Source organism: Phacochoerus africanus, chromosome 3 (genome assembly GCF_016906955.1).
Source record: "Phacochoerus africanus isolate WHEZ1 chromosome 3, ROS_Pafr_v1, whole genome shotgun sequence".
Classification (NCBI taxonomy): domain Eukaryota; kingdom Metazoa; phylum Chordata; class Mammalia; order Artiodactyla; family Suidae; genus Phacochoerus; species Phacochoerus africanus.
The window spans coordinates 30,785,288-30,996,488 of NC_062546.1; the positions used below are offsets into that span (position 1 = coordinate 30,785,288).

At 44.7% G+C, this 211,201-nt stretch overlaps 3 protein-coding genes across 19 annotated transcripts; 1 reads left to right on the forward strand and 2 right to left on the reverse strand.

The window, feature by feature from the left end:
• Positions 1-2,438: 2,438 nt before the first annotated feature.
• Positions 2,439-15,709, forward strand: ITPA (inosine triphosphatase). Of its 2 annotated transcripts, XM_047771488.1 has the most exons (8): positions 2,439-2,602; positions 5,345-5,402; positions 5,493-5,557; positions 6,185-6,258; positions 8,043-8,074; positions 8,642-8,757; positions 13,536-13,612; positions 15,272-15,709. In XM_047771488.1, exons 1-8 carry the CDS (start codon positions 2,537-2,539, stop codon positions 15,411-15,413), a joined length of 630 nt encoding a protein of 209 aa, XP_047627444.1. In that variant the 5' UTR covers positions 2,439-2,536; the 3' UTR covers positions 15,414-15,709. The 2 variants fall into 2 exon arrangements, with proteins under 2 accessions (XP_047627444.1, XP_047627445.1); XM_047771489.1 differs by lacking the exons at positions 13,536-13,612; positions 15,272-15,709 and adding an exon at positions 9,531-9,587 and having other exon boundaries at positions 2,477-2,602.
• A 2,540-nt stretch (positions 15,710-18,249) lies between these two features.
• Positions 18,250-30,182, reverse strand: SLC4A11 (solute carrier family 4 member 11). Of its 14 annotated transcripts, XM_047771504.1 has the most exons (21): positions 29,614-29,704; positions 28,426-28,595; positions 28,091-28,135; positions 25,773-25,925; positions 25,587-25,636; positions 25,079-25,310; positions 24,917-25,001; positions 24,557-24,680; positions 22,133-22,348; positions 21,955-22,048; positions 21,718-21,843; positions 21,525-21,638; positions 21,302-21,434; positions 20,970-21,043; positions 20,117-20,381; positions 19,935-20,041; positions 19,671-19,839; positions 19,406-19,579; positions 19,016-19,211; positions 18,760-18,929; positions 18,250-18,668 (listed from the first exon to the last, which is right to left on the reverse strand). In XM_047771504.1, the coding sequence occupies exons 3-21, from the start codon at positions 28,119-28,121 to the stop codon at positions 18,605-18,607; spliced, it is 2,577 nt and encodes an 858-aa protein (XP_047627460.1). In that variant the 5' UTR covers positions 28,122-28,135; positions 28,426-28,595; positions 29,614-29,704; the 3' UTR covers positions 18,250-18,604. The 14 variants fall into 14 exon arrangements, with proteins under 14 accessions (XP_047627460.1, XP_047627453.1, XP_047627449.1 ...); XM_047771497.1 differs by lacking the exons at positions 28,426-28,595; positions 29,614-29,704 and adding an exon at positions 29,883-30,182; XM_047771493.1 differs by lacking the exon at positions 28,426-28,595 and having other exon boundaries at positions 25,587-25,633; positions 29,614-29,746.
• Positions 30,183-38,709: 8,527 nt separating this feature from the next.
• Positions 38,710-192,909, reverse strand: DNAAF9 (dynein axonemal assembly factor 9). 3 transcript variants are annotated; one of them, XM_047771506.1, is made up of 37 exons: positions 192,496-192,909; positions 168,027-168,106; positions 162,290-162,409; positions 157,679-157,803; positions 156,080-156,176; positions 155,105-155,211; positions 139,189-139,266; positions 125,723-125,821; positions 119,679-119,734; positions 116,337-116,472; positions 114,824-114,905; positions 113,503-113,539; positions 109,304-109,388; positions 108,079-108,155; positions 105,635-105,679; positions 105,254-105,299; positions 101,504-101,615; positions 99,605-99,675; positions 98,886-98,936; positions 98,248-98,335; positions 88,402-88,505; positions 85,669-85,815; positions 84,504-84,592; positions 83,720-83,821; positions 83,111-83,228; positions 81,122-81,210; positions 79,422-79,580; positions 74,269-74,394; positions 67,403-67,440; positions 61,775-61,910; positions 59,535-59,621; positions 55,344-55,450; positions 54,957-55,031; positions 45,752-45,957; positions 44,533-44,637; positions 43,075-43,168; positions 38,710-42,231 (listed from the first exon to the last, which is right to left on the reverse strand). In XM_047771506.1, the coding sequence occupies exons 1-37, from the start codon at positions 192,576-192,578 to the stop codon at positions 42,119-42,121; spliced, it is 3,570 nt and encodes a 1,189-aa protein (XP_047627462.1). In that variant the 5' UTR covers positions 192,579-192,909; the 3' UTR covers positions 38,710-42,118. The 3 variants fall into 3 exon arrangements, with proteins under 3 accessions (XP_047627462.1, XP_047627461.1, XP_047627463.1); XM_047771505.1 differs by having other exon boundaries at positions 109,304-109,391; XM_047771507.1 differs by having other exon boundaries at positions 44,533-44,598; positions 109,304-109,391; positions 192,496-192,908.
• Positions 192,910-211,201: the final 18,292 nt, after the last annotated feature.

Here is a 211,201-nt window from a genome sequence, read left to right on the forward strand (position 1 = left end):
GCTTAGCTGGATTTTCTCCCACAATGAAGGAAGTGCAATTCCAAAGGGATTTTGTCATATTTCTTGCTAAAGGAGGTAAAAATTCACGTATTTTAATTTTAATATAATTTAATGAATGAATAATGCAACCCCCTTCCTATCTGTTCAGAGCAACGAAGAACCCACCTCTTTGTATGCTGGCTCATCAATTCAGCGAAGCAATCAATATGTTGTTTTGTTGTTGCCTAAGATTATCTGTCACTTGCAACAAGAATCCTGACTAGAAGTTCCCGTCGTGGCGCAGTGGATAACGAATCCGACTAGGAACCATGAGGTTTCGGGTTCGATCCCTGGCTTCGCTCAGTAGGTTAAAGATCCGGCGTTGCCGTGACCTGTGGTGTAGGTTGCAGACATGGCTTGGATCCCACGTTGCTGTGGCTGTGGCATAGGCCAGCAGCTACGGCTCCGATTCAACCCCTAGCCTGGGAACCTCCATATGCCGCGGGAGTGGCTCAAGAAATAGCAAAAAGACAAAAAAAAAAAAGAATCCTGACTAAAGATCAGACAAATACAAACTTCCACATAGAATTCTGAGTTTTGGAGTTCCCGTTGTGGCGCAGTGGTTAACGAATCCGACTAGGAACCATGAGGTTGCGGGTTTGGTCCCTGGCCTCGCTCAGTAGGTTAAAGATCCGGCGTTGCCATGAGCTGTGGTGTAGGTTGCAGACGCGGCTCAGATCCCGCGTTGCTGTGGCTCTGGCGTAGGCCAGCAGCTACAGCTCTGATTTGACCCCTAGCCTGGGAACCTCCATATGCCACAGGAACGGCCCAAGAAATGGCAAAAAGACAAAAAAAAAAAAAAGAATTCTGAGTTTTCATCTATGTCCTCCCTCCCCCCACAAGCTCTTGGGCTCCAAGACCTTCAGATTTACAGTGAAGTCTATCTAAAGTGAATACCCATTCCCAATACTCTCTGCTTAATTACTCTTGGTGGGCTCCCACAGCTTGCTGAGCGATGGATCTGCCTTCCCAAGCCAGGTTGTTCTCCTAGCCTCCAGTGTTCCAGGGTCATTGTGTTGACCATAATATATGGTACTTGTCTGTGGTACTCCGTATACATGGAGGTGCTATACTCTGTTCCTGGCAAGCTCCTCCTAGCCCAAGGCTGTAGCCGAAGATTTCAACAGTCTGGAGGTCAGCTTTGCTGAGGGGAACCTCCTCTGCCCCTCCACCTTCCTGAGGATTAACTATGACTTCATGAAGAAGGAAGACACATGATATAGAGGGAGGGCAACCACTCCTTGATCTAATCACTACTCCAAGGAACCTCCCAAATCACATGTTCGAAAGGGACCACATGGTAGAATGGGAAACTTCAGGACCTGCCTTAGGACACAGTAATGCCTTTTGACCTTTGCAATACTTACACACTATTGTAAAGTCATCAAACAAAAGAATTTTTTTTTCTTTTTTTGGATATTAGCAGAGGACAAATTCTGGGGTCTAAAAAAAAAATTCATCGAGATTATCAGAGGTTTGTAACATTCACCAAAATAATTTATCCCTGACTTCCCATGATACTCCTGACAGGAGTTGCCTCAGCAGTAGAGCTGGCCCTGAATCTGCCCTTAATGTTAATCCTTGACTGCTGAAGTCCATGAAGGACAGAGACGGCTGAATTGCCCAATGAGGGTGTTAGCAGTGGGTCAAGGCCTATGACACAGGAGGGTCTAGTGGGGCACTCTCTACTCTTTGCTTTGTTAGGGATGAGACGATCTGGCTGAGAAGGTGGCTACAGAGAAGGAACGATGACTTGAGGGCTGGAGGGATGAGGTAATAAGGGAGATGAAATACTCAAAGTCCCAAGTCTGGAAGATGGGTGAAGAGACCGGGCTAGCTTTAGGCTATGTCAAGTTTAAAATCACAATCAAGTAGATCGGAGATGGCAAGCAAGAAGGAGCTAAGGGAGCGCGGCTGAAGGTGAAGTCAGGATAAAGATCCGGGTTTGGGAGCCTTTGTCCAGAAGGAAACAGTTCTCAGAGACAGCTTTGGAAGTGTCCACGGTGAAGGGGAATCATCCAGAGCCCAGGCTTGCAGTTCATCACCGGCCTCGGGGTACGCACGAGGAGGTAATTTGTTTCTCCCAGAGAGGGGCGAAAGCAGGAATGGGGCAGGTGGCTGGAACGGTCTCTTCTCGCCTTGAGGAGAGCGTCCCTTGGCGGGCGGGAGGGACTGGTCTCGGCATATTCAACCTTCAGCGTCGGGAAGGCCCCAGCAATTCCGATGCAAGGGGACCACGCCCCAGGTTGCTTATCCGGAAAACGGCGCTATGCTACCCGGGGTCTGAGCAAGAGCTCTGCGCTCCCAACACTACTTTCCCGATCCGGACGTTCACAGACTGCCGCCGCAGCCACCCCTGAGACAAAGTAATCCCCACGGTGCTTTCCTGGGACCCCAGGCCGGAAACCAGGCCACCCCCTTCCGCCACCAGCCGGAAGTGCCTGCTACTCAGGGCAGAAGAGCTTCCGGTGAGTCCGCGAGGGAGCTGCGGCTCACCATGGCGAACTCTTTGGTCGGGAAGAAGATCGTGTTTGTCACGGGGAACGCAAAGAAACTGGAGGAGGTGCTGGGAGGGTGTGGGAAGCCTACAAGGAGGAGGCTGGGGGGGTTGCGTGTGGCACGGCTGGCTGGGGAGAGGGCGGAGAAGGAGCTTCCAGGCGGAGCGAAGGGTGCGAGTGGAGGAGCGGAGGGGGAACAGAGAGAGTCGGGGCCGCAGGGATGGGTTGGACCCAGAGGGATGGGTTGGACCTGGAAGGGGATGGGCCGCGCGTAGTGGGACCGTCACGTGTGCGGGGTAGGGATTGGCCTTGCTAGAATCCGGGCTTGGCCTTGCTAGAATCATCTCAGGGGCTTCAGGAGATCACCTGGCTTCAGGAGCCAGGTGGGGTCCTATTCCAAAAGCCACCTCTTAAGTTAGATTCCCAAACCGGAACCCCAATACCCCTCTGCAGCTGATCCAGACCCCACTGCTGGCCTGGACTTGGCAGGGGCCGGACAGGCCGTGGGGTCAGACATCCAAACGGAGCCATCCACCCTTCTCCACGGTCCAAAAATGTGGTCCTTAGCCTCTCCCAGCCTGTTTATTCACCTGTGAAATGGGAACGATGCGGGAGTTCCGCTTCACAGCGCAATGGAGAGGAGGAGTGAAGGACGCCATAGATCCAAAGTTCCTGTCTACAAGGCTAGACTTTGTGGCTAGCAGTGAGGATTCTGGGGATTGATGGAACAGTTTTGGCTGCAAATAGTAGACACAGGGAGCTCATGTAAACCATCAGGTGACAACGTGGGAATTCAGTGGTATGCCGTCCACAGGACTTGAGGAATCTTAGGAGCCCCTCTGGAGGGGCTTATTTGTCCCAGTTCTCTCTGGATGCTCATCCTTTTTCCACTTGAGATCTTTCTGCATTTTTCCCTCCTCGTGAAGGAGGCAGTGAGGCTTCTGCCAGACACCAGCTCTTTTTTTTTAGGGCCACAACGCACGGCATATGGAGTTTCCCAGGCTAGGGGTCTAATCGGAGCTGCAGCTGCTGGCCTACACCAGAGCCATAGCAATGTGGGATCCGAGCCACGTCTGCAACCTACACCACAGCTCACCACAATGCTGAATCCTTAACCCACTGAGCAAGGCCAGGGATTGAACCCGCAACCTCATGGTTCCTAGTTGGATTCGTTAACCACTGAGCCACGACGGGAACTCCCAGACATCAGCTCTGATTGGCCTTAATTGGGTCAAGTGTTTGCCCCTGTTCAGACAGCCATGGCCAAGGAGGTGGGTCATGTGTGCAGAATCAAGATGACACCCACTGGGTATGTCTGAGGCAGACCAGTGGAGCACAATCATTAGGACACCCTTAATTTTTCCACAGCATAGAGACTGATGGCACTTCTTTGTCATTATAAGGTGGCCTTCTCAGAAGCCAGAACCATGTGCTGATAAAAGGTTTGCCATCCTGAGGCCAGACCAGTCAAGCAGACAGGCAGTGCCACCCTGAACAGAGCCCCATGCAAGGTGGTGGGTGCCAACTCCCAAGCCCACTTCTAACTCTGGTTGAGTATATGGCCCTCCTGCATTTAAAGAAGAGGCTGGAGAGGTTCCCACGTGGCTCAGTGGATTAAGGATCTGGTGTCACTGCTGTGGTTCAGGTCACTGTTGTGGTGCAGGCTTGATCCCTGGCTCTGGAATTTCCTCATCTGGTGGGTGTGGCAAAAAGAAAGAAGAAGAACATTCAGGAGTGGCCAGAGAAGGCTCATTGGAGAAGAAGGTGGACTTGGCCTAAAATAGGGGATTTTAACTCTTCATCTCACAGAACCCCACTGGCAGTATGATGAAGCCTATGGACTCTCAGGAAAATATTTTTATTTTTATTTTTTTTGTCTTTTCTAGGGCCTGCACTTGTGGCATATGGAGGTTCCCAGGCTAGGGGTCTAATTGGAGCTGTTGCTGTCGGCCGACGCCATAGCCACAGCAACTCGGGATCCGAGCCATGTCTGTGACCTACACCACAGCTCATGGCAACGCCAGATCCTTAACCCACTGAGCAGGGCCAGGGATTAAACCCGCAACCTCATGGTTCCTAGTTGGATTTGTTACCCACTGAGCCATGACAGGAACTCTGGAAAATATTTTTAAATGTACAAAATAGAGTACGTAGGATTACAAAGGAAATCAATTCTATTGAATTACAGTTTTCAAAATATAAATATTTGTGATCTGGTTACATATGCTTTATTAATATATCAAAGGATTCAACTTATCAGTGTGTATAATTACCATCATTTAAAAATAGTGAAGGTTGTACATGATATTTCAAGATTCCTGCTACAACATAATGGGATATGACAATCTCTGTGATTTTAGTAGGTTGAAATGTCACTGGAACTGCTAATGTATTCACAATTCAAAGAGATGCTAGATGCTAGATTTATTTTAGTGAAAATAAAGAGGTATACATATTTTTCCATCCAAGTTCACAGACATCCTGAATTCTGAGTAACCCCTCAGAAAATTCCTGGACTAGGAGGAGAGGTGGGATTCTGGGAGCACTGGGGAGGGAAGAGGGTGTTCTGGATGGGTGGTTAGTGTGAACAGAGACCTTAAGTTAGGAAGGAGGGATCAGAGAGTGAGATGAAGGAGTGGACCTGCTGGGGGAGACCCTGAAGGCTGGGGTGAGGCTCCTGGGCTTGACTTGGTGAGTTTGAGGGGACTGATAGGAGAGTTAGCTCTTGAGAAAGGTGGGTGGCAGCTTGTGTAGTAATGGGGAATCACTAAACAAATGGTGATGAGTGTTCTTTCATTTTGGAACAGGTCATTCAGATTCTAGGAGATAAGTTTCCATGCACTCTGGTGGCACAGAAAATTGACCGTATGTCTCTGTTCAGTTTTATTTTTTAAAGATGATTCAATGTCTTTGTCTCCCAGTGACCTGACTGTGTCTGTCTCTTTCCCTGAAAAGTGCCAGAGTACCAAGGAGAGCCTGATGAGATTTCCATTCAGAAGTGTAAGGAGGCAGCTCGCCAGGTGCTTGCTCCACACGTGTCCTGTACTCGCGCCTCTTGTCCTGGTGGCTCCTGGGCTCTGTGCCTGCTGGGGACGGGCAGACAATATGGTGGGCACAGTTTGTCGTCATGACTTGAATGATGAAGGACCTGCCGAGGCCTCGTTAGGCTGGAATCCATTAACGTTGGCCCTGGGATACCGCCTTCCTTTGTCAACCTTGACTGTAGAGTTTCTCCCCAGATGACCACATACACACACGCATAATCCTCTCTTAGCAAAGTTCAGGTTCATACATTCCGGCCCCAACATTCTCCCACACACATCCGCTCTGCACTCGCGCTTCTCTGTAGAATTGAGGAGAGAACTTTGTAAAGAGTCAGGCTGAGTATGAATCCCAGCCCTCCTGTCGCTGTACCTAGAGCAAGCTTTACAACCTGCCAAAGCTTTGGTGTCCCTATCTTTTAAAATGAAGCTAGGACATTAGCCACGGGCTGTTCTTCAGAGCAGATGGACCTCTATCTGCTGTTGCTGTCTTGCATCCCAGTTAGCTGTGGGCCTGGCCCCGGCCTGGGTGGCCTGGGAATTCAGGGCGGAGGTGGGGCCTGCTGCTGGGTGCAGGTCTCAGGGTTGTGTGTCCTTGTGCTGCAGGTGCAGGGCCCTGTACTGGTGGAGGACACTTGTCTGTGCTTCAACGCCTTTGGAGGCCTCCCTGGTCCCTACATGTGAGTCTTCCCTCACCTCTTTGCAGGGCTCTGGCCACAGAACCACCTGAACTTTGAAATCATTTGTTGCTGGATATTGTGGGTCATTCACTGTTTTGGCATCAACACTAATATTTCAGATTGTCTTGAAGGATTAGGGATGGGGAGAGCCATGCCTTTCTTTTGTAAAGTGTGAGAATGTGATTGTGTAAGTGGAGATGAGTAAGGGGAACTCGCCCATTGGAGAGGTACTTTCATAGGCAGGTCGGTTTCAGGAAAGAGGAAATAAAGAAATTAAGACCTGCAAATGGATTTCCTTAAAGTTCTCCAGTACCCTGGACTCCCTTAGAAGGTCTTTGTGTATCTCTAGGTACAAATACTCTGATTTGCTGGGTCTTTTTTCTTTTTTTGTCTTTTTGCCTTTTCTAGGGCTGCTCCTGCGGCACATGGAGGTTCCCAGGCAAAGGGTTGAATTGGAGCTGTAGCCACTGGCCTACACCAGAGCCACAGCAACACGAGATCTGAGCCGCGTCTGCGACCTAAACCACAGCTCACGGCAACACCAGATCCTTAACCCACTGAGCAAGGCCAGGGATCGAACCTGCAACATCACGGTTCCTAGTCAGATTCATTAACCACTGTGCCATGATGGGAACGCCATTGCTGTGTCTTGTGTATGTACTGAACAACACTCTTGAACGATACCTGGGTTAACCCAGGTATAAGTTATAGTTGGCCTACAATGGCCGAGGTTTCGACCATGTATTACTATAGTACTTACTTGGGGTTGGGTTTTTTTTTTTTGGTTGCACCTGTGGCTTATGGAAGTTCCCAGGCCAGGGATCAAATCCAAGCTGCAACTATAAGCTACACTGCAACTGCAACCTACACCCCAGCTGTGGCAATGTCAGATCCTTAACCCACTGAGCCAGGCCCGAGTTTGAACCCATGTCACTATCCAGAGGCAACACTGGATCCTTAACTTGCTGAACCACCGTGGGAACCCCTGTTGTACTTACTGTTGAAAAGTACCCAATATAAGTGAACCTATGCATTTCAAACTTATGTTGTTCAAGGGTTAACTATATCTTTAACTTTTGGGTTGCCAATTAGTTTGCCAAGGCAATAGCACCCCTATACACTTTAATATGCATTGCTCCATATTCTTACCAGCATTGTTATGACTTTATTTTTATTTTTTTAATTTAAAAATTTTTTTTGTCTTTTTCTAAGGCCGCATCTGGGGTATATGGTGATTCTCAGGCTAGGGATCTAATCAGAGCTGTAGCTGCCAGCCTACACCAGAACCACAGCGACCCACACCACAGCTCACAGCAACACCAGATCGTTAACCCGCTGAGCAAGGCCAGGGATCGAACCTGCAACCTCATGGTTCCTAGTCAGATTCGTTAACCACTGCACCACGACGGGACCTCTGAGACATTCTTTTTTTTTAGGGTCACATCTGTGGCATATGGAAGCTCCTGGGCTAGGGGTCAAATCAGAGCTACAGCTGCTGGCCTATACCCCAGACAACATAGCAACGCAGGATCCAAGTCACAGCTTACAGCAATGCCAGAGCCTTAACCCACTGAACAGAGCCAGGGGTTAAACCCGTATCCTCATGGATACTGGTTGGGTTCATTTACACTGAGCTACACGGGGAACTCCTGAGTTGAGACATTCTTGATCTTTTCTCCCTGGCTCTCCCAGGGCTCTAATCCCTGGGGAACACAGCCCAGAAAGAAGGTGGTAGGAAGATCCATCTGCTTGTGGTGTCTGACTCACCCTTATTTCTCTTGCAGAAAGTGGTTTCTGGAGAAGTTAAAGCCTGAAGGTATTATCCCCATTTTTTTTTTTCTTTAGATCTCTTTGGAATTAAGGATCTGGGGGTTCTAAGGGAGGAACTCCAGCTAGTAATCAGGAATCTCACGTTCCATCCCCTATACGGAACCCCCATTCACCTTAGCTTCCCCGTCTATAATCTGCAGCTCATACTCTCCCTGTACACCTGGCTCCGAGGAGCACTGAGACCTGGGAGGAATGGATGGGGGTTGGGTGGTGAGAGCTCTGAGTTTGAAGGACAAGGGGGGTCCTTGATGGTTTTGGCTCTGGGAGGGACTGGCCCTACTAACTACTTATCCTTGCCTCAGCTAGGGGTGGGGGGGCAGGGTGAGGAGGATACGTTGCTGCTCCTCCTGGTCCCAGTAGCACATACCTGAAACCCACAATAATAGAATAAGGAGCCCCATGTTCCCATCACTCAACTTTCTGGGTTATCCCCTCTCTGCCTATCTGGTTATATGTATAATTCTGCTCCATTAACCAGGCCCCAAGGATGGGGAGGAGGGGCTAGGGCTGGGCGGTGTAGAATGGGCTGAACCCTCATCGCACCTGCCCGCAGGTCTTCACCAGCTCCTGGCAGGGTTCCAGGACAAGTCGGCCTATGCACTCTGCACATTTGCGCTCAGCACCGGGGACCCCAACGAGCCTGTGCGCCTCTTCAAGGGCCGGACCTCGGTGCGTAGTCACGCTCATTCCCTTGCCTGCCACCAGGGGGCGCCGGGATTCGCGATTAGGCTGCTGGACCTGGGAGGGGAGCGCGCCTCTGGCCGGAATGCGTTACCCACAGCTCTGCTTAGGCACGGCCCTGGGTACCACAGCTAAAAGTGCTGTTAATCTGGAAACTTACTTTACCCGAGTCTGGTGTTTTGGGAACCCACAGTGGCTCACAGCTGTTGAGGCCTGGGACACCCAGAGCTCTGCACTGTATGTCCTCTGAGACTGAAAGTGACAACTCCCAGAGCTGCATCTACAGCCAGACTTCTCTACCCTTGAATCTCCTTATCCCACCGCAGTGGCTTCCCTTGACTATCTCACAGCCTTTCCAACTCTGCCTGTTCATATAGACTCTTCCCCCAACTCATTCCTTTCACAGCTGCCCTTCAACGCCTCCATGCTTACCTCTCGGACCTTTAGATTCAGCTGCTTCTCACAAGGTCCAGACCACCCTCTGGGCTGGCCTGCTGCCCCTACAAGCCCGTCCATCTCCTCCCTCTGGCCGGAGGGTTCCTTCAGGCACATCACTTCTCTGCCTTGTCCTTAAATCCAGAGTCCCACCGAGGCCCACACAGCCTATGCCAGGGGCTCCGCTGGGGGCTCACCACAGATGCTTTCCTTTACTCTGCATGATGAGACTTTTAACTTTTATGGTAAAAAAACAGGTAACAGAAATGACTGTCCTCACCATTTTTAAATTTAATTTTACTTTTTTGTCTTTTTTTTTTTTTTAGGGCCGCAGCAGTGGCACATGGAAATTCCCAGGCTAGGGGTCAAATCAGAGCTGTAGCCGCTGGCCTACGCCCCAGCCACAGCAACTCGGGATCCGAGCTGCATCTGCGATCTACACCACAGCTCTCAGCAATGCCGGATCCTTAACCCACTGAGCAAGGCCAGGGATTGAATCCTCGTCCTCATGGATACTAGTCAGGTTTGTTATTACTTTTTTTTTTCCTTTTTTTTTTTGTCTTTCTGCCATTTCTTGGGCCGCTCCCGCAGCATACGGAAATTCCCAGGCTAGGGGTCTAATTGGAGCTGCAGTCGCTGGCCTACGCCAGAGCCACAGCAACATGGGATCCAAGCCGTGTCTGTGACCTACACCATGGCTCACAGCAAGGTCAGGGATTGAACCCGCAACCTCATGGTTCCTAGTCGGATTCGTTAACCACTGAGCCACGACAGGAACTCCAGGTTTGTTATTATTGATCCACAACGGGAACTCCCATCTTCACCATTTTTAAGTGTACAGCACAGTAGTGTGCACTCTTGTGCAACAGATCTCTAGAACTTTCTCATCTTGCAAAATTGAAGCTATGCCCACTGAATAACAATTCCATCCCCTACCCCCTTCACCACCCCAAGCACCTGGCAACCACCATTCTACTTTTTAAGAGTTCAGCTACCTCAGACTCATCACAAGAGTGGAATCCTGCAGGAGTTCCCTTCGTGGTGCAGTGGTTAACGAATCCCACAAGGAACCATGAGGTTATGGGTTCAGTCCCTGGCCTCCCTCAGTGGGTTAAGGGTCCAGTGTTGCCGTGAGCCATGGTGTAGGTCGCAGATGCGGCTCGGATCCCATGTTACTGTGGCTCTGGTGTAGGCCGGTGGCTACAGCTCCAATTAGATCCCTAGCCTGGGAACCTCCATATGCCATAGGAGCGGCCCTAGAAAAGGCAAAAAGACAAAAAAAAAATAGTGGAATCCTGCAATGTTTGTCTTTTTGTGACTGGCTTATCTCGTATAATGTCCTCAAGTTTCAGACATGTTTTAGCATGTGATGGGATCTCCTTCTTTAATGCTGAATGATATTCCCCTGTATGTATGTGTACCACTTTTTCTTTATCCATTTAAAGGCCTACCTCATTTTGTTGAGCTTTGCTGATACTTCATTTTTTACAAATTGAAAGTTTGTGGCAACCCTGTGTGGTCATATGATGGTTAGCATTTTTTAGCAATAAAGTATTTTTTAATTAAGGTATGTACTTTTTTTTTTTTTGGCTATGTGTGTGGCATTTGAAAGTTCCAGGGCCAGGGATTGAACCTGTGCTGTGGCAGCGACCCAAGCCACTGATGTGACAATGCTGGATCTGTAGCCTGCTGTGCCACCAGGGGACTCCAGCATAACTTTTTTTTTTTTGTCTTTTTGCTATTTCTTTGGGCTGCTCCCGCGGCATATGGAGGTTCCCAGGCTAGGGGTCGAATCGGAGCTGTAGCCACTGGCCTACGCCAAGAGCCACAGCAACGCAGGATCCGAGCCGCGTCTGCAACCTACACCACAGCTCACGGCAACGCCAGATCGTCAACCCACTGAGCAAGGGCAGGGACCGAACCCGCAACCTCATGGTTCCTAGTCGGATTCGTTAACCACTGCGCCACGACGGGAACTCCCAGCATAACTTTTATATGCAGTAGGAAACCAAAAAATTCATGTGACCTGCATTCATGCAGTAATGACTTTATTGCAGTGGTCTGGAACTGAACCCACAGTATCTCTCCGAGGTCTGCCTATGTTCATTGATGAACACTTGAGTGACTTTTACATTTTGGCTCTTGTGACTAGTGCTGCTGTAAACATAGGTATGCAAATATCTCTTCAAGATCCTGTTTTCAGTTCTTTGGGATCTATATCCAGAAGTGGGATTGGTGGATCAAATTGCCTGGTTAAATTTTTTTTTTTTTGTCTTTTTAGGTCCACACCTGTGGCATATGGAGGTTCCCAGGCTAGGGGTCCAATCGGAGCTGTAGCTGCCGGCCTACACCACAGCCACAGCAATGCCAGATCTGAACCATGTCTGCAAACTATATCACAGCTCAAGGCAATGCTGGATCCTTAACCCACTGAGCCAGGCCAGGGATTGAACCTGTGTCCCCATGGATACCAGTCAGATTCATTTCCACTGAGCCACGACAGGAACTCCTTAAGTTATTTTCTTTTATTTATTTATTTTAAAAAATTGTCTTTAAATGAGTTCCAGAGTTCCCATCACGGCTCAGTGGTAACAAACCTGACTAGTATCCATGAGGACACAATTCGACCCCTGGCCTGGCTTATTGGGTTAAGGATCCAGCATTGCCTTGAGCTGTGGTGTAGGTCACAGACACAGCTCAGATCCCGTATTGCTGTGGCTGTGGTGTACACTGGCATCTGTAGCTCTGATTCAACCCTTAGCCTGGGAACTTCCATATACTGTGGATGTGGCCCTAAAAAAAAAAAAAAAAAAAGACATGAGGAGTTCCCATTGTGGCTCACTGGGTTAAGGACCCAATGTTGTCTCTGTGAGGTTGCTGGTTCAATACTTGGACTCACTCAGTGGGTTAAGGATCCAGCATTTCCCCAAGCTGCAGCATAGGTTGCAGATGTGGCTTGGATCCTGTGTGGCTGTGGCTGTGGCTGTGGCATAGGCTAGCAGCTGCAGCTCCGATTTGACCCCTAGCCTCAAAACTTCATTTGCTGCAGGTGCAGTGCAGCTGCAAAAAGAAAAAGAAAAATGAGTTACAGTGATCTGCCTCTGCCACAGAAGTGTCCCCTCAAAAGTCAGCCACAGGCCCAGCTTCCTGCACTGTGACTGAGCAGCAGCCACGCTGCCGACAGGGCCTGGTGGCTGCCTTCCCCTCCAGTCCCTATTGTGTCCCCAGCTTTGGCTGCTTTCTGCACTTTGTTGCTTGCTAGGCCCCCCTTTACCTGAGGTAACCTTGTTTCTTCTTGTTCTGTTCTCACCTGTGCTCTCTACACCCCAGCCACATTGTCCTCTCAGCACGGCACATGCCAAGTCCTTCTCCAGCTCGGGACCTTGGCACCAGCTGTGTCCTTCACCCAGAATGTTCTTGCCTCAGCCCTTTATGTGGAAAGTGTCCCCTCCTCACTGCGGCCTTCCCTGAGCTCCTGGTCTAAGTCATTCCATCCTGTTATTCTTGAGCCCAACTCCCAGCTTGTTTCCTCTAAGGCACTTTGCATTTGGTAATCATTAATTGCTTGACTGGAATAATACTTATTCTCCTTAAGCGATCCACTCTGTGAAGGCAAGCCTAGGCCTTCTGTGATCCCAGCTGAGGGCACTGCCTGCTGCGTTGTGGCGTTCCAAAACAGTTGTGGCAATTCCTGTGTTCAGTTCCTGTGTGGTGTGGCCGTTAAGGCCAGCATGGCCATGGCTGTGGTACAGGTCACAACTACAGGTGTGGGTTCGATCCCTGGCCCAGGATCTTCTACATGCTGTGAGTGTGGCCAAAAGAGGCCAGAAAATGTGTTGCATGCATGAGGTTCCGAGTGGTTCGGTAACTAGCTTTGGCTACACAGCTCCCCGTGAGCTGAGGCACTATTTGCTTTTGGTCTGAATAACTTGGAAGATTCCAGGCCAGGGATTGAACCTACGCCACAGCAGCAACCTGAGCCACAGCCGTGACAATGCTGAATCCTTTTTTTCACCTTCCTTCCTTTTTTGGCCACACCTGCAGCGAATGGAAGTTCCCTGGGCCAGGGATCAAATTCAAGCCAGCAGCTGTGACCTACACCCCAGGGACATGCCTGCTTCTTAACCCTCTGTATCACCAGGGAACTCCTCCCCTTGTATTTTTTAAGTGGTTTTGTTTTGTTTTGTTTTTTAACTCTCAAGGTAACCTGACATCTCAGACTGGTTTTCTTTGTAACATTTTCCTTTTGGAATTGGCCTCTTATGGCCAGTATTTATTGAGCTCATTTACATGTTAAACATTGACACACCTGCCCCCTTTTCCTCTGGCAGGGCCAGATTGTGGTGCCTCGAGGCAGCCGGGACTTTGGCTGGGACCCCTGCTTTCAGCCTGATGGATACGAGCAAACGTAAGGAGCCCCAGTTTCTCCCCGGGACTGAGGGGTCAGAATGGCCATGGCCTGGCCTGGGTTGGCACCCCGCCTGGATGCAGGCATGCGGATGTGGGCAGGGGTGGGCTCCCAGGTGCCGTTCCGACTGGCAGCAGCTCTGCTGGGGTGAACACAAGGAATCTGGGTGGCCTTGTTCCCAGCCAGGAGGCAGCTGGGTGCAGCCGAAAGTCTTGGGCTCCAGCCTCAGCTCAGCGCAGAGCAGCTGTGGCCTCAGTGCCTTCCCCTCCTTGACCTGGGCTTGTCAGCTTCATAGGATGATTTTCTGACCCCCGTCTAGTTTGGGAAAATGTTACCACTTGGGCACATTAAACCCCGCAGTGCTGGGTGTCCTCACTTCATGCTGACCCCTGCTTATCTCCACGGGAAATGCTGGCCATCATTGGAATCGAATTCACCAAGCTGGAGGGGCCCTTAGGGAGTGTGGCCTGAGTCCTCACAGTAGCCAGACAGGCTGAGGACAATATGAAGCAACCTGAAGCAGCACTGGAACACATGTTCCAGTCCAGTGGCCACTAGCCACATGTGGCTGTGGAGCATTTGAAATGTGGTGAGGGCCCCTGAGGAAATGAGTTTATTTATTTATTTGTTTTTTGTCTTTTTAGGGTCACACCCACAGCATATGGAGCTTCCCAGGCTAGGGGTTGAATCGGAGCCATGGCCGCCAGCCTACACTAGAGCGTCTGCAACCTACACCACAGCTCACAGCAACACCAGATCCTTAACGCACTGAGCGAGACCAGGGATGGAACCTGCATCCTCATGGGTACTAGTGAGATTCGTTTCTGCTAAGCCACAAATAAATTTATTTTTATTCCATTGTAGTTGGTTTAAATTTAAATGGCCGCAGTGGCTGGTGGCCACCACATCGGACAGCATAGATCTGAAAGTGACAACTGGAGTATGAGGTTCTCACTTGACCGGCGTCCTGACATGGATGGCAGGCGACTGGCCAGCTGCTGGAGGCCTCGCCCACCAGCCCCCCACCAGCTCCCCCACCCCGGCCCGCCACAGCGCATCGGAGGAGATTGCTATGTTTGCTCTGTCAGGCCTCACTGCTTCCTGTCAACAGATGACAAAGCTGATCAAACATGCAGCTCATCCTCCTGTCCCCAGCTTCCCTTAAGTGACTTTGGGACACACTAGAACCAGTTTGAAATCCTTCCATGCTCATTAATAGGGGTTTCTATCTACAGGAGCATTTAAGACTATCCAATCTAAAAAAATTAACACTGGGAGTTCCCGTCGTGGCTCAGAGGAAACAATCTGACTACTAACTACGACGACACAGGTTCAATCCTTGGCGTTGTTCAGTGGGTTAAGGATCTGGCATTGTCATGAGCAGTGGTGTAGGTCTCAGACACAGCTCGGATCCCATGTTGCTGTGGCCGTAGCTGCAGCGACCACGGCTCCATTTCCACCCCTAGCCTGGGAATCTCCATATGCCGCGGGTGTAGCCCTGAAAAGAAAAAAAAAAATTAACTCTGGCTGTTAGGAGCTGGTGGCCCTGCTATCCTTTCCTGGGGACTCTTTGAGCTTTGGGCTCCAGGATGGAGTGGGCGGTACACACTTTCCCTAAACTGGGGCTCCTCTTCTCTGAGTGCTGCTGTCACCCCTCAGGTATGCAGAGATGCCCAAGGCTGAGAAGAACACCATCTCCCATCGCTTCCGGGCCCTGCTTGAGTTGCAAGAGTACTTTGGCAGCCTGACTCCTCCTGGGGCTGGTGAGGACCCCTCTGGCCAGGGATCAAGGGACGGCTAGCCTGAACCTCCTCCGTCTGGCGGGCACCCGTCCAAATACTTCTTTCAGAGTTGCCACTTCCTGGGGGTGTTACCAGCTGTCTGGAGCAGTTGGCTCTGCTTGGAGAACATTGGCCAAAGGACACCATCCTCTTGCCCTTGGGGGTTCAGTGGTCCTCGGTAGCCCCCAGGCCTGGGGTCCCGATAGGACCTTCGGTGGCAAAACTGGCCTGGGCAGGATTGAGGGTTTCGGGAAGAACCAATGTTTTTTAAATACAGCAAATAAAAATTCTGGAAGGTTCTTGCTTCCAAAATAAACTGGGTGTATCTGCTTTGAAATGCGCCCCAGGCAGGTGTCTGTCCCCTGAGTCGCCTTTGGCAGGAGCAGCCGTCCTCTCAGGTCGGGGACAGGGGTGAGGGGGAGGTGGCCAGACGAGGACAGTGCCGTGCGAGGCTGTTCATGCACCCTCGCTCGCCGGGTGTTACATGACCTTTGCCATGCCAAAGCCAGGCGGCCCACCCACCACCGATCGATGCCACCACCTCCCCCACCCACCCCCTGGCCCAGCTGGCCTCTGGTGTTTGCTGGCTTGAGGGGACAGGCAGTGTGGGATGAGTGCTTTCACTATATCCCAGTGTAACTTAGAGCAGCTAAACTGTTGGTTTATGGGAGTTTCTGTTGTGGCTCAGTGCTTAATGAACCCAACTAGCATCCATGAGGATACGGGTTCGATCCCTGGCCTCACTCAGTGGCTTAAGGATCCGGCGTTGCTGTGAGCTGTGGTGTAGATCAAAGACACGGCTCAGATCCCACATTGCTGTGGCTGTGGTGTAGGCCGGCAGCTACAGCTCCGATTGGTCCCCTAGCCTGGGAACCCCCATGTGCTGCAGGTGTGGCCCTAAAAAGAAAAAAAAAAATGTTGGTTTATGGTTATAATGACAAATTGGTTTTTCTGGCAGGGAGTGGGGATGGAGTCCTTGACCCCATCAGGGTCCGCCTGGGGCCTCCAGGCCTTTCTGGAGGCCCGGCTCACCTGCCCCAGACCCTAAGGGTCTGCCCAGGAGCAGCCATTCCCTGAGAGGGACTTCAGGGGCCTGGGGTGGCACCCTTGCCTTTCCTGCAGGAGTTCCTCTGCTGAAGAGGAGGCGCCCAACCCCAAGGGCCTGCAGAAAAGCCCGCTGTATGGCAGCAAGTGCTGGGAGGGTCCTCAGTGCCAGAGTGTCACTCTCAGGCTTCAGTTCCAGCCCCTCCTGTCACTATGCCTCAGGCCCGGCAGCATGGCCCAGGGCCTGGTTTTAACAGTTGTTTCCTCCCCTAAGCTGCGTCAGTGAGTGGGGTGAGGACAGGAACTCATGCCTCTGCTTCCCTCTCGCCTGCAAGCTGAGCTGGGTGGTTTCCTGAGGAAGTGCCGGTGGCCATGTCTCCTGGGTGGTAGGCGGTGTCTGGCTGGAGCTCAGATGTGGTGTGCTGGGCGGGGGGGCTGCCTATTCCTCCCCTGTGATCCTGGACCAGGCTCCACCTGCAGGGAGGGGCCCCAAAGAAGGACCACGTGCCCCGGGGGTGGGTGTGTGTCTGCTCCTCAGAGCTGTCCTGGGTGCACAGGGCACTTCCAGTCCCCCTTTCAGACATTGAATTACTCGTGCCATAAACAGCCCGGTGAACATGCTGTCCTACCCCTACCAGCCAGCAACAGGACTGTGTGGGTGGTGGTTGAGGTTTCTTGACTGAGCCCCAGGCTCCACGCTGCATCGTTGACCCCCACCAGCCGGTCAGCCCTCTGCTTCGTCCCTCTACCTAATGGAAGGTGCCATCTCACTGCTGGGTCGTGTTTCTCAGGTTACCAAGGCGGTTGAACACCTCGCCTGTGAATGTTTTGGGCTCCCTCTGCCCCCTGTCCACAGCCTTTGCCTCTTTTCTGTTGGAGTCACTGACTTTGTGTTGGCTTGTGGGATTCTTCGTATATTCTAGAAACCTCCCTTTTCCGTTTCAGAGGCAGCACATGTTATCTCTCCTCTGCGCCCTTGGTCTGTAGTGCATTCGTTAAGCCCAAACCCTGTCCAGTGATGTGATGGCGTCTGTGAGCCAGGTATTCTGTTTACTGCTGCTGCTTCCAGGTACACATGGGTCCACAGTCCCTTCTGCCTGCTGCTGCGGTTGCCAACCGCCTAAGGGCCAAGCCGGGAACCTGACACCTTCTCCCCACATGCCACCATCCCTGCCATCCCCGAGTGCTGCCCCAGGTGCAGGATGGAAATCTGGAACCTGTGTAGCGGTCAGGATAGTTCAGAACTGCTGCTCTGACCCACACACCTGTTTCAGTCTGTTATGGGAACTCCTATTGTGGTGCAGCAGAAACAAATCCAACTAGTATCCATGAGGACAAAGGTTCGATCCCTGGCCTCGCTCAGTGGGTTAAGGATCCGGCTCCCACGTCGCAGGGAGCTATGGTGTAGGTCGCAGATGCAGCTCGGATAGCATGTTGCTGTGGCTGTGGCCAGTGGCTACAGCTGTTTCATCCCTTAGCCTGGGAACCTCCATATGCCACGAGTGCAGCCCTAAAAACCAAAAAAAAAGAGAGAAAAATCTCCTGTCAGGCTGCTGTGCAGCTGCCTCTGGGAGCCCGGGCCTTGCTGATCTCCCCACCACCAGCCACTGGCTTCTTCCTCAGGGCCCTTCCCAGAACACTTGCCGGGCGGGTGCCTGGCAACATGGCAGCATAGAGGCCTCCTGCAGTCGGAAGTAACAGCCCTTAGACGGCGCTCAACAGTCCCCTCCCCATGGGAGCGTTTCCCCCTCCCCAGGGCCCTCAGGTGGCCTTCAGAGGCTGGGCCGGGGCAGCACAGACGGAGGCGGCACATAGAAGCATAGAAACAAGCTTTATTCTCTAACATGCGTACAGTGAATTCCTTACACAATCAAGGAAATGGTTTCTCTTTCAGGCATCTGACTCTTTTATCAAAAGAAAATCCATCCTGCTTATTAGTCCCACCCTGGGCAGATGCTGCCCTGAGCAGTGGTCTGGACCCAAAGTGAGCAGACACACCTGGGTGCCCCTTCGATGCCCAGGTACCCTAGGCCAGTTGGGACAGCTGTGGGGGGAAGGTGCAGCACAAAGCAGCAAGCACCCCAGGATGCCAGACTTCCCCGCACGCAGCCACAGCGCCAGCCTGGGACGACCCGGAGGGGCGGGCAAGCGGGGTGTGGCCACGGCCTCAGTGCTCAGCATCCATGGCGTCCAGGTACTTGGCTTCAATGATTCGGGGCAGCAGGTTGTAGCTGGGGGGAGGGGGACAGGCGGACAGATGAGCCTGGGTCGGGGAGGAGCCAGCGGAGGGCAGCCCCCCAGCCCCCAGCCCCTGCCCCGTACCGGATGGGGACCATGACAATCATGATGAGGGGAAAGATCATCTTCATGTAGGGCAGGGTGCTCATGCCGAAGGCACAGAGCAGCAGCAGCTGCAGGACCTGCAGGCCCGTGAAGTAGTGGATCTTCCTCTGGGGTACCCTCCGGATGTAGTGGGTGGGTGGGTACGAGGTCTGTGGGGGGCAGGGACTGGGTGTGGGCAGGTCTGGCGCCGTGTCCCCCACCCCCACCCCTCACTCCCCGGGCCAGACACGCTTGCCTGGTCTTTGAGCAGCAGGGCCATGCGAGCGCACAGCTGGTTGCCGTCGATGGAGGTGAGCGCGATGTAGAGGAAGAGGCCATAGAGCACGGGCTTGGGGATCCACTGTAGCGGGAAGGGCAGCAGCAGGAGGGAGAAGCCCACCAGGATGCTGGCGCCCAGGGTGGTCAGCCGCGTCTCCCTCACGTTCACGATCCTGTGTGGTTCCAGGGCCCTGGGTCACCGCTGGCCTGGGCCACAGGGCTGCGTGTGCTTCCCGGGTTGTGTCACGGCTGGGCGTGTGTCCCCCGAGCCATATCCCTCCCTTGGTCACGTGTGGCCCAGGGCTCCCCCCACCTCAGGGTCCATGTGCCTCTTTCTCAGGCCTCTAGGGCCCACTCTCACACTCACGTCTCGTAAATGTGCCCATTCTCCACACGCTCCTCCACCAAAGCCAGTGCCCGAACGTGCAGCGGGGAGTGGGGGTAGGCAGCGTGGATCCAGGGCAGCCCGAACAGAGACAGCCCAGTGTTGATGATGGCGATGAGCAGGAGGTCCCAGTGGTAGGCAGTGCCCTTTACCAGCCTGCAGCAGACAGGGTCCCGTGTGGACAGAGCCCCCTTGGTCCCCTGGCGGTTGGGGACACGCTTGCCCCTCCCTCCCCAACCCCATGCACCTGTTCTCCGGGGCGTTAGCCAGGGCAGCCACCAGGTTCTGCTCGATGAAGAAGAGCAAGGAGAGGAGGAAGCCGAGGCCCATGGCACTGCTGATGGCTGCCAGGGACAGTGAGTGCATCTCGGGCATCTCAAACAGGCTCTCGCTCGGGTTGTAGCGGAACTTGCCCACTGCAGCAGGACACAGGCCCCTGCTCAGGCCCGCGTCTCCCCACCCCACACCCAGCAACCCCCGTTGCCCACCCCCACGGCTGGTCCCAACTCACTCTTAATCTCCCGGAAGCCATAGGAGCAGATGAGGGAGAAGGTGAGCACGGAGATGGGCAGGGCGCAGTCGGACAGGATCTCACGCATGTAGGGGTGCAGGTAGGGGCTGGGGGGCAGGCGGGTGTGTCATTGTGGCCCGGGGCCTGGGCCCCTTCCCTTCACCCCAGCAAGGCCCCCTCACCTCTTCTTGAACTGGTAGAGGGTGTAGCTCAGCCAGAGTGTGCCCAGCATGATGAGGAGGCTGAGCACGGCAGTGTCCCGGGCTGGGGGCTCAGGGGCCGGGCTGCCCCCTGAAGTCAGCTCGGGCGGGCCAGCCAGGAGGCTGCTGTTGAGGGCGCTGTGGAGGCTGCTGTTGAGGCTGGTGCTGAGGCCCAGCAGGTTCACCGAGGAAGAGCTATATGCATAGATGTTCTCAAGGTTTTGGCCATAGTAGTACTTCTGGAAGACTATGGATACAGGCCAACGGGGCTCAGCCATCGGCTCTGGGAGCCTGGGGCCCTGTGGGGCTTCTTCCCGGATGTGGGGTGAAGGAGCCTGGGGGGCACAAGGGGACTCTCGGGGGAGGGAGGAGTAGCCGGGAGAGCTGGCCTTCTGTCTGCCTGGACCCCCGACCTGCCTGATCACCCCACACCCTGCCCTTGTCTATCTCTGACAGTGAATCCTGCCCGGCCCGGTGTCTCTGATCCTGCCTGGGCAGCTCTGTCAACCTCTAGCATGCAAGGCTGCTGCTCTCTGCCAGTCACGGCGCCCAGAGCACCCTGGACCATGGGATCAACCTTAGCTTGAGTGCTTCCTGGCTGCCCTCAAGCCTGTAGCCCCTGGCCACACACTTTTTTTTAGTGACCACACCCGCAGCACATGGATGTTCCCAAACCAGGGATCAAATCTGAACTGCAGCTGTGGCAAATGCCAGACCTTTTAACCCACTGCACCACACTGGGCCAGGGATCGAACCTGCACCTCTGCCGCGACCCAAGCCATTGCAGTCAGATTCTTAACGCACTGTGCCACAGCGGGAACTCCTACACACTCACTTTTGACCATGCCCTTGACAGCATCCAGCATGAATGTGATGGAAATAAACAAGGCAATGATCTCCTCCGTTGACCTGCCAGTGGAGGATATGCCTCATGAGATGGGGGTGAGCTGTTAGGAGGGAGGCTTCCCTGAGCCTCAGCAAGGCCCCCGCTGCCAGTTCCTGCCAGGAAGCGGGCCAGGGCGCCAGGCTTTCCCCGTGGGACAGTGACATGGTGGGGGTGCCCCCTCTGCTCTCGGGTTACAGGGCCTCAGAGGCGAGCATGGAGGCTGACCCAAGTCCCTGGCCTTGGTCTCCCTCCTACTGGAGGCTCAGGGGAGGGCCTGTCACCTCTTGAAGAGACTCATGACCAGGCTGAGGTTGAAGAGGGCATAAAGCGCGAGGAAGAAACTGTTCCACAGGCCCGTCCATGCGTAGAAGGTATTGAAGTCCAGATCGTAGTCGTCACAGATGCCCCGGATCACTATGGGCAGCGGGACAGGAGCGAGCAGTCAGGGCCAGGCTGGGGCCAGGGACCTTGGGAACCGTCTCCCCGCCGCCACCCCCACGGCACCGTGGATGTAGAGCGCCAGGGGCGCGGTTGTCAGCAGCACCACCAGCGGCTGCCCGGAGAAGAGCGCGTACAGGAGGCCTCCGATGCTCTGCCCGGCCATGGTCTTCTGCACGTCTGAGGAAGCGGGCTGGTCAGGGGGGCCCTGTGGCCCTGGGCCCCGCCCAGCAGGTCCCCCTGGCCTCCAGCCCCTCACCAATGGCCCCATGCGTGTTCTCATCGTTGAGGGACCCAAAAGCGATGGTGGGCAGGAGGCAGGCGAAGTAGAGGAACAGAGTGGTGGTGATGAATTTGCCCACAGCCTTGTTTTTCCCGATGATGCCTGGGAACGGGAGATAGGATGGAGGGTGTGTTGGGGACACAGGACAGGCACACGTGTTGTCCTGGGGCCTAAGTTACAGGCTGAGCTCCAGGAGGGCCCCAGGCCACCTACCGTCAGTGAAGTCCAGTGGATACACAGAGAACCTGCGGGCGATGTCCTCCCGGATACCCTTCCCCACGGGGAAGAAGTCTGTGTGCTGTGGGGGCTGGGAAGAGGACACACCCCATCAGCCCCGTGGCCCTCAGCCCCGTGCCCCATGCCGCCCACCCGGGCCGCCTCTGCCCTGTACCTTCGGGGGCTTGTGGAGGCAGATGGAGTTCATGCTGTGATCCGTCATGCGGGTGCCCGCAGACTGGCTCATCATTGTGAGCAACTGCCTCTGATGTACCAGGGCCTCCTTGAATTCCTCCTCTGTGCGGGTCTTTAGGAGCTTCTGGCGGAAGGCGATGTCTAAGAACATGGTGGCAAAGGTGCGTCCCACCTCTGTCGCAGTCTTGGTGCTTTTCTGGGGACAGGGCAGGAGAATCACACCTGCAGTCACTGTAGAGCGGATGGCACCCCGCCCCACATGGGCCACGCGCGGGTGGATGGCTCCACGCACGTGGCAGGTGCCCGCCCCAGGACCTGGCAGCAGGTGGTCCCGCAGTCCCCCAGGGACGTTCAAGCATTAGCGGACCCTGCCACAGTTTCCACCAGGTCAGCAGATCACCAGAACTACCATCCATCTAGGATTGTACAAACTCAGGGGTCACGCTTGTCCTGAGGAATGCAGATCTGTGTCGTTGTGGACAGTGGAATCGCAGCGACTGTGCTACCCTCGCCAGCGGCCTTTGCCTTGCCTGCTGGTTTATCTGGTTTTCAGAGGGGTTCTGGGCCCATCCAGCCTTCACCCTCTTGCCTGGCCAAGGTCAACCCTGTCCATGAACTCAGTGTCCAGCCTCCACCACAGCAGCCGTCCTCACCTCCCCAGCCTTGGTTCCCTGGGAGCGGCATCTGCCCCTTCGTGCTTCCCAGAGCTATAGTCCCGGGGCCACTCCGCACACACTGTGCTCTCCGGTAGCTGTAGAACAGGCTGGCCTCCCGAGGAGGAGCTGGGTGGCAGGATGGCTGACCTGTCTCAAGGCACCAGTCTAACCACTCAGTCCTAGGGATTCTGCTCCTTCCAAGGGTTCTGGCCACCTTGTCAGCGGTCACTCTCTGACCCATGAGCTGCCACCGCCCTGGATGCTGTTCCTCCCAGCGCAGTGACGTCTGGGGCAGTGCACAGCATGGCTGTGAAGTCCCTGGGAGGGACAAGTCCCCTAGTGCCCCCACCCCCTTGCTTAGAGAAAGCCTGGGGAGGGGCTGTCCCAAGCTCTGAATCCACACCAGAGGCAGGGGCAGAACCATCAAGAAGCTAATGGAAGTTTAAGTGTTAAGGCCCTTTCCAGGCCTCGGGAGGGACTCGAGCCATTTTCTTCTTTTGGCCACACCTGTGGAATGTGGACGTTCCCGGGCCAGGGACTGAACCTGTGCCACAGCAGCCACCCAAGCCGCAGCAGTGACAAAGGTGGATCCTTAACCTGCTGTGCCACTAGGGAACCCCTGCCATTTGCTATTCATGATTTTTAAATCCTTTTCCATAGGAGAAGATTCCCCAACTGTATAAGCCTTGGCTCTCACAAAAGCGAGATGCCCCAGGAGTTCCCGTTGTGGCTCAGAAGTAACAAACCTGACCAGTATCCATGAGGACAGGGGCTTTATCCCTGGCCTCGCTCAGTGGGTTATGGATCTGGTGTTGCCATGAGCCGTGGTGTAGGTCACAGATGTGGCTCCGATCCTGCGTTGCTGTGGCTGTGGTGTAGGCTGGCAGCTGCAGCTCCGATTGGACCCCTAGCCTGGGAACTTCCATATGCCATGGGTGTGGTCCTAAAAAGAAAAAAAACAGTGAGATGCCTCTGACCAGGGGCTAAATGGCCCAGGAAGGAGTGGGGATCCCTGGCTGACAAATCATGGTCAGCCAACTAAAGGAGTTAGGGTTGGGGCAGGCCAAAGAAAGTGAATAGTGATAATCTTTTTTTTTTTTTTTTTTTTTTTTGCCATACCCACAGTGTGTGGAGATTCTCAGGCCAGGGATTGAACAGCAGCAACCCTGAGCTGCAGCAATGGCAAAGACAGATCCTTAACCCACTCAGCCACCAGGGAACTCCCTGAAATAGTGATAATCTTAAAAAGTATATATATATTTTTTTGTCTTTTTCTTTAGAGCCACACCCTCGGCATATGGAGGTTCCCAGGCTAGGGGTCCAATCAGAGCTCTAGCCGCCAGCCTACACAACAGCCACAGCAACATCAGCTCCAAGCCGAGCCTGTGACCTACGCCACAGCTCATGGCAACACCGGATCCTTAACCCACTGAGCAAGGCCAGGGATTGAACCTGAGTCCTCATGGATACTAGTCAGATTTGTCTCCACTGAACCATAACGGAACTCCAAAAGTATCTTTTTTGAATCAGGAAGGGAATATAGCCTTTTGGGCAACTGCTGGGGAAATGAGAGCTTGATGAAGACCTGGAGAGTATGCTTTGGATAAACCTAGTAGAGACGAACAGGAAGGTGAGAATAAGGCCCTCAGAGGCCAGGACGATGGGGCCTCTGGCACATGGGCGAGATGCCCCCCGAGAAGAGGGCAGGGTAACCCTCCTTCCCGGGAACACCCGAGACCCCCTCTTACCATCTTGGGTGGGGCCAGCACCAGGATAACGAACCGCACCTCACAGGAGTTCTCCCCCCAGTTCTGCGGGCGAACCAGGCGGCTGATGCACACGTGCCGCTTCACCAGGGCCTTGGAGGTACAGCTGGCAGGGACGGGGAGGACACACAGCACACAGGGGCCATCCTTAGGAGCTGGCAACACAGCCCACAGCCCCTAACTTTGACCCCAGTAACCTCTGTTAAGGAGGAACTGAAAAGACCAAGTGGGGTGAATTCCTCACTCTGCCCTCAGCGCAGGAGGCCAGCCCGTACAGGGACAAGGGATGCCTGTCTCTGAGGTGACATGTGGGAGGCCAGTGGTGGTGGCCTGGCAACTCACATGATGCAGAGCCATGACTGCTGATAATGCACCCCTGTGACTGTGGCAGTGACCCCTTGGATGGTGTCCGACAGCAGGTGGACTCCTGATGGGGTGGAGGGGACAGGAGGTCAGACGGCCCGTCTCCTTGCCCTCCCACCCAGGCTGAGGCACAGCCCTTACCTTTATCCTCCATGGGGGCCCCGGCATCAGTGAAGAGCATGGCCATGAGCAGGTCCAAGTGGCAGTCAGGCTCGGTGTTGTGGGGGTCTTGGGCTAAGCGGTACAGCATGGCCCGCAGCACGTCGTCCAGGGAGGTGGCCGTCTCGTTCAGGATGATGCTGGCCCGGGCCAGGAAACCATCGAGGTCCCGGTGTGCCCGGACCTCTTCCTCAAAGTTCTTTAACTTCAGGTACTGTGGAGACCCCACACGTAGAACCACACAGGCCATGAATGGGATGCACTGTCCCCGCCTGGGCCCCTCCTCTGCAGTGGTCCCTGGCTGCCCCTGCCCACCAGGACCCAACACCCCCTTCCAGGAGAGAAGGCCAGCGTGGCTGTTCCCCGCTGCCACCCCGGGGCCAGTGTGAGATCCTCGCTTAGTGTGTGGGGAGCTGTGTGAGCAGCCCCCTCCACCCCCAGCGGGCGGCCCGGCTCCAAGGGTCCCCCCTCTGGCCGATGGGCCACTCACCTTGCGCGAGGTATGCAGGAGCCCGTAGCCACCAGGCAGTTCGCTCTCTGCTGGAGGAAAGCCGGAGGGTTCAGGCTGCTGCCCCGCCTCATCGGGTCTCTCTTGGTGGAGAGGGGCCGCACTTGCCAGCCAGTCCCCGGTCCCCTGCACGCGCCCCCCCCACCGGTCCTGCTACAACCCCCATACCAGACTGGGTGGGCTGCACCTCGAGGTTGACGTTGACAAAAAAACGGATGCTCTCGCCAGACACAATGGAGGAGTTGACCGTGTCGAAGGCCTCATCCCCCAGGCTCTCCTCACGGGTTTCAGAGGCATCATCCGTGTCACACTTGAGGTAGCCTGGAGACCCAACCACCACCGAGAGAGACCCCCGCAGAGGGCCTGGCTGTCAGGGCTACACCCCAGAGAGAGGGATGCCAAGCCAAAGGAGCTGCCCCCTCGCCGCATGCTCGGTGGTGAGGGAGGCCTCCAGCAGGAAGGCAACTTCGGTCCAGGTCGGGCCTGGTCCTGCCCAGCCCCCTCAGAGTGCGGCAGCCCGCTGACAGCCCCCGCCCAGTGGCTCTCTCCAACATCCTTCTGCTGCAGGAATCTTGCCCTGCGCTGTGCCACACATACCCTTTAGCTAGAGAAAGACTTGTTCATTCCACAGACTTTGGGCCAGGCACATGGCACAGTGACATAAAGACCGACTGGCACCTGCCTTCCCAGAACATCTAGGTTATGGGACCTGGACCTGTCTGGCTCCCCGGAGGTGACCCAAAGAAAGCCAGAGCCTCTGCAGCATCCAGACTCACTGGCACGGGGTCTCAGAGCTCCTCCTTCCAGGGAGGGCATGTGGGGCGAAGCATCAAGACTGAGAAACATCCAGACATCAGACAAGAACCCGGAAGCGGGAGAGCCAGAGAAACAGCCAGGGGCAGAGAGGGGAATGACACTGCAGGGCAGGCCTCTTCTCAGGAAGCCCTCCTGGGGACATGCAGAAGTTCCAATCTGCCCTGAGCCCTGCTGTGGCTCCCGGCAGCCTCGGGGCTGACAGTCTGAGCCAGCCCTGCTACCCCTGTCCTGACCCCCAGCCCCCCGAGCCCAGTCCCACCCGCCACCTTGATGTCTCACTCCTCAGGCCAGGCGGCCAGCACCCCCGGCATACTGGCTTCTGCCCTCCGAGCTGAGGGCATCCCTCCCTGGAGGGCCTTCTTCCAGGCTCCATAGAACCTTCCTCCCTGCCTTACTCTTGGCCCAACTGGCACCTCTTCGTCAGTGTCCTGTGGGTGCCCTGGGTTGCACCACTTGTGATACTACCAGGAAAGGGGCCCTTGCAGCCAAAGCCCACCAGTGCCTGGCAAGCTCAGGTGCAGGGACAGAGAAGGGTCAGCAGCATGCCTCCACCTGCCAGGCAGTGACTCACCCTGACTCACTTCCACTCCTGCCCGCTGGTTTCCTCTAAACATCCCAGGCCCTGTGCCCCCCATGTCCTGTGCTCAGTCTGGGCCCTTTCTGTGGAGGAGGAGCTAGGCCTCCCCCAGCAAGGCCCTCATGGACTGGTGACCACTAGCTCCGGGTCTGCACTGCACTGCACTCCAGAGAAGAATGCTTAATTCAAAAGATGTCCTTCCCCCGTTTGTCCTGGAGCTCATGTCCATGAAAGACTCCTTCTTCCCATGCTCCAGCCCTGCTTTGCTTAGACTAGTTGATTCCGCAGTCCTGACCTGTCCCAGCTGCCCCGCAGTCACCTCCCACCAGCACCTGCTATTGCTTGCCGTGCTCCTCACACTGCCCCACTTCTCCCCTACCCTGGGCTCCACACAGGACCTACCCAGCCAGGCTGGGACCTACCAGCCAGGTGGTGGACCTACCATCAGGTCCCTGCAAGGCTCCTGGGACGCCACCTCCACCCTATAGCCCAATCACATACCTAACCTGCCCACCAGCAGCCTGGCACATGCGGTCACCATGCCCTGGGGACCTGGGGTAAGAGCACATCGCCACTCTATCCAAGCACTGTCCCATTAAACACTCCTCTGATGGCCAGGCCAGCTCCTGGGTCTGGGCACAGGAGAGGCAGCACAGAATCAGCCCGGGGATATGGAGAGGGAGAGAGTAAGGCTGGTGCAAGCAGGGAAAGCGGACGTGCAGAGAGGTTACAATTCTTTAGAGAGACAAAGGCAGCCCCTCCGCCACAGTGCTGGGCGGCGTCTGAGGAATGTGGGTACATACAATACCTGCCCTAAAAAAGCCGGTCAGGTAACCAGGCATTGTAACAGCAAACCATGGGAAAGCCCCGATGGTTCACAGAGCGCAGGATCCTGCCCTCCCAGGACCACCAGAGACCTGCCAGTGTCCAGGGCAGTGTCAGCTGCCCCTCCGATGACACCACAACCTCCAGGGAGGGTAGGCTCCAAAGGTGTCCCAGCACCAGCAGAGAACCATGAGTGCCCAGGTGGATACACTAGATTCCCTCAAGACCTCTGACTCCATACACACACCCACACCTGAAAGATACTCACCTGGGTCCTCAGGGTATCCACTCTGTGACATGACAGAAGACGCTTCTGCAAGGCAAGCCAAAGAAGGGTCACCAGCTCCATGGACTGGCCTTGGGCAGTCTCCCACGCAATCTGCTGCTGCCCGCCCCCACCCCCATGCTGCTGAGTCCTTCTTACCCTTCCCAGAGACCTCGGGAGTAAAAGGAGCAGGGGCCGGTACTAGCCAGGCTCCTTGAGGAGCCAGAGGGAGCCATGCCTGTTACTCTTCAGTCCATCTGCTAGGGGCCGCCCAGGTGGGAAAGGAGGGAGGCGGGGAGATGTTGTCAGCATGTTTCTCCAAAAGTAATTAACAGTACCCAGGGAAGGAAGGAAGCTTTCGCTGGTTGCATTGGTCTGGAAGGAGATCCCACCGGTCGACCTCCCTGTGGAAGCCGACTTCCCTCTCTCAGTCCTTCGCTGCCAAATCCAGTAACTAGTTTGGGGCTCTTCTTCCGGCACATTTCGGGTCTCACTCACACGTCGGTCCCTGGTTGCCATCAACACCCATCACACGTGTGGTCGCTCCCAACATCACGTGCCCGGGTTACATGGGGACCTGGCAACGGCCTTCCTCCCGCCCTCGGCTCCACCCACTTTCTGGGCCTCCTGGGAGGCGGAGCCGTTGGTCCCTTAGCGAGATGGGGGGGTGGGAGGCGCGGGGCGGCGGAGGGGGTGGGGGGAGCTGTGCGCGCTCCCCGCGCCTCCCCGGATGGTCCCGGGCTCTTCGGGGAAGGAAGCGACAGGAGGGGCCACGTGCACGAGAGGAAAACGCCTCCAGACTCAGAGATCGCGGGGGTCTGGGGTGGCGGTGGGGGTGCAGGATGCGGACCGGGAGCCCGGGTGGCATCCAGAAGGGAGGGGCGGGGGCAGTAATGGTAGCACCGGCGAGCTCAGGAATGGACAGAGGACGAGGGTACGGAAGGGTAAGGATGATACACACTCTACTCCCGGGCCGGGCGCTTCAACTGCACGTAAACAGATGATCTTCACAAACCCCGGTCTGGCTCTCGGGTGTCTGAGCGTCGGGGGAGAGACTACCGCAGCAGCGTAGGGGCGGGAAGGTGTCGGGTAGAACTTAAAACGAGGCTTTCAGAGGTGGGGCCTGCCTGGCTACTAAGAGCCCCGCGCTCGAGGTGCTAGGGACCCCATAACTCCGCCCCGCCATTTGCAAGACCCCTCCACCCCTCCACCAGCTACCTCGTTTCTTCAAAAATAGTTAAGCGTTTCCAGACGCATTAAGTCAAGGGCGCGGTACGCACGAAGCCATCCTGGACCTCTCCACCAACACCAGCATATCCTCCCCGGCCTCCCACTCCCTCTCGGCCGAACTCACCCCCCCGCCCCCGCCCAGGCTGGGAAGGCCCCGCGACCCTCTAGCCCGCTCAGCCCGGGCCCGTGCAAGCCGACGGCGTCTGCGTTCCCCCCTGCGCCTCGACGGCTCTGCGTCCCCACCCAGCACGCCTCTGCGACGGAGACCTGACGGCCTTCCCGCTGCAGGCACCCACCGCAGGGCTGGAGATGGAACGCGCGTCTGGTGGCCGTGGCCATGGCCCCAGCGATCAGCCGCCAGACGGCCGCACACCTGCGTGCACGCCCGGGCTCCTCACCGGGTGCCGCGGGACCCCAACCTTGGCGTCCTGGGCGGGCCCGCGGCGGGAGCCGGCGACACACCCCTGCGCCGCGCCTGGGTCCTAATGCCGCGCCGACGGCCCTCCCCGGCGCCAGAGGCCGTGCGGTCTGGGCGGGGTCCCGTCCGCCCGCCCTGCGCCCTCACCTGCGCTTCTGTTCACCCCGGGCAGGCTGCTCCCGGGAGCTTGCGGCGACTTCGCCAGAGCTCGTAGACTTGGCTTCTTGGAGTACGCGCGCCCAGCTAGGCGCGGCTGGGTTAGGGACTGAGCGGGGCTGCGAAGGTTCTGCGAAGAAACTCGGTGGGCTCAGAGACCCTCGAAGCTGAGGCAGTGCTTGCGCGGGCCGGGCTGGGGGTAGGGCCTCCCTGGTGTCAGCTTTAAGTGTGTGGCCGGTCCCCGCCCCCTCCTCTCGGCAGGGGGCCTCGGCAGGGCCCAGCCTGCTCCGGCCCCGCCTTCTCCATTCAAGCCGGCTGCTCGGGCGGCAAATCCTCCTACTCCTCCTCCGGGAAGCGCGCCCCGACTAACTACACCGGCTGGCGTGCGTTCACTGGGCTACACCCTGGCCCGAGGAGCCCGCCGTCCTGCCGGTTCGGCGGCGTCGGGTTTGCTTGCTGCATGCCTCACGGTTTCTCTCCCGGCTTCGTTGCGCCCTCGGCCTTCTCTACGGTCAAGGTCTTGGCTTGCGGCCTTTTTCCTTCCCAAAGTGGCGTGGCCGACAGGTTTTCCCTTCCGGAAAAGAGGGAGCCCGGCCGGGAGACGCGCCTTCTCCCGCACCTCGTCCTCTAGTAGATTCCCGGGGCGGGAGTCGGGGGGAGGATGGGGAGAAGTGCGCACGTGCTTATGTGGATAGGCAGTGGTGCACGCGGCCGGCCCAGCCCAGTGCATGCGATAAATCCCTGGTTTGACCCTCGGGTGGCTTCAGAGAACGATTCCCTAGCCCTTGGGACCGGATTGACCCAGGAACTCTCCTTACAACCAAGTGTTAACCCCCCACTCCCTCCACATGTTGGCCACCAGCCCGAGGAATAGCAGGGATTCCCGCATCTCATCTCCTGCTGGGACAGAGTTCTCACTCAAGGTCCCCAGCCCTGGTAGAGGGCAGGGCAAAGCAAGCAGAGAGTGAGCCCACCTCTAGGGAGAGGCTGCCCTGTGGCCCAAAAGGGTTCTTAGTGCGTTGATGGGGAGCCCCATGCATAGATGGGGTAAGTGAGGCTGACCGGTTTCCCCTCCCAGGAAGATAAGAGCATTAGGAGCAAAGCCTTGGGGAGAGGGGGGCGCCCCCTTGGCAGATGAAGGGCCTGGGGGTCAGGATGGCCCTGAGCACCCTGCTCCCTACTACTGCAGGAGATTCTGGGGCACTCCGACCTTGGCTGCCCCAAGGCTAGCCCCATGCTTCCCTGTGGTGAGCAGAGTCTGGGAGGAGACACAAGGTCATCCTGGGTACTCCATTCACTTAAGACCTTGGGACCTTCTCTAGAAGCCCTTTATTTTCATTTATTTATTTGCTTTTTAGGGCTGCGCTCTCGGCACATGGAAGTTCCCAGGCTAGGGGTGAATTGGAGCTATAGCTGCCAGCCTACACCACAGCTACAGCAACACTAGATACGAGCGTTGTCTGCAGTCTACACCACAGCTCACAGGAATACTGGATCCTTAACCCACTGAGCCAGGCCAGGAATCGAACCTGCATTCTCGTGGATCTTAGTCGGGTTCGTTAACTGCTGAGCCACGAAGGGAACTCTTAGAAGCCCTTTATTTTAATTATTTATTTTGCTTTTTATTTTTCTATTTTTTGACCTGACTCTACACCACAGCCACGGCAATGCCAGATCCAAGCCGCATCTTCAACTTACACCACAGCCTACAGCAACATCGGATCCTTAATGCACTGAGCGAGGCCACGTCCTTATGGATCCTAGTCAGGTTCATTACCACTGAGCCAGAACAGGAACTCCTAGAGGCCCTTTAGCTAGACCTCCAGCCCATGGCACAAACATCCACAGTCACCCGGTGGGAGATGGAGATTTGAGGGAGAGCTGAAGTCAGGTGAGCTGACTGCCCAGGGAGCAAAGCTCCATGTGTGAGGTGCAGGGGATGGACCCCTAAAAAGCTACCCATTTTGCCCCCAGCCCTTCATACCTCAGAATGCCTAGGCTTCTGCATCTCCTTCTCCACATCACCAGCAGCTCCCAAGGCAACCTGGACCTTTCCTGTTCCAGGAAACCACCCTGCAATGGAGGGGCAGCCTCTTGTCCCCTTACTGCAGCCTCCTCCCCCCTCATCTGAGGCCCTCACCTCTGAACTCCCTGAAGAAACAGGAGCCCACAGCCCAGGCCTCTCCCGGTGCTCTATGGACCTGATTCTCCTAAGAACTGACACTGACCCCTTCGGACCCCTTCTCCACTGGCTCTGCAGTTTCCGTTCCCCTCGTAGTCCTGGAGGGAGCCCCTGACCCGCACAGCACTGCTGCAATGTGAGAAGCTGTTTCCTTTCGTCTTCCTGCCCGCCAGTGGCTCAGAGGCTGAGGACAAATACAGGTGGCACAGGTCTCCCTCCCCGCCGCCCCCAGCCCCACGGGGTCCTCACACAGGTGTTGATTTAGGGACCCTGACGTAAACACACACATTCTCTCTCATTCTTTCCCGTGAGGGCAGATTTTACTGGACTGTGGACACAACTTTGAGTTCTGTGTTCCACAAAGTGCTTCATGGCTTTCCAAGATCCTCTCAACTGAGGTTCCTCCTTCTGCCACTATGCCTGTAGATTTTAGGATCTGCAGAAGTAACTCTATAGTATCTCATTAAAAACAAAAACCGAAACTCTCCCTTAAAGAGTTCCCTTTTGGTGCATTGAGTTAAGGATCCTGGGTTGTCACTGCAATGGCTCAGGTCACTGCTGTGACGTTGGGTCAGTCCCTGGCCCAGGAACTTCTACATGCTGATGATGCAGCCAAACAACCCAAAACCAAAAAAAAAACTCCCTTGGGAGTTCCTGCTGTGGTGCAGTGGGATCAGGGGCATCTTGGGAGCACTGGAAGACAAGTTTGATCCCCAGCCCGGCACAGTGGGTAAAGGATCTGGTGTTGCTGCACTTAGATGGTAATTGCGGCTCAGGATCTGATCCCTGAGTCGGGAACTCCCTATGCCTTGGGGCAGCCAAAAACAAACAAACAAACAAACAAAAAACCCTCCCTTGAACTGCCCCCTCCAGGTACCACCCAGTTCCTCAGCTGTGCTTCAGAACAAATTTCTCCAGAGTTGTCCCTTATCCTGTCTCCACGGCTTTTTTTTTGTTTGTTTGTTTGTTTTTGCCATTGGTTCCCAGGCTATGGGTTGAATCGGAGCTGTAGCCGCCAGCCAACACCACAGGCACAGCAATGCCGAATCCATAACCCACTGAGCAAGGCCAGGGATCGAACCTCATGGTTCCTAGTCAGATTCGTTAACCACTGAGCCATGACGGGAACTCCTCCACGGGCTCTTCCTACCTCTCTCTGACCCACTCGTACCCATCTTTTGTCCCCACCACTCCACTGAAGGTGCTCTCCTGGTCCCGAGGTCATCCTGCCTCAGCTCTCTTGCCAGCTGCCCACCCCCGCTGCCCAGCAGCACCCAGCCCTATCAATCTCTCCTTTTTCTTTTTTTGTCTTTTGTCTTGTTAAGACTGCACCCACGGCATATGGAGGTTCCCAGGCTAGGGGTCCATTCGGAGCTGCAGCTGCTTGGCTACGCCACAGCCACAGCCATAGCAACACCAGATCCGAGCCGCGTCTGCAACCCACACCACAGCTCTTAGCGCGTCCTTAACCCACTGATTGAGGCCAGGGATCAAACCTGCGTCTTCATGGATGCTAGTCGGGTTCGTTAACCACTGAGCCACTACAGGAACTCCCAATCCCTCCTTTTTCGTGCAACGTTTCCTTCTCTCCCTCCCCTCTCCTCACACCTAGCTCTCAGTGTTGGTCTTCCCTGTATCTTTGCCTGGGTCCATAGCTCTCTACCAGCCACAGCTGACCGCCAGATTTCAGGGTGCCTGTCACTGAGCTCCTGACTTCAACATGCTACCACCTACTTATCTCCTCTCCCCAACCTGGGTGGTTAATAGGGAATTCAAATGAAATTCAGGCCAAATAGTTCTCCTAAGTTCCGTATCCACCACCATCCACCTGACTGCTCTGGACCTGGGGGTCACCCCACTCATCTGCATCTGATCCATAAGCAAGTTTTGTTGGATTGACCTTCAAAGTAGAACTCAGGGAGTTCCTGTTGTGGCGCAGTGGAAACAAACCCAACTAGTATCCATGAGGATGCAGGCTCGATCCCTGCCCTCGTTCAGTGGGTCAAGGATCTGGCGTTGCTGTGATCTACGGTGTAGGTCGAAGACGTGGCTCAGATCCCACGTTGCTGTGGCTGTGGTGTAGGCTGGCAGCTGCAGCTCTGATGTGACCCTAGCCTAGGAACCTCCATATGCCACAGGTATGGCCTTAAAAAGCAAAAACAAACAAATGACAAAAAAATCCAAAGTAGAACTCAGTTCTGCCCACTTGCACCACCTGCCGGGTCCATCATCTGGCTTTTTTCTTTCTTTTTTTTCTTTAGGGCTGCATTCACAGCATATGGAAGTTCTCAGGCTAGGGGTCAAATCAGAGCTACAGCTGTCAGCCTACACCACAGCCACAGTAACACCCAATCCCTGATCCACCAATAGAGGCCAGGGATCGAACCTACATCTCATGGTTACTAGTCGGATTCATTCCCACTGTGCTACAACGGGAGCTCCTCATCTGGCCTTCTGACTTGCCTCCATCCACTATCCATTCTCCACCTCCAATGGCTTTTCATGGCATTTAGGAAAAATATAAACACGCAAACAAATAAAAGCAAGCTCCTTGCTGTGGCCCAGGGAAGTAGAGGTGTGGGGCAGGGCATGCTGTTCACCCGGCACCTGCCTGTTTCCCACCTCATCCCAGAGGAGGTCCACTCCAGTGGCTCCCAGTTGTTCCTCCGACACAGCTGGCCCTCACCTCCCTCCAGGCCTGGAGAATCTGGGTGCCTGGAAAGCGTGTCCACAGCTCTTTCCGCAGCTCAGTTCAACCTTCAGCTCTGAGAGGACTTTCCTGGTCACACCATCTTAAAGTAAGTTTCCGCGTCCTTCCAGCACAGATCCTCATGGTCCCCAACTCTGCAGTACAGGCTTCTTCATTCTTAACTTTACTGCCTGGGCCCTGTCTCCCAGGCTAGACTGGGGTCTCCCCGAGAGCAGGGCTGCGTATCTTCACCAGTGCAGCACTGGTGCAGTAGGTGCTCAGTAAAACCATGATAATTTGAGCACATGTCCAGCACGTCCATGTGCAGTTCCTGGACACTTTTGAGCCCTGAAACTCCCCGGATTGTCATTTTCATCCTCCATCCTCCATTGCTACGCAGGTTGGCTGAGCAGATACTCGTGATTTCCTCTGCCTCCTTCCTGTTGCCTGGACTCCTCAGACGTTAATCAAGTCCTTGTATTTCTGCTTCTAAATCTGCTCTGTCCTGCTGCCCTCACCTTCCTTGGATCCTCGGCAGGCATGGCTTCCCCTATCTTGCAGCTTTCAGCTTTGCCTGGAGTCTCCCAGGTTTTATGAGTTTCTTGGGGCTTCTGGTGGCCCCACACAGGCAGCCTCAACCAGCATTCCCAGCCCCTCACGGTCCTTCTCCAGTGGTGTCTGTGCCACCCCCTTGCTGTTCCTGGGAAGAGCTGCTGTTCCCACTGCTTTCCCTCCAGCGATGCTGGAGGGGGCTGATGGAGGGAACAAGGCCTCCACTGGCCTCCCCTCTCCCCTGAGGGACGCCTCTAGGCCCCCTGGGTAGATGGGAGGAAGACCCTTCCTGCTCAACTAACAGAGCATGAAGGCTTCTCCCAGTTGCCATCCACCCCTCTAAGAGAAAGATCCCACAGGGGCAGCCGGGAAGGCAAGGAGCCCTGCGGAGGGCCAGTGAGGACCTGCTTCCCTCAGAACGACATCTCTCTGTGCCTCCCCCCATATTCACAGTCCGAATCTAGCACTGGCTAGGGGGCTAATGGCTCTCTGCTCAGGGATTCTAGCTGACCAGCAGGATGTTGAGCAGGAAGGTTCCAGAGCTGCCTGCCTGCCTTCATGTCAGGCCCCTCTGCCTTCTGACCTGGGTTCCAGTTCCACAGCTCAGCTTCTCAGCCAGGCAACCCCTGGCAGAGAAACGCCAGTAGACACTAACCTACTTCTGCTCATCCTGCTCCAGGGCATCCCTAGAAGGGGCCAGGAATCTGCATTCCCACCAAAGCTGGCTCTAAACTTCCCTGCCCTCATCTACCCCCAGGCCCCACCTCATTCGAACCCTATCACCAGCCATGGGAAGCCTTCCAGCTAAGAGTCCAGGTGGTGGCATGCTCCTGGCCCTCACTGCCCTCCTCAGCCTTTATCTGTATCCTCGGCCTCATCCAGGGCTCTCATTCTCACTGGTCCCGGTGGCAAGGAGCAGCCCAAGTTTCTGCCTTGAGTTCACCATTCAGGGCTGACACTGCCAGTGGCCCCATTTCAGGCTGCCTTTCAGAAGACAGAGGAAGCTGGAAGCAGAGAGGAAAAGTTAATGGGGAGGCACAGGGCAATAACCTCGGGCGAGACCTCTAGTCTTTTTGGGTCTTTTTTTAATCTATAAAACAGAGCTTGAAATCCACTCTTTAGCTAGAAAAATTCCATGAATTTTTGATTATCAAAACATCTTTCCTTTTCCTGTTACCCTTATTTTGCTATTATTTGTACATTCACCCAGCCATGAAATTTCAGAGCAAGATGTGAAGCTTCTGAAAAATTTGAAGCTATGAAGGAAAAAAAGGAAACTTCTTTATCAGCATGGGAAAAATGATAGGATAAAATGGAAATATATTCCTGCTTTATTTGGCTAGTGCTTTTTTTTTTTTTTTTAACAGATTTATAATCATTTATTCGTTTGGCATACTATTTGTTAACTCTGATCCAACTTTTTAAAGCAAATTCTTTTGGCTGGTTGGTTTAGCAATGCAGAGGCCTGGGGAAAACAGGAATACTTTGTGGATAAACAAATTTATTTTTCTTCAGATTTTTGGAGAATGAAACAACAACAAAATTTTGGCATTGTTTCAAAATGTTAGGTTTTTTTCCACTTTGGCTTTTTCCACTTCTACCTTAAGGTCATCCCTTCACCCTTGTCTAATTAGTCATTTCATCTCGTCAACTGTTTCTTCAAAATAACTCTCTAGTTGGTCTACCTCTTATCCCCACCAATGTGAAGTAACATTACAATCTACACAGTCTTTCTTTTATTTAGGAAAAAAAGTATCAACTATCACCCAGGCTCCTCTGGAACAGTAGTATTCCTGGGTGTATAGAGGCAGGAGAGAGCCTTTTCTCCATCTTCGGAGGCGGGGGGCAGTTATCTTGTGGATAGAACATTTTCAAGTTAAACGTTTTCCTCCCTTGGTTCAAAGTCATCACCACAGTGTCACCCTTGCCCTAAGAGAACACTGTGTTTGCTATCAGTTGTGCTAGAAAAGACTGGCTAAAAGCAAAAAATTTTAATTCAAATAGATTATCTGATTTTAACAGAAAAATCTCAGAAGTGGCCTCCAGGGGGATGTACAATGCTGATCTCGGGGTGCAAACTCTTCCTTGGGGAACTGGGCTCCCCAGTGCTGTTGGAGGGGCCCTCATAAGGCTGCAGTGATGCCCGGCCATGCCAATCAGAATACTTCTGACCATGGCGACTGATTTAGGGATGAGAATATGACTTCAAACTCTGGGGCTGCCTCTGGAGAGGGAAGTTGGGTCTTGCCTTAGGGGTGTTGGGGCTGCTGGTGGCGTAGAGGAAGCTTACTGCCATGGGACAGTGAAGCCAGTAAGGATGGAGAGAGGGCTCTGATGAGACCACCTGAACTTGAATCTGGTATCACCCTGGGTCCTGCTGAACTTGAAGGTGGAACCACCCTGGACTCCTCTTAGAGCAACCAAGCAGCTCTTTCCCCTTCTGTCATGAGCTGGAAGTGGGGCTATGGTCAGGTTTGCTTTGGGCATGACTGTTCTAGATTGTACCATAGAAATGAATACATCAGCATTTCTCTCCTCAGAGAAACTTCTCATTTTCAGCAGTTCCACTTTCTGGAGCATCCAAAGCCAAGATGACCTTCCCAGCCCTCTCGGGGAAGCTGCACCCTCCTTTTCAGGCAAGCTCCCCAATCTTCCCAGTAGAGCCCTTCCCTCAACCAGAGGCCTCAGTGCTGAGAGTTGGGCAGGAAGCAGGTCTCTGCAGATGCTGCCTCTTGGTGGTGCCCCTTCCTAGTCAACTCATCCCAGCCCAGGTAGGGGATGTGAGTGGCAGGCCTGCACAGGGCCCCCAGAGCTCTGGGGGTCCTATTGATCTCTTCCTCAGACCATGCGGTTCCAAGGCTGGCGACCTGGGGACAGACAGGCGGGGTGCTCAGCTCTAACTGGGCGAGAGCAGTGGCTTTGCCACCTGGGCAAACTATTGACCTTTCATGCTTACTCACCCCCATGTGTTAAGCAGGACTGGGTAGCCACCTGGAGGGGCTTCAACTGGGATTAAACTGAGGGACCAGCCTGTGCAGCAATGGTTTGAGCAGCAGCTGACCCCAGTGGGATGCCCTGAGGGACAAGAGAGGGTGGGGGCGGTGGATGTGGCTCACAGGCAGGGCATGAGGGTGGGAGAGCTTATCTTTGGGGCCCCGGGAGACCCCGATGCCCAAAGCCGGCTTCCCTGAGCCCCTCCTTGGGATCTGGGGCTCCCTGAGAGTGCCCACCCCAAGTTGTGGTGCGGGCTGCTCGCTCAGGGGTCCAGGGTCTGGGGAAGGGAGTGGAAGTCCCAGTTCGCCTCAAAGAGGCATCCTAGGGGAAAGCCGTGGCCACCTCCTCACCCACCAGGGACACTTCAGGACCACAGCAATAGGGACTACTGGAGGCCTTGCTTATTCAGTGATAGTTTATTGGTCCTTAGCATTACGTCTCAGTTAACAAGGTAAATTCACATAACACGACTGCAGGTAAAAACATGAAAATAATATAAAAATAAATTGAAGGCTACTTTTATATATTTACTGAAGTAAGTAGTATAATAAATACTATAATAAGCAAAAAGCTTCAATCACACATTGTTTCACTGAAGTTACAGTAGTGTTTGTAAATAGTTTTAAAATTTAAGTTACAAATATTAAAGCATTGAAAAACTAGTATAAAAGTGAATTTTGGCACGTAAGTGAGCTCTTCTGTCATTAATATTTGACAACCTGGGACAATGAGGAAGCCATTTCTCACCTACTTGAGGTACAACTATTCATCTAGGTCAGCAACATGGCTGGAATACTTCATAGTTTACAATCTTTGAGTTAACTTTTCCCTTTTGAGAAGCCCAAAGAGCAAACCCAGAGCTTATTACTGTGCAAAAATTTTTCAAAATCCTAACAGAATTTAGGAGGGAACTTTTTCTTGTGACCCACAGGGCCTAGTGTCCAGGCCTCAGGTCAGAGCCCCCAGGACTCGGTGGGGCCAACTCCACTCCTGCTAGTGGCCCCTTCCTTGGGGTGATCCCTTTTCTCCAATTTCTGCCTCCTCCTTCCAATCAAAAAAAAGAAAAATCCCACATCAAAATGTAAAATAACCCATAACTTCAGCGACTTCAACATTATCACACTCACTCGGGGTGATATAAAACTGAAGCTGCTAAAAAAAGAAAGTTGGCAAAAAGCATGTAAGCCCCTGGAGGATTTCTGCTTGTCCCTAAGAACCTGATGTCTCTGCTGGATCTCTGGTATCCACTTCGAAGGTCAAAATCTCAGCATCTTGGCCCCTCTCCTCTAGAGACAGCCTAGGACCCCATGCCTCCATCTGGAGCGCCCCGAGGAGTCAAGTGGATATGAAACTTCACAGTCAGAAACCAGAGGCCCTGAAGGTTCCACGAGGGCCAGAGCGAGGAGGAGGCCTCCTAGCCTCAGTCCTCAAAGAGCTCACACCATGCACCACTAGCGTGCCTCTTCACCAGGGCACAGCCAGTGGGCCCCAAGGAATGCCCTTTCACCAGTGTGCCCTTCACACACCCGAGCAGGCTGAGGAGCATCTACGGAGGCCTCAGCCAGTTTTGCCTTTTTGGCTTTGAAACTTAACATTTTGACTTTTTTCAATCACAGTTTCATCTTCAAGTTGAGGTAATCACAGTTTCCCCTCAATGGGAGAGGAATTGGGACAGTGGGGCAAGTTGGTGAGAGAGCATTTCTATGGACAATGGTCAGAAACCAAGATCACCACGAGGTACAGCCCCACGTAGTGTTTAAGACCCGCTGTGACAGGCGGGCTCCGACCCCTCTTTAAAAACTCTTGTGCAGCAGCCAGGAAATGGCTCGAGCTCCTAGAAGGAGAGCTTTCATTTCAATGTTCACAGCAATCCACCTAGGAGATTTTTAGATGGCCTGTGGTCCCCCCACCCCCACCCCCACCCCACCTCTCCCTTTTCTAAGACTGCTCAAGTCTGAGTTTTTAAAAAGAGCTCAGTACAGCTAAAGGAAGCTACAGTAACTCATTGCTTATTTCATCAATTGCACTTAAGATCTATGTTATTGATTCTGAAGCAGAGGCAGGCCTGCTGTGGACCCCAGCCTCTGGCCAGCCAGAAGTGAAGCCTAAGAAGTCTGGGCCCTTGTCACCAGCAGCTTTGGGAGCTGGGACTGGAGCACATGGGCCTTATCAGGAGCTTTTCTTTATGCAAGAGTTCTTATTCAATGGTGTTTTTTTTGGCCGCACCTTGCAGCATGTGGAAGTTCCTGGGTGGGGCTTCGAACCCATGCTGCAGCTGTGACCTACGCCACAGCTGCCACAATGCTGGATCCGTAACCTGCTGTGCCACACGGGAACTTCCTATTTAATGGTATTTGGAGTTTTGTTCATCTGGCTTCAAATCCAACTTTTGTTCCTAATGTAAGTATATTTCACTAACAAGCCCTTAACAAGTGCTTTACCACTTGCATGCAGGCCTCTGTGTGACAGACCACATGTGCTCCATCATTTTTCTGTCTCTCTTCTTTGCCAGAGCCCTTTCTCGAAAGCCCCTCAACATTACTAGAAACTTTGCTGGTTTTGCCTATGTGCTTCTTCCTAAGGCATGCAAAAAATATGTGAAATTCAGGAAGCATTTACAATCTATGCAGCTGAGGCGCTGAAGTCCTAACAGACATCACCCATGCATCTGTGCTGTGATCTCCCTCTGCCCCACACTAATTCTGGAGGTCAGGCATGGGATGCACTTGTAATTCCCCTCCGCTTTTGAGTCCAGCTGAATACAAAGCTACTAGAAGGAATTCTAACTTGGATATTGGAATTCTTTGAAATTCCTGGTCCTCAGGAGCCAAACAAGTCCAGGGCCAGCAATGACGCTTGGGAACATGAGCTTCCTGAATGTTGTGCCTGAACACCAGGCCTTCCCTGGCAAGACTGAGGGGAGGTAAGGGTGGTGGAGACTGAACCCCTTTCAAGGATGCCTCTAAGTGATAAGAACCCTGGGCTTAAGACTATGAAGCCGTAGGACACTGCTCTTAACAGTGAGGCAAAGCATCGCCAGTGAGGCCCGAGCAGCAGTTTTTCTCATCCCTGACTTAGGCAAACCAGAGCGATGTCATGAGGGGAGCTCAAAACCAATCTCGACGGGGGCTGCTTGTGTCAGTTCAAAAGTCACACACTTCTGGGAAGCAAGTCTTTCCCTTCAGTTTACTCCTCGAGGGAAAATTTCTCCTTTTAGAACAAGCTAGTGACCTCAGCCCAAGCTGCTAGCTCTATGCGTTGAGATTGGCCAGAGCTTCTGCTGCTCCCTTCAGGACGGGGCCCAGGGCCAGCAGGGCCTGAGCCTTCCATAGAGAGGGCCTAAGCAGGGAGGAAGGCACTCCACTGGGGTGGAGGGCTCTCCTGGGACGGTGTCTGAGGCTTGAGGCCTGTGGTGGCCCGGCCCCCCAGGCATAGTCACAGTTTGGGCAGCCAGCATTCTTTCTGACCCCTACAGCAGCTACTCTGCGTGATCCAAATGCTTCTCCCCACCCTTACACAGTGCTGCCACGGCCCCCAAGAGACACTGTTATCAGGACTGCCGACTGCACACAAAGGACAATTCCTGTCTGGTCATCCTCTATGAGGACCCCCCTCCCCTGCCAAATCACTGGTGCAGGTGATGCTCTTCAGCGCTGTACAGACAATAAAGACAACATGCACTCAAGCCGGCACACAAAGGCCATGGAGAACAAAGACAGCCCCTCCTGGGAGGGGGTTCTGGAAGAGCTGAGGTTAAGACATCCTGCTTCTAAACGTCCACCTCCAGGGTGGACACCCTGCAGTCTTCCTCTAGGGCTTCTGCTCAAAGAGGTCATGATATTCCTGCTGCTCCAGCTCCCGGTTATACTTCTCGATTTCCCGGTTGGCTTCTTCCACGTAGTCATTCATGAACTGGTCCATGACTGGCAACTCATTAAGGAACAAAGCTCTGAGCCTGGGGGCCAAGGGAGCAGCCCTGATCAGAGGAATCTGTGGACACGTGAGGCAGGGAACACTGAAGTAGTAAGAGTCCAGCCTGCACAGAGGGTACCTGACAGGCCTTTTTTGGTTTGTTTTTTGGTCTTTTTAGGGCCGTACCACGGCATATGGAGATTCCCAGGCTAGGGGACGAATCGGAGCTACAGCTGCCAGCCTACACCACAGCCACTGCAGCTTGGGATCTGAACCATGTCTGTGACCTACACCACAATTCAGGGCAAAGTCGGATCTATAACCCACTGAGCAAGGCCAGGGATTGAACCTGCGTCCTCACGGGTACCAGTTGGGTTTGTTATCACTGAGCTATGACGGGAACTCCCCGACAGGCTTTTTTAACACACTGGCAGCACCACAGCTACAAAGACTGTGATGGGGGTTGGCAGAAGGCCGTTCATGGGCTCTTAGAACTGAGCCCTCCAGCGTTCACTGGCACACAGCAGCACCCCATCCATCTTTTCACAGATTAGTATTATAATCAGACCGAGGCTCCAACTTGTTAATCATAACTCCCTGGTGACCAGAGGATGTCACCACAGCTGCATTTAAACTACAACTCTCAGAGTAACCTCAGCCATCACTGAATGAAGGAGAAATATAATTTTAATGACTCAAAGAGGACAAGATGAAAAGTCAGCCTCTGTGGCTTGCTGTGTACTCCTGGAACCCAACCTGTGTCAGGCGCTGGGTTGTAATGGCTCTAGCAGACACCCTCTTAAGGCCAGACTTTCACACCCCCCCAGTCTCTCTGCCCCAGATTTCAAGGATACGTGGGTGAAAATCAGTCTTGTCACCAAAGAAGTTGACAAACTGGGTGCCATTATAAAAGTAGCCTGCAGGTAGGGGATCCAGGTGGCGTTTCACCTGTAGGAAGAGCTGTGTTAGAATTATCTGACCATTTCCTATCATTCACTCATTCATTAAAAACAAAACCAAACAAGCCTATTACCTGCGCAAAACAGCCCACTTTGCCCTCCAGGGCATTGACCCCGTCTCCTCAGCAGCTGTCAAACAATGACTGATGGGGTTGCTCCATCTCTCAGTAAGAACTCTAAGAGTTCCTAATGGGATTAGGCCCCAGCTGCCCACAGTGGTACTGGTCTGCCAATACACCTTTTCCTTCCCTTTCACTTTCCCACTTTCCTATTAGTGTCTTCCAGAATCACTTCCAAAATAAACTACCTGCAGTCAAATTCCTGATTAAGGTCTGTTTCTGGAGAAACACACACTGCAAGGACTACCTCCTGAGGTGGCCACGGTGTCCTCACCAGAACACCCAGAGCTGCCCAGCCCTGGAGTCCGATATGAAGGGCCCCCCTCATGACCAAAGCAGGGGCTCCTGGCCTCCCAGAGTCCTGCCTCCCTATCCCTACTGGAACTAGTAACACAGCTCATGCTGAGACCTGGACTCTCTGCCCCTTTTAGTCTTTGCCCCCATACCCATCAGGCAAAGGTCTCAGTGGGATGGGGATTGGGGCGGAGCCTGGGAGTCAGCCCGGAGTCTCAGAGGGCTTGTCCAGGGGCCTCTCATGCTCAGGATTCCACAACCTGTCCATGAGCAGCTTCTGGATCCTGGTAGTTTTTTTTTTTTTTTTTTTTGTCTTTTTGCTATTTCTTTGGGGCCGCTCCCATGGCATATGGAGGTTCCCAGGCTAGGGGTCCAATCGGAGCTGTAGCCACTAGCCTACACCAGAGCCACAGCAACGCAGGATCCGAGCCGCGTCTGCAACCTACACCACAGCCCACGGCAACGCCAGATCATTAACCCGCTGAGCAAGGGCAGGGACCGAACCCGCAACCTCATGGTTCCTAGTCGGATTCGTTAACCACTGCGCCACGACGGGAACTCCCTGGATCCTGGTAGTTTTCACCTGGGCCCTTGCTGGTTTACCTGTGGTTTATCTATCCCAGAAGAATGGGAGGACTTCTGCAGCTGCTCACAGGGTAACAAAACAGAGTCCACGTCACCTGTTCCTTCCACAGGTGGTTCCCCTTAAACATGTGTCCATGTCATCCCAGGGGTCATCCCGCCTTCATCCTCACCGAGGCTGCCAAGGCCAGAATGGCTGAGGCTTCTCTTTACCCAGCTCCCCTCTGTGGCCTGAGAGAAGCAGGACTCCAGCATGCCTTACAAACAGCTGCCTCGCTTGGGAATCCCAAAGGATGGAGTTGCGGAAGAACAGACTTGGGACACTCAGGGGACTTCGGCCTCCGGGGCAGGTACTCACATGGATGTTCCTGATCTCCTGCTGGGTCAGCATCCCCCTGGTCTTCAGGGCTTTCCTCTGCGGCTTCTGTGCAGAGATGTAAGGAGGGGTCAGGTCCCAACAGAGCTGATGGAGAACATGGGAGGGTGAGGGCTCAGGGCTCTGGGGGCCAGTTATGTGACTAAGATGCCAGCAGGGGGGAAAGCACAAGGACTGTCAGGGCTCGTTTCCTAAATCTGGCCACCTCTCTGCCCCTTTAGAAGACCGATTTCCCACCACAGGGTCCTGTGTGCCAAGGGAGCAAGTGGCAGAAGAGAGACTCATGCTTTTGCAAATAGACATGTTTCTTCCTCTTTGCAGATTCTCAGCTCTAAGCCCCATCAGTGACAGATGTGCAGACAAAGGAACAACTGGAGGGGCCACAGTCAAATACCATTTAAGAGTTTATCCAGGGAGTCTGAGAAAGACACACGCTGCAGGCAGCCCTTCCTTAGTATAAAAACAGGTTCCAACTGAACATCTACAGAAGACCCAGGCCCCAGTCAACTCTATTTCCAGAGTTCTAGGATAAGCTTAACCTCTGAGACTGTGCTGAGAAGCTTAAGCACCCAAAGCTTGTAGCACATTAGAGGATTTTAACTCCAGTCGGGATTTTTTTCTTTGTCATACTGGCTAAGGATGTTCCTGTGACTGTGTCGGCAAGCCTCCTCCTCCCCCATACGTGATGTGTCTCCCGGGCCTCTGAGCTCACTGCTGTCGATGCCTCGAGTCTTGTTGTGCAAAGGTCTCTAAGCTTATCTTTGTTGTTTCTCCTTTCTAGAAAGAGATTCAAAGTACAGGAGATTCTGGGCTCAGAACACAGGAGAGCCTTTGGATTAGGTTCAGCTAAGATGACACTGTGAGTTTAGAATACCAGCCTGATCCAGGGTCCAAGAGGAATGATGAGGTTTTACCTAGGTGCTAGTTAAGCCACCTAGTTAAGTCAACTCCAGTCTACCTGGAAATGGCTGTGAGACCTGGGCTCACAGGGCAGGCAATAAAACAAGGTTGCCTAGTCTGTCCCAGCGGCTTTCCTCCCACTCTGAGTCCCTGAAACTGCTGGCTGAGCCTGTGGGGGGGAGAGAGGGGGAAAGCAGTGGGGAGGTCTCAGGGAGAAGGTGCAGGGGCTCTTGCCTCAGGGCCGGTAGCAACCCTGAGGTGTCTGGTCACAATGGTGCCAGGTCTGGGCTTCGGAACCCACCTGCTTAGCTGACTGCCGCAGCCAGTCCTTGACACTTTCTTCCTTCAGGGAGCAGCCGATGAACACAAGGTAGCATTCCTGCTGCCCGCTACCGCCTTGAGGTGTGCTTCTGGAGTCAGGTGGTGGCGTGGGTCCCTCCAAAATTGGCATGATGCTCAAGGAATTGGCCAGAGTGTTGTGGCAGACCTCCATGGTCCTCTCGGAGTCTGCAAGGAGAAAGGTAGCCCCTGAGCCCCTGTCCCAAAAGGATAAGGCTAAGCCTGCAATAGTGCAGCTGACTGGGGACAGATTCACGAGACATGTAAGAGGGAGAACTGACATGACTGGAAGCAAGTCAGAAAGGATGAAGAGAGGGAGAAAGAGTGACTGGGTGGACACCATTAACCCAGGAGGAGACTACAAGAGGAACAAAAGATCTGCAGGTAGAAGAAGAAAAGGAGTCTGACTCTGTGGCATTTGTCTCTAAGACTATAGGGCCCTGAGTGGGAGACGTCCATGCAGTCATTAGGAGGGGATGGCTGGGGTCACCTCTGTAGAAGAGGTAGTTGAGGAGAAACAAGGAAAACCCCTTTGGTAGAGCCGGTCTCAGCTGAAGCCTGAGAGGCCAAGGGAGGTGAGTAAGGCCAAGAGTAGAAGTGCTGCAGGAGGCTCACAGGGGTGGGAACAGGAGAGATGTGATCAGGATTATAGGCGAAGGAGCTAGGCGCTAGGACTTACTGGAGACACAAGAAAAGGGCCAGGTTCCCTCAAAAGCCATGATGAGAAAGGGATCTAGAACAAAGAGAGGTTAACCTTGAACAAGAAAGGGATAAAGAGTCAGTCTAGGAGTTCCCTTCGTGGCGCAGTGGTTAAAGAATCCGACTAGGAACCATGAGGTTGCAAGTTCGATCCCTGGCCTTGCTTAGTGGGTTGAGGATCTGGCATTGCCATCAGCTGTGGTGTGGTTCGCAGACGTGGCTCGGATCCCATGTTGCTGTGGCTCCGGCCTAGGCTGGTGGCTACAGCTCCGATTCGATCCCTGGCCTGGGAACCTCCATATGCCGTGGGAACAGCTCAAGAAAATGCAAAAAGACGGAAAAAAAAAAGGAGTCAGTCTAAATAAAGAAGAAAAGGAGGTAAGGATGGGGGAGGGGGAAGATGAAGGCATTAAGACCTCTGAAGCAGATGGGGGTGCTGTCTGTTGGAGCCTGAGGGAAGTGGGCTTGAGCAAGGGGCTTGTGGAGGGGGCCAAGGTTTCAGATTCAAGAACAGAAATGAAGCCAAAGGTTAAAGACCATGAGAGACTCTTTTAGGTAGGCTCTGTCATCTAATTCTCCTGTTTGAACCCAGATGATGCCATGCTTACAACTCTCAGCCCCTACAGCAGACACTCCTGGCTGCCCACCCAGCATCCCCCCTTCCTCCAATACCAATTCCCCATGGGTGATGGGTCCTGGAAGTCACGGCAACTCAATCCTTATCCAATTATCCAGTGAGGTAAGTCTGCTGAGGAACTGACAGACATCCACAGGAATCCAGCCTCTCATCAGCTGGATGATGGTGTGTTTGGATGTGACACCTACACATGAAGCACCGCCTGGCAACCATGAGGGGTGGGAACCTGAGGAAAACACCAAGAATGAAAGAACACAAACCTACACTGAAGATGGGATAAAGCTGGAGGAGTAGAAGGCCTGGGGCTTGCCTTCTCTCATGAAACAATAAAATTACAATCAAATGCTGAACAAGCATCAATAAAATAGACTGGAAACCACTAAAAAAGATATCCTAGGAGTGGTTAACAAATCCGACAGGGAAACATGAGGTCGCGGATTCGATGCCTGGCCTTGCTCAGTGGGTTAAGAACACAGTCCCACCAATCAGCATACAGGCTGCCTAAAGACCCCCCAGGCATGTAGCTGCCTTTAATCACACCAGAGACAAAACCCCACCCACCAAAGGGATAAGAATCAGTTCCACCTACCAATGGTCAGGAACCAGTCCCTCGCCATCACGAAGCCTGCAGCAAGCCCCCATACCAACTTCAGCTACAAGGGGGGCAGACCTCAGAAGCAAGAGAGGCTACAACACTACTGTTTGCAAAAAGGAGACCACACTAAAAATCTATATAAAATGAAAGGCAGAGAATTATGACTCAGAAAAAAAAAGCCTAGAACAAGAAAAAAACCCCAGAAAAACAGCTAAGTCATCTGGAGATTACCAACCTCCATGAAAAAGACCTTATACTAATGATAGTAAAGATGACTCAAGATCTTAGAAGTAAACTGGAGGCAGCTTGATACTTTTTTTTTTTGCTTTTTAGGGCCACACCTATGGTATGTGGATGTGCTCTGGCTAGGGGTCCAGTTGGAGCTGCAGCTGCTGGCTTACATCACAGCTATAGCAACTCGGGATCTGAGCCGCATCTGCGACTTAAGCTATAACTCACAGCAATACCAGATCCTTAACCACTGAGCAAGGGAGGCCAGGGATTGAACCTGCATCCTCATGGATACTAGTTGGGCTCATTTCTGCTGAGTCACAATGGGAACTCCCAAAGGTTGATAAATTACAAGACACGTTGAAAAAAGAAATAGAAAATATAAAGGTTAATCAAGCAGAGATGCAAGATACAACAAATGAAATAAAAATTCACTAGAAGGAAACAAAAGCAGAATACAGGAGGCAGAAGAACAAGTAAGTGAGGTGGAAGAAAGAACTGGTGAAAAACACTGATGTGGAACAGAAAAGAGAAAAGAGATTAAAAAGAAATGAAGACAATCTACAGAAATCTGGGACAACTTTAAATGCACCAACACCCGTAATATAGAGGTGCCAGAAGGAGGAGAGAGAGAGAAAGGGCCATAGAAAATATCTGAAGAGATAATAGCCAATACCTTTCCTAACATGGGAAAGGAATCACTCACTCAAAATCGGGATGCTCAAGTACCATGTAAGACAAATTCAAGGAGGAATGCCTCGAGACACATATTAATCAAACTGACCAAAATTAAAGACAAAGAGAGAATACTGAAAGCAGCTAGGGAAAAGAAGCAAATCATACAAAGGAACCCTGATAAGGTTTATCAGCTGATTTTTCAGCAGAAACTCTGCAGGTCGGAAAGGAGTGGCACAATATACTTGGAGTGATGAAAGGATAAACCTCCAACCAAGATTACTCTACCCAGCAAGGCTCTCATTCAGATTTGAAGGAGAAATGAAAACTTTACAGGCAAGCAAAAGCTAAGCAAATTCAGCACCACTAAACCAGCTTTACAACAAATACTAAAGGAACTTCTCTAGGTGGAAAAGAAAAGGCCATAACCAGAAACAAAAATAGCACAAATGACAAGGCTCACCAATAAAGGCATACATACAGTAAAGGTAGGAAATCATCCACATGCAAATACGCTATCAAAACCAGAAATCGTGAGAAGAGGTACAAATGCAGGATACTGGAGATGCATTTCCAATTAAGAGACCAACAACTTAAAACTATCTTGTATATATACAGACTCCTATATCAAAACTTTATGGTAACCATAAACCAAAAGTCTACAACAGATATACACACAAGTAAGAAAAAGCAATTCAAAGAGATTCAGAACAAGAGAAAGGAAGAAAAAAGGTCAACAAAATAAAATCCAAAACAATTACTAAAATGGTAATAAGAACATACATATCAATAATTACCTTAAATGCGTGAGTTCTCATTGTGGCTCAGTGGTTAATGAAACTGACTAGTATCCATGAGAATATGGGTTTGATTCCTAGACTTTCTCAGTGGGATAAAATTCTGGCGTTGCCATGAGCTGTGGTGCAGGTTGCAAACGAAGCTTGGATCCTGTGTTGCTGTGGCTGTGGTGTAGGCTGGCAACTATAGCTCCAATTTGACCTCTAGCCTAGGAACTTCCATACGCTGTGGGTGTGGTCCTAAAAAGCCAAAAAAAAAAAATTACCTTAAATGTTAAATGGACCAAATGTCTCAACCCAAAAACAAGACTCATATATATGCTGTCTTCAAGAGACCCACCACTTTAGTTCTAGGGACACATACAAATTAAAAGTGAGAGGATGAAAGAAAATATCCCCATGCAAAAGGAAATCAAAAGAAAGCTGGAGTAAGCAATACTCATATCAAAATAGACCTTTAAGAATATTGTAAGAGACAAAGAAGGACACTACATAATGATTAAGGATGAATCCAAGAAGATATAACAATTGTAAATATATACGCATCCGATACAGGATCATCTCAATACATAAGGCAACTGCTAACAACCTTAAAAGGAGAAATTGACAATAACACAATAATAGGGGGGGACTTTAACACCCCACTTACAGCAATGGACAGATCATCCGACAGAAAATCAACAAAGAAACACAGGCCTTAAAGGATGCACTAGACCAGATGGACTTAATAGATATTTATAGAATATTCCATCCCAAACAGAAGAATACACATTTTTTTCAAGTGCACATGGAACATTCTCTAGGATAGATCACATTCTGGGCCACAAATCAACCTTTGGTAAATTTAAGAAAAGTGAAATCAGGAGTTCCTGTCATGGCTCAGGAGTTCCCAACTAGCATCCATGAAGACGTGGGTTTGACCCCTGGCTTCGCTCAGTGGGTTAAGGATCCGGTGTTGCCATGTGCTGTGGTGTAGGTCACAGACATGGCTTGGATCCTGTGTTATTGTGGCTGTGTCATAGGCCAGCAGCTACAGCTTAGATTCAACCCATAGCCTGGGAACCTCCACATGCCTTGGGTGTGGCCCTAAAAAGACAAAACAAACAAACAAAAACAAACCTCCAACAAACAAAAGCCCATGACCAGATGGCTTCATTGGTGAATTCTACCAACAATTTAGAGAAGAGTTAACGCCTATCCTTCTGAAACTATTCCAAAAAATTGCAGAGGAAGGAACACTCTCATTCTATGAAGCCACCATCACCCTCATATCAAAAGCAGACAAAGATCGCCCCAAAAAGAAAATTACAGGCAAGTATCACTGATGAACATAGACGCAAAAATCCTCCACAAAATACTAGAAAACCAAATCCAGCAATGGTTTTTTTTTTTTGGCATTTTTTAGAGCTGCACCTGTGGCACATGGAGGTTCCCAGGCTAGCCACCAGCCTATGTCACAGCTAAAATGCCACATCTGAGCTGCCTCTACGACCTACACCACAGCTCATGGCAACACAGAATCCTTAACCCACTGAGCAAGGCTAGGGATTGAACCCGAGTCCTCATGGATGCTAGTTAGATTCATTTCCACTGAGGTACGACAGGAACTCCCAGCAATACATTAAAAGGATCGTATACCAAGATGAAGTGTGATTTATTCCAGGGATGCAAGGATTCTTCAATATCCATAAAACAATCAGTGTGATACACATTAACAAGATGAAGAATACAAACTACATGATCCTCTCGATAGATGCAGAAAAAACATTTGACAAAACCCAATACATATTTCTGATAAAACCCCCCGGAAGGAGTTCCTGTTGTGGTTCAGTGGTAACAAACCCAACTAATACCCATGAGGATGCGGGTTCGATTCCTGGCCTCACTCAGTGAGTTAAGGATCTGAGGCTGCCATGAACTGTAGTGTAGACTGCAGACATGGCTCAGATCTGGCGTTGCTGTGGCTGTGGTGTAGGCTGGCAGCTACAGCTCTGATTCAACCTTTAGCCTGATAACTTCCAAAATTAATACACAGAAATTGATTGCAGCCCTAAAAAGACAAAAAAAGCAAGCAAGCAACCAACCAACCAAACAAAACCCCTCCAGAAAGGGGGCACAGAGAGAACTTACTTCAACATAATAAAGGCCATATATGACAAACCCACAGCTAACACCATTCTCAATGTTGAAGAGCTGAAAGAATTCCCGCTAAGATCAGGAACAAGCCAAGGGTGTCTGCTCTTGCCACTACTATTCAACATAGTTTTGTAAGTCCTAGCCACAGAAATCAAAGAAGGAAAAAATAAATAAATAAAAGGAATCCAAATTGGAAAAGAAGAAGTAAAACTATCACTGTTTGCATAGGACATGATACTGTACCTAGAAAATCCTAAAGATGCTACCAGAAAACTGTTAGAGCTCATCAATGAATTTGGTAAAGTTGGGGGATACAAAATTAATACACAGAAATTGATTGCGTTTCTATATACTAATGATGAAAGATCAGAAAATTAGGGAAACAATCCCACTTACTATCATATCAGAAAGAATAAAATACCTAAGAATAAACCTACCTAAAGAGACAAACGACCTGTACTCTGAAAATTATAAGACACTGATGAAAGAAATCAAAGATGACACAGATGGAAAGATATACCATGCTCTTGGACAGCAAGAATCAATATTTTTTTTCTTTTGTCTTTTTGCCTTTTCTGGGGCTGCTCCCATGGCATATGGAGGTTCCCAGGCTAGGAGTCTAATCAGAACTGTTGCTGCCAGCCTATGCCACAGCCACAGCAAAGAGGGATCCAAGCCACCTCTGCGACCTATACCACAGCTCACGGCAACGCCGGATTGTTAACCCACTGAGCAAGGGCAGGGACCAAACCCGCAACCTCATGGTTCCTAGTTGGATTCGTTAACCACTGTGCCACGACGGGAACTCCTAGAATAAAATATTTTAACGTTTGTTTGGAAACACAAAAGACCCAGAATAGCCAAAGCCATGCTGAGAAAGAAAAATGGAGCTGGAGGAATCAGGTTCCCTGACTTCAGACTATACTACAAAGACACAGCCATAAAAACAGTATGGTACTGGCACAAAACCAGAAATATAAATCAGAAGAACAGGATAGAAAGCCCAGAAGTAAACCCAGTCAACCAATCACTGACAAAAGGAGGCAAGAATATACAATGGGGTAAAGACAGTACATTCAATAAATGGTGCTGGGAAAACTGGATGGCTATAAGTAAAAGAATGAAATTAGAACACTCCCTAATACCATACACAAAAATAAACTCAAAATGGATTAAAGACCTAAATATAAGAGCTGGATACTATGAAACTCTTATTAGAGAAAAACACAGGCCAAACACTCTCTGACATAAATCACTGGAATATCTTCTCAGAATGCACCTCCTCTAATGACAATAAAAACAAAAATAAACAAATGGGACCTAATTAAAAGGTTGTGCACAGCCAGGGAAACCCTAATCAAAATGAAAAGACAACCCAGGGAGTTCCCGTCGTGGCGCAGTGGTTAACGAATCCGACTAGGAACCATGAGGTTGCGGGTTCGGTCCCTGTCCTTGCTCAGTGGGTTGACGATCCGGCGTTGCCGTGAGCTGTGGTGTAGGTTGCAGACGTGGCTCGGATCCCGCGTTGCTGTGGCTCTGGTGTAGGCCGGTGGCTGCAGCTCCGATTCGACCCCTAGCCTGGGAACCTCCATGTGCCGAGGAAGCGGCCCAAGAAATAGCAACAATAGCAACAACAACAACAACAACAACAACAAAAGACAAGACAACCCATACACTGGGAGAAAATGTGCAAATGAAGTGACTGACAAGGGATTAATCTCCAAAATATATAAACATCTGCAGCTCAATACCAAAAAACAAACAAACAAAAAAACAAGCCCATCGAAGAGTGGGTAGAAGATCTAAACAGACAGTTCTCCAAAGAAGACATACAGATGGCCAGAAAACATATGAAAAGATGTTCAACATCACTAATTATTAGAGAAGTGCAAAATCAAAACAACTATGACGTACCACCTTACACCAGCCAGAATGACCATCATCAAAAATTCTACAAAAAATAAAAGCTGGAGAGGGTGTGGAGAAAAGGGAACTCTTTTATACTGTTGGTGGGAATGTAAATTGGTGCAACCACCATGGAAAACAGTATGGAGATTCCTCCAGCAATCCCACTCCTGGGCCTCTATCCTGAGAAAACCATGACTTGAAAAGACACATGTACCCCAAAGTTCACTGCAGCACTATATATAATAGCCAAGACATGGACACAATGTTAATGTCCATCATCAAAGGAGTGGATAAAGATGTGGTACACATACACAATGGACTATTACTCAGCCATAAAAAGGAATGAAATAATGTCTTTTGCAGCAACATGGATAGATCTAGAAATTATCATGCTACATTAGTTAGACAGTGAGACACAAACATCATATGCCATCATTTATATGTGGAATCTAAAAAAAGGATACAATGAACTTCTTTGCAGAACAGAAACTGACTTATAGACTGAAAAGCTTATGGTTACCAAAGGAGACAGTCTTGGGGAGAAGGGATGGGCTGTGGGTTTGGGATGGAAATGTTCTAAAATTAGGTTGTGATGACAGCGGTTTGACATAAATATAATAAAATTTATTGAGTAAAAAAATCGAGATTTAAAAAAAAAAAAGAAAAGAAAAAGCCACACTGAAGCTCCCTAGGTTTTCTGTAGCTTTGCTATGCTGCCAGACCTCTTGACATCTTTCTATGTAGCTGATGAGCATAACTGCTAGCCGAGCTGGAGTTTTTTGTTATAATAGCCAAAGATGCCCTAACAGATATACTCCCTCACTTCCTCCCTGAGGCCCCAGCCACAGTAAACCCTTTCTGGCTGCTGCAATGTGCTCCCCCCAACCCCCTCAGGTCCACAGAACATGCTGTGCCTTTTCCCTGGAATAGTCTCCCCTTTCTCAATGTTGAGCTGACTAACTCCCTGTTTTGGTGCCTTCCCTGAACCCCAGCCCAGAGCAGACAGACTTCAGGTTGTGAGGGTTCCAGAGGTCTAAGACTGACAAACAGGTCTAGTGAACAGAAGGGAAGAGAAGGCAAGTGGAAGGCTTAAAGACTGGCAGAAATGGTCCAGAGATGAGAGCTCAGCATCAGGGTAGCTCCTGGTAACAGGTCTAGGAGGAGGCTACAGATGGTTCAAGAGGGATGGGGTGTGAGATTCTGGAACAAGGAACTCAAGAAGCTGTGAGGAGAGGCCCCAGGCAGGTTCATGCAAGGGGAGGAGGATAGATTCTCCACTGCAGAGCAGAAAGGCCTGGAGAAAGACCGGGGACTTGACCGGCAGGGAGGCTTGGAGAAGCCTGATGGTATAAGACCCAGAGGGGAGGGTTTTTTTTGAGACTCTGAGAGGCAGGAGCGGTTTGCAAAGCACCAGCACAGGCTATGAACTCCCATCATGAGATGTGAGGATTCCAGAGTGCAGAGCTCCCAAATCTAAGCCCCCAGTTACCTGAAAACTTCACTTTGCCCAGGATGTGGTAGATATTTCCAGAGAAGGGACTTGGCTTGATGGAGGACAGCATTGCTGATGAAAGAAGAGGACAGAACTGTTACTCACCTGGGGGCAGAGGCCAAGTCCAGGGCGGCACAGTTGAGAGGGTTAGGGACTGGAAAAGGTCCAGGGTTCACAGGTACCCACAACAGGTCCTCCCCAACAGCTCTGCCGCTGTTCCCCTGGCACAAGAGACTCTTGGGTCCTCAAATTCCTCTGTCTGCTTTCAGACCCAGATGGTAAGGAGAGGAGACAGCACACAGAATACTAAAATGGTGCCAGGAAGAAGGGACAACTCTGGGGCCCTCTCACCAGCGTCTGGGACATGTCCCAGTTAAGGCTTACCTTTACACTTGGCCATAAAGCGAGTCTTCTCCAAGGGACGACCAAACCATACACAGATCTGAACCATTAATGGAAAGACTGATCCAGCATCAAATTTACCTTCATACCTTGAAAGGTTTAAAAAATTATAAATGTGAATAACTGGGGCTTTGAATGTTATTATTTAACACATTGGAAGGAACTACATATATCATAGTTGAATTTTCCTTTACTTGTATGCAGTTTTGTGTACAAAACACTTACTTGGAAGCATTTATGTCTCTTTCACCTTGAGACTGGGAAGCATGTATGACCTCTGAGAGCAGAGTGGTCTTACCTCCTTTGGACTAGCAACTCCTTAAAGTCAAAGACCCCTTCTTCCTTTCAAGCCTGCCAGTGTCCCACCAGGGATCAGAAGTCCCTCCTGGTACCACTGCAGCTCTTGCTCAGGATCGCCTCCCACTCTCTTCAGGCCGCCAACTCTGCCCCAGCCTCCCTGAAGGCAGCTTTACAGACCCAACATTATGAGTATACTCGTTCTGGAAGGAGCCAAAGGGCTGGGGCATCTCTGATCTATACTCTTGGTTTTGAGTTCAGCAGACATACTAACTGCCACAGATTCATTAAAAATTTTAACTTATTATGGAAAATTCAAAACTATGCAAAGATAGAAGGTTATTAGTATAATGAATTTCCATCACTCAGCTTCCAAAGTTATGCAATGCTGGATCTGAGTCACATCTGCAACCTACACTGCAGCTTTTGGCAGCACCAGATCCTTAACCCACTGAGCTAGGCCAGGGATTGAACCACATCCTCATGGATACTAGTCACATTTGTAACCTGCTAAGCCACAATGGGAATTTCTCTTTTGTTTTAAAATTGCACTGAATTTTATATTGTTGAAATTAGCAAGGTGGTGGCTAACATTTTTGCAACTTGATGTTCTTTTTGTCCTTCCCTTGTCCAAACATGAGATTTAGAGACCACTGGCTTCTCAGGCTTCTGTGTTCAGAGCCTGAATCCCTAGAGGAATTTGGAGGGATCAGCAGAAGAATACACAAGGACTCCTTCCAGATAAGGAAGGAGCCTTTCTATCAGGGGAGGGGGGATGGGGTTGATGACCACAGACAGGGCCGTGGGAGGGGAATGCCTGAGAATCTGTACAGCACAGAGCTGAGCACGTCCTGAGCCAAAGCCTGTTCACTCTGAGGTGGTGGCCCTCTCCCAAGGAGAGAGGGGGTAACATACAGGAATAAGCATGAGTCTGATGACTGCCATCTTGCTAAAAGAGTAAGTTATCTAATTCCTAGGAACAGACTCAGAAGGTCCTCAGAAGGGAGGGCCCAAAGGGTGCTTATGAGGCACCTCCATCTCTGATTCTCTACAAGGACTGATTTTGATAAAGGAAGAGTTCAGTCTCTATAGATTCACAGCCTTTTAATGAACTCCCTCACACCTGGCTCTCTCCTAAATTAATTTGCCTCCAGAAAAGCCTGAGCCCTGAGCTAGGTTAATGCAGGCCATGCCCAGAATGAGTCGGTATGGACTGGAGAATGGGTGCTTCCCTAGGCATGCACCAGGTGCAGATGGCAGGAGCCTCAGGCCCAGGCCCAGAGGTATGGGCAGCAAAAGGTCGGTAGCTTTCTGCTACTGGAGAAACCCACTGGAGAGGAGGGTTTCATCCTAGAAACTCCATCTTTTTCTTTTTAGCTAAGATATAATTATCTTGTCAGGGATACGGAATGATCCCCCCTATTTAAATTAAGTTTGATGTGACTCAAATCAGAGGTCCCTTCTAACAACATGCCTGAAAACCTTCAATGTCACATATTGACCTTCTGGGGTGTTTTCATTTTTATGGCTGCACCCACTGTGCCATAACGGGAACTCCTGTTTGTGTTTTAAACAGAATAGTACAGTTTTTTGCTGGTACAAAATATGAGTGATGTAAGGGGCGGCTGGAGGATGTAGAGGGGTGGCTGAGGGGAGTAATGAGGATAATAAAGATGATTCAAATCAACATGAGGTGGAGTTCCCGTCGCGGCGCAGTGGTTAACGAATCCGACTAGGAACCATGAGGTTGCGGGTTCGGTCCCTGCCCTTGCTCAGTGGGTTGACGATCCGGCGTTGCCGTGAGCTGTGGTGTAGGTTGCAGACGCGGCTCGGATCCTGCATTGCTGTGGCTCTGGTGTGGGCCGGTGGCTGCAGCTCTGATTAGACCCCTAGCCTGGGAACCTCCATATGCTGCGGGAGCGGCCCAAGAAATGGCAAAAAGACAAAACAAAAACAAAAACACAAATCAACATGAGGTAACAGTTTTTTAAAATTTGTCTTTTTGCCATTTCCAGGGCCGCTCCCGCGGTATATGGACATTCCCAGGGTAGGGGTCGAATCGGAGCTGTAGCCACCAGCCCATGCCAGAGCTACAGCAATGCGGGATCTGAGCCGCGTCTGCAACCTACACCACAGCTCACAGCAATGCCGGATCATTAATCCCCTGAGCAAGGCCAGGGATCAAACCCACAACCTCATGGTTCCTAGTCAGACTCGCTAACCACTGAGCCACAACGGAAACTCCCGAGCTATCAGTTTTGGCTAAGCGTTAACATCTGTCTTCCCCTGAAACTTCAGCAGAACAAAACTAGTTATCCATTCTGTACAGGGACAAGTGCTGCATGTTGGTTACACGTATAGGGTCTGAAGCCACATAACCTGAGTCTGAAACCCAACTCTCATTTATTAGCTGTGTGACTTTGTACAAGACACTTAACTTCCTGTTGCCTCATTCACCTTATCTCTAAAATGAGAACAAGGAGTTCTCGTTGTGGTGCATCGGAAACGAATCTGACTAGTAACCATGAAGTTGTGGGTTCGACCCCTGGCCTCGCTCAGTGGGTTAAGGATCTGGTGTTGCTGTGAGCTGTGGTGTAAGTTGCAGATGTGGCTCAGATCCTGTGCTGCTGTGGCTGTGGCAGAGGCCAGCACCTACAGCTCCAATTCGACCCCTTGCCTGGGAACCTCCTTTATGTATAGAGATGTGTGACTGGGTCACTTTGCTCCAATACAATAGAAATTGACAGAACACTGTAAACCAAATGTAATGGACAAATTAAAATCATTAAAAAAAAAATGAGGACAATAATGGAATCTACCTATTAGGCTTGGCTTAAGGATTAATGAGAGAACACAGGTTGAACTCTGAGTGACACTCCCAACAGAACTTTCTGTGATGACAGAAATGTTCCTTTCATTTTGCTCTTTAGGGCTGCACCCGTGACATATGGAGGTTCCCAGGCTAGGGGCTGAATTGGAGCTGTAGCCACTGGCCTATACTACAGCCACAGCAACTCAGAATCTGAGCTGCAACTGCAACCTATGCCACGGCTCATGGCAAGGCCGGATCCCCCATCCACTGAGCGAGGTCAGGGATCAAACCCACAGCCTCAGGGATATTAGTTAAATTCATTTCCACCGTGCCACAACGGGAACTCCAGAAATGTTCTGGATCTGAACTGTCCAACACAGGAGCTGCTAGTCACAGGGAGCCATTTAGCACTTGAAATGTGGCTTGTGTGACTGAAAAGGCTGAATTTTAAATTTTAATTGTTATTACTTTTACATTTACATTTTTAAAAGTAGCCAAATGTGGCCAGTGGCTGCTGTACTGGAGAGCAAAGTCTTAGAACAACGTGTAGCACACAGTAGGTGCTCAAGTGATGCTCAAGCATGATTACAGTGCACTTCCCCCTCTCTTTTCTCCTGCTCTCCCATCTGAGGGACAGATTCAGGCTGGGAGGCCACCTGTGGAGAAGAGACCATCTCCTGGGCCACAAGAGCAGGGAACCTACCTGTCGGCTGGGAACCCTAGAGGACTGACTAGGGTTTCTCAGGGGGACTCTCTCACCTGGAAGGGTTATATCTCCTTGGTTCCAGGCCAGCCTCCTTGCCCTCCCTGGAGGCTAGAGGAAACATATGATACTGTTGTGCTTGGTGCCTACACGATGACTCATTAAGTCTCAACATTCAGCAAGGCCTCAATTTGCTGGACTTCTGGCAAGGTCAGTGGCTACTGGGACATGGCAGGCCCTTGAAGCTGCCACTGTCACCCTTGTAGAGCACAACTGGCATTTTCACTTTTTCATTTCTATAAACAAATAAATCACTGGGTTTACAAAAAAATCATAGCTACTTTTCAATGATGATACTTGCCAGCCAGGGTACAGTAGATATCGAGATCGTAGCATCTGAGGACTCCAAAAACTATTTTCTGAGAGAATCAGTTCAATGTCTTCATTCCTTTGAAAACACACAGAAAACCCCAGTTAATCAGGACCATCAACCTCAACCTGACCCTGTGCTTCCTCTCCGTACCTCACACACACACACGCAAGCACACACATATTCATTTTTCTGTTATCTCACCCCTAAATATCTCAGTACCTATCTCTAGGAACAAGGCACAATGAGACCTGTGCTACAGCTATGGCAAAACCAGGATTCTGAACCTGCTATGCCACATGGGAACTTCCAAAAACCCTCATTTCAGTTAAGAGCCCTGAAAGGTTCATATACACAGGAAAGCTGGAGATGTACTGATCTAATACACACCCATTTGCTTTTTTTTTTTGTCTTTTGTTTTTTCAGAGCCGCACCCGCAGCATATGGAGGTTCCCAGGCTGGGGGTCGAATAGGAGCTACAGCTGCTAGCCTACTCCAGAGTCACAGCAACGCCAGATCCGAGCCTCATCTGCGACCTACACCACAGCTCACGACAATGCTGGATCCTTAACCCACTGAGCAAGGCCAGGGATTGAAACCGCAACCTCATGGTTCCTAGTCGGATGGATTCGTTTCTACTGTACCACGACGACGACGGGAACTCCATAACATACACCCATTTTCAAATTTCTCCCCTTTTGTGTGGTAATCCAATCAAGGACTGCTCATTGAATTTACAATCGCTATTTTCTTCTAATCTAGAACAACTCCTCCAACTTTTTTTGTTTGTTTCTCATGGAGTTGACATTTCTGAAGGGTACATGCCAGCTGTTTTGTGTCCCACAACTTGGATTTGTTTGGTTGCTCTGAATGATTAGATTCAGTTAAACATTTTGGCAAGATTGATGGCCAGGGGATGTTATGTCCTTCCCATGGTGTCACATGAAGGAGGCCCATGATGTCAGTCTGTCCCATGGGTGGTCCTGCTAAATTTAATCATTTGGTTAAAGTCATGTGTTCTAGACGAGACCTCTCCACTGTGAAGTAAGTAGTAAGTAGTCTGTGGAGTGATAGAAAAGGTTACAAAAGGACTTTCTAGTTCTAGAGATTCTCGCTTACTTATTAGCCAGCATCCTTCTACAAAGCAGAGCTTTGCGGTTCTGTCCTTCTGCATGTTTTGATTATCACGTGGACTCACTTTGTGTGCTATAGAGCCCATTAATTATCGTGGTTCTCTCATATACTCAAGTTGTTCCAAATTTGGTAGTGGGAGCTTCTTAAGCTAGTTTTTGTATCCTTTTGACATATCTCCACTAATCTTTGAATACTTCCTTGCTTTTCTGGTATAAATGTACTAGGGTCACCTCGTACTTTTACTGCCTAGACCTGCAATCAGCCAATTCTCCAAGGAGTCCTGATATCCTGCAGTGGGGACTGGTACTTAGAAACCAAGATCTAGAGGCAGAGGTACTAACTGCTGCTGTGGTACTACTTCTGGTCCCCTTTAATGGAAAGAACTAGGAATTAATCTTTTTTTTTTTTTTTTGAAATAATGAATTTGTATTGAGTCTCCCAATTCAACTTCCACATATGCAGGGTTTTTCCTTACCTTTCCCATTTCATATTTATAATTTCCCTTCTCTAAGCAGTGATGTTTGAAATCAGGGTTCCAACAGAGGATTACATTCAAAAGCTACTTGAATTATTGTGTATGTACTTATTACTTTGATAGACAGATAGATTCACTCTTTTGTTTGCATGTTTGCCCTTCTTACTGACTTAATTTGTGAGGATGTATATGCCTTTTAGCCTTCTTATTGAGCAAACAATACTGCTGTATGACCAGATGTTTTCTCTTCATACATATATTCACATACAAAGTAATTCATTCTCTACTTTTAGTTTGTACTTTGGACCCAAGTCTATGAAGTAAGATATAATTTCCCTATGTTTCTATGTCATGTCTCTCACATCTTAACACAAAGAACATTTAGTCTTGACTTTCAATCTTTAATGAATGAGAACATGAATGCATCACAACAAAACGTATCAAAACAGTACAAGATACTGACACACGGGCCCTTTTGGGGATTTTTTTATGCAGAACCAAAAGCACTTCAAAACCTGACTTCTATAAATGCTCAGGTCTTAGATTCGGTGATAAGACTGAGGAGGTCATAGCCAGAGTTCTGTATCTGAGGAAGAGGCTGGTCTTGCAGAGTGAAGTTTACCTGGTGATGATCCCATCTTCTGCAAGAATGAAGGCTGCAGTAGGATTGGCAGCCCTGATGAGGCTCTGCAGCTGAACTAGGAGAGGGTGCCTCTGCTCGGTGGTGTGACTGGTGAATACCACGTTACTCACTAGGCCTGGGAAATAAAACCAGGAGGGGTTCAGCCTTCAGAGTCCTGACTGGGGCTGAGAGTTCACACAAATGTGAGCCCTTGCTCCCTCCCTGACCATTTCTTTTAGCAGTCCCCTTGTGTAGACACCCCCCCCCCAAAAAAAAAAAACTAATACACAGAACTATCATTCTGTTCCCCGCTCTGCACTGCAAGCTCTTGCAGTGAATGGCCTCAATGCTACAGCTGCCTCATTTCCTAACCTCTGTCTTAATTCTTTCCGGCTGATACCTGGAGCTTCTTCATCAAAGGGTCCTTTTCACATCCCATGTACTTAACCTCTTCAGGAACTGGTGCCAATGACTTTCATTAGTTCAGAACACTGTCATTTACCAAGCACAAACCATTTGTCAGGCGCTAACCACTCTCAGAGAGTGCACAGTTAAGGAGTCTCACCCATGGACCCACAGTTTCGAGGTAAGTGCTAAGAAAGAGTCACATAGTGACACAGTAAGGAAGGGGGGCCCATGTAAAGAGAGGTTGTGGACTGGGGCCACAATCACTCCCAACCTTTCTGTGAAAATAAATAAGTAAAATCCACAACACTATAGAAAATACAGAAACCAGAGAATTTATCACATCCCACTATGCCAACACAATTATAATACCTCTTTCATACTTATCCTTTTTGGTCTTTTGTCTTTTTAGGGCTGCACCTGTGGCATATGGAGGTTCCCAGGCTAGGGGTTGAACTGGAGCTGTAGCTGCTGATCTACACCACAGCCACGGCAACTCGGGATCCAAGCTGTGTCTGTGACCTACACCACAGCTTTTGGCAATGCTGGATCCTTTACCCGCTGAGTGGGGCCAGGGATCGAACCTGTGCCCTCATGGATACTAGTCAGGTTCTGTTAACCACTGAGCCATGACAGGAACTCCCCTTCCAAACTTATTCTTATTTTTACATGGCTATGAATACAGCACACACACCATTTCTGCTACAAGATCATTTGCATTTGTGTTAGTCAATCACTTTATTCACTTCTTAATATTGTGAAAATTTCAAACATACACAAAAGTAGAAAAAAAATAGTAAAATGAATGCCCATGTGCCCATCGCTGACTTCGAGAATTATCAACACTGGCTAATTACAGAGTTCCCGTCGTGGTTCAGTGGTTAATGAATCTGACTAGGAACCATGAGGTTGTGGGTTCGATCCTTGGCCTCGCTCAGTGGGTTAAAGATCCAGCGTTGCCGTGAGCTGTGGTGTAGGTCAAAGACACAGCTCAGATCTGGTGTTGTGGTGGCTCTGGCGTGGGCTGGCAGCCACAGCTCCGATTAGACCCCTAGCCTGGGAACCTCCATATGCTGCGGGTGTGGCCCTCAAAAAGACAAAAGACAAACAAAAAAAACAACTTATTGTGATGATTATTTTGCAAAGCAAATATGAAATCATTATGTTGTACACCTGAAATATAATGTTATACCTCAATTATACTTTAATAAAAGGAAAGAAAGTTATTTGCTATTTACTAACAAAATAAAGGTGTATTCTTTCTTTTGAATTATTTGGTACAAAAATATTCATGAGAGGTTATACATGGTGTCCTTTTTTTTTTTTTGTACTTTTGCCATTTCTTGGGCTGCTCCCGCGGCACATGGAGGTTCTCAGGCTAGGGGTCGAATCGGAGCTGTAGCTGCTGGCCTACACCACAGCCACAGCAACGGGGATCCGAGCCGCATCTGTGACCTACACCACAGCTCAGGGCAACGCCGGATCGTTAACCCACTGAGCAAGGGCAGGGATCGAATCTGCAACCTCATGGTTCCTAGTCGGATTCATTAACTACTGAGCCACGACGGGAACTCCATGGCGTCCTTTATCATTAACCATTTTCAATATTTTGCTTGAGAAAGTTCCTGTCATGGCGCAGTAGAAAAAAAATCTGACTAGAAACCATGAGGTTGGGGGTTCGATCCCTGGCCTTGCTCAGTGGATTAAGGATCCAGGGTTTCCGTGAGCTGTGGTGGAGGCTGCACATATGGCTCAGATCTGGCATTGCTGTGATTATGGTGTAGGCCAGCAGCTACAGCTCTGATTTGACCCCTAGCTTGGGAACTTCCATATGCCGTGGGTGCAGCCCTAAAAAGACAAAAAATAAAATGCTTCTCCTGTATAGAACATATTATAATTATATTTGATTTTTTGGTTTAATACAAGATACTTTTCCTTTTACTAGATGTTTATGCCATTTATATTTACTGACACTTTGATTCTGTCACCTTATGTGGAATTTTGTTAAAATTTTTAAAAACCTTCAGCAGTATGATTTCTGCATTCTGTTTTCTGCTTTCCTTTTGACAACTGGTGGCCTTACAGTCTGTTTTAAGTTCTTTTTTTCTTTTTAGGGCCATACCTGCAGCACACAGACATTCCTGGGCTAGGGGTCCAATTGGAGCTGCAGCTGCTGGCCTAAGCCACAGCCACGGCAACCTGAGACCTGAGCCGCATCTGAACCCTACACCACAGCTCATGGCAATGCTGGGTCTTCAACTCAGTGAGCAAGGCCAGGGATCAAACCCTTATCCCCATGGATACTAGTCAGGTTCATTACCACTGAGCCACAACAGGAGCTCTCAGAATCTCATTTTCTTTACAGCTTCTCCCATACTTGAAACTTCCATCCTCAAGGTCTTCATGTATGACTTAGATGTGGCAACAGCACAAGACTCAGGAATTCAAATGAAGAATATATCTGCATCTTGTTTATTCTATGTTAAAAAGGTTCCTCACATGCCTTCCTGTTCAGAAGCTTTAACATTAAGAGTGTCAGAGAAGTCTCCTAGCAAAGGTAACATTGGCAGTGTTTGTACTCCCATTTCCATGTAGAAAGGAAGGCTGTGGGGAGGCAGTGAGGACAGCCTGGTGAGCCTCCTGCCAGAACTCCATGTCCTGGAGCAGCCACAGAAAGTGGCTGGGGCCTTTGGAAACTGTGAGGCAAGGCCAGGTGGCCAGGCCCAGAATGTGGCACAGTGGGGAAGCAGGCAGGGTTCTAGAAGGCTCAGCACATTCCAGAGATAGCAAATATGGGAGCCGGCTCCTGCAAAAGGACCTTGAGATTCCCAGGGGTGGAAGACAAGAATAGCTGTGGTGGATCTTGCAGGGAGGAGCCACGAAAGGCTGAGAGAAGATCTATACAGGCCCCAGGACTCAGTTTAGTATATAAGTCTTGGGCAAAATAAACTGGACTCAGATTAGTGCAAATGTGCCGACCTGTGCAGCATGCACCAGGGTCACAAGCGCAGGCCTCGCTTGGCCTGCCCAAGGAAAGGCTAGGGTCTGGGTCTCTGACACACACACCTTGCTCAAAGTCCTGTCTGCCCCAGGAGTACCATGTAGACAAACCCTGTGGGCTTTGGATTCTAGGTCAGGAATTGGACATAGAAAAGGGGCTTTGCTTTATGGAGAAACAAGCAAAAGGATTATCCCCAGCATTCCTCAGGCCAGCTATGCAAACTGCTACCTGCCAAGAGGAAATACCATCTTTGAGGTAAGGTACAGCAGTTATCTGGAGCACAGGGTGAAGAGGCCACTGTAGGCGGTTTCATCCGGCTTGAAGCAGGAGCTTCTGCTCTGTATCAAGGACTAGACACTCAGATCTGGCCAAGGTCTCATCAGTCTGGGCTGTGAGTGAGCAGGCAGCCTGACCTGGTCCATTCCCAAGAGTGGAGAAACATCTCTGAGGTCTGTGTGATCATCCCAGTCTGGCTACAGGCTTCCAGCAGCCCATGAGAATACAAATCTCACTTCTTTTGTCTACAGATACTTCTAAAAGCAGGCCAGGTAGTAAAATATCTGCCCTTTGCTTTAAAGCCAGCATTATAATGAGCCTGGCTTGTTGTTTAAGCACTGAGATTATTTCCCAATCCTTGGAATTTTGAATACACATCATTTTGGGGCTACAATATAGCGCTTTTCTCATTGTAAAATAATCGCCTGCTGTAAAAGCAGTGAATCAGGGAGCTTGACTCATGAAATCATGAACAGGAACAAAGGAGGTAACTGCTCCCTTGGGACATGAAATGTTTGTTTATCGGTGGCAGATCCTACCTCTAAGAGAGCCATCAAATCCCTGAGGAGAAAGAAATACTTGCCTTTTATCTCCTGTCTCCTTAGACAGTCCATGCCCATGGTGAGCCAGGTCAGATCAGTCTATAGGGTCTTTTGGGCCCTGATGTAAGGGGAAGATGTCTACTAAGACACTGTCACTTCAAGCCCCTTGTTCAGAAAACAGCATGTATGACCTCAAGGTCATCTGCCCACATCCCTAGCTTTCTTTACGTAAGCAAGAATTTGACACACATTGCTTCTGAACAATGAGTTGGAAGGCAATGTTAATGAAATATGTCTACCAAATGCCAGAGAGAACTCATTCTGTCTTGTTCTAAAAGGGCTTTCCTGTTATAATTCTAGGAATACCCAGATTCATGGACAGTAAGTACCCAGATTCATGGACAATAAGGATAGAGGACTTCCCTAAGGCTCTCTGCCAGGGTAGCCTGATCATCTTTTCCCAATGCAAAAAAAGCAGACGGTCACTGAAGGAGAAAGTGCCAAGAAGCCAAGGGGCACTAGGGTGGCAATAATCATGTAGTCATGTAATGGACAAGGGGCTGATGATAGCCACACCCTTGGCTTTGATCATGACTACCAAAAATGTATCAAAGGATCAAACAGCTCTCCTTGGTTATCTCCTGGACCTATGTTTTCTCCTGTGTATTCCATTTCAAATATGAATCACCAACTTTCCCTATCTTCCAAGCTAGATAGAAACCTAGGAGTCATTCCAGATACCTCCTTTTTCAATGTCCCCACCCTCCCAATCCAGGCTGTTACCAGATCCTATTGACCCAACCCCCATAAAATCTCTTTAATCAACCTGAGGTGGACACTGTGGATAGACGCAGCCAACCACTATTCCTAAAAAAAAAAAAGACAAACTAAGCCCAGTTCTTACAGAAGCCACACTAACCCCCACCTCACAGTAAGGAAGGACAATGCAAGGCTGAGTGTAAACTACAGGATGGGTGGAAAGTAGATGTGGAAAGTTTCAGAGTATGTAGCAGGGCACTAAGGGAGAAAGTTCTACTAAGCCATACCCTGCATTCATGGGACAGGAGAAATGCATCAAAATCTTGCTGATCTAGAGGCTAGGAATACCTATTCAGTCCACTGACACTAACTGGAAGGCCAGGGCAGACTTATATCCAATTCAGAAGAGGTGTTGCCATCGCAATTCACATTATCGTTAGAAACTCTTGAAGGAAATCTACCTATCAAATATGATAAAAGCAAAAAAATGCCAAACTTTTCCCTAGATCAATTTTGTTGGTTTTAGATTTCAGAATGGTAGGTGGAAAACAAACCAACCAGAATGGTTGGAGCATGAAGAAAAGTCTGTTGCATCTAAATAGAATTTGAAAGGCATTCAAGCAGGAAGTAAAGCATATTACTTACCTTGTGAACACTGGTCAAGACATTTAGGAAAAAGAAATCTAGGGAGAAAAAAAATATTTTAAAATCATTAATTTCAGAATTTTCATTATTTCTCATAAAATATGAGTATCACTAATATACAAGATGTTACTCAGTTGGCCGATTGGCAGGCAACACTGAGCATTAAGGATGGCCAGGGTTATGCAAAAGGTTTTCATTCCTTTGAACTAAAGCTCTACAAACCTCAGAGAAGTCCCCACATGATCAATTCTCGGTGGAATGTTGAAGAGGGGAGAGCTCACTCTCAAGACTACAGGAAATGGAGACAGAGAGCTTGGTCTTTTTTCCCCCACAAAGAGATACTGTCCTGATAGTAAAGGGGACACTTCAAAGGAAAAGAAAAGTTACGTTTGCCTAACTATGCCAAGGGCCTTCAGTACCAAATTTGCCATGTTTCCCTTTCTGTGTAAAACAGAATCCTGGTTCCCCTTTAATCCCATTCTGAGCTCAAATAATGAAGGAAATGCAGGAAACTGACTGGATCAAGCACATTCTCAGTGCTTTAAAACTTCTAAAACATCACAGTGCTCTCTCGGCGAAGAAAACTAACATTAATGAGAAGAGCTGCCTTTTATTGAGGTCGTACTATGGGATGGGCGCTGTACAAGCAGTTTACATACACAATTTTATTTTCGCATCACCCTGTGTTAGGGTACTTAAAAGCTGCAAAGAGTGGGAACTTCCACATGCCTCGGGTGCAGCTCTAAAAAAAAAAAAAGACAAACTAAGCCCAGTTCTTACAGAAGCCACACTAACCCCCACCTCACAGTAAGGGAAAACAAAAGTCTACTATACTCTACTTCCACCCATTTTTTCAAAAAATAAAACATGATCTAGGAGCAACAAGGCAAATTATTTTTGCTTCAGTAGCCACTTTACAAAAAAACACCAAACCACTGGATTTGAGAGTTTAAAAAATTTGATTCTCAAAAAAACTTATTATAAATGTAATACACAATCCATAGCTAAAACCATATTAAAGGTTAAACATTACATGCTTTCCCCTTCAGCTCAGGAGCAAGATCAGAAGGAAGATGGTGTCATTATACCCTGGAGGTTTTAGTTAAGGTAATTAAACAAGGAAAGGAAATAAAAGACATCTAGTTTGGAAAGGAAAAAGTAAAACTATCTCTCTTCATTCATGAGATGCTTTTGTATGCAGAAAATCCTAAGGCGTCCACACACACATAACAAGCCAAAACAGAACTAATAAATGAGTTCATCAAAGATGCAGGATGTAAGATCAATTTACAAAAATCAACTGCATGTCTATCTATACACTACCATTGAGCAATCCAAAAATAAAATTAACAAAAAATTCAATATCAAAAAGAATAAATTACACAAAGGAAGTATAAGACTTGTACAATGAAAACAAAAGAACATTGCTAAAAGAAATTAAAGACCTAAATAAATGTTAAGACCTAATCTACATTTACGCACTGGAAGACTTAATATACTTAATATGGCAAAATTCCCCAACTAGATCTACAAATTCATTGCATTTCCTATCAAAAATCCTAAGTGTTTTTTTATTTTATTTTTTTAGCCAGGTCTGTGGCATGTGGAAGTACTTGAGCCAGAAACTGAACCTGAGCCACAGCAGCAACCTAAGCTGCTGCAGTGATAACACCAGATCCTTAACCTACTGTACCACAAGAGAACTCCCAAAATTCTCTCATTTTAAGTGTACAATTCAATGATTTTTTAATTTTTTAATTTTAAAAAATTTTCGTCTTTTTGCTATTTTGTGGGCCGCTCTCGCGGCATATGGAGGTTCCCAGGCTAGGGGTCGAATCGGAGCTGTAGCCACCAGCCTATGCCAGAGCCACAGCAACGCGGGATCCGAGCCGTGTCTGCAACCTACACCACAGCTCACGGCAATGCCGGATCGTTAACCCACTGAGCAAGGGCAGGGACCGAACCCGCAACCTCATGGTTCCTAGTCGGATTTGTTAACCACTGCGCCACGACGGGAACTCCTCAATGATTTTTTTAAAGTAAATGTACAGAGTTGTGCAATCATCGCCACAATTCAGTTTTAGAACATTTTCATCACTGAAGGAAGATCTTTCCTTTCTGTCTTCCCAGACCTTTTATTCCTCTTCTTTGAGCTCTTCCCACATCACCTTGTTAGTTTCTCTTCCTAATTTTTTCTTCACAGTACAGAGGAGTACTTGTCTAGAATGTAACCTGTCTTTATTTGCTTATTACTATCTTTTCCTACCTTTCTATGATAATCTCTCTGGTAGTGCCTCATTCCACGTTAGACCTCTTTCTACTTTAATTCATCTTTAAGTAAACTTGAGAAAACGAAGAGACACAAATGGTAGAAAGATCGGCATATAAGAGTCAATATGGCATTCCAAAGTACAATGGTGATGCTCAACATTCACTATATAACCTAACCTAAGGCAGAAGGAAAAACAGATCACCTTAGCTTTCTTCTTTTCTTTTCAGGGCTGCACCTGCACCATATGGAAGTGCCTGGGCTAGGGGTCAAATTGGAGCTGCAGCTGCAGGCCTATACCACAGCCACAGCAACACTGGATCCAAGCCGTGTATCTGCGACCTACCTCCAGCTCGTGGTAATGCTGGATCCTTAACTAAGCAAGGCCAGGGATCGAACCCACAACCTCATGGACACTATGCCAGGTTCTAAACCCACTAAGCCACAATGGGAACTCCCACCTTAGCTTTTTTTTCTTTTTTCTTTTGTAACAGCAAAACCCAGGTCAGAGCTAAAGAGAAGGGAGAATGGTGAAGACATTTCCTGGGATCAGTTAAGGTGATTAGGAAAGTAACTTCTAACATAATTTCTATGAGAAGTTTACAGACATTAACTTGGGATTCAAATAAAAGGGGAGCTTTTTCAGATGAAGATCTAAGGACAGCTAAGTCAGTTAACCAGGAAATGATAATAATATGGACTAGCTAGAAAGACCACATGAATAAGACCTGGGATATATTTCACTAAGCTAAAGGGAGAGGAAACCAAATAGCTCTATTAAGGGACAATGTCATGTTTGAAATTTCCCAGTGAGGAATTCTCCGATGATGAAATATGTACTTCTGGACACCACTGGGGAAGGAAAAACTGTAAAAGCCATTCAGAAAGCAATTTAGAAAGGTGAATAAAGAGTAATAAAACTGATCATACAAAAAAAAAAAACTGATCATACAATTAATTGATCATATCACTTTGAGGACTTTATTCTAATGAAATTATCTGAAATTTGAGAAGTTTATATGGATAAAGATATTCCCACAGCATTATTTATAAGAGTAAAAAGTTGGAGACGTCCTATGTGACTGGAGATGGGATTAAGATGGTGGAATAGAAGGACTGGAGCTCAACTCCTCTCCTAAAAACAACAACGTTTACAACTAAATGCTGAGCAATCTTCAACCAAATGGACCGGAAATCTTCAAAAAGATATCCCGAAGACAAAGATCTCCAGAAGACAAAGAGGAGGCCACATCAAGAGGTAGGAGGGGTGATTACGCAATATAAGCAACCCCACACCTCCCTAGTAGGAAGCCCCACAGACTGGAAAGTAACTGTATCACAGAGACTCACCTACAGGAGTGAGAGTTCTGAGCCCCAAATCAAACTCCCGTGTGTGGGGATCTAGCCCTGGGAGAAAGAGCCCCTGGAGCATCTGGCATTGAAGGCCAGTGGGGCTTATGCACAGGAGCGCCATGGGACTGGGGGAGATCCCATTCTTAAAAGGCGCACAGGCTTTCATGTGCACTGAGTCCCAGGGAAAAGCAAAGGCTCCATAGGAATCTGGATCAAACCTGACTGCAGTTCTTGGAGGACCTCCTGGGAAAACAGGGGTGAATGTGGCTTGTTGTTGGGGAAGGACATTGGAAGCAGAGCTCGCGGGAATATTCAGCAGTGTGCCTTTCTCTGAAGGTGGCCATTTTGAGAAAGCTGGGCCTCACCCATCAGCACTGAGAAGCCCCAAGCCAAACAACTATCCAGGTGGGATCACAGCCTCACCCACCCGTAAAGAGACCTAAAGCCCCCCCTCTACCCCAGGCACATGGCTGCCCCTAATCTCTCCCAGAGACAAAGCCCCACCCTCCAGAGGGATAGGAATCAGCTCCAACTACCAGTGGGCAGGCATCAGTCCCTCCCATCAGGAAGCCTATAGCAAGCCCCCATACCAAATGCAGCCACAAGCGGAGCAGATACCAGAAATAAGAGAGGCCACAACTCTATTGTCTGCAAAAAGGTCACCACACTAAAAACCTATAAAAATGAAAAGACAGAGAACTGTAACTCAGATGAGGGAGAAAGAAAAAAAAAAAAACAAACAAACAGAAAAACAGCTAAGTGATTAGGAGAGTCTCAGCCTCCAGGAAAAAGACTTTAGTCTGTTGATGATGAAGATGATGCAAGACATTGGAAATAAACTGGAGGCAAAGATGGTTAATTTACAGGAAACACTGAGCAAAGAGATACAAGATATAAACTTAAGCAAGAAGAAATGCAAAATATAACTGAAATAAAAAATTCACTAGAAGCAGCCCATAGCAGAATACAGGAGGCAGAATGAATAAGTGAGCTGGAGGAGAGATGAGTGGAAATCACTGATGCAGAACAGAAAAGAGAAACAAGATTGAAAACAAACGAAGAGAGTCTCAGAGAACTCTGGGACAACGTTAAATACACCAACATCCATATTATAGGGGTGCCAGAAGGAGAAGAGGGAGAGAGAAGGGGACAGAAAAAATATTCCAAGAGATAATAGCCGAAAACTTCCCTAACATGGGAAAGGAACCACTCACTCAAATCCAGGAAGTGCAACGAGTACCATGTAAAATAAACCCAAGGAGGAACATCCCGAGACACATATTAATCAAACTGACCCAAATGAAAGACAACGAGAAAATCTTGAAAGCAGCTAGCGAAAAGAAACAAATAACATACAAGGGAACGCCAATAAGGTTATCAGCAGATTTTTCAGCAGAAATGCTGCAGGTCAGAAGGGAATGGAAGGATATACTTAAAGTGATGAAAGGAAAAAACCTCCAACCAAGCTTACTTTACCCAGCAAGGCTCTCATTCAGATTTGAAGGAGAAATCAAAAGCTTTACAGATAAGATACGAAATCATCCACGCACAATTATGCTACCAAAATCAGAAACTGTGAGAAGAAGAGGGTACAAATGCAGGATACTGGAGATGCACTTGCAATTAAGAGATCAACTTAAAACAATCTCGGATATATATACAGCCTATTATATCAAAACTTCAGAATAACTGCAAACCAAAAATCTACAATTGACACACACACAAATAAGAAAAATCAACTCAAATACAACACTGAAGATAGTCATCAAACCGCAAGAAGAGAGAACAAGAGAAGAAGGGAAGAAAAAAGAGCAACAAAAACAAATCGAAAACAATTAATAAAACAGCAATAAGAACATACATATCAATACTTACCTTAAATGTTAATGGACTAAACGCCCCAACCATAAGACACAGACTGGCTGAATGGATACAAAAACAAGACCCATATGTATGCTGTCTTCAAGAGACCCACTTCACTTCTAGGGACACATACAACTTGAAAGTGAGAGGATGGAAGAAAATATTCCATGCAAATGGGAATCAAAAGAAAGCTGGAGTAGCAGTACTCCTATCAGACAAAATAGACTTTAAAATGAAGAATATTTTAAGGGACAAGGAAGGTCACTACCTAATGATCATAGGATCAATCCAAGAAGAAGATGCAACAATTTTAAATATCTACGCACCCAACATAGGTTCACCACAATACATAAGGCCACTGCTAACAGCCTTAAAAGGACAAACCGACAATAACACAATAATAGTGGGGGACTTTAACACCCCACTTACAGCAATGGACAGATCATCCAGACAGAAAATCAATAAGGAAACACAGGCCCTGAATGAAGCAATAGACCAGATGGACTTAATAGATATTTATAGGACATTCCATCCAAAAGCAACAGAATACATATTCTTCTCAAGTGCACATGGAACATTCTCTAAGATTGATCACATCCTATGTGACTAACAGTGGGAATCTGGTTAAGACAATTATGTCCATACATACACAAAATGGTTACATAATCAATCAAAATGTAATCACCACTGTAATATGGAACATATATATGTTCACTTACATGATAACATGTTTATATGTTAATCTAAGAGGCAAGACATAAAGTTATATGTATACCACAAATGCAAAAAATCATGCAGAAAAGACCATGTAAAAAAGACCAGAAAGGAATTCACAAGGATTATAATAGTTACACTGAGTCAGTGAGATTATGGCTGAATTATTACTCAATTTTTTTTGTTGTTATATTACTTCCAAAGTAAAAAACAACAACAACAACAAAAAAACTCCACCTGTTAGTAGTGAGAATTGATTGTCATTAACTGAGATAAGATAACTTTAAAATGGCTTAACCACATGAAAATGTATCTGTGAATACTCCAAGTGCCTTGGGACACAAGGCCCTCTCCTGTGCTAACAAGGAAAAGAAAAGCCTGCCATGGGCTTTCTTTTCTTCTGGGAGAAGCTATTTGAAGTCCCACTGCTCTAGAAGGGCAACTTTCCAGTACACAAAGAAAAGCAGTAAGAAGCTGCCAGTCCAAAGGGGTCCTCCAAGGACCCACCACTAATCAACTAACAACTAAGCATACATAAGGTAGACTGATGCCTTCCAAAGACAAACGCACATCAAAATGTGTCTCCTTCTGACAGATGGAAGAAAACTGCTTTCTGTACCCCTAAACACACCACACCTGTGCACTGGAGGTGGTCCTGAGTGTGTACCTGTGCTCCATGTAGCAGCTGAGGGGCTCCACACACACTGTGATGGCACCAATGGTGAAGGATGACTTGACGTTTGGGTCTGGATGGGTCTGTAGGGCCTGGACAACATCAATAACATCTGTGTAGCTGGAGAGAAAAAGGGAATAATTAGTTGACTGACTGGGGCTATAGAGTGGGAGAAGAGGAGAATGCTTGCTGAGTGGCTGAAAGAAAAACCAAAAGGGGCATAACACTATAAATCCATTATACTTTAATTTTAAAAAAATGTAAAAAAAGAGAAACCAAAGGGGGATACTGCAACTGGGTTCCTTCAGGTCACCTGAATTAGTCTTTTAGAGCCTCTGGAGTCTACAGTGTTTCTGAATTTCCAAGTTCTATTAGTCGTAATTGTGCAAGACTTGAGTGGAAGAAAAATTCTGCCACCCATCCCCCTCGGAGAAGGCTGCAGGTGACCCTGGGGCTCTGAGGGTGGGCCTTGATGTCCCTTAGGTCAGTTTTCTAATCAAGTTAGGGGCTCCTGCATTGGTCTATTTTCTTTAACAGCTTTTTACTCTCCTTCCATCTCATACTAATAAGCAGGCAAGAGAAAGTGGGATCATGAGATACCTCTCCAGGTCAGTAGACACACATCAAACACCTTCTGCATTCGTATCTCCTGCCTGGAACTCCTGCCAAACTCCAGACTTGCAGGGCCAATACCTTTAGTTAGAACTTACTTTGTTCACAAGCCAACTCCCCTATGTCTGTTCTTCCTGAGGTCTTGTCCTTCTCAGCAGAGGAGACTCCACTCTTTCAGCTGCCAGGCCAAAAAATTTGTTTGTTGTCTTCTTTGACTCCATTTTTTTTTCTTAATCCTCGAAATATAACCATGCTCCTACTCCCACTCTACCACTGGGTCCAAACTGCTACCATCTCTTGCCTAGATCTCCCCCGGCAGCCTCCTTGCTGGCCTCTCTGCTTCTGTCCCTAACTGTTTTCAACACAAAAATTAGAGGGGTTATGCTAATGCCATTGGCCAAGCCACTGAGTGAGTAGCTTCTCTTCCATTCAGCCAGAAAGCCAAATGGCCCCCAGAGCCCTCTAAGATCTGACCCCCACACTGCAGGGAAGAGTTTCACTTATTACTACTTCTTCCCTCACCTGAATCTAGCCACTCTCGCCTCCTGGTTCTTCCCTGGACATGCCAGGTACACTTCCACTTTTGCCCCCTCTGCCCCCTCTCCTGTGATGCTCTTTTCCTCAGATGTCTGCAAGCTTCATGCCCTCAGCTCCCTTCAGGTCTCTACTGGCATCTTATGAGAGAGGATCCTCTGACTCTATACAGTCTATGTGATACAGCAATCCCCGCTCTGGTACTTACTTCCCCCATCCCGATTCTTCTCCAAGAATCATATGAACATCAGTTACATATGATGTTCATATATTTTCTTATTTGTTTTATTGTCTGTCTCTGCAATAAGAATGTAAGGTGCCTGTTGGGTGCTATAATCTATGGTGCCTAAAGCAGGGCAGGTGAATGAACTGGACACTGAACTCTAGGTAGACTAGTGGCCACTCCAAGAGGAAATCTGCCCTCTTCATCTTCTGGAGAACATTTTCCTGATGGACTCAGCCTATCACAAAAAGTCAGTTTTTATGGAGGGAAGGCAAATCTGATGGGCAGCCTTGCTGATCACATGGACCTGGGTCCCAGCTTGGGGCTGGGGTATAGGTACAGCCTGCCTGAGCCATATCCTGAGGTTCTACAAACAATTCACCTATTAAATAGTACTTGGCTTTATTCCAGAAACGAGATTAGCACCCCCGACCCCAGAGTGCTTCAGTCCTGACCAACCAGCAGTGAGTGCTTCAGCAGAGAAGGTGGTGTGCCCCATTCTAGACAGAGCGAGCCCTCTGCTCAATGGCTTCTCTTGCAGGCTTCTCCCACTGCCTGGGCATGTATGAGCACGTGGGGTGCTTTCCATTGGTTCTGCAGTGTCTGAGTGGGTCTGGGTGCTAGAAGAGCCCCCTACACTGCCAGGCCTTTACAGCAACACATCTGGTACACAGTCCTGGAGCTTACACCCTGGCCCAGATCTCTCTGTGGTTGTGTTTAATGGCCTGAACACTCATGGTTAAGTGCCCCAGTCTTGCTCCTCAGCATCAGATTTTCCTCTTTCGCTAAAAAAAATTTTTTGAGGGCTTTTTATTTTCCACGTTTGGTACAAGTTTTAGAGACTCTCATTTCTTAGGGTAAATAAAAAGAACTGAAAGAAAGCCAGTCCTGAGGATTCTTGTCATTTTAATTAATTGATTTATTTTTTTCATGTATCGGTTAACTTTTAATTTTAGAAGAGTTTGCGATTTACAGAAAAGTTGTTGATTTAGTACAGATGGCTCCTGCCTAGTCCACATCCAGTTTCCTTTATTTATTTATTTATGTATTTATGATTTTTAATTTTTTCCATCATAGCTGGGATTTTGGTCATTTTAATATAATAGATTTCCCTTAAAGAGGGTAACTGGGGAATTCCCAAGTTTTCAGAACTTTCCATTAATCTTCACTGATACTAATGGAAAAAGGTTAGAGTGAAAACTGGTCCCATGCACCTTGGTGAGACCAACACTGGCACTGCAGCCTGGAGCCACTGCAGCGGACAATCACTCTGCTTGTTCAGGGGATGCCTGTTCAGGTCCTCCCCCTCTGCCCAGCCCCTGCCCTCTAACCAACCTGGGCATGGCTTCCAGACAGCAGGAGGCAGCCTCAGCCCAAAAGGGAGCACACTGATCCAGCTGCTGGAGACTGTTACCTGGTCCCAACGGCCCAGGTGGCTAAACTGCCCAATTGCAGGATGAAGGCAAAAAACTAACGCTTCATGTTGCCTCTCTCTGGTCAGTATTTTTTTTATTAAAAACAGAAACAAAACGCAAAACAAAAACCCAGCAGGGCTTTAACTTTCTTTCCTCTGAAACAACAGATATCTCATACAAGCATTCTGAGAAATACTTTGTTTTAAATGTAGATAAAGAATGATTTTTACAATATTCCAGAGTATAAACAAATAAAGCCCCTCAAATTCCTTAAAATTAATTTTTTAAAACTCACATTTCTACATCTTTACTTATTTGTGTAAGTGTACGTATTAAGTTCCACACAATTCTGTCACCTACGTAGGCTCCTATATCCACCACCAAAATAAAGATACTGAGCAGGAGTTCTCCTGTGGCACAGTAGGTTGAGGATCCAGCATTACCACTGCAGCTGCTTGGGTAGCTGCTGTGGCGTGGGTTCAATCCCTGGCCCGGGAACTTCCATGTACTTCTGGGGTGGTAAAAAAACAAAGAAAGGTACTGAATAGTTCCAACACCACAAGGCTCCCTCGTGTTGCCCCATTTTAAAACCACACTCACATCCTTCCTGGCCCCCACTTCCATCTCTAACTCCTGACAACCACTAATCTGTCCTCCACTTCTAAAATTTTATCATGTGTTCAAAATATATTAATTCAATTTTTAAAAAAGCAACTAAGAGCTCCACTTGATGTCAAAGCTCAACTCCACAGCCACCTGCTCTAGTAAGTTGAGCAGGACCGGGCCACTCGAGAGGCAAAAGAAAACTCCACCCTATAGCACAGAATGCTATAAATCAAAATAAACACCACCTTCAAGGAATAAAATCCTCAACTTGAGAAGCCTCTAGGGTGTCCCTTCACCAACAACCTCAATACGGGGTTCAAAGGCCCAGCTCCAAGAAGGACATGCTACAAAGAGGCTGCTGTGTATTCCCTGCTGAGCCTCAAGAGAACGGCCCAGCCTGCCAGAACAGTGTCATAGTGAGCACCACAGCAGGAAACCCATCTGAGCTTCCTGGTTCTTGTGCTGTGAAGGGGAAAGAGCTGGGCTGAGAGTACAAGCAGGCTAACCATACATTGTCACTGTAGTCCAGAGCAGCCAGGGCAGCTGACACTTCTGCAGACTTGTACGGCCAGAGACAAGGCATCAACGATGTTCTCTAAAGTGACGGAAGATGGAAATAACCTCAGCTGCACAAATGTCAAGCTACCAAATTTGGCTCCAGGTCCACATTCCCAATGACTCTCAACTCTGGAGGGGTGGCAGGAGGTGATGAAGCTAGGCCAGCCTAGTCTGTTGACCACTGGAAATGATGGAAAACAAGTGTTTCAAGTCTTCTTGCTCTGTGGATTCCACAACTTCAGGCCAAAAGTAGGACAGAAGTGCCAACTGAAGGGAAGCCTAGAGCAGGACTGAGAAGAAGATTTGAAGAAGAGGAATGATGGCCTGGCAGGGCACACACTCCTGCTTGCCTCCTGTAGGACCATCAATCAGCCTGGCTTTCCTCCAAGTCTTACCATCACACCCAGGAGACCAAATGGGGCTTTTGATCTGGGCACAGTCTTTACTGGAAACAACTTGCTAATTGCAAATATCAGTTATTATGGGCATAAAAAACATAGCACAGCACAAAAGCACTTTATGAGAACCACCAAAAGCTTTTTTATTACCAACTCTAATGACACCAGTGACGAGCATAACCCATGAGTTCCTAATCTGGCACATTCTCCTCTGGGCCCAGGGGGTGATGTGCTTGCTTCCCCTCCAGAAGGTCTCAGAACAGGTCCAAGGATCACTGTAAGCAGGGTCCCCTGAGCAGTGGTACACTCTGTCAAACCTATCCTCCTTGTCCAACTGAACTATTCATGCTCCTTACTTAGGGTCCAAGGAAACCCTTCTGGACTAGCCAGCTCGTGGATGGTGAGGCTCAAGATTAGAACGTGGGGGCTGTCTCTGCAACTCCACAGGAGGGAGGACTGAAAAGGATGAGATCCCTTGCCTTGGTGGCAAAGGGAAGAGGGTTAGGGACCACCACTGTTAGAAGAATTATCAAAGAATCTTGCCCAGAAAAGATCCTCCCTAATTCCCCACCTTTTGGGGTTACTATGATGTTGAAGCCAAACTTAAAATTTGTGTGCAATCTACACCAGCCACTCTGGGCTACAGGATGGCAACAGGAGTCCTTGCTGTCTGTGTAACGTAGACACTTCTCATGTGTGCGTGGAGTCTGTTCTGTGCCCCAGGTTAGCCACACGTGAAATTATGATAATGGCAAGGTCACCACCCTACCCCACTATCCCCAGAAGACTCCCAGTGCTCACCCTTGTAATACCACCAACAGTCTGGTCTTCTTGCGAATGTAGGCTGACTGGCGGGCAGAGCGGTTCTGCTGGGCCTCCAGGGCACTGGAAAGGTATCTCTGGAAGTGGGCAGCATGAAAACATTCGGAGCTGTCCATGACTTGACGGTATACCATCCACCTAGAAATGGCAAGTGTAATCTCAGCGTGAGGGCCACCTACCTGGAGACCTGGCCCACAGGCTTAGCCAGTGGATTCAAATATGACCAGCCCTCTCACACTCTGCCCAGTGGAGCCGCACAGGAGAAAGCGATCTTGGCACCACAGAAATGGGGTGAGGGTACGGGCTAGTCTTGAAACCACTCCCATTGGAGCTTCTGACAGGAAATGCCTTGCCAGGGAAAAAGGTCTGGTAAACACATGACCAACAGATTTCAGAGCTGAGAAAGACTCCTCAATGGGTAGTCACTTCCTGAAGGACCATTCAATAAAGTGGCTTCAGTCTGTTCTCAGTAAAATCCTTGCTAAGAATAAATAATGGGTAGGGTGAAGAATTCAGACGGTTCATAGAACAAAGGCAAAGGAAATGAGGAAGGCTGGCTACTGAGTAATTTCAGAGCAGGTTGAACATTCCCTCGTCTCTCTCTCACTGCCCACATCTCCCACTCTGAACTCCCAAACTTTTATGCACTCTTCTCGATTCTGCTATATGGCCTCCTGCAGGACTGCCTCACTTTGAGGGAGGCTGACGAGATGGTAAATGGCTGGTCTAGTCAGCAAGGGTTGTTTAGCAATCCGCCAGCCAAATAGAAGTGATAGATGAATGATTTCCCCAATGTCACCTAAGCCGGCATGTCCCAGTTGCACCTGTACTCACACACACCCTTTGTGGTCATGGAAGGATCACATCCACCAGGTCTCAAGTTCTAACCACCCTGGTCCTGAATCACCCTGCTGACCAGGCTCATGCCTAGGCCTTTGCCCATGCTGGTCTTACTGCTATGGGCTCTTGATCAGCTATCCAAGGGTTTATTCCCTCATTTCCCCAGGCCTTTGCCACCTTGTCAGTGAAGGCTTCCCTGAGTACCCAATTTAAAACTGGAATCCCTCTCCCAGTCCAGAACTCCCTATAGCCTTCTAGGCTTTATTTTCTCCACAGCACTTTTTTTTTTTTTTTTTTTTTTTAGGGCCACACCAGTGGCATATGGAGGTTCCCAGGCTAGGGGTCAAACTGGAGCTGCAGCTGCTGGCCTACACCACAGTCACAGAAGATCCGAGCTGCATCTGTAACCTGTATCACAGCTCACAGCAACGCCAGATCCTTAACTCACTGAGTGAGGCAAGGGATTGAACCTGCATCCACATAAATACTAGTCAGGTTCTTTTCCACTGAGCCACGACGGGAACTCCATAGCACTTCGCACTAGCTAACATACTATCTTCCTTATCTGGTTAACTGTTTATCTTCCCAAACTAGAATATAAGCTCTATAAGGGCAGAGATTTTCTAGTCTGTTTTGCTTGTTTGTCCCCTACACTTAGGAAAGTGCCTGGCATATGGGACGTAGTTGGTATAAATGTGTTAAATGAATAGATGGATGGATGACCACTGTGCCAATACCAGTTATACCGAAGGTCAGTGCATGCTGAAGGTTTCCCAGTATCTAGGCAGACCCAGGCATAGAATCCCTTTCCCCAAAGCAAAGGCAGCAGCCATACTAACCTGCCATATTCCTTATGCAGAGTGACCAGAAAAGCACAGAGCTCGCTAGCATGACAGCCTGGGAGGCCAGTTACAATGCTGATAATTACCTACATGAAAGAAAAGTCATGTGGGTTTGTGATTCAACTGGGAGCTGTGTAAAAGGTTAAGCGCTGTGTAAAAGGTTAAGAGAACTGACTTTTTGAGCCAGGTTCTGTGGGTTTAAACCTCAGTACAGGCACTCACTATCTATGTGACCTTGGGCTCACAACAGAACCTACCTTGCACGGTGGGTGTGATAATTAACTGAGTTAATATGTAAACAAAATGCTTAGAACAATGTCTGGCACATAGCAAATACCATATAAAATGTAGTGTTACTATGGTAATTTCCATGGAGCAGGTCGTGACTAGAACTGTTAAGATATAATGAAAAATACTGGGACAAAAATGCCACAGGCTAAACTAGTGTGGTAAACTCAGTGAAGGAGGGGAGTGGCACTGGATGTTTCTGTCTGGCTGCCTGTGCCTTCCAAGCCACGTGGCCTGAGTTAGGGAAACTTCTGAATCTTGATGGGAGAAGAGGCACCAGGCTGAACCTGCCCAACCTTGGCACATGACCCCATGAAAACAGGGATCTTTGCATGTAGACATTCCAAAGCAACTCAAGAAATTCACTGACAAAGAAGGGGTCAAGCAGAGGAGGAAAGGAACCATGCACCTGCTGAAGGAAAATGACATCAGTGATAGAGCATGGCAAGGGCTTATACTTTATTTGGCAATATGCAAGACTCACTGGACAGGCCAGGCCACAGATACCTTGGACTAAAGCTCAGCATGGTGGCATTCATCACTTGAGCTGTTCACATAAGCACTGAGATGGCTGTGGATCCCTCTTCTTTTGTGGGAAACAGTTCTTCCTCCTCCCCTCTGACCAGACCCTTAGTCTGGGCCTTTCTGCCCCCACGGGCAGCACTCCATGTAACTGACTTTCTGTTTATCCTCACCCCATCCAGATTTCCCCATCTCGGTTCCCTTTCCTCAGCACCAAGGCCTCACCCTCTCAAATCCCAGCACACATGCTCACAGCCAGATACCTTCCTACTTTAAGGCCAGTCCTAGAGCACCTTGGTATATAAAATACATAAATTAAAAATACTTAAAATATATGAAATATAACATTTTGCTTTTTTCTAGGGTCGCTCCCTTGGCACATGGAAGTTCCCAGGCTAGGGGTCTAATCGCAGCTGTAGCCACCAGCCTACACCACAACCACAGCAACGCCGGATCTGTAACCCACTGGGCGAGGCCAGGGATTGAACCCACAACCTCATGGTTCCTAGTCGGATTCGTTAACCAATGAGCCACGATGGGAACTCCCAATGTTTTCATTTTAAAACTCTTGCCTAAGGGAAAAATGAGGCTTCTAACTGCTTAATGCTTCTATTTCTTTTTGCAGCTGAGGGTCGTCCAGATTTGCACAGAAACAAAAGCCCTCTCTGAGCATATTATGACATACGGTTTCAAAGAAATGGTGGAAGGAGTCAAGAGGAGGGGAGTGTAAAGCAGGAGCAGGTTAAAATCCACCCTTAGGAAGATGGTGTTTTTAAAATATCACCTTATCCTGGTGATGCTAGCAAGGTGTGACTAATAAGGCCCTTCCCCTTACTAAGCTCAACATGTGACCCAATGCCAGATAAGTCCTTGTTGCAACCAGAAAGCTGATGGCATGAGAACACCAAGCAAGAGATTGAAAGACCTGGAGAAGCAAGGGGAGGGCACAGCAACAAGCCAGGGTTTCATCACTGGCATAGGGCTTGGCTGGGGTTCACATGGATGTCTGTACAGTCACTGTACAGATGGGGTTTCATGTGGTACCATTACATCAGTTTCCAGGGAGGAGGAGAGTCTCCGCCCGAGCCCCTTTTGTTATCTGACACGGAAGATTAAGGGCAGGCTATCAGGATTAGGTTCCTCTGAGTTCCCAGCTTATTTGGTGAGCTGCTGTACCTTGTCTTTTTCTATTCTGTGAGTAGGGTTGATTTCAGCTTGCTGTAGCACGACAGGAAGATGGGCCCTCATCACGGGTTCCTGACTAATGCTGCTGACAGCAAAATGTTGAAGAAACCTAGAAAAACAAAGACAATGATATTATGTTACCAGCACCAGCCTTGCCTGAATGTGCCCATTCACATGAGAAACTTTTTTTTAAATTTTTTTTCTTTTCTGGCCTCCTGGAGGCATATGGAACTCCTGGGTCAGTGATCAGATAGATTCGAGGTGCAGCTGCAACTGCAACCTAAGCTGCAGCTTTGGCAATGCCAGATCTTTAACCAACTGTGCTGGGCCAAGGATCAAACCTGCGTCCCAGTATTCCCAAAATGCCACCAATCCCATTGCGCCACAGCAGGAACTCCCTTATTTAATTGCTGAAAAACAAAACTTAGTGGATCTCTCCAAAGAATAAAATTGTACACAGTGTGTCACAACTATCTTTTACAATGACCCTTAAGACGCTATAAAGAAAGAAAATGGAGGTTAGAAAGCACCAACTCTGAGTTTTCTGACATTTCAAAAGCCAGAATATTAAATGTTCATAAACAGAAAAACAGAGCTCACCCGTCCAGATCTGGAAGTCTAGCTGAATGCAGCCTTAGAGGACTCTGTTTCTCCCCAGCAGAATGGCTCAGGACACTGAATAGCTTCTGTGCATTAGAGTGTCTGGAATATCAAAGGCTCATAGATTAGAACTCCATCACATACTTCACAGAACTAGTTCTGATATTTTCAAGCCAAGGTTCTAAAACAGAGTCAATACCTCAAAACAAGCATCTCACTGACTTAGAACAAAATTCAGGGAGTTCCCGTCGTAGCTCAGTGGTTAATAAACCCGACTAGGAACTATGAGGTTGCAGGTTCGACCCCTGGCCTCACTAAGAGGGTTAAGGATCTAGCATTGCTGTGAGCCTTGGCATAGGTCACAGATGTGGCTCGGATCCCACGTTGCTGTGGCTGTGGCATAGGCCGGCAGCTACAGCTCTGATTCGACCCCTAGCCTGGGAACTTCCATATGCCTAAAAAGACAAAAGCCAAAACAAAATGAAAAAAAAAAAATGAAATTCAGTGTTAATGCAGGATGATGGGTTTGCCCACATAGGAACATTGGCCTGAAACCTTTGGTAACAATACAGGTTTCTGATTTTTGGTGGATTTCATCTCTCTTGACTTCTGTTCCCTGGGTCACTGGAACACTGGGAACCTGCAAGCTGGCAGCACTGAAATGACTGTGTCGGCCCTTTCAGAAGCCAAGACCTCCGTATTACATAACACAAGTCATCCTGCAAGGAGAGCAGACACACACAGCCTAGGGAAGCAAGCATAAACACTGAAGGCACCCACTTACAATCTCTTTTGTTCCACAGATAATCCATCTTCCTGGATTACTTTTAAAGAGAGCCCTGAGTTAGCCTGCTGTTGCCAGGGGGAGAAGACCTAAACAAAACAGAATTTGAGCAAAGAACACTTTAAACCCAACAACAGGATATGGAACCCACATGGGGATTTGATGGCTGTTGAAAATCTAGACGGTTAGTACAGAGAAAAGCCATCATAACAAACAAGTTTGTTTCACAAATAGAGGCCAGAAGCAATTCTGTATTTTTTAACACTAGAATTTCTTTCTGGGTTCCTGTCCCAGGGATTTTGCTCCTTCAGAGGCCAGGAAGCACAGAGGAAGGTATCGGGTGAGATTGTTCTGGCAGCAGGGGCATGTTCTTCTCTTCCCTAGTGCCAGGGCCAGACAGAAGGAGCAATTCAAGGAACTCCTGCTTAAGAGGCAGAGCAACGGCTGAAGAGAACCTCTGGGTTCCTAAACTGAAAGGACAAACACGAGGAGGAAAGAAGGAGCAGCTGGCAGTAAGACGGAGACACAGACTGGCCCAGAAGCCACCTCTGCAGCCAAGGCCAGCTCTTTCCTCTCCCGTATTCTGCAAGTCAGTCCTGAGGGAGGGACTGTCCTCTCACAAGCTGCTGCAATCACACCTTTCCAAGCATTTCCATCCGTCATGAGACTGGCTATTTCTAGGACTTTGTCTACTGCTTGTCACTAAGTGGGTTGTGTAATTCTCAGTAAGCTCCCTCACTCACGAAGTCTGCGCTCAAAGCTTGTAGTGTGCAGCCTGCCAGATGGAACCACTCGAAAGGGCAGGGCCTGTGAGCCACGGGGAGGGAGCACTTGGGGGGAGGTAGAGAGCTCTAACCCACCAGGGAGGGCCAAACAATTCAATAAACTAGCAAAAGGGAAACAAGTCTAATTAGGACTTAGAAGGGGTCAAAGAAGACTTTTCTTAGCAACAAAAAAAGCCTTTTGTTCAGTTCCTTCAGGTCCTTACCTTTTAAAGGCAAGAGCACTATTCCTGGATGCAAAGGGATTAGAAGCAGCCATCCTACACCCGCCCTCCCAACTCTCCCTCTCGTCACCGCACTGTTAGCCCTGAGACACTGTCTTGCTAACTAAATTGCTAGGAAAAGGAGTAGTAATTGTTTTGCTGAATAATGATTGATATTACCTCTGAGTAAAATGTTCGGTATATCTTTGATTTGGGGAAAAGGGCAATCATCAGAAAATTGTCTGATCCATGGAAATGAACTGGGAGATGAGGAAGCAATGAACTTTTGAAGTCTATCAGAAGGGCAGCAACAATACTGGTGGAATCCTGGAGAGAAAGAGGGAGCATCACTGAGAAAAGCAATTTGCATGACACCAACCCTCCCTCACAATTACTGTCAGAACACATATGGTGAATGTCAGTGCAATTATTTTCGCATTATGTGGTTTACTGGGATTCAATTAAGGTGTGCCTGCCAATACCCAGTTTTAGGAGATACAGGAAGTACAGAGTCTTTTCTCTGAAACTGAAAATGTCATCTCTTTCTAGGGTATTAATCTCTTACTAGATATGTGATTTGCAAATATTTTCTCCCATTCTGTGGGATGTTTTTCCACATTTTTTTTTTTTTTTGGCTGCATGTGGAAGTTCCTGGGCCCGGGACTGAACCTGTGCTACAGTTGTGGCCTGCGCTACAAAGGAACCTCCTGTTTTTCACATGCTCCCTTTTTTTTCTTTTTACAGCTGCACCTACGGCATATGGAAGTTCCTGGGCTAGGGGCTGAATCAGAGCTACAGCTGCCAGCCTACACCACAGCCACAGCAACACTAGATCCGAGCCACACCACGGCAATGCCAGATCCTTAACCTACTAAGCAAGGCCAGGGATTGAACCCTCATCCTCATGGATCCTAGTTGGGTTCATTACTGATGAGCCACAATGGGAACTCCCGGAAATACAATTGATTTTTATGTATTTATTTCCTCCTCTGCAATTCTGGGAAACATTAATTCTAACTGTGTATGTGTGTATAATCTTTAGGAATTCCTACATATGAAATCATGTCATCTGTGAACAGAGATAATTTTCCTTTTTCTTTCCAATTTAAATATCTTTTATATCTTTTTCTTGCCTAATTTCTCTGGCTAGGACTTCTAATACTATGTTGAATAGCCATGGCAAAAGTATCTTTGTCTCAGTCCTGATCTTAGGGGAAAAGAATTTTCATTTTTTAACATTTCAATTTTCATTATAAAAGTCATATGCTCATTAGATAAAAATTTGAAAAAAATATAAAAATAGAATAGAGAAAAAAGGTTAAAAAATTAATCACCTATCTCCAACTACAGCTAACATTTTATTGCTTATCCTTCTAGTCTTTTCTTCTTGTTCTTTCACTGACTTTCTTCCTTCCTTTTTTTTTTTGGCTTCACCCAAAAGTTCCAGGGCCAAGGATGGAGCGTGCACAATAGATGTTATCTTGACTGTGTTGGTAGTTTCATAAGTGTACACATCTTTCAAAACTTTAAACAGATACAGTTAATTGTATGCATGTATGTATTTATATTTTATTTAATCCAATATATCCAAAATATTATTTTAAAATGTAGTCAATATAAAGAGTATTATGGGATTTCACATGCTGTTTTAGGTACAGTTGATGTAAATTGTTTCAGGTGTACCACTTGGTGAGACACACTCTTTAAAGGTCTCATTTTTAGAAAAAAATTTATTACTATATTCATCTTTCTACTTAAGAAATTTAAAAACATTTAATTTTATCAGAAGTTTATTTTGTTTTTTTTATATGAGGTAAAAATCCATTTCCCCCCATATTAGGCAACTTTGCATCCCAGTGCCTTTCTCTCCTGATTTGGAAGACTCTTTAACCTGATATCAAATGTCAGAGTTTTCATCTAAAAGGGTCAGCTAATCGATCTGGTTGGTCTGCCTATATTTTTGAACAGACTTTAAGGAAGCAGGTTCTATGTAGAAGAAAGACACAAAACTCTGCTGACTTGCTCACAGAATTCATTTTCAGTCATCTGACCAAACCAAACCTGGTCTGTCTTGGCTCCCAAATAAACTGGTCTTGAGGCTGAGACTGGGAAAGGTAGAGGGTCTGCCCCCTGCTCTGGCATCACACTGTAAAGAGCTACACCCTGGCCAGAGGGTACAGGCTAGGGGAAATTCATAGCTACCCTCTTCCCCACAAGGGGAACGGGCAGTGTTGACACAGACTGGTGAAGTTGACGGATGGTGCTGGAGTGGAATTTTCACAGATCTGAAGGGTAAGTCTAGTGAGAGAATGGGGCTAAGCCCTCATTGGGAAAACTAGCCATTTCTCTTCCTCTCAAGCTTTCTTTTTGGCCACACTCACAACATTGCAGAAGTTCCCAGGCCAGAGAGCAAACCCATGTCACAGTGACAATGCCAGATCCTTAACCCACTGTGCCATAAGGGAGCTCTCTACTAGGGACGTCTATCAGGCTTTCTTATACTTCTTTCCCCCATTTATGAGTGACTGGAACCTCATCAATGTCACAGGAAGCTGCTTCTTTCCAGTGCTTATGTGGGTGCACTTTTGTGTGCCTGGGTGGGAGGTCATTTGTGACGGGCTATTGGAAGCCACCTTCAGCCTGCGTTCTTGTTCTCTTTGGGATAAGTTATTTGGGTGTGCGTAGCTGCTGGGCCTCCTGATGAAAAAGTCCTTTCAAGTTAAGCTTTTCAGAGCAGCAAGGCTGATGACCTTGCTCCCCATGACCTCCCTAACTGCTTGCCTCAAGGGCAGCACTAGTTCCTAACATCCCATCCTGTGGTGGTGGAGGGGGGAACAGGGAGTTACTCAATTTTCCCCTCAGAAGTGTCAGTATCTTGCTAAACATCAAAGCCATGAATTGTAAAACACCTACCCCATCATAGAACAAAATGGAATTCATGTGATCCTTGGAAATGATGATACTTCCATGATGACGGTCAGAAAACAGAAGGCCACCGGAGAAGAAATGTACTTTCCCTGGAAGGAATAAAGGGCTGGTCAGAACTGGAGGGCTGATTCTGCAGGCCAGTTATCACCATTTTCTTCTTTCAGGTACCAGGGCAAGCCAGAGTGGTAACTAGAGAGCATCTGAAGCGCTTAAGTTACACAATTATAATAACTGTGAGCTGAGCCCTGTGTTCTGAGAAAGTCAATGTACACTCCTAGAGTCTTAGACAGATACAGTCTTTGCATAAGAATAAAAAAAAGCAAAAGTGAAGAAGTTATCAGCTGATGGAGACGCAAAATTCACATTCACTTATGGATGACTTCCAGGCAAATACACTAAAAAAGACTCTGGGTTATGTCTGCTCCATTACTGAGTTTATAGGTGCGCCTCTCTATTATTTTGGCCAAGGCTGGCTCAGCCCTGAAGAGACCGCATCTCTCGCTTAAGGCCCAAGAAAGAACATTAGAGTCTCAGCTGAAGGACTCCTTTGCCAGCAACGGAGTATGTGAGTTAGGCAATAAGTGGATTCTACAGATATGGGAGGCTGCTGTTCTGTAGTTCCGCAAAGCAAGATGGTTTGGGATGTGGACAGAGAGTGTGGGTTCCTTAGGAGGAGGACAGGATTAAGGAGAGCTGCTTGTTTCCCAGGTGGCCAAGGTCACCCAAGCAGCTCAATGTGGGCCCTAGGGAGTAGATCACAGAAATGATGGACAACTAAGTTGACAATGGTTAAGGCTGAGCCTGGGCTTGTTTTGGAGACCCAAATGAAGCACCCAAGGCACCCAGAAGGACGGCTAGGTCAAGTTGTGCTCTGGAATTGGTCCAAGCTGGGTCTTTCTGGTTCCTATAACAGCCTTTCTTTCCACGCTTTCACATATAGAGATGGGATGAAATAGTTCTTAGAGCTCAAGGCACAGGCTTGGGGAACACTGCCCATACCTAATTGTTAAGGCAGATGACATGAGACCAAGAAGAGGGATTGATTCTTTGAACTACACCTCAAAAAGGTAGCCCCAAAGCATTGGAGGTTATAATGACAAGAGCAAAGGCGCTGAAGTTTTGAAGCCTTCCTGAGGAGGTGGGGTTTCAGGAGGGAGAGAAGGGCCTGGTGAGTATGTGAGCCTCTATGTATGTGTTAATGGTGGGTGGGGAGAAGAAGGGGAGGTAGAGGCAGTTTTCAGGTACAAGAGGAAGGTTTAAAACCTGAATAACAATGGAAGAACAAGACAACCAGTCAGAGGAAACAAATGCCAACCTTACCAGCCAGCCCAGTTCAAGGCTGCTTCTCAATCCCAACTCCACAGCAGTAAAACAGCACCAGAACATCTTAACTTCTGAAAATTTCAACTCCAGAACATACTCTCTGACTACAGCATCCCATCATCCTTTTAACTATCTGTAGTCCCAAAACCTCACCCTCTGGTGACACTGAGCCTATTTTTTTTTCTTTTTCTTTTTTTGCTTTTTAGGGCCACACCCACAAGCATAGGGAAGTTCCCAGGCTAGGGGCTGAATTGGAGTTACAGCTGTCGGCTTGCACCACAGCCACAGAAATGTGGGATCTGAGTCACATCTCTGACTACACTACAGCTCACAGCAATGCTGGATCCCCAACCCACTGAGGCCAGGGATTGAACCTGCATTCTCATGGATACTAGTTGCACTCATTTCCGCTGCACCACAATGGGAACTCCTGGTGACACGGAGCCTTTGAAGCCTTCAGTCCCCCCCCCCCCACCGCCCCCCCCTTTTTTTTTTGTATTTCTCAGAAATTTCTGACTTGCCTCTCATCCACATCCAGGGCAGATCCCTGGGGACAAGACATGCTTTTGCTCTGTTTTTTCAGGGGAAGGGATAGAATAGATTTTACTCAGTATTTACTGAGCACCAAGCATGTCATACACATTAAGGTTCCCATGGAGCTCCCATCGTGGCACAGCAGAAACGAATCTGACTAGGAACCATGAGGTTGTGGGTTCAATCCCTGGCCTCGCTCAGTGGGTCAAGGATCTGTCGTTGCCATGAGCTATGGTGTAGGTCGCAGACGTGGCTCAGCTTCCAAGTTGCTGTGGCTGTGGCCAGTGGCTATAGCTCCAACTGGACCCCTAGCCTGGGTACCTCCATATGCTGCAGGTTCAGCCCTACAAGGCAAAAAAAGAAAAAAAAAATCCCTATCTTTGCAACAACTGCTAAGAGGCAGTATTCTTAGAGGACTGATGGGGAAATGGAATCTTAATATGTGTGTTCTTCTGTGACTTGTTTACTTCTCTCAACATCCTTTTCCTGGGAGTCAACCAAGCTGTAGCTAACACACAGCTACAGGTAATATGTATGCTATAGGTACATGCAGTGTAATCTATTCATGTTCAGTGCTGCAAAGAACTTTCTCTTTTAGTGTCCCTCTGTCCCTCAATAGTTTCATATGGACACAAGGGAACCCAAGAAAGTATAGATAGCAGATGGCCATTGCTGGGGCCTTCCCACCAGAGGAAGGTGAAACTCAGCTCTGTCACCAGAGTTCTCAGGATGCATTCACTATGTTATATGTCAATGGAACCAGCATCCCGTCTCCTCATTGCTAAATAATCTCTGCCTGATGAAAAAAGTACTCTGGAATCTAAATCACCACAAGGAGACTAAAGGAGCTGCCTGAGTGCCAACCATTCACTAAGGCCTGTAGGAAAGAGTATATAGATGAACAAAATCAATACTCAGCCAAGGTGCAAAGACAATTTAAAAGAGAAAGGAGAAGTTCCTGCCGTGGCTCAGCAGAAACAAACCTGACTAGCATCCACAAGGACACAGTTCCCTGGCCTTGCTCAGTGGGTTAAGGATCTGGCATTGCCGTGAGCTGTGGTATAGGTCACAGATGTGGCTCGGATCTGGTATTGCTGTGGTTGTGGCACAGGCTGGCTGCTACAGCTCCAAATGGACCCCTAGGCCGGAAACCTCCATATGCCTTGGGTGAGGACCTAAAAAGACCAAAAAAAAAAAAAAAAAAAGGAGAAAGGAGTCTTTTCAGCAAATGGTACTAGATAAACTGGATATTCCCATGTAAACAATGAACATCAATCCATGCCTTCCTTGTACTAGACATTCTGCCCATTCCCCCACAGCCACAGTAGAAAACCTCCTGCTTCACAGGGAAGGCAGGTAGAGTTCTCAGGAGGATTTTGCCTCAGTACTGGGGGAAAATTAGTCCTAAATTAAATGTTGCTCTTTCTCCTGCCTAACAAAGCTTAAAAGAAAGGCCCAGACGATAAGACTAGAAGGGAAATATAGCAATTATAATAGCTGTTTCTCGTATGTTCAAGGCTAAAGGAAAAACCAAACCATGTTAACCTAAAGGTGTGAAAGATGTAAAATCTATCTTAATTGAACTGCTGGAGATGAAAAATGCAATTTCTGAGAAGAAAAGCACACACTGGCTGAAAGTAATGACATTATACAATCGTTGAGAGCTTAGCTACCCCATGGTACTGCTGCCTCAGCAGTTTGGCCAAGTGACCTGCAGGGGCCTTAAACTAACACTAGCACATGTGCTAGACAACAACCTGCAGAGTCACAAGCAAAGGTAAGTTCCTGATATGACTTTCCCAGCAGCCCTTGTCATCAATGGTGTTCCCTGTATACAGGAACACCACTCTACTAGTGTGCTTTCCCCTTGTGTGCCCTTATGTAAGGCCCCATGGAACTTACCAAAACCCCACTCTTTTTTGGTTTGAATTGGCCAGTTTGGCCTTAGCCTGGGAATCCCAAAGCACTCCATCCATAAACCCTAATAAAGGCATGTGCCCTAGATCTAGCCTGCACCTTGTCTTGACCCCTACATGTAGCCCCTCGAGGCATGCTGGTTACTTTCTCCAAGACCTGTGAGTGATAAAGTTTCTTTCATGGTCTTTTTTCTTGTTGTCGTTTTTGTTGCACTATGTAGAAACTATGCAAAATAAAACACAAAGAAAAAAAAGACTCAAAAATAACTATACACAGCATTAGGAAGTTGTGGGACAACTTCTGGCAGCCACATACATGGAACTGGAGTCCTTGAAGGGGATGGGGGAAAAAACTAGAGAAATAATGGCTAAAAATAATGGCTATAAACTAATGGATTCAAGAAGCTAAATGAGGAGTTCCTGTTGTGGCTCAGTGGTTAACAAATCCAACCAGGAACCATGAGACTGCAGGTTTGATCTCAGGTCTCGCTCAGTGGGTTGAGAGTCCGGCGTTGCTGTGAGCTGTGGTCTAAGTCGCAGACGCAGCTCAGATCCTGCGTTGCTGTGGCTCTGGCATAGGCTCTGGCCAGTGGCTACAGCTCCGGTTTGACCCCTAGCCTGGGAACCTCCATATGCCACGGGTGTGGCCCTAAAAAGACAAAAGGCCAAAAAAAGAAGCTAAATGAATCCCTAGCATAAGCAACATGAAGAAAACCACACCAGTCGCATAAAGACTAGATTGCTTAATATCTGTGATAAAAACAAAGAAAATCTTAAGAGCAACTGGAGTGAAAAGATACCTTATATAGAAAAGAACAAAAATTAGAATGACAGTAGATTTCTGCTCAGAAGTAATGTGAGGAAGAAAACAATGGAGAGGAGCAATACCTTTAATGCACAGAAATAAATGGTCAACCTACAATCCTTTACCAAGTGAAAATACCTTTCAAAATTTCTGAAAGGTGGGACTTCCAAAACGGCTGAGAGGAGTCTGGATAACTCTCTCTCCAGGAAGCAGCCATAAAACTGGATTGTCAAAGACAACTAGTTAAGGACTCTGGAAATGGATCAAAGTTGCAAAGCAAAATTTAGAAGCACTGACAAAACTTTCCTTGAAAAAGAAAGGAAAGGCATGTGCCCCAGATCCAGCCTGCACCTTGCCTTGTTCCCTACATGTAGCCCCTGGAGGCACGCTCGTTACTTTCATGTTCATTGTAGCACTATTCACAATAGCCAAGACATGGAAACAACCCAAATGTCCACCAATAGGTGATTGGATTAAGACGATGTGGTATGTATACACAATGGAATACTACTCAGCCATTAAAAAGAACGAAATAATGCCATCTGCAGCAACATGGATGGAACTAGAGACTCTCATACTGAGTGAAGTAAGTCAGAAAGAGAAAGATAAATATCATACAGTATATCTGGAACGTAATATATGGCACAAATGAACCTTTCCACAGAAAGAAAATCATGGACTTGGAGAAAAGGCTTGTGGTTGCCGAGGGGGAGGGAGTGGGATAGATTGAGAGCTTGGGTTAATAGATCAGACTATTGCCTTTGGAATGGATTAGCAATGAGATCCTGCTGTGTAGCACTGGGAACTATGTCTAGTCACTCATGATGGAGCATGATAATGTGAGAAAAAAATGTATACATGTATGTGTAACTGGGTCACCATGCTATACAGTAGGAAAAAAAATGTATTGGGGAAATAACAATTGATTATAATTAAAAAAATAAAAATTAAAGAAAAAAACAAAATTGAGAAGCATTTAAAGAATTTTGCTGGGACATCCCCCTGTGGTGCAATGGGATCATTGGTGTCTCTGGGGCATTGGGACACAGGTTTGATTCCTGGCCTGGCACAGTGGGTTAAGGATCTGGCATTGCCAAAACTGTGGAGTAGGTCCCAACTGCAGCTCAGACCTGATCCCTGGCCCAGGAACTCCATATGCCGTGGGGTGGCCAAAAAAGAAAAAAAAAAAAGAATTATACTGAAGCTTGGTAAGAACAGTGGAAATCTGTGATGTTTAGCTTGAGTCTATTCACATTACCTCCTCTCCAGCTCTGGGCAGAAGTCGTATGAGGGAGAGAGGTAGGCTTGCTGGAGGGGCTGACTTTATTCAGGGCAAAGCATAGAAAGTTCTACAACTAGGGATGTTAAAAAGCAAAGCAATCACGGTGGTAAAACATTCAGGGAAGACCAACATACTAGAGATGTCACTGCCGGCTGGTACAACCAGCCAGAAATGTAACGGGAAAATCAGAGGACTGAGACAATAGATGGCAATTATGTGTTTACATATAGCAAGGAAAATGTGTGGTGGAAGGCATCATTCTGGTGCCAGGTGCACCAGGAGACATTTATAAGAATGTTCATGACAGTACTGCCTGCAACAGCAAAAAACCATAAACAATCCAAATGTCCATCAAGAGTCAAAAGGAGAGAATAGCACGTTTTCATACAAAGCAATCCTATGGCACCACAAAAAGGAATGAACTATAATGGCTACACACAAGAATCTGGATGAAGCTTAGGACCAGAATATTGAGCAAAAAAAGCAAGTCCCAGAAGAACACAAATGATTCTATTTATATTAAATTCAAAACCAAGACATTGTTTAGGGATATAGGAATATGTGGTAAAGCTCTAAAGCAGGCTCCTGATGACTAGGTACTGGGCAGCCTGCCTGACCAAGGTCAGCAGGGTGATAAAGAGGAGGGCACATAAAGGAAATGAATGAAGGGGAAGCTGCATAACATAAAGGCTTGTGATAGCAGAGGTCACTAATTGGGGAAGAGAAAAGCTTCCAGAGTTGGAAACATTGCAAGGTAAGAAAGCACTATCCTTTTTATGTGTAGTAGTTTTCTAGGGCATCTTTGGACTAAAAATCAGAAGACTTGGACTACCTCCCAGATGTTACTGCTAACTTGCGCTTTAACCTCAGACAAGTTTTCCACCTTCTATGGGGCTCAAGACATGAAGATCAATCAAAATAACACACACTGATGAGCTTTTTAAATGCCTTCAGAGGATGGGAACAGATAAATTTCAGTCTCAGAGGCAGAATACCTAGACGTTTAAGCTTCAGGACCCCTCACCTGCCTAAGCCCTCTTCCAAGGTCCAGAGGAGAGACCTAACGATTTTGTATGAATTATTTTTCCTCAGTAGAGTGGAGAAATGCTTAACACACAGCCAGAGGATAGTCCTGTTTAAATTCTCCGCTCCTACTGAATTTTCCCGCCTTAAAAGACCATCTTCTGGAGTTCTCATTGTGCCTCAGCAGGAACAAACCCAACTAGTATCCATGAGGATGTGGGTTTGATCCCTAGCCTTGTTCAGTGTGTTAAGGATCCAGTGTTGCTGTGAGCTACGGTGTAGGTCGTAGACGTGGCTTGGATCCTGCATTGCTGTGGCTGTGGTGTAGGCTCTAGCTGCAGCTCCAACTGAATCCCTAACCTGGGAACTTCCATATGCAGCAGGTATGGCTCTAAAAAAGAAACAAAACCAAACAAAAACAAAAAACCATCTCTCAATGCACACGACATTTTCCTCAGAAACTAAGAAAGTGTGAAATCTAAGCTCTAAAGTGTGTGACCAATAAGACTTCAGAAATCCCTGACTACATCCTTGATTCTTGCATAGAGACCTGAGGATACATTGAATCTTGCTGGATTAACTCAATACGGTATAAGATTATTTTTCTAACAAGGTACAAACTAATTTTGGCAAATATCCTTGCTAAATATTTTAATTGGCTCGACTGTGCCAGAGCACAACCACTTCTGTGTTGTGTCTACAAGGTGATTTTAAAACATTATGCAATTTTATCTCTTGGTGGGGAGTGTTGTCACACACTCCCATCATCAGCAAATGCCCTTAACTTCCTGGTCTTTTGCACCAGGTTCTGGAGAGGCAGAAATGCAGGGGCCATAGCACAGGCATGATAACAAATGCTTTGACAAAAGCTACCCAGCATTTTGTGAATCAAAAAACAGAATTCCTTATGCTTTGTCTTCTATGTCAACAGAGGAGCAGAAACAGAACCAGTGATCTGAACACATGGAGATGAATTTGCCACCAGATAGAATATTTTCAAGAAGAACAAATTCTCCAGAGAGGGAATTTGCTTAGTAGAGGTTAAGGAATTTGTGGAGTGAGTCACAACTCCTCCTCCACAAAAAAACATGATGTATAACAGGGAAAGAACAGGACTCATAAGAAAATGTTATTTTGAGGAAGCCAAAAAGGAGCACAGAATGAATCCCCAGGAAATCCATGTAAGACCAACAAGGTTCTTGAGAATTTTATATCAGCAGAAACACTGCCAGCTTGGACTGAAAGGGACACAAAAAATAGAAAAGGAAAGGAGACTACTGGACTCCCAAAATTCTAGAGGCAAGAAGTAGGCTGATAAAACTAATCAGCTACAAACAAAGAACCACCTTCATGAAAAGGAAGGATGACCCAGAGAGCATTCATGAGCCCAGAGGGTAACGCTAAGAGTTTAGAGGGTAGAACCAAGAGCCCAGGGACTTAAAACCTAATCTGGGAACTGGAGTTTGTCTTAGCTGAATTTCAAAGCTGCCCTGGCCTTGGGACTCTTTTATCTTTCACCCCGCAGACTTTTTGAATCTGAATGTCTGTAACTTTTATCCTATGCCAGTTCTACCTTGTATTTTGGGAGGGCTGGGACGGGTAACATGCCTCTAATTTCACAGGTCCCCACGTGGAGAACTGTGTTCAGGAGCTGTCTTTAATGAATTATGCTTCCAGCACCTCACCTATAGCTGATTTAGATAATCTTGATGTAGATAATCTTGAGATTTTTGATTTCTGAGTTGGTGAGATTTAAGACTTAGATTTGTTACCATAATGGGATAAAGCTCTTGGCTAGGGTTGTTTATATCTTGCATGTAAAAAATGTGGGGGCCAAAGGGCAGACTGTGGTAGGCAGAAATTTAATTTTCTTTTTCTTTATAGGGCTACACTGGCGGTGGCTATGGAAGTTCCCAGGCTAGGGGTCGAGTCAGAGCTGCAGCTGCTGGCCTACACCACATCCACAGCAACGTGGATCCAAGCCACATCTGTGACCTATGCCACAGCTTGCAGCAATGCTGGATCCTTAACCCAATGATTGAGGCCAGGGATCAAACCCACATCCTCATGGATACTAGTCAGGTTCTTAACCCCCTGAGCCACAGTGGGAACTCCAGTCGGCAGAAATTTAAGAAACCCCCATGACCTTCACCATTTTAGGTCACTCCTGTGTTCAGGTAATGTTACATGGCAAAAGGGAGATTACAGTGGGCCTCCTCTCATCAGCTGAGCCCTTTATAAGCAGAGTTTTCTCTGGCTGGTAGGAGAGGAGTTCAGAGAGATTAGAAGTGAGGGAGATTCAACACAATGAAGTTCTTTGTTGCTGAGATGGAAAGGGTCACAGGGCGAGGACCTCTGGTGGGAGGAGCTAAAAGTGGCTCCAGATGACAGTCGGCAACAGAAGAGACCCCTTAGTCCTACAGTCTGAAGGACTCTACACACAACCTGGATGAGCTCAGGAGCAAGTTCTTCCCCAGAGCCTCCAGGTATCAGTCTAGTCTGGCTGATGCCTTTACTTCAGTCTTATGAGAGCCCAAACATGAATCCAGTCAAGCCTGCCTGGACTTCTGACCCACCCAACTATGAGAAAATAAATGCATGTTGTTTTAAGCTACCAAATTTGTGGTAATTTGTTACACAGCAATAAAAAATGAATCCAGATTTTGTCTCAATCCACAGAATCTATTTCTGGAAATGCTGCTCTAGCTCATTCTGAGAGCAATTCTCAGGCAGCAACAAGAGAACCAGGTGCAGTTATGAGGCTAGTCCTTCCTGGAACAAGCTTCCTCAGCTGGATGGATCAAAGGAGAAAAGCTGTAAGAGAACACTTCCACACCAACAAGTCTTTTCAAATATCAGATGTATCATTAATCACAACACCCATGTCAGTTATCTACAAAAGAGGGACCCAACCAGAATCAAAAAATACAAAAGTCAGAGCTGCTCACCTTCCTCAGGCCAAGACTGTGGATTACTAGAAAAAAGATATGCTCCTTCTCCTCTAGTGAGAAAAGTGCCCAGGAAACACTCATCCCCCTTTAAAAAACAAACACAAAGAGCAGGTGATTTACAGCATAAACATTCACAGAATCAGAAGTCCAGCTCAAGTTTGTCTGTCTACAAAAGCTGCTAAGTCAATCTCCAATACACGAAACTTCCTTTGTGGCCTGTGGCACTACCTGGCTCTCTGCCAGGTTACTGGCATCCGTGACTTGGTGCTGAGAAAAAGAATGATAAGGTCCTCTCTGAGTTCAGACACCACAGTCTACAATGCTTGTTCGTGTTCCCGCGGATTTATATCCTCTGATAACAAGCAGCTTCTTCTTTGCCTAAAGCATTAACCTCTCAGCTCTACATGTCTAGGCCAATCTGAGATCTGGGAGATTATGGAAAAAGATCTAAAGTTGTCTACCCCATCCCTGGTTATTACTAGAACTCTGTTAGGAAGGGGAAGAATACAAATAGGAATTGAGGCAAGGAGGTATAGAACCTCTAGATTAGCAGTAAGATGAAATATTTAAAATTGTTTTTAAAAATTGTTTACATTTCATTTTGATAAGACGTTAACATTAAGAAGACTGCTTACCATAACCGCCTGCTGGGTTTTCTCGGACAATTTTACTTCAGTATCTTCCACCTGTATCCAAGAGAAGTGCAGATTTTCAATTTACTACTTCAAGGGCAAAACTTTGCTAGGTCTCCCCTGTGTTCACAAGTTTCCAGGAGAGCAGTCCCTTCACCGAATCCAGGGTTCTCAGGCCTTGACAGTTGTCAGAGCTGCTGCTAGTCACCAAGGCTCAGAGCACCAGGACATGGTGGCCTCTCTCACGGGGACCTGAAGTCCACTAAATAAGCCTGATGTGTGGAGAGCATATGTTAGTTTTCACTTACATTTCACTTCAGAGAAGACTTTTTAGGGATGAAGGAAAGAGAACATATTAAAGTATTTTGAGTGCGTTCTCATCTAAATCTGTTTACATTAGAGGACGACTCTTGCTCTTCTCTATTCATATCAGACCTGCAGAAACGGAGTATGAACAGATTCTGAAGTAGGTACTTACACCATCACTAGACTCACTGCTGTCATACTTTCTGTGTTCCAAGGCACCAGATTATGAGAGACTTAGAGAAACCAGGTTCTCGTGTACAAAGAAAAAGAGCAGGGGTAAACCAACGTCTATTCTTAAACTGTAGCTAGGTCAGGATCGGTTATTCCTCCAGGGGCCCAATGAAGAGGCTCTTCCTCAAGTGTTCTCCCCAATTTCTCCATGTTTGGTCCACTTTCACCTGATCAATGACACTAACCAGCCAGGAGCAGAATCTGGGTATGGCGGCTGTCAGGATTATGGAGCTGGTTTCTGTGGTAACAGTGCCATCTGTAGGAAGATCACAGACATGTCGGTTACTGCTCACCACCTGAGCCCACTTTGTAGGCCCCAGACTGTTCCCCCTTCCCTCTTATTAGTATACAGAGTCTGATGTCTTCAAATAATGAAAACTTCCTCATCTGGGGTCAAGGAGTCTAATTAGGGGATGGAGAAAAGCTTCACAATAGGTTAACTCTATTCTATGACAAATAGAAACACATTTAAATAGAGTCCATTTTATTTATTTATTTTATTTTATTTAAATTTGTTTTGGCCGTGCCCATGGCCCTTGGCGTTCCCAGGCCAGGGATGGAACCTGCACCATAGCAGTGACCTGAGCCACTAGTGACAACACCAGATCCTTAACCTTGTGCACAAGAGAACTTCTAATTTATACTTTTATCAAGGTAGTACAGGTGTATATAGTAAAAACCAAACAAGACATTATCAGGCTCATCCTACTAGCACTGGATATTATCATTGCGTAAAATTTTTTTGCTAACATTTATGACCAAAAAATCCCAAATTTGGACTTCCTGTCGTGGCACAGCAGAAACGATCCAACTAGGAACCATGAGGTTGCGGGTTCGATCCCTGGCCTTGCTCAGTGGGTTAAGGATCTGGCATTGCTGTGAACTGTGGTGTAGATTGCAGTTGTGGCTCAGATCCTGCGTTGCTGTGGCTGTGGCTGTGGCGTAGGCTGGCGGCTACAGCTCCAATTGGACCCCTAGCCTGGAAACTTCCATACGCCACGGGCAGAGCCCTAAAAAAAAGACAAAAAGACAAAAACAACAACCCCCCCCCAAATCTAATTACTGTTTCAAATTGCTTCTTGACTACGGGTAAGGCTGTACATATTCACATATACACACACACACAAACAGTGGAACCTTGAACAATGTGGAGGCTAGGGGGAATGACCCACTGCACAGTTGAGAATCCATGCGTAACTTTACAGTCAGCCTCCCATACCTGCAGTTCCATATACATGGATTCAACCAACCATAGAATGTGTAGTTCTGAAGCATGTATCTATTAAAAAAAAAAAAAAATTGGACTTTCCGGTTGTGGTTCAGTGGTAATGAACCCAAGTATCCATGAGGATGTGAGTTCAATCCCTGGCCTCGCTCAGTGGGTTAAAGATCTGGCATTGCTGTGGCTGTGGTGTAGGCCAGCAGCTGCAGCTCCAATTCAACTCTTAGCCTGGGAACCTCCACATGCCACAAATGTGGCCCTAAAAGAAAAGAAAAAAAAAATCTATGTATACATGGACCTGTGCAGTTTAAACCAGTGTTCAGGAGTCAATTGTGTGTGTGTGTGTGTGAGTTTGTGTATGTAAATGCAAATATATATAAATATTAAAAATACATTTTACGTTGCCGTGAGCTGTGGTGTAGGTTGCAGATGCGGCTCGGGTTCCGAGTTGCTGTGGCTCTGGCATAGGCCGGTGGCTACAGCTAAGATTCGACCCCTAGCCTGGGAACTTCATATGCTGTGGGAGTGGCAAAAAGACCAAAAAATAAATAAATAAATAAATAAATTAATTAATTAAATTGTTTTCCACTCTGGTGAATTACCTGCTCGTATTTTTTGCCCATTTAGCACTGGGTATCTTATCAATTTGTAAGAGCTCTTCATAAGTTAGAGATATATACCCTTTGTTTACTGTAAGTATTCTAATATTTTCACCGGTTTATTGCTGGTCTTTTGACTTAGCTTATAGTTTATTTTGCTTATCTATCTACACACACACATAAATACACACACACGCACACACACACACACACACACACACACAAAGCTCAAGTTTTGCTTTCCAAAGACCACATATACTTACCCTTTTCTTTAACCAAGATCTGAGAAGTCAAAAAAGATTCTGAGAAGACCACAGATCCCAAGCAACCCTTTCCTCCCAGTAAGTCAGGAATGTCATAGATGGACATACAAGCCTGTATTAAATGAGAAACTAGAGTTAGACTAGCTGTTACTCCTATACCTTCAGGGAAAGACCCATAAGAAACAGACCACAAAATACTAAGGCACATGACAAAAGAATACTGGAGAATTTCTAAGGAAAACCAAAGTTATCTTGAAATATATCTCAAAACTGAGAGATGACTTCAGGGTCATCCAAGGCTTCCCTGCAATTGCTCCTTGGTCAGAGACACACTTGGGCTAGAAGAAGAATCTCTTTATGTTTCTCTTCTTTTCTTTCTTTTTTAGGGCCATACCTTTGGCATAAGGAAGTTCCCAGGCTAGGGGCTGAATCAGAACTGCAGCTGCCAGCCTACGACATGCCCATGGAAATACTGGATCTGAGCCACATCTTTGACCTACACCGTAGCGTGCAGCAATGCTGCTGGATCCTTAACCCACTGAACGAGGCCAGGGACTAAACCTGCATCCTCATCGATAATATCAGTCAAGTTCTTAACCTGCTGAGCCACAACGGGAGCTCCCTTTACATTTCTATAAATCCCTCAGATGGCTTATCTTCCCTAAGAGGCAATGTAACAGCCTCTCATCTTTACTGTGACTACTGCTACTTCCCAGTGTGTCCACACTCTTATCCACTCTTTTTTTTTTTTTTTTTGGCCATAGCTGTGGCATGTGGAAGTGCCTGGGCCAAGGACTAAACCCATGCCATGGCAGCAACCTGAGCCACTGCAGTGACAACACTGAATCTTTAACCCGCTGAGCCACAAAGGAACTCTTCATCCACTTGTTCTTTGGTTTGGGCTCGAGTTCTGAACAAATCTAGAAAAGGAGGTACATATTTTCATGGATATCTCCAGGTATACGTCAAAACATGCAAATGCACCTTTCAGTGCCAAAAAAATTAAAAGACAGCTGTTTAAGCTTTCACAGCTAAGACAAAAAAAGTAGAAGCTTTAGTAGGCCAGAAAAAAATTCCTGGAGCAACTCAGAGAGAACTCCTGAGTGACTGGTAAGAAGGCTCTAATTCAGTTTAAAACTAGTGAAAATGGAATAACTCTGAGGAGAGAATTACTAGATGGCAGAGGAAATGCAAAAATGGTACCAGCCAGAATTGAGTCTGTGATGACCGTGAAGATCTGGTGAGGGACGTGGGATTAGTAGGACAATGAGCCCTCCTAGGCCACTGCCCTCCTGGCCTGACATTGCTGAATGGCCAGGTGCAGAGCTCCTGAAGCCAGAGCTCATTTTCACACTTTGTTGTCCTTGCATAAGATGCCTGCTCTACCCTCAGGCCTGAGACAAAAGACCTAGGCCTTTTGAAGGGATTGCTAGATGCTCAAATAAAAACAGATGACAGAGAGTTCCTGCTGTGGCTCAGCAGTAATGAACTTGACTAATATAAAGATGTGAGTTCAATCCCTGGCCTCAGCTGGGGAGCTGGTGTGGCCGTGAGCTGTGGTGCAGGTTGCAGATGCACCTCAGATCCGGCACTGCTGTGGCTGTGGTGTAGGCTGGCAGTTGCAGCTCCAATTCAACCCCTAAAAAGACCACAAAAAGATGGCTGAAGAGTTGAAAAGAAAAAAAACACAAAGTCCTTAATCTTCTATGTTGTCATAATAAAGGAAGGCACGAAAATGACAGGTAGGCTTTATATTTTAGTTAAATTTCTGATTAGGTTTGGCAACTAGAAGGTTTATCTAAATCTATACAAAGACATTTGAGTATTTGAAGACAGAGAACCTTCCCGGGCTACATGGTTAGTCTTAAGTGACAAAAGGAATGCCACTTCTTTGGTTCCCAGATCAATTAGGAAGACAAATCCTGTAGGTTCCTAAACCCCCACTTCTTATTTGGCCTCTGGTATTGAGGAAGGGGAGAGAGACCATTAAAAAGAATACATGTAGCATATGTTAGATACTTGCTATATACTTCCCACATATGGCATGGAGAGAGAAAATATAAGAAGCATGGTTCCTATCTTCAGGGAACCTATAATGCATAGTTGGAGAGACAAGGGCATTCCTACACAGATGTTATCATGAGACACATCACTACAGAATTACTCCCTAATTTACACGGTATAACCTGCAGGTGCTATAGGAATATGGTACTTGTAGGGGGAAATCAGTAGGCTAGGCTTGGAGGAGGCAGAACTTCATCTTTGCCTGAAAAGGAAGACAAGATTTGGACAGAAAGCACCCACACAGTATCTTTTCTTTCATATTTCATTAGCGCTGCTGAATGTATACTTAATGCAGTAGTATGATTCTACTGGACTCCTAATTCCTACTCCAGTGCAATTAGCTTCTCTGCAAAGGAGTCTAAGGTGAGAAGTCAAGTAATCTAAAGTCCAGCATTATCACCTAAATATCAGAAAGTATTTCTCAGGGTCTTAATAATGTCACAAAAAAGTCTCAATTAGTCTAAAAGAACCTCAACACGAAATGCTGAGAGACAGGGATCAAGTATGTTATCAACACAGTAACTCCTCACAACCTAAACAAATTACCCACTCTCTGTAGAAGAGGTAACGCTACTACTTGTCTACTAGTGATGGTGGGGGGCATGTATCTACACCAAGTCATCCACGCCTGCCTACCCAGTTCCAAAAGCTCACTAAAATTAAGGCGCAGGCAGTAGCCACAGAATGGACTCAAGGTATAACTTGTTCCTACACATACTACAACCAGAATATTGGCTGGATGTCCACCATCCTCTTATACACTGCTTGTCAATTTTCTTTGCATGAGGATGCATTGGGGTAAACAGAGGACTCGGCTGTGGCTGGGAACAACCGGCCTAGAAATTTTGGCTCCCTAAGAAGATGCCAGCCCATCCCAGGGACCAATATTTTTGTATATCTAAACCCATTTCCCTGGCCCATCAGTGTGTCTGCAGAATATAGACCAGAAAACTTTGTTCTATCCCATTTGACAAGAAACTCATGCCTTTGGTTTCTGTTTTGTTTGGGTTTTTTTTTTCCACTTTTTGAGCCACACCCTCAGCATAAGGAAGTTCCTAGGCTAGGGGTCAAATCAGAGCTGTAGCCACCAGCCCACACCACAGACACAGCAACAAAGGATCCGAGCTGCATCTGTGACCTATACCACAGCTCACGGCAACGCCGGCTACTTAACCCACTGATCCAGGCTAGTCCTCGTGGGTACTAGTCAAGAATCCTTTCCATTGTGCCCTGATGAGGACTCCTGGTTTTTTCTTTTTTAATGTTTGTTTTTATTTTCATAAGCTTCTGCTAAATAAAGGCGTAACAAAGGCCTTGGAACACAGAGAAGCCACTGAAAACCTGGTCTGTGTCCAGGCAGGCTTGTCCTCAGCTCCCATTTCTATGTGAGGTCAGAGCAATCTCAGCCACTTGGAGGAAGCCTTCTTAACCTCAGGAAGCCTTCTTAACCTCACTCTCCATGGCCCAGCTAAGACTCTGCACCAGGGGTGCCAAGACATGGGACTGCAGCCATGGTGGGCCTGCTACAGTTGCCTAGGCTACCTGCAGGTTGACCAGTCTTGAAAAGACTAATTTTCTCAGGTAAGAGGTGGGCTGCTTAAGACTCTCACTCATTCCTGCATCACCCCTTGTAGGCGTCCTCTACAGGCCATTGCCTGCCAGCTGACCTGTAACAGCTCTGCTTACCGTCTTCACAAAGTATAAGCTATCTTCACTGTCCAGAGGCACGATTCTAAAAGAGGAAAGTGATGGGAGAGACATATATTGAATTTACGATGCTCTGTTTTTTTTTCAACTAAAAAGCAACTCACAGACTCAGATCTCTCTCAGGAAGTTTTCAAAACACTGTTTGCATGGATGCAAAATTCCCCTTGGAGGGGATCAGATTCACCCCCAACCCCACCCTAGCCTTTCCACAAAAGCATTCAGGCAGCTCTGAGCTCAGCCCTGGAGTAAGGCCACTGCTAGGTGTGGAACTGTGAGACCATCCATGCCAGCAGATACAGGTAGTCTTTTTGTTGCTAAAACTTGCCCCAAATGAGGGACACACTATGAACATACACTTACCTCCCCAGATTATTCACAGCATGGATATGAAAAGCCATCTTGGAGCTGTAGACCCAAAACAAAGTAAAACAAAAGTCAGTCTGCTCTTGCAAGCACTGTGTTGGCATCCTCCCCAGACACCTGCCGCTGCAGTGCACCTGTGCTGGGCCCTCACAGCCATTGGTGAGGTGTGCATCGTCCTTACCTGCCCCAGGTATCATTCCATCAGCAAATGTGGGGCCAGTATCTGACTCCAGTCAGATTCTCAGAGCTGTCTAGACTTGGATATAGCAGGAGATTGTTGTCCATGGCAGACAGAATAAACCTGTACTTGTCCTGGGCCTCTGGCCCATAGCCTCAGCATATTCTCCTCATCTTCCTTCTCTTCACCATCTCTGTGTTCAAACTGCCACCCTGCTCAAAGCCAGATCGCTACCCACAGTCAACTGCTATGTAATAAGGGGCATGGCCAGCCTTCAGAGCTGAGGAATAACCAGAAAATCCTTGTGGCTTCAAAAGAAAGCCCTTTTGCACAAGTTTAACTTTTTGCCTTAACAAGTACTGGTCAGTAGATTAACTTCTCACATTCCTCCTGGAGAAGACCTGCCCATCTGACGCACTTTGAGGGAGTGATCATGTGGAGAGAAGGGTGGGCTCTAGGGTGGAGGCCTGGCCCTGGCAGACTTGGCTCCTGTTACTTGGGTGTTCTCTCCTTGTTCTCTCCTCCAGTCAGGGTGGCAACACTTATGCCAAAGAGGCCTTGGGACTGAGAGGTAGCCTGCCCTGAAAAGGTGGAATGGGCTGGGCAAGGACCCAAAGACAGGAGGAATGGAACGACTCTATCGGCCATGCAGATGATGACAGAGGAGAATCCACTGAGACAGTACGACCATTCACTTGCCCAGTCACCCTATAGGACAGGAAGATGAGGAAACATGCACAGAGAGCTCCCTATCTTGCCCTAGATAACACAGCTGGAAAGCAAAGGAGTTTCCTCAAACTCAGGTCTGCCAGGAACAGACAGTGCAAGCCAGCCCATGGCCTTAAGGGGCCCAACTTCCTCTGGCCCTCCCCTCTCATGGCCTGAGGTATAGGATCCAGAAGACCCAGAAGACCTAGAAGAAAGGAAAAGAGACCTGAAGAAGCCCAAAGCTTTTCCCCAAAAGAGTTCTGGCTCTTTGCTCTGCTCCTGGAGCTGCAGCAACAAAATCCTTCTTCTTAGATCATTAACTGACTTAACTTTCTTTCTTTTTTTTCTTTTCTGTCTTTTGTCCTTTTAGGGCTGTAGCAGTGGCATATGGAGGTTCCTAGGCTAGGGGTCTAATTGGAGCTGTTGCTTCCAGCCTACGCCACAGCCACAGCAACGCCAGATCCGAGCCATGTCTGCTACCTACACCACAGCTCACGGCAACGCTGGATCCTTAATCCACTGAGTGAGGCCAGGGATGGAATCTGCAACCTCAGAGTTCCTAGTCGGGTTTGTTTCCACTGCGCCGCAATGGGAACTCTGACTTAACTTTCTATAAATGCTCCTTCTCACTACCCAGAACTCTAGATGTAAGAAAATATGGGGCATGGAGCTGAGGTACCACAGGGCACATCCCAGAAGTATTCTTAAAGAATTGGTGTATTTTGTCTCCTTTGTCACTCTGTGTACTTTTGTCCTCACATGGGACAAAAGGTTGAATGGACTGTGTTCATTCTTTGGCAAAGAACACAAAGAGATTTACTGTGATGTGCCAGGACATGTGCAATGGGAAGAGTGGCAGGAAGCCAAATTCCAAGACCCTGAGACATGGCCGACTCAGAGGTGTCTACCATCTAAGAGGCAGGTGAGGCCCAGGGCAAGTCTCTTCTAAGCAACCACTGTCATGTGCCTAGGGCCCCTGATCCTAACAAATGTCCCCAGCTTCATCTTTTTAACCTCTGAACCCAGGACTGTAAGGTCTCCATTGGTTCTAGCATTGATGTGCCTCCCATTCCAGCCTTACTAAGTGTATCTGACTCTTATATCGTTCCTCCCTTTCTGGCTCCTTGGCCTCTCAAATAAACCCCTGATCATGAATGACTCTCTTTCATACATCCTACTGATTTACTGGAACATTTCTCAAAGGGGAGACTGAATATCAAACACAAAGGAGAGAAAATGTGTTTTTTGTTGCTGTTGTTTTCTTAGGGCTGCACCTGTGGCATATGGAAGTTCCCAGACTAGGGGCTGAATCAGAGGTGCACCCGCTGGTCTATGCCACAGCCACAGCCATGCCAGTCTGAGCTGCATCTGCGACCTATGCCACAGGTCACGGCAACGCTGGAGCCTTCAACCCACTGAGCGAGGCCAGGGATTGAACCCATGTCCTCATGGATACTAGTCAGATTCTCAACCCGACGAGCCACACGGGAATCCCAAAAAAGGTTTTTAAAACACAAACATTAAAGTTTTATAGACAATATCAGCCATTACTTACCGTAGGGTTGCCTTAAACTGCATCAACTCGAAAGAGTTTAACCCAGATCCCAGGGTCTGCTCAGCTACCTCCTTGGCCTATAAAACCAGTAACAAAACAGGGACAATTAGCTTTCACAGCAGGAAAGAGTATCCTTTCTGACAGGAAGAGTCCTTCTAACATTTGACCAGGAGAACTCTGTGCCCATTCCCTCTACGTGACTACTTTGCACACATCCACAGATCAAAGTGAAAACATCTTCTTAAGGGAAATAGGTGCCTGCTTTCTTCAGGCTGGGTTCATAAGAAAACACTTCATTCAGGCAGGTGGGCACTGGAACCTGATCTGCTGGAGAGCTGAAACCTGCTGGGACAGTGCCATTGTGAGGTTTAGAAAAGTGCTTTTCTCCTCCCCTCTCCCCTGGCCCTCGGGGAGGGAGGGACCGAGGCCCTCAGTGTTTTTGCTTAGATGCTAAGAATATTCAAATAATTGAAATTACAAAAGATCAGTTAAAAAACAAAGGTGCAGAACTGTTATTGAAGGATAACCAACTGTTTTGCACAGGCTTTCAGTTAAAGGGCTGAGAAATCCCAAGTACTAATATCAGTGAGGAGGGCAGAGGGCCAGGTCCTGGAGACTAGACTGCACTCTCTTTGATATCTACAACACAACCTTTCCAAGGTCAAATGGCTTGTTTCAGGAAAGGTCCTACTGGAGGCATCAAGACGACTCTTCTTATCTCATTATTAGGTCAGATACGGAATCCAACTCAGAAAAACAGGTTAATAATGGCAAAACAGCAAGGACATTAATGGTCAGAGAATGAGAACACATGTGCCTATCTAGGAAAGGAAAGTCAGATTTTCCAAACTTTAATTTTTGAAAACAAAAATTATAGGAAATCAAACTATATGGTTCAAAACAAACTTATCTAACTTTATTGAGTCACAGTAAAATAGTCTATATTTTGCTTTAACTTTTAAAAGCCTTTTAAAAAAACTACTAGGTAAAACAATAAACTACAGAACGACTCTTCTTTAATACAACCAGATATCTACAAAGAAGTGTGGATTAGCTATCATTCATAAGACAACAGCAGGTTACAGGCATCACAAGCTCAGCTCTCTAAAGGCACCTCTTTTGTGCCCAAGCTCACATAAAACTAAGTACTATAAGGTCTCCAAAGAAAAACTGAGGGATAAGAAGTTTTACATTAAAATAACTACTAAGTTTTACATTAAATTACCTTTGTTAGACTGGAAGTTTTAGCATAACATGCAATGGCAGCCAAAACAGCCTCAATAACAGCAGCATAGACCTGTGACAAGAGCCTACTTTAACAACAAAAAATAAGGGTTAACTACAGCATCACAAAGTTTCATCAAAAGCTGCGTGCACATAAATGACATTCTCTAAGAAACTGATTTTTAAATAAAATGACTAAAGTATAAAAACAGAACTTGACTTCTAAACCTTTTAAAATCTATGTGCCCCATTCCAATTTTTACTTTGCTCTTATAAAAAGATAAAAGAATTGATAAAAAGAACTGGCTCTTCTTAATTCTGCTTAAAAGACCAACCCTCCCTGCTGTGATCCATCAGAAGAAAATGATATGGGCTCCCTGATCCTCTAAGAGGAACTGAAAGGTGTCTTTTTGGGGTTTTTTTTGCCTTTTTACGGATGCACCTGTGGATATGGACGTTCCTGGGCCAGAGATGGAATAGGAGCTACAGCTGCAGACCTATGCCACAGCATAGCAACACCAGATCTGAGCTACATCTGTGACTTACACCTAAGCTTTTGCCAACACCAGATCCTTAACCTACTGAGCAAGGTGAAGGATCAAACCTGCATCCTCAGAGACTATGTTGGATTCTTAACCCACTGAGCCACATGGGAACTCCCTTGAAAGGTATGTTAACGCAGACTTGCTGCTTTTCCAGGAATCAACTACACCACACCTTCAAGTCTCCTCCTCAGGCCTGCTAAGGGCTGGCTGCTACTGGAACCTCAGGGTGGGAGCCCTCAGGGGACAAAAGAGATTATCCAACTGACAGCCACAGACCGCCTTCTAAACAGCTTACCTGAATCTAGGGAATAGAAAATGCTTTTGAGGGGAAGAATTCCCAGCCCTGCCCAATCTTTCTCTTCCAGTCTGACTTCTCACTTCCCGAAGTCATTATAAAAAAGGTTTTTTCTTTGCTAGATGAAGACTGCCATGAATATCCCTAGAAAATCCAGGTCTGGTTCCCTTTTGCGTAAGGTTTTACCACCGCTGCATTCTGGGTCAGCTAATTCTTTGTTGTGGGGTCTTATTCTGTGTATTACAGGATGTTTAGCAATACCCCTGGCCTCTTGGTAGTGCCCGCAGCTGCAACAACCAAAAATGTTTCCAGACATTGTCAAATGTCCCTGGGGATGGGGTGCTGGGGAGGGACTGGTGGGTAAAATTTCCTTTGGTTGAGAACCCTTGCCTTAGGGGAAGGAGATCCAGAATCTTACTGGGATAATTACAGAGAGAGGGGGCTCACCCATGAGGCCCCGAAAGGCAAGGGAGATATCCGGCAAGTAACTGCCTTACCTAAGAATATGTCTGTTTTTAAGCCTGAGAATCTTCTCACAGGTAAAGGAAGGCAAAAAGAATTTGATAGCAGGAAGGGACACAGAAATGATCCGGTCTAACACTCTCATCTTAGAGAATAAACAAGTAGGGCCTACAGAAGTGGAATAAGTGTCCAAAGTCACAGAAAAACAATAGAATTGAACTCAGGTCTGCGCTCAGCCTGGTGCTTTGCCACCGTGCCACATCATACTGCCAACTCCTTCAATTTCCTCCTTGGCTCTCAAACCACACCTCTGCACTGTAGGTAAGAGCTGAGGTTGGGCAGAAGAAAGAGCGAAAGGACAAAATGACAGCTTCAAGGTTCAATATACCCTGAAGACCACCAGCCAGACCACAGCAGAGGGGCATGTCCTGGTAGGAAGGTGCCCAGCAGGGACACTGTCAAAGAGCTAGGCCACTTCCAGGTATGACAAGAATCCTCCCTATCTCAACACTAAGGGCAAAGCTTCATAGAGGCCAACACCAAAGACATATAAAGATACCCTTCCTCCCTCCTCACCCGGCCTAACTCAAACATCATTCAATACCAACGCTGGTCAGGCAGACTCCCTGGTTTGGCCTTCTCCTCTATAGACCTTTATGCAAGAGCTCAATACAAAGCTACCTGGCTCTGACTCATAAAATGGCCTGGATGAGAGGCTTGAGACCCATGATTAGGGAAGGACTTGCTCTATGCCTGGATGGTGCTGTGTTGCCTTCACTAGGACTCCATCAGGCCCAAGTTCCGCCAGCTCTATGATCTAGAAAGTCACCTGACGTGGGCCCAAGCAGCTCTCAACACCAGTCCCTAAAGCAGGGCACCAATAGATTTGGTTCAGGCGAATTGTCTAAGGGTCCAGAATGAGAATCCAAGGCAATGGCTAAGCACAGGGGGCATGGAAGCACAAGCAGGTACAAAGCAAGATTATACTTATCTACCAACATGTGAGAATGTGAGTGACTTGCTGCTAAAATAAAGAAGACCCACAAAAGAGTTGTATATACATTGTAATTATAGCTACACGAAACCTAAATGTGTAATTAAAAAACAAACAAAAACCCCAAAAAGATACCCATTAAGGTATTAAAGGGTAGTGTCAAAGAAGAGGAAATGGCTGATCTTTTTAAAAAAGTTTTATTGGAATATAATTGACTTCTAATGTTGTATTAGTTTCAGGTATACAGCAAAATCATTTACACATAAATCTATTCTTTCTCAGATTCTTTTCCTATATAGGTTATAGAGTACTGAGTAGATTTCCCTGTGCTACACAGTAGGTTTTTGTGACTTATCTATTTTATACATATATTTTACATAAAGTAGTGAGTATGTGTTGATCCCAACTGATCTAATTATTTTTTCTCTATTTTCCAAATTTTCTGTAGTATGATTATATTACCATATATATATATACAATATTTCTTATAAAATAGCGCCCCATGGGCCCTACCCTAGAGGTCCTGATTCAGTAGTTCTGGGAACTGCTATATAGCTTGGGAAACATCTTCGAATAAAGACAATTCTCTGTGCCCTGTCACTGCTGGCCTTTGGGAAGGACAGACCTAATAAATTTAGGTTAGGATATATAATTAGGTAATAATAGAATAGTATGTTCGTATTTCTTTCTTTTTTTTCATTTTAGGGCTGTACTGGCGGGACATGGAGGTTCCCAGACTAGGGGTTGAATTGGAGCTACAGCTGCCAGCCTACACCACAGCCACAGCAATGCCAGATCCAAGCCACGTCTGCGACCTATACCACAGCTCACAGAGCGATGCTGGATCCTTAACCCACTGAGCAAGGCAAAGGATCGAATCTGCGTCCTCATGGATACCAGTCAGATTCATTTCCGCTGAGCCATGACGGAAACTCTGAATGTTCATATTTCTGAAGGAAACTTCCTTTATGGAATTAGAAATTCCAGGCCTATTATGGACTAATTACGTCCTCCCAAAATTCATGTGGAATTGTCTGTCGGGCCTTTAAAGAGGTAATTAAAGTTAAACGAAGTCATAAGGATGGGGCCCTAATCTAATAGGATTGGTGTCCTTATAAGAAGAAGAAGAGACACTGGAGATCCTTCTCTCCCTGAACGTGAGCACAGAAGAAAGGCCACGTGATGACACACAGAGAAGGTGGTGGTCTGAACTCCAGGAGAGAAGGCTCACCAGAAACCAAGCCTGCTGGTATCTAGACCTTAAGACGTCTACCTCCTAGAATTGTGAGGGAAAAATTCTATTGTTTAAGCCACCTAGTCTGTGGTATTTTGTTATCGCAGCCCAAAAAGACTACTATAAGCATTAATGACTTTATTTCCTGTCTTCGATTTCCTGCTATATGTGGGAGTTGGGATGGGGGGAGAAGGCAACACTAGGTCCTTTCTAAAGCTGCACAGCCTGAGTTGAGACTCTAATTCTAGCTCTGCTCCACAAGCCTGAGTGTCAAATTCAGAGGAAACACTTCTCAGACCAGATGTGCTTTTCATACAGATTCTCCCAATGGGTTTCAGGATGTTTTAAGCTTTTGGCAAGCCCCTAACAAAAAATGCACTACCTAGAAGATATACTAAGAAGAGTCACGCCATTTAAATGCATGCGTCTGCAGGTAGGAAGTCTCTGAGTTCTGGAGAAAGGAACAAATGGCAAATCTGGCGGTCTCTAGCCTGGAAGTCAAGATTAGAGACAGGGACTGGGACATCCTGGAAGACTATAGAGCTCTGATCACCTCTTAACCATATGTCCTACCCAGTGCTGATCTCAAAAGGAGGCAGATAGGACAGTCACAACTTTTGAGTAACTCAACTTTGAGAAAAAAAAATGTGTAATAGAAATGAAGACTTACATTTGTTCAGTTTTCTTGGGCACCTTGTTGTCATCTCCTGTGAAAAAGGACCATGTATTTAGAATGTGATGAGATTACGGAATTCCCTCTGTGGTATGGTGGGTTATGGGTCTGGGGCGGCCACAGCTCTGGTGTAGGTTACAACTGTGACTTGGATTGGACCCCTGGCCTGGGAACTTCCATATGCTGTGGGTATGGCAAAAAAAAAAAAAAAAAAAAAAAAAAGGAAAAAAAAAGTTGTGATGAGATTACAGGAGATAGAAAGACTTCACAAGGAGGCTAGAATTTCTTAATTTAAAGATGTCAGGAACGCTTTTGTTTTGAGGTACATACATTACAAACACAAACAACAGTGAAAGCTAGCTTCTCCCAGGATGCTCCTAGACCTTCATCCCTGACACTTACTTTGAAATTCGCTTAGCATCACCACTAAACAATAGAGAAAACATGCAGAATCTTAGGCTCTGGAATATTTTTGTCTCTATTTTCAATTTTTTAAACTAGAAGGTATAAGTAAGCAGGTTCATTTCTGCCTCTTTTTTCATCTCCTTAATTATCAAACCCAAGGAGTTCCCTAGTGGCTCATGGGGTGAAGGATCCAGCATTGTCACTGCTGTGGCTCTGGCTCCTGCTGTGGCATGGGTTCAATCCCTGGCCTGGGAACTTCTGCATGCCAATGGCGTGGCCAAAAAAAATTATTCAACCCATGTCATGCTTCTTTCACAGTTTCCTGGCTTATTTAACAACACTCAGAAGAAAACCTGGTTTCTGATGCACTCTCCTCTGTGCAACAGTGCTGGGACCCTCATTCGTTCGACAGGCTCTTCTCCACATCTCTTTGGATATCTGTAGGCTCTTGTTACCCCAGCAAGGAGGACAGCCTCAGTCAGCCTGGCCTTTCTGGATGCCTCCTCAGCATGGGGCACTTGCTCCTGTCAATGTTCTCAGCTCATGGGTATCCTTCTACCATAACCCTCCTCACTTTCCTCACAAGAACAACAGGCTGAGTCATCCAAACTCCCGTCACAGCCCTACCTCTTCCCGCTCTCCAACTACAGCTGACTCATCTTTGCCTTCCCTCTGATACCAAGAACACAGTCTTACACAAGGTTAGACATACTATATATTGAGATGATAATTATTTATCCTGAAATACACTGTGTGAGAAATATGTTAGGCACATCAACTCTCCATCTGGAATCAAGAGGGAGTTAGAGGCTATGAGTTTCTGAGGAAAGTAGTAAATCCTGAGACCATTCTAGTTCATGGGAGAAACTATTCATTAGATAAGTTGATGAGACCACAACTTACAGGGACTTACCCAAGTAAGGAACATGAGTAGCTCCAAAAAAGTATGTCCTTGAACAAGCAAGAGGTCCCTTTGGTGAAACACACTGTACTACCTGGATGTCAGGGAAAAAAAAAGTAAAGAAGCAAGGACTTAGTGTGTACTGTTAGAGAAACAAAAAGTGTATCGTTAGTGGAAATCAATTTTACTTTACCAACAGCTGATTTATTGTTCTTTAAATGCACAGGGGAAAAGGTGACCTTTAACTGTCATTTTCCCAAAGGTATCTTGTGTGTTATTTTTAACCTGAGATATGAGGCTGCCATTGGATCAGCCCAGGGCACCAGGGTAATTAACAACTGAGAAGGAAAAAAAGAGGAAATGTGCTTGGGTTTTGAGTGTCATTAATATCAATCCTGAAATTTAACAGTGAGGATCTTGGCTGACATGATATGCAGACGTGCATGGGGTGCAGCTACAAATTCAGGAACGGACGTGCTACTCAGGTCCCCATCTTCATTTGTATTTCATCTTTGTACAGAGGCCATCCATAAGAGAAAATAAGTTCTCTGGACTTTTAAATTCTTATTTTTCTTTCCTGTTTGGTTGTTCACTTATACAGATGGAAATGGATGTCCTTTTTTCATTTAAAAATCCAACATCTCATTGGGAAAATGCAAGTACAAAATGTAAAAATACTACCACAAAAACTAAAGGAAAAGAAATTAGCACGGTATATTAAAAATAGCTAATATGACACAAATATTCATTCCTTCTCTATTTTCGGCTACTGTTTAAGGATATCACAAGAAAATACATGGCATTTTTCTGTAATACTGTGCACACTGTGAATCCAAGTTATAGATTTGAAATAAAATTTTAATTCTAACCTAAAATTCACCATAGTGAATATAATCAATAATGCCATGATCCTAAATGAAAATTCATGTACACATTTCTAATTATTGGGTTAATAGGCTTATTTCCTTAATAAAAACATGGTCCTTGGATTTCCAAATTTTCCAAAACTAAAGCTTTTTTTTAAGGTGCTAATGTGTTTCAAACCTGCTTCCTCAGATGATGTCACAAATTTATGTAAGCACATATTAAATTTAAATTTATTGATGCTTACACTAAAAAAGAAATTGGTACAACGGAATTTGCAAATGTAATATACAACTGCTCAGGTAATCAGATCTGCTTGCTTTACATGTCACCTATTAATCTGTAAATTATGCACAGAAATGGGAAGGATTAAGTATGTCTCCTTGAAATAGAGCTGAATGAAGATGAAAGTTCATAACCATGGCCCCTACCACTCCAGAAGCAGGTCTCAGGTAAATTCTTTGATTTCATTAGGTTCCCATGTTTGCAAAATAACATCTCCAATTATTTTTATTTATTATTACCATTTTTTCTTTTTGGCCGTGCTTGTGGCAAAGTTAAATCAATACACTAATTGGAAAGGTTCCATTTATCTAGCTCCCCTCCTCCCTACAGGGTTGATAATACAATCAATTAAGCAAAAGGCAATGAAGCCACTCACCATGTGTTTGGCAAAGCTCCCACTGGGACCAGTGCTGCGTACCAGGTGCCCTTCAGAGGGGAAGTTAAAGTTGCCAGCATTCAGGTTTTCTCGGGTGGAATGATTACCAAAGAGAACAAATGGCTGCCTATTAGGGCTAGAGTGGCAAATCAAAAACATGATTAGAGAAGAGATTTCTGGCCAGGAAAACTTCCAAATGAATGAGTTTGTGAGCTTCTCTGAATGGCATCCTGCAGTTTGCACAAGGTGGTCAGTGCAGTCCACTCAATGCTCCCTGCTGGTTGGGAAGAGATGCCAGATTATCTCTGACTTCTACTGATATACAGGGATCAGGTCATTTAGGGACATAACTAAATCCAAGCCACGTTTACATTTTCAGCTTGTCCTGAATCTTTTTTTTTTTTTTTTGGTCTTTTTGCCATTTCTTGGGCCACTGATGTGGCATACAGAGGTTCCCAGGCTAGGGGTCAAATTGGAACTGTAGCCACCGGCCTATGCCAGAGCCACAGCAACGTAGGATCCAAGTCGAGTCTGCAACCTACACCACAGCTCACGGCAACACTGGATCCTTAACCCACTGAGCAAGGCCAGGGATCGAACCTACAACCTCATGGTTCCTAGCCGGATTCGTTAACCACTGAGGCAAGGCGGTAACTCCCAGCTTGTCCTGATTCTTAAGAAGATCTATAAGTTTGCTGTTCATGATGCAGAAGTGGAGCAAAACCTGTTTTATACAATAGCATTTTGATGGAAATATGCATTTTTAAGAATGACAGCAGTTGTGACACTCACACAGCAGACAGACAATAGGGCTGTTAACCATATCTGAGTAGCTTTCAGGAGGGAAGGAGGAAAATCAGGTTGCAAATGTTCTTACCACCACACCTACCTGTCCCTGCACCCATCCCTCTTTTCCCTCTCTTCCCTTGGCTGGACCTGTCCTTTTGTTTTTACTTTCTGCTCACTTCTCAGCTCCCTTCAATCAACCCCCCCTTAAGTCATTTCACTTAAATTGCTCTTGGAAAAGTCACCAAATGCTCTTCATGTAGCACACAGCAAATTCAATGGGAAGTATTTAGCTCTTCCTTCCTTGGTTTCTCAGAAGCACCTGACATCCTCCCCTGCAAGAGCTGTTGCTTTTCAGTCTCCCTTGTCAGTCATGCTCTTCCCCTACCTGACCTCTGAATATCTGTAGGGTTTAACTATTTATTAGCTGTCTGTTCTCTCTTCTCCTCTCTCAGGATCTACCCGCCAAAACTGTTCTCCTTCTGGTTCTTGCAGTAAATAAAAGGTTTCATCATCCATCCATGGGCTGAGACAGACCTGAGGCCTCCCTGATTTCTCCTGCTCCCTCACCCTCTAAATCCAATCAACAAGCCAAATTTCACTCCTGTTTGTTCCTCCATCCACATGGTCACAAGCCTAGTCCATACTGCCTTCGATTCTTCCATTCTTTCTCTGGATGACTGCAATGCTTCCTCATAGTTTCCCTGCTTCCACTCTGCCTTCCTATAATCTGTTCTCCATACTGCAGAGAGGACAATCTTTCAAATATGCAAAGCCTTTATTTTCAGAAGAGCTGAAATCTTTCGCATAGCCAATATGGCCTTACATGGTCTTGCCTGGCTAACTTCTTTAGCTCCATGTAAGGTCACTCTCTCCCAACTCCCATACTTCAGCCAAACTCTTCTTCTATGTTCCTTAACAAACATTTATTTTATGTTCCTTATGTTCTCATCTCAGGACCACTACTTTTCTCCCTAAATTATCTTCACTTACCATTCATACCTTTCCCCAGAAGTCAGGCTCTCCTATATGGTCTTCACTGTACCATTTTCTTATCTCCTTCAAGGCACCAATCAGAGTTTGCAATTACGTATTTCTTTATAAGGTTGCTAGATTAATGTCTTATCTTCCCACCATATTATGTACTCCATGAGGGCAGAGACTGTGTCTAGCTTATTTTTTAACCATGCATCTCTGGCTTAGTATGTCATACCTTCTCAACAAATATTCAATAACTAAAGGATATTTTAAAAAGATAAGTTTCTGTGATGGGTTCCAAGGTGTGTCCTCCCAAAATTCACATGTTAAAATCCTAACCCTCAAAGTGAGGGTATCAGGAGGCAGAAGGTGATTAGTTCATATGGATGGAGACTATATGAATGGGATTAGAAAAGAGGTTCCAGAGAGATCCCTCACCAGACACCAAATCTGCCAGTGCAATGATCCTCAATTTCCCAATCTCCAAAACTGCAATGAGGAAATATTTGTTGTTTATATGCTATTCAGTCTATGGTATTTTTTGTCAGAGCAGCTAAAACGGATGTTTTTATCTATACCTTTCCTTAAACTGCACTTAGTTTACGTCATGTGGGAAATCCTTTGCATTTCTTTTCATTATTCTTAAAAATAAGAATTTCCTTAAGCTTCAGGCAAACAGAGGCTCTTAAAAGTAAATATGATTCTAATTATGATGCTTAATTCAAGCTAAGTGACACTGAGCAGAAAAAGACGACTCTGAATCCCAGGCAGGGTAGTTTGTCTCACTATAAAGTTGGATTGGAATTGGGGAAGAAAAGAAAGTAAAGATCTACTCTCATCTATTTATCAGAGGAACTATCTCCTGCTGGGCCCTCCTGATTATCATAGCAAGAGAGGTGCTGAAGCAAGTACTTGAAAAAAACAAATGCAGCAGCCCTCCTGGCTCCCATGTTTTCCTGGGGCTGAACCTTTATGCCAGATCCCTTTTACTCCACACAATCCCATGGACACTCTGCTTTCTCTAGCTTTGCTAGGCTAGGGATTGAATAAAAAAATTTCTTTCTTTAGATTTTAGCAAGCTACAACGTTTTAGAAGCCAGTTTAATATAAAACTGTTTTTTTGTTTGTTTGTTTGTTTTGTCTTTTCTAAGGCTGCTGTCATGGCATATGGAGGTTCCCAGGCTAGGGGTTTAATCAGAGCTGTAGCCGCTGGCCTATACCAGAGCCATAGCAATGTGGGATCTGAGCTGTGTCTGCAACCTACACCACAGCTCACGGCAACATCAGATCCTTAACCCACTGAGCAAGGCCAGGGATCGAACCCACAACCTCATCGTTCCTAGTCGGATTCGTTAACCACTGCACCACGACGGGAACTCCTAAAAGTGTTTTTAATACAAAAATACAAAAGCGGAAACAGACGACTTTACAGAGTATGGATTTCTTATACTGTGATGACTAAAGTCAACTCGTATTTTCTTGACTCCAGCTTCTGGACTTAGATTCTCCCCCATATCCACCCCCTTGTTAACCCCATTTTCTCTATCACCATTCAACTTTCCTTCCCAAGAATCTTACCTATTTTCAGTTATATGACTGGAGATCATTCCATGACTAAAATAACTTCTGAATGGCTAAAAAAGAAGGCAACATTATATAAAGATCATGATTTTATAAAACAATCATAACCCCCTCATATATGTGCATATATATATATATAGAGAGAGAGAAGGAGGAAGCAGGAGAGATATATGTGTGTAGACTGTCATAAGAACATGGGAGGACACGGGGATCACGACATGAATTTTGGGGATATATAGCAAACAAAAATCAGCAAAGAAAGAAGACAAAAGGATGCAAGAGAAAAAGAAAGGGAAGGTAGAGAAAAGAAACTCTTGTCAAATTTTACAGTTTTTAACTACTGAAAGGAAATTGGACCTACCACTATTGGTGCTCCAAGTAATAATCATATAGGAATTTTTCCTTCTATTAAAACATTTCCCCTACATTTCTGATAAGCAGAATTAAGCAATTCTATAAATTATACTACATATTAATTCTAATATTCTAAACTAAAATTGTTAATGAGGAAGAATCCAAAGAATTTTTAAATACACTGACAGAAGTTTCCCAGGAAACCACAGAAGTACTTCCAGCTTTGGTGTGCATAGTGCTAGGCTAAACACTAATCAAACAATGATATGCTGGGTCTATGTCAAGAGTTCGAAACATTAAAAGGAAATTTTAATCCCCTTAAATAATACTGACTGTCCCCCCATTAAATATTTAAATTAAATACTGCTTATTTATTTTGATTTTTAATTTTTTGGGTTGTGCCCAAAGCATGTGGAAGTTCTGCGACCAGGGCTCAAACCCACACCATAGCCACAGCAGTGACAACACTGGATCTTTAACTCACTGTCACATTTTGTATTTTAGAATACAATAAAAACCACCTACAATCTCTTAAGAACTATTAACATTCTGGTACATTTCCTTCAAATCTTCTTTTCCATGGTATAGCCATAGAATAGACATATATATAGATTGTACCAAAGTTTATTAAATAGTCCTTTATTCTTGTAAATTTATATTGCTACTAACTCTCTTATGCCATGATAAAAGGCAGAATCATATTGCCAAATTGTTTTTCAAAAAAGTTTTATCAATGTATGCTTCCACCTACAACATCTGAGTGTGCCTATCTCAGGGAAAGCACTGTCCTTCAAATGTCCTTTTAAAAATACATTTGTCAGAGTTCCTGTCGTGGCGCAGTGGTTAACGAATCCGACTAGGAACAATGAGGTTGCGGGTTCGGTCCCTGCCCTTGCTCAGTGGGTTAACGATCCGGCGTTGCCATGAGCTGTGGTGTAGGTTGCAGACGTGGCTCGGATCCCGTGTTGCTGTGGCTCTGGCGTAGGCCAGTGGCTACAGCTCCGATATGACCCCTAGCCTGGGAACCTCCATGTGCCGCGGGAGCGGCCCAAAGAAATAGCAAAAAGACAAAAAAATATATATATATATATTTGTCAAATTGATAAATGAAAAGTAGTACCTCACTACTGTTTAATTTTATACTCGATTTTTAATGAAGTAGAATATTTCATATATGGTCAATGACCATTTGGACTTCTCTTTGGTAATTAATTGTTTATTTATATCCTCTGGATAGTTAGCAATTGGAGTTTGGGAGTTTGTCTTACTGATTTGTAAAAATTCTTTCTACAATAAAAGTACTAAATGTTTATTGAGGGTTTACCATATGAAATGCAATAGGCACTTAAATGTATTAAATCAAGTACACTTGACTCTTGAACAACACAAATTTGAACTGCACAGGATCATTTATGTGTGGCTCTCTCTCAACAGTAAATAGAACAGTAATACATGATCTGTGGTTGGTTGTATCTGTAGATGCGGAAGCACGAATGTCAAGGAAACAGAGATATAGGATGGCCCTGTACAAGGAGGGATAGTGCACACAAAGGGCTGCCTGTAAGTTAAATGCAGACTGCTAATGGAGTGGAAGGTCTATGTTCCTAACCCCCAGGGCTGTTCAAGGGTCAATTGTGATCCTAGTAACAACCCATGCAGTACATTTTATCATTACCCCCTCTCTACAGATGAGCTGGCTAATTTAATTAATTTGTCCCAGGTCATGGAGCATAGTTGGGATTCTAGTCAGAGTCATTTGGGAAAAAAAGATAAAATTAGATCCACATCTCCCATCATATAAACACAAAAAAGCCCCAAGTAAATGAGGAACCTAAATTTAAAATATTAAATCACCCAAGTACTAAAAGGGTAAATTCCTCTTTAACCTTATAATACTTTCCCTATACAATGACTCAAAATCCAGAGGCAATGAAAGAAAATATTAATAAATTTACATAAAGATAAAAGATGTGGATGGCAAAAAAACCCCAACGCAACTGATAAACAAAGAAGAAATATTTGGAATATGTATCACAGACAACTTCAAAAGACTAAACATATATATTAAAAAAACCCAACTCTTACAAACAAGGGACAGGGAGTTCCCGTCGTGGCTCAGTGGTTAACGAATCTAACTAGGAACCATGAGGTTGCCGGTTCGATCCCTTGCTCAATGGGTTAAGGATCCGGCATTGCCGTGAGCTGTGGTGTAGGTCGCAGACGAGGCTCGGACCCGGCGTTGCTGTGGCTCTGGTGATTTGACCCCTAGCTTGGGAATCTCCATATGCCACAGAAGCAGCTCAAGAAATGGCAAAAAGACCAAAAAAAAAACAACAAAACAAGGGACATAAGACCTAAAACCTGTGCCCTACAGTTCAGTTAATAATACTGTACCAACATTAAAATGGGGAAAAGATATGAAAATAAAATATAAAATGGCCTTCAATCATATGAAAAAGCATTCAAGCTTACTCATAATTTGAAAAGTACAAACTAAAATTACATCAAGATATCATTTCTCATCTATGAAACTGTCAAAACTTTAAAAATATGAAAACACATTCTATTGGTGAGGCTGTGGAAATAGGCACCCTCAAATGCTGCTAGGGGGAATGCAAACCTTTCTGAAGGGAAACTTGGCAACAGCTAGCACAACTACATATGTACTCACCTTTTGACCAAGCAATCGCATTACTAGACAAATAAACCTCCAACAAGATGAAAATACATAAGCACAGAGTTATTTACTATGGCAGTTTTCAATGACAAAATATTGAAAATAACCTAAATACATACACATAAGAGAGTGGCTGAACAAATTAAGATAAATCCACACACTGGACGACAGCTGAACACAGGAGTTAATTTGCAAGTAACTGACAATCTGCCTTCTGCATTCATGGTTCCTCTGCATCTGTGGCTTCAACCAATCATGAACCATGTAGTACTGTAGTATTTACTATTAAAAAATATCCTTGAGTAAGTGGACCTGGGTAGTTCAAGGCCATGTTTTTCAAGAGTCACCTGTACTATGAATTATAATAAAGAATGAGGAAAATCTCAATGAACCGACCTAGAGGGTTTTCAGGATATACTGTTAAGTGTAAATGACTACAGTATGCTATTCTTCAGTGGAACAAGTAAGAGGATATAAGAAAATACCCATGTATATGATCATTTGTACAAAAGAAACAGAAAAGATAAACCAGAAACTGAAAGAGATCTGCTACCTATCAGTAATAAAATGGGGTAGAAAAAGGGTGGGAAGAAAGTGGGAATGAGGACAGTGTAGTAAGAAACCAGGAGAGACACATCACTGAGTATATCTTTTTGAATATTTTTCACTCTTAGAACTAGAAATGAGAGAAGGAAAAAGAATCCCCACGAGTTCCTCTCATGGCTCAGTGCAAATGAACCCACTAGTATCCATAAGGACGCAGGTTTGATCCCTGGCCTCACTCAGTGGGTTAAGGATCTGGCGCTGTTGTGAACTGTGGTGTAGGTCACAAAAACAGCTGGGATCCTGTGTTGCTGTGGTGTAGGCCAGTGGATACAGCTCCGATTTGACTCCTAGCCTGAGAGTTCCACATGCCTCGGGTGCAGCCCTAAATAGGCCAAAAAAAAAAAAAAAAAGAGTCCCCCAAACTGAGACGGGTATCAGTGAGAAGTAGGACAACCTCAAGTGGCCTTACATAGAGGTAAACTGGGGTCTCTGAAGGAAAGAAGGACAGAAAAAATAATCAACTTTCCAAACTTGATGAAACTATAAATCCACAGATCCAAAAAGCTCAACAAAATGCAAGCACAAGCAATATGATGAAAATTATAGTGTGCTATATCAATCAAATTACTCAAAACCTATAATAAAAGAGGAAATCTTAAAAGCTACCAGAGGAAAAAAAGACCAGTTATGTAGAGAAGAACAAAGACAACAATGAAAGACTTCTCAAATTACAGTCAACTGAGAGGCAGTGGAACAACATCTTTTTTGTTGTTGTCTTTTTAGGGCTGCACCCACAGCATATAAAAGTTCCCAGGCTAGGGGTTGAATTGGAGCTGCAGCTGCCTGCCTACGCCACAGCCACAGCAAAGAGTGATCCAAGCCGCGTCTGTGACCTACAACGCAGCTCACGGCAATGCTGGATCTTTAACCCACTGATTGAGGCCAGGGATTGAACCCACATCCTCATGGATACTAGTTGGGTTTGTTATTGCTGGACCAGGATGGGAACTCTAGAAAAACATCTTTCAGGTACTGAAAGGAAAAAAACTGTCAACCTAGAATTCTATACACTAAAAAATGAAGGTGAAATAAAAATTGTTTTTATACAAAAACTGGAAGAATTAATCATTAGAATATTTGCATCAAAAAATATTAAAGGATATCCTTCAGGGAGAAGGAAATCATACCAAATGGAAATCTGTCTACACAAGAAATGAAGAGCATCAGAAAATTTAAATATCTAGGGTTAACGAATCTGACTAGGAACCATGAGGTTGTGGGTTCGATCCCTGGCCTCACTCAGTGGGTTAATATTCCGGCATCTCCGTGAGCTGTGGGGTGGGTTGCAGATGTGGCTCGGATCCTCGTGGCTATGGCTGTGGGGTAGGCTGGTGGCTACAGCTCCGATTTGACCCCTAGCCTGGGAACCTCCATATGCCGCTGGTGTGGCCCTAGCAAAGACAATAAATAAATAAATAAATATCTGGGCAAATATGTTATGACTTATAAATTACTTAAATCTTTAAAAAATATTTTATTTTTTTTTATGGCTGCACCTGTGTCACATGCAAATTCCTAAACTAGGACTAATACGAGCCACAGCTGCAACCTATGCCACAGCTTTGTCATGCCATATCCTTTTACCCACTGTACCAGGCCAGGGACTGAATCTGCACCTCCACAGTGACCAGAGCTGCTGCAGTCAGATTCCTTACCCACTGTGCCATAGCAGGAACTCCTAAATTTTTAAAAAACATTTTAAAAGATTTTTAAAAGACAGAAAACTGAATGTTTAAATATAGTAACATCAATAAATTGTGGGGCTTATAACACAATGTAAAAGTAAAATGCATGACCACAAAGATCAACTTCATTTCCAAAGATTAGGAATAGGGCTTATCCTGGGTCACAATGGAACACAGGAGAACTGAGGACAGGCAGTGCAAGCCGAAAGTTAAGCGCAAGTGCAAGCTCCAGATCCTTCTTTTGATTCTTCCTGTTTACTAGTTTTAGGAACAGTTCTGTACCTTGGTTCTTGATTTACACACCTCAGTTTACCCATGGAGTGGGTCTCAGCCTGAACCTAGTAACTTCACTATCATTGTCTGTCTAGAAAGAAAGCTTGGCATTACCTAGAGGTTCAACTGATAAAGATATGCTATTCACCTGTGAAGAATTATTCCTCGGCTTATTAACTGATGCCCCAAAGAATTTCTGTCTGACAGAGGCACCACCCCTATCAATGAGTATTTTACTTACATAGAAGCTGATACACACACAAAATCAATATCTTATACAGGGACTGGCATGGGAGTTAAGAACTTTTTGCAGCATGCAACAAAGCTTAAGGAAATGATAACCAAATTAGGATTGACTCTATTGTACTCTGACAAAAATTTTCAATAAAACTAAGAACAATAAATTAACCAGTTTCTTCTTTCTCTTTGACCCTTCCTTTACATACCTCACCCGCCTGAGATTCGGACAGTTCTAGCAGAAAAGGAATTTCTGTATCAAAATTAGCAAAGAAGCTAGCCCACTGATGTTCAAAAGCCACCAAATCCTAGAAAGAAAACAAAACAGACAATGTGTTTGGTCATTTACGGAGGTACATTAGCATGAAACCACATCTGACCTCAAAATATCAGACCATTTAAATACGTTGTTTAAAAGGTAGTAGCAAACTACTGATGCCAAGTGAAAGAAGCCAGATATAAAAGACTACCTGGTATATGAAATACATAAAAAAGATAAATCTATAAAGCATAAAGCAGGTAAGTATTTTGCATGGAGCTGGGAATGGGAATGTAGAATGACTGCAAGTGAGCACATGGGAAATTTCTGGGTTGATAATAATGCTGTAAAATTCAAATTGTGATGATGGTTGCACAGCTCTGGGTAAATTTACTAAAAATCACTGAACTATAGATTTAAAATGGGTGAATTTTTGGAGTTCCCACTGTGGCACAACAGGTTAAGGATCCAGTATTGTCTCTGCACAAGCTCAGGTCACTGCTGAGATATGAATTCAATCCCCAGCCCAGTGCAGTGCATTAAGGACCAGGTGTCGCTGTAGCTGTGGCACAGGTCACAGCTGTGGCTTGGATTTGATCCTTGGACTGGAAACTTCAACATGCCATGGGTGCAGCACTCCCCCCACCAAAAAAAAGAAGGATGAATTTTATGTATATAAATTATATTCCAATAAAAAAGCTGTTTTATATATTCCAATAAAGCTGTGTTTAAAAAAAGTTAGGAGTTCCTTGGTGGCCTAGTTGGTTAAAGATCTGGCATTGTCACTGCTGGTGGCTCAGGTTCAATATCCCAGGGACTTACACATGCTGCAGCACCCCCCACCCCCTGACACACACACACAAAAGACAATAATTAGCAACCCTGTTGAAGAGGAGTTATTTATTAGGCACCTGAAGTTATTTAATTATTAGATACTACACTTAGTACCCAAAGGGGTCTCATCAGTGAAGCTTTGTTCAAGGGCAAATTAGTTGACTTTAGTTAGAAGTTCAGTGGGACCAGAGCCTTCCTCCTCCACCTCCTTCTCCTAGTGGGAGCCTAAGAGAAGCACTGCACCTTCTCAGCTGATTCTCCTCTATGTATAGCTTGCCTCCCTCCTCCATCCCAGCTGCTGTTCACCCTCCTCTTAACTCATTCCTGTTCCCAGGGAGCACACATTGGTTTGTGCTGCTGGCTTTTCTTTAAGGTATCATCAATTAACCCAAAATATTAGCTATAATTACTTGCTTGATTGAGCTATTCAAGTGATATCTTTGTGCTTATTATGAAGTTGCTGTTAATTTGTACTCCAATTGGATAGTGGCCTTCTAAGTTCAACTCACACTGTGTAAGTATACATGTCAAACACCCAGCCTAGTGCCTTGCTGAGAGCAGGCATCTTGTTTGCTACACTAGAATTGGCTGTCTGGACCTATGCTCTTCCCTACGCTTCTATTTAAGGATACATAAATACTCAGGCCTATGAACTCAGTGTTAGCCATGCACCAATTCTACTTCTGGCCTTAGGCATAAAGCATCATGGATCTCTGCCGGAAATGCTTAACATAGGCAACATTCTCAGGTCAGAATCAAGGTGGAAGAGGAGTAGGACGCAGAGCTCACCTCCTCCCACAAATAATCCCCCCCAACCCCCCTCCAAAAAAAAAATCTACACGTAGAACAACTAGCATAGAATATCTACTGTACACTGGCAGAAGACCTCAGACTCCCCCGAAGGGCAGGAAAACCCCCACATAATTGGGTAGGACCAAAGGGAACAAAAAGAGAGAGAAAAGAGAAAAAAAGGAATCAGGACAGGACCAGAACTCCTGGGAGGGATCTATGAAAGAGAAAAGAAATCTACACATTGGGAAGCCCCCTGACTGGTGGAGATATCGGCACCCCTATGTTCACAGCAGCACTATTCACAATAGTCAAGACATGGAAGCAACCTAAATGTCCATCAACAGATGAAGGTGTGTTACATATATACAATAGAATATTTCCCAGCCATAAAAAATAGAACAGGGAGTTCCCTGCGTGACTCAGCGGGTTAACGAATCCGACTAGGATCCACAAGGATGCAGGTTCGATCCCTGGCCTCACTCAGTGGGTTAATGATCCAGCGTTGCTGTGAGCTGTGGTGTAGGTTGCAGACTTGCCTCAGATCTGGCATTGCTGTGGCTCTGGCATAGGCCAGCAGCTGTAGCTCTGATTCGACCCCTAGCCTGTGAACATCCTTATGTCGCAAGTGTGGCCCTAATCCACCACCCCCCAGAAAAAAAAGGAAAAGAAAAAAATATAATGCCATTTTCAGTAACATAGATGCAACTAGAGATTATCATACTAAGTCAGAAAGAGAAAGATAAGTACCATATGATATCACTCATATGTGTCTAAAATATGGCACAAATGAACCTATCTACAGAACAGAAACACAGAGAACAGATTTGTGGTTGCTGAAGGGGGAGGGAGTGGGCTGGACTGTGAGTTTGGGGTTAGTAGATGCAAACTATGACATTTAGAATGGATAAGCAGGGAGTTCCCGTCGTGGCGCAGTGGTTAATGAATCCGACTAGGAACCATGAGGTTGCGGGTTCGGTCCCTGCCCTTGCTCAGTGGGTTAATGATCCGGCATTGCCGTGAGCTGTGGTGTAGGTTGCAGGCGCGGCTCAGATCCTGCGTTGCTGTGGCTCTGGCGTAGGCCAGTGGCTACAGCTCCGATTCGACCCCTAGCCTGGGAACCTCCATATGCCGCGGGAGTGGCCCAAAAAAATAGCAAAAAGACCAAAAAAAAAAAAAAAAAGAATGGATGAGCAATGAGGTCCTAGCACAGGAAACTATGTCTAATTTCTTGGATGATGGAAGATAATATAAAAAAAGGAATATGTGTATATATATACATACACATACATATATGGCTGGGTCACTTCGCTGCACAGCAGAAATTGGCACAACATTGTACATCAACTGTACTTTGGAGTTCCCGTTGTGGCACAGCAGAAACGAGTCTGACTAGGAACCATGAGGTTGCAGGTTCAATCCCTGGCCTTGCTCAGTGGGTTAAGGATCCAGTGTTGCTGTGAGCTGTGGTGTAGGTCACAGACGCAGCTCGGATCCTGAGTTGCTGTGGCTATGGCGTAGGCTGGCAGCCACACTTCCAATTAGACCCCTAGCCTGGTTAGACCCCTAGCCTAAATTAGACGCCACATGCCACAGATGCAGCCCTAAAAAGACCCCCCCCCAAATCAAGAGTACTTTAATTAAAAAAAAAAAAAAACATTTTCGAATGCTTCACTACCTGCTGCCCAGACTATCTATATTTTATTTATAAGATATATATATACACACACACACAGGCATATTACATTAAATAAAATATGTATTATATACATGTCTAAAATTATTTTTAGTAATATATAGGAGAGAGTGCTAATATTGTTTTCTCAATGTTTTATATATATTGTAGGATAAAAAATGAGGCATATGTATGTACCTGTGTAAATATATATGTGTGTGCACATATATGTGCACGCGCACACACACACACACACCATGGGGAGAGAAAAGGCCAGGGGGCGACGGAGAGAGAAAAGAATTTCCTAGTTCTGTCCACTGAAGAGATCTAGAAACAATGACCAAAACAGTAGCAATGAGTATTTGTAGCACCCAGACTATGGTGCTGAAATAGTTCTCACTTAAAGAAACTGTTCCTTACTAGAGAAATGACTGACTTCAGGTCTGAGACAGGAAATGCATAAGATAAGCCTGGAATATCTTGCCATAGTATTTGGCAGGGAAGTTAGCAAGGACTATTAGGATTGTGTTAAAAGGATTTGTGACCAACCTGAAGTTAGTCTACTGCCCAAAGATAGAACAATTTAGAGCATCAGTAAAGATGACAACTGCAATGGAGAGAAACACATCAAGTATGTTTAAATCTACGTTCAAAATTAGATATATTTAAAGAAACTTTTTTTTTACTGGTTGCTTTTGAAGAATGGTGGGAAACCAATCTTATTTTGAAAATTGATAAGTAAAAGCAAGAATTCAAGCATTTATCCTGCTTTTCCTACACAAATGTCACCACCGCATAACCAAATAGCATTTCTCCTTAGAGAAGTAATATAAATAAAGTAATTACAGAACTAGAATAGCACCATTTTGCAATATTGAATTAAGAATCTATGGGGAGTTCCTGTCGTGGCGCAGTGGTTAAGGAATCCGACTAGGAACCATGAGGTTGCGGGTTCGGTTCCTGCCCTTGCTCAGTGGGTTAATGATCCGGCGTTGCCGTTGAGTTGTGGTGTTAGGTCACAGACACGGCTCGGATCTGGAGTTGCTGTGGCTGTGGCTTAGGTCGGCGGCTACAGCGCTGATTCGACCCCTAGCCTGGGAACCTCCATGTGCTGCGAGAGCGGCCCAAGAAAATAGCAAAAAGACAAAAAAAAAAAAAAAGAATCTAATTAATGAAGCAAAGATCTAAGGATTGCACATCAAAGAGTACTCACAAAATAAAGAAAACCAATTAGATACAAAAACTTCTTGGTAGAACACAACAGCCTCTAGGAAGTCATCTTCCCTCTAAAAAAAATCAATTCTGAAACTGATTAAACCTCTAGATTCAATTACCAATAATCAGGAAATAGAGAAGATGGGGAAGCTATTAAACTACATCATGGGAATGCACTCAACAAAATCCCAGTGAGGACATCTATAGGACAAATGACATGATTCTTCAATAGAGTTAGCAAGGGGTGTGTGGAAACAAAGAAATGGAGGGGGAACCTATACGTTGAAAGAAACTTAATTCACACCTAAGCAGGCAAAGCTAAACTACATGTTTAAGGAAGCACATTTGGATGATAAAACTGCAAAGAAAAGTAAGGAAGTGATTACCATAGAATGCATGATAGTACTCTTCTTGGGGGAGGAGGAAGGAGGTGACAGATTCAGCAGAAAGCACTCATATTGCTTCTGGGGTGACTAGGAAGGTTCTATTGCTTTGTTTTATAATAATTATTAGGTCATATATTAGTTTCACGCTGCTTTCTGAATCAGACTTCTGAATCTGTGTTATTTTAGTAAAGTCTTTAAAAACAAATACACGTGTAATATATATTCCTTACAGAAAACTCAGAAAATACAGAATAAAATCATTCACATTTTGGGAAGTACACTCTCATCTTATTTTTACATAGGTATTTTATAATATATACAAATATTTAACTGGTAATTTACAATTGCTTGGGTCAGACTGCTTTGCCATACCACCTCTGCACTTTGGGCCAGTAAACCAGATCTTCTGAGTTTGGGATCCAGACCCACTGCTGCTAGGTTCAATCAGTGGCCCTGATTCTAGGGTCAGGAGAGTCTTCCCACTTTGGCACTGGGTTACTCCCACATGGACTGTGAAAGGAAGGACATTCCCCACTCTTCCAGTCAATACACTCATCACAGACCTTCAATGTCTGCCCAACTATTTGGTCCAAGACCTTCAGTGGTCTGTCCATTTCCAGCTAGCTGCCACGTCTTAGCACTGAAATTATGATTAGATTCAGGAAGACCTGTGCTAGAACCTTTGCTTTGCCTCTTACTGGCTGTGTGACTTTGGGCAAGGAAACTAACCTGAGCCTCAAATGGCTTATGTGCATAATGGGGGGGATATTATTTATCTTTCAGAGATTTTATAGGAATTAAAAGAAATATCCTGTAGAAAATGCTTATTATCAGGGCTTGCACATTAGATGCCTACAGTACTTGTCAATTGCTCTGCCTCTACTGTAGGCTAGCTGGAGGTGGCTAAAAACATCTGCACCTCCCCTTGATTTCCTGACACTTGTCTGCTCTGCCTCTCAGATACCCATAATGCACATCATTGGCCTCAGGGAAGTCACATCTGAGTCTGTGCACTCCAGCATGGGCCTGTGCCTTGCATATTTGGCTCTGTCTGATCCCTTGGGCTATACCAGAGTGCTTCACTTTGTGAGACCTAGGAAAACAAAAAGAACTAATATAGCTACTAGTACAGAATACATTTTATTTTCCAATTCTATTTAGAAACAGACTTAGAAGTGTGTTTCTATTTTAATGGCATACATGGTGACACTCACCTTGTTTTGGGTCTATGATAAAAAGTGGAGCAGTAGCCCTTCTTAGCTATCTTCTAGGTGAAAAACACCATGAGCTTTGGAGGATACACAAAAGGAGATTGGCACTTTGCTCCCCAAAATCTCCCCCGAGGGAGGTGGATATGTCAGTACTAATTATAGAATAAGATGGTATGAATCATTAAATACTGCTTTCAGCTTCATGCTATGACTAAAATGGATGATATGATGAATTCTTATACTAAAAATAGTTAGCATTATATATGAAATGTTCATATTAAATTGTCCTGACATCTTTGTGTACTGCTCTATGCCCACTTCATAGATGAGGAGACTGGGGCACTGAATAGTACAGTGACCTGAGGATGCAGTACTAGCAAGTAGCAAAAGTGAAGATATATCTGGGTAAGAGATACCCAGAGCCCGTGTGCCTTGTATCAGACAAACTATTCTATTTAGAATAGAATAAACAGTGCATTTGTGGAAATGGATACTGTGTATGGAGGTAGAACTGGTTAGCTGGACCTTATGATGAAGAAGAGAACATCTATCTGCTCAGACTCCTCAAGGCCAAATCCACAAGACAGGCCCAGACAGATATCAAGGTCAGATAAGCAGTAAGGAGTTCCCGTCATGGCTCAGTGGTAACAAACCCAACTAGTATCCATGAGGATGTGGCTTCAATGTCTGGCCTCACTCAGTGGGTTAAGAATCTCGCATTGCTGTGGCTATGGTGTGGGCCAGTAGCAGCAGCTCTGATATGACCCCTAGCCTGGGAACTTCCATATGCCATGGGTACAGCCCTAAAAGGACAAAAAAAAAAAAAAAATGGTCAGTCAGATAAGCAGCAAAAGTCTTCAAACCACAAAGGGTCCAGTGTGCCTTGGCCTGTGGCCACCAGGTAAGTGCTCTGAACTTCAGACAGAAGTCTTAGCCCTAGGCAATGTCTACTCTCAGGTGATTCAAAGGGAAAAGAAACCTAATTACAATACTTAAAAGTATTTTTAAGAATTACATAATGTAATAAATAGAAGAACATGAAGATAAATAAAATAATAAAAACAACCAGTAAGACTATGTTTTGAAGTTTCTAGGACAGAAACACAAATTATTTTGCAAAGATGAGAAAATACCATGCTTGTTCACTTTTCTCGCCAAATGTACGTTTTAAAAATTTTATTAAAGTATAGCTTATTTACAATGTTGTATTAAATTCTGCTGTACAGCAAAATGATTCAGTTTTACATATATACTTTTTCATATTCTTTATCATTATGGTTTACCATGGGATAATGAATATAATTCCCTGTGCTATACAATAGGACCCTATTTTTTTGTTTTAAATTTTATGGCTACACCCTCAGCTTAATGAAGTTCCCAGGACAGGGACTGAATCTGAGCTACAACCTCAGCTTAGGCCACAGCTGCAGCAATGCTGGATCTGGGGGTCAAACCAGTGCCTCCACAGTGACCTGAGCTGTTGCAGTCAGATTTTTTTTTTTCTTTCTGGGACCACACCTGTGACATATGGAAGTTCCCAAGCTAGGGGTCAAATCAGAGCTGCAGTTGTCAGCCTAGAACAGCCACAGCAACTTGGGATCCAAGCTGTATCTGCAACCACAGCTCATGGCAACACCGTATTCTTAACTCACTGAACAAGGCCAGGGATCGAACCCGCATCCTCACGGATACTAGTTGGGTTTGTAACCTGCTGAGCCACAACAGGAACTCACTGCAGTGAGGTTTTCAACCCACTATGCTTCAGCAGGAACTCTCTAAAGTAGAATCCTGTTGTTTTATCCATCATATACATAATAGTTTGCATCTGCTAACTCCAAATTCCCAAGCCAACCCTCTCCCTGCCACTCCTGGCAACCACAAATCTGTTCTCTATGTCTGTGAGTCTGTTTCTGATTTGTAGACAAGTTTATTTGTGTCACATTTTAGGTTCCATGTAGAAGTGATATCATATGGTATTTGTCCCTCTCTTCCTGACTTACTTTACTTAGTATGATAAATTCTGTCTATCCATGTTGCTACAAATGGCATTATTTCAATCTTACTTAGGGTTGAGTAATATCCCACTGTGTGTGTGTGTGTAAGTATGTATGTGTATATGCATGGTATGGTATACATATATATATGTATACACCACACACACACACATATATATATATACACCACATCTTTATCACATTCATCTGTCAATGGAAATTTAGGTTGACTAAACACATTTTGAACATCTTTCTAGATCAAATCTCATAGTGGTCTACAAGTTCTTTCTGTGGGAAAGAAGCATGGAACTGTAGGCTCTCTGGCCCTTGAAGAGCTGACTGACTAGTCAAAATTAAGGCCCAGATGCTAATTTTTTGGCCATGCCCACAGCATGCAGACATTTCCAGGCCAGGCATCAAACTCATGACACAGCAGTGACAATGCTGGATCCTTAACCTTCTGAGCCACCAGGGAACTCCCTAGATGCTAATTCTGACTTTAAGATTAGCAGTCTTCGCAAAGAGAAAACACATGTAAACAGGAAAAGTGTTTGGATAGCAAGTAGAAAAAGGGTTTTCTTTCTTTCTCTCTCTCCTCTAGTTCAGAAACTTTCTATAGGCTTATCGTCAAGTTTACTGAACTTTTCTTCATTTGTATCTAATTTGTTGAATAATTAGCCAATCTAATAAATCCTTTAATTCTATACAACATATATATATTTTTTAATTTCTAGCATTTCCACTTGGTTTTTTGTTACAGTTTTCAGGTCTCTGCTAAAATTCCTCATCTCGTCATGTTGTCCCCTTTTCTTCCAGATTCTTTAGCACTTTTACCAGTTATTTAAATTCCCCATTGGTCAATTCCAGCATCTGGGTGAACTTCTACTGACTATTTCCTTTCCTGACTAGATCAAAATTTCTTAATTCTTCCTGTCTTATAATTTTTTTTATCACATGCCAGACATTTTGTATAAAGGAATGGTAAAAATGAAACAAATAATATTTACCTTGAGGATACAGCATAGTGTAGTGGGTATAAATATGTTCAATCATATTTGGTACAAGAAATACCATCTTACCTTATTATTTCTAAATAAAATTAAATCTGGCTCTAGAGCTTTCACTCTTCCTGTTACATGAAAGGTCTACTACCAGACATTAAAAGGGCTTCCTTTCACTTATTCATGATATCATCTAAGAATAGCAAGCTTATCGGAAATGAGAAAACCAGGAAAGGACCTGGTTCACAGCTCATGATGATTACCACTGGTGCTTCTTCATTGCAGGATGTCACTGCTGTTCCAGGTGAAATTAAAGACGCTCTCCTTGTAATACTATAAATTAACTATACCTCAATAGAATTTTCTAAAAAAAAAAAAAAATGCTCTCTTAAGTGGTTCCATTCCACTGACTTGCAGAGATGCTTGCAATGTTCTCAAAACTACAATACTATGCCTAACCTCACATGTGATCTACAGCTTGCTCACATTCAGGACACTGTAGATTAAGTGGGGAATGTGTTTCAGACATTTTGCACTAAACTGCTTATTTCTCTTATGTATCTGTGGTTAAATTTTCTTTATCATGCTTACCTGTTTAAAGTCATAGATTTTTGCATTTTCACTTTTCTCTGTAATTAGGCAAGCCATGATTGATGCTAATGGTTAGGTATTTTCTTTTTAAAAAGTGCTTCACAATAGGTTTTTTTTTGGCGGGGGAATGTTTGCAGCATGCAGAATTCCCTGGCCAGGGCTCAAACCCACATCACAGCAGCAGCCAGCACCAAAGCAGAGATAATGCTGGATCCTTAACCCATTGAGCCACCAGGAAACTCCAACAGGTATTTGTTTAATTTGTTTTAATAGGTATGACATAATTGACATATAATATTGTGAGAAATCAGATCTTCTTTAAGAACAAAAAGTTCAGGTTTTATTTTTCTTTTATATTCCTATTCTATTAAAAATGTTTAAACATGAGTTCCCACTGTGGCTCAGCGGGTTAAGAACCTGACTAGTATCCATGAGGATGTGGATTCGATCCCTGGCCTTGCTCAGTGGGTTAAGGATCTGGCACTGGTGAGAGCTGTGGCATAGGTCACAGATACAGTTTGGATCTGGTGTTGCTATGGCTGTGGCATAGGCTGGCAGCTGCAGTTCCAACCCGATCCCTAGCCTGGGAACTTCCATACTAAAGGTACCAAGCTAAAAAGAAAAAAAAAAACAAAAAAAAACACAACCCAGCAGGGACCCAAGCCACAGTAGTGACAACTTTGGATCCTTAACTCACTGTGCCACCAGTGAATTCCAGAATTTTTAAAATATGATACTGTTTGCTAACATTAAAATAATGCATAAATATTATATTAATATACATTAGCACTAATATTAATAAATAAAACTAATGTGTTTTCATTTTCAGAATTATTTTTGTTGGGTCTTGACTTCACAGCTAATTTCATTAAAAGGCTACATACATACTGGAAGTTCCTGTTGTGGCTCAGCAGTAACCCAACTAGTATTCAGGTTTGATTCCTGGTCTCACTCAGCAGGTTAAGGATCCAGTGTTGCCATGAGCTGTGGCATAGGTCACAGACTCGGCTTAGATCCCGCGTTGCCTCGACTGTGGTGTAGGCTGGCAGCTATAGCTCCAATTTGACCCCTAGCCTGATAACTTCCATACACTGTGGTTGTAGCCCTAAAAAGAAAAAAAAAAAAAAGCTGTTCTTTTCCATGCATATCCATCCGTGACTGCTGAGAGATACTACTAAGTTGTTTAACCAACATACCTATTCCTTAGTCTTCTTTGTTGCTCCTCACTGCAAACTGCTTCACCCACCCTGAAATTTTTTTTCAAAGTTCAGATGAAAAATTAATTCCTAACTCTTTAATCCAGGAGTCAGTAAATTATAGTACATAGGTAGGCCATTTTTTTTTATAAATAAAGTTTCCTTTGAATGCAGACACACGTATTTGTTAAAGCACTGTTGAATAGTTCCAACAGAGACATAGGGCCCACAAGGCCTGAAATATTACTATCCCTTTACCGAAACATGCTGTCAACCTCTATCTAATCCTTGGTTCCATAGGATACCCTGAAAGGCATACCCCAACTTTTTTATCTTTTCATGCCAGAGAAAGAGTGCAAAAAGGCACCCTCTGTAATGTTTTTCTAAAGTCCAGCCCAATGGAAAGAATGTCTTTAGGTGAATCCTAGACCTTGGACCAGGCAGGCAGCCTTGGTCTCATCTCAGAAGAGGTTTCCTCAGAGTGGAAGAGGTAGTATCACTTTTCCAGGCGCTCTTCCACCCACAAGGAATTCAAGATAACAACCTGAGAAGAAAATGCTTAATTCTTCGACTAAGGCAAATTAAAATATATCCTCCATTTCTTCAAGTTAGATACCATTAGCAGATAACTGAGCTGGTTGTAATGTTTATAAGTTAAATATAGCATGGCTCCTGAAGAACAAGAGGAGGCCACATCAAGAGGTAGGAGGGGTGATTTCGCAATATAAGCAACCCCATACCTCCCGGGTAGGAAGCTCCACAGACTGAAAACTAACTGGTTCACAGAGAGAGACTCACCTACCGGAGTGAGAGTTCTGAGCCCCACATCAAACCCTCATGTGTGGGGATCCAGCACTGGGAGAAAGAGCCCCTGGAGCATCTGGCATTGAAGGCCAGAGGGGCTTGTGCGCAGGAGCTCCACAGGACTGGGGGAAATGGAGACCCCATTCTTAAAAGTGCACTGGATCCCAGGGCAAAGCAAAGTTGATATACTTAACGTGATGAAAGGAAAAAACCTCCAACCAAGATTACTCTATCCAGCAAGGCTCTCATTCAGATTTGAAGGAGAAATCAAAACCTTCACAGATAAGCAAAAGTTGAGAGAATTCAGCAATACTAAACCAGCCTTACAACAAATACGAAAGGAACTTCTCTAGGCAGAAAAGAAAAGACAGCAACAGGAAACAAAAATGCCACATATGACAAGGCTCACCAGTAAAGGTATATATATAGAAAAGATACGAAATCATCCATGCACAATTATACCACCAAAATCAGAAATCATGAGAAGAGGTGGGTACAAATGCAGGACACTGGAGATGAACTTGCAATTAAGAGAACAACAACTTAAAACAATCTCGTATACATATAGACTCTTATATCAAAACTTCAGAATAACTGCAAACCAAAAATCTACAATTGATACACAAACAAGGAATCTTTGAAGAAGAAATATATCTCATAGTAAATAAGTGCATAATCCACCATGAAGGGGGTCACTTGACATCATTCTTGGAATGCTGAAGTCTTCTTACATCTGATTTCCTCTCCATCAAAGAATTTATGATATTTATAATTAAATAATACAACTGTACAATTAAGTAATATAGGTCTACAACTGTATTATTAATAAGCATTTCTCTCCATGGTACAATGTAAAGTCTATAATGTCTTGTTTAACACATTATCTAGAATGGTGTAATGCCTTTATTGAAGAATCAATGAGATGTAACAAATTGTGAGGACATATTTATATAGTTACACTGTTTTTTAACCAATTTATGCATTCTATATTTTACTTATTTTCAGAGGGTGTATTATTTTTGCTATTCTTACCAGTTAAGTTATTCTCTTTATTATGCTATATAAAATATTTAATGGTATATAAGGCTTTCTTCTTTATAAATTTTAGTTGCACAATACACACAATTTTAATATAATGCTAATTTTTAAAGAAAAATTGAAATGTAATAGATAATACTAAATAGTAAAGATGAAAGCCATACAAAATGGGATAAAGCATAGAATAAATTTCCTATTTGTCTCAGCATATTTTCCATTCCACTTCTCCAAAGGGAGTCACTTAATATGTTTCTTAAGATCTATGATATAATAATCTGTGTGAATGTAATTGTGTTTAAATATATGTATTTTATTTTGCAAAAAAAAAAAAAAATTAAAGAACAGGCATTCTTCCTAAACCATGCAAACCAATCACTAGATATTATTGAACATGAAAAGAAAATTGTATACAGTGATGAATATATTTGCTTCGGAATTAGTTAACTAGCTAGTTACCTACAATTATAAAAGAGCTATGAAGATACAGCCGAAGGGTAAGATTTAAAATGTTCTTTAATTACTGTATGATAGATAGTTTCTTACTACTATGCACTCAGAATTGTCAATTCAAACTGTTTCCAATTTGAATTCTACCAAGTTTTCTTAATTAGTTTCTAACAAGATTTGCTTCATTAAAAAAAATATATATATATACACACACACACATAGCATGGCTCCTTACTTCTGAAAGCAAACTTTCCAGAGACATAGGATCCATCTTGCTGTAGACATTCCAAAGATTCAAACTTACATCCTGCAACTGCAACATAAGGGAAAAAACATGGAAATAATTAAGTCAATATCATCAGGACAATCAGAATTATTTTTTGATATTTAGAAATGACTATCTTGATGAAAACTCAGTGATGAGAACAATAAATCAAAATTTTATCAATTTTATTAGAACCTAAACATATTAATAAATATTGTCCCATTCAAGGAAACTACATTTTCAGAGACTTTGACACATCTTTTGAATTTCTTCAACGATGAGCATATATATATTTGTATACATACACACAAATATGTATATGTGTGTATGTATACCCCTTGTCTTTGTTTAAAATCAAATTTTAATTAAAATAACACATTCCTATAGTTTTAATTAAAATAACACATTCCTATAGTTTTAAAAAATCAAATACTAGTACTTTTTAATCCTCTACTCCAACGTTTCACAAACTTACATTAGCTTCAATCCTCAGAGGCAACCACCTTGAAGTGTTTTAACATTTTCATTTTGGTAATTACCTACATATTTTAATATAAGCTTCTATCACTGTTTCTTGATTTATCAATTTTGAAATTAAATACTGACTTATGGCAAAGATGTGCTCCTCTTTTGTGTGTTTTTTTTTTTTTTTTTTCTTTTTAGGGCCATACTTGTGGCATATGTTCCATAATAAGTTCCCAGGCTAGGGGATGAATCAGAGCTGCAGCTGCCGGACTACACCAAAAACACAGCAACACCAGATCCCTAACCCACTGAATGAGGCCAGGGATCAAACTAACATCCTCAGGTAGAACTAGACAGGTTCATAACCTGCTGAGCCACAATGGGAACTCCAAAGATGTGCTCTTCTACACCCATCCCATTCTCACACTTTTTCTCTGCTTAAACATCCACACCTTAACATTATCTAATATCAGAATATGACTTTTTGGTTACATTAGTACTGTTACATAATATGTATATATAATTTTCTGCAAGCCAAATACACACCATACTATTAGCTTTCTTTTCTTTTTTCTTTTCTCTTTTCTTTTAATTGTTATTTCCCTAATACATTTTTTTGTCTAGTACAGCATGGTGACTCAATTACACACACATGTACACATTCTATTTTCACACATTATCATGCTCCATCCTAAGTGACTAGACATAGTTCCCAGTGCTACACAGCAGGATCTCACTGCTAATCCATTCCAAAGGCAATAGTTTGTATCTATTAACCCCAAGCTTCCCAACCACCCCACTCCCTCCCCCTTGGCAACCATGAGTCTGTTCTCCATGTCCCATGACTTTCTTTTCTGTGGAAAGGTTCATGTGTGCCTTATTTTAGATTCCAGATATAGTGCTATCATATGGTATTTGTCTTTCTCTGACTTACTTCACTCAGCATGAGAGTCTCTAGTTCCATCCAGGTTGCTGCAAATGGCATTATTTCATTCTTTTTTATGGCTGAGTAGTATTCCATTGTGTATAGAGACCACATCTTCCTAATCCAATTGTCTGTTGATGGACATTTGGGTTGTTTCCATGTCTTGATTATTGCAATCAGAGCTGCAATGAACATGCAGGTGCATGTGTCTTTTTTAAGGAAAGTTTTGACCGGATAGATGCCCAAAAGTGGGATTGCTGGGTCATATGGTAGTTCTATGTATAGATTTCTAAGGTATCTCCAAACTGATCTCCATAGTGGCTGTACCGGCTTACATTCCCACCAACAGTGCAGGAGGGTTCCCTTTTCTCCACACCCCCTCCAGCATGTGTTATTTGTGGACTTACTAATGATGGCCATTCTGACTGGTGTGAGGTGGTATCTCGTGGTAGTTTGGATCTGCATTTCTCAATCAGTGATGTTGAGCATTTTTTCATGTGCTTGTTGGCCATCTGTACATCTTCCTTGGAAAAATGTCTGTTCAGGTCTTTTGCCCATTTTTCAATTGGGTTGTTGGCATTTTTGCTGTTGAGTTGTATAAGTTGCTTGTATCCTACTAGCTTTTTTTTTTTTTTTGTCTTTTCTACAGCTGCACCCTTGGCATGTGGAGGTACCCAGGCTAGTGGTTGAATCGGAGCTGGAGCTGGAGCTGCTGGCCTACACCACAGCCACAGCAACGTGGGATCCAGGCTGTGTCTGCAACCTACATCACAGCTCACAGCAACGCTGGATCCTTAACCCACGGAGCAAGGCCAGGGATCGAACCCGAAACCTCATTGTTCTTAGTCGGACTCGTTAACCACTGAGCCATGAGGGGAACTCCCCTACTAGCTTTCTTAAACAAATTTTGGGAGTTCCCATTGTGGCTCAGTAGGTCAAGGACCCCACACTGTCTCCACAAGGAGGCAGGTTTGATCCCTGGCTTTACTCAGTGGGTTAAGGATCTGGCATTGCTGCAAGCTATGGTGTAGGTCGAAGATGTGGCTTGGATCTGGTGTTGCTATGGCTGTGATGGAGGCCTCAACTGCAGCTCCGATTCAACCCCTAGCCTGGGAACTTTCATATACTACAGATGCAGCCATGGAAAAAAACAAAACAAAACAAAAAACCCTTAAACAAATGTTGATTTTTTTTGCCAAGAGCTACCATAGCCTCGCTTTTTTGACTTGTATAATTAAAAAACAAACACACAAACAAACAAAAAAAAAAACCCTAAATTTTTTTTTTCTAACCTCCACACTTAATTTGCTACAATGAGGTTTCTCAAGAGCATCACTACCGTAATTTTGGAACAGTTATTTCTTTGTTGTGAGGGGCTCCCCTGTGCAACATCCCTGGCTTTGGCTCACTAGATGCCTATAACATCCTCCATCCAGGTAAACCAAAAGCATATCCAAATATTGTCAAATGACTTGGGGGTGTGGGTGGGGATGCAGCACAAAATCATCCCATTTGAGAATCACTAGCTTAAACATATTAGATCATCAATTCCTTTTCTTCTTGCTTCATTTTGCCCTACCTATTATGTAAGCTTGCTGTGCAAACGCAACTTTCACTTTGATACTTATCTTTGCTATCCTGGCAATAATATGATAACGCTCACATGACAGATTCCATGGCCTAATTTGTCTCCTTTTCTTGGTTAACTTGTTTGCTGGAACACATTCTCCACTAGCTTTCTAAGAAAGGATTCATGGGAATGTTAAAATGTCTTCATTCTGTCCTTACCACTGATTTGTCCTTATTACTGATGCTCTTTCCATTCTTTTGGATGATTCATTAGTTTCTCTGTGCTTCATTTTGGATAGTTTCTACTGCTTTGGCTTAAAATTCACGAATCGTTTCTTAGGGTCTAATTTAACGTTAATGCCATCCAGTGTATATTTCATCTTAGATATTGCACTTTGCACTTCCAAAAGTTCAATTTGAAATATAATAAAATCCAATGAATTTAAAAAGTTCAATTTTATATTTTGTTTCTGTATAACATGATTACTCTTTCTTCTTAAACATATGGAAGAATTATAGTAACTGTTTTAATGTCCACGCCTAGAATTAGTGATTCTAACATTTCCATCAATTTTAGGTCCATTCTTTTTTTTTTTTTTGCTATTTCTTGGGCCGCTCCCGTGGCATATGGAGGTTCCCAGGCTAGGGGTCGAATCGAAGCTGTAGCTATCAGCATACACCACAGCCACAGCAACACGGGATCCGAGCCACGTCTGCAACCTACACCACAGCTCACGGCAACGCCGGATCGTTAACCCGCTGAGCAAGGGCAGGGACCGAACCCGCAACCTCATGGTTCCTAGTCGGATTCGTTAACCACTGCGCCACGACGGGAACTCCAATTTTAGGTCCATTCTGATTGCCTGATTACCTAATTATCAGTACTGTATTCCTGCTTCTTTGTAAACTGATAATCTTTGGATGACAGAAAGCATGAATTTTACCTTGTTGGGTGCCAGATTTTTTTTTCTGGCTGCACCACTGGCATGCAGAAATTCCCAGGCCAGGGACTGAACCTGCATCGCAGCAGTGACCCGAGCCACAGCAGTGACAATGTTGGATTCTTAACTGCTAGGCCACTAGGGAACTCCTAGGTTCCAGAAAATTTTGTATTCCATATAAATATTCTTGTGCTTTGTTCTGGAATGCAGTTACTTGGAAACAGTTCCCTCTTCCACCCCTCCAGGTCTTGCTTTTATAAACTGTTAGGAGGGTCCAGAGCAGGCTCAGACTAGGGCTGATTACTCCCTACTACTGAGATGAAACCCTCCTGAAAACTCTGAGTCCCTCTGTGACTTATGCATTTTTCCAGTCTAATTAATGGGAACAGGCACCATTTCCAGCTTTGAGCATGCATCAGACACTACTGTGGAACACTCTCAGATTTTTTTTCTTCCTGCACTTTCAGTAGTTACGTCACACATGAATGCATTGATCCTACACTGTTGAATGCTTGGGATGGGGGATGGAGGGAGAGAGGAATCTTGAGAGATCTCAGGAGTTCTGTTTTGGGGCAGATCTTTCCTTTTTAGTATTCTAGCCATACCCTCACCAGACTCTCAGCTCCACCTACTCAGCTCAGGAAGTGCACTAGGATCTACCTGGGTACCCCTCCCTGTGCCATGGCCTGGAATCTTCTCAAAGTACAGCTGACCCTTGAATAACATGGGAGAGTTATGGACACTGACCCCCGTGCAGTCAAAAATCCATGTTAAACTTAGGGTCAGCCCTCTGTATATGCAGTTTTGTATCCATGATTCTTATCTGTAGATTCAACCATGAATCATGGTGTAGTACTATAGTATTTGGTACTGAAAAAAATCTGCATATAAGTGAAACTGTGCAATTCAAACTTGTGTTGTTCAAGGGTCAACTGTAGTAAGCAAGGGCAATCCTGGAGCTCACCTTATTTCTATCTCAGAGAATCATTATTCTTTACTGCCTTATGTCTGTCTTGAAAACCACTGCTTCACATATTTTGTTTTAATGCTTGTTTGTTTTGGTTGGGGAAGGAGAGAAATCGAGTTCCTGTTGTTTTATTGTATCGACTTATTCTTTCTCCCTGCAGGTTTTTTCATGATATTCTTTAATCTTTTTTTTTTTTTGGTCTTTTTGTCTTTTTTGTTGTTGCTGTTGTTGTTGCTATTTCTTGGGCCGCTCCCGCAGCATATGGAGGTTCCCAGGCTAGGGGTTGAATCGGAGCTGTAGCCACCGGCCTACGCCAGAGCCACAGCAACGAGGGACCCGAGCCGCGTCTGCAACCTACACCACAGCTCATGGCAACGCCGGATCGTTAACCCGCTGAGCAAGGGCAGGGACCGAACCCGCAACCTCATGGTCCCTAGTCGGATTCATTAACCACTGCGCCACAACGGGAACTCCGATATTCTTTAATCTTTAGTGTTCAAAAAAGGCATAGATGAATTTAAGGTTATTTTCCTCTAAGTGCTACTTGCTACGTGATTTAATTTAAAATGTTCTATACATGCAGCAGTCTAGTTTTACCAGCACTGTTTATTGAAGAGACTGCCTTTTCTTCATTATTGTATTTTTGTCCTCTTTTTCATAGTTAATTGACCATAAGTGCAAGGGTTTATTTCTGGATTCCTTAGTATGTCCCATTGACCTATGTGTCTGTGTGCCAGTATCATAGCGTTTTGAATACTGCAGCTTTGCAGTATAATTTGAAGTCAGGGACCAGCTCTGCTCTTCTTTCTTAAGATTGTTTTGGCTATTTGGCATCTTTTGTGTTTCTATACACATTTTAAAATTATTTGTTTCAGTTCTGGGAAAAATGCCATTGGTATTTTGATAGGGATTTCACTGAATTTGTAGATTACCTTGGGTAGTAGGGTCATTTTAGGAAAATGTTAATTCTCCCAATCCAAGAATACAGTACAACCTTCCATTCTGTGTCATCTTTAATTCCTCTCATCAGTGTCTTATAGTTTTCTGAGTATAGGGCTTTTACCTCCTTACATAGATTTATACTTACATATCTTATTCTTTTAGATGAGACAGTAAATGGGATTGTTTCCTTAATTTCTCTTTTCTGATAATCCATTGTTAGTGTATGGAAATGCAACAGATTTCTGTCTGTTAGGTTTCTATCCTGCAACTTTACAGACTCATCGATGAGCTCTACTAGTTTTCTGGTAGTGTCTTTAGGATTTTCCATGTAGTATCTTGTTATCTGCAAACAGGGACACTTTTACTTCTTCCTTTCTAATTTAGATTGCTTTATTTCTTTTTCTTCTGATTGCTGTGGCCAGGACTCTCAAAACTATGTTGAATAAAAGCTGCAAGAGTGGACATTCTTGTCTTGTCTTGTTCCTCATCTTAGAGGAAATGTCTTCAGCTGTGGGTCTGTCACATATAGGCATTATTAAGTTGAGGTATGTTCCTTCTGTGCCCATTTTCTGAGGCTTTAAAGTTTTTTTGATTCAAGTATAGTTGATTTACAATGTTGTATTAATTTCAGGTGTCCAGGAAAGTGAATCAGTCAAATACCCATTTCCCTTCAGATTCTTTTCCCATATAGGTTATCACAGAACATTAAGTAGATTTCCCTGTGCCATATAGTAGGTCTTTGTTGGTTATCCTTCCCACACAGAGTGGTGTATATATGTCAATCCCAAACTCCAAAGTCATCCCTCCTTGTCCCATTTCCCATTTGGTATTTCAAAATCTATGAGTCTATTTCTGTTTGGTAAATAAGTTCATTTGTACCATTTTTATTAGATTCCACATATAAATGACATCTTAGGATATCCTGTCCTTGTCTGACGTACTTCACTTAGTATGATAATGTCTAGGTTCACCCATGTTGTTGCAGATGGCATTATTTTGTTCTTTTTTGATTTTTATTTTAATGCTGAGTTAACATTCCACTGAATATATCTACCATATCTTCTATATCCACTCCTCTGTCAATGGAGATTTAGGCTGCTTCCACATCATAGCTACTGTAAATAGTGTTGCAATGAATAGTGGGGTGGGACATCTACTCGAAGAATAAGGAAAAAGGTGATGTCTTCCCTTTCTCACTTTCTTCGGATTATAAAAATGTAGCCCACCTAATGCTTGGGGCAGTGCTTCTTTGCCTGCCCACTTGTATCTCTCACAAGTGTCCTATCTTAATAAATCTAACTCTTGCCTATCAAAAAAAAAAAAAAAAAAAACAAACAACAACAGAACAATGGAGTGCATGGAGGTTTTATTTATTTATTTGTAGTGAGAATTGCAACTTTTAATAACAATTAATTTAACTTTTTAAATTTTTTCCTTTTTAGGGCCGCACCCACTGCATATGGAGGTTCCCAGGCTAAGGGTCTAATTGGAGCTGTAGCGGCCAGCCTACACCACAGCCATGGCAACACAGGATCCAAGCCACGTCTGCAACCTACACCACAGCTCACGGCAATGCCAGACCCTTAACCCACTGAGTAAGCCCAGTGGTTCCTAGTCAGTTTCATTTCCATTGCGCCAAAATGGGGACTCTATTATTATTATTATTTAATCATAAATGGATGTTAAATTTTGTCAAAAGCTTTTTCTGTACCTATTGAGATGACATGCTTTTTTATTTTTTGGCCACACACTCGGCAGTGTTGGATCCTTAACTCACTGCATTGGGCCAATGATAGAACCCATGCTGCCATGGAGACATCAGATCCTTAACCCACTGTGCCACAGTGGAAACTCTGATCATATGGTTTTTATTCTTCAGTTTGCTAATGTGATGTATCACAATGATTGATTTGCAGATACTGAAAATTCCTTGTATCCCTGGAAAAAACCCCACTTGATCTTGATGTATAATCCTTTTAATATTCTATTTAATTAGGTTTGATAATACTTTGTTGAGATTTTTACATAGGTTTCATCAGTGGCACTGACTTGTAATTTTCTTTTCCAGTGATATCTTTGTCTGGTTTTAGTATCAGGGTGATGCTGGCCACACTGAATGATTTTAGAAGTGTTCCTTCCTCTACAATTTTTTGGAATAATTTCGGAAAAATAGGTATTAACTCTTCTATAAACGCTTGGTAGAATTCATCTGTGAAGCCGTCTGGTCCGGGATTTTTGTTTACCAGGAGATTTTTGCTATTATTTTATTTTATTCTATTTTCTCCTTTTTGGCCACCCTGTGGCATATGGAGTTCCTAGCCCAGGGACCACATCCGAGCTACAGTTGCTACCTATGCCACAGCTGTGGCAACACCAGATCTTTAACCCACTGTGCTGGGCTGGGGATCAAACCTGTGTCCCAGCACTCCAGAGACACTGTTGATCTCACTGCACCACAATGGGAACTCCTATTAGGAGTTTTTATTTTTATTTTTTGGTCTTTTGTCTTTTTAGGGCCATACCCATGGCATATGGAGGTTCCCAAACTAGGGGTTGAATGGGAGCTGCAGCTGCTGGCCTACATCACAGCCACAGCAATGTGGGATCTGAGCTGCGTCTGTGTCCTTTGCCACAGCTCACAGCAACGCCAGATCCTTAACCCACTACATGAAGCCTGGGATTGAACCTGCGTCCTCAAGGGTATTAGTCGGGTTCTTTAACCCCCCAAGCCACGATAGGAACTCCAAAGTTTTAAAATGACTGATTCAATTTCAGTCTGTTCATATTTATCATTTCTTCTTGGTTCAGTTTTGGGAGATTGTACCTTTAGAAGGATTTGTCCATCTCTTCTAGGCTGTCCCTTTTATTGGCAGACAGTTGCTCACAGTATTTTTTTGGTATTGTTTGTAATTTCCCCTTTGCATTTATTTATTTTGCATTTCTGATTTTATTGATTTGGGCACTCTCCCTCTTTTTTTCTTGCTAAGTCTGGCTAAAGGATTATCAATTTTCTTTTTCAAAGAACCAGCTTTTAATTTCACTGATCTTTTCTTTAGTTTCTATTTCATTTATTTCTGCTATCTTTATGATTTATTTCCTTCTACTAACACTGGGTTTTGTTTTTTGTTCCATAGTTCCTTTAGGTGTAAAGTTAGGTTGTTGATTTCAGATTTACCTTGTTTTCTGAGATAAGCTTGTATCACTATAAACTTCCCCCTTAGAACTGTTTTTGCTGCATCTCACAGGTTTTGGATTGTTGTGTTTTCATTTTCATTTGTCTCTAGGTAATTTTTTATTTCCTCTTTGATATCTTTAGTGATTCATTTGTTGTTTAGTAGTATGTTGTTTACATTCCATGTATTCGTGTATTTTGCAGGTTTTTTTCTTGAAGTAAATTTCTAGTCCTAGTGTTGTGGTCACAAAAGATGTTTGATAGGATTTCAATTTTCTTATTTTTACCAAGGCTTGTTTTCTGGCCTACTGTGTGATCTATCCTGGATAATGCTCCACATGCACTTGAAAAGAATGTATATTCTGCTGCTTTTGGATGGAATGCTCTATATTTATCAATTAAGTCTTTCTGGTTTAATTAATCATTTAAGGCCAGTGCTTCCTTACTGAGTTTGTGTCTGTCCACTGATGTAAGTGGGGTGTTAAAGTCCTATACTATTATTTTGCTATTGTCAACTTCTCCCTTTATGTCATTAAAATCTGCTTTATGTATTTAGGTGTTCTTATATTGGGTGCATATATGTTTATAATTATTTTTGTTTTTGTTTTAAGGGCCACGTCTGCAGCTTATGCAAGTTCCTAGGATAGGTGGTTGAACTGGAGCTGCAGCTGCCAGCCCATACCACAGTCAGGGCAAAGCCACACCTGGGACCTATGCTGCAGCTTGCGACAATGTCAGATACTTAACCCACTGAGTGAGGCCAGGGATCAAATCTGCATCCTCATGGATACTAGTCAGGTTCTCAACCCATGGAGCCACAATGGGAACTCCTCTATTTATAATGTTGTATCTTCTTCTTGGATTGATCCCTCATTATGTAGAGTCCTTCTTTGTCTCTTATAATAATAGTTACTTTAAGGTCTATTTTCCTAGTTGGCTTTCTTTTGATTTCCATTTGCACAGAATACCTTTTTCCATTCCCTCACTTTCAGTCCATGTGTGTCTTTAGATCTGAAGTGACTAGGCAGCATATATACAAGTCTTGTTTTTGTATTCATTCAGCCACTCTTTGTCTTTTGACTGGAGCATTTAATCTATTTATATTTAAGATAATTATTGATATGTAGGTTCTTAATACCATGTTGTAAAATGTTTTCAGGTTGTTCTGAAATAGGGAAGAACAAATCTGACTCCATATTAGATGCATTTCTTTTACTTTAACCTTTGTATTCTATTGATTTTGCTTCAAGAATGTTGCCTACAGCCTGAAATATACAGGATAGCCCATTTATATAGAGTTTAAAAATTTCAGAACAGGGAGTTCCCATCATGGCACAGTGGTTAACTAATTCAACTAGGAACCATGAGGTTGCAGGTTCGGTCCCTGCCCTTGCTCAGTGGGTTAAGCATCCAGCGTTACCGTGAGCTGTGGTGTAGGCTGCAGACGTGGCTCGGATCTTGCATTGCTGTGGCTCTGGCATAGGCCGGTAGCTACAGCTCTGATTAGACCCCTAGCCTGGGAACCTCCATATGCTGCAGGAGTGGCCATAGAAAAGGCAAAAAGACCAAAAAAAAAAAAAAGAAAAAAAATTTTTTCAGAACAAAGAATTACATCTGTCTTGTTGGACAGGAACACTGTGACCTGACCTATGTGGACAGCAACGAAGAATTCCTCCTACACCAAGAAAGTCTTCAGCAACCAACCATACCCCTCCCTCACCTTGCCTTTTAAAATACTTTGTTGAAACCCTTCAAGAAGCTCAGGGTTTTGGGGGGCATGAGCCCCCCTGTTCTCCTACAGTACATGAGCCCCCCTGTTCTCCTACAGTTTCCTAATCCAAAGAGGAACACACTAAGACACTGTAATTAAAATGGCAAAAATTAAAGAAAATATTAAAATCAGTAAGGCAAAAGCAACATGTAGCATACGAAGGAACTCCCATGAGGCTGTCACCTGATGTCTCATCAGAAACTGTGCAGGTCATAAGGGAGTGCCACAATGTATTTAAAGAGATGAAAGGGAAAAAATAATAACCACGATCCTACAGTAGATGTAGGATCCTACAGTAGATGTTTTTCTGCTCTAAACTCTGATGTTTCAGTTTGGCCTCACTGTGCATCAGGCACACAAACTTGCGTTTGTTAAGTTTTTATGGGTCTTTGTTTTCCTTTCTTCTTCTTTCTCTTGTGATTTGATAACTACCTTAAGTTTTATGCTTGGATTTGTTTTTCTTCTGTGTGTATATATCTATTCTAGATTTCTGGTTTGTGGTTACCATGACAAAACCATGCTATTGTCTATAGCAATCTATATACATACTTGATTGTTTTAAATTGCTCATCTCTTAACAATCCCACATCTGTATTCTCTTCCCCTCACAATTACTGTCTTTGATGTAGATAGGCAGATAGATAGATATAGATATATTTTTGGCTGCATTATTTATGGCATGTGAAGTTCCCAGGCCAGGGATTGAACCTGCACCACAGCAGTAACATTGCTGGATCCTTAACCCACTGGGCCACCAGGGAACTCCTGATATCATATTTTATGTATAATTGTTTTATGTATCCCTTAACCACTAATTGTGGATATAAATGTCTTTACTATTTTTGACTTTCAACCTTCCTAATAAGTTTGCACATGGATGATTTCCTACCTTTACAGTATGTTTTCCTTTACTAGCAAGTTTTTCACTTCATAATTTTCATGTTTCTAGTTGTGGCCTTTTTTTGCTTAGAAAAATCCCTTTAACATTTCTCATCAAGCTGGTTTGGTGGTGCTAAGCTCTTTTGGCTTTTGACTGTTTGTAAAGCTTTTGATCTCTCCATCAGATATGAATTAGAGCCTTGCTGGGTAGTGTATTCGTGGTTATTATTTTTTCCCTTTCATCTCTTTAAATACATTGTGGCACTCCCTTATGACCTGCACAGTTTCTGATGAGACATCAGGTGACAGCCTCATGGGAGTTCCTTCGTATGCTACATGTTGCTTTTGCCTTACTGATTTTAATATTTTCTTTAATTTTTGCCATTTTAATTACAGTGTCTTAGTGTGTTCCTCTTTGGATTAGGAAAGTTTTCAACTATTATGTCTTCACATATATTCTCACAACTTTCTCGTTCTCTGCTCTTTCTGAAAACCCTATAAGGCAAATATTAGTGCACTTAATTAGTGCACTTATCCCGGAGGTCTTGTAAACTGTCTTCATTTCATTTTTTAGAAACTGTTTTGCTGTTAGTGGGGGTGGTTTATTCTTTTTTGTTTTTTGGTCACTGTCACGCCATATGGAGTTCCTGGGCCAAGGAACTGATTTGAGCCACAGTTGTGACCATTACCATAGCTGCAGCAATGCTGGATCCTTTAACCCACTGTGCCAGACTGAGGATCAAACCTGCATCCTGGCACTGCACAGATGCTGCCAACCCCATTGCTCCACAGCGGGAACTCACTTCATTCTTTTTTTGTATTTAGCATCAGTTATTTCCATTATTCTCTCTTCCAGCTAGCTCATTCATCTCTTTGTATCATTTAATATACCGATAATTTCTTCTAAAGTATTTTTCATTTCAGTTATATGTCATCTCTGTTTGTTCTTTCTATTTTGTAACTGTTAAAAACATCTAATTTCTCATTCTGTGCATCCATTCTTTCCCCATGTTCTTTGATCAGCTTTATGATCACTATCTTGCACTTTCTTGGGCAGACTGCCTATTTCCACTTTACTTAGTTCTTCCTCTAGGGTTTTTTCCCCCTCTTTCTCTATTTTAGGACCACACCCGTGGCATATGGAGGTTCCCAAGCCAGGGGTTGAATCAAAGCTGTAGCCGCAAGCCTAGCCACAGTCACAGGATGTGGGATTTGAGCTGCATCTGCAGCCTACACCACAGCTCACAGCAATGCCGGATCCTTAACCCACTGAGTGAGGCCAGGGATGTAACTGCATCCTCACAGATCCTAGTCGGGTCCATTAACCACTGAGCCATGAAGGGAACTTCTAGGATTTTACCTTGTTCCTTTGTCTGGAACATTTTCCTCTGTTGCCTCACTCTGCTATTTGTATTTTTATGTACCTGGTAGGTTAGTTATGTTTCCTGACTTTGGAGAAGTGACATTCTTAGGAGAATGTCTTATACATCCTGGCAGTGCACTTCCCTCTCACCACTCAGGCTTATGCTCTAGGGATTCCCCCTATGAGGTCCTTCTGTTGTGGAGAGCTATGTGGGTTGTGTGGTAGGATTTGCTGCCCCACTTTGTACAGAGGCTGCTAGCTGGCAGGGCTGGAGAACCCCAGGGAGCCTTGGGACTTAATGCTGGCTCACTAGTGGGTGGAGTCAGAGCCCAGGAGACTCCAAGGCTATTGACTGCCCTCTAATGGGTGAACCCTGGTCCTGGGGTTGGTACAGACCACCTGCAGGCAAACCAGAGTCCTGGAGTCTGGTTTCAGGGCCCAGGGATCCCAGAGCTAGTGTCATATTGCTGGTAGGAAAGGCAGCATTTCCTGATACAGTTGAGTTCAGGGTCCAGGGTGTTCTGAAGCTTGTTAGTGGGCAGGACTGGAGCCCAGCTTGTCTGAGTGTAGGCTCTGGCCTACTGTGGGCAGGCTGGCTCCACAGGCTATGGAACTGTGGTTTTCCTGTGTGTGGTGTCTAGTTAATGAGGCTGGTCCAGAGGCTACTGCAGGGGTCCTGGAGGGCAAGACCAGGGTCCAGGGGATTCTAGTGTCTGCCTGCTGGTGGGTGGAGCTGGGGACTAAGCATTTGATGGGCAGGGCCTTATCTAGAAGTGGCTGTAGGCTCAGGAGGTTTTTAGGTAGACTGCCTGTTGATGGGTGTGGCTGTTTCCTCCACCCAGATAGTTGTTTGGCCTGAGGTGTCCAGCATTTACACCTACAGGCCACTGGTTGGGGCCAGGTCTCCATGTGAAGGAGCCAGAGGGAAGATTCCACAATGTTGCTGCTAGCAGCAGTGTCCACATGGTAGCAGGAAGCTCTTAGGGAATGGCTGCTGCTATACTTCCAGGATATGGTGTAGTTGTCTCCTGACCCTCTGGGACCAACAGGTAAGTCTGGCCCAGGCTCTTATCAAATTACTGCTTCTGTCCTGAGTCATGGAGTGTGTGAGATTTTTTGTATGCCTTTAAGAGTGAAGTCCCTATCTTCCTCAATCTTGTGGGACTTCTGAAATTAAGCCCTGTTGGCCTTCAAGACCGAAAGCTCTGGGAGCTCATCTTCCAAATGCAGGGCCTCCAGGCTAAGGAGCCCCTTAAAAACACCATCCTACAATGAAAATCTACATTAATGGAGCTCCCTGGTGGCCTAGCAGTTAAGGATCCAGCATTGTCACTACTGTGGCTTGGGTCACTGCTGTGGCACAGGTTTGATACCTGGCCTAAGAACTTTTGCATGCCACAAGTGTGGCAAAGAAAAAAAATCTACATTACTTTGTAAAGGTTTTCTTGAAAGAAGATTTTGTTCCTTTGGGACATGACTTCATGGTGTGAAGCGCCTTAATGCAGGAGCTATAAGCCTACCCTATCTGGGCTGCCTGAATTGTGAAGCCTCCTAAGGCAATGCTTTCCAATGCTAATTTAGTGGCAGCACAGGCTCTACAGCCAGACCCTCTAGACTGGATCCTAGCCCTGCTACTCACTAGCTACCATCTCTGTGACTCTGGGAAATTCATTTAACCTTTCTGTAAAATAGGGATAATTATAGTACCTACTTCAAAAGGTTACTGTTAAGAATTAAAGTAAATTCATAGAAAATGCTTAGAACAGTGCCTTACATACAGGAGACATGATAAATGCCTAGTTTATACAACTAATTAAAAATAAACATTTCCATTGTCACTAAAAGTATTAAGCTTCCTCTCTATTTCCTATGGCCTGCTTCCCTTTAAGCCCCTATTATTATAAATTAGAGAGCATTACTTGGTATTGGGACAGCTCCCACAGCCTTGTTGATGTTCTGACTTATAGTCAATGTGACAAAACTGTAGCTTTAGAGCAAGAAAAGTGGGGCTGATGTAGTGTGTGCCTCTTCATCCCTATAGTCCATGTTCCTCTACAGTACAGGGTTTGCCAGGTGAGCCTCACTAATTTCTTAAGGACACTGCCACTCAAAAGGAAGGGCAGGACTTAGTCCTGGGCCTTGCTTCCCAAGTTCCCACTTACTGTAGCCCTAAAATTATGTTCCCATTTCTAGCATGTCAAAAGCTCCCTCTCCCTGGTTCCTGTGCTGGGGCAGGTCATCTCAGTGGGGATCCCATGGAGGAGGCATGTGGATACCAGGTCATCCTCCCTAATGTATACCCTGGATGATCCCCACTCCCAGTCTCATTCATTAATTCATTTAACAAACATTTATTAGTCATCCTGCAGGTGCAAAGAATATTGAAATAAAAGATGACTGTTCTTATCACTAAGGCTAACCCTTTTATTCCTCTAGTATACAGTACTTATACAAAATTCTGCACTGTCCCACTGCTCTTGAATAGTTAAATTATATGAACTTCTGAGAGACAAACAACAAGAAGACTGCTTTTGTTCTCAAGGAGCTTTCAATTCAGAAACCGGGGTGGATCTGTGTGTGTGGGTGACAAATGTGTTGACAGAGATGATAAAAGCTATAAAAAGGAGTCAGCCGAGGGTGCTACAGTGAACTCAGAATGGAGAAAGGGGAGGAAGGAGGACAGAGAATTCCACGAATAAAGGACCCAAGAGTTCAGTTTGAGGACCAGCCTTAAACAGCAAGTACTTTCCATTTAAAGTCTTGTAAGTTGCTCCATCCCCTTTGGAGGTCACTGCAAGCTTTTCAGGGTTATAATGAACACTCACACTGAGGTCCTTCAAAAAATCAACCCAGTGGCAGACAAAAATCAGGTGTACCGCTTTTCATACATACCTCGTATTTCATGGTAAAAAATCCATCCCCTCCAATGCCCTCAAGTGCGAAGGCCTGTACAATTGGCCATTTCTCCACTACAAACATATCAAATATCTGCAAGTGACCTAGAGGAATCAAGTAAAACATGTATCAAATACCATCCTGGACACAGCTGAATAAACCTGATCTAATGTGGTCAGACAGGCATCGTTTCTCACAAGTTCGCAACAGCCTCATCTGGTAAAATAAAACTGAAACAGATAAAATGGCTAGATATTAACAATAGAAATGAAAGTCAAAGAAAATACAAACTATAAACAAATTGCAAAAATTCATATTTCTCTAAAGTATTTTCACATTCTAGTTTCCAAAGTAAGTAATTAATAAATAAAGAGTGGCCTATTACATCTGACTTGTATCATTTAGAGGATATAATTATTTATAGACCAAAACTTGGTTCCTTTTCCCTAAGAAACATAGCTAACCAACTTCCTCAAGGGAAAATTACTAAATCAAAAATTTCCCTTTCTTATAACAGTAAGTTTCAATGTAAAAGTTGTTTTTGTTTTTTTTAAATAAGATACAAGCACAGCTAAACTTGACTTTTTCCCCTGTATTTGTACACATTATTTTTGAGGCTCACTGTCAGCATACTTATAACACCTACACAAAATTCTTATTAGCAAGAAGCCCCACATCTATAGTCCATGTATAAAAAGTGGTATAGATTAGACAGAAACTAAGGTAAATCCTTTATCAGTTTTTCCATCTGACTGCTGGTAGCTTGCTGTACTGCTACTAAAACTTCAGGTATAAACACTGGCTTGCACTGGAAAATCCCCAAATTTCATTCTGCTTGATATTCTTTGCCTTTAGTGAAAACAGATCAATGGGTTTTGCAGCTGAATGCCTCCACTGAACAGAGAAGTAAGGACATGGGACAAACACACCATCCCAGCAAGGTTCCAAAATGGCTGACCGTCAGATACGCACCTTGAGAGCTGTACGGAATGCCAATTCTACTACAGTCTCGAACCATGTCCACAAAGCTGGCGATTTTAAATTCTTCTGCAGCTTCCTCATCCTCATACTAAAGAAGGAAGTTAAAATGAAAACAGGCCCTAGAGACATCATACAAAGGCTCTCATTTTCTCTGCATTTTTATTAGTTGTCCCAAATGTCCCAAGAGGGTGTTTTTGTTTTTTGCTTTTTAGAGCCGCACCCATGGCATATGGAGGTTCCCAGGCTAGGGGTCCAATCGGAGCTACAGCTGCCGGCCTACGCCACAGCCACAGCAACTCGGGATCTGAGCCGTGTCTGCAACTTACATCACAGCTCTCAGCAACACCAGATCCTCAAACCACTGAGCAGGGCCAGGGATTGAACCCACATCCTCATGGATACTAGTAAGGTTCCTTACTGCTGAGCCACAACAGGAACTCCAAGAGGATTTTTTTAGTAAAAAAAAAAAAATTTTTTTTGGTTGCCTTTTTGTCTTTTTAGGGCCACACCCCTGGAATGTTGAAGTTCCCAGGGTAGAGGTCTAATCAGAGCTGTAGCCACCGGCCTACACCAGAGCCACAGAAACACCAGAGCCACAGAAATGTCAGACCTGAGCTGCACATGCGACCTACACCACAGCTCAAGGAATGCCGGATCCTTAACCCACTGAGGGAGGCCAGGGATTGAACCCAAAACCTCATGGTTCCAGGTTGGATTCATTAACCACTGAGCCACGATGGGAACTCCCTCCAAGAGGATGTTTTTAAAATCAACTTTGTGGTGTTGCCGTCATGGCACAGCGGAAACAAATCCAACTAGGAACCATGAGGTTGCGAGTTCGATCCCTGGCTCACTCAGTGCGTCACGGATCTGGCGTGGCTGTGAGCTGTGGTGTAGGCCGGCAGCTGTAGCTCCGATTGGACCCCTAGCCTGGGAACTTCCATATGCCATGGGTACGACTCTAAAAAGCAAAAAACAAAACAAAAACAAAAAACAACTTTATATGTTTGGTCAGAAACACTTGTTATTCCCTTACCTTACACCACACACAAAAAATCAACTCAAAGAAATCTAAATGGAAGAGATAAAAGGTGTCCACAAAAATCCCCCAAATTCTCACATGGAAAGAAGTGTTCTTGACCTACATCAGATTACAATTTCCATGAAATCTTGAGTCCCAATTTAATTCCCAGCCAAACCTTTAAAATGGGTTCAAAGGGAAATAGAAACACATACTAAGAAATCCAAACACAGAAATGTCACAGAACTTATGAAAGGCCATTGGGGCAGTTCCTAGGCCTGAGGGAATAGATCCAGGCTGGTGATGAAGAAGCAGGGCAGGAAGGTAGGTTCACAAGCCTACCATTAGGTCCCAATTTGAAGAGTCCTTTTTGTTTGTTTCAGGAATATAATTTATCTCTAAGGTAGCCTCATAATGACATATGACAAATTCCCCTAAAACAAATAACCTTTTTTGTGTAACCATATTTTGCAATTTGATTTTTTTAAGGGTCTCCTGTTCTGATTCTACTTTCCTGGAAGATTATCTTTAGAGCGTCTCTAAGGGCCTATTCCATCTTTTCTCCTCACCTCATTTTCAGTCATGCAGTGGAAATGCAGATTTCTCCAATGTGCCACATAGGGTAAGAGATAGCGATAGTTTACAGGATTACAGTACAGATGGACACTATCTGATTTAATCAATATAATCACATCTGCAAAAACAAAAAACAAAAAAAACACAACCAAATTAAAACACAAGATTGTCAAAAGCATTTCCTTAGGACATCCTGACCACATTATCAGTAAAACCATTAAAACTACTTCAGAGACAATGTAACAAAACTCTAAACTGAAAATTCTTTAATTAGGCAACATGCTTCAAAGTGAGTACAGAACACTCAAGTGTAGACAGCAAGGATTTCCTTGTCCCCACACAACACTTCTACCACCACAGTTCCCTTATTAAGGTAGTGCAGGCACAGAATAAGTCAAAAGAACAGCTTTCAGGGTTTGCAAAGTTCAACACAGCAAAATCAGTTGTACCAAAAACTTCACTGAGAAGATAAACAGTAAATGGAAACTCCACAGCCAAAAGCCACTGAGGCAGGAAAATAGTGCCAAATATGGCCAGTGACTGGTTCTCCTGCTGACATCAGTATCTAAAGTTCTTGGCTGCTGGCTCATCTGGCTCAAGACAATTGTAGGCCCAAGGATGTCACCTGTCAGTGCCTGTCAGGACATCCCTTTCCTTGGAAACTGGGAAGGGTTACTGTATACAGGGGTGAACTCTGTACACAGGAAAGGCTAAGAGGAAGGAAGCAGAGGCAAATGGACAAGCCTTCCATAAATAGATCTACAGTTCACATTATTTAAGGAACAACCATCAATGCTGGTGGGTTAAATAAATTAAACAATCTCAATGGTGCAGATAAAACAAGATAAACTAATAAACGAGCCATGGAATGGAGCAGGAGTATTAAACCAGTTTGAACACTGAAAAAGAAAGCAGTCATACTTGCAGAAAAAAAGGAGAGGCTCCATTCCATGACTCCTCAGACACCAGAGTCATTTGGTCTCTTTCTAACAAGGTGACACTAAGGAAGAGACTAGAGGAGGTAGCTGGAGGTGAGAGAAGAGCATGGGGGCAAAGAGCATCTGAGGCAATGCCAACACAGTAGTACAGTGTGACTGACCATGATCCATGGAAACTTAAGTCCAGTGAATACTGATCTCAGCTGACAACACGGCTAGGTGGCCTCATGAAATAAAGCTCCATGAAGGTGGCTTTTTAAGTCACTCTGAGTGCCACATGTGGTCAGACTCAAGGTGTTCTAGGAACACAGCCTGAAAAGGCCTCTTTACTGCTGACTCTCAGCTAAGTGCTGGAGTTAAAAGGTAGCCAGGGAGAGGAAAGAGGCCCCCTCTCATCCTGGCTGGGAGACTCCCCCCACCACTGCCACCCGGAGTCACATGAGGATCACCAGCTCCATTAGTGAGAGTGTGGTGCCACAGAAGGCTTCCTGTGTCGACTATACTCTTAGGATCCAGTAAAAGAAATAATGCAACAGTTACTAAATCTAAGCATGCTTGGGATCTCAGACGACTAATGTCATCACAACAGATTTTAATAGACTAGACAATTAGGGAAAAGAAGAAAGCATAAGACAATTGAATGAACACATAAACCACTTTAAAAGTTTCTTTTAGGAGTTCCCGTCGTGGCGCAGTGGTTAACGAATCCGACTAGGAACCATGAGGTTGCGGGTTCGGTCCCTGCCCTTGCTCAGTGGGTTAACGATCCGGCGTTGCCGTGAACTGTGGTGTAGGTTGCAGGCGCGGCTCAGATCCTGAGTTGCTGTGGCTCTGGTGTAGGCCAGTGGCTACAGCTCCGATTCGACCCCTAGCCTGGGAACCTCCATATGCCGCGGGAGCGGACCAAAGAAATAGCAAAAAGACAAAAAAAAAATAAAAATAAAAATAAATAAATAAATAAATAAATAAAAGTTTCTTTTAAAAATAAACCCCGGGAGTTCCCGTCGTGGCTCAGTGGTTAAAGAATCCGACTAGGAACCATGAGGTTGCGAGTTCGATCCCTGGCCTTGCTCAGTGGGTTAAGGATCTGGTGTTGCCATGAGCTGTTGTGTTGGTCGCAGACGTGGCTTGGATCCCGTGTTGCTGTGGCTCTGGAATAGGCCAGTGGCTATGGCTCCGATTAGACCCCTAGCCTGGGAACCTCCATATGCCACGGGAGCAGCCCTAGAAAAGGCAAAAAACAAAAAGAAAATAATAATAATAATAAAATAAAAATAAACCCTTTGTGGAGTTCCCATTGTGGCTCAGCGGAAACAAATGTGACTAGCATCCATGAGGACAAAGGTTCAGTTCCTGGCCTCGCTCTGTCAGTTAAGGATCTGGCGTTGCCATGAGTGGTGGTATAGGTCACAGATGTGGCTCAGATCTGACGTTGCTTTGGACCTGGCATAGGCCAGTGGCTACAGCTCCAATTGGACCCCTAGCTTTGGAACCTCCATACGCCTCAGGTGTGGCCCTAAAAAGACAAAAAATAAATAAAAAATAAAAATAAACCCTTTGTGTTTGTCTCTTTTCCTCTCAGATAAATAGAGATCAAAATTTAGAAGCATAAATCCAGTAAACTAAGCTTTCCAGCTACTTGTATTTAAAAAAATGAATTTATTGGAATTCCCTGCTGGCTCAGTGGGTTAAGGATCCAGTGCTATCACTGCTATGACTCTGGTTATTGCTGTGGCAAAGGTGTGATCCCTGGCCTGGGAACTTCTAGATGTTGTGAGGGGCAGCCAAATAAATAAATTAATAATATACAATGAATTTATTAATTTGGAAGAAAATGCTCTTTTTATAAGCACTCATTGTGCTAGATGACAAGATAAAGACAAAGATATGCAAAAAAGAGCACTACTGAGGATATAAACTATTTCCTTAATTTTTGTACTGCAGTGGCCTTAGTAACCTTGGCTGTAGTGAAATATGTGGCTAGTACAAGCATCTGCCTCTTTTTTTTTTTTTTTTTGGCCACATCCACAGCATGGGCAAGTTCCTGGGCAAGGGATGGAACCCATGCCACAGCAGCGACTGGAGCCACAGCAGTGCCAACACCAAATTCTTAACCTACTGAGGCACAACGGAACTCTGTATCTGCCTTTTTACAACTCTCTAAATGTGTTGCCAAGATGAATTCTTTCTAAACCAGTGTAAGAAAGTATTTTTTAAAAATAAAAATCTGAAACTAAATTTGAATTGAAAAATATTTAACAGAAGGAATAATTTCAGCCTGTTCTCTCTTTACTTCCTAAACAAAAAGAAAATTTTTAATCAGTCCTTAATAAGGATAGGTACTTAAGGACTTTACTACAGAAAAATTTTCACATACAGCAGACCTGGGTTCTTCAACCTCGGAACTACTGACAGTTTAGACCAGATCGTTCTTTGCTGTGGGAAGCTATCCTGTGTGTGCACTGTAGGGTGTTTTGCAGCACCCCTGGCCTCTATACACTCTGCCCTGTTGTGACAATCAAACTGCATTCAGGGAGTTCCCATTGTGGCTCAGTGGTAACGAACCTGAATAGTACCCATGAAGATGCAGGTTTGAACCCTGGCTTCACTCAGTGGGTTAAGGATCTGGCATTGCTGTGAGCTGCAGTGTAGGTCACAGACTCGGCTTGGATTTAGCATTGATGAGGCTGTGGTGTAGGCCGGCAGCTGCAGCTCTGATTCGACCCCAGCCTGGGAACTTGTATATGTCAGGGGTGTGGCCCTAAAAAGCAAAACAAAAAACAAAAAACAAAAAAACTCCCAAAACTGTATTCAGATATTGCCAAATGTCTTCTGCGGGATAAAACCGCCCCCAGTTGAGAATCACTGCACTAGATCTACAGCAAGATTATTTCAGCATCAGATGCTTGCTTTCATGCATCCCCCAGCTGCTTCACAAGAGCTGTCTCTTGTCCATTTTGATTTGTGTATTCCTGTGTCTCCTGATCCATCTGGCAGACAAGTCATGATGCTAAGAATGTGATAGCAGAGATAGCTCCTGGGCATTACCCCACAGCAGCATCAACACGGGGTGAGTGTCTCAGAGCCGAGGAAAGGGGAATGTAAGTAGAAAGCCTGCATTGTGGTCACAGGCATCATCATGAATTACAGTCACACAGAAAACAATTCCCAAAGACAGAGCAGGACAAAGAGTCTTTGTTCCTAAGCTGAAGAGCCACATGAAGTCTTCCTGGTAGGAGTAGCCTGCAGGCTCATCCTTGACTCACAGCTGAAAGTGCTTTCATAGGACAACAGCACATAATATGAACCTCCCAGCATGCAGAGGCAGTGGGCAATTCAGAGGAAAACTAGTGCTTTGCCAAGAAGATATAAAGCCAAACATTGATGTTTACTTTTTTCTTCTAAAGCTGATTTACTCAGTAAACATATTCTGAAAACTACTTGTCACTAGTCTCTTATTATCCATCAGGTGACCAACAGAACATACTACTTAATATCTCAGCAAAGAAAAAATGTTGGTTTTCATTAATAAAAAAAGCAAAAACTTACTGGGGCTTCAGGCTATTTTAAATTTGGTATTTTTCCACAAAAGGATCATTAAGTAAGAATCCAAAGGAATAAATCACCTACTCCTCTCACACAAAGAATTTATCAGTATATACTTACCATCAAGAACTTCTTCAGAAAACCCAGATTTCTCAAAATCACTGGTATTCTGATTGTACAAACCAAACAGAAGATAATTTGCCAGCTCTCTGCAGCCTTCATTGTACCTGCTATCGATTCCTGCAAGGCAAAGGAGGCTATGATCAGCTGTACTGTACTGGCGGGGGTGGGGGCAACTGAGCCCCAATAGTTTGCTCTTGATCAGCAAAACCCTGATGGTAAGGTTAAAGGCAGTACTTCAGACCAGTTTTGCACCTGAAATCAAACAACTCTCTCTGCGAAAGCAGGCCTCAGTATCAGCTACCCTTACTTGGATTCAAGATCTATATAGTGGAGACAGTCAAATAGTGTAGACTATAGAAACCCGTTCATTTAGTCAAACACAATTCTTGAGGATAGAAGGAACCAGAAAATACAGTCCAAGTTCTGTCATGGCTGGTTAAAGATTTCATAGTATTTTCAGCTGGAATAAGAACAGGCATCAGAAACCTTTACCAAAATATGTGGGACCAGATAAAGGGGGATTAAGGTGGTTTGAAAAAAACTCAAAGAAATGAAAAGAGGACCAGTGAATGAATCTACGGACATTGGTCATTTCACGAATATTTATGAGGCCCAAGGCCTAGCACTCTGCTGGATGCTGAAGTGTGTGGCAAATATACCAACAAATGGTCCTCACAAAGCTTACAGTGTAGAGGTGCTGGGTCAGAGATAAACAAAAGGAAATTAAGCAAGACAGCCTTCACAACTGCCTTTCAATGCTGCAGACACATATACTACCTGGTTCCTGGGTGTCTGTGGCTCTGGCAAGAGGACATGTCAACGGCAGGAGGTAGCCGTCTATGTGAGGGTAAGAGGAAAGAGTGGGGCAGAAGAAGCTCCAAGAATGAAAATATGGCTAAAGCCCGAGAAACAGGACTGCCAAAGGTTATTCATTATCAGTGAAAAGTATTGGCTATTCAGACCAGAAGGGCCTAGGAACCACGTGTGGCAGAGGACTTCAAATATGGGAAGGCTACTTTTTCAACTAGATCAAAGCAGCACCCTCTCCTATCCCATCCAACACTTCCGTGAAGGGAAGGATGAAGAATCAAAAGCAGGAATGACCAGGCCTATAAAAGCCCTGAAGCCGAAATGGCTATGGAATTAAAAATAACCAGTAGACTGGGCAGCATGTCGTCGTCTAAGGATTCCAGTTACATAAACTGCCACAAAAACAAAGGCAAACAACACTACATGTAAGCACGGTACTCTAGTTGATAAAGTTGTTTCTTATAGGATATCATGGGTTAACATTAAATTGGATACTACCACACATGTATACTGGAATTACACAAGTAAATGGATGGTGGATGGTAGATGACAAGCTTTTCCTTGGTGGAGTGGGAGTTTACAGATAAGCAAGAGAAGGAGACTAGAATGATCATGGGGTAATGGGTTTGAGCTGGAAACATTAACATGAATCATATTTAGCATAATACAGATAGAGACGGTGACATAACATTTATAGATTTCTGTATATGCACCAGTTAACGTACACATGTACATTTCCTTACTCTGTCACCTGAGAGGGCTTAGAAGCTACACCATCCCGGTAGCAAAGAGCAAACCCAAGGCCAGATCTTGGTTTCTATTAACATTCTCCAATAAAAGAAATCAAGGCTGGAGATCTCTTACAGCACAGTGGGTTAAGGATCCAGTGTTGTCACTGCAGTGGCCCAGATTGATGCTGTGGCATGGGTTTGATCCCTGCCCTGGGAACTCTCACATGCCTGGGGTGTGGCCAAAAAAAAAAAAAAAGAGAGAGAGAGAGAAGAAAGAAAAGAAATCAGGGCTCCTTAGTGAAACTGCTGATTCTAGAACCAGAGCAGATAATATACAAAATAACACTAAAGTATCCTGGAGTGTCTGTTGTGGCTCAAAGGTAACAAACCCGACTACTAGCCATGAGGATGTAGGTTTGATCCCTGGCCTCGATTCAGTATGTTAAATATCCGGTGTTGCTGTGAGCTGTGGTGTAGGTTGCAGACATGGCTTGGATCCTGCACTGCCATGGCTTTGGCTGTGGCCAACAGCTACACCTCGGATTCAACCCCTGGCCCAGGAACTTCCACATGCCACATGTGTGGCCCTAAAAACAAAACAAAACAGAAAAAAGACTTTAGGGTAGCTTATACTGTCATAAAGTACAAAAGTGTTAAACAAACTAAAACTTTGATGGGGCTATGTCAAAGGGAGGGACATAGGAACCAACTGAAAGAGTTCCAAATGGCCAAAGCCGGAATAATTTGAAGCAACAGTGGATTTTGTAAACTCAAGTATACATGAAATTGTACTGGATTTTAACTCAAAGGTAAAACAAATGTCCATGAATCCATACTGATACAAATGATTGAATAAATAAATAAATGGGGAAGAAGAGAAATATATCTCATGCAGAAGAATTTCAAATAATTTATGTAGATACTACCCTTCTCAAGGCAATGAAGCACAATTCCCACTCCTTAAATGTGGCCTGCATAGCAACTTCCTTCCAAAGATAGCATGGAAGGAGGGGTGGGGAGAGTACAGTTCAGAACCTGACAGATACTATCTCTGCCAGGTGATCAAAGTCAATATAAACAGCGAAAACTCATGTTGATAGTATGTATTCTTGATACCAGGTGATGAAACAAGCATGGTATTTCACAGGTCTTCCACTCCAAAATCCATAACCCTAGTCTAATCATGAGAGAAACATAAGAAAAAACCTAACAGAGGGACATGCTACAAAATACTTGACTAGTACTCCTCAAAACTGTTAAGGTCATCAAAACCAAGAAAGGTCTAAGAAACTGTCACAGTCAAAAGGAGCTGAAGAAAACATCACAACTAAATTTAACATGGGATCCTGCAAGAGTTTGAAAAGGACATTAGGTACAAAAACTAAGGCAATGTGGGAGTTCCTATCGTGGCCTATGGGATCACCAGCACCTAGGGAGCGCTGGGCTGCAGGTTTGATCCCAGACCAGTGCAGTGGATTATGGATCTGGCATTGAGGCAGCTGTGGCTTAAGTTGCAACTGTGGCTCAGATCTGATCCCTGGCCCAGGAACTCCATATGCTACCAGGTGGCCAAAAAAGAAAAAAGAAAAAAAAAAAAACCCTAAGGAAATATGAAGGGTGGATTTTTTTAGTTAATAATATTAATCTTGATTAACTGTAATAAATGTACAACATCAAGATGCTAATAACAGGGGAAATTGGGTGAGGGGTACATGGGAACTGTGTTCTACCTCTGTATCTCTTTACTCTTTATTATCTTTCTGCAAATCTAAAACTGGTCTAAAAAATTAGTTTATTATTTAAAAAATGGAACTGTCAGGAACTGCTGGTAAGAATATAACACAGTAAACTATTTTGTATGCAAATGTTTATAGCAGCTTATTTGTAATAAGCAAAAAAAAAAAAAACTCAAATACCCATCAACAGTTGAATGGGTAAACAAACTGGTATGTACATGTAATAAAATACTAATCACCAGGGAGTTCTCTTGTGGTGCAGCAGGTTGAATTATCAATGAAGAGGCTTGGGTTGCTGCTGTGGTGAGGGTTTGATCCCTGGCCTGAGAACTTTCACATGCTGTAGGCGCAGCCAAAAAAAAAACACCAATCACCAATAAAAAGGGGTGAGCTCTTGATATATGCTATGAAATGGATGAATCTCAAAATAATTATGCTAAGTGAAACAAGTCAGAGAAAATAAAATACATACAGTATGATTCCATTTAAATAAAACTCTAGAAAATGCAAACTAATGTAGTGACAGAAAGCATATTAGTAGTTGCATGTGTATACAGATGTCAAAACATTATACTGTATATTTTAAGTATCTGCAGTTTACATCAATTGCACTGCCTTATAAAGCTGTTTTGTTTTGTTTTTCAGGGGGTTTTTTGGTTTGTTTGTTTGTTTTCCTGTCTTCTTGTCTTTTTAGGGCCGCACCCATGGCATATGGAGGTTTTCCCAGGCTAGGGGTCGAATTGGAGCTGAAGCCACCGGCCACAGCAACACAGAATCCAAGCCGCATCTGCAACCTATACCACAGCTCACAGCAATGCCAGATCCTTAACCCACTGAGTGAGGCCAGGGATCAAACCTGCATCCCCATGGATGCTAGTCAGGTTCGTTAATGCTGAGCCACAATGGGAACTCCCATAAAGCTGCTTAAAAAAAAAAAACAAAACAAAAAACACGTTGGCAGAAAATCAGTGAGAACACTTCCTATACCATAATAACTAAATGACAAATGTAAAAGTGGAGAGAGTTGAGTCAGAGTTACTCAGAAGGTTACTGGAAGGGTTAGAAGGCTAAATTAAATCAACCAACCAACCAACCATGAAATGTTGCGATAACTCTAATGACCTCAAAAAGTAGAATTACTTAAACCTCAGAAGCCATTTAAAAATGCAAGTGCCTCACTGATTTCTTGCTTCACTTTCACATACAGTTCTTTGTCCTGAAGGTTTATTAACTTTTAACCTCCAGTTTCACACCCAACCTCAAACACCCATTTCTGCAACATCTGTGTTTCCATAAAATATGTGTGTGTGTAAATTTGGTCTCATGATATTCTTATAAGTTGATCCTTTCCTCAGTCCTTTAGTATTCTATATTTAAGTAGTCCACATATCAGTTGTATGCTGCTTATTTTTACTAGGTTAAGCCTTAACTAATAGAAATAACAGCATAAATATAGTAACAAACAAGTGGTTTCATTCATAAATAAATCCATAACAAAGAGAGGTTCCCCCCCCTCCCCCGCCGTCCCTTTGATGGTTGCAAGCTAGAAAGGGAATCCAGTGAGTGTTATTTCAGCATTTGAAATCAATGACTGGAATTTCAGGCCCACCATAAACTGTGTCTCTGGGTTAAGTGAGGATGAAGCCAGGATTCAAACCCCAAAGCTGCTTGGCTCCAGAGTCCATGTTTTTAACCACTCTGCACATTCACTGCCTCTCAAAAGTTTAAATGGAAGTGCTAGTAAGTGAAAAAACAAAATTACACATAGAGTATCTGAGGAAGGACAAACAAGAAAACTGGTTCACTGTGGGGAAGGAAAATGGGTAGCTGACCAACAAACAATCTGATCTAAGTAACTTTTATGACTCAATTCTGTGAATGTAAGTGAAAACGAGATAAAGAAGGAGGTCTACTTGATATAGAAAAATCTCCAAGATATACTGTCAAGTGAATTTTCAATTAGGTTAACAACAGGATACAAATACGTTCCCTTTCTAAAAAAACAAAACAAAACAAAACAAAACAAAAAAACTAGCATACAGATGACAGTGTCATCTCTGCGATAACTGGGGCTGGGTATCTGGGATGATTAGAAAGCTTTGTTCATTATTATTTGTGTGCTGTTTTAATTTTTTGTAATTATATGATGTATTTTCATAATAATAATGTTAAAGAACAAATAAATACCAAACTCTGCCATTCTATGGCTCTGAGCAAGTCTGCTTCATCTCTCAGAGTCTCATTTTCCTTTTCTGGACAACACTGCTCCCTTGTAAGGTCGTTATGTAAGGTCTCACTGATACCTCATTAAAACAACAACAGATTTCAGGGGAACAAGAGCTGAGAGAAGGATACTAACTCACAGCTTATCTCACAGTGATATCACTATCAATACCTTCCTGTGAACAGAGGCCAAGCTGCCCCAGCCCTGAGTCCCACCTTGATAAAAGCACTGACCTAGGATGCAGAGGATCCCATCGGGTTGAGACTTGCTGCTTTGGGTCAGGATGCTCTGAACCTGGCGGAGTCGACTGCAGCTGCAATAAAACAGAAATCAGCTTCCTGAAAGCCAGCACATGAAGGCATGAGGAAGAAAATGATTGTTAGGGATGGAAACTAGTCCTTGTGTGGCTTTGGTATCAGAATCCAAAAAAAAAAAGAGAGAGAGAGGGTATTCTTTTTTCTCTATTTTTAAAGAAGAGATTATGCAGAATTAGTCTGAAGACTAAGTCTGAACTGCTGATTACAAACTCTCTCTGGATCAACAAAGGATGGAGTCAAAAGTCCTCTCATGATCAATGCTGCACAGGACTGTAACTCAGCAGCTGACCAGACAGACCTCTAATGACTTTTCATTTTTGAAGATTATCAAAGAAAAGTTTCCACATTAGTCTGTCCTGTGGTCCTCATCGGTCAGTTAAAAACAAAACAAAAACAAACAGATAAAAACCAAAAGCTCATCTATGGACCTTAAGGCAGCTCTGATTCTTAGTCACAAATACCCCCACAGAGAGTGTCAGAAGATGATACTTGCTCCCATTTCTGTGCAGACCTCCGATTCCTTTGGTCTTAAGGTTATGCCATTCCTCCCAAACAAAGGATAAGGAGACATTAATGTCACTTCAAAGGACCCCATGCTGTCCATATCAATCCCTCCTCCTTCCCAGAAGCCCCAGAGAGAGGTGCTTGCTTTCCTGCTTAAGACTGATCTTCCACTGAGTGTTCACATAACCTTCAGGTTCAAGATCTGTCCCCACTATTCATTCCCTAACACTTCTATATTAATTTTTTGTCCTTACCATCAACATATTCCCAGCTCTACCACATCATTATTAACTAAGATCCTCCACAAACCACCTACACTAACTGTTCCATCCGTAACAATCATACTTCATCCTCACACTTCTCTTTTGGTACACTGCCCTACGCTCACTCAGGCAACAGTATTTCCAGCCAGACAACAGCATTTCCCTTCCTTGAATTCCCCCTTCCCTCTGGATTCTTTCTGATGTTTCCACATCCCAAATCCATGACTTAGTGACCCTTATCCCTGTTTTCCTCAAGATGTTTACAATCTTCCACCTAATACCAAAACCAGACAAAGAAAGAAACAAACTACAGCCCAATATCCATCATGAATATAAATGTAAAAATCCCAATTAACTATCAGCAAGTAGAATTCAACAACATATAAAAGATTGAGACACCATGACCAAGAGAGATCCAAGTCCGGGTCATTACTGGAAAATCAATCAATATAATCCATCATCTAACAAGCTAATGAAGAAAACAAATCACAAAACCATATAATTGGAGTTCCCATCGTGGCTCAGTGGTTAACAAGTCCGACTAGGAACCATGAGGTTGTGGGTTCGATCCCTGGCCTTGCTCAGTGGGTTAGGGATCCGGGTTGCTGTGAGCTGTGGTATAGGTCACAGACGCAGCTCAGATCTGGCGCTGCTGTGGCTGTGGCGTAGGACGGCGGCTACAGCTCTGATTCAACACCTAGCCTGGGAACCTCCATATGCCGCAGGAGCAGCCCAAGAAATGGCAAAAAAAAAAGACAAAAACCATATAATTGATGCAGAAAAATCATCCAACAAAATCTAATCAACACCCATTTGCAATACAAACACTCGGAAAACTAGAACTAGATGAATTTCCTCAACTTGTTAAAGATGATCTACAAAAAACCTCCGAAGCAAAGTTTGGAATATACTTAATGGTGAAAGACTAAATGAGGAACAAGAAAAAGATGACTGCTGTCATTACTCCCGTTCAAGTTTCAATACTAGAAGTTCTAGCCAATGCAATAAGGCAAAAACAGGAAATAAAAGGCATACAGATAGAAAAGGAAAAAATAAAACTATCCCTATTTGCAGATGACATGATGGTCTATGTAAGGAATCTCACAGAATCTACAGAAAATAAATCTTAGAATAAGTGAGTTAAATGGAGTCGCAATATCAACAAATAAAAAAACAATTGTAGGAACTCCTGCTGTGGCACAACAGGAGCTGCAGAGTCCCTGGAGCAATGGGACACGGGTTCAATCCCTGGCCCTCCCACAGTGCATAAAGGATCCAGCATTGCTGCAGCTGCTGTGTAGGCCATAATTGTGGCTCGGATCTGATCCCTGGCCCAGGAACTCCACATACTGCGGGACAGCCAAAAAAGAAAAAAAAAAAACAAAAACAAACCCCAACTGTATAAACAGACAGAAACCAAAATTAAAAATACAGTATCATTGGAGTTCCTGTAGTGGTGCAGCGGCAATGAATCTGACTAGAAACCATGAGGTTGTAGGTTCCATCCCTGGCCTCGCTCAGTGGGTTAAGGAGCTGGCGTTGCTGTGAGCTGTTGTGCAAGTTGCAGACACAGCTCGGATCTGGTGTTGCTGTGGCTGTGGCATAGGCTGGCAGCTGTAGCTCCAATTAGACCCCTAGCCTGGAAACCTCCATATAATGTGGGCATGGCCCTACAAAGCAAAAAAAAATAATACAATAAATACAGTATCGTTTAAATATAAATCTAAAGATGCACAGGACTTACATGGTAAAAACTACAAAACACTAATAAAGCTAATCAAATAAGAGATGAATCAAATAAGTGTAGAGACATACTGTATTCATGGCCTGGAAAACTCAACATAGGTATAAATGTCAATTCTCCTCAAATTGATGTGTAAGTTTGACACAATTTCTATCGAAATCCCAGCAAGGTTTTTTGTAGATATAGACAAGATTACTCTAGAATTTATATGAAATGGCAAAGAAACTAGAATAGCAAAAACTTTTTAGAAAAAGAATAAAGTGGGAGGAACCACCCTACCTGATGTCAAGACTTATGATATAGCTAGAGTAATCAAGACTGAATGGCACTGGCTGAAAGACACATATATCAATGAAATGGCAAATAACAGCTAGAAATAGGTCCATACAAATATAGCCAATTAATATTTGACAAAGGTTGGAAAGCAATTCAGTGGAGGAAAAAGAGCCTCTTCAATAAATGGTGTTGGAACAACAGAAGAAAAATAGTGTCTTCAATAAATGGTGTTGGATATCCATAGACAAAAACATGAACCTCAATCTAAACCTTATACCTCACAAACAAACTCAAAATAGATCACAGATTTAAAATTTTTAATGTAAAACTATAAAATATCTTTAGAAGAAAATATTTAGGACTTAGTTCTTAGAGTTGATATATAAAAGAGCCATTAAAAATTTGATAAATTGGACTTTATCAAAATTAAAAATGTTTGCTTTGTGAAAGAACCTGTTGAAAGAATGAAAAGAAAAGCCACAGGTTGGGAGAACATATTTGCAAATCACTTATTTCACAAGTAAAACATAAACTCTCAAAACTCAACAGCAAGAGACCAAACAATCCAATTGGAAAAAAAGGAAAAAGACATGAAGAAATATTTTCTCGGGAGTTCCCGTCATGGTGCAGTGGTTAATGAATCCAATTCGGAACCATGAGGTTGCGGGTTCAATCCCTGCCCTTGCTCAGTGGGTTAACAATCCGGCGTTGTCGTGAGCTGTGGTGTAGGTTGTAGACGAGGCTCGGATCCCGCCGCGTTGCTGTGGCTCTGGCATAGGCTGGTGGCTACAGCTCTGATTCGACCCCTAGCCTGGGAACCTCCATATGCCACGGGAGCGGCCCAAGAAATAGCTAAAAAGACAAAAAAAAAAAAAAAATTTCTCGAAGTAGATATAGAGATGGCACATAAGCATATGAAAACATTTCAACATTATTCTCCATTAGGGAAATGCAAATTAAAACCATAATGAGGAGTTCCCATCATGGCTGGTAGTAATGAACCCGACTAGTATCCATGAGGATGAGGGTTCAATCCCTGGCCTTGATCACTGCGTTAAGGATCTGGTGTCGGCCATGAACTATGATGTAGGTCACAGACATGGCTCGGATCCTGCGTTGCTTTGGCTGTGGTGTAGGCCAGCAGCTGCAGCTCCAATTCAACCCCTAGCCTGGGAACTTCAACATGCTGCAGCTGTGGCCCTAAAAAAGCAAAAAAACCCAAAACAAATGAAAAAAAACAACCAAACCAAAAAAATCCCCCAAACCATAATGAGATTACTGCTACACATCTATTAGAAAAGTTAAAATACCAACTAGGAGTTCCCGTCGTGGGGCAGTGGTTAACGAATCCGACTAGGAACCATGAGGTTGCGGGTTTGGTCCCTGCCCTTGCTCAGTGGGTTAAGGATCCAGCGTTGTCGTGAGCTGTGGTGTAGGTTGCAGACGCGGCTCGGATCCCGAGTTGCTGTGGCTCTGGCGTAGGCCGGTGGCTACAGCTCTGATTCAACCCCTAGCCTGGGAACCTCCATATGCCGCAGGAGCGGCCCTAGAAAAAGCAAAAAAAAAAGACAAAAAAAAAAAACTAGTGATGATACCAACATGCTGGTGAAGAATCAGAATCATTCATACATTTCCAAAATAAATTAAAGAAGACACCAGTAACGGAAAGACATTCATGTTCATACACTACTACACAAAGCAATCTACATATTCAATGGAATCTCTATCAAAATTCCAGTGCCTTTTTTTTTAAGAAATAGAAAAACCCATCCTAAAATTCATACGAAATTGCAAGAGACCCACAATGGACAAAGCAATATTGAAAAAGAATGATAAAGCTGGAGAACACACTTTCTGATTTCAAAAATTATTATAAAGCTACAAAAACTGTAACAGTTTAGTACTGGCATAAAGACAGACAGAACAACAGAAAGAACTGAGAGCCCCAGTAATAAACTCTCTTTGTGACTGGCTTATTTCACTTACCATAATGTGCTCATTGTCAATTTTTTTTTTTTTTTTTTTTTTGCTTTTTAGGGACGCACCCTTGGCACATGGAAGTTCCCAAGCAAGGGGTCAAATCGTAGCTGCAGCTGCCGGCCTACACCACAGCCACAGCAATGCCAGATCCGAGCCTTATCTGTGACCTACACCACGGCTCACACCAATGCTGGATCCTTAACCCACTGAGGGAGGCCAGGGATCAAACCCAAGTGCTCATGGATACTAGTCGGGTTTATTTCCGTTGAGCCACGACAGGAACTCCTTACCAAACGATTTTTGACAAGGGTACCAAGACTGGGAAAGGAGAGTTTTTTCAACAAACAGTTTTGGGAGAACTATATTGCTACATGCATCATCATCATCTGGACTCTGACTTTACACCATATACAAAATTTAACTCATAGGCATTCCCTGGTGGTCTAGTGGTTAGGACTCTTTCACCACTGCGGCCCAGGTTCAATCACTAGTCTGGGAACTGAGATCCCAAATCAAGCTGCTGCATGCCTCAGTCAAAATCCTCTAAAAAACAACAAAAAAAATTTAACTCAGAATAAAGACCTAAGTGTACCCCCAGAGAAATGAAAGACTCAAAGAGATACTTGTACACCCATTTTCATAGCAGCAGAGTTCACAACAGTCAAAAGATAGCAGCAACCCAAGCGTCTATGGACAAAGATATGGTATATACGTACAATGGAATACCATTCAACCCCTCCCCTTTTTTTTCTTTTTTGAATGCCCTGTGGCATATGGCGTTCCTAGACCAGGGATCAGATCCAAGCCACAGTTGGGACCTACTGCTCCTTTAGCCCACTGTGGGGGCCAGGGATCAAAATGGTATTCTCACACTGCACAGATACCGAAGATCCTGTTTCACCACAGCAGGAACTCCTCAGTCTTAAAAAGGATGAAATTCTGAAACATGCTAAAACACTGGATGTATCTTAAGAACATTACAGTAAGTGAAACTGGCTAGTATCAAAAAGACGAATATTGTATGATTCCATGTTTTTGAGGTACCTACAACAGTCAAATCCACAAAGATAGAATGATGGTTGCCAGAGGCCGAAGGGAAAAGGAGTAGAGAGTTATCATTTAATAGGTAGGTAGCAGACTTTCAGTTTTGTAAGATGAAAGAGTTCTGTGGATATATCCTGGTGATATGGCACAACAATGTTAATGTACTTAATGTCACTAAACTGTACCCTTGAAATAGTTAAGATGGTAAATTTTATGTGTATTTTAGCAAAGTTTAAAAATTTTTGAGTTTAAATTTGTTTAAATTAAAGTTACAATTTCAGGAGTTCCTGTTGTGGCTCAGCAGAAATGAAGCTGTCTAGGATCCATGAGGATGCAGGTTCAAGCCCTGGTCTTGCTCAGTGGGTTAAGGATCTGGTATTTCTGTGAGCTGTGGTGTAGGTGGCAGACACGGCTTGGATTCCATGTTGCTGTGGTGTAGGCCAGCAGCTGCAGCTCCTATTTGACACCTCGCCTGGGAACTTCCATATGCCACAGGTGCAGCCCTGAAAAAAAAGCAGGAAAACAAAAATAAAAACAACAACAACAAAAAAAACAGAGAGAATTATTCTAATGTAAAAGATATTAAAGAATAATAATAAAAAAATGCAATTTACACGCCTTAATTTGATTTAAACAACCATCCCACTCCCCCAGGGAAACATCAATGAGACATCTGAGAAAAACTGAATATACCCTGAATATCACTTCTTGGCCTTCTGGCTAAGATCAAGTGTGAATATGCCCTGGATTACCTATTATCCAGGGCATATTCAAATTTACTGTTAATTTTCACAGCTGAGATAAAGTTAGGATGGTTACACAGTAGAATGTCCTTTTTAGCAGATGCATGAAGAAGTACTTAGGAGTGAAGTATTGCGATGACTGAAACCTGAAAAAGGTTTAACAGAAAAAAAGAATGAAGAGAAAAGAAAAAGTAAAGACAATGCACTTAAGGCAAAAAGTTAAAAACTGGTGAATCTAAGTGATGGGTACAGAGTGTTCACTGTACTATTCTTTTGTCTTTTCTGTGTGTTTGAACATTTTCAAAATAAAAACCTGGGCCTAGAGATAAGGGTGACACGTGGACTAACTTAGGGTTTTTAGAAGTAGCAGATGAGCAAGATTAAAGTAAGAAAACTTCTTTCCCTGGGAAATGGTTGCCTGACCCCCCCTACTTGCTCATGTTTAAAATTCATCTTGCACTAATTCTCTACACTAGAAATATTTCATTAAGTTGTTCCTTTGGTCCCTTTCCCAACCCTGGCTGACTGCCAAGTTTCCCAGAGCTCTTTGGTTTTCAAACTTAGAACCAGCCAGTGACCAGGAAACACAGAGCTCCCCCACTATTGCTATGAGAAGCCAAGACATTACTAAAGACAGCAGCAGAAAGAGTTTCTTTCTCATAAGTATCTTGGCCAAATAAAGTGGAAGTATATAAAATGTAGAAAAACCTTCCTCTTCCCAGAGTAAAATATTATCACAGTGAGACAGCCTGGGACCTGGGACCTGGGACCTGGGACCTGGGACCCTTTGCTGCAGTGCTTGCACCTGGACAAACATCTCCTCAAGCAACAAAATACAAACTATATGGGACTAAAAATAACTGCATACACAGCCGAGGCAAATTATGGACAAGAAGACACAGAAAGACCAAAACCCACATGCCACTTGTAAAGAGCCAGGAGTAGAAACAGGGAACCAGGAGCAAGAGCAGATACTGCACATGCCCCCTGCACACACCATCATCAAAGGGCTGGGCAAACCATCTAAGCCACCCCTCTGGTCTGACCCCTGGACCTGCCCCTACCCTCATGCCATATAAGGAACCAGCTCACCCCCCTGAGTGAGCAAGTAAGGGAGTAAGGGAACCTGTTACTTGTTTTCACTTCCTCCTGAGGCATCAGGAACCCTAAAGCTTTGCCTGAATCTGTCTGGCCTTTTATCAATTTCTACTGGTTACTGGTTATGGAAGGCCAAGAGCCCTGGCCAGTAACAATGGTATCTTCTATTTACTTGTCAACTGGGTAGAACTAAATTCAGTTCTTTTTTCCTTTGAACATTTTCTTGCTTCCCAAATTTAATTTTTAACCAGAATAGCCTATTATTTGTCACTGAACCATTAAACCTGTCACTTACTGAAATATTTACCTATTAAAGAAAAACAAACCTGGGAGTTCCCGTCGTGGCGCAGTGGTTAATGAATCCGACTAGGAACCATGAGGTTTCTGGTTCAGTCCCTGCCCTTGCTCAGTGGGTTAACGATCTGGCGTTGCCGTGAGCTGTGGTGTAGGTTGCAGACGCGGCTCGGATCCCACGTTGCTGTGGCTCTGGCGTAGGCCGGTGGCTACAGCTCCGATTCAACCCCTAGCCTGGGAACCTCCATATGCCGCGGGAGCGGCCCAAGAAATAGCAACAAACAACAACAACAACAAAAAGACAAAAGACAAAAAAAAAAAAAACAAACCTGGTTAACTATAAAGAAAACCACAATCATTCATCTTCTTAGCACCCAGAATTAATCACTATTAACATTCTGGCATATTCACTTTTATCTATGTTAGTGCCTTTTAAATTACGTAAAATATTAATTTACTATCTTTTCCATTTTTAAAAAATGGAAAATTACATATAAAACTAAAGTGTTCACTATTCCTCACCTCCAGAGTTCACCATTATGAGTTTGTTGTGTAGCTATCCAGTCTCTTTTTCCCTTTTTTCAATAAAAACTTTTAAACATACACCAGGCCCAGCAAAATCATTGACCTCTAGCTTCTAGGTCTACCTGAGCACAGCTGGCACATCCTGGGTAAATGGCCTGTGGTCATCCATAACCTTACAAAGTTCCTCCTCTTGAATACCTGCAGACCCAGCAGACCCAGTAATGCAGTTTACGTCAAATATGCTGCCTGTATACCATACTATACTTCTCACGTTCCTTGGATTCAGGCTCAGAATCTAGACATGTTAGATAACAAGACGAAAACAAGACCTAAACAAAAGCAGTTTGCCCCAAATCACAAAGTTGAGTAAAGATTAAAAGTACTGGAACCTGGAGTTCCCATCGTGGCTCAGTGGAAACGAATCTAACTAGCATCCATGAGGATGCAGGTTTGATCCCTGGCCTTGCTCAGTGGGTTAAGGATACAGCATTGCCATGAGCTGTGGTGTAGGTTGCAGACACGGCTCGGATCTAGAGTTGCTGTGGCTGTGGTGTAGGCCAGCGGCTACAGCTCTGATTTGACCCCTGGTCTGGGAACTTCCATATGCCTCAAGTGTGGCCCTAAAAAGATTAAAAAAAAAAAAAAAAAAAGTACTAGACTTTGAACCACCAGGTGGTCTGACTCTGAGCTTTTTCTTTCCGATATACCTCACTGGTTTCTTGACAATACAGTTAGCCTCAGATAAAATGTTTCTTAATTCTAAACAATCACCTCTGTTCTCCCCATCTTCCATTTTATACAGTAATAGTTAATTTTGCTGCTTGCTGCTTTTGTAACAATTACTGTACACATAGCCAAGTATAATTTGTGTTTTATTATCCTAGTTGCCAGAGAAATGGAGAAGAAAAATTGAAATATTTATTTTTGCCCATTTTTATTCCATAATTTATGCCTTTTGATTTTCAAAATGAAGCAATTAAAACATGCATACATTCTCCTTATATCATATATGCTTTGTTTTGAATGTTTCACAAAGTGAATCCTCATACCAATTTGCTTCCCTTCATCTTATAAAACTGCTGTGAACAATCTTCTATGAATCTCTCAGTAATGTACAGTTTGGATGAGTTTTGGGGGAGAGAGTTGTTTTTACATAAAATCAAATAATGAGATATGTAACTTCTGCAATATGCCTTTTTCATTTAACAAGTACCTTAAGATCTTTCCAAGTTAGTAAATAGAACACAACCTTATTTTTAAAACTGCTGTACTACATTCTTTTGTTTTCATTTAAACAGATACTATGATTGAACATTCAGGATTTTTATTATTTTTGCAAATAGTAAACAATATTTCAATGAACAACTTTATATATCCATCTTTGGTACAAGCACTAAAGTTTTTCTAAAGTAGTAACCAGCACTGCCACATTAAAAAGTATCTGCATTTAAAATTTTGATAAAACAGGAGTTCTCATTGTGGTTCAGTGGTAACGAACTCAACTAGTATTCATGAGGATGCAGGTTTGATCCCTGGCCTCACTTAGTGGGTTAAGGATCCAGCATTGCTGTGAGCTGTGCTGCAGGTTACAGACACAGCATGGAGCCAATGTTGCTGTGGCTGTGGCGTAGGCCAGCAGAGCAGCTACAGCTGCGATTCAACCCCTAGCCTGGGAATGTCCAAATGCCACATGTGTGGCCATAAAAAAATAAAGTAAAATTTTGATAAAACATTCACCCAATATACCAGAGTACCTGTTTTCCCAGAACTTCTAAACAATGTGTTACCACTCTTCAGCTGTTACCTGAACGGTTAGAACTTTCATTATTATACTGTTGTCCCTCAATATTCATGAAGGATTGGTTTCAGGATCCTTCAGACACCAAAATCTGTAGATGCTCAGGTCGTTTATATAAAGTGGCACAGTATTTGCATACAATCTATGCACATCCTCTAGTATACTTTAAATCATCTCTAGATTACTTATACCTAATATGATATATAGTTATAAATACAATATAAATGCTATGTAAATAGTTGCTTGCATATGGCAAATTCAGGTTTTGCTTTTTGGAACTTAAATTTTAAAAATATATTTTTTATTTGGTTAGTTGAATCCATGAATTCAGAACCTGGGGATATGAAGGGCTAATTAATTGTACTATTGTTTTATTTAGGATTTTTGCACTTGTAGTTCTCCTTTGTACTCTCCTAGTCAATTACCAGGATTATGCCAGCACCAGAGAACAAGTAGGAAAGCTTTCTGAGGTATATATTTCACTCAGATGCTTTGCATTTTTATTTCCCTTGGTAACATACATTGTGTCCTTCTCTGCCACAGCATCCAATCATGACTTAACCAGAGCAAGTGAGTCCTTTCTAGGGATTCCCTGTTTTAGAGATAGAAGGGAAATGGTCTCTAGGGTTACCAGGCAGGAAAAAAAATGTGGATTGGGGGCTATAAGGACAGAGGCAACTATTCTGATAGCACAGTCTTGGTTCCAGTTTCTGAAGCCCTAGTTCCTGCAGCTTTTCCTACAAGTCTATCTCCCCACTATTCCTTCCAGCCAAGTAAGTTAATATATTCATTCCTTTTTAAGTTTACTCTTTTTTGCACATGGCATGTGTAAGTTCCCCAGGCCAGGGATTGAATCTGAACCACAGCTGTGACCTATGCCACAGCTGTGGCAACACCAGATCCTTTAACCCACTGTGCTGGGCTGAGGGTTGAATCCACACCTCTGCAGTGACCCAAGCTGCTGTGATTGTATTCCTTTTTTTTTTTTTTTTGGTCTTTTTTTTACGGCCGCACCAGTGGCATATGGCTAGGGGTCAAATCAGAGCTGCAGCTGTTGGCCTACACCACAGCAACGCCAGATCTGAGCCACATCTGTGATCTACACCACAGCTGATGGCAATGCCGGATACTTAACCTGCTGAGTGAGGCCAGAGATCGAATCTGAGTCCTCATGGATACCAGTTGGGTTCGTTACTGCTGAGCCACAATGGGAACTCCTGCAGTTGGGATTAACTCATTGTGCCACTATGTAGGGAACTTCTACTTTAATCTTTTGAGCTGGGTTTCTGTCAGCGAAACTTGTAACAGAAAGCACTCTTCTTACAAAATCAATCCCAGGAAATGCTTAGGGTTGAAGCATACTTAATGTCTATAACTTACTTTGAAAAGCATTAAAATATAGGATGGGTTGATGGATTGATGGATAGTGGGATGATTATATATTAAGGCAAATAGAGCAAATATATTAAGCACAAAATCTAGGTATGAATATATATGAATATCTTTTTTTAAATTTTTATTTTTTTTATTTTTTAGCTTTTTAAGCCCAAACCTGAAGCATACAGAAGTTCCCAGGCCAGGAATTGGAGCTGCAGCTGCTGGCCTACACCACAGATCCAAGCTATGTCTGCAACCTACAGGGCAACAATGGCAACCCCGGATCCTTAACCTGCTGAGCGAGGCCAGGGATTGAACCCACATCCTCATGGATACTAGTCAGGTTCATTACCACTGAGCCGGAATGGGAACTCCCGAATATACATGAATATCTACTAAACAATAATTTCAACTTTCCTGTACTTATGATCAGTTTCATAATAAAATACTGGGGGGGGGGAATCAACAGCAGGAGTAATATAAGCCATATTAACATTAATTGCGACTTCAGGTACTGATAACAAAGGAGCTCCTGTAAGACTTCTAAGAAAAGAGTTTAAGAAAGTTGGCCCTGCATTAAAGTGGCAATTATTTATTCCCTTTGTAAAACAGACTTGGAAAAAAGGCAAGGAGGCAGAACATGCCTCAAGTCAATAAATGTCATTTCCCACTGATATCCGTTCCAGAGCAACAACTTGCAATGGAAAAAGCAAAGCCAATATCACTGCTGTCATGATCAATACATGGTTAACCGGTGACCATAAAGTGCCTCAAACTGAAGGGGTGGACACACGCACACAACACACACACACACACAAACACAGTTATGACTGAGAAAGATGTTAGCATCATTTGACCATTTGATGACTTGAATTTTCTTTCAGCATTTTCACATGGACCAGAGCCATTAGTAACTCTAAGCAATATAACTGTCACTCCACACAACTACCTCCCTGTGGTAGAGACAAAGAGCTGCCTAATCCATGTCTATTCTTGCCTTCTTTTTTACTAATAGCTCCCAATTTTATTTGGAGCAGCAATGGCCCAGAGCTGACCAATGAGATATGCAAAAGCCATCAGCTCTCTGAAGGGAGGGAACTGACTCAACTAGGAGAGCTCTCCATACTCTTCCCCTTCTTGCCTGACAGATGTGATACCTGGAGTACCTGCAGCCATTTTGTGACCATGAAGTTATGGCGAAGATGTAATCTACTTGCTAAGGATAGCAAAATACAAATAGAGAAGAGACCTAGTTCCCTGACGACTTCATACTAGGACTATGCTGCCCTTTTCTAGATAGACACCTTTTGCAAGAGAGAATAAACCTCAAAGTTAAATCATTATTGTTCAGTGTCTTTTACCAGCTGTCACAGTTCCTAATTGAGAGGCAACCTTACCTAAACTGGTTAAAACTGCAATTCATGTCTACACATATTTCACTGATTTGGGGTATATTGAAGACTTTCTAAAGACAAACTAAATCTGAGAACTTCAGAAAATGGTACCCACCACAAATGGAAAATGTTATCTCAAAGTTTGTCACTATATTCACTGTAACAATATTTTATTTTCCATTTTCTTCCTTTTCCCTAGCTTTTCTGAGCACCTCCACACACAATCTGCTCTTTGTAAAGTGAGTTTCACAAGTCTTCATTCAGAAAGCATCCACAACTACTTTCCCTCACTTCTTTGGCTATTAAAAGCATGCCAAATCTAAATACAATGTGGAATCCTGAAATAGATCTTGGAATAAAAATAGACATAGTGGAAAAAGCGAAAATCCAAATAAATTCTGGCGTAATAAAACTCCAAGTAAGCAAAAACATTACTAAGTAAATGAAAGTTTAACTATTAAACAAAAGTTTACTAAGTAAATTAATGCACTACCAATGTTAATTTCTTAGTTTTGATGAATGCACCATGGTTGTATACAAAATCTTAACATTAGAGGAAGCAGGGTGAAAGCTATACAGGAATACTAGGTACCATATTTGCGACTCATCTATAAATGTAATACTATGTACCATATTTGGGACTCATCTATAAATGTAACATTATTTCAAATAAAAAGTTGAAATGAAGTAACTTTTACTCAAATTAGGGTTCAAAATCACAGGAAATTGTTTTAAATTTTATGTGCAAATTCTGCTTTTTCTTTTCTTTTCTTTTTTTTTGTCTTTTTGCTATTTCTTGGGCCACTCCCGCGGCATATGGAGATTCCCAGGCTAGGGGTCGAATCAGGGTTGTAGCCACTGGCCTATGCCAGAGCCACAGCAACGCGGGATCCGAGCCGCGTCTGCAGCCTACACCACAGCTCACGGCAACGCCGGATCGTTAACCCACTGAGCAAGGGCAGGGACCAAACCCACAACCTCATGGTTCCTAGTCGGATTCGTTAACCACTGCGCACGACGGGAACTCCTGCTTTTTCTTTTTAATTTTAGGACAAAACAATATTTAAGCTGCATAGCTCTTAAAGGCATCCGCATCTCATTTATTCCAGCTCTCCAAAAGTAGAACACCACAGAAAAGCTCAAGAGCTAGGAAACAATATTGTGCACTATTACACATATTTAAATTTAAACATGGGAGTTCCCAACATGCACAGCAGAAACAAATATGACTAGGAACCATGAGGTTGCGGGTTCAATCCCTGGCCTCATTCAGTGGGTTAAGGATCCAGTGTTGCCATGAGCTGTGGTGTAGGTTGCAGACACGACTCGCATCTGGCGTTGCTGTGGCTCTGGTGTAGGCCAGCAGCAACAGCTTCCATTAGACCCCTAGCCTGGGAACCTCCATATGCCATGAGTGTGGCCCTAAAATAAATAAATAAATAAATAAATAAATTTAAACATGTGTATTTAAATACATTTAAATAAATGTATTTGATAATACGTGTATTTAAATAATTTAATATAATTTAAATTATATTTATTTTTGTTAAATTTATTAAAATTATTAAGTTATTCATTAAAATTTAATATGTACTAAACTTAAATAAATTTAATAAAAATAAATAGATTTAAATTTTAAATAAATTACAATACTGTGCACTATTAATGCAATTATACTCACTAAATATGAGTCCTCAGAACACAGTCATCCCATACACATACGAAAAGCAAAAAGAAGCATCTCCTGCTTTTCGAAAGTTCTCTTTTACAAAAGACCTACCTGTTTTCATTAACTGAAATAAATGTGAAGAGGGTTTTTGCTTTTATTTAAAAAAGGTAAAAAGCAAAGAAAGCCAGGATCTGCTTTTTGCATCTGTGGCATACGGAAGTTCCCAGGCCAGGGACTGAACCTAAGTCATAGCTGCAAGCGATGTTGTGCCCCAGGCTGGGGATCAAACCCACACTTCCACAGCAACCTGAGCTGCTGCAGTCAGAGTCTTAACCCACTGTGCCATAATGGGCTCTCCCAGCAAGCATCCGTTATTCAGTGGAGCAATGAGAGTGGCATTGCCAAGCTCCTTCCCTGGGAAATACACTCAGCATCTGAGCAACGAGCCTCCAAAGCTTTGAACTGGTCTGTGAGCATCTATGCTTTACCCTGATTTATTCTGTGCCCCTATTACCAAGATGTGTTCTAAGGTAATTGCTGCTCCAATTTATGGCATTTCAGCATACAAAAGGCATACAAAGTCATAGTCTTGCTCTGCATTTTGAGTTGTCTCAAGGCAGGGACAATTATTACTTCTGTAATTTGTAACCCAAAAGAGAACCATGGGTATTGTTGGCAGCTGGCCAATAATTATCACCTGAAGAGATAACCTGCCTCTGTGAGGCTTAAGTGCTCTCTGTAGAACATCACTGTGGAGAACCACCTTCCCACCACACAACTCACAACTGCGATTCTTCATTCTCTGAACATCCACGAAGTTTAACACAGCCCACAGTTTCACCTGTAATTATTCCCTATTCATTCAATAAATAATTATCAATGCAGCAGTGTGCTCTGCAGAGAGCTCAGCTGGAAGGCAGCTCATCCTGGAGCGGCGAGTAAGTGTCAAAGTGAGCTACGCTGGTCCTGGGGCGCTGCCACCGCTGCCCTGGTCCTGGGAGGATTTTCGACCTGCCGTGCCCAGCCTCACAGGGACACCCAGAGGCAGGGAGCAAGGGGCAAGCCAGAAAGATTCGAGAGACTCACCTGCTTCTCTGCTTGACCTGATGGAGAGAAGATGACTGCAGAGAGGATTTCTGGTGAGAGTGCAGGCAAAGTGAAATTGAAAGAAAAGCCTTAAAGATAAAGACTCTCCCAAATCAAGAACGGAACATCTGGAGACGGGATTAAGATGGCAGAACAGAAGGACTGGAGCTCAACTTCTCTCATAGAAACAACAAAATTACAAACAAATGCTGAGCAACCTTCAACCAAATGGACCAGAAACTTTCAAAAAGATATTCTGCTCCAGAAGACAAAGAGGAGGCCACATCAAGAGGTAGGAGGAGGGATTACGTGATATAAGCAACCCCACACCTCCCCCACAGACTGGATGCCCCATAGACCGGAAAGTAACTGTATCAAAGAGACTCACCACAGGAATAAGAGTTCTGAGCCCCACATCAAACTCCCAAGTGTGGAGATCTAGCCCTGGGAGAAAGAGCCCCAGGAGCATCTGGCATTGAAGGCCAGTGGGGCTTGTGCACAGGAGCACCACAGGACTGGGGGAAACGGAGACCCCATTCTTGAAAGGCACAAACAGACTTTCAAGTGCACTGAGTCCCAGGGAAAAGCAAAGGCTCCATAGGAATCCAGGTCAAACCTGAATGCAGTTCTTGGAGGACCTCCTGGGAAAACAGGGGTGAATGTGGCTTGTTGTGGGGGAAGGTCACTGGAGGCAAAGCTCACGGGAATATTCATCAGCTTGTGCTTCTCTGAAGGTGGCCATTTTGGAAAATCTGGCCTCACCCATCAGCACTGAGAAGCCCCAGGCCAAACAACTATCCAGGTGGGATCACAGCCTCACCCACCCGTAAACAGGCTGCCTAAAGACTTCCCCCAGGCACACAGCTGCCTCTAATCTCACCCAGAAACAAAGCCCCACCCTCCAGAGGGATAGGAATCAGCTCCAACTACCAGTGGGCAGGCATCAGTCCCTCCCATCAGGAAGCCTATAGCAAGCCCCCATACCAAATGCAGCCACAAGCGGAGCAGATACCAGAAGTAAGAGAGGCCACAACTCTATTGTCTGCAAAAAGGTCACCACACTAAAAACCTATAAAAATGAAAAGACAGAGAACTGTAACTCAGATGAGGGAGAAAGAAAAAAAAAAAAAACAGAAAAACAGCTAAGTGATTAGGAGAGTCTCAGCTTCCAGGAAAAAGACTTTAGTCTGTTGATGATGAAGATGATGCAAGACATTGGAAATAAACTGGAGGCAAAGATGGTTAATTTACAGGAAACACTGAGCAAAGAGATACAAGATATAAACTCAAGCAAGAAGAAATGCAAAATATAACTGAAATAAAAAATTCACTAGAAGCAGCCCATAACAGAATACAGGAGGCAGAATGAATAAGTGAGCTGGAGGAGAGATGAGTGGAAATCACTGATGCAGAACAGAAAAGAGAAACAAGATTGAAAACAAACGAAGAGAGTCTCAGAGAACTCTGGGACAACGTTAAATACACCAACATCCATATTATAGGGGTGCCAGAAGGAGAAGAGAGAGAGAGAAGGGGACAGAAAAAATATTCCAAGAGATAATAGCCGAAAACTTTCCTAACATGGGAAAGGAACCACTCACTCAAATCCAGGAAGTGCAACGAGTACCATATAAAATAAACCCAAGGAGGAACACCTCAGACACATATTAATCAAACTGACCCAAATGAAAGACAACGAGAAAATCTTGAAAGCAGCTAGCGAAAAGAAACAAGTAACATACAAGGGAACGCCAATAAGGTTATCAGCAGATTTTTCAGCAGAAATGCTGCAGGTCAGAAGGGAATGGAAGGATATACTTAAAGTGATGAAAGGAAAAAACCTCCAACCAAGCTTACTTTACCCAGCAAGGCTCTCATTCAGATTTGAAGGAGAAATCAAAAGCTTTACAGATAAGATACGAAATCATCCACGCACAATTATGCTACCAAAATCAGAAACTGTGAGAAGAAGAGGGTACAAATGCAGGACACTGGAGATGCACTTGCAATTAAGAGATCAACTTAAAACAATCTCGGATATATATACAGCCTGTTATATCAAAACTTCAGAATAACTGCAAACCAAAAATCTACAATTGACACACACACAAATAAGAAAAATCAACTCAAATACAACACTGAAGATAGTCATCAAACCGCAAGAAGAGAGAACAAGAGAAGAAAAGAGAGCACCAAAAACAAATCGAAAACAATTAATAAAATGGCAATAAGAACATACATATCAATACTTACCTTAAATGTTAATGGACTAAACGCCCCAACCAAAAGACACAGACTGGCTGAATGGATACAAAAACAAGACCCATATGTATGCTGTCTTCAAGAGACCCACTTCACTTCTAGGGACACATACAACTTGAAAGTGAGAGGATGGAAGAAAATATTCCATGCAAATGGGAATCAAAAGAAAGCTGGAGTAGCAATACTCATATAAGACAAAATAGTCCTTAAAATGAGGAATATTTTAAGAGACAAGGAAGGTCACTACCTAATGATCAAAAGATCAATCCAAGAAGAAGATATAACAATTTTAAATATCTATGCACCCAACATAGAATCACCACAATATATAAGGCAACTGCTAACAACCTTAAAAGGACAAATTGACAATAACACAATAATAGTGGGGGACTTTAACACTCCACTTACAGCAAAGGACAGATCATCCAGACAGAAAATCAATAAGGAAACACAGGCCCTGAATGAAGCAATAGACCAGATGGACTTAATAGATATTTATAGGACATTCCATCCAAAAGCAACAGAATACATATTCTTCTCAAGCGCACATGGAACATTCTCTAGGATTGATCATCCTCAATAATTAGTGCAAGCAGTGTTTAATAATGGCTAGTAACAACAGTTCATATTTAGTGAGTGCTGACTATGTACCAGACACTAACCTAAGCACTAGGGCAAGCAATGTGGGAAATGGCAATAAAGAAATGGTCCCAGCCCTTTGGTAATTTCCAGGAGCAACAAAGAAGGTCCTTCCTTATGATCCTTTAACAAGGAAGAAACCCCACCTATAGGTGGCACAGAGGAACCCCAGCAAGGAACTCCTTAATCAGACTGTTTTGCTAGAGCACACCCCATTCAGTGAGGGCTTATGGAAAGTCAAACTATGAGACCCTGCATGTGTGAAATGTCTTTATCCTTCACTCACACCTACCTGAGAGTTTGGCTGTTTATAGAATTCTAAGTGGGAATTCACTTTCCTTTAGAAGGGACTCCTTCTATCATCTTCTAGTGTCCAGTATTGCTATAATCTTAAGCTTTCTGACTCTAGGTGATTTGTAGATATTCTTTTGTCTTTATACTGCTCAAAAATTTTATGATGCTGTGCCTTGGCATGGAGTTTTAAAATTAATTGTGCTGCAAATGAACCTTTCCACAGGAAAGAAACTCATGGACTTGTAGAACAGATTTGTGGTTGTGAAGGGGGAGAGGGAGAGGGAGGGTGTGAGATGGAATCTGGGGTTAACAGATGCAAACTACTGGATTTGGAGTCGAGAAGCAATGAGATCCTGCTGTATAACACTGGGAACTGTATCTAGTCACTTGATGGAGCATGATGGAAGATAATGTGAGAAAAAGTATATATATATGACTGGGTCACTTTGCTATACAGTAGAAAATGTCAGAACACTGTAAACCAACTATAACGGAAAAAATAAAAATAAAAATAAAAATTGACTAAGGATAAACAAACAAACTTATAGGGAAAAAAATAAAATTAACTGTGCTGGATTCTTGGTGGGTTCTTTTAATCTATAAACTAATGTCCTCTGGTTTTGAGAAACGATTTTATTTTGGATGATTTATTCATGCCAACAACAATAACCACCCAGTATCCTATCCTCCCTGTTACAGACATTTACAAACCTCTAGGTCATTAAGCCTTCCACATTCCCTCAAGATTTTAAGTTTTTGGACCACTGTCTCTTTGCTATTACTACTCCTACCTTGATTCATGATGATCTCAATATGCACTGAGGTGACCTTTCCACTATCCTTATCTCTCAGTTCCTTTACTTCTATCTTCCAATGATGCCCTCTAGCCTACCTCAGCCACTTCCTCTCCCAGTGCCTACAATGAAGCAGCTCAACACATCTGAAGGGAAAACATTCAATCATGCTAAATTGGGTCTCACCTTAAATCTATGACAACAAATGCTAAATGGGCACTTGATGTTGTCTCGCAATCCTAAAATATTTCCTTATTCAACTCATTTTCCCTCATTCTCCTGGATGAATTTTATAGCTTCTCCTCAAAACTTCCAACATCCCCCCCTTTTCATTTTTAGCTGAAGACCTTCCTTCTTATTTAGTTGAGATATAGACGTAATCAGAAGAGACCTTTCACTCTGTCATACCACCAACCTACCAATGCACCAGGATTTGGGTCCACATAGTTGTCACAGATGAACTATCCATGTATCTACCTAGTCCGAGGCCAACATATCCATTTACATCCTAGACCCCTTTCCTTCTCAACTACTCTGTAACTGTCCTTTCTCTCTCTTTAACCATCAGTTTGTCTCTTTGTACTCCACCATTCCCATTAATTTACAAACATACTATATTATCTGCCCACCTACAAACAAATAGAACTCTTATCACTTCATGCCCTTCCAGCCACAGTCCTATTACTCTGCTCTCCCTTACAACAATCATTGAAACAACATCACTACGACTGTCCACACTCACTGTCTTCAATTCCTCTCCTATTTTCTCTTGAACCCACTGCACCAAAACTATTCTTGTCAAGGTCACCAATGACCTCCACGTTACCAAATCTAATAATCTATTTCTGCATTTATTATTTGACTATCTATGAATGTCTTTGATTCCTCTCCTATCTCAGAGGAAGAGAGCCATTTTGCCTAAGAATTTGGAAGACACTGCTACACGGATATCCCAGGGCGTGGATGTTGGTCCTCTTCTCTATCTACATATATTCCCTGGATCTCTATCTAGTCTTATAGCTTTAAAGAAAAATTTGGGAGTCATCAGTATATGGAGCATGATGGAAGATAATGTGAGAAAAAGTATATATATATGACTGGGTCACTTTGCTATACAGTAGAAAATGTCAGAACACTGTAAACCAACTATAACGGAAAAAATAAAAATAAAAATAAAAATTGACTAAGGATAAACAAACAAACTTATAGGGAAAAAAATAAAATTAACTGTGCTGGATTCTTGGTGGGTTCTTTTAAAGAAAGAAGAGGTACCACTGGGTGGTACCTCCAGTTCCCATCTCCCTCCTGAAATCCAGACTAATATATCCAATTGTTAATCCATTATCTCCACTTGCATATCTATCAGGAAGTTCAAAATGAACAAAGCCAAAACTGAACTCTATTTTCTTCACAAACCTGCTCTTATTCTCACGTTCCCAACATCAGTAAATGGCAACTCCATTCTTCCAACTGCTGAGCCCCCAAATGACTATGCCTCTTACATTATTGTTCCTTCAACCTTATTTCCTCCCCAGTACTTATTTCTCACCACTCTGTATTATGATTATTATAGTTTTTAATCTCTCTACAAAAGAGATCTCGGAGGGCAGGAGCCTGCCTTATTTGTCTGAATCCACAACACCTAGCACAGTGTATGTTAGAGTATTTGCATAAAGAGGCAATGAAATTTAATCTGTTAAACATGTCCTGAGCAGGATCAGATTCCTCTGCAGAAAAAGATGTGAAGTAGGAAAGCATATTTCAGCTATTTCCACAGGTTCCTTAGTAAAGATAGTTATTTGGTAATTACTCCAAAACTTTAGTGACTTGAAACAAACGCTTACTTCTTGTTCACTCTACATGTCAAGCATAAGTCACCTGGAAGCTTGCTCTGGTAGTTCTCAGACAGACAGACTAGCCACCATCTGAAGCACCAACAGTCACCAAAACAGAGGGAAAGAAAGCGGCAAATCACATACTAGAAGCTTGTACCATGACGGACATCCATTATTCCTGTGCACATTTCATTGACCAAAAGCAACTTACAAGGCCATACCTAACTTCAAGAGGAAAAGCAAGTCACAACTGTACCATGTGCCCAGGAGAGAGAAACCAAAAATACCTGATGGAGAGCACTGATGACTACCCTATTATTAAAAAGAAGCTTCCAGTTCTTTTTTTGCTTTTTAGGGCCACACTTGTGGCATTTAGAAGTTCCCAGGCTAGGGGTCTAATTGGAGCTGCAGCTGCCAGCCTATGCCACAGTCAAAGGAACACATTTGTGACCTACACCACAGGTCATGGCAATGCTGGATCCTTAACCCACTGAGCGAGGCCAGGAATCGAACCCTTGTCCTTATGGATACTAGTCGAGTTCATTACCACTGAGCCACAATGGGAACTCCAAGAAGCTTCGAGTTCTAAGCATCAATACTTTAACTCTATTCCTCATCTGTGAAAACGAACTCCATTGCTAGAAGAAAACCACACACTTGCAAGTACTATCTATGGGTCTTTAAGAATGTAACTTCACCAGTTAGGCCTGCCTCTTTCATCACTCAGGAGGCAGAGTGCATCGGAGAAGCCAAATATGGGTGGCAGGAAAGTCTTGAGCACAAACCTCCTAGAAATGTTCATTGTCAAAGTCTGGGAAAGGCTGCACTGAATGAGTAAGAAAAGCAGGTTCAGTTAAAAACGGCAGAGGAAAGAGGGGAACTCACCAAATTTCTTTTATGAAAGGTATAAAACAGCCAGGCTTTGGGGTTCCTTGCACTATTCTTTGTCTTAAAACTAACAAGTTGCACTCAAACCACGTGATGGAAAAGTCAGAGTTTGAGTATAATTAGTAAAGTTAACCAAACATTAATCTTTTTAACGTAAAAACATTCTTTACCAAAAAAAAAAAAAAAAAAGCTGCATACTGCCATGCTGCTACAAACAAGAAAAGCAGTTATTTTAGAGATAGATTTTACTTGGAAGCTCTTTTTCACTCCTAAAAGTCACAAAGACTCAAGATTCCAAAGCTCAAGATGATATGGGATGAAACCCAAGTCTACACAGATTTAACATGTGGCTGCCCAAAGTTCTAAAGTTTTCTGTGTAGCTTCTATCTTATTCAAAGTTGAAATACTTTCTAACAGTGAAACTGGTTGCCGAAACGTTAGGACAGATTGGATGTCGTTACCATAAGCAGCTAAACAACTGGAACTGTATAGCCCACTGGAATTCCACTGAAGAGAGCAGATCAGGAGTCCAAACATGTCACCTAATGTCACCTGACAAATCGGAAGCAAATTAGCAAACTCCCAAATGCAATCAAGCATATCCAGTCCCACCTCCCCCATCCTTTACTTATTCAACAAACGTTTTAGTTGCTGGGGTGGGAGAAGGAATGTCAGTTAAGAGAGGGACAGGATTCTAAGATTTAGTTCTTACTCTCCATGGGTTTGGTGGAGTTAAAACAAACAAACAAACAAAAAAAGATTTGCGAGCAAAATCTTAAAGATGTCTTCAATACCAAGTAACAAGGAAACGGGAAAAGACCGTTCTAACATGTCCGTTGACAATCTTCTCTCAAGGGATATTTGCTTTGCCAAGTAGCTAGAAGAGAGAAAAAGCAAACAAAACAAAGCAAACTCTCTTCTGGTTTAATGACAGTTTAGCAGAACCAGAGTCCATTTCTTTCTTCTCCCTCCCTTCCTCTCAACGGCCTCTGCCAAAACCCCTCCACACTCTGCTGGTGGCCCCAAATCAGCTCCATCACGAACAATACCCAGACTATCAAGGTCAGCCCCAAAGGCACAGGGAGCAGAAAGCAGAAACAAATTTTCCTAGATCAAAAAGGGGCGGGGACCTCCCCCATACCAAGGCACCCGGGGGCTCTACCTCGAGGCTCTGTGCCCTGGAGCTCGCCGCTTTCGGGGCTTCTGGCCATTTTCCCCTATCCATCCAATTAATTTTTACCTCTTGCGCCCCAATCTGAGCTCCCCGACGTGGAGGGAGGGAGGGTAGCGACGCAGGCGAGTTGGGGGGAAACGCGCAATGGGGAAGATGCTGTCCGTGTGGGTGTTCATCGGGGCCAGGAGGTGGGTAACTCTCTAGGGAAGGCGCAGTGAAGGTAAAAGGCTCTAAAGGAGACCTACGGTAGGGGAGCATGATAGGTAAGCCGTTTCGGGGGAAACCCATTTAGGGGTTCTATACTGGGAAGCTATTGTGAGGATACGTCTCCATAGATGGCCGTGTCTGGGGGAAATAATCCCATGCGGCAGGCAAGAAGCCACTGTGGAGGTTCTCGATAACGGAATCTTTCCGGGGAAGGAGGGTGGGGAACGTTCTACGGGGGTGGGGATGTCACCGCAGGGGGTCTTCACAGGGGAGCCGTTGTGGGGTTGTCGACAGAGGAGCCATTGTGGGAGCCTCTGCATGGGGCGCAGTTCCTTGGGAAACGTTCCCTACTCAGGGAGCCGTTTCGGGAAAAAACGCCCGCAAGGAAGCCATGTCGGGCCACGCCCTTCGGCGGGAGGCGTCGCCAGACCCCTACAGCCCGCAACCTCCGGCACCCCCCCCAGCCACCGCCTCTCTGCGGCCTCGGCCCCGCATACCTGACGGATGGCGACCCGCGCCCAGGGCCGCCGGGGGACCGCGCGCGGGGTAGCCCCAGCCGATGCGTGGGGTACACGTCCATGGCGACGGGCGGCGGTGGAGGAAGAGCTGGCCGCAGCGAGGGTCGCTCAGGCCCGCGGGGCGTCTCCAGGCCGGCTACGACCGGGCGGGGCGGCGGGGCGTGCCGGGTGGGTGGGGGGCGCGGCGCGCGGGGGCACGTAGGGGGCGGGGGCGGGGGCGGAGCCGGACGCGCGCGCAAGGAACGCCGACGGGGGCGTCGGGAATGGCTCAGGGTTGGGGACAGTAGCGCAGCTGCAGGGCCACGTCCTTCTTAAGCTTCGAAGCGGCGGGGCCGGACGTTGGGCGCGCGAGTCCCCAGAGTGAGAGCTAAAGCGCTGATGCTCTGTTCAGTTCTCTGGCCCGGCATCCTGGGGTGGAACTCTCAGTAGCGCCCCCAGCCACGCACACGGGCGCGCCCGGGGGCGGGGCCTAGCTCTGCTCCTCCCCGCCCTGCTCCTCTCTGTTGGTACTGCCTTCAGCAAAGCCTTCTGCTGCCGCTGCGGGGTCCCCAATACCGACGGGACCTGAGCACCTTCCCGGTGACTGGCTCGCGTACCGCGATCTCCCAGGCCGGTTCCTTGCTGCTGTTCCTCACCCGCTGCTAGTCAGTTGCGCACCCTCCCTCAATCATCTAGCCATTTCCTAGCTGACCTTATGTTAGTAGTGCACGCCCAGCCTTGCGCAGATGTTGGGGTCCCAGAGAATCCCTGCCCTTTTCTCTTCTGATTCTGAGTCGACCCGTTTCCGACTGCAGGGCCTTGTGCAGAAACCTAATCCCACCGAGCCTTAGTCTTTGTGTAGTTTACAGAGTTGCCAGACGTCCTGTATATACAAGACGTATTTAACAACTTTGTCTTGCGTCATATATTTTGTCAAATGCCGTAAATGTCCTATATTCATCTTTTTACAGTCAGTTACAAAAATGTTTGAGCTATTTTTCCGCCACAGTAATTGGCGCTTAAATCACTAGATGAAAATATTGCCTCTGCTAGTAAAAGATCTGGACAGTCGCTGTAGTGTCTCCAAGTTTAGCTGAGGGAAGACCAAAAGAAGGAACTAGAAATTAAAAGTACTTATTTTACATATTCAAGAAAGGAAAAGTCCTTTTTGGCCCAAGTTCCAATGCGTGAACCAGTAACCACCATTATTTACAGATAACGTCGCGTCAATTCACAGGATCTACAAACCAGCCAATCAACGACAGCCTCACTCCAGTGGCTTCTGAAAATCAGCCAGTCAACAACAGCTTCACTCCGGTAGCTGGGCTTCTGAAAATTTGTAAATCAATGACAGCCCCGAGCTTCTGAAAGTCAGCCAATCATTGACAACTCCACGCTTCTAGGCAACAACCAATCAGCAAGTGCCTCACTCCAGTGACTAGGCTTCTGAAAGTCAACCGGTCCTCAACTGCTTTACTCCGGTGACCACACTAGCAAAGCTGAAGTCCGTCAGCTTCTGGACGCTTGTGCTTCTGAAGTTATTGCCAAATCACCGCTGGCTTCCCAAAACATAGTGTAAGATCAGCTCTGGCTTTGTTAAGGGAGACTATTCCTTGCAAGTGCAAGCAGTCTAGGTATATTCATCTTTAGAGTTCAATTTGTTTTTCCGCAAATTTAATGCAACCCTTTCGTGACTCAGCTCTCACTTTGTTATGAGTTTGGGCTTGTGACAGATGCAATGATGCAGCCATGAGATTTATTAAATACACACTTTACAATTCTTGTGATGGTCACTATAAGTTTTTTCTTTTACAATGCAGCAGGTATATTCACAAAGTTGTGCAATCACCACTGCAAGCAATTTTAAAACATTTCCATCATTCCGTAAAGAAACTCTATTGCTTTTGGTAGTCATTACCCCATTTCTTCCCAACCATCCCAGCAACCATCTCTATTTCTGTCTCTCGTGTGGCTCTCTCTCAGAATTTGCCTATTCTGAACATTTCACAAAAAATGGAATCATACAGTATGTGGTCCTTTGTAGCTAATTTCATTTAGTTTAATGTTTGCAAAGCTCATCCATCTTGTAAGTACCAGGATTTCATTTTTATGGTTGAATAGTATTCCATCGTATTGATATCTCATATCTTTCTTATCAGCTGATGGACATTTGGGTTGTTTCCACTTTAAAAAAATTATTTCTTTATGGTTGTACCAGTGGCATAGGGAAGTTCCCCCAGGGCCGGGGATTGAATCCCAGCCACAGTTGTTGCAACACCAGATCCTTAATCCATAGCACCAGGTGGTGGATCGAACCCGCATATCCTCTACGAACCGGGCCACTGCAGTTGGATTCTTTAGTGCATGTGTGTTGTCTTCTCAGGGCCACACCTACAGCATTTGGAAGTTCCTGGGCTAGGGGTTGAATTGGAGCTGCAGCTGCCAGCCTATTCCACAGCCACAGCAAAATGCTGTGTCTGCGACCTACACCACAGCTCACGGCAATGCCAGATCCTTAACCCACCGAGCAAGGCCAGGGATGGAATCCACGGCCTCATGGATGCTGATTGGGTTGTTACCACTGAGCCACAGCGGGAACACCCTGTGGTTGGATTCTTAACCCACTGTGCCAGAGAGGAAACTCCTGTTTCCACTTTTACAGTTTTTTTTCTAGCTAATACTGCTATGACATTCAAGTACAAGTTTTTGTGTGGACATATGTTTTCAATTCTCTCGTGTGCATAACATAGGAGTGGAATTACTGGATCATAAGGTAACTACCTTTTGAGGAACTTCTAGACTGTTTTCCAAAGCAGCTGCACTATTTATAGTCCCCACCTGCAAGGTATGAGCGTTCCAATTTCTCTACCTCCTCACCAACACTTACCATGTGTCTTTTTGATAGTAGCCATCCTAGTAGCTGTGAGGTGGTATCTCTTTGTGGTTTTGATTTGCATTTCCCTGATAGCTAATGATATTGAGCATCTGTTCATATACTGACTAGCCATTTTTATGTCTTTTTGGAGAATGTTTTTTCAGATATTTTGCTCTTTTTTTACTGAGCTGTCTTTTTATTAAGTTGTAACAGTTCTTTATATATTCTAGATTTAAGTCCCTTATCAGAGGAGTTCCAGTCGAGGTTCAGTGGTTAACGAATCCCACTAGGAACCATGAGGTTTCGGGTTCGATCCCTGGCCTTGCTCAGTAGGTTAAAGATCCAGCATTGCCATGAGCTGTGGTGTAGGTTGCAGACGCGGCTCGGATCCCGTGTTGCCGTGGCTCTGGTGTAGCCAGTGGCTACAGCTCCGATTTGACCCCTAGCCTGGGAACCTCCATATGCTGCGAGAGTGGCCCTAGAAATGGCAAACAAACAAACAAAAAAGTCCCTTATCAGATATTCAATTGGCAAAAATTTTCTCACATTCTGTGGGTTGTCCCTCCACATTCCTGCTAGTGTCCTATGAAGCACACAATTTTGAATCTTGGTGATAAACTATTTATTCTTTTGTTGCTTGTGCTTTTGGTGTTATATCTAAGAAACCATTGCCTAATCCAGAGATTTACACCTACATTTTCTTCTAAGAGTTTAATAGTTTGGCTCTTAAATTTAGATGTTTGATTCATTTGATTAAATTTTGTATTTAGTGTGAGACAGTGGTTCAGTTTCTTTCTTTTGCATGTGGCTAACCAGTTGTCTCAGCATTATTTTTTTTCCCATTAAGTTGTCTTGACACCCTTGTTGAAAATCACTTGTGTTACCTCTTATTTGCTATATTTGAACCCCTAAATGCCAAAATATAAGTGTGAATTTCATGATAAGTTTTCTAACAGTGGTCATTTATTAAATGAGGAAAAATCCTTTTTAAGTTCTTTGTGCAGTATGCAAGTGTTCATTCAATATTGAAAACGGTGGGAAGTCAGATATAAACCACGTATACTAACAGCTAAGTGTAAAGGATGTATGATTTTCTTCAAGTTGTATCAAAGAAAGTGATAAAATAAATTTTGATTAAAAATTTATCAAGAAATCTCGATGAAGATAAAATAATCACAGCAGTCGTTGTAACAGCTTCCTAAACTGTATATTTTCAGCTCAAATGACTCGTTGAATGTACTGCTACCAAAAGTGTTTTCCAATTCCAAAATTGGAAGCAAAATTTCAAATGCCAGCAAAATCTACTGCAATAATTTAAAGTAACTCCATTTACTGTTACAATAGTTATCAAAGCCCTAAATGCCTCGTCTTTTTATAGCATCATCATGGATGCAAGTAACAGCAAAGCAGAAAAATTCACTTGTGCAATACCCTTCTTGTAAAAAGGCTCACTTATAAGGCTATTTTGAATAAAATGTCTTCCAGATGAAACTTCAGAGACAAGTACAAATCTTTGCAGACACTCTCATATTTAGTTAGGAGTTCCTGAGAAAAATTGTACTGCTTTTGGTAGAGATGATACAAATGTTGATAGATGTTTACATAAAAGTACAGCCGTTGTTTATTCAAGTAGAAGTAAAGCATGAATGATTCTTTAGAAGCCATTTGGCTGTCCAGGTTATATCCTGCATGGTGCTGCTCAAAGAACATCTGATGTCTTTCCTGCTGACTTTGATGTAATTGTCGTGAACTGATTTATTTATTTATTTTTTTGTCTTTTGTTGTCGTTATTGTTGTTGTTGTTGTTGTTGCTATTTCTTGGGCCGCTCCCGCGGCATATGGAGGTTCCCAGGCTAGGGGTCAGATCGGAGCTGTAGCCACCAGCCTACGCCAGAGCCACAGCATTGCGGGATCCGAGCCGCGTCTGCAACCTACACCACAGCTCACAGCAACGCCGGATCGTTAACCCACTGAGCAAGGGCAGGGACCGAACCCGCAACCTCATGGTTCCTAGTCGGATTCGTTAACCACTGCGCCACGACGGGAACTCCGTGAACTTATTCTCTTAAATCCGCATTTTTTTGCCCCAACTGAACAATTGAGGGATTTTGGCAATTTTGTTGGCATTCAGTATTCATTTCTCTTGCATTCAAAAATCTATTATCTTGCTTTAAGAAATGAAGAATCCAGTTTTTTATCAAATTTTAATTCTAAAGAAAATGTCCCTTGAATTCTTATTGACTTTAAAAATAATTAAGAGGAACTTATTTACCTCTTGTTCATTGTTTATAATATGTATCCCTTTAGCAATAGATTAAACAAACTCAGTGAAGAGAAACTAGGGTTATTGAAGTACTCCATTGCTTAAGGGAAATGTTAAATATACTAAAGGAATGATTAATGAAATTTTATCCCTTTTAATATCAAGGCTGTTTTATGTATGTATGTATTTTTTAAGGCCACACCTGTGGCATGTGGAAGTTCCCAGGCCAGGGGTGGAATCACAGCTGTAGCTACTGGCCTATGCCATAGCCACAGCTGCAGAAACACTGGATCCAAGCCACATCTATGACCTACGCCACAGTTTGTGGCAATGCCAGATCCTTAATCCACTAGAGCAAGGCCAGGGATCGAACTTGCATCCTCAAGGATAATAGTCAGGTTCTTAACCCATTGAGCCACAGCAGGAAATCCTCAAGACTGTTTTTGAAGGGGGCAACACTACTTGTTAGCAGGAAAAAAAATTCTAACTAAAAGTGGATAATTATTACTGCACTGTTATGACTACCTTTTGACAGGGATTTCACCTCATGAATTCTTTTTTTTTTTTTTTTGCTTTTTAGGGCCACACCTGAGGCATATGGAGGTTTCCAGGTTAGGAGTCAAATTGGAGCTATAGCTGCCAGCCTATACGACAGCCATAGAAACTCAGGATCTGAGCTGCATCTGCAACCTACACCAGAGCTCACGTCAATGCCAGATCCTTAACCCACAGAGCAAGGCCAGGGATCGAACCCACAACCTCATGGTTCCTAGTTGGATTCATTTCCACTGCACCACGATGGGAACTCCATGTGAAATCTATTCTTTTACAAGCATATTACTAAATATTCTTCCAGCATGAGAACAAGGGGAATCATCATGTGTAGTATTGAAGAAGAAAGGAAGAAAAATTGATGACAATGTACTTTTTCTGTCAGTGGATAACATTTTTAAAAGTAATTGATCAAGAGATGCAACATAAGATCCCAGGCCCAGGAACTTCCATATGCTACAGATGTAGCCAAAAAAGGAAAAACCAACAAACAAAAAACATAAAGGGAACACACACACACAGAAATGCAACATAATATTGAAGAATGGAAAACGGTCTCATTCCATGAAAGATGGCATTGGCTTCAATAAACTGTGTTTGAAGAGCAATTTTCAGGGTTTTTAACTTTATCCTCGTATATGTTTGGTATACTGGCTCATGATGCTAATGTAAAGTATGTTTTCTCATTAATGAATTTTTTTTTGTCTTTCGTCTTTTTAGGGCCGCACCCTTGGCATATGGAGGTTCTCAGGCTAAGGGTTGAATCAGAGCTGCAGCTGCCAGCCTTTGCCACAGCCACAGCAATGCAGGATCCAAGCTGAGTCTGCAACCTACACCAAAGCTCACGACAACGCCAGATCCCTAACCCACTGAACAAGGCCAGGGATCAAACCTGTGTCCTCATGGATACTAGTCAGGTTGTTAACCACTGAGGGGTACTCAATGGGTACCCCTCATTAATGAATGTTCAATAGACAAAAGAACTAACAAAGTGAGGTGTGACCACGGTAGAAGCTATGACACAAAGAAAATGAACATATAAAATTGCAAGGAACTTTATAAGCTAATTCCACAAAATGAGGAATTATTAAATAGAACCAAATGGTCAGAAAAATATAATTGAAGAAGTGTATAATTGAGATACCTATAATTTATTTCCTAAGAATAGCACATACTTTTTTTTTTGTTTTGTCTTTTTGCCTTTTCTAGGGCTGCTTCTGCGGCATATGGAGATTCCCAGGCTGGGGGTCTAATTGGAGCTGTAGCCACTGGGCTACACCACAGCCACAGCAAGAAGCTGCGTCTGCAACCTACACCACAGCTCATGGCAACACCGGATCCTTAACCCACTGAGCAAGGCCAGGGATTGAACCCACAACCTCATGGTTCCTAGTTGGATTTGTTAACCACTGCACCAAGACGGGAACCCTTTTTTTTTTTAAACAAATACTTTTAAAGTATATGTTCCATGCAATATTTTTCTTTTATAACAATGTACATGTGCATAAGCAATTAGATATAATCCAAAAATTTTTTTTTTTTTGGTCTTTTTGCCTTTTCTATGGCCGCTCCCGTGCCATATGGAGGTTCCCAGGCTAGCGATCTAATTGGAGCTGTAGCCACCGGCCTACACCACAGACACAGCAACGCGGGATCCGAGCCCCATTTACTGCCCACACCACAGCTCATGGCAAAGCTGGATCGTTAACCCACTGAGCAAGGCCAGGGATCGAACCCACAACCTCATGGTTCCTAGTTGGATTCGTTAACCACTGAGCCACGACGGGAAATCTGGTCCCCTATTTTTTATTAGCTAAATCTGGCAACCCTACTCATAAATGATTTGATATACTGTATGTTATCTACTTAAAGGGGGTCTTCTTAAAAGTTTCTCCCCAATAATTTTTTTTTTGTCTTTTTGTCTTTTGTTGTTGTAGTTGTTGTTGTTGTTGCTGTTGCTATTTCTTGGGCCGCTCCCTTGGCATATGGAGGTTTCCAGGCTAGGGGTCTAATCGGAGCTGTAGCCACCGGCCTACGCCAGAGCCACAGCAACGCGGGATCCGAGCCGCGCCTGCAACCTACACCACAGCTCACGGCAACGCCAGATCGTTAACCCACTGAGTAAGGGCAGGGACCGAACCCGCAACTTCATGGTTCCTAGTCGGATTCGTTAACCACTGCGCCACGACGGGAACTCCCCCAATAATTTTTTTATGGAAATATAATTTCCTTACAATAAAATGGATAATAAAAATAGAGTACTGGGAGCTCCTGTCACAGCTCAGCAGAAACAAATCTGACTAGTATCCATGAGGATGCAGGTTCGATCCCTGGCCTTGCTCAGTGGGTTAAAGGTCTGGTGTTGCTCTGAGCTGTGGTGTAGGTTGCAGACGTGGCTTGGATCCCAAGTTGCTGTGGCTGTGATGTAAGCCGGCAGCTACAGCTCCAATTTAATCCCTAGCCTGGGAACCTCCACATGTCATGGATGCAGCCCTAAAAGGACAATAAATAAATACAATAAATAAATATGTAAAATACAGTACTGTTCAATGAAGGGTTTTTTTGTTTTGTTTTGTTTTGTTTTTTCTTTTTGCCTTTTCTAGGGCCGCACCTGCAGTATATGGAGGTTCCCAGGCCAGGGGTCTAATTAGAGCTGTAGCCACCAGCCTATGCCAGAGACAAAGCAACGCAGGATCCGAGCTGCATCTGCCACCTACACCACGCTCACGGCAATGCCGGATCCTTAACCCACTGAGTGAGGCCAGGGATGGAACCCACAATCTCATGGTTTCTAGTCAGATTCATTAACCACTGAGCCACAATGGGAACTCCAGTTCTGAAATCAAACTTATGGTTACCAAATTGCAATACCAGCTCATTTAATCCACTGCACCAGACCAGAGATCCAACCCCCACCCTGGTGCTGCAGAGATGCCGCCAAACTCCCACAGTGTGTTTTTATAAAATAGCTTTTATTATTATTCATCTTCTCAATAATGTACCCTGAACAAATGTCACTTATACTAAAAAGCCTTGTGGGTCACCACAGGTAGTTATGCAATAGCTTTGCCAAAAGAATCAAAATTGAATCCGTTCAAGTTTTTCTTTTGTTTGTTTTAGCTTTTTAGGGCCCCGTCCTGAAGCATATGGAAATTCCCAGGATAGGGGTCCAATCAAAGCTGTAGCTGCCAGCTTACACCACAGCCACAGAAATGTGGGATCCAATCCACATCTATTACCTACACCACAGCTCATGGCAACACCGTATTCTTAACCCACCCAGCAAGACCAGGGATCGAACCCACATCCTCATGGATGCTAGTCGGGTTTGTTAACTGCTGAGCCACAATGGGAACTCCTGTTCGATCTTTTTAAAAACATATTATTTTATTTTATATTGGGGTATAATTGATTTACAATGTTGTGTTAGTTGCAGATGTATAGCTAAGTGATTCAGTGATACATATACAAATATCTATTCATTTTCAGATTATTTTACCATAGAAGTTATTACAGAATATTGAGTGGAGCTCCCTGTGCTATACAGTAGGTCCTTGATGATTATTTTATACCTAGTAGTGTGTATATGTTATCCCAAACTCCTAATTAATCTCTCCCCCCCACATTTCCTTTTTGCTAACCATAAATTTGTTTTCTAAATTTGTGAGTCTGTTTCTGTTTGTTGCTGTTGTTTTTCTAGCCACTATGTTTGGGGGGTGATTTGTTACACACCAGTAGATAACATACGTTTTCACAATAGTTCTATAAGGTAAGAATGAGGTATATTTCCATTTTACAGATTAAAAACCTGAACTTCAGAAAGGCTAAGGAACTTGCCCAAATAAGCGTCAGTGTAGATTTTTTTTCCCTTGACAAATAATTTAAAATTTTTTTCTTGCAATTTCCCTGAAGAAGCACTAAAGGGAAATATCATGGTTCATATAGTAAACCTCCTCAGGCTTTCTTGAACTTCTTTAGTTTTTCTCTAATGTTACATTTTCTCTCAAACCCTCAAAGCTGCCCACCTTTACACTCTCCTCTTTATATCCTGTCATCCTGCATTTCCAAGTAAGCAAAGCAAGTACTGGCAATATTAGAAGTGAGTTTTGGTTCTAGCTCTGTCTTTCTCCAATGCCCGTGTTCCTAACCATAGCACCTCCTTGAAAGGTTTTCTAGGGAGAGAAAAGGGAAGAGCGTTAGAGGCAGAGAAAACAACAAATGCAAAGAACTGAGGGTTTGGCAGAATCCAGCACCAGACCAGGGATCCAACCCCCACCCCGGTGCTGAGGGAACAGAGGGACAGTGGCTAGAGATCAGACTTCCCGGGAAAACAGGGGGCCAGGTGAGGCAGGAGAGGAGCTGGTCTCTAAAATGGAGCATTAGAGGCCTGTAAGCCAGAGTTCCCCATGTGGTTGTAGATCAGGGGGTTACGAACACAACATACTGTTGGTGAGGATGCCAGTTCGATCCCTGGCCTTGTTCAGTGGGTTAAAGATCCAGTGTTGGTGCAAGCTGCAGATGCAGCTCAGATGTGGTGTTGCTGTGGCTGTGGTGTAGGCTGGCAGCTGCAGCTCTGATTCGACCCCTAGCCTGGGAACTTCCATATGCAGGTGTGGCTGTAAAAACAAACAAACAAACAAACAAACAAAACCCCAAAACAAACTTCCTGGTAAAAGAAGGGGCCCAGTGAGGCAAGAGAAGAGTTGATATCTGGTGTGTAGAAACCTGTAAGCCATGCCAACAATCTTGGATTCTTCTGGCATCCTCACCAACATTCTGTTGTGTTCTTAACTTGCTGATCTACAACCACAAGGGGAACTCTGGCTTACAGATTAACAACTACTAATCACAAACAGAATAATTATAAAAATAAACCGTAATAAAAGTTATGTGAACATGGTCTCTCTCAAAATATCTTACTGTACAAATTTAATGCCTTTTTCAACTTAATAATCACTTATGCACTGTGGCTGTAACTTTTTCAGTTTGAAGTGTGACAGCAAAACTAGACTGAATTTCTTTTTCCTTCACAATTTCACAGACAGAAAATTCATTTTCACCATAGATCTTAGCAAACCCACATTTGACTTTTTTCTTTCCTTAAAAGAAGGAAAGAATCACCTTTTCACTTAAAGGAAGCACTTTTTGATTTCTCTTTTGTATATCTGAATTGCTAGCATCACTACTCTTGCACCTCGGGGCCATTATTAGGTAAAATAAGGATTACATGAAACCACATTTCTGATGCTGCAACAGTCAAGCTGATAACCAAGACTAATGGGCAGGATTTGCAGGACAAAGGGATGAGTCACATCCTGGGCAGGAGTTGGGCAGTATGAGATTTCAGCATGTTACTCAGAAAGGCACACAATCTAAAACTTACAAATTGTTTTTTTATTTCTGGAATTTTCCATTCAATATTTTCGACCAAGATTGACTGCAGGTTAACTTAAACCTCAGAAAGCAAAATTGAGGATAAGGGGGGGACTATTGCACTTGCACTAAAATTCTTAGGGTCTACTGAGTAGGGGGAAAGGGAGGACCGCAAAGCACAACAGATGGAATAAGAGGTAATATATCTAATGTTGGTTCAAATGCACGCTTAAAATGTCAATTCTTGGAGTTCCCGTTGTGGCGCAGCAGAAGGGAATCTGACTAGGAACCAGGAGGTTTTGGGTTCGATCCCTGGCCTCGCTCAGTGGGTTGAGGATCTGGCGTTGCCGTGAGCTGTGGTGTAGGCCACAGACGCGGCTTGGATCTAGCGTTGCTGTGGCTGTGATGTAGGCCAGCAGCTGTAGCTCAGGTTTGGCCCCTAACCTGGGAACCTCCACAGGCTAAGGACGCGGCCCTAAAAAAAAAAAAAAAAAAAAAAAAGGCAAATAAAAAGAAATGTTGATTCTCCCTAAATTACCCTATGAATTAAATGCAATTTCCAACAAAATTCTAACAGGATACTTTTGTTGTTGTATTTATGGCCACACATATTGCACTTGGAAGTTCCTGGGCCAGGGGCTGAATCTGAGCCACAGCTGAGAACTATGCTGCAGCTACAGCAGTGCCCCGATCCTTTATCTCACTGTATAGGGCTGGATGAACCTGCACATCTGAAGCAACCAGAGCCACTGTAGTGAGACTCTTAGCCCACTGCACCATACCACAGCAGAAACTTCCTAACAGGATATTTTAAGTAGAATTTTAAAAAGTGATACTTAACAGTCATTAAGAGAAAATGAGTTATGAAAAAGAAGAAAAAGGAAACTTCCTCTACCAAATTTATTGCTTTTTCTATCTTAAGATTTACCAAAAAAAAAAAAAAAGACTTACTATCGATCTATTATAATAGCATAGGGAGAGGGAGCAGTAAACAGACCTAATTATACATGAGACTTTACTGTATAATAAATGAGGCATTACAAAACAATAGGGAGAATTAGTGCACTATGCAATAAGTAATGCTGAACAATTGATGACCAAAGTGCAAAAGAATTAAATTTTTATGTGACATATACAAAATAAACGGCAGATGATTTAAATATAATAAACAAAATTTCAAATTATTAGAGAATTTATTTATAACTCAAGGAAAGGGAAAGATTGCTTAAGTAAGACAAAAATTAGAAATCAAAATAAAAGACGAGTACATTTGATCAAATCAAAATTCAAAACAGGAGTTCCCGTCGTGGCCCAGTGGTTAACGAATCCGACTAGGAACCATGAGGTTGCGGGTTCGGTCCCTGCCCTTGCTCAGTGGGTTAACGATCCGGCGTTGCCGTGAGCTGTGGTGTAGGTTGTAGACGTGGCTCGGATCCTGCGTTGCTGTGGCTCTGGCGTAGGCCGGTGGCTACAGCTCCGATTGGACCCCTAGCCTGGGAACCTCCATATGTCGTGGGAGCGGCCCAAGAAATAGCAAAAAGACAAAAAAAAAAAAAAGAAAAGAAAAAAAATTCAAAACATATTACAACCACATAGTAAATCAAGTTGACCATTGGTTCTGTCACGTGGATGAAACTTGAAAGCATTATGCTAAATGTAGAAAACCAGATATGCGTTTTTGCTTTTCTTTTTCTTTTTACAGCCACACCATGGCATGTAGAAATTCCCTAGCTAAGGGCCGAATCTGAGCTGCAGCTGCTGGCCTACACCACATCCATGGCAACACCGGATCCTTAACCCACTGAGTGAGGCTGGGGGCCGGGGATCGAACCCACATCCTCATGGATGCTATGTTGGGTTCCTAACCCGCTGAGCCACATGGGAAATCCAAGGCCACATATTGTCTGGTTCCATTTTAATGAAAGACCTAAAATAAGCAAAGTCATAGGGACAGAAAGTAGATTATTAGTTGCCAGGGGCTTGGAGGAGGGGGGAATGGAGAGTGACTGGTAATAAGAACAGGATTTCTTTTTTCTCTTTTTTTTTGTCTTTTTGCTATTTCTTGGGCCGCTCCCGCGGCATATGGAAGTTCCCAGGCTAGGGGTCCAATCGGAGCTGTAGCCACCGGCCTACGCCAGAGCCACAGCAACCAGGGACCCGAGCCGCGTCTGCGACCTACGCCACAGATCACGGCAACGCCGGATCGTTAACCCACTGAGCAAGGGCAGGGACCGAACCCGCAACCTCATGGTTCCTAGTCGGATTCGTTAACCACTGCGCCACGACGGGAACTCCTGAATTATGTATTTTAAATGGGTGAATTACATACTTTAAATGGGTAAATTATGAGAATTATTTCTCAATAAAGCTGAGTTTTTTTGTTTGTTTTTTACAGGCATGCCACACACTGGGAGAAGATATTTGCAAGATTATTACTAACAGATTATAGCAAAGAATTCTGTAAAGCAATAAAAATGACAAACAACCAGTATAAAAATATACAAAGAATTAGAATTGGCGTTTCAAAGACGAAGAAACTCATTAAACGTACATAAATATGCTCAACATTATTAGTAATGAGGGAAAAGATAATTAAAATAATGAGAGACCGTCACACCTATTAATTTGGAGAAAAAACATTAAAAAGCTTCACATTATTTAGAGTTGCCAGGATATGGGAAAATGGGACCACTGGTACACCTCTGCTGGAAGTATGAATTGATATAACCAACTGTGCACCACAATTTAGTAATATCTAGTAAAGATGCTTATATGTCCCTGTAACTCAGCACAATTCCTTTTTTTTTTTTTTTTTGCTTTTAAGGACCGCACCTGCAGCATATGGAGGTTCCCAGGCTAGGGGTTTATTCGGAGCTACAGCTGCCAGCCTACACCATGGCCACAGCAATGCCAGATCCGAGCTGCATCTACGACCTACACCACAGCTCACAGCAATGCTGGATCCTGAACCCACCAAGCAAGGCCGCAATCTCATGGTTCCTAGTCGGATTCGTTTCTGCTGCGCCAGCTTGGGAACTCCCAATTCCACTTCTGAAAAAAATTTTTTTCATATAGGAAGATATGAAATCCATAGCTTTTATGTCACATTGTTTGTAATAGTAAAATTTGGGAGGGGAGAATTTTTAACAATTGGGAATCAAATGTGAATATGATACAATGATATACAAAAACGAATATGGCCAAATCTCAAAAACACAGTTTGATAAATTACCAAAGAGAACTTGCAATAGGATATCTGTAATAGGCTTTGTTCCCCGGAGAAACAGAACCAGTTTTACATATGCGCTATTATAAGGAATTGGTCCATGCAATTAGGGGGCCGAGAAGTCCCACAATTTTCTGTCTGCAAACTGAAGATTTGGGAAAGTCAGTAGTATAGTTCCAGTCTGAGGCTGTCAGCCTGAGAGCCAGGAGGGCTAATGGTATAAAAATTCGTCTGAGAGCAGAAGACTGACAGGCAGAGAGCATGAATTCTTCCTCCACCTTTTTGTTCTATTCAGGCCTTCAACAGATTGGATGATTCCCACCCACAAAGGGGAGGGCAATTTGCTTTACTCAGTCTACTGATTCAAATGCTAATTTCACCCAGAAACATCCTTTTAGACACACAGAGAAAGACTATTTTACCAAATACCTGAGCACTCTGTGACTCAGTCAAATTGACACATAAAATTTCACCACCACAACACAATGAATGTAAATTAAAATTAATGTACATGAAATGATACCGTGTACATGGCAGCAAAAGTATAAAAACATGAGTTGCTATTTCTGAGACTGAGGAAAGTAAACTTGGTGAATACATCTTCATCTACAATGTTTCATTTCTTTAAAAAGAAAATTTGAATCAAATATGAGAAAATATCAATAGTTGTTCATTTGGGTGATTGGTTTTTTTTTGTATTAACCGTCTTTATTCTTATCAGCATTTTTATACTTTTTCAAATAAACAAGAACCTCTAAATCACTATGTTTTTTTATTTTTTAATTTTTTTGTCTTTTGTCATTTTATTTTATTTATTCTATTTATTTTTGATTACTCAGTGAATGTATCACATCTGTAGTTGTATAATGATCATCACAATCCAATTTCACAGGATTTCCATCCCACAACCCAAGCACATCCCCCCACCCCCCAATTTGTCTCCTCTGGAGACCATAAGTTTTTCAAAGTCTGTGAGTCAGCATCTGTTCTGCAAAGAAGTTCAGTCTGTCCTTTTTTCAGATTCCATATGTCAGTGAAAGCATTTGAAGAATCTCTAAATCAAAGTGAAAACTATAACCCCTCCCCCAGAAAATGGACAAAATGCTACAAACAGGCAATTTACAAAGGAAGAAATACAAATGATCAAAATAAGAAAGATGAAACTATGTTCAACTTGACCAGAAATCTGGAAAAAGGAAAATTGAAACAACAATAAAATGGCTTTTTGCTTATTAAATAAACCCATCCTAAAAAAAAATTTTACCAATTGTGGAGAACTAAACACTCTGATACTTGCTAAATGGAGTAAAACTGGGCATGATCTTGTGAGAGGGCTCATAAACTCAGTTTCAATCTGGCTTGAGTGTTGGCTTCATTAGGATTACACTACCCTGTGAATGAGTTTTACTCTGTAACAATGAACAGTAGTTTAACCTGGATGGAAGATTCTCCATATGTTGAAAGTGTGGTGGCTGTGGCACAGTGATATCAGGAACTAAGGTCCCTTCTAACTTGTGGCTTTGCTGGCCTTCATTCACTAGGTCACCTCACAGTGCTAAATGTCTGTTCATGCTCCAGCCATCACACATGCATTTAAGCCAGCAGAATAGAGGACAAGACAAAGAAGATCAGGGAGAGAACAAGCTGTTTCTCAAAGGAGCTTCCTAGAAGCTTCCGTATAACATTCTGCCTTCATCTGGGGTCCAGAACCTACTTATGTGGACATACCTAGTTAGAAAAGAGTCTGAGAAATGTTCATTTTTATTCTAGTTCAGCTGAATTATCTTGTTTGTTTTTCTTTTTGGTAAAGGACATAGAGGGTAATAAGTATTAGGAAAGAAATATCAGTATTTTCTATGGGTATGTAAAGAAAATGTAATTTTATTGTGATATGGTCTTTAGATGTTGTAGGTGCCTCTCCAGATCCCATTATTCTAGCAAGTGCATCCAATCCCCAGCTGTTGCGAGTTTTGGTTGATCTCAGATCTTCTTCAGAGAATTATCTTCAGCCTACAGTCACTATCTCATAAGGAAGTGCCTGGAAGGTTATACCCACCCCAGGGAAGAGAGAGACAACCAATGGCTTATTGATAGGGGTAAAGAAAAACCCAGCTCTTGCCTCAAAGAGGATAATTCTGTGGTACAATTCTCACTCTAGAACTGCCCTGTGGGATCAGGCTGAGAGGAGACTCCAGCTGAGACCATATTCTTTACTCTTTTTCTGATTTTCATCTTTCATTATGTGCATAAGACTCCCCATCTCAGGCCCTGCTTCTGGTGAACTTGACCCAAGACAAGTCCCTATCTACTGAGCAGTAGGGGAAAAAATTAAGTTTCTGTCCCATCCAGAAACCTAAGTCTAATGTAATAATTTGGAGGGTCCTTTTAGGTGATGCCTAGTCCCTGCAGTAGATTGGATTATTATTCCCATTTCTTCATTCCCTCCCTCATAGACATTACTCGTCTTACCACATTGACTTTGGACTTGGCTCTAAGTTCTACATTGGCTAGTGGAATGTTAGTGGATGTGATATGAGCAGAGGTTTTAAATGTGAGAGCTAGTTGGCTTGGTCTTTTGCAAGCCTCTCCTCTGTCATGAGAAGAGCATGTTCCAGTAGCTGCTGGTCCCAAAATGAGAACACTTGTGGGACAGACTTGAATCCTACTCAGAGCCTAGAGCCAAGGCCCATTTAATCCCCAAAAGCAAACTGAGCCAAAAGAGCTCAATTGAACCTCAAAACTATGAGTAAGGAATCAGAGCTTGTTAAAAGTTACGATGTTTTGAGATTGCTGCACAGCAGAGGTATGACTAAAAGTGTCTTTTTAAGAATAAATATTCAGGAGTTCCTGTTGTGGCTCAGCGGTAATGAACCCGACTAGCATCCATGAAGATGCAGTTTTGATCCCGCTCAGTGGGTTAAGGATCTGGTGTTTCTGTGGCTGTGGTGTAGACCAGCGGCTGCAGCTCCAATTAGACCCCTAGCCTGGGAACCTCTGTATGCCACGGGTGTGGCCCTAAAAAGACAAAAGCAAAAACAAACAAAAAATTCCTTCTTGACAACGCCTTGCTTTGGAGCCTATTAATATGCATCAAAACTATTTTGAATGTCCAAAGCTGAACAAAATACTCTTTGTTTATTTCTGCAACTAATCAAATCTTCACCAGCACCCCACTAGGATGGATGAATTGTGGGGGACATGGAGACATGTTGCTCAGATCCTCCTTCAAGAAGGACTGGCTGGGGAGTTCCCATCGTGGCTCAGTGGTTAACGAATCTGACTAGGAATCATGAGGTTGTGGTTCCATCCCTGGCCTCACTCAGTGGGTTGAGAATCCGGTGTTGCCATGAGCTGTGGTGTAGGTTTAAGACGTGGCTCTGATCCTGCGTTGCTGTGGCTGTGGCGCAGGCCGGCAGCTGCAGTTCCGATTTAACCCCTAGCCTGGAAACCTCCATATGCCACAGGTGCGGCCCTAAAAAGACAAAAGGCAAAACAAAAACAAAACAAAGCAATGTCCTACTGTATGCCACAGGGAACTATATTCAATATCCTGTGACAAATGGATAATGGAAAAGAATATGAAAAAGAATGTACATTTCTTTCTTTTCTTTTCTTTTTTTTTTTTGGTCTGTTTGCCTTTTCTAGGGCTGCTGCCGTGGCATATGGAGATTCCCAGGCTAGGGGTCTAATAGGAGCTGTAGCCGCTGGCCTATGCCACAGCCACAGCAATGCGAGATCCGAACTGAGTCTGTGACCCACACCACAGCTCACGGCAATGCCGGATCCCCAACTCACTGAGCAAGGCCAGGGATCGAACCCACAACCTCATGGTTCCTAGTCGGATTTGTTAACCACTGTGCCACGACAGGAACTCCCAAGAATGTACATATGTTTAACTGAATCACTTTGCTGTGCAGCAGAAATGAACACAATGTCATAAATCAATTATTCTTCAGTAAAATAAATTTTAAAAATATTCTTCAGTAATAATATTGAATGAGGAATACTTACAGGTATTGATCTGCAGTAGTCTTCAAAATACATGAAATGAAAGAATCAAGGTGGAGAACCATGTGCGTTTTGTGCTACTGCTGGTGTGAACAAAAAGTGGGAGGTGCAGTCTTGAGAACTGAGGGAAACAGAGTATTTGCAGGAAGATCTGTTTCTCAAGGTTCCAGGGAAACAGGCAAAGCTCCTACTAGAGGAATAGACTCGAGGGTAAAATAAGCTGCTGCCTTTTGAATCCCTCACTTTCTCCTCTTCTGCTTTGGCAATCTTTCCATCCATAGGTCTCTGTATCTTCTTATGGAACAATTCCTTGTGTTTTGACAAGGTGTCAAGTATGCTGGTGCAAGAGTTGCAGGGTGAGCTGGATGACTCTGTGTGTGTGTGTGTTTGTGTGTGTGTGGCAGGGTGG

Coding starts and splice junctions, on each gene's coding strand:
- ITPA (XM_047771488.1), top strand. CDS start 2,537: ATGGCGAACTCTTTGGTCGGGAAGAAGATCGTGTTTGTCACGGGGAAC. Junction 6,259..8,042: donor GGCCTCCCTGGTCCCTACAT/GTGAGTCTTCCC, acceptor TTTCTCTTGCAG/AAAGTGGTTTCTGGAGAAGT. Junction 8,758..13,535: donor TCTTCAAGGGCCGGACCTCG/GTGCGTAGTCAC, acceptor TTCCTCTGGCAG/GGCCAGATTGTGGTGCCTCG.
- SLC4A11 (XM_047771490.1), bottom strand. CDS start 28,606: ATGGCAACCAGGGACCGACGTGTGAGTGAGACCCGAAATGTGCCGGAA. Junction 21,435..21,524: donor CCTGGCGCTCTACATCCACG/GTGCCGTGGGGG, acceptor CGCTGCCCATAG/TGATCCGGGGCATCTGTGAC. Junction 18,669..18,759: donor ATTGTCATGGTCCCCATCCG/GTACGGGGCAGG, acceptor CCCTCCCCCCAG/CTACAACCTGCTGCCCCGAA.
- DNAAF9 (XM_047771505.1), bottom strand. CDS start 192,578: ATGGACGTGTACCCCACGCATCGGCTGGGGCTACCCCGCGCGCGGTCC. Junction 85,816..88,401: donor CCATTTTGTTCTATGATGGG/GTAGGTGTTTTA, acceptor CTTTCTCTCCAG/GATTCCACCAGTATTGTTGC. Junction 44,638..45,751: donor TGCGGCAGTCAGCTAAGCAG/GTGGGTTCCGAA, acceptor GTTCTCCATCAG/CTCTGTTGGGACCTGACCCC.